This window comes from Microtus pennsylvanicus, chromosome 18 (assembly GCF_037038515.1).
Source record: "Microtus pennsylvanicus isolate mMicPen1 chromosome 18, mMicPen1.hap1, whole genome shotgun sequence".
Lineage (NCBI taxonomy): Eukaryota > Metazoa > Chordata > Mammalia > Rodentia > Cricetidae > Microtus > Microtus pennsylvanicus.
In genome coordinates, this window is record NC_134596.1 from 31,170,241 (window position 1) to 31,458,598 (window position 288,358).

Sequence of the window (288,358 nt, forward strand, 5' to 3'; positions counted from 1 at the left end):
AAGAGACTACCCTGACCCTTTAATAGGACAAAAAATTAGGTAGGCAGAGTAAACAGAACAAAATGCTAAAAAAAAAAAAAGCTGAGTCAGTGAGTCGCCATGATTCTCCCACTCCAGACAGACGCAGGTTAAGATCTTTCCCGGTAAGCCAGCTCATGGTGCTACACAGAATATTAAAAATGGGTTAGATCAATATATAAAAGCTAGCCAATAAGAGGCTGAAACAATGGGCCAAGCAATGTTTAAAAAAATATAGTTTCCATGTAATTATTTTGGGTAAAGCTAATCGAATGGAGAAAAACAGCCCGCCGCTCATATTACTACAGAGTGGCGCCCATAAATAATTTACATTGGTATGGATTTTAAGGTCAATTTTGTTATATGTATATACATATTTCTAATCTTGATTAAGGTATTGTGATTGTATAGTTCATTTAAAAATGTAATGTATAATTAGAAATATAGGTTGTTAATGGATAATCATCTATAATAGTCAAATTTGTAGTCATGTTAATTAGATTTTCTAGATATATAGAGATATATTTCAGTTATATAGGCATTCTTCATATCTTTCAAAGACTACAAAATATGACATTTAATGTTTTAATAATTTAGGCCTTTTCATAACAATGAGACACATCTGCTCCTGGCAGCACCAATCTACTTCAAGAGAAAGACGGGCATCAAAGAGGCTCCTTATGAAGTTGGTTAGCCATTTGGGCAAGAAACTGCTCTTGCCTGGACTGATACATAAACTTGACACAGAGAACCCGCAGAGAGAGGACTGCTAAACTTGCCTAAAGGTGAGATGGTCTTTCGGGGTTCCTGACCTATAAAAGAGTCTACGAAACATTCTACAGGACACAACAGAAAGTGACTAAACTGTCTTTAAAATTTCCTGCTTCATGGAAATGTCTGCTGGAAACTATGGCCCTATAGGCCAAAGATAAATGCCCCAATGGTACAGAGAAACTTTGGGTGACTGTCCAGACAGCGAGATGTCTCTGTCATTTCTAGAGCTTTGGACTTCTTGTTTACTTAGGTAATATTATATCCTTCTGGAGTCTTTGATGGAGTTGAAAATGGTTAGTTATAGTTATAGTTTTCCTTAGTTATAATAAATGATAAAGTAGATATAAATATTGTAACTATAGTTCTTGCTTGATAACTGTTTTGTTATATGTAATTTTACTATATTAAAGTTAAAGCTTTTCTTTTTTGTTTAAACAGAAAAAAGAAAAATGATGGAGGTGGGTCTTGTATCTATTTGTTGCTTTCATTGGTTAATTAATAAAAAACTGCTTGGCCCTCTAATAGGGTAGAATTTAAATAGGCAGAGTAGACAAAACAAAATGCTGGGAGAAAGAAGCTGAGTGAGGAGTCGCCATGATTCTCCTACTCCAGACAGACACAGGTTAAGATCTTTCCTGGTAAGCCAGCTCATGGTGCTACACAAAATATTAAAAATGGGTTAGATCAATATATAAGAGCTAGCCAATAAGAGGTTAAAACTAATGGGCCAAACAATATTTAAAAAAATACAGTTTCCGTATAATTATTTCTAGACATAAGCTAGCCATGCGGGCGGCCGGGTGCCGGGAACGTAGCCTGCCGCTCCTCACTACACCACACGGAGACTAAGGTAGGGAGATTAGGAGCATCACTGCCTACCCTTCTTAAAGGGACAAAGTCTTTCTCTCAAGCCTCTCTGACACCTCTGCATATTCTTGATGCAGCTGAGCCACGATCTTCTGAAATCCCAAGATGCTGGGATAACGAAGACCGTGTCTCAGATTCACTTTGATGTGAGCCATTGTAGTCGCTGCATTTAAACAAAGATGGGAAAGATTTGCTTCCATACAGAGGACTGTGAAGAAAAGTAGATGAGGGTGGATAGAGAGGGGGATGGGGGAGCATGGTGAATGTCTCATACAGAATGCTGGGAGAAGCAGAGCAGCCCTGTCTGAGAATGTGAGAACAAAGAGATACTCCAACTAAAGGGTGTGAATGAACCCCGTGGCTACCTCTTGAAAGTTCATCCACTTTAGACAGAAAGACACCATAAATGCAAAGACCTTGGAGCAGAGGTGTTCCTGGCATTGGGGTTCAACCCAAAAACCAGAAATGCAAATTAGCCAAGCCACTAGAGAAGTCTTACCTTTACCAAGGCCGGGTAACTGCAAACTAAGCAGACAGCCTCTCTCTCCTCTCATTTTCTATTCCCTCTAGTGCTGGGATTAAGGGAGTATGACTCCCTAGTGCTGGAATTAAATGTGTAGGCCACCACCACTACCTGGATTTGTTTCTGCATTGATCTTGTGTAGCCCAGGGTGGTCTTGAACTCACAGAGATCCTTCTGACCCTGTCTCCCAAATCCTGGGATTAAAGGTATGTGTCACCATTGCCTGATCTCTAGTGGCTTTAGCTTTGCCTCTGGTCTTCAGGCAAGATTTATTTATCAAAATATAGATAATATACCACTACAATTCTCCTCTTAAATACAGGTCAATACCGTTCTTCATATCAGCTCGCTCCTTCCATGAGCAATTGTATTTGTTTAAAGTGGGGGTACCATCAAAGAGTCAGTCCCCCAGTGTTTCCTGGAGTGAGCAGTAGCTAAGATCCAAGGAGAGAGTCAAGGATTTGGACATCGTTCTCAGCCTGGAACCGGTGGTGTCTCTTGCCTGGCCCCCATCTCCAGACTCTGGAATGAATTTCTGAGTTGAAAGCTGAGGATGGTAATTTGAGAACTGCTTTCTTTATCCCAAGTCGTATCAAAGGTCAAATCCCCAGCTCTAAACCCTGACAGCTGAATCCGAGTCACCATGTGCTTGGAATACAATCCTCTCTCTTCAATGTCAACCTCCCCATTATGCAGGTCAGGCATGAGGCTAAAGATCCGGGGTACGCTTAAAGAACTATAACATTTTCCTTAAAAATCCGAATACAAAGAAAATGCTTTAGATATTGGTGCTTAGAATGCGGCACTCACCTTTATACTGGTGGGATTTTTAACGCTAAATGGAAGATGAAGCCTATGAAAGCAAGTGTCTAGAACCCACAAAATCCCTAAGGCGGATGCCATTGTCCTCGCCCTGCCAGGCTGTAAAATGGGTACAGCAAGGAGTCACCCAGCCGATCAGTTGCTATGGCAACACATAGACACCGATTAATTGCCCCTCGCATTGCAGATATCCCCCCACCACCACTGCTGCTGACTGCTTTAATCTGGGCTAGCAGCAGCCAGACATAGCAAGAGTTCCATCTCCATCTCACCGGTGTGGCTGCAGAGCTGCCTCCAATAGAATCATTTTCTAAGAATGCCTGTTTGTAGTTGCCAATAGATAGGTCCCTCAAGACTGACTTGAGAACCTCAAACCAGATCCCCTAAATTGGCACATATAAGTGTGTATGTGTGCGTGCAAGCATGTGCGTGCACCTGAGTATACTTATGATCGCACATGAGCATCAACTAGCCTTGGAACCCCTGCCATCCTTATCACTGACTGGCCTCGTGTATCTACAGTCCCCGTGGACCCCCATTCCTGATTTTTCCTCTCTTCTATCTGCCCTACTTACACCCAGAGGAACCACATCATTAAGACCTATTACACTGGCTTCAGGTTGGCTCCACTCATGGGAGGCTCTGGCAGGAGAGGGAAGAAGGAGCTCAATGAGGCGAGGCCAGGAATCGACCTTGGTCTGTCTCATGCCTAAGCTTGGTGCCAGTTGTCTTCTGTCTAACGTCTCTTCCTCAGCTCTTGCTTTGTTCATGTTCTGTCAGAGAACCTTCCAGATGGCTGAACAAGGGGCAGCTTGCCGCCCCCTTATAAGTATCATTGCCCACTCACAACTTCATAATAGGCCTTTCATCAAACCCTCTCTCTCCACTCCGTCTTACAAACTGTACCGTCTCCTTCCCACTGAGGTTGGCGTGTGGGGCCTCCTTCCCCACGATGGGCAATTTTCTCGAAGGTAATCCTGCAGTGTTGATGTGGTCACCTTCAGGGTCTGCAACCGCAAATGCAGTGCCTCTACATAAGTAGTTATTACGACTTACACTCCGGGCTTTGAGAATCGAGCATTATGCTTCGCTTTTATAGACTATTGTTGCTTTGTCCCTGCAGCAAAGGCAGGAAGGCAGTGTTCTCAGCATCGTTTTAGTGAAGGAGACGAACACACACTGCCAAAGGAAGGTAACTTACCTCAGGTGAGAGGTAAAGCCAGAGCCCATCATGGTGGCTGCTCTCCGAGGCTCAACTCTCCTGGCAAGCCTCTCACCACCTCAGGCAGAAGGCAGCTGTCGTATCTGGCACCTAGAATTTGCTTTGCACAGGTTGGCAAGAGCTCTGGCTTCTGGATTGTAGACTCCTCAAGTGCAACCTCGCCTTGCTCCAGTTTATGGGAAGGACTTTATTGAAAATATTTTTTCTTCTCTGGTGATTGATGGGCCTAAAATCCTCGCGATGAATCTGCGGGTAGCAGCTCGATCCTTACCGTTGCTGAGGCCGGCTGTAGGCTGTAAAGTGCCGCTACATCAGAGCGAGTCTTTCCCCAGAACAATGTCTGCTTCTACTTAAACTTTATGGAGGTCCTCACTTAAACTCTCCTCCGGAGTCCATTTATAGCTTTTTCTGGTCTCCTCTTTCCAAGAGGCACCCACGGGACCCAAAGCCCCACCATCCAACCCAAAGAGGAAGAGGAGAAGGAAATGGCACACTTTCTGCTTTAACTGTTTGCTGGCAGATGTCTGTGTGAGAACTCATACCTGGAAGCAGTTATAGCCCATTCCTGGGATGGCTTACAGCCATTAGATGTTCAGAGACCTGAAGAAGAGAGGGCACGGGCTAGGATCTACAGCTTGGCCTGATGTCACCCTTTTGCGTATAGTTTAACTCTTTCTGAGCCTTGGTTTCTTCACTTGGAACTTAGGACTATGGTATTGGCTTACAGGGGCACTAACGTTACCCAAATGAAAGCCATCTTCTTGGAATCAGACATGCAAAGGGAACATAACAACAGACATGGAGGAAATCCAGAGAATCATCAGGTCATACTTGGAAAACCCTGGACTCCACAAAATTGGAAAACTTAAAAGGAAATGGGCGAAATAAAAATAAAAAAGGGTGTGCCGGTGACCTAACTCAGATACTGATCCTCACACCGTGAGTGTATTTACCCACACGGCTATCTCCCTGGTCCCTAGCCTCTCTATTATTTTTAAAGATTGAGTTTATTTTTAATTATGTGAACGTATATATGTCTGTATGTGGGTATATGCGCGTGAGTGGGTATGTGCACGTGAGCGGGTATATGCACGTGAGTAGTGCCAGGAGGCACTAGATCTCGCTGGAGCAGGAGCTGCAGGAAGTTGTGAACCTCCCAATGTGGGTGCTGGGTGGGGGACGAGTGTTCTTTACTGCTAAGCCTCTCTCCAGCCCACTCGGCAATTTCTTATTGAAGCCATGCAGGTTATTATATGGTTAAAATCTCAGCTGTACATTTCTTGGTGGGAGGGGGATGCACCAGTGCTCAGGGCAAGCTGCCAACCCGAAGCCGCAGCCTTCCAGTTAAGGGTGGTGAAAAGGACCCTCTCACGCTCCTCCATCGTGGTAGCTTAAATCTCCAAATCAAACCTTAAAGCCCGAGTTAGATTCTGTTGCTCAGCTACAGAAGTACTTGGAGCCTTAATAAAGGTTTTTAACTCGGGCCTTTTCTGCCCCTACACAAACTTCCCCGTTGAGATCAGGGAGACTGTTTCTAATGTGCGCACACAAGCCAGGCTGCGCCAGGCTGTGGCTGCAAGGCTTTTGGCAGATTTCCATTGTTGTTACAATTGATGGGGCACCGAGCTACAGGGCAACCGGCTGCAGGGAGTCTGCCGCTGGGGCTTCAGCCCAAAGCTTGGCACAATCTCCCGCCTCCCATCACTTGCCCACTGGCTCTTTCATCTGCACCCTGGTCCCTTCGCCAGACCATCCTTCATCCTGCCAACTTGGAACAACTATCTCCAGAGCGTTTCCTAAAGCAGCCATCCAGGCACACCTTCCTCCCCCACATTCACCCCTCTATCCAAAAAGCCACCAGCCAAACTGGTCTTTCATCCAGAGTCCTGGCCGCACTGACTGACAGCAAGGCGCTTTCTAAGGTCTCTGCTAACACACATAAATAAACTGATGAAATTCAGTGGAAGTATTAGAAATAACTTTTTTGTTAAAACATCTGGGTTCTGTTGTTATTCTTATTGGGATAAGGTCTCACTAAGAATGAGACTAAGACCTTGTCTCAACCTGCCTGGCCTTGAGCTGGAGATGCCCCTGCATTCACACCCAGTGCTCAGATTATTTACCACCAAACCCTATTCAAATATTATGTTTTCTTGTCATAGTGATAACAGTATGTTTGGGAGGGGGTTGTTTGTTTGATTGTTTTTTGGTTTTTCCAGACAGGGTTTCTCTCTAGCTTTGGAGCCTGTCCTGGAACCAGCTCTTGTAGACCAGGCTGGCCTCGAACTCACAGAGATCTGCCTGCCTCTGTCTCCCGAGTGCTGGGATTAAAGGTGTGTGCCACCACCGCCCTCTGTGAGGACACTCAACTATCTTGTTGACCCCGGTTACTGTCATGAAATTCTACTTCCCAGGAGGGTCTCTGATAGTCATGGACCCAAGTCATCTATCATGTTCAGATGGTCCTGCTATGACAATGTAGTATAACATGCTTCTAAACGGACTCTAGAAGCGAAGGTTTGAGTCAGCCTGTTACTGCCTGATCGCTCAACCTCTTCCCCCTGGCTTCTTTCCATTATACACTTTCACTTAAAGAATCCCATCCCCGGAGAGAATGAAGTTGCCCTGGCAGTCTCAATATCCACCCTTTGTCTTCCGTAGGGCCATGCTCGTTAGACGCCAGAGATTACCAGAAAGTGTTGGCAGATCCACCCACCTTGGAAACAACAGAGTTTTGTTCTTAGAGTGCAGTAAAAGCCCATGCATTCTTGAAATTTTGCCCAACTATAGAATTGAGGTCTCACAACACCTCCACAAGGAGCAATGTCCAGCTTCTCTCTAACACCCTTCTGTGCTTGCCAACTCTTTTCACGTAGGGTCTTTGCAGAAAGGATGCTGTTTCTTCCATGTGTTCCCCCAATGCTTCAACTTCTCTGCAAAATTCCTCTTGGTGACACCACTTCCCCTGAAAATCTCTCCACTGGAGGGAGTTCCTTCCACTTTTGAGACACCTTTGGAAGGGCACACTCTTTGGAGGGATCCTGGGAAAGAGTGTAGTCTGTGAGGCTAGGTCCCCTTGACTCTCTCCTTTGGCAACTGCTTGTGTGCGTTCCTCCTTCCCCACCGCCTTGGTACTGAAGTGCCGGGCACTTGTTCTCCAAGGCTGATCTGCCTCACTGTGTGCTTAATTCCAATCGGGAAATATTACCCAGTGTTCTAGGAGCTTCCTCCTCCCTGTCGAGCTGTCCTATCAACTCAGAGACACGCTGTACATTGGGGTGTGACTCGGCTCTCACCTCCGCTCTCATTGCTGTGCCTGTACCCAGTCCTTTGCGGCAATTTTAAGGATCAACTAAGGGAATGAAGTAAATATGAATATGCCAGGAAATTAAAAGGGAGTTATACTTAAGGTGGAGGTACTACACCTACTAAGATAAATACTAAGGAAATGATTAAAATTGTTCATACTAGTAAAACTGCAACAAAGCTTGCCATTCAAACTCCTAACAAATGGAGTTGAATTAATAAATGAATGCCAAAAACTTATTCAAAAAGTGAAAAGATATCATGTGATTTTAAAACCGTTGAAACTTAATAGAATTAGCTCCAATGTTATAACATACAAACTTATTTAAGGAGGAACAACAACAGAATGATTAAAAAAAAACTAAACTATACAAAGTATGTGAAAAATTCAAACCTTAAAAACTCAAATTAATGATCTTATTTCCAAAACTGATAGCAGTCATAAGGCTAAAGTTTGACAGATTATACCTATAAAACTAATATGCTATATAGGCTAAAGCAAAACTAAAGACAATTAAGTTAATTGAGCATAGAAAACACTTGCAGCGCTAAGCAGGACAAAGAGAAAACAGCTGGAGACATAAAACCAATTGTTTCTTTTATTCTTTTGGAAACCAGTGTCCCTGGCTGGCCTGGAATTCTCTATGTAGACTAGGCTAGCCTCCAACTCACAGAGAACTTCCTGCCTCTGCCTCCCGAGTGCTGGGATTGTCCAGGCGATTGTTCATCTCTTACACATATAAGGATGAAATCTTCTCTTCAGTAAGCTACTATTTGTTGGTATTTCACCTTTTCCTCATTAACGTGTATGAGCTATCATTGTTTTTACAGTCAGCCTTTCTCTGCTCTGCAGTTTGCAAATATATGTTTTACTTTTCCAGATTTACTTTATTTGTAAGTTTGTGTGTGTGCGTGTGTGTCCACATGAGTGTGGATCCTCAGAAAGCCAGGAAAGGTCCCCAGACCCTAAAGCTGGGGTTACAGGCAAATGTGAGTTTCTTTCCCATTTAATTTAGAATGATTAAAAATTACTTTATATTTTTCTTAAATGCTTAGAAAATAAATCAATCATTTTGTCTTTTGGTCCATGCTTCCAATGACTTTTCTTCCTTCTAATTATAAATATGGCCATATTTTATGCCTTTGTCTAACTTTTAAACTATATCCACTTGCTTCACTTACCACTGAGGAGAGATCTTTCTTAATTCTTGCCCTTTGCCATTAATATCTGGTCTACCTTTGCCCCACGGACAAGGAATTCCACCTATGGCATCCTTGGCATCAAGAGATACACACTTCTCTGCTCTTCCTCGTGGGTGACTTTGGTGCGGGTACCAAATGGAGATATTTGAAGACTGGTCACAAGCTAGAACCTTCTAACAAAGAGAATTGGCCCTGCTCACAGATGCTCTTAGATCCTTCCTCTACAGATGAACGTGTCTTATTTAGCACAAGTCCCTTCCACAATGCACCCTGAAATCTCAGAATGAAATGGCACTCATCCACTAACTGAGCTGGGGGTTGGATGAGAGCTGGGCGTGGCTGTGTTACCCCTGTGAACAGGTGAGCGGCTGCATCTGGAGTTCAAGCTGGCAGTGCGCATCAAGAACTAAAAATATGAACACCGTGGGACCCAGTCATTCCAGCTTCCATCATCAACTCCAAGTGAATAATTAAAGATCCGCACAAATAGATGCCTATAAATATCTCAGCTGTAGTCTGTGCTATAAAATATTGGCGATACAGAAATTCTGCTAGTGGGAAAGACATTAAACAGTATAAACAATTGTATACCTAGAAAATAGGTTTGATGTAAGACTAGGATTCTACTTAATTGGAAATCATCACATACAAACATGGTAAATCATTGGCAGGTACAAAGGTGCTCTGGTCAATGTGTCACTTACTTAGATGTGGCCTTTGTCATTTTCTCTGGTGTGAAACAGCGTGATGGCCAACCCTAAGATACCCACTCTGTAGCATTTGAGTTCAGAATTGGAAAGCAAAGTGTGTGTGCCTCTCCTGAGCTATCTGTAGAACTCTGACAGGGAAGAAGGAGTATGGTGAGAGAGAAAGAGAGGGAGGGAGGGAAGGAAGGAAAGAGGGAGAAAGAGAGAGGGAGAGGGAGGGAGGGAGGGGGGGAGGAGAGAAAGAGAGAGAGAGAGAGAGAGAGAGAGAGAGAGAGAGAGAGAGAGAGAGAGAGAGAGAGAGTTAGTTAGTGGCCCTCCTATATATTTTCCTGAGCAGTCTGTAAGTCCACAGCCCCTGTCCTGACACTTCAGGACCTCCTTTCAAGCCACTATTTCCTGTTCTGTTTGTGTACAGCCCTCTGTGCCAGGGTATATGACCGAGTGTCCAAATGTCACTGTTCCTTTCTCCTCCACACTCCCTGGGGTGTGTGCTTGCTTTGGAAACAGTGCAGGAAGCAGAGAAGGAAAAACAGAGGCCAGGAAGCAGGACAGGACTATAAGCCTCAAGCCCTACCCCCTAGTGTCTCATTTCCTTAGGTTACCTCCAATCCTCAAAGTCCCACAAGCGTCCAATACGCTGTCACCATCTGGGGACCGAGTATTCAAACATAAGGCCATGGGAGGGACTTTCACACCTAAATAACACTATCCTGGCCCCTTCCTCCACTCTGATGATTCCGTGGTCCTGACAAACAGTGTTAGACACAGTATGGGTTGTTCCAGAGACCTATGCGGAGCTTGCCGTGGGGTGCCCTGTTCACTTGGTGACATCCTTGGAGAGGTTGTCCTGGGAACCTAGAGAGCTGAACATGGTTTCTACAGCGGGAGACAGACTGTTTCCAGAACACCGTGACTGAGACAAAGGTGACTTATCCCCTCTCCAACAACATGAGCCTGCAAAGGGAGGGCTCAAATGTTCTGTGAGTGCAGACACCGCTTCCCCAGATCTCTTACCAAGTCCTTGCTGGATAAGCAAGAGCAGATAACAATCACCAATGGATCCTCCAGACGGACCTCCTGCATCTAGACCTCGCCTCTAGTCCTCAACAGCTGTGCGCCTCCGAAACCGTGGCTTAGTTTCTCAGAACCTTACTTCCTCACCTGTAAAATGGGCTGGTGACAACCACACGTACCACACCCTGCTGTTAAGGGGGATAATGAACTATGAACTATGAACCTTGTGTGAACTCTCCCTCCTGCACTTCTTAGCATTGGAGGACCGAATTTCCAATGGTATAAAACAGAGGCCGTTCTGGGCCCATGGAAGTTTTATGGTTTCTAATACTTCATACACAGAAGTAGGAAATTCACCCTGATCAGCAATGGTTAGATTGATCCCGTGAGGTACAAAGGGTAGACCCAGGAGATAGGCACTGAAACTTTTCATGCATCTTTCATTCTGAATATATTTATTGAGAGGTGCAGTCCTAAGGGCTGGTGTTAGCACCCTGGCCAGAACAAACAAAAAAGCCCAACCCTTGCAAAGATATTATATACTGAGGACTGGGAGAAAGCAATGAGCAAGACAAATCTGAGATACGTCTCTACTGTGTTAGGTGGTCCTGGGGTCGGGGAGGGAGAAGAAAAATAAATTAAGAAAAAGGGGAAGCTGCAAATTCAGACCAGGGTGGTCAGCAGTGCTCTACGCAGTGAGGTAGATCTTTGAGGTAGGTCATCCCCTAGGACATTCTGTGTACCTTGGACAGGCCATGACTCAGAAATCAAGTCCCTGTCCTTTCCTAAGCCTCCTCACCTCAGGTGGGACCAGGCAAATGAGAGTCTCAACGTTTTTGCAGACTTTCAAGTTAAACATTGAACTTGGAAGGGCACAGAAGAGCATGGCTGCCAGGCCAGGGTAAGCAAATCAACGGGCCAAACCTGGATTTGCTGAATTCGGTGTTGCAAGAAAAATCTTCATTAGAAGGGGTGATGACTGAAATTTCCCTGTCCAAGGACAGTTGGCTAACCACTTCACAGGGAAGTAAAACCAGAGCCCGAGGGGAGGTTGCGGAGGCCTCCTCCTTCTGAACTCTCCATATGAAAACCCCAGGGTGTCCAGGAAGAAGGCATAATTAGACTGGGGACAGCCAAGAGAGCACAAGCCCTCGCATTGTGTCACAGCCTCCGATACCAGCAGGTATCAGCCCTGCCGCTGGCATTGGCTAGCTCCTGGATTTATTTATCATCGCTTCTGCGAGTCTTGCTCACATCCAAGTTTTAGGCCCTCTGTCATTTGTCATGAAGACTAATTGCTCCTGGGGAAAGAGTCTGGCTTCATGCAGAGATAGGAAGGAAGGGCCTATGTGGAGCCCAGCAGAGAGCTCCCCAGACACCCTTGGCTCAGCTTTCCCCAGCGTAGGCATTGGGGTCTGGTGGGCAACTGGGAGAGGAGGAAGGGCTCCCCAGCAGAGCGCTTTCCTGGCTTCTGAAGGAAAAGAAACCATTGGGGTGCCAAGATGGATGGACCCACTAATGGATCATCGAAAGCTCTTGGCCCGCATCCTCAGGAGCCATGCACGGGCTGTAGACCCTATGCAACCGTAATCTCTGCCACTCCCCAGAAGGTGCTTAAGGAAGAGGCCACAGCATAAGAAAAGAGAGTGTCTTTTCTACATGGAGGCTGGGTACCACTTGACCGGGATGTTTTGCACTGAACTAATTTTACCCGAGCCAACTGTGAGACTCTGACTTTGCCTTGATCCAGCTGGAGAAGTGCAGAGGAGAAAATACAAGACATTGTACCTTGAAACCAATAGCCAACCACGGCTTCTAATACAGTGTATGTATGAATCACAGGTAAGAAAGGCCCAGAAGAACTAAGAGGGTGTAGAGACAAATATACCACACTGGAGGCATGGAGATGCCACACTCTGGAACAAACCAAGCTGGAGGCATGGAGAGAGGCCACGCTTGGGAACTTACCAAAGTGGGTTTGGTTCTGTTTGTTTGGGGAATTAGTCAGACCTAGTCCAAATTTTGTCTGGTATAGGGAGGAAAGAACCTTAACTCCTCATTTTCCTTTCTAGATTTTTCTTCAAGACAGTGACTTTGTGTACCACTCTCGCTTCCCCTAGCTGGCTATGTGAAATGGAGCCCTCTGTACCCACCGTTAAGTGACTTTCCAGGAACTCACAAGAAGCCAAGGACCAGCTCCAGGATTGGGCATCCTGACCCTCCCCTGAGAGATTCTTCCTATGCGCCAGCATCACTGGACCAAGTGCATGGGGGATTTCACCAAATAATATTTTGGATGTTTTTGTGTTTGTTTGTTTACTTGTGTTTTGGTGGACTTTCTATAAACTAGGGTGTACTTCAGAATGTGGGGAGATCTCATCAAGCCAAAAACACAAGCAAGGATTCTGCCAGCAGGTAGCCCTCAAATTTAGAATGGCTTTCTCCCAGATCTCAGCCCTTGGGGCCACTTTGCAGCCTTCTGCCTCCCACTTCGTACAAGATAATTCCCTGTCTGATACAATGACCCGGGGGTTTCTGGAAAAATAACACATTTTCTGTGAAGGATCAAGACAATGTATGAAAGAGTAGCTTAAAAGAAACCCCACACTAGCTCAGAATTGAGTATAATAGAGGGTTATTTATTTAGGGGTAGACTCACAAATCACAGTCCGCTGCTGGAACGGGGACCAGCAACCAAATCTTGAAGCTGGAAAAAAAAGGCCAGAAGCAGCCTTTACATCGGTATATATAGTATAAGAGGCAACGCCCAAGTGGGCAGGTAACTTAAAGGCTACTGGCGGTAGGAATTCCTACAGCAAATGTATAAAAGCTAGCATGCCACACAGAGTACGCTTTAGAACGCCAAATGCATCTGTTACCATTTTAGCGAGCATCCTCTCAGACAGCTCTTGGTGGGGACATGGTCTCATTCACAGATACATGTAGACAACTTTAATTGCCTTTCACAAGTTGCCAATTGCAGTGAAGATGACGTTTTACCACATGAGTGAAACTTCTGGCCACATGATGAATCTTACTGTCTTCTTAAATGGTTCCCGCAGATGACTATGCAAAGTCCTTTCTGAAATACACATAGACTATTTCTGATTGTGTGTGCATATGTGTGTGTGTGTGTGTGTGTGGTACACTGTACAGTGTAGCGCATATATCCATGTGTGCACATGTCTATGTGAAGGGCAGAGGCTGACACTGGTGTCTCCCACTGTCATTCCCCATATTATCTTTTGAGACAGGGACTCTTCACTGAACCAGAGCTCACCCATTGACTAGACTGGCTGGCCAGCTAACTCGGGAACTCACCTGCCTCCGCCCCCTCAGCACTAGGATTAAAGGCATGCTTGAATATGCCTAACTTGTACATGGGCCCTGGGGATCTGAACTCAGGTCCTCACGCTTCTGCAGCAGATGCGTTACCAACTCAGCCATCACGCCAGATGCAAAATAACTGCCAGCAACAATTCTGTGATGGTCAGTTTCCGTGCAGGCTCCTCCCAGGAAGCTCACTGAAGAGAGAACGTGTGGTCACAGATGTAGACACTTTGCCTGTTCTGCTTAATGCCAACCTGCCTGGGAAAATGCGGAACGTGCAGATTGTTTATATATTCGTAAGTACTGCAGGAGAATGCTCGCCAGCCCTGTTATTTCTAACCCTGGAACCCCAAGCAAAGATGAACGGAGTGGGGGCCGTGGATTGTCCCCACATTGCTGGCATGGGTTGAGTGTCTCTCTGTCCCTCATTGCCACCCTCCCATGCTTTGGCCTTGGCTGTATCATTCCTTTGTCCAAATACACCCTGCTTGTCCTGACCCAATCTGTGCAGTTCTTCTGAGATTCTTGCCTGGCATTGTCTGTCATGGCCTTCAGTTTGTCCAAACCCATCTCCCCACTGCCAGGCCACCCAGTCAAGGAGAATCATGGGATGTCACCTCAGTCACCACTGGTCTCTTCCCGCAGCCCTTGGTTTGTTCTCCTCTAGGGTTCCCAATAGTCTCTAGTGTTATTTAGCAGTATATCTGTCCCGCATTTGGCTCAGACCAGGTTCTGTACCTACAGACTGAACCAATCGCAGACTGGAAATACACGGAACACATACACCCATCCATACAGAGCACATGAAGACTTGTGTGTTATCATCCCCTCAGTGATGCACCACTGTCTGCACAGAACCTAACTTACATTGTGCGGTATAGGTCATTTAGAGATGACTGGAAGCGTGTTGGGAAATCACACAGGTTCAATGTAAATTCTGGGCCATTTAAACAAAGGGACTCGGACACGCACAGGCCTTGGTGTTTGGAGAAATTGTTAAGCCAGTCCTCCACAGATCTGTCCTCTCTCTCTGGCTTTCTCCTCTTCTTGAGAACCCCTGAGGACAGAAACCTGTCTCCTGGGTGTGCCCACACTGTAGCTGCTTGCCCTGTGTTGGGGGAACCGTATGGATTCAAAGACTGTCCTCAACCACTCCACAGCTGTCAGCAGTCCTACCAGGAGGGATACTCTACAGAGTCTCAAGATCTCGTAATTAATTTTGGTGGGAGGACATACAAAGCTGGGTTGAGGCAAGTACAGTGAATTTGGACTCCAAACTATCCCGACTCTCCACTAACCGTGAGTCCTCCTCATCTCTTCAGCCGGAGACTCTGGAATTTGGGCTGTACTTAATCTTTGGTGTGCTCAAGGAATCTAGAATCTAGATCTTGTCCATTGTCCTCTAGCAGAGATGAAGTGAGAGACCAAGGTAGGGGGCGCACCGATTTGTGCCCACTGGCAATTACAGCGGACTGTGTGAACACTGCCCCCTAGTGGGTGCTGATGACAACTCGCCCCAAAAACCTCAGGCTGCTCGGCTTACACATGGAAGGGACTTGTCCAACCTCTCTCTTGTGACACAGCTGTGGAAACTGAAGCCAGGCAGAAAGAGTGACTGTCCCAACGTGATACACTGAATAACAGATTTGGGAGTGAAGCGGAAACCTCACGTACCAACTGATCGGTCGCGTGTGGCTTCTCTGGTCTTAATTACTCAACAGTCTTCTGGGAAAGCTACGTTTCCGGAGATCAAAACACTAGAACAGGCTTAGAACCAAGTCATTAGGGTGATTTTTTGGTTTTTATTATTTTACTTTTTTTTGCATTGAAAATTTTTTTTCATAAAGTATATTCTGACTTTTAGTGTTTTATTAATGATAAACCCCTTAGGGAAAATTTTTGCTAGAGTATTTCTAACAAATCATTGATTTGTTCTTTATTTGCAAATAATTTTTAACTATTTCCCAGTTCTGCAGAAGCCATGGGAAATTTCTTTTAAAAATATATATCTGTATATTTCTTAAAATATTCTGTCTATAAAAACAGTTGTTCTCTTAGTTTGTGCATGTGTGTGTGCACGTGTGCATGCATGTGTGCCTGTGTGTATGTGTGTGTGCATGCATGTGTACCTGTGTGTATGTGTGTGTGCATGCATGTGTGCATGCATGCCTCTGTGTGTGTGCACATGTGCATGCATGTGTGCATGCATGCCTCTCTGTGTGTATGTATGTGTGCATTGTGCCTCTGTGCGTATGCGTGTGTGCATGCATGTGTGCATGTGTGCCTCTGTGTGTATGCGTGTGCGCATGCATGTGTGCATGCATGCCTCTCTGTGTGTATGTATGTGTGCACGTGTGCCTCTGTGTGTATGCGTGTGTGCATGCATGCCTCTCTGTATGTATGTGTGCATGTGTGCCTCTGTGTGTATGCGTGTGTGCATGCATGTGTGCATGCATGCCTCTCTGTGTGTATGTATGTGTGCATGTGTGCATGCATGCGTGCCTCTGTGTGTATGTATGTGTGTATGTGTGCCTGTGTGTATGTGCATATGCATGCTTCTGCGCATGCGTGTGTGCATGTGTATATGTGCATATGCATGCTTCTGCGCATGTGTGTGTGCATGTGTATATGTGCATGCACATGTGTATTATGTGTGCATGCGTGCCTGTGTATGCGCATGTGCATGCATGTGTGCGTACATGCGTGCCTGTGTGCATGTGCGTGTATGTGTGCATGTGTGTATAAGTGTGTGTGCTTGCCTGTGTGTGTATGTATGACATGAACTCATGTGTCGAGTCAGCAGAATGGAATCCACAGTCTAGTACCATTTGAATTTCCTTCCCGGTGTCTAATTGCATTTTCTACTTTGAAGCCTATTTTGTCAGATTTAATATAATTACCTCGGGCTTAGTTTTATTTAGCATTTACTTGCTAGATTGCTTTTCCATCTTTGATTTTCAATCTTTCAAAACCTATTATACCTTAGATGTATTTTTTTATAGACTGGGATCTTTTGCTGTTGTCATTTGCTTTTTGTTTTGTTTTTACTAAAATTACCAAGATTTATTTATGTCTCTGGCGGATTTAGTCCATTTATTCATTCATTAACCCATTTCTGCTTGTTTCTGTTGTTTACTTGATCCTACCTCTCTATTACTATTCCAATTTATTCTACTTCAGATATCTTTCCCGTTCTAGATGACCAAGCGCTGCAGGGGCAGAGGTCATTCCCGGCAGGGCCTCATAGTCAGCTAGTCCCTGGAGCACAAAGTGTTCCTGACTCGGGGAAAGTTCCAGAAGAAATGTCTGATTCTTTCCCTTGATTTGTAACCCTGTGTTTTAGGTACAGTGCCAGATTTGAGGAAAAAAAGCTGTGTCCCTGCTGTGTTTGGCTGGGAACCCAAGAGGAACAGAGCAATGGGGGGGGGGGGGGGGGGTCGTTATTCTCGAAGTGGCTTGGGAACGAGGGACGGGAAATCTGAAAATGGCGCTTTGCATGCTGGAGAGGCGGAGGACAAGGTAGCTTCTCGGCCCAGAAGCTCAGCAGTTCGCGTCAGGTGCTGAAGGGCCTGGCAGGTCCCTGGGGAGCTGCACAGTGGCGAATCCCCATAAAGGCCCAAGAAGCTGGCGTGGCTGCATCCACTCTCTAAGAACAGGATCTGCAGGTGAATGGCTGGCTTCTTCCGGCGTCCTCCCATGCATTGGCCGCCCCAGTATTAGAAGGTGCTTTGCACAAGGGGCTGGCGTCTCCCGCCGCAGCACAGACCCACCCATCGGTGACACCCTTCTCTGGCAATGCCACACAGACCGAGTGAGTTTTGCCACCCTAGACAAGCGACAAGTGAGGTCAGCCATCACATCTGTCTGTCCTGCTCCTCATTCACTCAACTCGCGTGCTCGCTTATTCACATATGGAGCAAATGGACGGTAGTTGAGAACTAGAAAGCTCACGGTGCGTGTGGGGGAGGGGTCTTACCGTGAGAGTCCGGCTGTAAAAACAATATTTGGTTTTCTTTGGTTGGTTGCTATCTGGTCATTATCTAACTTAAGATCATTTTCCATGCTTTATATCATTTGCTATTACAGGTAATACACCTGATTCTCAAATATCATACATGAGGCCTGTCTATTATAGGATGCCTTCTGATGAGAAGATTTGCAGAAAGGTCTTTAACGATAGTATTATTGTTTTCCTTGGATGCCATCTTACATGTTAAATTTGTGTCATGAAAGGTGATGTAAAAGGAAATCATGAGAACTCAATGTATTTGGTTCCATTTAACATGCCAGAGAAAAATTAGAATATTTGGGGGTAGGGAGAGACCTTATAAGAAAATTTCTAAAGAAAATAAAACTGGAGAAAACACGTAAGAGCAATAAGTAACTACAGAAAAAAAGTGTCTGTGCAAAATAAGAAATTAATTAGAAAATAACTATATTTAAAGAAATAATACGAGATAGAAACTACCTATTAGTGCCCCAAGTCAAATCGTGCCCACCTCCTGCATTTAAATAAAGTTTTATAACAATATGGCCCAGGCCACATGTATGTCTTGTCTCTAATGCTTTCATACCAGAGTTATACAACCATGACAGAGACTACATGGCTCAAAAAGTCTAAAACATACATAATTTAGTCAGCTGCAGAACACAGTGTACAATCTCTGGTGTTGATGATGAAACTTCATGTATATAAAAGAATCAGTAGGCCTGCCCCTCCCTGAACAGAAGTGGAGGAGTTGTTGGTTTGGGAAAGCAGGGGGGGGGGAGGGAATGAGAAAGGGGTGGGAAAACAGGGGCTGGGATGTAAAATAAATGAAAAAAAATAATTACTAAAAAAAGGAAACAGAACAAAAGCAAACTCAGTTTTACAAATAGTGACACTATGTCCCTGAGCTAGATCCTGCTGACAGTACAGAGCTGAGTTTGAAAGGGGATAAGGCGGAAAACATAGATCGATTAACAAATACTACCTTATATACTGGTGATTTCCATGAAGAAACTTTTTAAATGATAATGTATACATTGTTTTTTGGATCAGTTTTATCTCAGATCATGACTAAATTTTCGTGTATGGAGCCAATCGTGTTGATGATGTAAACTGAAGTTAGGTGCTGAAATCCTCACTGGGTCATTCGAGAGTTACAGAATGAAATTCTGGGCATCTATTGGCTATTGGCAAACAGGAAGAGATGACATAATAAGTTAGTGTAAGTACCGTTACTTCTATAATAAACGTACTGATTGCTTATAAAATGTTGAACAAATACACTATGATTAAATAACATGCTTTTCTTTTTCAGATATTGCTCCTCTCACAATGTACGGGAAAGTTTTGAAGCCAGGCATGATGGCATATGCCTGCCATATCCGGAGGCCGATGCTGGAGAGTTGTCACAAGCCCTAGGCAAGCTTGGGCTCCATAGTGAATTCCAGACTAACCTGATCTATGGAGTAAGACCCTAAGTCACAAAACAAAAGCAAAACCAGCAGACTGGGCTTTGAGTTGATGCTGGATCTAATTCCATGTCCGGGAAAACTTCTCAGGCGCAGGATGTGACATCAAATGTAGAGCCGGAGAAATTCCCCTGGAGACTCTACCGTCATCTGCACATCCCCTGGGCAGCCGGAAGGCTGGATGTTTCTCACGGAGCCACTAAAACAACCCCATTCTTTCCAACTTTATGTAACAAAAGCTATGGATACATTTTAGTGGCCATGATTTTTATGAGGATTGAATTTTGCACATTAACTTGTAGCTCACTTTTTAAGAAACATATCAACAGCTTACATGTTTATTCATTGAGTGTTCATATAGTCGTTGGCTGGGGAAAACTTTTACATAGGAAAAATACCCATACCTCCTCAGCAAGTTTACTTTGGTTCCTATATTGCTATATTTCACCACCCAGTGTGGGGCTGACTGAGTCAATCTGAGGCAGGCATAGATTACTGCTTAAGGAATTATTACTTCCAGTCTTATTCCACCAAGAGCTTTTAGCCAAAATGAACGCTGGGTTTATTGGTTCGCCTTGGGAGGAGGGGCAGCTAACTGTTGCTATTCACATCTTCCTACTTATTATTATTGCCGTGTACATGCACACATGGTGCCTGTAGCATGAATGTGGGGGTGCAGGTGCCATCGCCCATGTGTAAAAGTCAGAGAGCAACTTTCGGGAGTCAGTTCTTTCCTTCCACTGTGGGTTCCTGGGTCAAATTTAGATCATCAGGGTTGTGAGGAAACAGCCTTTGCCTGCTGAGCCGCCTCATCTGTCCCAAGTTCCTCACCTAAAGGAAATAAAATGTACATGAGTGTTTAGAACTCCAGGTTTAGGCTTGGAGTTGTAGATGGTTGTGAGCCTCCATGTGGGTGCTGAAAATTGAACCCCGATCCCAGGTCCTCTGGAAGAGCAGCCAGTGTTCTCAGCCAGCTCCCATACTCTTAAAATCAATCCTATGCTATCATTTTACTGCATTTTAGACTTAATATGAAAGCCACAGAGAGTAAGGTTGAGCCCATAACATTATAATATATTCTGATAGATGAAACGTGAACCAAAAGAGAAATGTACGAGTATCAGGATAATTTTCAGACATGAGGGCTGGTGAGATGACTCCATCTTGCTGTCGAGAGAGAGGAACTGAGTTTGATCTCCTGGACCCCCAGGGACAGAACAGACTCCTGCATTGTCCTCTGTCAAGTATGTGCCATTGCATGTGTGTGTGCACACACAAATTATTGACACTCTTTAAATGTGGACATAAAACCTATAGCATAACAGCTCTCAGCCACACGCAAATATTTAAATTGAAGTAAAATAAAATTTGGAATTTATTTCCTTCTTCTCGCTAATCACACTTAGAATGGCCAACAACCACGCAAGACCCGTAGCTGTTGCACTGGACAGTGGTCTTGAAAGAATTCCTGGCATCACTAGGCAGCCATTGTGTCTCGTGGTCTCGAGGCTAACCAGGTTGGCTGGCTGAGCTGGGTAGGTGAACAGTGGTGAAGAGGACGCTTTGCCCTTCCCGAGACTGATGTCCTGTTAACACCATTTCCGCTGGAGAAAATAGACGCGTCCTCCTTCCATGCCTTTTGGGAGCATATTTGCCACCCTCCGCTCGCACTTCTCTTCCCTCTCCCTCCCACCCACTCCTGCATGGGTTCCTTGTTTGCCGCAGATTGCCTGGTTGTCTTTGAATTTTTAAGGGCAAGTTGTCAGAGTTGGGGATCTCTGCTGCTGCAGGTGTGGCTCGGGATGTGCTCATTTCCCTGGCCAAAAGGCGGCAGGTGGGCAGGCAGTGGGGGTGGGCGTGGCAAGTCAAGGGACCCTTGGTTGGCCCACTTCTACCCTCTCTTGTGATCCCCGCACTCCCAGTTTACTCAGGAGATCTTTTTCTCCTTCCTATTTAGATACTGTTTATCTCTCTTAGGGTCCTCTTTGTTTCTAGTTTCTCCGGGGTTGTGGCCTGGAGCCTGATTTTTCTTTGCTTTATGTCTAAAAGCCACTTATGAGTGAATACATATTATATTTGTCTTTCTGGGTCTGGGTTACCTCACTCAATATGTTTTCTAGATCCATCCATTTGCCTGAAAATTTCAAGATGTTATTTTTTTAGTGCTGCGTAGTACTCCATTGTGTAAATGTACCACATTTTCTTTATCCATTCTTCAGTTGAGGGGCATCTAGGTTGTTTCCAGGTTCTGATAATACAAAGCAATGCTGCTATGAACATAGCTGAGCACATATCCTCGTGATATGATTGAGCATCTTTTGAGTATATACCCAAAAGGGTATTACTGGATCTTGAGGCAGATAATTTTCTGAGAAATTGCCAAATTGATTTCCAAAGTAGCTGTACCAGTTTACACTCCCACCAGCAATGCAGGAATGTTTCCCTTACCCCACATCCTCTCCAGCATAAGCTATCATCAGTGTTTTTGATCTTGGCTATTCTGGCAGGTGTAAAATGGGATCTCAGAGTTGTTTTGATTTGCATTTCTCTGATGGCTAAGGATATTGAGCATTTCCTTAAGTGTTTTTCAGCCCATTGAGATTCATCTGTTGAGAGTTCTGTTTACCCGGATATAAATCCACACACCTACAAACACTCGATTTTTTTACAAAGAAGCCAAAAATACAAAATGTTTCTATTTTCTTATAATTATGCCTAAATTTTATTGAGGAATTTTTTAATGGCTGATATTGTATACTTTACATCTCAAATTCCACCCATTCATCAATTATTTAGGAAATAATTTGACTGTGGCAGATAATCCTTGTTTTTTTCATTTTGGGATGATCGCTGATTCTGTTTCCAGGATGAGTTGTCAGTTCCTTTCCATTTCCTGCATAAATGATGTGGCGTCTCTTAGCAAAGATAGTTTTATTTCTTTCCTTCTAATCTTTATACCTTTAACTTGTCTTATTGGAGTTATTACTTCCAGTATGCTCTCGAAGGAAGGGACTAGAGGGAAGCTGTCTTTGCCTCCTTCGTGATCTCTATTAAGCTCTGAGCTCTTATCCTCGAGGATGTAAGCTGTAGGCATTTTGTAGACATTCTTGTTTAGCTGAGGAGGTTTCCTTCAAGTCCTAGCTTTACTGAATTATTTTTCTTTATCGTGAACGAGTGTTAGATTTCAACCGATGTCTCTACCACATCTATTGATACAATCGTGTGGTTTTCTCTTCAGCTTGTTGATGTGGTAGATTACACAAATTGATTTTCTTGCAAGTTGGATGAGTTCTGTGTCCTTGCAAAAATCATACTTGCTCTTGTTGTGTAATTATATTTATTGTTATTGGACCCAATTTCTAATACGCTGCTAGGAATTATCGAGTCTCTGATTGCAAGAGATACTGGCCTGTAGGTGTCTTTGCGTGTGCTATCTCCAGGCTTGTTATTGGGATAAGCCTGTCAACACAGAACGAGATATAAAGTGGTTCCTCTTCCATCCTCTGAAAGAGATTATGTGAAGATGATGTAAATGTTTCCTTTGATGTGTGGTAGAATTCACCAGTGACTCCACTGGGGCTTGTTGTTCTGTATTTTAGGTTATTAACTGCAAATCTTTTGGGGGAAAAAACAAAGTTACATGCTATATATTCAAATGGTTTTTAAATCTTGCATAATATCCATGCATTTTTGATAAGTATATATACTGATTCTGTATTATACATCTCTAACATACTCTTTCAGTTTTAGCTACCATTAGGCAATACTCTAAAATGCACATGTCTCAAGATGCTTAGCCTACTCAAAAGTTTCAGCACCTTATGTTAAAATACCGCAAAATTTACATTTAAAAATGGGGTCATTAAACCAAAATGTTTATAATTGTGTTTCTTTGATTCGTCATAACCTCATTTAGTTCTTGCAGCCTTTGAACAATGAAAAACGCTTATAAAGATGATGTTATCAAAGGCTTTGTGATAACTCTATTCTTTCTGATCTTTTTTTCAATTTTCAATGTTAATCACTGTATTCATTTGTGTGCGTGTGTGTGTGTATGTGTGTGTGTGTGGCACACAAGAGGAGTTACAGGATATCTTATGGCAGTCAGTTCTATCTTTCCACTGTGTGAGTTCCAGGGAACAAGCTCAGATCACCATGCAATGGTTGGCACCTTTACATACTAAGCCACCTGACCAGATGCTTAACACTTTCTTCAATAATGTTTTGAGTGGGTCCCATTTGGGCCATAGATATTCTGGAAGGGAGATTATTCTGGAGGTGGGCGTGAGGCTCACCTCTCTGCTTCTGTTAATTTGAATGAAAAAGCAAGAAACCTTATGCTTTATGAGTAAGGAGAAGAAGGCTCACACAATAGAGGCGAGCCTGGAGATTGCCAATATGCAAGCTAATCAAATTCCCTATCCTTTGGATCAATTGCACATCTGACCTGTGCTACGGAAAGTTACCTGATCCAATGGCACGATGCATGGGGAAGTATTCTCACCACCTCATTCCCACCCACTTAGGTCTGCTACAGCCAATGCTACATCATGTAATAAATAGGAGAATGCCAAGGGCAAAGGAAAGACTCATCCAACTGATTGGCTTATATACAATGAAAGCACTGCTCAGAGATGTCGTCTTAATATTACAAATATGTAAGTAGACTCTGCAGCATGTCATCCGTCCTGGGCAGGGGAGAAGCTTACAAAGGGATCCAGTGTACCTGTGGAGATGCTTCAAAGCCTTGTGTGGGGATGAGAAACCCGATCTCCCTGCAGAGGGACTCCTGGGCTGTCTTTCCTGGAAAGATGATTCGATCCTGTAAAAACTTGGGGAAACTTACCATGTTTAACTCCCTCAACATATTTAGTTTTCACAGAGTTGTAAGAAACTTAAGTTTTTCGAGTAAACTCTCCCAATCCATTTTCAGTCTGTGTTGGGTAAGGGAGTCAGAATTGCCGTGGGTACATGTTCTCCTGAGAACCTTATGTTGTTGAGCACAGCCTAACAGGAGGAACTAAGATGAACCTCAGTGATTTTTCTCCATCAAAGGCCATCTGATGACTCCAGATCAGAACCATCAAATTGCCTTGATTGTCCCAAGGGCAGTCAAGTTTCCAATCCGTTCATATGGAGTTTTAACTTTATTAATAAGGGTAACAGACCAAACAAAGGCAACGAAATCAATGGTTTTTCTTCCCTCTGACTCCTGGAGTCTGACCAAAAAATAAATAAATAAATAAACCTGCTTGACCAAAAACGGTAATGTTTCTGCCATGTGCACTTCTTGGAAACCCAGGCAAGGGCGTGTCAGATTTATAAGGGCCATTAAGAAGAGTGAGCACACGTTTGCATCTGCATCCAAAATTTATGCTAATGGCACACGTTTTCTGAGCGCATAGAAGAACAAGGAGGTTGGATTGTGTTTGTGGGACGGACACAGCAGGCGGCGGGTTACACGTGTGGAGTCTTCCTCTGCTGCAGTGTCAGGGTTGTAACCCAAAACACAGGTGTGCTCAGCAATGGCTGCCAGTGTGTGCTCTGTGGCCGAGATCAACTACTTTTACCTTTCATCTGCCACTTTGTAGCATGGTCTTCTCATCGAATGATGGCCAAGTGGCTACCTAAAGTCACTGCATGTAGTTGACAAGGGACTCCTACTTTAGTGCAACTAGAAGATGTCTGAAGGCTTTTCTACTCCAAAGCTTCTCAAATATGGTGTGAACGTGTTGGGTTGGGGGTGGGGAGACAAGGTCACCCCTCCAAGTCACCACCTGTCAATTTTTTGGAGTCTATAATAAAAGTGAACCACTACTCGCACCTGTGATCCCATCGTTTGGAATTAGAGGCAGAAGGACCATAAGCGGACAACCAGTCTAGGCTACGCAGCAAGAACTTGTCTCAAAGGAAAAAGGAACAAAACTTAGCTGTAGTTCCATAAAGTCAAAAGAAGCAAAAGTATCCATTAAAAAGGTGTGTGGGGGGGGCAGTGACAGTCAGGATCCGCAGGTGCAGGATGTCAGAAGTCACCCACGTATCTAATCAGAAAATACACACAGAAACGCTGGTCCTCCTTACAGGAAAAAAAAAAAAGCTTTCTGAGTAAGCAAGAAAATCTCACCTAACTAGACCTGGATGGAGGTGGGTGGTCCTTGGACTTCCCACAGGGCAGGGAACACTGATTGCTCTTTGGGCTGACGAGGGAGGGGGACTTGATTGGGGGAGGGGGGGGAAATGGGAGGCGGTGGCGGGGAAGAGACAGAAATCATAAATAAATACATACATACATACATACATACATGAATGAATGAAAAGAAAATGTCATCTGACCCCTGTGGTTGTGAAGAGAGTCATTCTCAGGCAAAGCACAGGAGAGCGAGAAGGAAACGAGAGACAACCGCGCAGCAACAGAGGTCTGCATAGAGAGAACTGGCAGGTGGCCGAGTCAGACGCATGGTCACTGTGAATACGCTAGTGCAGGTTATCTAATTAACACACACACAACCTCTGTGCGTGTATATGTGTGTGCAGGTGCATGTGTGTGTGCATTCATGGGGAGGCCTTGTATTTTGAGTCAGGCCTCTCACTAGTTTGTTAATTCACCCAGGCAGCTACCCAGGGACTCCCCAGGACTTTCTGTCTCCATCTTCCCAGCCCTGGGATTGCAATCACATAGCACCACAACTAGTTTTTTTAAGGTGGGTTCTGGTTGAAACACACAAACTCACAGACAGAGAGACAGACAGAGACATGGACCTCTAGTCACTGGTAAGAAGCCCTTTATCCAATAGCACCACGGAGGCTTATATACCCAACAGTCAGGTGGGCCAACAGGTGAAAACCTTATCCTCTGATCCTCAAGGCCAAGGCAACCCATGCTCATGAAGCAGAGCTGGTAAACAACTTTGACACAGCTTTCAGTAACTCAGATCAGAAGGAAAGTAAAGATCTCTAGCCTACCCTTGTACCACTCAACACAGCTCGTTCTTTCTCTTCATTGCACATCTTTAATGAACACCTTTACCCTGCTTCTTGCTTGCTTGTAAGTAACTTTAAAAAAAAATCATCAGATTGGGCATTAGCCTCCACTTTCAGCTAAGCTCTCCCTAAGCGACGCTTCATGAATGAGTACGTGAGAACACAGAGTGGTGGGGCAGCCGTGTCTTTCCATTTGAGACTTGGGACTCCTGGTCATCACTCCCTACTTCCCTCACACACGTGTCCCCATAAATGATTTTTTATAGTCTTTCCACTGTGGTCTTATGAATGTAACCACTCTTCATGAATGGGTATTAGTTCATTGCCATTTTTATTTAAGAAAAAAACCAACATGTCATATCCATCCCTACAATGCACTAGCAGGGTCAGGATTGTATTGCTTTTACGACATTAGGGACAGTGGATAAGTACATCTATCCCAGGATTCCTGGAAGGAATATGCCAAATAATGAAGTTTTAATCACTCGCCTTTATATTTGTTATGGTTTTCCTGTTTGTTTTGTTTTAGGCAATAAGTACATATGAACTTTTTAAAAATGAATTTTTATTTAAAAAAAAAACAGTTCCATGGAAGAGGCTAGAAAGATGGCTCCAGAGTGAGATCACTTGCTGCTCTTCCAGAGGAACTGTGTTCAGTTCCCAGTGCCCATGTTGGGCCAATCTCAACCACCTATAACTTCCAGTTCTGGGGGACCTGGCATCACCCGAACACACAGAACACACATAGCATGTACTCACATAGAAACACAGACATACACATATATAAAAATAAATCTTTAAAAAAGACAGGCAACATTGTAAACCCATATAACGCCAAAGGCTATAATTTTTTCAAAACTAAATATCTGATTGAATGGTCAATCCCTTACTGAATGGATATGCATTTAGTTAGCTTTTTACCCTAGGGGAAGAATATACGAGAAGTCCCTAGTCAATCAAAAGGACCCACACCAGAACACCAAGATGTGTGCTTCGTTCACTCCAAAGTGCCTTCAGTTAAAAGTCACATCACTGCTCTCTATGAGCCCCTAAGAAAGCAGGAGCTTCTGAGCCTGCTTTGAGAAACCCTGACTGGGAGACAGGGCCTGCTTTCCAGATGCCAGAAACCAGACCTGAGGAACAAGAGTGCCGTTCACTCCCTCACCGTGGACTTCCCAACTCCTCTACTCAGAAGTCACACGGTGATTCAGAAAGCTTTATCGTGAGCTAAAATATTCAAGGCACTGTTTGGAACTGAATGAATATTAAAGACATGGCATAAAAACGGCCCCTCTCCTCTTATAAACACAGGCACAAATCTCTGTAATGAGCAGCGTCTTCAGGCTAGACTGGAAGAGTGAGGAGATGCTGCTGTAGCAGAGGCTAGCTCACTTCTGTTTTCAGGGGGATGTTGGGGATTCGATGGAGGGGCTGCTTCTCTTCTCCCTTGGATCAGAGCATCCGTCTCCAGAAAGACAGGTGCGGAGGTTCTGGTACCAGACAGAGCCCTGCTGTGCCCCTGAGCCCAACACTGCACCTTTCTCCAGACCTCCTGCGGAAGTCAATAGAGGCTGCACTCCAGTCTGGGCTCCAAAAATGAAGGCAGAAAAATGCAGCTTTTTCAATATCTTCTGAGGAATTTGGCACAGAATGGACCGTGTCTGATATTGGAATCAGGTGCAAAGGCTTGCAAGAGAAAGGTACGTCATTCAAAGAAAAAAATCAACCTTAAATCACTGTGACATGGGACCCAGAAGTTCAAAAGACAGGACTTTACCCTTCATTAGCCTGTGTGTTTCGCGTGATAGTTTTCTTTTCCTCTGGCAATGAAGGGAAAGTCCTTGAAGACCTTGGAAGGACAAGTGAGACAATAAAGGGCTCTCTCTCTCTCTCTCTCTCTCTCTCTCTCTCATCTCAAATACTCAATATGAAATGAATTTAAAACAGGTGATGACTAGACACTAAACAAGAAAAGGAAAAATACACACCACAAAGACAAACAGAGGGGAGTGCGCAGAGACAGTGACAGCTGGGAGGCTGCCAGGAAGTAGTCAGGAAGGTAAACATCTCAGAGAACAAACCCAAACTAAATGTTTATATTTAAATGACAACTCACCTTGAGGAGGTAGGCATGCTTCAAAAAACACATTCAGAAGACACAATGCTGCCGGGGTTTTGATGGCTGCCCCACTGTTCCCTTCGGTTTCTGCTCCATGGCATCAACACTGTCAAGCCCTTAGCACACTGCTACTAGATTCTGTGCTCAGGCACATGAGACTGCACCGTGTGTATCAGCGTTTAAATCCATGAACACCCGTCTTCCCGCTGAGCTGCCTTCTATGTGCCTTTGTTCTCCTCTGATCAGGATTATTGCAGAGAGGAGGGTGGAGTATTCAGTTGGTGGAGCAGGATCCAGAACAGGATTTTGAATACTTAAAAATAAAAAAGTTAGAAAAAGTGATTCTGGGTTTGCCAGTGTGTGCAGTAAGTATGCCTTTATGGAAATGTGTGATTAGCATGTGCTAATGAAATACTTTTATTAATGGAATTCAGGTTCAGTTTTTTAAAGACATACAATGTAATCTTTAAAAAATGTCTAACTGTTCTAAACATTAAAAATTCATAAATAGCCAATGTGATTTTGTAATTCTAAACACAATCCCCTGGACCAAATAGAAGGCAGACTTACAGACATTCCAGAAGAGAAAACCATCAGACACCAGCCACATCTCCTCAGAGGCACGCTCATCGGAAGGCTCTCTCTGACCAATGCAGGCCCATTGCCACAGAAGAAGAGGGCCTGGGAGAGTGGAGGGTAGCGCTCCTCACCACACCCTGCTCCTGCAAGTCTCTAACGTTTTCTTAGAGTTTCAGCTCAGGTTTCATAGGATAAGGGAACAAGACCATCGGGTGGTGGAGCAGGGTCCATGGACACTCGGGGCATCAGGTGTTCATTCACCACAGATGCTGCCACAGAAAGCCAGAACCATGGCTTTGGGGAAGGATGTAAGAATTTGTTACAAACCCAATCTCCAACCCCACTGCTCCCTGGAGAGCCTCACATAGCCTGTCAATAAACTCTCATCTCGCTCCGCTCCCCAGGGCATCCCCAGCCAGCCCTTCTCAATGCTACTCTCTGGAAAGCAGATTTTGGTCATCGGATAGCCAATCCTATCCTCCCATGACACAGTAGATCCGATTTCTCTCCTGAGCCTGCAGAGTTATCTGTGAAACATTTATCTAAATTGTTCTATTATTAATAAAAAAAAAACCTCAGGAGTCAGATGATGGGGTCAAAACCTCTTAAATCACGAAGGTGGTGGAAGAATGACCAGCTCACCCTCTCGCCACAATTCCCAAATAGAAAAGGCCTGTGAATCTTTCGAAGCCCCTCCCTATTCCTTCCTGTCCGCTCTATCTCATCCTGGGTCCTCCAAAATCTCTATAGCTATTTCCAATCAGCTAGTCATTGTAGAGACAGCGACAGAGTCCCCTGACTCAAGGTTAACTTTCTTCACAGTCTCAGAGGGTCACAGTGTGATCAAGAATCCCGTAACACACGTACTCTGCCAGGCACTTTCCTGCTAAATTCAACCCCCACGTAGCTCTGTGCGTCTGGAGTACCTACCTCCGTTAGTGTTGGTTGACTTTTCCTGGGGATACAGAACATCTACCCAACCCAGTTGAACACTGAACAAGCGGAAGGAATGATTGCTCCTCGGTCTACCCTAGTGAGCCTGTGTCTGACTGGGGTGACTTCCAAGAGTATCACTATGAGCTACTTACGGGAGTGTGAGAGAGAAGTCACTTACAGGGTCACATATCACTCAAAGTTGTATTACAAACATATCTGCCCCAGCACGGGGCATATAAAGCTGCATCCATGGGACTCCCCACACAATCTTTAGGCAGCTTGGCCAGTCTGAGTCTCCCCCTCCCCTCATAATTATTCCTGCTTAGGTATCCACAGGAATGAGGCTCCTAGGAGCTTCCTGACCTTGGGAGCTCCATTTACTTCCTCAGTCTTGTAACTCTCTTCCCGCCCTCCAGGACTAAACAGCCACGTGACAACAGGCTGTGCTTATACAGGATAAGTCAGGCCAGCCTCCCCTGTTCAGGAGAAGGGACACATATCCTGCCTCCATCATAACCCGAGGGTAGGGGTCTTCCCTCGCCAGTTTAGTGGGTATATTATGCTAAAACCAAACTCTTGCCTTCGTGGTGAAAACTGGCCAAATGTGTCACAGAGTCTGTCAGTGAGCCCTCACCTCACTCCGCTCCCCAGGGCAAGTGTCCCCCACTCAGCCAGCTCTTCTCATCTAGAGGAGCAGGCACAGCTCCCGCGCATCTCTGGGAGGCGGATGGTAGTCCTGTGATCCCATCAAAGATCAGTCTAAAGAAGCTGTGTCCAGCCTCCCAGCCACCGGAGCTTGGCTCCCGATGTCCCACCTGCCAGGTCAAGGAACCTCCTCTCCCTCACTCCTGCAGCCAGATTCTGCTTCCCAAGGGAACACGAGAGAGGAGAATCTGAAAATGTGAGTGTTTAACCCACAGAAACAAGGACACAAGACAGTTTTACTAAATTCCTTGCTTGACTCCAGTTTAATGGAAGTCAATGGAAGCCCATAGGAAGGGTAGATTAAAAACTAGAAAATATCAGTTTTTTCTTAGAAAAACTGAGTACAACTGAGTAAATTCACATATCTCACCCTCTAGAAGAAAATTTGAAAAGCAACTATAAACATATTAAAGTTTTTATGTGAGAGACGAAACCTATGCACTGAGCCAAAAATATAAATCTATATTTATGTTATCTGAAAAAGAATTTTTATAACAAAACAAAAATAAATTTAGGTTAGACAAATGCCTATTTAAAACAAATAAGAAAATGTATTAAATAACACAATATAACTTCGCTTCCACTGGAAAGGGAAGAGATTCAAATGAGGAGCTACTATGGCTAGCCTTTCTAGAACACACGGCAAATGCCCCAGATAAATAAACCTTTTTCTTTTCATGTCCATGGTTGTGGGTAGCTTCGTGGTAGAGCTCGTATGTATCTGCTCTTATTTTATCATGAAATAAAGAATTCAACATGAAAGATAATAGCTTGATTTGACTGTGTGTGTGTGTGTGTGTGTGTGTGTGTGTGTGTGTGTGTGCAGTAAAGTCAGAGGGTAGCACTGGCTGTTGGTCTTCAGATAACCTCGCCATTTTTAGAGGAAGCCACGTGGACAAGGTTGACTGACAGTGAAGCGCGTGGTTATGCCCCGCCCCCAGCGCTAGGGTAGCAACCACGCACCACCATATCCAGTTTCTTATGGGGGGCCCAGGATTCGCATTCATGTCCTGGCGCTTGCAAGTCGAATACTTCACCAGCTTCAGCATCTCCCCGGCCCCTTGTCTTTTCTTTCTGCAAAATTAAACAGGCCGAAAACGTTCCCAGATGGGTTTCTTCCCCCACCACGGTGTAACCAGAAAGGCTCTTGTTATTTCCATATTTTGTCTCCAGTGAGCTCAGTGTGAACTGGACAGTATTTTCTCAGAAGGTAGGTGAGTGGGTTCCCCTTGGACAGGTGAAACAGTTGTCCCTCCTCCGGCCCCAGGTGTCACTGGATAGTCTGGGGACAGAGACAGTCCTGGAGTATTGGCTAACCTCACCCTGGTCCTTCCTGGGAAGTTTTCCCTTTTGTCTGATGGTGTTTTATGACAGTCCTTTAAGAGTCCTTCCTCCAACTGGGCAGTGGTGGCGCACGCCTTTAATCCCAGTACTCCCGGTGGCAGAGGCAGGTGGATCTCTGTGAGTTTGAGGCCAGCCTGGTCTACAAGAGCTAGTTCCAGGACAGGCTCCAAAGCTACAGAAAAACCCAATCTCAAAAACAAACAACCAATTAAAAAAAAGAGTCCTGCCTCCATCGAGGTTTAGGAATAGACCCACATCACCTTGGATCTGAGGCACCTCATCTCACCTGTGGTACCTGCATGCAACATGAAGAGCTGATTCCCTATCCCTTCAACTGAGCAGGGAGCCATACAGCTGCAGCTAGAGTCCTCGGTGCCAGTCCACAGTCCAGATGTAAGCAGACTAACTCAAGTCAGGCTTTCCAGCACTCAGTAGCCTGGAGGCAGGAGGATGGAAGCCATCCTAGGCTACATAGAGAGTATTCGCTCACCCTGAACCATATGCCTGAGGCCAAACCTTAAAAAGAAAAGGAAAAAGAAAGAATGGATGGATAAAGCAAAAAGAAATGAAAGATAGTGCTTATATGTAAAGGACAAATTTCATATAATTAGGAATATAGGACTTGGAACGATGCAAGCCTCTGCCTACAGGAGATAAGACTTGAGACAGATGTGGGAAGACTTCAGATTCGTGATTGGTAAGAGTCAATGCATTCATCCAATTCCCATTCCATTAAAAAGATAACTATCAGCTCATGGAACTCCAATCAATTCCCCAGGTATTGGGGCATAGGAGCAATGAGAGAGTCAGAGTTTGGAGAGAAAACAAAATTTTTAATTAATTTTGACACATTTAGGTTAAGAATGTGGTTCAGCTGGTAGAGTATACAGAGCCCTGAATTTAATCCCTAGCACTGAACAAACCAGTCACGGTGGTAAATGCCTACAAGCCCAGTATTCAGGTAAAGAGAGAGGATCAGAAGTTCAAGGTCATCCTCAGCTACATAGTGAGTTCAAGACCAGCCTACATGAAACCTTTTCTCAAAAGCCTAATAAGTAATTTTGACACTTTTTAAAAACGATAACTTTTTAAAGCATACAATTTTTAAAGTAGGGGAATTGGAAAACCTAGTAAAAGCAAACAAAAATAAAATAGGGCCTAGAGAGATGGGTGAGTTACTAAGAACAGCTCCTACTCTTCCAGAGAACCCTGGTTCAATTCCCAGCACCCACCTGTTGGCTCCCATAGACTTATAACTCAAGTCCCAGAAGATCCAATGCCCTCTTCGGGCCTCCGCAGGTATTGCACACACTTGGTACAGATGTGCATGCAGACAAACACTCTTGAACATAAAATAAAAATAAGTAACTCTTACAGAAAATAAAAGACTAGAATTTTAATAACAAGTCAAAACCAATTCAGGAAAACTACAGATTATGGCTTTGCTTCTGTAAAATACACATTGAAATGAAGTCAGTATTTGTGGACGCCTGAACCCACTGGTGCAGCTTGGGGCACTTCCTCCTTCCTTTGGACCTGACCAGCGGTGGCTGTTGCTAACTGCTGCAGGTGACTGTTTCCAGCTTATAAACAGGGGTTAAGGACAAATGTATTCCTCTCTGGGTACTGATAAAATCACACAGAACGAAAAGGTGTCTCAGGAAAGGGGTCATCCTGTGCGGGCTCACTCAGTCACTCGACATCTGAGCCCTGTAGCCCAGGATTTGGTAGCTTTTCTCGGAAGAAATCCAGGAACCGAGGAGGAAGAATTGTTGAATCTGAAATCCACTTCAACAGCCATGAGGTGACAACTGACAGCTGGGACACCTTGAAGATATGTCAGAAGAGGGCAAAGGGCAAAAGAACAGAAAGCTGCCTGGGATTCGTGAAGCTGGAGGCAGAGGTAGTGCCCTGCGTGTTGGGCACACGTGGTCTTCACAATTGCCGCAAACATACGTGTTCCTCCTCCGTGTGGTTGAAATACATTCACCCGTGTGTTGCTGCAGGAGTCTTAACAAAAGCGGAAGAGACCGCCAAAGGAGGAAGCTCCCCAGAAAGGAATTCAAACTGCGGTATCTAGGTTAGCCGATGACTTCATTTGCGGCCGAGAAAGCCAGAACAGTGGGAGAATCGTGTTCGTCGTTTCATCCATACTCTCTCTTGTGTTGATTCGAGCTTCTCCGGGAGCTATTTCGAGAACCACTTTCACACATTCGCTGATTTTCTTTCCTTTTTTAAGCCTCATGGAAGCGAAATCCAAGCTGTCGACTGCAGCCATGGAGATAAACAGAGATCTAAAAGCCGTCATTTTGAAGCTGTCTTTGCTTTTAACTCTTCTGAACAGGGTGAAGCTGCCCTGGCAGCACCAGAGAACCACCTGGGGAGCTTTTCAGCAACCCTACGTGCTCAGGACACAGTGAAGGCCAATTAACCTGGATCTCACAGGCAGATGCTAGCAAAGCTGTCCTGGTGGCGGCATTGTCCTGGGCCCCAGATTTACCGGCATTTTTTTTTTTAGGTCATCATTATAAACCATTATGTTAGACTAGCTTTTACTTGTTTTTTTTTTTTCCAAATATTTCACTTAATCTTCACTACGTGCTATGGAGTGGGTTTCATTCTTCCTGTTTCACAAATTAAGATTAAGCTTCAAATGGACTTTACAATGGCAATCTCGAGTGTCAGATCCATTGACCAGGGCATGCTAGAAAATTCCAAAGCAGACACTTCACCAGGCTCTACACTGACTTTAATTCTCGTGACAAATCTTTTTTTATTATTTATTTATTTATTTATTTATTAAAGATTTCTGTCTCCTCCCCGCCACCGCCTCCCATTTCCCTCCCCCTCCCCCAATCAACTCCCCCTCTCTCATCAGCCTGAAGAGCAGTCAGGGTTCCCTGCCCTGTGGGGAGTCCAAGGACCTCCCAACTTCTTCCAGGTCTAGTAAGGTAACCATCCAAACAGCCTAGGCTCCCACAAAGCCAGTACGTGCAGTAGGATCAAAACCCAGTGCCATTGTTCTTGACTTCTCAGCAGTCCTCATTGTCTCTCATGACAAATCTTATGTAGGTTGGGGCCAAAGAAATGACTCAGTGTTGCAAGAACTTGGGGCTCTTGCAGGGAACTGGGGTTTGGCTTGACAGCCAGCACTCAAATAATAGGGCACAGCCATCTGTAACTCCACTTTCTGGTGTCTAATGCTCTCTTCTGGTCGCTATAGGCACTACATGCATGTGGGGCACACCCATAAATGTAAAATAAATATTTTTTTTAAGCTGTAGAAAAGAGACACTATGCTCACAGCAACTCTTATAAAGGAAAGGATTAACTGGGACTGATCTATGGTTCAGAGATTTAACCCGTTGTCATCATGATGGGAGGCACACAGGCAGATTTGGTTCTGGAGAGGTAGAGAGACCTACATCCAGATCCTCAGGCAGCACGAGAGAAGTGACAATGGTCCTGGCTGGAGATCCTGCCCCTACCTACCTACCTACCTACCTACCTACCTACCTACCTACCTACCTGCCCCTACCTACCTAGTGATCCCTAATGACAGACTTCTTACAACAAGGCCACACCTCCAATCATGCCTCCCCCTGAGTCTATGCAGGTCATTTTCATTCAAACCGCCACACTAACCAAGGCCAAACACATATGTAGGGATATGAGCAGCTGCAGGACTCATATGTAAGCTCTTGAGCAGACCTAAACTCCCGTGTCTGACCAACTCTGGGGTCGGGGAGCTTGAAAGAAGTGAGCAGAGAGACTAAGGCAGAGTGGTGAAGGACGTGATTAGACATGAATGTGCCCCTCCACCCATACACAAACCTCTTGGTAAATACAAGGAGATTCGTGGACCCCATAAACTTAATGGCATCTGTTCAGGTACGGCATGGTCACTAAACTAACTAAGCAGATTTCAGGAGCCTTCTGCGGTGCCAACGTGAACTTTATAGAATTAATTCAGGTTAAGTCACTGAAAAGCATCAGCTGTAGCAGAAACAAGGACTGCAGAGGGGGGAATAACATATTGCAATAATATGTTTATTATTGCATAACCTAAAATGTCCAGTTCTCAATGAAAAATAAGAACTATTCAAAGAAACAAGCCATATATAGGGAAAATATTTCCCGAGAAAGCCAAGATGTTCAACTTACAAAACAAAGGTTTTAATTATTTAAAAAATGTTCAAAACTAGAGAACACCAAAAACATGATCCATGAAAGAAATAATTCATGAGTCGAACTTCATTAAAAATATATATTTCTGGTCTGGGGAGAGTGGGAAATGCACTTGCCGTGCAAGCTTAACTACTTGAGTTTGGAGTCCCGGAACCCGCGTGAAGCCAAACACAACAGTGGAACATCCATAACCCCAGCCCACCTACAGGGCTGGGGGAGGCAGGCAGGAGCCTCTCCCAGAGTCTGGACACCAGCTAGCCTGGCTGGTGCGGGAGTATAGAAACCCAGTCTCCAAAAGATAATGCCCATACTTACCAGCATAAGCAAGCATACATGCATGCATACACACACACACACACACACACACACACACACCCTGACATTTTTGCTCTGTAACAGAGAGGACAAAAGACAAGAGCTGAAATTTCAAAGTAGTTTTAATCACATTTCCCTAATCGCCAAGGATGCTGAAAACTTTAAGATGCTTCTCAGCCATTCCCATTTCTTCTTTTGAGAATTCTCTGTCCAGATCCATACCACCATTTTGGCAGGGGGCGAGGCAGGGTTTCTCCGTGTAGCCCTGGCTGTCCTGGAACTCACCTGTCACTGTCAACCCCATGGGATCTGCGACACAGAAAGTGAAGCCTCGCGTTATCTACAGGCTTCAGCTGACAATATCAGCACGGCAGCATCCTTTGCAGCAAACACACTAATGCACCATGGCTGGCCTCGAACTCCCAGAGATCCGCCTGCCTCTGACTCCCGTGTGCTGGCAGAGATTTCCTCTGTGGGCTTTCTCTTTACTCGCTGGATTGTTTCCTTTGCTGTACAGAAGTCCTTTCTTTCAAGAGATCTGATTGGTTAGTTGTTACCTTAATTTCCGAGCAAATGGAATTCCATTCAGAAATTTCTTTCCTAAGCTCATGTCATGTTCTGCCTGTGTTTTCATCAAACACTTTGAGCATCTCGAGTTTCATTTTGAGGTCGTTGGTCCATGGGTGGAAATGGCATAAATACAGTATTTATGAATGGAAATTATATTTAAAATAATTTAAATTTTAAAAGCTGAGAGTTGCTGAGCCTTATCCGCTACTAGGAGAGGATAATTAAAACTATCATGAGATGCCGCTTCATATCCATCGTAGGACCTTACGTTCAAAACACTGACAATGGCTAATCCCTGTGATGATGTGGAGACTGGGCACGTTAACCTGTGACTGGTGGGCATGCAAAGACATTTTTGGAAGACTGAAATTTCTTACAGCATGGAACCTTCTTCTACCACACAGGCCGGCAGCAATCCTCCTTGACATTTCTCTAGAAGTTGGGAAGTTATGCTTCCACAAAGAACCTGTGCATGTATATTTTAGCAGCTTTGTTGATATTCTTAAGGTTTTAGATCAACCATGAATAGATTCATGCCTAAAAACCCATGGCACATTCATGCAATAGAATGTTGTTCAGTGTTGAAAAGATGCAAGCTCTTGATCCATAAAAATACAAGAAGAAAACGCAAATAGATATAAGAGCACCCAACATGAAAGGACAGCAAGGTATGTGACTCCTCCTACATGATATTCTGGGAAAGGCAAAACCACAGAGAAGGTAAAGGACGAGTGAGATTAAAAGGATAATCAAGGAGAGATGTCTGGGAGCATGCAGGAAGGCCCAAGCAACCTCTGAGAGCAGGCAAGCAAAGCCCAAGTGACCTCGAGGGGTAGGTAGGAAGGCCCAAGCAACGGGAGCAGACAGGAAAGCACAAGAGACCTCTGGGAGACAGGAGCAGGCTGGAATGACCAAGAGACTCCAGGAGTGCCAAACGACCTCCAGGAACAGGCAAGCGAGGCCCTAGCAACCTCCAGGAGCACCAAGAAACTGGAACCATGGCCCCAACTACACCACAAGCAGAACCATCTGAGACCTGAACCCACTAGGGACCGGGAGGAGTGATCACCAGAGACACAGCTCCACCTACACCAATTGGAGGGAAAGGTGGGTGGACAGCAACTGCTATACCCAGTAAAACTTTCAATCAACATAGATGGAGAAAACAAGATATTCCACAAAAGAATGAGTTTTAAACATTACCAGCCACAAATCCAACCCCCACAAGGAAATCTCCAACCCAAGGAAGTCAGTTACACCCATGAAAACACAAACAAAAGATGATCTCACAGCAGAAAATCCCAAAGAAAGGAAAAGCACACACAATAGTATCATCAACAACAAAACTAAAATATCAGGAATGAGCAACCACTGGTCATTAATATTCCTTAATATAAATGGACACAGCTCACTTTGAAAAAGACACAGGCTAACAGATTGGATACACAAACAGAACTCATCCTTCTGCTACATACAAGAAACACACCTCAGCCTCAAAGACAGACGTCAGCTCAGAGCAAAAGGTTGGGAAAAGATTTTCCAATAAAATGGTCCTAAGAAACAAGCTGCTGTAGCTAACCTAATATCTAACAAAATAGACTTCAAACTAAGGTCAATCAAAAGAAACAAAGAAGGACATTTCATATTTGTCACAGGAAACTCAATACTGAACATCTATTCCCCAAATACAAGGGCATCCTCATCTCTAAAAGAAATATTACTAAAGCTTAAATCACACATTAAGCCCCACACACTAATAGTGGGAGATTTTAACAGCCCACTCTCACCACTAGACAGGTCTACCAGATAGAAAATTAACAAAGAAATAAAGGAATTAACAGATGTTATGACTCAAATGGTCTTAACAGACATCTATAGAACATTCCATATGGACATAAAAGAATATAGCTTCTTCTCAGCACCTCATGGAACCTTCTCAAAAATTGAACACATACACACTCAGTAGCAAAGCAAACCTCAATAGGTACAAAAAATTGGAACAATCCCATGTATCTTATTGGATCACCATAACTTAAAGTTAGAATTCAACAGCAACACTAATTTCAGAAAGCCCATAAACACATGGAAATTGAACAATGGTTACTTGAATCACCAATGGGTCAAGGAAGAAATAGAGAAATTAAAGACATCCTAAAATTTAATGAAAATGGCCACACAACATACCCAAACTTATGGGACACAATGAAAGCAATGCTAAGAGTAAAGTTCATAGCACTAAATGCCTACAGAAAGAAGCTGGGAAAATCCACACTTGCAAGTTAACGGAACACCTGAAAGCTCTATAACAAAAATAAGCAAATTCACGCATGAGAACTAGATGGCAGGAAATAATCATATTGAGAGCTGAAGGCAACAAAATAGAAACAAAGAAAAAGTAAAAAAAATCAATGAGACAAAGAGTTGGTTCTTTGAGAAATTCAACAAAATAGATAAACCTTTATCCAAAATAACCAAAAGGCAGAGAAAGAATATCCAAATTGACAAAATTAGAAATAAAAAAGGGGGACATGACAATAGACACAGAGGAAATTCAGAGAATCACCAAGTCATACTTAAAAAACTTTTGCTCCACAAAATTGGAAACCTTAAAGAAAATGGACAACTTTCTGGATAAATATCACTTAACAAAATTAAATCAAGAACAGATAAGCAAATTAATTAGACCTATAACAACTTAGGAAATAGAAACAGTCATTAAAAGCCTCTCAACCAAAAAAAAAACCCAGGGCCAGATGGTTTCAGTGCAGAATTCTACAAGATTTTCAAAGAAGAACTAATACAAGCACTCCTCAAACTGTTCCACACAAAAGAAACAGAAGGAATATTGCCAAACTCTTTTTACGAGGCTACAGTTACCCTGATACCCAAACCACACAAAGACATTAAGAAAGATAATTACAGACCAATCTCACCCATGAACATTGATGCAAAATACTCAATAAAATACTGGCAAACCAAATCCAAAAACACATCAGAAAAATCATCTACCATGACCAAGTAAGCTTCACCTCAGAGATGCAGGGACGGTTCAACATACAAAAATTTGTCAATGTAATCCCACATATAAACAAACTCAAAGGAAAAAAAACACATGATCATGTCATTAGATGCTGAAAAAGCCTTCGACAAAATTCAACATCCCCTCATGATAAAGGTCTTGGAGATAGTAGGGATACAAGGAAATGCCTAAACATAATAAGGGCAATATACAGCAAGCCAACAGCCAACATCAAACTAAATGGAGAGAAATTCCCAGTGATCCCACTGAAATCAGGAACAAGATAAGGTTGTCCACTCTCTCCATATCTATTCAATATAGTACTTGATATTCTAGCTAGAGCAGTAAGACACCAAAAGGAGATCAAGGGAATACAAATCAGAAAAGAAGTCAAACTCTCACTATTTCCTGACAGTATACATAAGTGCCCAAAAAATTATACCACAGAACTCCTACAACTCATAAACACCTTTAGTAATGTAGCAGGATGAAGGTGAATGCAAAAAATCAGTAGCCCTCCTTTATACAGATGATAAATGAGCTGAGAAAAAAAATCAGAGAAACATCACCCTTCACAATAACCACAAATAACATAAAATATCTTGGGGTGACTCTAACCAAACAAGTGGAAGATGTGTGTGACAAGAACTTTAAATCTTTGAAGAAAGAAATTGAAGAAGACACCAGAACGTGGAAAGATCTCCCATTCTCTTGGTTAGGTAGAATTAACATAGTAAAAATGACAATCTTACCAAAAGCAATCTATAGATTCAATGCAATGCCCATCAAAATTTCAGCAAAGTTCTTCACAGACCTCGAAAGAGCAATATTCAACTTCAAAAAACCCAGAATAACCAAAACAATCCAGTACAATAAAGGGACTATGGTAATAAAAACATCCTGGTATTGGCATACAAACAGACAGGTGGACCAGTAGAATTGAATCGAAGGCCTAGATATCAATCCACACACCTACAAACACACTCCTACAATTTTTGACAAAGAAGCTAAAAATAAAACATGAAAGAAAGAAAGCACAACAAATGGTGCTGGCATAACTAGATAGCAACATGGAGAAGAATGTAAATAAATCAATATCTATCGCCATGCAAAAAGCTTGAATCCAAATGGATTAAAACCTCAACATAAAAACAACTATATGTGCCTGGAGGGATGGCTCAGCCGTCAAAGGCTAGGCTCACAACCAAAAATACAAAAACAACTATACTGAACCTCATAGAAGAGAAAGTGGGAAGTACACTTAAATGCATTGACACAGGAGACCACTTCCTAAATATAACCCCAGTAGCACAGACACTGAGAGCAACAATTCATAAATAAGACCTCCTGAAACTGAGAAGCTTCTGTAAAGCAAAGGACATAGTCAACAAGACAAAACGGTAGTCTACAAAATAGAAAAAGATCTTCAACCCCCACACACACACATCAGACAGAGGACTGACCCCCAAAATGTACAAAAAATCTCAAGAAAGTTGACATCAAGAGAACAAATAATACAATAAAAAAAAAACATGTGGTACAGACCTAAAGAGAGAACTCTCTCTCAACAGATGAATCTCAAATGGTTGAAAGACACTTAAAGAAATGCTCAGCATTCATAACTATCAGAGAAATGCAAATCAAAACAACTCTGAGATTCCATCTTAACACCTGTCAGAATGACCAAAACACTGATGATCACTTATGCTGGAATTGATGTGGAGAAAGGGAAACACTCCTCCATTGCTGGCAGGAGTGCCAACTGGTACAGCCCCTTTGAATATCAGTATGGCGATTTCTCAGATAATTAAAAAATAATTTACCTCAAGACCTAGCAATACCACTTTTGTGTATATACCCAAAGGATGCTCAGTCATAACACAAGGACACGTGATCAACTATGTTCATAGCAGCATTATTTGTCATAGCCAGAACCTGGAAACAACCTAAATGCCCCTTGAATGAAGAATGGATAAGGAAAATGTGGTATATTTACACAATGGAGGTACTACACAGTGGTTAAAAAAAATCTAGAAATTTGCAGGCTAATGGATGGATCTAGAAAACACATATTGAGTGAGGTAACCTAAACCCAGAAAGACAAATATCATATATACTCACTCATAAGTGGCTTTTAGACATTAAGCAAAGAACAGTCTACAATTCACAACCCCAGAGAATCTAGACAACAAATAGGACCCTAAGAGAGACATACATTGATCTAAATAAGAAGCAGAAAAAGACAAGATCTTCTGAGTAAATTGGGAGCATGGGTGTCACGGGAAAGGGTGAAGGGGGAGAAAAAAAAAGGAGAGTGAAGAAAAGTTTATGGTGTAATCAAAGCAATTAAAAAATAAATTCATTCAAAAAAAAGTATGAGCAACCATGCCTGATTTCTGTGATGCTGTGGATCAAACCCAGAACTCTACAAGCTAAAAATACATTCTATCAACCAAATGTCATCATGTCGTTCCCCCCACACCCATACACCTCCTGCCCCAGCTCCGTTCCACCTGAGCTTAGAGACAATGATATTCCTGAAAGCAGCAAGAGAATGCATGTGTATGAGAGCCATCCTTTGTGAGATTAGCCGTCAAGGCAGGTCTTTATGACACTTAATCCTAGCACAGAGAGGGCTGAGGCAGGAGGATCACGGCCACCTCAAGGCTGGACTGTATGCAGTGAATTCCAGGCTAGTTTGAAGTTGAGTGAGACTTTGGCTCAAAACAAAACCAAACAAAAACCCAATTTTTCATTTAAAAAAAAGCAGAAAACAAAACGAACAAAAAACCAAAGTTATTGTGTAAGGCTGAAAACAGAAAGATAACATATTTATTTAAAATGTAGAAGGAAATAAAAATGAAGCCTGCAGATGTGAGTTCAATCATTAGTCATTAGGGAAATGCAAAGCAAAAACCATAATGACGTTTTTCATATCCACTGATGTTTTTCTAATCACAAAGACGGACGGTAGCTGGAGTAAAAACACTGGCGCCATACCACATTAATGCTGGGAATATAGAATATAGCGATTAATTTGAAAAATATTTTACAGGCTTTCAAGAGGCTAAATACAGAGTTACCATGTGGTCTAGCAATTCAAACAGATATTTGAAGGAATATAAACATACAGGCGCACAAAATTCACACACAAAATAGTCAGGAAACAATCTACCTAGCCGCTGCCTAGTGAGTAGAGACATTCTAAAACCTCATCTGTTCTGTGTCTTAATGGAGAGAGCTTTCTATAGTATGTCTAAATTAACATGAAAAAAAACTCTGTAAGGATAACAAGCCACACTGAGTTTTAACTGCATCAGGCCCAAAGGCAAAGCTGTTGTGTTCAGGGACACATATTCAGGTGGGAAAACCAGAACAAAAACAATTTTTTAAGCAACTATTATGAAAGTCAGATAATTACCCTTGAGGGGGAGAAGTGAAGAATCATGTTTCAGATTGAAGTAATGGTAAGAAAGGGGATAGACGGATGGGGTTCTGGCGATGGTTCCTGTTTTAGTGTGAATGATGGCAAAACCATTGTTCACTTTATAGTAACTCAAAAAGTTTCACAAGCATGCAATGTGCATCTTGGATTGTATGCTAGCTCTATGTCACAATAAATATTCATTTGCTAGTGAAACATTTGCTAGTGAAAAATCCATGAGTTAGATGAACCACGATTCATTCAGTCATTCTTGGACCACTGACATTTGGATGGCTTACAATTGTTCATCATTCTCAACAACATCATTACTAACATTTTTTTGTGAAAAAGATTTCCTTCTATAATTTTTATTAACTTCAGATGGATTTATAAATGTGTGGATGCTGAGCCAGGAATCTGAGATTTTTTTCTGATGGAGTTCAAATATAGTATTTTTTTTATTATACTTTCCAAGGGACTTATTTCAACCAAATGATTCGGCTTTCCAAGCCCTTTTGAGTTCTGAATCTGTCCTTGGGAATTTTTAAATTGACCTTGGTCCCTGAAAACTCAGTCCCACCTTCTTCACTGTGGCCTCTCAGCAAGCCCAGGCTTATATCAGAGTTGGCTTTGGTCCTTTCTCTTGGCTATCTATACAGCTGAGCAGGACCCGGATGAGAGACCTTGACGGAATTGACTTCAGCTCCCTGAGCTCAGCGTGCCCAGTGGCCTGTTATTGTCCTGCAGCCTCTACTCTAAAACTGATTCTTAAAACCAGTACACACGTCACCCGAGCTGTCAACATGCAAAAAATTAAAAACATGCCTCTCATAAACATAGAGACATCTGTCAAGTGTTTATTCATGCCATCAATTAACAAGGGACCAGTAGGACATTGAAAATGATTTTTAAAAAATCAAGGAATAAACATCGCTGGAACATGTAAGTTTAGAAATATTGGGGAGTAGTCTGAGAGTAAGCAGAGTCCCACTTGGGTCTGGTGGGATGAAGCAGTACCTGTTGGGGTTATCTTTTTAGTAGACATAAATTTAAAAATTGGAACATGTAGCTTTATAAATATGGGAGTTCAAGTCAAATGGCAGCGAAGTCAGAATCAGGTCTTTGCCAAATAGGGAATGAATCCTTAGGGGAAGGATCATAAAGTAATGTTCCCATGTAACGTCAAAAGATCACAGGGTCATCCTGTGGCGGAATTTCCAGATGTAGGGTTGTTCCAACACCACGCTCACTCTCTCAGTTGCTCTGAGAAAGCACTGGGCGTGTCTTCTGTATCCTGGAAAGCTCGGAGGACTAAAGTAGGTTGTATTGTTTAAAACCAACCAACCCAACCAATCAAGACCAAACTGCTGTGGACTGGGGGGCCTAGACAGCAGCATTTCCCACAGACCTAGAAGCTGCGAAGTCTGAGACCAAGATTCTATCATCCAGTGTGTGCTCTCTGTCACCATTGTGAGGATTCTGCCATCTCTTGTGTCCTAAGCACCTCCCAGACGGCCCCTCATCACACCAATGCTTGGAGTGTTAGGACTTCTCCACAGCTGTCACTGGGCAGAGAGTGGAAGTGGGGGACCTGAGCATCCAATCCTGCCAATAGCTTAGTTGGCCTTGCCTCTCTTGTCCTTAAGTGAACAAAACTATGAGGGAATTTCTTAAAGGTGGTCCACATGTTTAACCCCTACAGGCCTTCCTTCTGCTGGCAAAAAAACACCTCATCAGCATCGTGGCCTTTCAGGATCTGAGTGGAGGTGAGTTCTGGCCACTTTTATTGGACCCTGGGGCTCTCCTATCTACCAAATTCCCTGTCACAGCGCCAGGAAGAAGGCTGGGACTCATGGGAACTTCAGGGTGTCACTGGGGAGGGCAGGGGGATCCTGGATCTTGTCTCCCCCACCTAGCTTTTGTCTCATTAAACCAAGGTACAAGGAAAATCGTATGACAATCAGAGGTGGCTCCATTTGCCCCTGAAGAAGGCAGGCAGAGATGTGTGCACAGCTGGAATATGAATGAAACCAAACATGCGCTGTCCACTCCTCGACGGTCCCAGCGATAGCAGCATCGCCGCCACTGAACCTATTGGGTTCCACCTGTTGGGAACACCGTCTGTTTTAGGACGGAGTATATAAAGTCCTGTTGTCCAAAGATGATCATGGCTTCCGACGCCTGTGGTCGTAGTGCTGATTCTCAGGTTTAATCTAATTTGATTTGATTGAAGTCTTTAATGGGAAGCTGTTTTTGCGCAATCTGTACATCTCGGGTTCTCCGGCTTTGGAGGAAAGACGATACCGTGAAAGGCGGTTGCTGCGGGGTAATTCGGTCGGCGTTCTCAGAAATTACACGTGTTTTCTGTCTGATTTACACGGAGGGGAAAGTCTTCGGGCAGAAAGAGTGTCTTCCATATTTTAATTGGATTTCCAGGCCTAATTACATTTGCCTAAATTCGGTGCACTTGTAATTTCACACCAAGGACGATGTCTCGGGATACAACTACAGCCTTTGCAGCTCCAGAAGCCGCCTTCCTTTCCTGGCAGCAAGGCACCCAATGCCAGCCAAGGACCCAGAGACCACAGGGAGCTTACTTAATCACAGATTAAGAAAAAGATTTGATGTAAAGTGACTAGATCAAACTTCTTAGGAAGAAGTAATGCAAGGTTAAACTAGAAAATTCATCCAATAGGAACAATAAAATTCCAAATACTCACTTCTAGTCAGAATGCTCATACCGTCTCCCTGAGTCCAGTAGTAAGAAGAAGCTTCTAGACCCTCGGGTTGTTTGCTTGAGATGCTATACCCATTTCTCCAATGCTGCCCACTACCAAATGTTGGGAACCTAGCCCGGAACTCGCAGTCTTCCTGTCTGAATTACAGTGCTGGAATTACAGCCCTGCACCGCTATGCCCAGGTAAGCCCTTTTCTTCCTTTTCTTAATTTGCCTGAATTATTATGATATCTTCTCTTTACTCCCCCTCTCCCCAATCTTTCACTTTCTGGTCAATTATCACTTCTACTGTTATTCGTAATTACTTTTACAATAAAACTCGAGCCCTTTAGAATAGTAAGGAAACAAAAAACAGCAACACTAGGAATTAGAGAGATGGCTCAGGGGTTAAGAGTACATGCTGGTCCTGTAAAGGACCTTGGTTTGGTTCCCAACATCCACATCAGTGGCTCGTAACTGCCTGTGACTCCAGTTCCAGGGGATTGGTTGGGTGCGGGACACATACTCACAAGCAAGCCTTCCGACATACACATAAAATACACCTAAAAAAAAGCCAGAATTTTCATGGCAGCTAAATTTTACTGGTATTTATTTCCCCTATGAGTCTGAGGCCAGCCTGGGCTACATAATGAGTTCCAGGTTAGCCTGGGGTGGGGATAGTATTACTGTCAGCTGTTCTATGATTTTCAAATGTCTTAACTTGATGCTTCTATTTTATCCACCAAAATAGGTCACATATTTTACTGAGTGTCTATGAATTATTATGCCAGGTTAAAAGACTGGATCAGTTTTTTGTATTTTTGCTTTCTACTGGGAAGGTGGAATTACCCTTCTTAATCGACCTGCACAGATTTGAGGTTAAGAAAGCAGTTGAAGAGGTCATAGATTTCTTTGGTTTTGGTAACCATGGTATCAGCAAAGTGACAGACTCTCAGCATCTCCTGACCTCCCAAGCACTGTGGCATTCGTGTGCCTGAGTGTGAGATGCTCTATGCAAAGCTCGTGGCAGAGAGAGGTCTTGGAACAGATGCAGGAAATACAACCCTGCCTCCATTCCTTGTGACCAGGGCAAACTGTCTGAACTCCGAGCCTCACTGACATTAGGAGTTGTCATTTTAGTTTCTTGGTCTTGGCCACATTCTCGGCAACATGAAATGAAAAGCAAGGGGCTGCCCCTCTGAGATCACGCTAAGGGTGGGGAGAGTAAGGGGAGGTTAAGGGCCTCGGGGATTCCAGAGTCTCCAGTTACAGCTTAAATCCTAATGCCAAGCAGAAGAATTAGCAGAACCCTTGTCTTGCCTTTCCCAGACTCTGCCTCAGCAGAGGCTATAGCGTGGCTATTTTTGAAATTACATCCAAGGAGAGATGAATACACGGCCCACTCAAAGTAAACAGGATCTATAAGCAGCCTTCGTTAGACTGTGGTCTTTGAAAGGGTCCATTTTCTGTGAGGTACATATGGAAACCACCTGGGAGCCTAGAATGAGTATGAGCTTAAGAAACACATTGCTCTGCCAGGGCTGGTGTAAGACAGACTAGGGGCCCTGCAGACTAGGGGCCGGAGAGGCACAGCAAACCTTCTCAGTTAGGGATGCCAGTTCACAATAAGGCGTCAGCAGTCTGCAGGGTAGGAGTCTCTTTAGATCGCCATTCCTGGCTCATATGCACATCTAACACTGTTCTCACCTGGTCCTTTCTCTGTAGAGAAAAAGAGAGAGAGGGGGAAGGAGGAAGGGAGGAAGGGAAAGAGGAAGAGGAGAAGAAAAGGCAGAAGAGGAGAGGAGAGAGGGAGAACAAAGGAGTAACCTCAGTTTCCCTTGCCTGATTGCATTAGGGCATCACCCTTAGAACCTCATTTAACCTTAATTACCTCTGTTAAAGGTCCTCTAAGTTAGATGGGCACAGGGCTTCAACAGACCGATTGGGGGAGGGCATAGGTACAAGTCACTGCCTAATCCCCATGAATTTGTTTGAACATGAAGTAGTTTGGTTTGTTCTGGCTGCCATAATAAAATACCACAGATTGAGTATATTAAGCAACATAGATTTATTTTTGGCAGGCTTGCAGTCTAAAGTATAAATGTGGTGTTCCAGTGGGTTGGTTGGTTTCTTTGGAAGCTTTGTTCCCTGGTGTAATGGTTTGAATGTGAAGTGTCTGTCACAGCCTCCTGTTTTGAGGGCATGCCCTCTGACGGTGTTATTTTAGGAAATTCCTAAAGCCTTTGGAAGATGGGCCTACCTAGAGGGAATAAGTCACAGGGTGCAGGGTATTGGGAGTATGCTATCCCTGCCAACTTCCCGACATGCTCTCTGCTTCCTGGCCCACTGTGATATGAAAAGCTTCTGCCACTTACTCTGCCAACATGATCTCAGCTACCTCATTGGGTCCTGTCCTACATGATTGACTGAGACCCTCTGTCACAGAATGATAGTCACGGCAATATAAAAGTAGTTAATACACTAGACTTGTTTTGTGATTTTTTTTTCTATGGTGGCTTGAACAAATGTCTATTCACCCCAGATAGAACATCAATAACAGGCCAAAGAAAGAATTCCACCTGTTAGCTTGGTGACGGTGATTTTACTGCAGTCCTGACAGGTCACCCAATAGCAGCTACATGCTGAAGAGCCTTCCTGGCTTGACTCACAAAACCTGTATCCCTGAAGCCTACTGCACAACCTGTAATCAAGTCTGCTGAAGTCTCCACTCCCCAACCATCCCCAGCCATAGTTTGCTGTATTTATGACCTCGAGGAAAAGCCTGTGGATTCTCCAAACTTTTCAGCTTCTTAAGTTGTTGTGAGTTCCAGAGTCTTGAAGGTTTTCTCTTCATTCTGGGGCTCACGAGCCCTGATTCAGAAGGAACAGCCACACAGCACTTGTGGCAGCCACTCCCTCCCACACGACCACCCCTCTGCCTTCTGCTGAGCTCCTTGTGCTCCCATTTTTCCGAGGAAAGGGGTCATTAGGTTGGGGTCTTTAATAATAACCTCATGTTGTCTTTGGGACACTTTAAAGGCCCCCATCTTCATACTTCACCCTCGGTCACTGGTCACCAGGGCTTGCTTTAGATGTTCTCATTGCTGTGACAAAAATCCCTGCCTAAAACAATGTAGGGGACAAATGGTTTGCTCTGGCTTATAGTTGATGGACATTGTTCTGTTCCAGCAGGAAGGACCTAACTTCTGGCAGAGAAGGCAGGGAAGGAGCAGGAGGCCAGATGACTACGGTGCATCAGCTCTCAAGGAGCAAAGAGTAAGGAGGAGTGAGGCCAGGCAAGAAGACCCGCCCCCAGTGACCTACTTCCTCCGGTGAAAGTCCACAGCCTTCTCAATCAGGGTCAGCAGCTAGGACATTTCACATTCAAACCACAATAGGACTTCAGCATGTGTATTTGAGGGAACGATATTAAGACCATGATTTAAAACTGGAGATGCCAAAATTAGAGAACAGCGCCATGATAAAAATCAGACCTGGTGTGCATTAATTCATAATAAAATACGCTCCGTGGATGGCATCAAGACCTTAAGAACGTGTCTATAAGAAATGCCCAACTCATGCCCAATCTGTTCATTATTTTCTTCACAATATTGTGGGAGGGGGAAAGTCATATTGTAATGTGTCGTGTGTGTATCACCGTTTGGTGCTGGTTTTTAAACTTTGCCATCTCTGTGTACTTGATTCAGGAGTTTCTAAATGCCTTAGCACATGCCGTGTTTTTCCCTTTCCTTCTGCTGTAGCTTTCAGGCTTTAATTGCACTGCGGTGGGATGGGATGCCTGGATGAAAATAATTATTTTATTTTAAAGGAGCTAAAACTTTCTCTGTGGCTTATACTTTCCCGAAATTTACAACCATCCCTGTGGTTTGAGAAAAAATAGATTCCTTAGTTATTAGATGTTGGCTACATAAAGGGCCACTAAATATCAACTGTCTTATCAAATTTTCCAGTCTGTGATAAAGGCTGGGGAGGAGTAGATCCACTTTGCCTATAATTACTGCTAAGGCTGGTGATGTTTTCTAAAATATGATAGTTTCATTATATTTTCTTGCATCTAGCTGGTTTTCTTTTTATAAATCTTGATACAATACTAAGTAATTTTGTTTAAAACTGTCTCTCTTTCATGAAGTTCAAGACATCATTATTTAGCGATTTTCTATAGTCCGATATTTTCATATCAAGAACTCTTTTCTTGATATTAATCTGGAGATCCTAGAGTTTTTTTAGTTAGTGTCTGCCTGGTTGTCACTCACTGTGTTTTTTTTTATTCTGAATGTTGATATTTTTCTGTGTGTTTGCTCTACTAGCATATAGACAAACGGGGCTTCTCTTTCATCTTGCAGCAGGACTTGTGACTTGTATAGGAGTGGCTCAGTTTTTCACCTTCTCATGTTATTATTTCTTTGGCTTTTATTTACCTTAATTAGCTGTGTTCTTTCACTTTCTCTTTCTCTTCATTCATGTAGTTAATGGAATATACACTCTCCTCCTACCGCCCCTGTTCACTGTTGGAATAAGTATACACTCTTTGTTCTTTTAGGAGTTTATATATATTATATCTTCACATCGGCCTGACTACATTTGGAATGCCTAGCCTGGTTATGTCTATGGGATTGAACTGGCAAGGGAAGACCCACTCAGAACGTGGGCAGTACCATCCCGTAGGTTGGCATCCCAAAATAAATGGAAAGGAGAAAATGAGTTGCTTTCATCTCTGTTTCCTGACTGCAGATGAAATGTTACAGACTTCTGCCACGGGCTGGAGATGCAAACTCTGAGCCTAGATAAATTCTCCCTTTCTTAAGTTGAAGTTATCGACTATTTTGCCATAGCGGTGAGAAAAGTGACTAATGCAAATATTACTGCTTAATCCTTGCTTAATGATAGAACTGTGTCATTTTTTAAGATTCAGTGTGTGTGTGTGTGTGTGTGTGTGTGTGTGTGTGTGTGTGTGTGTCTGTGTGCACGCGTGCTTGCACTGGCTCCTGGGAAGCCAGAAGAGGATGCCAGACCCCTGTAGCTATGCTTTTGTAAAGCCTCGACCTTTTGTTTGGAAAGGGGTGCAAAACCTAGTGTGGACAAGACAAGGTCATGTAGGATGAAACAGGAAAAAGATGCACGGAAACATGGGTGACCGTTCTTGGAGTCTAAGTCCTTGATGTATCATTTGTTCGAGCAGCTATTTAGCCAATTGCTTTTCCTCCTCATCGGCCGTACTGAAAAGACGGCAGTGGATGGGAGCCGACAGCCTTGGCCTTTAAAATGCTTGCATTCTGAAGGATGAGGAAGAGGTTAGGTAACCCCGCTTGCTATTTGCCACTCGGTAGCCAGTGTGGTCTGTTGGAGTAAGAAGAACTCAAGCTGATCTGAGTCAGCTCTTGAGAACGCTTTCAGAGGGACAGACAGACAGCCTTTCTTAGCACACGCGGATGTTCACTAGCGATCACTTGTATTACACTCACCAAGATAAAGAGACTCCTTGTGAACTGGTGAGCTGTCCGTGCAGTTGCCTCCGGATAGAACAGCAGGCACACCCAGCTGCTCCCCGTTCACCCCGGTCGCCTGTTCCCCCAGAATCATGTGGGGTGTTTGCAGCAGGGCTCGCATGCTTCTGAGTTCTCATTTTCATCATCTGCTTTTAAACCCTGTCGAGATGATCATCTTTTCTCGTCTCTGTAATTTTTTTTGTTTTTTTTTTCTTCTCAGGGCCCATTTTGGTTATCTATATGGGTTTAATATTCTCCCGTAATAGCTTTGATCCTAAATTTTATATTTTGAATCAGATTTCATAACCAGAAGGAAATAGAGAGATGGGCCCACCTATCTGTCATCATTCAGTCATTTGTCCTGTGTTACCAAGCCTTTTACAATGTGCCACAGGCTCTACCCCAAGCTGGAGATGCAGGAGGAGGCTGGCAGAAGAGGCTCTGCCTGCTTCAACAATAGCTGCAGGCAGGAGAGACAGACAAAGGAGGGTAAAACCAAGAGAGGATTCATTTTGATAAGTGCTAAATGGAAAAAATGGGAGATGTGAGAATGTACGAGGAAGAATCATTTTAGAGAGGAGGGTGGGAGAGATCTCGCTCGCGGGGTGGGGGCGACAGCGGGGGGGGGGCAGCAGGGCATGGAGGCAGGGGGCGGGGCAGAGGGTGGCATCGCGATCAAAGTTGCATGGAGAAAAGATATGAGATTATCCAGGAAAACAGCATTCGGGGTTCCTACCTGCACCCTGGACTCTGCCCCCCCCCCATGTCTCTGTTCCAGAGCTAAGCCATGATTTCTGGATTAGCAGGGTTGCTCTTGTGGGTGGGGGTGTGGGGCTCTGCCCCAGGCTGTGCCGAGACTTACTAACAAAGCGCATAAGAGGCTTCTTTACATCTTGGGTTGAAAAGATGGACTAATCACCGGCTGGAAGACATAAGCCGGGGACTGGCTGTCAGTTACAGCCTTATCCACCCTGCCAGCTGGACCAGTGCTTCTCATTCATTTGAAGATATTACTTACATCTCTGATTATATTACGATGGACTTTCACCTTGTATTTGGGGACCCATCTCCCCAACTCTTTGCAGGCAGTTGGAAGACCGCTATCAGTTTTCAGCACGGTTCATTGTTTGTTTCTTTGTTTCTTTGGGCTTAGTAAGAGGACGTGCTATTGTAAATGAGAACGCTGGGGACGGTGGCCTCTTCGGTTCCCCGTTTTTCTGCAGGTATCTCTGTGTATCTGATTGCACCGCAACAAAAGCTTTAGCTATGGGTTCTACAGCAACACATCTATCTTTCAGCCACTTTGTTCCAGAGACAGCCTACAGGACCACCCTCTTGACTCTCAAGGCGCCGTGCAGAAACGCAAGGCTTGCATTTGCTTCACAAAGTTCCCCAATAGTGTGTCTCAAACAGCTGGACATTTGCAAAGTGTGTCATCAGACAGTACCCTTCCTTGAAGAATGACTGCGTGACAGGGGGCTATTTCCCTCAGCCTGCCCACCTCTTAGAAACAAGACAAAGGCTCATTGAAAATGCCATTCTGGTTTTTCTTTCTTGGCTCTCTGGTGCCATCTGGAGGTCTGACGTTACTTTGCACCTAAGCTTTAATTCTGTGTAAATGACTAGGTGTATGGTACAAGACCCTACATTTAATTCATAAGTCTTAGCCCTGTGCGAAGAAGTGAAGTGAAATGCCAAACTTTGACAATGTATTAGGCATTTGATCAAATATCCATTCTAATTCAATACCAATAGCATTGCTGGTCCCCTGTGTGAGAGGTAGAGAAGGATGAGCATGTGCTAGCCACATTGAGAAGACACTGTTGACAGCTTCATTTACATAGACTACACATTAGACCAAGTTCAAGTGTTAGAAGGACAATGAAAAATAACTAAAGCTTTTGTTTGTCTCAAGTACCAGCTGTGTCACTTAGGAACACCCAGAGGGGACTCTGGCCACCTTGAGTGTGGTGAGTATGGCTCTTCCAGGCTGTGCCCTTCTCCCCTATTCCCACCAAACAAACAAACCCCACCAAGCTCTTTCCCTTGGTATCAAGTATTGAAAAGCAAGTAATCTGCCCGCTGCTGCCCTCCTCCTCTACCATCCAGCTCTTCTCCCTGCCTTCTTCAGCATTTACACAGAGCAGAGAGAAGCCATGCAGGTTCCTGCAGATGTGCCCCGGAGCCTGAGATGACAAGCTCTCCCTCTTCAAAGGCAGGGAGCATCAGCATCTCAGTGAGTGGCTTGTAGGGCACTTCTCATACGGCCTGGGAACTGGTGGGGACTAAGACAGCATGCCCTGCCTGAAGGGATCTCTGTGGTAGAGCACCCGCCTAGCACGCCTGAGGCCTTGCGCTCCTTCCCAGCCCTGGAAAGGAGAGAGATGGAGACAGAGACAGAGAATGTCCAACCTCAACTCCAAAGCCCTGTCTTGGTTGCTATGCTTGCTGCTGGGATACAATGCTTTGACAGCAGCGACTTCAGTGAGAAAGAGTTGATTCTGGCACAGCCTATCTGTGGCAGGGAAGTCAGGGCGCCTGGAACTTGAGGTGGCTGGTCCCATCATATCCACAGTCAGGAGGAAGGAAAATGAATGCTAATTCTTTTCTCTCTCTCTCTCTCTCTCTCTCTCTCTCTCTCTCTCTCTCTCTCTCTCTCTCTCTCTCTCTCTCTTTGTATGGTCTAGAATCCCATCCCAGTGACTGGGGCCACCCACACTTGGTGCTTCTTCCTACCTCAATTAACCTAATCAAGACAACTCCAACAGGCATCCCAACAGCCCATCCCCCAGTTGAGAGCTGAGTTCAACCATCCTGAACAGGCACCCCAACAGCCCATCCCCCAGTTGACAGCTGAGCTCAACCATCCTGAGCAGGCATCCCAACAGCCCATCCCCTAGTTGACAGCTGAGCTCAACCATCCTGAGCAGGCACCCAACAACCTCTTGCTCTCAAACACACTGAGGCACGCAGGAAGCTGATGCATTTCTGTAAGGGCATCCATCTCTCGAGAGCTCCTGGACCAATCTTTTTGGAATGTTCCACCGCTGGACACTTCCTGTCTTCAGCTCAGAGGCCACATCCTAAAATTGCCAGAGGACAGAAAGAGTCTGGAGACCCTGTTGTCTCGGTGGTGTTGTCGCTGTCTTAAAATCTTTTCTGAGATTCTTCCTTTGTCTCCGGGACCTTTTCCCTTGGCAGCCAGCAAGGCCCCACAGGAAAAAGCAGAACCATACCCTTGCTGCCAATTTCTTGGTGAAATTTGCTAAAAATATGTATTCTCTCTAGGCATAATTCGATTAGACTTCAACTTTCCTTCTGCAAATTTTGTAAACATCAAATGAAGGTCGGGTGTTCTATTTCCATGACGTGCAGCTTTTTAGGAAGAAAACAGTGAGCAGATGCGCATCCAGGTACACATTGCTGTTGAGAACAACTGGCTACGTTCTTGACACCTCCGAGGTTTGGTTTACGACAGAGTTGACAGCACGCCAGCACATGCCTGCAATCTTCCCAAGAGGCTGAGACAAAGGATGGTGAATTCAGGAACAGCCTGAGCTACCGTAATCCACTATCCAAAATACGTCCATCAGTCAATAAAATAGAATTCTCGGAGAACTCTGATAAATAGAAACGGGAAACATTAAGACTTTCTCGCACATGTGTGGTGTCGCGTGCAATCAAGTTTCTGTGGTCAGCTGATGGTATAGTTACTGCACAAAACAACAGCTGAAAAACCCTGTTGTTGACAGTGTTGAAGGGGGGACATCCAAAAAGTTTAAAATGCTACCCTTATGCAAATATAAAGGAGGGCAATGTGCCCTTGAGCCATTCAACTATGGGCAAGGAAAACAGCATCATTCACAGAAAAACGTGAATGAAAATTAGAGATAAGGGAAACCTGTCATCTGTTAGGAAACAAATACTAAAATTAATTTCTTGTTTTACAAATGGGACTAGCTCGTGTTTTGCACAGACAAACAAGCTAGTGTATAATTCCTGATCCTTGGCCTTAATCTATAAAAAACAGTAAACCAAATAATCCATTGCTAGAAAATCCAATAGTCTTTAGAGGGCCTGTTAGACACTGCCCAGTCTAGAACAACGAAAGAACAAGCAATTACCATTTTCTTCATGCCTGCAGTTCAAGTAACCTTAAATGGCAGTGCTTGCCTTAACACAGTGGGTGTCAGTGTTGTCCCATGGTACCCACTAGAATAATTTCTCTGCAAATGAAATGACTACTTATTCTCCCAGACACAATATTTACCCTTGCTTGTGTGCAGGGTCCTACATAGTGGACGAGGGCTAGAACTTAAAAAGTGCCTCACTTGGTTCAGTCTCCTCCACTTCCTTCTTTGTTGTGTCTGTGGTGTGTGCATTTTTGCATGTGTTCATGTAAGGGAGACATTTTTAATTACCTGCAATTCTACTCGTCAATTCTTAATGCTACTCTCCAGGATGATTTTGTGTGTGTGTTATCTTCCTGTAGCCCCTGATTCACTCATTTCGTCAAGGAACCTCGGTCTTCTCTTGGAGAGTGATGCAATGAAAAACTGGGATTCGGGGCTAGAGAGATGGCTCAGCAATAAGAGCTTTTGGGGGCTCTTTCAGAGGACCCAAGTTTGGATTTCAGGACCCATGCAGGAGACTCACAAGTGCCTAAAATGCCAGCTCCTGGGGATCTGACATCCTCTTCTGTCCTCTCATGGACAGGTGGCATGCGCACGCACACACACACATAAAAATTACATAAATAGTATATAATTGTATATATAATACAATATGTATTGTATTATAGGGTGTGTGTGTGTGTGTGTGTGTGTGTGTGTGTGTGTGTGTGGTAATTTCTTTAAGACAGAATTTCTCTGTGTATGTAGCCTTGGCTGTCCTGAAACTTGTTCCTTATACCACGCTGGCCTGGAACTCAGAGATTCACCTGCTTCTGCCTCCCAAGTGCTCAAATTAAAGGCATGCACCACCGCCGCCCATCTAAAAATTAAATATTTTTTAAATCCAAAATCTGAGTCCTAATGGTACTTGTAGCGCCTTGTTATTATTTCCAGTTCTTTCTACTTCACAATGCCAAGAAGTCGTTGTCCACCAATTCCTGTGGAGGGTTGGTTGGTTACAGAGCCCTGAGGATACAAAAGCCTCCTGTCCTCAGATCCCTTCGGTAGAATAGCATACTGTTTGTGTGCTATGCTCTCCCACCTTTATCCTGTCTGTCATCTCTAAATACAATGGAAATGCTATGCAAGTGGTATTCTCTATTGTTGGAGCAGACTGAGAAAAGGCCTGTACATATTCAGTACAAGCATAAGATTTTCATTTTTTTATTTTCAGTTATCTGAAGTCATGGTTGTAAATCCCAAAAGTACATAGTCAAATGCCTATGTGTATGCTAACTGCTGTGTGTGTGTGTGTGTGTGTGTGTGTGTGTATGTGTGTGTGTGCAGTATCTATAAGCTAAACCTGAGTTCATACTGATGTCTCCAATCCAATTGCCCACAGATATTTCTGGCATCTTTTCTCTACTCCTTAACTCACAATAGTGAGAGTTCTGGTCCCCGCCGCGTCCATCACACATGACTACTGCTTCATGGTTTTACAATGAAATAATTCAGTTATAAACTGAAAAAAAATATGCTCATCCAGAAAACCTTATTTTTCCCACTAAAGAGAATTTGTAATATATTCTTTAAAAGTTTACAAGCGGCTTAAATATTATCACTAAAAAAAAAGCTACAACAGAACACAATGAGATTAGCAAAGTCCAGTTCCCACACATTCATTCTAGTTGTTCTCTTTCTCCCACCTGGATGAAGTCAGGACTCTTGAGCCTCCCTTCTCCCATCACGTGAAGAAGATTTTCCTTCTCTATTTTCATGAGTGTTTCCTTATATCTATTACAATTTCAGAATTAGTGTTTTTATTTTTAATCATTTTAAAATATTCTGACAAAACTTGTTTTAATTACTATATAAATCAAAATGTTATTATTTCAAGATCATCTACTAAAATAGTATCTACACATGGCAACATGTACTCATTTTAAGTGTGTAATTTGAAAATTTCTGTCAATGTTCACAAACATGAAACTACTCCCACAGTCAAAATTAGGGACAATGCCTTCATCCCGAGGATGTCCCAGGACCATGGACCTCTTTGCTATTAAGCATTGGTCTTATCACTGTCACCATAAATTGGTTTCAGCGCAATAATTATGAATGTAAATCACGGGCTGGAGAGATGGCTCTGTGGTTAAGAGCACTGACTGTTCTTCCAGGAGACACAGGCTCTATTTCCAGCACCCACATGGTGGCTAACAATTGTCTATAGCAAGGAATCTGATGCCTTCCTCTGATTTCTGTGGGTACTGCATGCATGTGGTACACGGACATACAAACAGACAAACCACTGTTACACATAAAATAAATTTTAGAAGAAAAGGAGGGGAAGGAAGGCAGTTAAGGGGGCAGCAAGTCACGGGCCCTGGGAGATGGCTCAGTCTGTAAAGTATTGCCTTCAAGCGTAAGGACCTAACTCTGGATTGCCAGCATCAACGTAAGAAGCCAGGCACAGCAGTACATCCCTGTCATGTCAACACTGGAAAGGTACCCAGGCCTTGGCCAGCCAGTCTAGCCCAATCTGCAAAACTCCAGGCTCAGTGCGGGACTCTGCCTCAAAAGTAAAGTGCGGAGCGACACAGGGAGGCACATGATGTCATCCAGCCTTCACAGGGTGAGCACACACTCTGGCACACGTACCAACGTGCACATCTGCATGTCCACAGACACTACTGCTTTCAATGCAAGCTACAAGATGTAAGAATACCAAATGAATAATGAATAGTGGTATGGGAAAATACAGAACCTTTTTAGTTGAGTGACAGCTAGTGTAAGCTGACCTCTGGGGGACCAGTTCTGCAATGCTGATGACCTAACCACGTAGACTGCAATGCTGTTTTACAGAGACAGCTTTAACACACGTGAGAGGATTATTTACATATTTCTTTCTAGTCCTGTTCAAACCAGGCATGGACAACTGACAAGCCATGAGGACTTTTTGTTGCACGAGAGTCCAGGAGACTCTCGGCTTTCAACAGTCAATGGCATTAAGTATGCAATGTTATGTGTGGCCTGAGAGTCACCAACAGTGTAGGTCCCATGTATGTTGTCTTCCCGAGAGAAGACATAACATCCACCACCTGCGTGTTGAGGCAGCGTGAGGATGGGACACAGCCGTCAGTTGAGTACGGTGGCTCTCAGGCAGCAATGTAGTTAAGCATCCTCTTCCAGGCACGTGTGCAAACGTTTTATCCCTGTCAATGTGGTTACTGGTGGTGCGGCCTAAAGAGCCAAATCCTAAGAGCACAACAAAATGATTCTAATACAAGTCATCACTACCCTCACCTCGAGAAACAGAACCCGAGGCTTTCTTATTAATTGACTTCTTAAATAAATTGTTAGAATTTCATCATTTTGTTTATGCAAGTGGGTTAGCCACGTGTGTGTGTGTGTGTGTGTGTGTGTGTGTGTGTGTGTGTGTGTGCATGCGCGCTCGCATAACATGTGTGCCTGGTGTCCACAGAGGTCAAAAGATGCATCGGGTCCCCTGGAACTGGAGTTTATAAGTGGCTGTGGACCACCATGTGGTTACTGGGAACCAGATGCAGCGACGCTACAGGAGCAACAGCTGCTCTTGATTGCTGAGCCCCCTCTCTAGCCCCAGCCCTGAGGTGCTTTTAAAGACCTCTTTAAATCGGGGATTTCAGTCCTGGCTTCCCTGAAACTGGACCGATTTTTTTGTGATGCTTTATGAAAGGAGGTCAAAGGGTGTCTAACAGGTGCTTCCTCCGTGAATGAGACACTGAAGAATCTTTGCCCCACTGTGAGCATCCCCTGCCCCAGTCACAGGACAAAAGTTGACACACAGATATTGCACCGTCCTCTCAATTCTAACATGCCAGAATGAAAGGGATAACAGAAGGAAAACGGAGAAAGAGAAGCAATTTTTCCTCAAGATACAAAGGAAGACAGAGGAACCTCCTTTGGATTACCCAGCGCCAAGTTCAAAGGGGAGGAAACGCTCCCCAGCAGATGTGAGCTAGCTGTTGTGTGTGCTCCTTCCCTGCAGGAGGGCCTGGCTTTCAGCCCAGGGAGTCGTGGCCACTCCTGAATAAGATGTTCAAAACGGGTGTGTTCATTCTCATCTGTACTGAATAGAAGCCATTTCACATCTATTATTAGTGCCAGGAAATGACCCACAACGAATATGTCACAAATAATTACAGGAACTCCCTAACAGGAGGGATCCTTCAATAAAGAAAGAGAATTGGTCCACTCAGCATCGTGAAGAGTTTGCTATTTGCCACACATGAGGCCTGACAATTAGGATGAGAGTCCTCATCTGGACAGAAAGGATGGAGGACAACCACAGCAATGATCTTTAGATAACCCAGTGGGAAAATTCTCCTTGGAGCCAATATACTTCAAGAAGAGAAAGAGAAGGAGGAGGAGGAGGAAGAAGAGAAGAAAATATAAAACATTCTGAACAATAGTCCCAGTTCTCCGAAATAGCACTACTTTTACTAGTTCTGCCTTTTAAATCATATTATATTTTTCAACTTCAATTTAAAGGAAAACTCCCATGTAATACACGCATGGGTATTGGGTATGTGCCTGTTTGTGTGAGTGAGTGTGTGTGGATATATGTGCACCCTAGAGGCCAGAGATGAATCTCAGATGCTTCATCCACTGCCTACCTTGTCTTAAGACAGGGTCTCTCCCGGCCCGGCCACTCACCAAATAGACCAGGTTGGCTAGCTGTCCTGCCAGCCCAAGGGTCTGCTCATCCACTGCTGGGCTTACAAGAGCATGCCACAACCATGTCTGGCTTTTTAAACATAGATTCTGGGGCTCCCACTCAAATCCTCATGCTTTCTTGGCCAAGACGTCACTGATGAGGCTATCTCCTCAGCTCAGCACAAAAGCAAGTTAAAAAAAAAAGAAGTCAAGTAGAGGCTTTCTAGATATGATTACATGAAGGACGCTGTGATGGGGAAATTTGGTTGGGTGGTCTGGGTGGAGTTACATGAGTATAGGGGGAGTAAGGAGGCAAATGGTGACCTAAGCAAGTTGCTACCTCACCGGCTTTGGAGACAGGAGGATGGATACAAGCCAGGGGGTGCGAGGTGGTCGATACAGGGGAGCCATTCCGCTTTTGAAACTGGAAAGACAGGGGAAGCGCATCTCCAGAGTGAAAGAATGAATAACTGGCTTCACACCGTTGTGAAAGTGGAAATCCCTGTCCAGTTGCGGTGGTTGAAACCCATCTTCCTCTACTTAAACTAGAGCTGTGATTCTGTTTCTCACAGACGTCCTTGACCCCTGCACGGACTTCCGGCTGCTAGATAACCAGCGTAAGAGTGACTGCAGATCTGAATGTGGCCACAAGATGGAGACTTTGTCCAGTGTAGCACTGGGAAGAGCCCAGCTCCGTGAATTTCTGTGTGTGCTAACCACCTCAGTTAATCCCTAGTCCAGACTCCTGACCTCACCCACAGGGAAGAGAATCTGGGGGCCACGGGATCGGTTTTTAAGGGGTCTGATCTAGCACCATGTCTGCTAATTCTCACTCGGGTTCAGATGCATCATTCTTTCCTCTGCGATCTTCTTTGTTCACAAGTGCTTACTGTTTTTATACTCTGAAAATCTCAATTCTTCATATAAAAATTCACTATTTTGTTATTTTCTACTTTCCACCTCCTCTCACCACTATACATAAAATGGGAGGGGCGGGCAAGATTCTTTCGCAGCGCCACCTACACTGGCCTATGAATTGGTATCCTCATGAGACAAAGAGACTTGATCCAGACAAACCAATGTCCTCCTATAGCTTCTACTGACTGCTGAGCCTGGCTCTCGAGTTTCTGAATGAATCAGACATGGGCAAGGGCCTCTGAGTTAAGGGAAAGATATTGACAAGCAAGCGAGGCATAAATGGGGTGCGCTGTTCTTTCTATCACCAGAGAGGCGTTTGGGAAACGATGCCAAGTGGAGGCAGAGATGATCCTTGGGCAAAACATAACATGAAATAGATCATGCATGACACATAAAATTTTATAAACCAGAAAGAAGGCAAATGGCTCCGTAAGCAGACAGATGGCTTGAGCAAATTATGCAGCCAGGAAAGGAAGCAGAAACTGAGAGAGCGGAAGATATGTTAGGTCAGTTACGCAGCGGCAGCAGCTGACTCCAAATGATGAGTGGCCTACAAAACCTTTTTCCTCACTTGTTGCCTGTGTGAATGTCAGCAGAGCTTTCCTCCACTCCGGGACCCAGACTGAGGTCAGTACCATCATCCTGCATCTCCATCACCTGGCTCCCCATCCTCTAACTACAAGCATCTGGACTGTTTGGAGCGTATCACTTTTTCTGCCACAGAATCATTCCAAAATCGACCTATTTGAGTCATAACATAGGAAGACTCTCAAGATTTAGTGGAAAGGAAATGACTTGCTTCAATTCTGAGAAAAAAATCAGAACTCCGTTTTAACTGCAAAGAATATACATGTTTAACGTGTTTGCCAATGGGCCAGGCTTTGCCAAAACTCAAACAGGAAAAGTAAGGTTTTTCTGGTCCTGTGTGTGAGGTCTGTAATTAATGCCACAGAAGGACCACTGGCAAGGATGGCTTCCAGGGATCTCACCCAGCTCCGGGTTTTGCCGTGTCAGTCAGATCCGGATTCCCAATTTCAGTGTTCACAAAGGAATCCACTTCCCCAAATTCCAGGTTATAGCCTCAGCGGTGAGGCCACAGATCTACAGGTAGCTTCACATATTCTGCCTGTGTCTACAGACTTTCCAAATACGTTGTCTGTGGTGGTTAGAATAAGAACGCTCCCCTCCCCCATAGGCTCATAAGTCTGAATACTTGATCTCTCTGTTTGGTGGTGGTTTAGGATGAATTAAGAGTCGTGGCCTTGCTGGAGGAAGTATGTCACTGGGGTTAACCCTTTCAGGTTTCAAAAGACCATTTTGAGTTAGCGTTTTCTCTACTTCATACTTGTGGATCAAGGTGTGAGCTCAGCTGTTCCTTCCACCATGCCTTCCCCGCACCATTAAGGATTCTTCATCCTCTGAAACTGTAAGCACAATTAAATGCTTTCTTTTTCAGTTATCTTGGTAGAGGTGTTTTATCACAGCAATAGAAACCCTAGCTAAGACACTGCCTTTTCTGACATGAAGCCAGGAAAGCACTCTGGACCACGGCACTGTGAGAGTCCACCTTAGATGTTTTTATCCGAATGAAAAACACCTTTAAGTCTAGATTTAGAAGACAACCAAAGAAAATTTAAAATTTAAAATTTTGAGGGTAGTTCTGAATGATCATCCAACTTCTAAATTGAAGCTCTTTTAACACCAAAAGAAAAATTTTAAATCATGATTTCCTTCCTGGTCCTCATATAGTGCACTATTATAGACTGTTACAGTTACTTGTATGACTCAGTTTACCAAAATAGCTGCAGCCTAATAGTGTTAGCAAAAGCAATGAGGTTAGGCATACATTATTAAATCAGCCTCTGTAAGCCTGAATAGACCTTAGGCAAGGAGAGACCCTTTACCAGACTGCTTAGGTCATAGTCTTACTGATTCATAAGATAGGAGTACCCCAGTATGTAATGTTTAGTGTTTGGTATTCATAGCTGTGGCCCAGATTCTTTAGCCTTTTATTTGTCTATTTATCAAGATTACATATTAATAAAGACATTAAAATAAAATATGTTATAAAATGTCCCATAGCCTTTTAAATTTAAATAATTTTAAAATCTCTTAAAATATACTCAGTGTTTAATTGGAAGCCCAACTCCAGCCTCACTCTCCCCCATTCCAAACCCCACCCAGATGTTTTGCTGGGAACCCAGCCCCACTTCTCCCATTCCAGAACCCACCCCTCAGAAAGTTCACCAAGGGCCAGCTCCTCCTGACAGAGCTGCTCCAGACCACGCCTACAGGGTATTTAAGACCCAGTCACTAGCCCTGCCACATGCTCTCTCTCCTGCCTTCCCAAGGGTCATCTGGGAGTTGCCTCGCTGAGCTTTGCTTTGTTCTGTTTATTAAACCTGGATTTATTAATTCAACTGGATTTGACTTATTACATTAGTGGAAAAACCCATGACCAGGGATTTTTTTAAATACTTATCAGACAATTTTTTTTACTTAAAATTTCAATAAAACTCCAAAATTTCCCTTAAAGAAGTTTAAGAGGTTTCTCAACTGAGTGCTCCCGCAATATCAAAATAAAGTACCTTTTCAATGTGAAAAGTAAAAATATGGAGTACAACCATAATCTGCACAAGGCAAAACCAAATGCCGACAGTGCAAACCATACTGGGATTCTCCTGGGGCTTCTTCCAGGGACTTAGGTTATCTGCTGGTCCCACACTTGGCAGCTGAAGACTATCACATTGGCATCTCTAAAACTACTAGGGTCCCCTGCCTCGCACTGGCAAGCCTCAGCTACTCCCCATGATCTCTTCATGTCTCTCAAACCATTGCCACCAGGGTGACTCTTATTAGAAAGTTTGGCTTCCAGAATTGTGCATTCTTGTATCTGAACACGTGGAGGTACAGTTTTAATATCTCCTTAAACAAGCTTTATTCTTAAATCCTATCTTTCATAAGCCTAGTTTTCCAAGACAGAACAGGAGGTATTATACAAAAAAAAAATCCATTCCTAGTTCAAAATCCATAGTTCAAAGTATCTGGAGATCTGTTGTTGTCTCCTGGGTTGTCCCACACCATATGGTTTCCCTTAATCAAGATGGCAGTGAAGCCAAAGAACATCCTCTCCAATCCTATCAAGGTGGTTGCCAGCCACATGGTTGCCTAAGGAAGGCAACAGGTCACTTGTTGCTATATCCCCAAGTGGAATCATGCTACCTAGTTCTCTTGAGATTACCTATGCATAGATTTCCAATTACCAACCACATGTTAAGAATTTTAAGTTAGCTTTTTGTTGTAGATATTACATAGTTTTAACCACATGCTCAATAAACTTAAAAGCCAATAATCCCTTTAGCTTGTCTGCTTTGCTCTTTTTTTTCCTTGTCATAGCTCCTGACCCAGACATAGAGATTTTAAAAGCAAGCCTGGGTCTGAAAAAAAAAGGGGGGGGAGCCATAACCCAATTCTAGAGCAGCTTTTCAATTAAGTAGAACAGCATAAAACAACTTTAATAAAATCCATACACAAATGATATTTGAATCCTATTACATTAGTTCTAAAGGCCAGAAAGCACAGAGATAAATTCTGAGCCCTAGTGGCAAGTGATATGAGAAACAGCACAGTAAGATCACACATTCAAGACAAGTCAGAGACTTGTGGTAGCCACTATACATTTGTACATTCAAAACAGATAAGACTTCCCCTACCTACCTCCTCCAGTGTTGTCATTCTGAAGGGGTGGGGCAGGGCAATGGAGCCTTCTGATAGTAATGGCTGGGCAATCTCATGAGCCGCCACAGCAGGCAGCTAAAGGTTGTGATGCTGGAGTTGGAGCGTCAGCCTTAGAACTCCAGTGGGACCTGCCCACTTGCCAGCTTCTGCATGGGGCCCCGAGCTTTACTTCAAAGCTGTCCGTTGATCCCTGAGCCTGCACCACCAAACCCCATGTCCCCAAAGCTCTGCCATTTCTGTCATTCATCCATTCAGTCGCCCAGACTCAGAAATGCAGGTGTAGACATAAGACAAGACAGTGAGCTGAAACCACAACAGAAAACACGGAGCTGAATGGCAGTAGGAAACACCAACAATTGGAATCATTTAGAGGTCTACCAGTCTGACCCAGGGAAATTCTTTTAACAAGTAAAAGCCCTCTCTATAGCCTTTCTGCAGAACCCAAATGCTAGGAACCCACTAGAGGCTTGACCTCTCCGACTTCTTGGCTCTTGAACCCACACTGGACATCTCCAAGCCCCCAGCTTGTCATGGAATACCCTTACGGTTCCTCAGTTGTTTCACAGCCTAGACACTGGAATCCTGCCCATGTTCTTTGGCTCCCAGCATCACCAGAGAGAGGGCCTTCAGGCTCCAGTGAAGGTAAAAAGAGAAAAATTGGTGGTTCTGGCTGAACTCCAATTAGCCAGAAATAACCAGTAGGCCTTGGGACATCTCTGTCATTCTGAATAGGAGTACGTAGACCTCTCCAGGTCTTCCCCACTCCCAGACCAGGGTAACCCATTACCAGAATCCAGACACCAGGAAGCTAAAAATGGTTTCTATGATCTACCAAAAGGAGGCCTCTGTAGGAAAAAAATGCTTCCAATCTCCTTCAAGAGTAGCCATTCGCTTCACGGGTTCACAAAGTCAGTGGGTTAGCCATCCCAAGGTGCAACCACCCCCAGGTCTATCAGCCACAGGGTGGTTGGACTTCCCAGCTTCTAGAACTAGGAGAAATAAATCTATGCTCCTTTGAGTTACCCTGTCTGAGGTAGCCCGTTAGAGGAGCCCCAAACAGGAAAATGTTCATCATCACCTGGGATGATGTCCCCAGAGCCTAGACAACCAAGTGGTTGATCGATAAATTACTGAATGAATGAGATTGCACTTAATGAACGAGGAGGTACACTCCAGACCTTCTATAAACCCTCATTTGGCGTCAACCAAGTCTTAAGGACCTGCTAAGCCATAAGCTCCCACAGTCAAGGTTTCCTGGACGCCCATACACTAAGCTGGGGATTCTGGATTCTTTGATCTGCATCTTCTCTGATCTTCAAGGGTCCAGACCCTGTGACCTCTGGTGTATCTTTGGGTACTCTGCCCTGGAAACACGGCCTGGAAATGAATAAGTATGCTGTCTAGATTCTGAAGTGTGGTCTTAACAATTGAAGAAGTATAGCAAATCTCATCTGCCCCCATAGCCATTGTAGATTTGTCTTGACCGGCCCAGCCTATGTCCTTGCCCGCCTGCCACTATACTTTCAGAACATGAACTTACCCCTCCAAACTGAAGCGAGGCAACTGTCCGCCCCTCCCTTCCTTTTCTCTTCCTCAGTCCCAAGCATCTGGCCAGCACAGCTGTTACCTCACTTTGTTTGGTCTTTGTCTTGTCTGTCTGTTGTGCAAGAAAACGAAATGCCCAGCTGCTCCCAGGGGAAGGGAGGCAGGGAGGAGTTTCGTATTTCCATCTCATTTCCTAAGGAAGTGTCCTGAATCAGATCCAGGCCACTAAATGCTTGTGCAAGTATGAACGTTTTTCAGTAGATGAACACCGATTCACCTAGATGGGGAATCAAGGGGAGGAACAAGGAAGGGATTCCTTCCAGGTATATTTTGGTGAATAGTTGAATTTATTCTGAGTTTCAGGGGTATACATGAGGGGTTGCTCACAGAAACAAAGGCAACGATACAACTGGATGAAGAAAATAACTTTTCCCCACCAATAGTTAACAGCTAATAGGTAAATCTTGGGGCTAAAGGTCTCATAAGTCTCTCCCCTGTTAGTTTCTTTAAAACTAATTAAGTGTATGAATGTTTTGCCTGCATGTATGCCTGTTCACCTCATTAGTGGTTGCTGAAAAGGGTCAGAAGAAGGTGTCAGATCTCTTGAAACTGGAGTTACAGATGATTGTGAGCCATTGTGTAAAGGCTGGGAATTGAACCTGGGTCCTCCGGAAGAGCCCCAAGAGCTCTCAACCTCTGAGCCATCTTGCCATCCTCCCCATCCCCCTGCTCAGCTTCTTATATATCTTTGGGGAGAAGTGGGACTTGCAAGCCTCTCCCAGCCTTCATAACAGGAAGCCTAATCTTCTGCAGGTCTCCTTAGGGTAATCCCAGCTGCTGAGTTCAAAAGTGCAGTAGCCGCATCATGCCTGGAGGACGTCACTCTACATCAGCCTGTGGGAGGATTGATGAGCGAATATTCTAATTCACTTTGTATTATACAGACAGATCTTCTCATTCTCCTCGCCCAGGACATGCCATCTCCCCGTAGAATAAACCACGCTAAATTATTGTACTTTAACCTTAGGACAGAGTGGGCTTGTAAGACACTGAGCAGAGAGGTCATAGACAGAAGGAGAGAGGTGAAAATTCTAGAACCACGCAGAGAAGAGCTCAGCTACACAGTTTGCGGAATCACGGGTTTGAGCAAATGAAACCTCATTGGTTTTCCTCTGCGACCGCCATCTCTGTTTCATGGCCATTTGGGGATCATTCAGAGTCCATCCCATAATTGTTTTCTTGCTAAGTTTCCTTTACACAGAAAATGATAATGCAGTTAGAATGCTTTCAAAAGCTCCAAGGGAAATTAGTTTACAGGGTTGTATATCACATAGAGAAAACAACAAAAACAGGACAGACCTCCCCATCAGTTCTGCTGCACCTCCTGCTCCCTGAGGTCGATACACAGGGGATGTGTGCAGGGTCCTAGTGAAAATCAGTGGGTCCTAACTGTTAGGAACTCTCGGGAGCTGTGAGCCCCCAGATCCTGAATTTCTTGTAAACAACTTGTTTTCCCCTGATCTGAGTGCCTACAGCTGCTCTGAGCACGAGACCCTCAGGAGTTCCTGATGGCAGGAGAGTGGTTTGTGCTGTGTTTGGCTGGGGCATGGCTATCCCTATATAAGCTGCCCCTGGACACAATAAGGGGGCATTCTTGGGGCATTCTGGCTTCAAGGATGACATGTGTCTCTGTCTGTCTGTCTGTCTGTGTGTTTGTGTGTTTCAATCTCCAGCCCCTTGCCCAGCTCACGAACTGTATGGCGGCGCATAGAGCACGGACGGGCGTGGTGCACCACAAGGAACAGTAGCCTCCAGTCCTGTTTCATGACACTAGTTCAAATCTTCACTATGACCCTGTTCCCAGTTACAGTGGCTCGGCCCTCTGCTCATTCTGAACAGGGCTAATACGTTCAGCACGTCAGCAGTTTTTCAAAGCCCATCCCTGATGCTTCCCCAAGAGGGTTCTAGAAAATCAGCCCTCGTGAACCCTCTTCATCTTCCACCACCCAACTGCTCTGATGGCGCCGTCCCTCTCTCTCAGCGCTGGAAGAGAACCCAGGCCACACTGAGGCAGATGACACCTCAGGGTGATAAATAGGCGCATGGAACTGAGATGCGATAATTAAATGAATGCAAGGCCTCCATCTAACAGCGCGGCATAATGCAAAATTTCCAAATGATAGCACTTAACTCTTCATTTTTACCCTCTGTTATGCATGCCAAGTCCAAATTATCAGTTTCCAAATTAGCAAAGTAGGGATGTAATAATATCCCTTTTTAACTCCATCAAAGACGCAGTTACCAGAGTGGCTGAGGTCAGATCCTGGGCCCTGGCCGCCCTCACAAGCTGGGCTGGCCCATCTTTCACCAACAGGTCAGTGAGAGAAACATGTAATGGCAAAGAGCAGAAAAGAGAATTAAAATCAATGTGGCTATGGTGGAAAGAGAAACAAAGAGGTCTGGTGAACCAGGGTCCAAATTCAGGGTCCTAACAGGAGGTTTAGGTTTCAATAGAAGCAGGAGGGTGCAGAGCTAAGCAGTCCTGGTTGAGGTGTGATCCCACCCATCACTGAACCACCATCTCAGCTGCAGTCTCTCCTGAAGGTAGGAACAGTGTGGAATCTCTCTCCAGAGACGAGCCCCTCCTCTGGCTGGCGGCAGGCTTCAGCCTTTTCCTTCTCCCAGCTTGAGACTCCTGGGGACAACTCAGTTCCTTAGGGACCATTGTGTCAGTATTCTGAGAACCAAAGAGACGGACACAGAATAGGTGAACTCCGGCCAGGATGGCTACACCCTACTTTCTTGCAGTTGATCTGGGACCACATGCTCCGTTCCCCAGCCCAGCCTCACTGCCCAGCCAGCGGGCCTCCACCGGCTCTGGAAAGAGGTCTCTGTGTCCCCAGTTTTGCGAGTTGCTTCCTTAGTCCATGACCAGATGCTGTAAACCCAGACAGGGACAACTCCTGCAAAGAAAAGTGTAATTTGCCATCAATGGATGGTGTGTGTGTGTGTGTGTGTGTGTGTGTGTGTGTGTGTGTGTGTTTGCTGTTGTAGCTCATGGGGTGCAGAAGAGACTGAGGGAAGCAGCACCACCAGTGGGCTGAGTTAGCTGAGTGAAGAGGCAATGTGGTCAGAAGAAGGACAGAGCCAAAGCGCCTTAAACGAAGCTACGGATGAATAATGTGCGCTTGGTAGAAGACGGAAGCATCTCTAGGGTTCTAGCATCTCTGCATGTGGCTCAAGGAGCACAGGTGGCAGGTTTACAATAAATGTATTCACAGCGCTTTCCTTCTAGGTTCTCTATAGAGCTGGCTCAGTTCTCGAACATCTCATCTCAGGCTTCCTTCTTGTTTTGTCCTTCTACGGTGACTGAAAATTTTGCTGGTTATAGTAGTCTGGGCTGACATCCTTGGTCTCTTAATGTCTGCCTAAACGCTTGACCAGGACCTTCTGGCTTTCATTGTCAGGTGTAATTCTGATAGGTCTGCCTTTATATGTTACTTGGCCCTTTTCCTTTCCAGCTCTTAATATTCTTTATTATGTAGGTTTAGTGTTTTGATTATTATGTGGTGAGGAGTTTTATCCTGTCCCGTCCCTCCCACCCCGCGGTAGTTCTCTTGCCTTGCCTCCCAGGTTCTGGGATTTCTGGCATGGACCCCCACATTCATCTTACGGCATTTCCTTTGAAAGGGTTGTGTGGTGCTGACAGCCTGTCCTCACTTGTTTTGAGGAACAACTGTGGTAAAGGCCAGCCCCTCGCCAGCCCACCACTGTCCTTGTCACTGCTCTAAATGAGCAAGAGTTTCACAGTCCCCAGGGGATATCAGCATGAATTCTGGGTGTAGATGATCTGTAGCTGAAAACAACCGGATACTGTTCTTGTGTCTCAACCACTTCAGCTATGGCTCAGATGACTGAATGTTGTTTTGACCGCCTTCCCTAAATTACAAACCCTAAACATTTCTCAACTGCAGACCAAAGCTTTCAGAGTTGCTAAAACAATGTAACTGGCATTCAGCTAAATCCCAAGAGGAGGAAAGCCCGTCTTCTTATGAAACTGCCAGGCTAGAAACTGTTACCTGAGAAGCAGGCGCTCGGCAGACGGAGGCAACAGACTAATATCTACAGGTCAAGATACTCTCCGGGATATTTGGGCCTCAGAATAGAATCCACTTAGCAGGATAAAGAAACCTAATCGGCAATGTAGGAAATGAACATTTTTTGTTTCTGGAAGCTAGGCCACCTGGTGATTTCTGTTCAGATCTCCTGGGGTTTCTAACTAAATTGTAGTCTGTTTGCTTTTTGGAAATGATGGACCCACAAGCCATAGCGAAAGGTCCTGTCTTTGCTCCTCCTATCCCTTCATTACCTTCCTTTTCCCACCGTGTGGGCCCTATAAGTATGTACAGTGTGTAAAATTATTATAATAGTCCTAAGCCATTTTGACGTTGTTTGTGCTCCTTTTAAGAAGAATGTTTGACTTGTAAGTGTTCGGGGGCTTTTCAGTAGTATCACTATGCCAATGCTGAGCTGACAGAATTATCCAGTAGCTCTCGGGCTTCTAATCAGGCTCTCAGAGGGGACAGAAGGCAGGAAGGTCATCCATTCCTGCATTCAGAAAGATGCATCTCTATTTGCACATCCTGCCCAGATTTCTAGCATCCTAAAGGGGCAGAACCTGGGAGGAAAGGTGGTATTGGGTCTGAGTTCACCCACAAGGCAGTAAGGACCAGCTGTCAGGGCCTCTGTCACATGTCCTTAGCAAAAAATTGGGGGACTTTGTACCAAAGAAACCATGAGGAGACCCCCTACAAATGTCATCATGTGGAAAACTTTTATTTAAATTGATTGTGTACTCCAAAATAGCCAGGAAAAAAATGGATTTTGAATGCTCCCAGCACAATAAAATGGTAAACACTCCAGACCATGGGTTTGCTCCACCATCCTGATTTGACTCTATTTACATTTTATTGTATATAAATATAATACACAATATGCCTTAAATATGTCCAAACATATATTAATTAAAATAATTTAAAGTTAGCAGTTATTTTTAAATTAATTTTATCAATCTTCACAAGAACTCATTAAATCCAAACAATTGCACAAAAAAGACTCATTCGTTTGATAAGAGTTCTTCTTGCCTTTTACTAGAGTTTTTGCCTATGGCCAGTATCTTAGAGCAAGGGAGTTACTTGCTAGGGAGTCAAGGGAGAAACAAAGGAACCAATGAATAAGACCATCTCCCTTTTCCCCACTTGCAGTTACCAATGCCTGCCTTCCTGCTGGGTTGTCTGCCCTCAACTCAGTAAGTCACAGACTGGTCGGCCAAGCCTCGTCATGCTTCCAGCACTGCGTTATCCTGTTCAGCAACACACAGGTTGGTTGACTCACTGCAAGCAGCAAAGTGCCCTGGGTGATGGAGTTCACAAATGCAGGAAGGCCCTAGGGTTGGGATGAGCTGTTTGGTGAGAAGTCAGTGAACAGCTACCAAGAGAAACATGCAGGAGACAAGGGAACGGGATCCATTTGGGCTAGGACAGGGAAGAGTTTCAGACCTTTGTCCAAGGCCTAGTATGGGCAAGATGCCCAATTTTCTGAGGCTATTTATTTTTGATCTCCAACATACATGGATCTCCAGAGTCCTGTTTTCTAAGGATTTCTTTTTGGAGAGAGAGAGAGAGAGAGAGAGAGAGAGAGAGAGAGAGAGAGAGAGAGAGAGAGAGAGAGAGAGAAACGTGTAGGTGTCCACAAAGGTCAGAATAGGTCATCAGGTCCTGGAGCTGGAGTTACAGGTGGTTAGTGAGCTGAGCTCAGGTCCTCTGGAAGAGCAGCAAATTCTTTTAACTGCTGGGCCATCTTTCCAGCCCTTAGAAAAGGAAACCTTAATTTTTCTCAAACTCAGTTTTATGGGGTCCTTGGACCTATTGTTGTGTCCACACTTAATCCATGTAAATCTATCACTAAAGTAATTTGGTTCTTATTACTAGAACACGGAAGTCTTTAAGGCTGAATTGTCATTATTTCTAGAGTTAGCTCGCAAATGGTCGGTGGCAAGGAAAACATGGGTAGCAGTAACCTTGGCAAAATGTAAGTGACAAATCTACATCGGAAGTAGCCAGATGTTTATGGCACGGTGGCGTCTCCTGTCTGTAAGCGCGACATCTTTCGCGGTACCTAAACAAAAAATATGTAAGGGGAGGAGGGAGAAGAATAGAGTGTTGTGGTCTATGCCTGGGCAGGAGTGTGCTTGCGGTCTCTAAGCCTCTTCTGGAGCGACAAGTAGGAGAACACCATGCCCAGCCGTCTATGTTCTCTAAGCGTTCCTTGAGTGTCGGTCATGGTAAGATGCAGGGGAGTCTTTGAGTCCAGTCTGGGCACAGGAGATTGTAGCTAGACCTTGGGATGAACCGAGTCAACCCCAGGCCACTGGGCCACGCCTCCCACTGTCGAGATCCCAGCCAATCAATGTGGGCACGCCCACCTCCTTGTTACATATGTATGACCCTGACTGGCCTTCTGGCTTCTTTTCTGTCCCCGGCACCAGATGCAGGCAGGCAATTGCTCCTGCTTCTGAGGGAGGAGAGCACATTAGCTCTACAGGCCCCTTTCCGAAAGCTCATTTGAAACAGACCCCTGCCTGCAGGCTCCCAGCCTCCCAGCTCCTTCACTATCCTCAGGGACCACTGGCAGCAGACCAGGCCTCATGAAAACTTCAAAGGCATCCCAGCGCTACAGAAGCATCCGGAGAAACGCCAGTCAGTGCTACCTCTACCAGGACTCCCTGCTGCTTGGGTAAGTGCCCTGCTGGGTTTCTCCGAAATGAATGCCTAAACTTACTTCTCTGGGGTCACATAGGAGCTGGGGTGTGGAGCACAGCAATGCTCCCCCAGAGGGAGAAGCAGCAACCTGCTGTTTCTTGACTGGAGCTATATTCGGCCCTCACTTTGTTGCCGGCCAATGGGGCGCACACCAAAAGCTCACACTTGGGCTTCTTCCGGCTTGTCCCGGTTTCCTCAGTGCTAGTGTCAGAAGAGAGCAGACAAGACACCTGTCACCTCAGATAAATCAGGTGTCTCTGGAAAAGGTCTCTGATAACTTAGAAGTGGGCGAGGGTGGGAACTGACTGTGTTCGTTTTTTATTAGGAATTTTATTGTTGTTGTTGTTGTTGTTAAATACTGAAACCTCTGCTAACTCTGGAGAAATTTTTGCTTCAAGCAGATAAAAGACATCTCAATGAGAGCTAAAGGAAATGTTTTCTCTTGCTAAAGCCATAGGTTATTCATCTCCACTTAAAAATGTATTGAGTTACATATTAAATATTACTAGGGGGAAAGGCCCTGTTATTGTTGAAAAAGTGTTCTTCTGTGCAGTAGCTATGCCCCCGAGGAGTCTGTCCCGTGCATCACTTAACTCATTCTTTCTTTGCAAAAACCACTCACTTAACTCCCTTGTCTTGGCTTTAAAATGAACACAGGTAAACATTGAGGCATCTCTAGATGATACATGTCTGTGGGAGAAGGAGGCAGTCTGCCCCCAAACCTTGCTTGGTCACCTGGGTGAGCCTACAAAATGAGACTGTGTCCCCTATCAAAACTGTTGCACCTCTAGCATGGGCTCAAATGGGGAAACCCTCCTCTCCTCTCTCCTTTGGTGTCTCTTGCCTTGGAAATCACTCTTTTTCACCAAGCACTGAAGTAATAGAGTCCCACAAATGAGTTTCTATGGGCTCCTGAGTCTCAGTCTGCACACACACACACACACACACACAAACACACACACACATCATACAGTTGACCCTAGGACAGTCAGATGCAGAAAATACTCAGGAAAGATGTTCTTTGCTGGAAACAATTCTGTAATCAGATTTCCTCCACGATGCCCCGTTTCCATTCAGTAACTCAGATGACAGCTTTAATGCTGATGAAACAGGGGACAGCAGTGATCCGGAGCAAATCTTCCAGAATATACAGTTCCAGAAAGATCTCATGGCCAACATCCGTTGCAGACCCTGGACCATGGGACAGAAGCTGCGGGCACTGAGGTAAGGGACTCCAAGGCAATCATTAATAAGTGCGAATATACTTTCTGATAAACAACCCCATCCTGCCACGGAACCTGGGGGAAGAGGGACACTGGAACCGTGACCATCTTGCATCTGACTCAGAGAAGTCCCAACGATGCTGGAAGGGACCATCTAGTCACATAGCTGTTATAGTGCCTGTGTGTGTGTGTGTGTGTGTGTGTGTGTGTGTGTGTGTGTGTGTGTGTGTTGGTAGACAGTTTGAAGTTTCTAATCTCTTTTCTAAACACTAGATTTTCACATTGTCTCCCAATTCTCAGGAGACAGGGTGAGAGCCAGAATCAAAGAGACATCCCCTTCACCTCCCGCTTTTGTCTCTCCTGGGAAGGAAGTCTCTTAAGTGGCTGACCAGGTTATTAGGATATATTTTGAGTCCATCAGAGAATCTGTCTCCCTTGTAGTTAAGTGCTTAGACTTTTAAGACAGATTCCCTCCTTGAATTCAAACACTACCCCTTTTCATCTCTAACTGTTCATCATTGGACAAGATCCCTAATTTCTCTGATGCAGGGTCCTCTCTTTAAAGCTGAAGTGGCATAGGCTATGACTCCTACCTCCTGTAACAGTGTTGCTGAAAATGGCAATGGTCAAGCCCTCAGAGTGCTGTCAAAAACATGGCCTGTGGCACCTCTCAGAAGCAGAGCCAGACACTATGGGAGATGAACTCTCCCCTACCCTCTGTCTCCTCTCATCTCTGTGACCCTAGGGATGGGATCCAAGGCTCCACAACTAATAGGCCATACTCAACCTCTGAATGACATCCCAGGCCCCAAGCAGTTTTAATATCCATTCAGCTTCATCCTTTTGTCCACTCAAGTTTGAACTCCTGAGGTTTGAGCTTATTGAACATAAGATGTGCTAAGCACTGTGGGTGTTATGTGTTCAATGTGCATGTAATGTGTATGTAGTATGTAATATGCATGCCTAAGAAGGAGGCGATTGTCACAGATCCCATAACTGATGTTACTGAGCTGTGATGGTGAACGTTATGTTTAGAGGGTAAATTTCCTGTGCATCAGTCCCTAGACCCACTGTTCAGGCACCTCCTGTGTACCCAGAACCACGGTCACATCGTGCTCTTCGGGGTGATTTGCTAGATGCCAGGGCTCATTCCTTTCCCTTCACGCCTCCCATCTATCAGGCTGGGGCATCTTCCTATCGAATCATCCTTTCCTGGGACTTGACCCCAAGTCTGATCAACGTGCCTCTCTGGTTAAAGACATCCACACTTCCTTCTCGGAAGGCTAGCCTGGGTTCTCCTCTGCCCACTTCCCCGAATGTCTGGTTCTGGATCTCATAGTCTTCATCCTTTGAGAGTGAGCAGCAGTGTGCCCACGTGTCAGATGAGAAAGACTAATTAAGAGTGATTGAGAAAGCAGCCTAAGCAAACACACACACACACACACACTTCCCTAGCCCTCCTCCCCCCACCACCGCCATACTTTCAACTCCCACCCCCACGCCCCATCCCACCCCCCCCCAAACTCCCACCCCACCTTTAGTGTTGAGATCAGCTTTAAACTAGACCCTTTGGGCAAAATAGAAGAGAGTCCCTGAGAGCACTAAGGGTGGGTGGGGACAGGAAGTTGAGCAGACCAGGTTGGGGGTGGGGCAATGGAGGAGGGGGAGAGCCCTGAAGGAGACTACTGGAAAGTGGGAACATTTCAGGGTCAGGTAAAAACTTGACAATGTCCCTTTCTTGAAGCAGGCTCCTTGAAGAAAAAGAAGTATGGCTTTCACTACTAAAAAAGTGACTAAAAGCGACTGAAAGGGAGGTGGTCTTACAGAGAATTGGGGGCAATTTCCAGGACATACAATAGCTGCTTGCAATGGTCTATAACTCCAGTCCCAGGGATTCTAGCTCCCTGACCTCCACTGGCACTGCACTCATGGGGAACACAAACATACATGCCGAAAAACACACGTATACATAAAAATAAAATCTCAAGAAATGTAATAAAAAGAAATGCCTGGAAGAGTCAAGCTGTCAAGTGGAAGAGTTGAGGTATATTGGGTACTCTCGGGATACCCAAAGTCTATGATGCCCAGTCAGCTACTGGCTGAGAAACACTTGGAGAAATTCAGTCATAACTAACTGGTGTGGATTCACTATTTCCAATTAGTTCATCCACAAAAATGTTATGACAGTTGTGAGATGTGTGTGTGTGCATGTGTGCATCCACAAGTGTGTGTTCAAGCACACCTGCGTGATTTTATGTATACCATGATGTGTGTACAGGCATCTGGAAGTCAAAAAGAGCACCCAAACCCCTGGAACTGGAATGGTAAGTGGCTGTAAACCACCATGTAAGTGCTGGCAACAGAACTCGGGTCTTCAGAAAGAGCAGTAAGCAGTCTTAACTGCTGAACCAACTCTCCAAACCTTTAAAACAGTTTAAAAGGCATTTTCTTGTTAGCAAAAGTCAGGAAATGAAATATTTTAATTCCACTCCTGTGTCAGTTGGTGCTTTTTTTTCCTGCTCTGCCTTCACATATTTTGAAAACTGGTGAACGTGGGAAAGTTGTAATAACTTTTATGTTTTTCTTCTCCCAGACGAGCAAAAGAGATTGTGCTGAAGTTTGAAGGGAGGTTGACTAGGACGCGAGGCTACCAAGCAGCTGGAGCAGAGGTAAAGAGCCCACATGAGGCACCGCTGGCCTCATTTGCTACTGTCTCTAGAACCCAGAAGTTTCTGTCCCACCTGGTCCCGCAGCTGTTCAGTCCCAAAGAAACACACACAGACTTATATTAATTATAAACCGTTTGGCCTATTAGCTCAGGCTTTCTATTAACTAGCTCCTACAACTTAAATTAACCCATAAGTCTTGTCTAAGTTTAGCCACATTGCTTGGTACTTTTTCTCAGTAAGGTATTCTCATATTGCTTCCTCTGCACCTAGCTTGTGACTGGTTCTCTGTCTTTCCTCTTCCCAGAATTCTCCTGGTCTGGTTGCCCCACCTATACTTCATGCCTGGCTACTGGCCAATCAGCATTTAATTGAGCTAATATGAGTGACAAATCTTTACAGTGTACAAAAGCATTATCCCACAACAAGAAGCACTGTTGTCCCCAGTCGCCATCCATAGGCTAGGAGCACCCAGCATTAATAACTGCAGAATAGGGGACAAGACGGCAAGTTTGAACTCTGCCAAGCCTGGATCTTAGCCTTGGGTACCACCAGTTATCAGTTGTATACTATGGGTAAGCCTGGTTCGTTTCTGTAAGAACTATCTAAGACCCTTCCTGACTCAACCCCATACATGTAAGTTGCTCTTGCTTCTTTCTCTATATGTGCTATATCGTTATTAAGTGAAATCTTCAGACGGTTATAAAGGAAAAGGATAGGGTGCCACCCACTGACCTCTACTGCTCCCAGGACAGATGAGCCAATGGCTGCCCAAGAAAAGAACTTCCTGGGGCTCATGATGAGACAGATGTACAGTGAGAACTAGAGCCAGATCTCTGACTCCTGCCCTGTGCTTCTTTGGCATTAGGACTGTAAACCAGTGCAGATACCGGATGTTTAATAAGTCCAGGCATTTGCTGAAGGATGCTTGAGCAGCCCTGCCTCTGGAGACCATAGGAGCACAAGGGGTCAGAAAGTTTGGTGTATTTCTAGGCTCTGGATATGAGGCAGGTATGCAAAATGCAGATGATGCCAGGCAGACATAAGAAAATTGCAAGAAAGACCAGTGACCCTAATAAGCAAAATCCAGAGACAGGGCTACCTCTTCCTGATTGCTCACATGCAGCCTGTGTGACCACTCGTGGGAGCAGTGTCTGTCTTTGACTTGGCTCTCAAATCGTGAGCTAAAGACAGTTCCAACTTCTGATAAAACTCAGATTTCCATGTACACACAGTCGTCTGGCCTTAGCAGATGCATGCAGAATGACATTATCCTGTGAGTCTGTGTTAGGACCGTGTGCTGTCTTACAGTTGGGAATGCGGTAATTACATTTGTGGCTCTTCCTTGTGCAATGATATCATTTGCTTCCAACACAAGCCTGGACTGTTTGTGTGTTAGAATGCACAACCTGTCAATTTTGCTGGAGAGCAGAGCCGGCATAGGCCACATTCTTCTTTGTTCTCCTTTGAGAACGTAATGATTTCATACTCTTGGCAATTGTATAAGTCCACAAGACAAAATTCCCAAGCTTAATCTTGGCAGCTTTGGCCAGGACAAAGGCCAGAAACTAGCTTGTAGGATGCAAGATGAATCTGGGGTGGAACTCATTTTCAGGGAAGATTCTAGACTTTTGGTATTTAGCCAGGGTACAGATAGAATCATCTGGGGAGCTGGTGAATCAAACAGATTTATAGGCTCCACTCCCAGAGCTCCCAGGGGTCTATGGCTGGGTCAAATGGATATCTTGAGATGACATTTTTTCACATGATTTCCCCTTTCCTCATCCTCAACCCATGAATAAGGCAGACTTTGACCCAAAAGAGTATAGATCTTAGGGCTGGGGTGTAGCCCAGTTAATAGTATGGTTGTCTAGCCTGTGAAAAGCCCTGATCTCAATTAGCATTACACTAACTGGATGTGGTGAGGTCCTCACACGTGAGGTAGAGACAGAAGGATCAAAGTTCAAGATTATACTTAGTTGTATTGTGAATTTGAAGCCAACCTGGGATTCATGAGAGTCTGTCTCCAAAAAGGAATGCAGAACTCATAGCACAGAGGGCAAACTGTTATATACTGTCTGGTCAGGACACAGGAAAAATAAAGGGCTACTTTGATCTTGGAGATGCTAATGACCTGAGAAGCCATGATTAAGGGGTCTGTGGGTGTGTATGGGATCCTCTCCTCTACCCAGAACCCCATTACTGAGGTAAAGAATGAGAAGATTCCTAATCATGGCCTCTCCTGTGTAGCTCTGGCGGAAATTCGCCCGTTTGGCCTGCAACTTTGTGGTCATCTTCATCCCCTGGGAAATGAGGATAAAGAAAATTGAGAGTAAGTATCTGCTGGAGGCATGGAGGGGGGATGTACAGCTGTGGCCAGCACACAGCCTAAGACATCTGGTGGGTCTTGGCCCTTATGGCGTAGAGTCAACCAGGGCACTTGTACAGCTAGAGGCCCAGCTCAAGTGGGACTCAGAGTTGGAAGACCTGGTACCTTTGCCATCTCCCAGGATGGAAAAGGACACAGGCTGCATTTCCACGCTCAGGCATGGCCGCATGTTCATTCATAGTTTGTTCAGTCAGACAGCAAACTCTGAAGGATCCATGAAAAACTCTGAGAAAAGATGGTAACTCCCAGATAGAAACGTGAAAATACATGTTTTTTATAGAATACTGTAAGCATCCAGGAAATCCATGCTAAAAATAAATAAATCATACCCCAATCTCCTTCTCCTCCTGGCCCACATGCCTAGAGGAATCAACAAACTTTAAAATGTCCCAAAGTGAAGATGAGCATGAAGCTAAAGCCAAACTGATGATATTCTTTTGAAGAGACAGGAGAACATTCATTTAAAGTTGTAGACATTCCCAAAAATCAGTTCCCAAGTCTAATGCAATTCCACAAATCTGCTTGGTGTGTTGCTCAGCGTCTTGATCACATGGTCATAAAATGCAATGTAGCACCACTCTTGCTGTGAGTGCTGCTGCCGGTGAAAGTGAAGGACGATGCTGGACACAGGCTCTCTGTGCTGGGAGAGTTGATCAGAGCCACTCTCGTGTTGCCTTCCCACAGGTCACTTCGGATCTGGTGTGGCCTCCTACTTCATCTTCCTGAGGTGGTTATTCGGAATTAACATAGTGCTCACAGTGATGACGGGTGCTTTCGTTGTCATTCCCGAGGTAAGAGTTGTCCCAGGAGCCGGGAGGTGCAAGGCGTGAAAGAGAGGCAGGTGCTCCAGCCTGCTGCCCTTGCTGTCATCATAGAAGCCTAGGAAGGACGTGGCAAGCTTTCTGCCAGAGAACATGGAGAATGCATTGGACTTTGTCACTGCCCTTTAGATCTGCCATGTATCACAAAAGAAGGTTTGAGCCTAGCAGAAACCAGGGAGGGTGGCTGAAATCTGAATTTCATATCATGTTGTTTTTCTTTTGATTATTTTCCCCAACCACTTAATGTTGTAAAGGCCATTCATAGCCATATCTCTGACCATACAAGAAGAGGTGACGGACTATAGTTGGCCTAGATGCTGGTTTGCCTGCCTGGTATTCCATCTAAATTCCTTCTTTATATATAGAACTGTTGGTTTCCTCGGGGCATAAGAGGTCTGGGGACCTCAACGATCTAGCCACAGAAGCCACTTCTAGTTCTTTCACATGGGTTTACATAATAACAACACAGTAAACCCTAATCATGGCATCTGCACAGACACATGGGGATGCGCCAATTCTTTCTTCTAGTCCCCTAGCCCAGAGGAGCATCTTAACTCTTCCTCTTTTACCAGTTAATCGCAGGCCAGCCCTTTGGAAGCACAGCCAGCAAGACCATCCCCCAGGAGCAGGTCATGTCTGCCCAGGATTTGGACACTGTCTGGTCCCTGGGGGTAAGGCTAACGTTGGCTACACCCAGGCTTTGCAGGAGAAATGAAAGGGCCACAGTTCTGGGATCTGGGAATCAGAGACAAGTCTTGGCTCTCTTTGCAGGGCTACCTTCAGTACTCCGTCCTGTTCTACGGGTACTATGGAAGAGAGAGGAGGATCGGGAGAGCCGGCTATCGCCTGCCCTTGGCATATTTCCTGGTGGGGATGGCAGTGTTTGCCTACAGCTTCATCATCCTCTTAAAGAAGTATGACTGTCGATTTTTCAAAACCATGTCTGGAGTCCGGTTAGAGCATGTGTGATCTCACTCCATCCTGTCAATAACCCTGTTAAAGTCGTGAGTCCCTAGCCATTTTATAGAGGAAGAGAGCAAGGCTTGAGAGTTGTTCTAATTTTAACCAGCACTTACTGAGCACTGACTACTTTGTTCAAGGCTCTGTGAAAGGTTTAGAGGGGAAAGCTTAACAATTTATGTGCTATGTGTGATTTTAGAAAATGCCGTAACTGTGCTAATAAGATGCAATCAATGACATCCAGGCGACAGAGGCGACAGAGAGCAAATAGCTCTCTTGGTATGTTTACCTGTGACCAGGTGATGAATCATGCCATTGGTGCCTCTTAGTCATCATTGAGAGGAGGTTACCATATAAAGGGACCTCTAACAAACTGGCTAGAGTCAAGACTCCTGCAGTGCCCACCGTGAGCTCCGCCAGCTTCACCCAGAGCCCTGTGGCAACTCAGTTTTCCTCTTTGCATGCATTGGCTTGGAAAAGTACCAGGCTACCAGGCCCCCTTCCAGGTTAGCATCCTGTGTAGAGCTAAGGGAGAAAGAGAGAGAGACAGAGAGAGAAAGAGAGACAGAGACAGAGACTTGCAAGGGCATTCAAATGATTGAAGGCTCTCAACTTACCTCCTGGTGGCCTGAAGTTCTCACCAGAACAATTTCAATCCTTTCCTAGGTATTACTCATTAAAAGCAACTCAGAGAAGATGTGAGAGCAAGAAAGTAGCCAGGGAAGAAAGCCAATGCTTATTACTGGAGAAATGGCCTGAAAGGCAGAGAGGGGGGTCTCCTGCCTTCAAATATGTAAGGAATGCCCTGGGCAGGAGGGACTCAGCAGTTCTTAGGGATCCCACGGGGACGAGTTGCCATAGGCAGAAGCCACAGGAACATGGCTTGATCTCAGAGGGATGGTGACAACTTTACCATCACAGCTGCAAACATGAGGAGTCCTGGGACAAGTGTACATCAATGGCTGCTGGCCACCAGTGTGCCGGTGGGACTGCCTATCAGATAATTACCCTTGCCATTTCCTACTGGGGAAAGGATGGGCTGAGGGTCCAAGTGCGGTTAAAACGCAGCCAGTGCTCTGCTCATCAAGCAGGGATTGAGGACCTGTGTCAGAAGACAGTTTTGCCCCAGGTCAGGTTGTGGCACCCTGGAGAGAGTGTGTGAGACCCACTCCTGTGACTGGCTGGGGCCTGCCTCTCTTGCAGAATGGCTAAGAACTCACGCACAAGCCTGGCCAGTGCTTCCAATGAAAACTACACCTTCTGCTGGAGGGTATTTTGTGCCTGGGATTACCTCATTGGGAACCCAGAGGCTGCAGAGAGCAAAACAGCCGCCATTGTGAACAGCATTAGGGTGAGTGGAAAGACCGCAAGACAGTCTGCGCCCCCTGCTGGCCAAACCAGCTGCTCCCTTTCCTCCCAGCCCAGGGCAGCAGATCCAGAGAGGTACCCAAGAACCTATAGGATGTAAAAAGGAAAGCTCGAAACGACTCTTAATATTTCTATATATTGTTTTGTCTTAAAATTTTGATTTGTGTATTTTTTATAATTTACATGATGGCTTCTTCTTCTTGGTTTTTCGAGACAAGGTTTTACTGTAGTTTTGGAGCCTGTCCTGGAACTAGTCCTCCTAAGGACTGGGATTACAGGGTGTGCCCAGTTGGATACATTATTCCTAGTGGTTGTAATTGGTTATGAGGCTAAGTTTCCAACGCTGTGTGTGTTTTTCCTTCCAGGAGGCCATACTGGAAGAACAAGAAAAGAAAAAACACAAAAACATGTAAGTATTAATAAACCCACTCATTAATTTTTTTGCCTCATTTGGTTCAAAAAGTTATCAAGTTATTGGTATCTTATTTTCATAATTGTTAGGCCCTGTCCTCATTAGGACAGATGTGTCCACCTGCCTTGTGTCCTTGTTGATTGCATAGTCCTTCTGTTCAGGTACATGTGTAGCTGCTGGCTACTGGGAATGATGGGAGCAGGGGAGCCAGTAGGAGCTGTATACAAGCAGCTGGGAGAGGTGACTTCTAGCCCTCCCTGGCATAAACCCCAGCGACCCAGAAGGCTGACCCACAACCTTTGGGATCTACGCTTCCTCTCCGGTAAAATGGCAGGATGAGCTCCAATCAGGCCTCTCAGAGGCCAGAGAACAAGCCCACCAGAGTCACCTACAGTCTCTGAAAGCACAGACCTCAGTTTGGATTAGCATCCCTGTCAATGGGATGTGGGGTCTATGTCTTCATCACCATCCAATCCAGTGGTTTAAATGACCCCCGGAATTTGAAAATGACATCCACCTTTAAGTTCATTCTAGGTTCAAGAGGTCTTACTCAACAATTCACTCCTGGGGAACCACGGAGGGACCAGTTTTCTCAAACCCTGGTCATCATCCGTTTGTTGAGGGGAAGGCAGAGATGCAGTAGGTACTTGGGGACCTGGTCCTCATCCATTTGTTCAGGGGAAGGCAGAAATGCAGTAAATATTCGGGGACCAGGATAGAAGCAGAGAAAGAGGGCATTACCATTTATCCACTGGGCTCCAGGCTCGGCCATGCCTTGACTGGTGGAATCGCCAGGAAGGACACCAGGGGCGTGGCCACGGGGAGCCAGTCATTGTATCCCTGTCACATTCCTCCTAGCTAGTGCCCAGTGAATAGTATGACCCTGGCAATGACCGTGTGCTCTAGAGGCAGGAGGATGGCATTGGTGGGCCTAGGTTGCTCAGTGTTTTCTGGCCCAAAGGAATAATCCTGTCATGTGGCACACTAGGTTTTCCTTTCTTTAGCCTGGAAGATACCATTAGGAATCAGTTTCTTTTATAAGGATGAAGGGCAAAAGTGTACATAAAGGGGAATAATCCCCCAGTAGTAGGATTGCATGGGAAAAGTAGTACAATTCTGTGTGCCCCTACAAATGGCCTTGGCTCTTTCTCTTTCTCTAAGCAGAGTTATGCTTGCTTGTTCACACCTAGCTACCCCAGTGCTGCACTGGGAAGTGCTCTTAGGTCACAGGAAGTGTCATGGCCCACACTCATGTACCATCCTCCACAAGCTGGGCACACTCTGGGCGTGAGTACCTATGGAGTCTCCCAGCGCCGTAGGAAACAGAATGAACGCTTCTCTCTCGCATGCTGGGTACACAGGGAGCATCCCATTGTCCTGAGCGGGCCTCCAGCTGTGTCCAGCTGTGGCAGCCTCTACCACTCAGCCTCATGGTGATGGCTCATCTCACCTCTATTTCCCCAGCCTCACTCCTGCTTGCTGGAGTTATTTCCAAGGTCAACACCCTGCAGACAAAGCCTTTGCCTGGAGCTCTGATTTCAGGGAAACCAGACTAAGACCGACCCTAAAATGGGCAGAAGAAAATGCTTTGGGAAAAGACTAACCAGAACTTACAAAGGAGGGGCTCTTCTATGTAAATTATAGAATCACTAATGATTTACCAATGTTCTCACACAATCAGAGGAAATGCCACCAAACAACGGAGGAGATGTTCCCAAATCCCATCTCATGGTGACAGAGTTGCCGGTTCGTCTGACAAATATCGCTGAAGTCCTTAGATGAGCTGGGAGTGGGGGCTATTCTGAGAGCTGTGGACACAGGGATGAATAAGATACAAGATTCTGAGCTCTCACAAAACTCGGGGGAAAGACAACTAGTCACCAAGTAAATACATGGCAGATATATATACCAGACTCATGGTGTGGGGTGATGGGCGGGTCCACCGACCATCATCTGAAAGACAGGAAGGAGGCCAGTCTCTCCCCTCACTGCCATTCCTCTTCTGCTGGAAGCTACGCGAATTCCTGTCTGTGTCGCAGAACTCTAATGTGTTATGTGAGTGGGGTGTGTGTGTATATACAGGTTAGAGCAGGTAGTATGCGTGAATGCCAGAAGCACAGAGCATGTGTCTTTCCTCAGTCCGATCTACCTTTATGGTTTGAGGCCTGAAGCTGATTTGCACAGGCTTGCTGGCCAATGAGCTTTCAGCATCTGCCTGGCTCTCAGAATCTGAACTCAGGTTCTCATGCTTGCGTGACAGGCACTTTATAGCGGAGTCACCTCCCCATCCCTGAAGGACTCCTATTATAAGCGACAAACCTCGAACCGAAACCTACATACTCAGACCCTAAAACAAACATTTGATGGTTTCTTAAAAGTTCCAGGCGGCTGGCTTGCCAAATTTATAGCTCTGTCGATCTCGCAGAAAACCGGAGGTAGAGGAAGCAGAGAAGCAGCTTGGGGAAGCAAGGGAAGACTCCCATCCTAAAGTCCTACCATCTGCCTCCTTTTCTCTTCAGGGCGGTGACTGTCTGCCTGAGAATCATTGCCAACATCCTGGTGCTCCTCTCGCTGGCTGGGAGCATATATCTCATCTACTTTGTGGTGGACAGGTCCCAGAAGCTGGAACAGTCGAAGAAGGAGCTGACACTTTGGGAAAAGAATGAGGTACCCGTTGACCAGCAATTATATTAGCAGGTTGCGCTTCAAGGGGGGATGTGACAAAATTTTTCCTCCTCTCTGCTTTTTTAGTGCATCAGACCAAAATATCTCTAGAAATGAGGGTAGCCTGCTAGTTCTAGAGTACGGATCAGGGCCTTCAGCTCCAGCAGCGTCAAGTCCTAGTTGAATAGCTAGGAAGATCTTCACTCAGGAACTCCCCCGGGTGCTCATACTAAACCCCCATGGTTCGGCTTTGCCCTGCTCACTTCTATTCCTGTGCCTCCACACTCTAGGCATGGGCTCTGCCCACAGACCTGCATCAGTGTCCACACTGATGCGCAGTGTGTGCCTCAAATCCCTCTAACTGTCTCATCCGACACTTGGGTAGTTTCCAGAACCAGCCACACAAACTGTTTTGGGGGCATTGAACAACCCACCCCCTACTGTGTGAATATCTCCATAAGAAAACAACTACCAACCAAGCAGGAGGTTAGGGAGAATTTCAGAATTTCTAGTATTTGTTGTGACTGTTGTCCTGAACATTTGGCCCAAACTTACCACCAAGATTTGAAAAGCAAAAATAACTCTGATAAAAAACTAACTAGCATCCACTCTAAAAGCAGTTAGATGGCATACATCTGTCCTGTGTGTGTTCTGTGTGTGTTCACCCATGTGCAATCATTTCTTAGAACCTGAGATTACACCAGGCAGCCTTTCCCATGCCTCCTTGTGTTTTATACCAGTTATATGGGTTAAGTAAATTTATACCTATTTGCACATTTATAAAGTGGCAAATTTTAAAACATCCGTTCAGAAATTACTTCTTAGGTTAGCTCAAACGTCTTGTGAACCAGCTTAAATTCGCCTTTCTTTTGCCATCAGCCCAGACAAACAAGAGCCAGGCACGGTTCTCCAGATAATGAATCCCCCGTGTACAGAGGGATATTCAATTACGTCTCTGCCTTCCCCTTTCTGATCGTAATGGTCGCAATTATTTCCATCCTCCATCCAAGGTCAGGGAGGTATAAATACAATGAATTAGTGATTGGTACTTGTGACAGAAATGCTACCGAAGCCCAGGCAGCATGCGGAAGCATCCTCATGACCTTAAAGGAGCGTTCCGGAAAGGAACAAACTCAGACTTGGGGAGGTTTCTAAACAGGAGCTCGGTGTCCCTGTGAATGGTAGGTGGCCCCAGAGAAAACCAGCTGTGGTTGTGGGAAGTGGGGCTTGAGAAACATATGCTCTCTCTACAGGTTAGTGTGGTGGTCTCCCTTGTCACCATGATAGCACCGTCTGCCTTCGACCTTATTGCTGCCTTGGAGATGTACCACCCCCGGACGACGCTGCGTTTCCAGTTAGCAAGGTATAGCATCCTGGCTGGAAGAGCCCCAAGGTGGCTCAGCCATCATCCACCCACAAAGGAACTGGATTCCTGCAGTTACAGCATGCTTCTTTTCTTCTGCACTTAGCATAAAGCTTTCCCTTAGGGACATAGCTCAAGAAAAGCCAGGGGACAACGGGAATGAAAGAAAAGGAGTCAGGGAAGGAGCGAACAGAATGATGTGGGTAACGCAGCTGGAGCTGTGGGTAATGAAGAAGAGGAAGCTGAGGAAGAAGAGGAGGGACAGAGGGGAAGAGGGGGGACGTGGCAGGAAAAGCAGGCACAAAAGAGCAGCAAGATGATGGAATGTGTGTCTGGGTTTCCTCATTATTGAATTCCCTCTGTGGTTGGACTCTGAGTGGCAGAATAGACCCTCACTGTTTGCCAGATGCAATCTGCTATTAACTATCCAAGCAAAAAGTTGTACAATGCGATGCATGGTACCAAGACAGCCAGTGGCCGCCACGGCAGATGTCTAAAGCAGATGTTGTCTGAGCTGCAGCAGACTGGGTGTGCAAGCAAAACATTCCAAGACCGCCTCCTCGAAAGTTAGAGCCACATCCGTGTCTAGCAAGGGCTGGATTTCTAAAAAACCTGCTTTTCTTCCCTGGATTTCTTTCTCCTGCACTTGAGTGATGCATTGATAAGCAGAGAACATGGTATAGGAGGTTCCTGTCCACGCTGGCTTCTCCATGCCATCTCCTGCAACACCTCGTGACACTCCCCCAAACCTCAGGACACCCTGAGAAGGATTGCGTCCATTCAGGAGTCAGTAAATACCTTCTGAAAAAGACATAGCAGCCAATATTTTAGATTCTTCCATCTATGTATCCATCTCCATCCCAAGTACTAAGGGAGAAGCATGAAAATGACCACGGTTGATAGGGCAAACCAAGGGCTCAGCTGTCTGACAGTACTTTATTTACTAAAATAGGTGAAAAGTATTTTTTGGCTTGAAGCCTCCAGTTCCCCGACTCCTGAAATCCTACTGCCATAAAGACAGAATGCTGTCACCAGAAAGTCAAGGAGTTGACCAAAAACCCACAGCACAGAATAGATCAAAGCTTCGGGCTCACCCGCCCTCCCGTGTTCTGTTCCTCTCTGCACCTCTCCAGCCTGGATAAGAAGTACCTTCCTCAGTTCCTTCCTTGCCCACGGGCACTGGGGACAATCAATTCCATTATTGCATTTGGTGTAACAGCAATCCTATTACACAGATTGGCCTCGTTATTCATACTCAAAACCAGAGAAACAGAGCCACAGAGAGACATAATCCCGGACAAACGAGACATCGTTTTGGTAATAAAAGCAAGATATATTATTTCAGTCCCATTAACTCACCAAAGACCATGATACCTTTCGTCCAAGATGCAATGAGAGCCCTAGCAAAAGCCCCAGCTCTGCCAAGAAGTCAGCAGGCTCTTTTTCCATCAGCACTCCTGTGCTGTGGGTGGGGCTGTATCCCACACAGGCCAAGGCAAATGCTGAGGTCATCCTGGGGTAATGCATAAGGGAGTCCCTTCATAGTTTGAGAGGAAAAGCAACAGCAAGGGTGTCTCCTCGAGAGGCTGTCTACCCACACATGGCATCACCTGAACCCCATATGGATGAAAGAGGCAGTGTGGATGTGTGGGTCATTGCTTCCATGTGGAAATAGTCTCCTTCAGATAAAGCTGTTTCCCTGTCACTGGATTTGCTTCCGCGTTTACACATCACTGACCCAGCGAAGGATCTGCAGAGGCTGCTTTCCTTGCTCATCTTAGTTTTTTAGACAAACTTCCCATAAGCCCCAAGGCTCCATTGTGGACAATGCCAGGATGTGTTTTCCAAATAGTCCACTCTGGGAGAACAGACATCATGTCAATATGATTGGCATAGACTTCAGCAACCAGATTCCACTCTCTGGCAGCTGCTTGCGTGGTGTAACTGGAATACTGTCCCTTCGTGCTGCCGTGGAGCCCCGCCTATCTGTCCAAGTGTGGGTGCTGAGATCTACACGAGCCAGGCTTGCCCTTCCAGCCTCATGGAGGCTGAAACAACTCTCTGTGATCCACCTTTCTGGAGAGTGGAACACAGACTTGCTGAGAACTGTGTGGAATGATGCCAGGCAATAAACCTACAGACCAAAAAGCATGGGCCAGATGTTCTATCACCCCCCCACACACACAGAACCCGCATTCTTTCTGCCGCACTAGGGTATCTAGCAGGCTGGTCCAGGGATGGCTACTGTAGGATCACCTGGGGAGGATGCAGGCTCCAAACCCCATCCATACCTGCTGAAGCTGGGTGATTCTCGTAATCTGTGATTTGTTTTGATTTTACATTATCATGTGAGGGGGTGTGTGCGTGCGTGTGTGTGTTTAACGTGATGCTTGTGGAACTCAGAGGAAAACTCATGAGAGTCACCCTTCTCTTTCTACTGTGTGGCTCCCGGAGACCAAAGTCAGGGGTCAGGCATGGTCTCAAGAGCCTGTACCCTTGCCGGGCAATGGTGGCACACGCCTTTAATCCCAGCACTCGGGAGGCAGAGGCAGGCGGATCTCTGTGAGTTCGAGACCAGCCTGGTCTATAGAGCTAGTTCCAGGACAGGCTCCAAAGCCACAGAGAAACCCTGTCTCAAAAAACCAAAAAAGAAAAAAAAAAGAGCCTGTACCCGCTGAGCAATCACGCCCTATAATCATGCCCTATAATCTATGGTTTTTCAATGACACCCAGATAACTGAAGGAAAGCCACGCGCCGCAACCACTGCCGTATTATCATGCGTGTGATGACTTGGAACTCTCTGGAAGCCCCAGACTGCTGGTCCTGTGTGCGATCATCTTGGTTCTAAGATGTCTTGTGATTTTTCAGGGTCCTGGTTCTGTATCTAGGCAATCTCTACAGCTTGATCATTGCCCTTCTGGACAAAGTGAACAGCATGAACATTGAGGTGAGGGTCCGGATGGGACAACGCCTACCGTCACTTCTGGGTGGGACCTGTCATAGCTGCCTAGACTGTACAGTACCTGCCATCACTGCTCAGACTGCATAGCCTCCTCCCTCTGCTGCCCAGACTGGACAGTCACCTGCTACCACGGCCTACACTGAATGTTGACCCAACATCAAGGCCTAGACTGAACGGTCCCCCACCCATCACTGTCCACACTGAACAGCCTCTTGTCATCTCTCCCCCTCCTCAGCACCCCATGTCAGCATCTTCGTCATCTTTGTCCTCTTTACGGCTTACATTTGTGTCTCGTATGGCATATCTCAAACCATGCCACTGTGGTCCTTTTAAGACGTGGAGAAAAATTTAAGACCCACTTTCCAGATTAAAAAAAATTATCAGTGCTGTTATGAGAGCCTGGGCTGTTGACACCGTGTTTCCTTGGGCCGTGCTATCTTATTTTTATGCCTCTATCGGGAAAGACTGTCAGCAGCTCTTTCAGATACCCCCAGGAAGATGCACAGGCCACAGGCACATGGAAAGTGGATGCCACAGCAAACAGTTCAGAGTATGCTCCAGGTCCAGCCCCACAGAACGGCTTTACTGTTTATTTCAACCCGCTCAGCCTTCCACAACACCCTGAGCAAGAGGGAAATGGGAGGAGACACAGGGAGAAGTTTTCTGAGGGTCATTCACACAAAATACATCATAAATTTCAGGAAATGTGGACCAAAGAGACTATGGAGAGCCGGGGATTTGAAGTCACATAGACCTTGGTCCTTACCTGCCACTTGTTAGAATTCTGTCTGGAGCATTAGTCTACCACTCCCTGAATCCTTATAGACTTGATCTAAAATCCCCTTGAGGTTAAAAAGGGAGGAATGTATCACCTAGAACCATTTCTGATACTCATTAGGGAACAGTGGACACTGTCTGTTTCAGCTGGTGTCTTGTGGGTGTGGTCACTTCCAGTCAAATAGTAAAAGGGAAGGAAAGTAAGAAGAGAGGAACAAGGGGTGAGAGAAAAGGAGACTAGAGGTGGAGAAAGAGATGGGGGAAGAAGGAGAATGAGGGATGGAGGAAAAGAGAATAGTTACTTCAAAGCAATGCAGTGGTCCCCTTCATTTATCTTGCTTACAAACATGAAAACGTCCTTTATTTCTTCCTTCCTTCTCCCCTTCCCATCTCAACAGGAAGCGGCTACCAAAAACATCACAAGCCATTGGGCAGATCCTTCCACATTCTATGCCACCAGAACGGTGCCTGAAGCGCAGTGGCCCACACCTGGGGAAGGAGTGGAGCTCAGGAGAAACGCCAGCACGTGGGTCTTGGAAGAGACAAGCATTCTGACTACCATCATGCCCCACACAAAGGCCAACAAGACGGTGCCCTACATGCAGAGCCCCCAGGGACAGTGCTGGGAGACATACGTTGGCCAGGTGTTTCCCTCTGCCCCTCCGGAAGTCCCTTCAACACCCCACCTGACAACTCTCGGGCGCATCACTGTTCCTATTTCATAGAAAACCATCCAGCAAAGTTTTATTGTCTTAGGTTCCAGGTCTCAAAATTAATCAAAGTAATCAGAGTAGAGTTGTTGGGGAGTAGTAACTAAGCAAAGTCCTTGTAAGATGATGACCTTGCCCTCATAGGCACAGATGGGGAAACTGAGGCACACATGGTTAAGAACTTGTGTTTTAGAACTTCAGACCTCAGGGTCTTCCCAAGTTTTGTGTGGATAGTACGGGCTTTGCCTTGTGATCCAAACTCAAAGTAACAGATACCCTCCAAACAGATGTGGTAGGAGCCCCTCCCTCTGCCCCTGTGCTGTATAAAGATACGAAGGGAATAAATCAGATGGCCCCTGACTCTGGCTCCAGGGAAGGGACAGAGACAGGGTGGACCAGGGGGGATTGTGGAGAAGACAGAGATGGGGAGGACTATGGGGGGCGGGGCATAGTGGCAGCAGGACCCGCTGTGTTGCAGGAGATGCTGAAGCTGTCGGTCATTGACATGCTCTTCACAGTGGCCAGCATCCTCCTCATCGACTTCTTCCGAGGACTTTTCGTGCGCTACCTAAGCGACTATTGGTGTTGGGACCTGGAAAGCAAGTTTGTAAGTGGAGTACTGTGTGCTTGGGGACGGTTCTAGAACTAAGTCCACCTTCCGCTGCTGGCCTGCTTAAGAATTAGTCAGGCTTGTGTTGTATGATATTTTCTGGGGAGTCTACTTCTGCTCATCTCAAATAGACACTAGAAGTGAGTCCATTCATGTCTAGCTTAGTGAACCTATGAGACCTTGGGGTTACTTGTGAGGGCATGGGTGAAGGGTTACTTGTACCCATGGGTGATTTGGGCAGCTACTTCACCAGAATTCCCACGCCAGCACTGTTGAGGGAGCGGGGGGGGGGGGGGGGAGGGGGCGCTACATTCCCGGCACCCGGCCACCCGCATGGCTAGCTTTATCTGAAATAATTACACGGAAACTGTATTCTTTTAAACACTGCCTGGCCCATTAGTTCCAGCCTCTTATTGGCTAACTCTCACATATTGATCTAACCCATTTCTAATAATCTGTGTAGCCCACGAGGTGGCTTACCAGGGAAGATCTTAACCTGCATCTGTCTGGAGTGGGAGAATCATGGCGACTCACTGACTCAGCTTTCTTTCTCCCAGCATTCTGTTCTGTTTACTCCACCCACCTAAGGGTTGGCCTATCAAATGGGCCTAGGCAGTTTCTTTATTAATTAACCAATGAAAGCAACAAATTAGAAAGATATCACGCCCACATCACAGCACAGGTGATGACAGCAAAGCGTGCTGCACAGCTTACAGACACCTGCGCAGAAGTCTTTGGTCTCCTTGGTAACTGCTTGTATAACCTACGGGAGGGCCTCCCGAGCCGCGGACATTTCATGAGCCTCGAAGTCATGGCTTTCCTAAGTCCCTTGACCCTCCTCCTTCCAGAAGGGAATGATTTAGTCCAAGAAAACTGCTACATAGGAGCATGGCCCCAGTGAGCAGAGTTACCTCAAAGGGGGTCACGAGGGAAGAGGAGGGGGCATGCAAGGCTAGCTCTTGCCCCTGCTTTACATTTCACCATTTGCTCTAAGTATCTGTAAGAGCAAAGAAGTCTGTCCAAGTGGCCACATAGAGCCGCTGTGTACAGAGGACTTACTGGCTTTGTTTTCAACGCCAATGTTTTTCTCTACCAGCCTGAATACGGGGAATTCAAGATTGCGGAGAATGTGCTCCACCTAGTCTACAATCAAGGCATGATTTGGTAGGTCTTAAAGCTGCTTCAGCTTCGCTTATGTCTGACATCTGGGCTAAGGTTTCCATGAGCCCAGGTGGACCTATGAACAATCACCATTGGGAAAGAGTATTGACAAGGGGACTATTTCTCAGGCGCGGTCATTTTATCGGTGACTTTCTGAGGGTTTCCAGGAAAGAATGACAGAGAGGGTGGTTCCTTCTTGAACCACTTCTGGTTGCAGCCCCCCCCCCAAATGTCTGCATAGGAAGTGGTGGAGTCCCTCAGCTGGGAGGGGAGTAGTCCAGGAAGAGGGACTTCTCGCCAGGAAGGTGTCGGGGACTGTGTGGGACACTCAGATCCAAGCCCCATGTTGGGCATTTCCCATCATTTCTTTCATGTAGACATGGGGGCCAGATGGAGAGCTATTTTTCTGAATAGCTGGCACATCCTAGCAGATGACCAAGGCCCTGGCAAACCTCTTTGCCTGGGGCACCTCCAACCAAGTAGATTCCATTCCTAGGGGCACCAGGCACTAGCAAGGGTCATTTTGTCATTTGCTCCTCAGTAGTGTGTGAGTGAGAAGGAAACACGGAACGTGCCACAAAACCACTTAGGAGTTTATTAGAGGGATGTGCACAGACCTGGGAAGTCAGTGTGGAGAGGGAGAGGGAGAGGGAGAGAGCACGCTCCAGCTCTACCTATGGGACTGCAAATGACACTGTAGGTCCAAGTACCATCAGTAAAACAAAAAGAGGAAGCTTGGATATTCCTTACATTCAGAAAATATAATCTCCTCCGTCAGTCATAGAACGCATAGGGAACCCCATAGTGTAAATCCGGTGTTTGCAGTCATTTGCACTATTTATTTAATGTGTGCTAGGTCCCCAGCACACTGAGTTAATCTTTACTGCAACCCCATCAAGTCACTGCAGTCCTGGAATGCAGTGAGAAACGAGGCGGCAGAGGCACGAGGAGGCATGCCTGCCAGAAGAAAGCAAACATTTGTTCTTAAAACATTCTTACTTATTAAGCACTTAATTTTCCGGCCACTAACTCTGAATTCCACAGGGATCAGTTCAATTGCAAATCCAATACAAATTGATTTTGAACCAAAGCAGAGGCCCTGGGTTTTGTTTTGCGTTTGACATTTGCACCTTGGCAAGATGCCCCAGTGTCCCTGGGGTGGCTGAGTAGTGACTCCCCGTTCACTTTCTTTGCCCTTAAAAGAGTCCACATCTAGACCTAGGGTCACTTTATTGGCATCATGTCTTCCATCAAATTGATGAATTTTCCTAGATTTGCCCTCCTGATCTCTCCTTTTCACAATTTCAGAAGCATAAATAAGCTAACAAGTACACGGGTGCTAAGAGCGACGGACAACAAAAGTTGTGGGGGGCGGGGTTTAGCCTGTGTCGATTCGGTCTGAAACTCAGTAACTTATTAACTTAATTCTTGCCCCAGAACTGCAAAGTCTAAAGTTTAGACTAGGATCTAGTTCTCCAGTGTCTGCTACTCTCCAGAGAAGGCCTTTCCCTTTGCTAAACTAGGAGAGGGACAAACACGTTACCATGGCTCACTTGCAGGGACCAGTGGTACCTCTGGGATGTGGAGACGGTGTCTCAGCCCTCCAGAGGTTTCTGTAAACATCATGTCTGGGGCCCTTACTCCGCCATAAGGCTCTGGAACACAGCCCTGAATGTGGACACACACAGGCTGACTTGACCTTCTGCCATTGCAGGATGGGGGCCTTCTTCTCTCCGTGTCTACCAGCCTTCAATGTCCTCAAGCTCATCGGGCTGATGTACCTGAGGAGCTGGGCAGTGCTGACCTGCAATGTCCCCCACCAGCAAGTGTTTCGAGCCTCCAGGTTGGTTAGTGGGCGTGTCTGCCTTCGGCTGAGACCATATGTATCCTCTGAGCATGTCTCTTCCGACAAGGGGGCTCCTAGCACAGTGCCCATCCAAACCCTGCTGTTTTTCTACTCAGTTACCACCATGAAGTCACTGCCTATGCCTCCCCCTTGGAATCAGTCATAATCCCGTTACAATTTTAAAAAAAATGGCGGGAAGGAGAGAGAGAGAGAGAGAGAGAGAGAGAGAGAGAGAGAGAGAGAGAGAGAGAGAGAGAGAGAGAGAGAGAGAGAGAGAGAGAGAGGTGTTACAGAGGAGGGAATTAGTGGAGGGAAACCAGTGGAGCTGGCTTTTAGAGGGGCCTTGGCGCATGCGTACAGAAGCCACGCAGCACAAGGCAAGCAGATTGAGACTGGCTAGGTATTTGCCTGATTTGCCTGAGCACTGACAAGCACAACCTGACCGGTGACGGTGCTCAGGCCAGCAGAATGCCTGAATGCTAACACATCCCTTTAAAGCTCTTGGCACGTCTGTTCTTAAGTTTTTATTAACCTCTAGGGACTATTTGGAAAAAAAAGAGCACAGGTTAGAAATTACCAGGCTTGGACGTTCACAGGCTGATCACAAAGGTGCAACCAGCATCCACATACGAGCAGAACGTGAGTGATCCCCAGAACACATCACTTCTCCTTCCTGTCGCCCTGATTTCTCCAGAACTAGCTGGGTTTGCCTGGTTTTGCCGCTTGTGCTAAACGTGACACACACAGAATGTGTTCCTTTGTGTTCAGGGCTGTTGGTTTGTTTGTTTTTCTTCACTCAACATTTTGTTTTCCTTCCTCGTGTTGCTGAGGAAACACACACAACTGGCCTTCACATTTCTTTATCTGTATTGTGGCTGCTCCCAGATGCTGACTGTAATGCCCAACACCCATGACCATCTTTTGGTCAGGCGCATACCACAGGGTGGCAGGCTGAGGGTTAGAGCCCGGATACATTGGTTTTCACAGCTGGTGAAAAGTTTGAATTGTTCTACAATCCTGACGCTGCTTACTCTTTCCTGCATTTCATCTTAGCCACATGACTGAATTCATAACACATTTTGAGTCTCCTGATTAGACCTCAGTTACAGTGTTTTGTCACATAACTATCTGACAAATTAATTATCACAATAATTAATTAATTAATTAGCTGTAGCTCTGTCAGTGGCTATCAAATGTTTTAACATGACCTAGAAAGCAATCAATCTATTTATATTTTACCTGGTGACCAGTATACATTTATGCTTATGTTTGGATATATGTAGTTTTATATATTGACATGTAGTTAATTTAATCTGCACCTCCCAAAGACCCCACAAAGGCAACCACGCATCAGCACAGACTGCAAAGGGTACAAACATTAGCACCTACTTAACGCATTCCATGCAGGACTTCTGGTTAAGCCCTTTTTGTCAGAGAATGGGGAAGATGGGGAAACCAGCAGACAGGGTAGTTGAACATCACTAGACCAATAAACTATATACAAGGCCTCATATATCAAATTGGTCTGAGTCACTGTTGGGGAAGCCAGGCTTTTGAAGGCCCTGATACCAGCCTGGGACTATTTACTCTGAGCAGTAAGGGGCAGAGAGAAAAATGTCATCCAAGGCAGATGGTTGTGGGTCTCTTCCCGAGACCCAAGAGGCAAGCTCTAGGCAGCAGCAGGAAAGGAAGGCACCAGACACCAGTGTTTGAAGTTACACTGGTCAGTCAAAGAAAGAGAGCAAGTGCAAAATGAATTCAGGCTCAGCAAAAGCAGCAAGGGAGCCAGTCTTGTGGACTGTCTGACCAGGAGCTCTGTAAGAGATCTTTTTATTGATACACGAAAGATCATTTAGCTAGTGGATTCCCGAATTCACTTATCTGAATCTCTTATCTGAACTCGGAGTTGTCCTACGGAACCATTACCTAAGCAAACATAGTCATTATAAGAAGTCCAGGTGTGCCCGGAAGGTCTCACAACTGAGATTCTGAAATCTCCAAGATAGAGCAACCCCATAAATCTCAGATAACAATCACTGATATTTACAAGAGATAATTCCAAGGCCTAAGTGGCCATCCCTCCAGAGGAAATGCCAGGTGCAATGGCCCTGTTAATATTCCACGACAATTAGGTAGGGCCCCAGGTGTGTGGGCAGCAGTTCTAAGATTGCCCCCTGTAGCACTAACTGGGTAGAGGCTGGGCACACAGGGGTGGAGCCACTGCCATCACCTTCTTGGCTTACAACTTACAAGTGCCCAGCCACGGTTTGTGAAGTGAATTTGCTGGGCTGGAAGCCTTTTGCTGAAAGCTGATTTCCAGGTTTCTATACTGCGCAGGCCCCTCACACACAGCACAGGTGTGTGTGTGTGTGTGTGTGTGTGTGTGTGTGTGTGTGTGTGGGTGTGGGTGTGTGTGGGTGTGTGGGTGTGCGCGCGCATGCGTGCGTGAGCACTCAAGCATGCACATCCTCACTCAAGCACATGCTGGTTTATGTATGTATGCAAGTGCATTGCACATGTGTGTGCGTAAGTATGGAAGGCAGAGTTTGATTTTTCTCAGTTACTCTCCACCTTATGGTTTGCCAGTTTGGCCAGCCTGATTAGACAGTGAGCCCCAGGGACTCTCCTGTCTCTGCCTCTTGAGTGCTGGGATTTCTAGAATTATTACAGATTAAATTCACTCAGGTCCTCTTGCTTGTACAGCAAACACTTTGCCAACTGAGCCATCCTGGCCCCTCATTAGGGACCAGTTCCATCTCCAGAGGTGCTGCCTGCCTCGGCATGGGTTAATAGGATGTGCTCACTCAGGCTCCAGAGTGAATGCTATATGATAACTGGTCTTTCTGCAGATCCAACAACTTCTACCTGGCCATGCTCCTGTTCATGCTCTTCCTCTGCATGCTGCCAACCATCTTTGCCATTGTCCACTACAAACCGTCTCTCAACTGTGGCCCCTTCAGGTAACACACACAGGAAAAAAAAATAAGTAAACAGATCGATGAATATAATGTAATATTTTTAAGTAAGAGGAAAAAAAGAAGCCTAGTATGGTTCATCACACCTCTAAATCCTAGTATTTGGGAGGCTGAGGCAGGAGGATTGTCAATAGTTTAAGGCCAGCCTGAGATCCCAAGTGTTATGGTAAAAATAAAACAGCGCCATTCCCCAAGGGGCCCACGGGCCATGGCAGGCAGTGAGCCCCAGGCAGGGAACCACACTGTGGGTGAGAGACATAGACATGGATAGGCACACACCATGCAGAATGAGGTTGGATATTTATTTAGTGGGTTATGGAAGAGAAGGGAAAGGGGGAGAAGGGGGAAGAGCACAGAGAGAGGCAGAGAGAAAGAAGGGGGAAGGGGAGAAATGGGGAGAAGGGAGCAAGGCAGAAGCTGCCTCAGAGAGAGAGAGAGAGAGAGAGAGAGAGAGAGAGAGAGAGAGAAGATCTGCCTGCCTTAGCAGACTGGGGGGCATGACAAGGGGCGTGGCTTGTCTCTTAAAGGGACAGGACAGACCTTTACACCAAGTAAGACTCTGTCTCAAAACTGAAAATGTTCATACGAGAAATATACAGACCACGCAGGTTGTATTTATGTATTTAGGAATATATGTATATACATATATACATATGATAGCAATCAATAAAATAAGACATGATGTGTTTTAAAGAGAGCAAGGAAGAGGTCTATAATAGGTTTGGTGGGGAAAAAATAAAAGAATAAAATGATGTAATTATACTATAATCTTAAAAGAAAAAAAGGAAGGAAGGAAGGAAGGAAAAAAGGAAAGGAACAGCTGTATACAAATCTATATGGCTGATGTCTACAGTATCTCACTGTACAGAAATCTCAACCGCGGTCTTCATTGATGCCTAAGCCAACTTAATTTTGACACCCAAACCCTTGGAGGTATCTTCATTTGCTCATTAAAAAGTCAGTGTACTTGTACTGTGATCAATTGCCCACCTCCAGTCCTACTGGGTAACTAAATGACTACTTCACAGAACTTCTGGAAACATTAGGCATCTTTGCCATTTGGAGATTTGCCTCCAGCTTTTGTAGCTGGTTTGGGAGCTCCACCTCTAGACACCCAAACAATTTTTTGATAGGTCTTGAATCATTCCATAGCCAAAAGCAGTCACATCCAGAATTATCTTTTCCTTTCTCACAGTGGGCAAGAGAAGATCTATGACATCGTGTCAGAGACGATAGAGAATGACTTCCCTGCATGGTTTCACATTGTGGTGGGACACATCAGCAGCCCCGTGGTGATACTCCCAGCGGTACTGCTTCTATTGTGAGTGCTACACCTTCCAGCCTCCAGGGGGCATCACTCCTCCCAACCTCCAGGGGGCACTACACTTCCCAGCCTCCAGAGGCCATCATACCTCCCGGCTTCCAGGGGATACCACATCTCCCAGCCTCCACAATCTGTCATAACTCTCAGCCTTGAAGGGGCATCAGCCCCTCTCAGCCTCCAGAGGATGTCACACCCCTCACCCTTCAAGAACAGCTCTGTGGTGTGTGTGTGTGTGTGTGTGTGTGTGTGTGTGTGTGTGTGTGTGTCCACATGATCACACTGCTGTCCAATAATGAAATGACATTAATCCATCCAGAAATCACTTACAGGAGTTGATGATCCGAGCCACACTTTAGAGTGGCACAAGCCACCATGCCACAGAGAGACATCTGCATAGTGACTGATTCAACCACAGCATCTGGTGGATTACTGTCGCCACTATAATGGGACGGGATACTATTAGTACCAGTATAGTATTCTGCAGCAATGCAGAGAATTTTGAAATGCCATCATTCCGCTGAGTCGCTTATGTTTAGGAGTGCTTTCAGGGAGAAGTAAAACAAGCACCTATCCCTACCGCTTGATTGGCTGCAAAGTGTCTGCTGATCTTGGTACCTCGTTTTTACTGTCAGGGTGCAGAAACTGAAGGCAATGGGAGGGAGGGAAGGCAGATACATATTTGTTCGGGGTTCAGGAGTCAGTGGGCAGCCCATATCTGACCTGGGAGCGCTTACTTCCTCTGCTGCCTGAGTAGGACTTGAACGCTAAAGAGCCAGCTGAAGCCCACTCACTGTTCCATGTCCTTCCAGCCCACTCACTGTTCCATGTCCTTCCAGCCTGCTCACTGTTCCATGTCCCTTCCAGCATGCTCATCTACTACCTGCAGAGCATCGCCAGGTCCCTGAAACTCAGCAGCCAGCAGCTCAGGATGCAGATCCAAAACGTAAGCATCATCTGATCTCCGCTCTCATCCCTGGCGATGTCAGCCCTGGTCATATGCCTGTACTCTCTCCAGCAGGAAAGTGCAAAGGAACTCAGACCCTCAGGTTCTAGCATCACTTGGCCACGTACTATGGTACAAAGTGGCTACCCATGAAGTCCCCCCAAGTGATTTCTAAGAACACCCCGTGGGTTGCTGACATTTGCTGGGAGCAAGCCTGCTCACTTGAGTAGTCTCAAGGTGCCAGGTACCTCTGCAGACTTTAATAGACTCGTGAGGAGCCACGCTAACCTAACCTGGGTCAACTTTAACCCTTGAGCCCCTAGGGCTGTTTGCACCCTAAGCTTCCCTTCTCCTCTTTCTAATCCTTTAGATACGGCCGGTGTGAACTCCTTTCCACCTGCGGTTCACATCCTCTCCTAAAGTAACCAAATTGCGGCAGATACTTCCAGCCCTTCCACAACTACTCCTCTGTATCCCCTCCCTTAGGGTCTGGAGGTGGACAGGGAAGCATCCAGGGTACCAAATTCAAGGAGGCTTTCTCTGGGTCCTGTCTACCCTGCCTTTCTTAACACTGAGAATCATACTTCCTTAAGTGTGGCATCCTGGTCACCTTCTTTGTCTTTACCGTCATTGAAGATCAACTCCCTGCACCCTTTCCATGAAGGAAAGAAAAACAAATGCTCCCATAAATCCAAACTTCTGTAAAGGGCTAAAAAGCTAGCTTTGTGAAATGTCAAGTTAGAAATCCCCTTCCAGCTGCAGAGCATTTTGCCCGTGGATATTTCCCTAGTGGCTGATCTGTATTTTCTTTGAAACTGAAGCCACATCAGGCTGAGCCTCCCAAATCTAAAGATCTGAATTCTGAATTACTTCAAGACCTGAAAGTCTCTGGTCATCAACATGAGGCCACGAGTGGAAAATTCTACACCATGAAAATGTTTTGTGCCCAAAATTATAGTATTCTATAAAATCATCTCCAGGCCGCATGTACAGGTGAAGAGAAAGCGCTAAGATAACCAGAATATGAAAACTACAGGTCCCAACTCCTTCAGATACAGGATACTCTGCCTGACTTGGCAGAATGTCACACACCCATGAATTAGTTGTCCTTACAGGAAACCCATCAGGTGCAAAGCCTTGGCTCTTCCATCTTGGTACTGATTTACTCAAGTAGCAGGTCCAGTCTTGGAGGAGGCCGCTTATTTGTCCTGGCTGCCCAGAACCAAAATAACCACACAGAAACTGTATTATTTAAATCACTGCTTGGCCCATTAGCTCTAGCTTCTTTTTGGCTAACCCTTACATATTAATTTAACCCACCTCCATTAATCTGTGCATCACCACGAGGACGTGGCCGACCAGCAAAGTTTCAGTATGTCTGTCTCCAGCGGTTCCATGGCTTCTCCCTGACTCCGCCCTTTTCTCCCAGCATTCAGCTTAGTTTTCCCCTCCAAACTAAATTCTGCCCTGCTATAGGTCCAAAGCAGTTTCTTTATTTATCAACAGTAATCACAAAATACAGAAGGAAATCCCACATCACCGTCTCCATGACCTGAGCATTCTGTTCTCATTGGTGCTATCATGCCCAAGGTCGGAATGATAGCACCTAAGTCTTCTCTCTCCCCAAAGTAAAACGTTAACTGCCTCCTCTCAAACCCCAAGCAAACTGATTCTTGTTCATATTTCAGGCAAGATCTGAAGACAAGAAAAAAGTTGCCCAGATGGTAGAGGGTAAGTGAATCTTCAAATACAAATGTCTACTCTCTAAGTTGATAGGCATTTTGAGAAAGGGCAGAAGGCCTACCACTTGTGAAAATGCCTCATAACCACTGCGGGGTTTTCACAAGTCAGTGGGCACACTAAAGAAAAACCAGGGCCATCCACAGCTCTGGGCCCTTGATTTAATCATGCCCAGGCATGTAACTAAGCCCTGGACCTCTGTCATCAGAAAGGGGCTTTGAAACAGGAGCGAAAACTCAGTGTGGTAGGATGGAAAATGCTCAAGAATCTGCATGTATGGCCACATGGTGTATGTCCTCTCAGGCACCCATCTCTTCCCATGTGAGCCCACATCCCAGGCCTCTACTCAGATCTTCTCCGTACGTACTACCTTCACCTAGTGATGCCTGGCAGGCAGGCCTGGCTGCTGAAGCAGATTCCAGAGTAAAGATCCAAAGTCATAGATTCTCCAAGGCCATACCGTCTTTCCTCCAGTTCTCTAAACTCAAACCCATCATGAAGAGAAAGCTAAGGCCCAGAAGAGACGAAAAGTGTGAAGAGCAAGATTTGGTGTGGCTAGAAGGCCAGACTTGAGGGTTGGGAGGTGGGCAGGTATAGCTTAAAACAGAGGCAGTGACCCTGCTTCTTAAGGCCACCAGTAGAGTGCACTGAGGATGCTCGGTTGGTACCACCGAGCTGGCGCACAGCCCACACTACCTGCCATGGTACTCAAATGTTGTCATGAGCCAGTCACTGTGACTGTTTTAAGGTGAGCTATCTGGAAGAGAACTCATCTCCTCTAGGAGACTCAGGCCTAAGCATCACACCCCAAGGTGACTGGCTTGTGCTATAAAACCCACTGTATCTGTTAGAGATGACTAACCAATCAAGAATCATTGTTTAATCTAGGCAGAGCCTCCCCCAAAGCAGGATCCACAGAAACTTTCTCAATCATACTCCCTTGCTTTAGGAGTAGGAGATTATACCCTGTAGTCTTGGGGTTGCCCTGGGTTCCTCGAGTTCTCACTTAAGCTCCCTGGATACCTTATGGGTTCACTGTGTTTGTGGGTGCGGCTGACACCTATAGACTGCGTTTTTATGATAGTCCTGCAGCTGAATCAGCTTTGTGTCAGCCAGCCTTCTGCCGGGATAACAAACACCCGGCATCACTTTCTTATAGAGACAGTAATGTCTATCTTGGCTCACAGTTCCAGGTGCCAATCTGCTCCACTGGCCCCATTGTTCAGGAAGGGAGTACACCACACTGCCAGTGTTTGCCCAGCAAGTCTGTTTACCCCACAGTCTGAAGCAGAACAGGTTCTCACAAGCCCCTCAGAGAATATGACCCCTATGACCAGAGTACTTAACCACCAGGCCCTAGTCTTAAAGGTGCCACTTTTCCCTGCCCCAAGAGTACCAGCTTAGGGACCAGGTCTTAGCATACGGGCCTTGTGAAGGACTTAAGGATCAAAGCATAGTAAAGCTGGGCATGTCATCTGCTCCCCTCTGCCCGCAGCTCGAATCCAGACTCATGAAGAAAGCACCAAGAGGCTTCTAAAGGAAGGTGACCTCATCAGCCAGCTGTCCTCAGCATACTTGGCAACGCCCCAAAACAATGGCACCATGGTCAACTTTGACTCTCTGAGTAGCAAGAGCCTCAGGATGGAGACGGTCACAAGGTCCCTGCCCCAGAGTCCTCGCCAAGGGTCCAGGGACCCCTGCTCTCCTCTTCCAGGTGGATCCAGATCAAAGCCAGAGCAGGACTCCAGCAGGTGAGGGTGACCTCTGACACAGAAAGGAAGTCGACTTCTTCTGTCATTACTGGTGGCAGGACCAGAAGAGCCATCAAGAGGCTGGGGTCCTTGAACTCCAGGTCTAACAGAAGGAGTCAGAAGACAGGGACCGCTGGGACCCTGAGGATGTGGGAAGTGGGAGGGGAGGTCCAAATTTTTCAAACCTTACATTACCACAGAATCTGTAAGAAAATCTTTCTTGCTGCCCAGCATACATATTTCTGTAGCCTATGAAAATAAGACGGCTTTTTAACAGTTCGTGTCCCCAGACAGGATTTGGGGGTGCAGAAGCAGAAGGCACAGCTCAGCACCATTGCCCTCAGTAGCCTCAGGAGTTCCCCCCAAGAGTTTTAAGAACCTGATGCAGGCCGAACTGTGATCTGCAGCTTCCACCTTGGGAAGAATTTCAGGACTAGCCAGTTTATGAAGTGGAGCTGAGGCTAGAAAAGTCATTTCAATACAGGCTGAAGCAGGAGGGCGAAGTGACAGAGAGGTACACGAAGGAAAACTAGGATGTACTGGAGAGCAGGGGTGTGGACTCCTTTGTTTTTGCTTTGTTGCTGTGTTTGTTGCCATAGGGGTTGAAGTTATTATACGCAGAGGGCTATTAGGAAATTTAGAGGAGATTCCTCCGGAACACCTGGCAGGATCGCAATTTATAAGATGAAAATATGCCGCTCTCAGGGACACAGGAAGTCAAAATATGGGCACTGGAAACCAAGTGAGCAGTCTTGTTTGAGGTTCCCCGGGGACAGGAATGGCTCTACTCAAAGTCATAGACATTCAGGCCTTAATCCTGGCTCCTTCCTACACATAAAGTATCTGTGTATGAGAGGGCTATGAACCCTGTGCCCCAACCCTCACAGCCAGTGTCGAGTGTGCTGGATTCCTGCTTCTCAGCTGGTGAGAGACTCCGATTACACCCTGGGGTCCTCAGCTCCTTCCTTTCTCCCCAAGTCCCATAGCTTCCCCATCTTTCTATCCAACCTCATTCCACTTTCACTCCTAGAATGGCTGTATTAATGGTAAACGGTCTCTGCTTTGGATGAGACCGATCGAGTTATTGGGAAAATCTTCAACGCATTATTATATGAACCAACTGCTTCAGACTCCTCTTTCAGAAAGTAGGAGAACCCAGCTGCCTTGAGTATGTGTACAGCACCCAGATGAGTCAGGGGACAGAGTTATGTTGGCCCAAAGTCATAGCCAGTTAAATTCATCATTTGTAGAACAGCAGATACCATAGAGATAAATACAGTTTTTCTTTTTCCTTTCTGCAAGTTATCATAGAAACCAAGATTTTTTTTCTTAAGCAAGTTTCTTCATATCTTGTAGTACCTAGGCAAGTAGCAAGGGACCTAAGTCCTTCTTTGGGGGGGGTCATGGGGGGGGTCGAGGTGTCAAACCAGTCACTAGTCCTTGGAACAGGTATATCTCCCCAACATGGACATTTAAGGGAGTGGCTGAGAACCTGGAGGGCAATTTGGCCACTAGAGCAGTATTCCTAAAATGCACTCCACAAACTTTGGTCCCATGAAATGGTCCTAACAGAACCAGTGCTCTGTGATAGGATATCACATGCCCTTGCCATGCATCTCCATGGTGACTGGCATCCCTTGTTATATAAAGGCTCTGAGATGTCCAGTGTGGTCCATGAGTGCATCACCAGCAGATGCTTTGGAAGGAGGGAGAGAGAGGCCATAGATACTTAACCACTTCTGTCTTACAGGTACCCACATGGGCCATGTGCCAGCACAGGCAACCTCCACAAGAACAGATCCTATACATCCGTGACACAGACACAGCCCCTCAAGGATGTCCGTTCAGAGCCTCTTTCCCGGAAAGACTTTCAGCCAATCAGACCTCGTTTCTGTGAGCCTGGGGTCTCTGCCTTGATGACACATGGCCACAGACCCCGTACTCCCAGATACTATGTTGTAAATGAACGTGACTGTCACAGAAAGGCCCACCCGACTTTCTGGCCAGAAAGGCATTTCAAGATAGATGCCTTAGGTGACATTGTAGAGCTGTACCCCAGGAACGTGCAGCAGTGCATGTCCTGGGCCCCCCACCAGCCTTGCTCACCACCGCTGAGTGAAGAAGAGGAGGAGATGCTGAGGGCAGATTTGGTCCAATGGTCGATCCCCCACGGCTCCCTGACAGACCTTCCTCGGGCTTCTCGTTTTTACACTGGCGACAGACCAGAAAGTGGAGCCAGAGACCCCGAGTACCAGCGAAGGATGTACTACCGATATGGGGATACTAGTTTTGAGGGGCAGCTTGAGGGGCCCACCCTTGTACACAAAAAGCCACGACCCAGGAATGTCCATTACCCACAGCATCCTCTGACGCCCAGAGTCAAAGCCAAGTTCGAACCATCCTTAACAGAATCTGATTCTGTGTCAGCGGCATCCAGCAGTGACCAGCAGAACAGCAACAATGACCAGTACCTGCAGGTCATGTCCAGCCAAAGCAGATTCCCGAGGTCTGCCAGTCAGCTGGGCAGGAGGAAGGCCAAGTTCAGGCAGGCACTGCCCACGGATCTAAACGACCTAATTTGTTCAAATGTCTAGGCTTCTTTCAATGTCCCTTCCTAAAGACTGGGTCCCTTTGGAAAGTATTGGGAGTCACAATCACACCCTTTCAGGAAGAGAGAACCTCTCTGGGGACGTTAGAGATCTGTGGAGCTTCTTTAGATGCCGCTACTGTCTGAGACCCTGGGGCTGACACTTCCTAGTCAATGGTGTGTGAGTGGCCACTCCTGGTGCTTCCTTGTGGCTAACACACATCACCACATCGGGCTGTCCCTTCAAGAAAGCATTGGGCCTTTGATTCCATTCAGAGTGGCTGGCCATGCTCACCAGCAAGCTGGACATCTCACCAGGACTGCGAAAACCAACCTTGACACTGTTTATCTTCAGTGATGTGAGTGAGTGTTTTCTTTGACCGTGTGCTCTTCCAACATACAAGCATCGACACTCTACAGTGAGCAACCTCAAGTGGCCACTCTTGACGTGTTCACGGCATTTAGTTTATGAGGACAATCAATTTAGTGGTGGCCAGCGCAGCACACTGCAAGCGTCTTTAACTCTGCATTTAGCTAATCAGGATATGGATCAGACAGGAGTCCAGATTTACACCTGGGGCTCCCTGGTTCACTTCACTGAGAAGGATGGGGATGGAGACTCAGTGTGTGCAGCTGGAAGTAGGGCTCCAACATCCTTGAGAACGCCTGACTTCTCACCTCTTGACTCTCTGTGTTTGCTGACCTTGTTTTCCCCCACTGCCAACAGACTTCCTTCTGGTAGGAGGTGAAGAATTCACAGCCATGGAGATGTTAAGCTGCTAGCCTTCACCTAACAAGCCCAAGGGAAAGAGCCCAGCTCATGTTCTCTACTTCCCGTTGGGTCTGCCCTCAAGGAGTTGTTCCCCGGATCCTCTGACTGACCTTGTGCAGGATTTGGGAGCTGTTGTGCTCCATCCCACTGTAGCCAACTGGGTGTCCGGACTCCTATTCCCATATCTCTTTTTAGACGCTCCAACTTCTAACATTCCTGTCTTCTCTACTATTCTCTGAGTAGCTTTGGAACAAAAATGGCTCCATGGTTCGACATTCCCAGTAACTGGCACACGATAGAAACCATGCGTGTTTTCTAGCACTGCTCTCTATCAGATTAACAAAGGGAACTCTCGGCAGATTGAATTTCTCTGAAAACATCGCATTGATAATCCCATAGCACTGTAAACCGTGGGCACATACACAGTCAGGAGCAAAGGTTTCACAAGCAAATCAAGCTTGCCTAAGCTGTTTCAGGCACCTCTCCATGTCACTAAGATCAACAATGAGGGTGGCACCAGCCCAAGGTCAGAGGGACGTTCTTGCGCATCTGTACAAAATCGTGGCCGCCCTGGTTTCAGGTTGTGGTTGGGCCAAATTTTGTGATCATTTTCTGTTATTGGGCGCATGTGCACCGATCTCCCCATTTACAACCCCCACGCTCTGTTTACCTTCGTGCCAGTGCTCGACACAAGCAAGCTCGTTTTGACTCTCGGGATTTTCACCCCAAGTAGCAAAGTGAGGGGCAAAGTTGAGGAGACACCATGTAGATGCCAAAGGAGAAAGATGCCAGCTGCCAGCCAGAACCTTACTTACCAGTAGGCCACAGCCTCATGGCAATACACAGATTAATAGAAATGGGTTGATTTAAGACATAAGAGTTAGCTTGAAATATGCCTAAGCTATTGACCAAAGAGTGTTGTAATTAATATAGTTTCTGTGTTATTATTAGGGTCTGGGTGACCGGGAAGCAAATGAGCAGTCTCTGTCTACATTAAGTCAATACTATTACATCAATCACTGTATTTATTTGTATTTTGAAATCTATTATAGAAATATGCACAGATGAAACTCCCTATGACAGCTGTTTAGTATTTCATTATTTGGATAAGCTAGATAATATCTCTTCCTTTTCTTCACAAAGGATATTGAAATAATTTCCATATCTTCCCGATTTAAAAGGCATACTAGCCATGCTGTGGGGTTGCACACCTTTAATCCCAGCACTCGGGAGGCTGAGGTAGGCAGATCTCTGTGCGTTCGAGGTCAGCTTGATATACAAGAGCTAATTCCAGGACAGCTAGGACTGTTACACAGATACACCCTGTCTCAAAAACCAAATCAATAAATAAAATAAAAGGTATACTAATTTTTGTATGTTTTCTTTGCAAGCTATTATTGAAGTTATTATTTCCTATAAAGAGAAACCTGCACTTGTTGGAGACAATCATATCAGGCTTCCCCAGTTTCCTCTTTATAATGCTTTGCAAGCCCAGATGTTGCATCCCCTGCCTTGGCAGATGACTGGAACGTCTGTCTTCCTTACAGTCTCACCAAAAACTTAATTTCGCCACATTATGCAATTTCTATCAATCTGATGGAAAAAATAATAAATCAAGTGGTTTTAATCACCCTGCGCTTTTCTTTTCCTGTCTTTCTTTGAGCTGATAGGTGATTGGCCTCTCAGCATTTTTACTCACTTTCCGGGCCACATTGTGAATCTGTTACTCTCCTGCTGAGTGGCCATCATCATTGTGAATAGGCTTCCATGAAAGCTTCAAACAAAAGCATAGCCTGCTGATCACTCACCTCCCTCCGCTTTGGGAAGACCAGCCCTTATCTGTGCTTTAGGACAGAAAGCTACCAAGTTGCCTTATCAAGCTTGCTTGTGGAACTGTGGTCTCACAAGATGCCTGTGTGGTTGAGTAATGGTCCCTGGCAAATTCCCTTATCAAGCTTGCTTGTCGAACTGTGGTCTCACAAGATGCCTGTGTGGTTGAGTAATGGTGCCTGGCAAGGGAGATTGTTTGCTTTTTTGCCCTGTCATCAAACTATTCCTGGTAGAGGATCCACTGTATTGTTACAAGTCTGGGGATCTGGAGGAATAGCTTAGTGGTTAAAAGGGCATGAACTCGAGAAGATACCTGAGCTGAGTTCCATTTCCAGCACCCATGTTGGGAGGCTTATCATTGCCAATTACTCTAGTTCATGGGATCCAATGTTCTCTTCTGGCCTCCTTGAACACTCTGTTCATGTGCATACACACACACACACACACACACACACGCACACACACACACTTAAAAATAAAATGAATCTTTTAAAACCTCTAACTAAAAATCGCTACACAGTATATGTGCTTTCTTTTTCCATCTGTTTGTTTGCAAGTGATTGGTTCCTTTTCTCTTTTCCAAGCCCTTGGAGCCACTGGTCTCCACCTCACCTTGCTGTGACTAGATGATTAGATGCTAAATGACTCAATCCAGGTAAAATACTTGTGTAGGACAGCAGCTATCAAGCCGTAAATGTGAACAAACAGAAACCGTTGCTAAGGGAACGACGCACGGGCATCTCCTTACTTATTTACTGGAGTCACAGTATCTGGAGCTAAGGCAATGAATATTCTGTGGTAGCCCCGCCCTGGACACCTAGCTCAAAGCCAGCTAGGGGTCCTGTGAGGCCTGCCAGGAAACCCAGTGGCCTGAGAGGCCAGGACTTTGTGGGAGGACACTGACCAACAAACCATGTTAGACTCAGCTTGTGCCTCCGCTCTTTAGCAATCCTTGATGGCGCCAGCCTCAGTTCCGTCTCCTGTGTTATAGGAGTTTAATGGTTACACAATATCCCACATAATGGGTCTCTTGTAACTTGGCTTAATGCATTGACAAATAAGTTTGTTTCCATTACAAGGGCAATCTTCCATGCCTCAGTACAGGTGAGGCTGTTGGGTTAAAGAGAAAGCACAGGCAACTGTTAATATGTATCATTGTTTTGTTGGCTAAACATTGCACACTTGCATGTTAGCATAGGCGGTTAGAAAAAATCCTCTCTCAAGTACTGTCACTAACACAGGGCCCTAACACAGGGGTTCTATTTGTCCCCTAGATGGGTCTCCTCATTTAATTTTACCAGGGGTCTACATCTTTTGTGCCATGGTCATTTATTTTGTCACAAAGTATCTTTCTATTGCATGATGCTTTCTTTTTTTATTTAAAAAGTATCATTTGGCCAGACGGTGGTGGCCCACGCCTTTAATCCCAGCACTGGGGAGGCAGAGGCAGGCAGATCTCTGTGAGTTTGAGACCAGCCTGGTCTACAGAGCTAGTTCCAGGACAGGCTCCAAAGCCACAGAGAAACCCTGCCTAAAAAAAAACAACAAAAAAAAAGTATCTTTTGGTTTCGACATTTCTCAATGATTTATAGCCATTTTTTAACAGCCAAATAACTTACTTTTAGTTAAAATATATCTCAGTTTTATCTCCCATTTTTATCTTTGATGGTTTTATATGCTTAATTTTTCAAGCACAACAAAGTGAGCAGCTTGTACTATTAGAGGCGGACATCCCTGAGCAAGCCTCCTGAACAGTTGCAGATGGGTTCCCCTCCTGCCTGCCTCCACGACCTGCTCCTCCACATCCCGGGGCCACCCCGCAGAAACCCCCCTGGGGAGTTGTTTGCTATGAAAACTGTACGGTCTCAGTCAGAGCAGAAAACCTCTGAGCACCAAGGGGAAATCACCACGCCACGCTCTAGCCCAGGAGTAGTTCCTGGCCCTGCCCAGAGTAGGCAGATGCCCAGCAGGCTTCCTGAATCCCGCCCAGAGATGACACGTACCGCAGGGCCAGCCTCCATCTTCAGACTTGCCGATTTCCAAGAGGGACGGAATTGCTTGAGAGCAAAGACCAATTCTGAGAGGGAGGCGGAGCCCGAAGGCGGGGCTCCAGGCTCCGCCCAAGGCCCGGTTTTCCGCCTAGCAAAACCGGTGCTGCTCATCTGGGACCCTGCACGCCGCTGAGATGGACGTGTCTTGGGCCACTCAAGAGAGTGAGGCGGTGGCGGAGAAGGTGCTCCGGTATCGGCGGGACGAGTCGGGCTGGAAGAAGTGCCGGGAAGGCGTGAGTGAGGGACTGAGCGGGAAAGGGGATCTGGAGACTGTTCCCAGGAGCTTGAGTCTTCCAAACTCCCAGGCTTCTCCTCTCCCTGAGATTTTCTGCACCCCAGCCCCCGGAGGTGGATTGAGGGAACTATTCCACGGAGAGTGGCTGCTCTGCTCTCTAGGACTCCCGGAGATCCCCGCCCCTTTCAATGAGAACACACTCAAGGTCACCTGACTGGTTTGAGGTTAGGCTTGGACCTGCAACTCCAGGTACCGAGTCTTTCCTCCGTACACTATAATAATACAGTCCCTTCTCCCAGAGAGTGCCAGGGAAAGAAACCGTTTTCTTCCTTGACGCTTCTGATGTTTTCTTTAAAACAAATATCCCTAACTTGCTTGAGGAAACAAAAGTTCTTGGTGGCGTTTAAGGCGATTGGAGACGGGCCGTGACTTCTGGAGTCAGCCTGCAGGGATCTTTGGTCATCACCTGCTGTGGGGCCGCTTAGTCCGTGAGGAATCCCAGCTGTGCCAGGAACGGGTTGGGTGACCTTGGAGAATCCTCTCTTGAGATCCCAACTCCAAGACTTCCTCTAGCTCTAAACCTCTTCCATTCTGTGCCTTTTTGACAGAATGGCGTTTCAGTTTCCTGGAGGCCGTCTCAGGAATTTCCAGGGAATCTGTAAGTGCACACTTCAAACAAAGCTTGTCAGATCCTCGACTCCCTTCCTGGTTTCTCTGGGGTTGCCTCATGAGAGATTCCAACCCACCCTGGCCCCCCAGTCATCTTCCAGAAAAGCCTTAGCTAGTGTTTTGGATCGTTTCTAGCAAGCTGTGTTCCGTGAGTGCCTAGTACCTGTTTGTGCAGGCTAGAGGGGAGGCGGGCTAGCATATTTTAGCCCTGTTTCTGCCAGCCAGCCCTAGAACAAGGACAGACATGTAGTAATAGATTTGATGTAAAATCCTAAGATAAACAAGTTGAATTGATGTCTTGGGTCAAATTCTTCCCCGTGTTCCAGGTACCGAGGAGAAGGGATTCTGTGTGGGACACTGGAAGAGGTGTGGGATTGCATAAAGCCAGTTGCTGGAGGCCTCCGGGAGAAGTGGGACGACAACGTGACCAGTTTTGAAGTTGTCCAAAGCATCACAGATGTAAGTTTCACTGGGTATTTCATCTGAGCGTCTCGTCCTGCCGCAGTACCCTGACCCCATCTCCTCTGAAGGCAAGGGGAGTGCCCTGCAAGCCATCACAGCTTTGGCCCTCTGGAAACAGCATGACTCCTCTAAGAGGCCAGAAACCCTCAGCAGAGCCAGGGGCTATAGATGAGGAAACCCCAGGCAAGCCTGGGCTCCTAAGTTTAGACTAACAGATTAGTTTGAAGCATTGTCAGAGCCACTGACAGAGCCGTTTTAGTCTTTTGCCCACAGTAGGACCACTGCAAGGGACCACTTCCGGAAAGTGTGTGCCCCGCAGACCAGCCCTGCCCAGCAGAAACCCTTGCTATGGGGCAGCATTGTTCTGCAACTGTCTTGTCTAGTGTGGGAGCCTCAGGTTCCCATGGGGCCATGCAGCCTGAAAAGGTGGCTGGTTTGAGGAAATGAATTATTCATCTTAACGAATCTAAATGTAAATTTAAATAGCCGTGCGGGCTAGGGGCTGTTACAGGAGACAGCTGCAGCCTTGATGAGCCTGCCCCGGCATCATCTCTAACTCTAAGGCCTTGCTTCATTTTGGTCAGAGACACTCAGAAGAATAGAAAACCGCGGTGAAAACACGTACCCAGGCAACGCCAGTGGGGCTAACCTGTGGGATGTGCATGGCGTCTTAGGGTTGCTGTCTAGGGCCTCTCTGGCATTGCCTGGTGCTTATGTAAGCAGGTAGCATTGTGAAACCTCACAGCGTTTTCCAGCTGGCCAAGCTGTGGAGCCAGGTGTCTTTGTCCTGACCTCATTTCAGTTCCGTGTGTTGTCCGTGGGAGACTTTATGTCAGAGTTGTCTGAAGGACGGGGCGGAAATCCCTGGGAAGATTGGTAATTTCATGTCCTTATCAGTCAAAGATGGAATCGAAACACACAGAGAGGATGGTGCTGTCTCAACCCTTCTTCCATCCCTCTGCTGCCAATAAGAAGAGAGCGGATCTCAGGCACTGGTGTGTGCCTTTGACACTATTTAACTCACGCTGTCCCTCACTGTGAGACCAATGGGCAGCCTGGGCTGGGAGTCAGACTTGAGCAATTTTACATGTAATTTGCAGTTGCCTTTAGCTTATGACAAGTGATTCTCTCTCTCTCTCTTTCTCTCTCTCTCTCTTTCTCTCTCTCTCTCTCTCTCTCTCTCTCTCTCTCTCTCTCTCTCTCTCTCATAGTTAAATGGCTTCCTTTATAAAGCCAGCTGGTCTAAGTGGGGACATTTGCAAAACCACAATAAATAGATATGATTTTCTTATTCTGGATGAATTGACACCAGCATAAGAAAAGGATGCGAAGAGAGAATACAAAGTATTATGCCCAAGTGGGTAAAGTTGAGCAACCCTTGGTTAATGACTTCTATATACTTGACTTACATGTTTGTATGTAAGGGGGGTATACATGTATGTGTGCATGCATGTTCATGTGTGCGTGGAGCCCCAAGAAGTGTCTCATGCAGTCATCCTCTGCTTTATACATTGAAGCATAATCTCTTGCCGAATCTGGAGCCTGCAGTTCCAGCCAGCATGCTCCAGGCACTCCCTAGGGACCCCTGCCTTCCTTTTGGAACCACAGCTGAGTTACCACTCCCGTCCAGCTTGTGTGGGGGTTCAGGGGGGTCTGAGTTCCAGTCCTCGTACTCACACAGGAAGTGGCTTCACCCGCTAAGCCTTCCCATAGCCCGGGATCAGTAGTGGCCCCGTCTCCTGAGCACATTCCCGCCTCTCCATCTCAGTACAGTGGTTGGTGGGGCTAAGAGAATGTAAGCTAAGAAAGCCGTAGGCTGATAGGTGAGCCGCCATGATGGTGGTTGACCCATCAATGCTGTCAAGGAGGTTATCGGATGTTCTGTTCCTGGCTACAAGCTCCCTGTCCTGAGCCCCGGGGAAGAAAACAGTCTGACAGGGATAAAGACAAGCTGCCAAATGCACACAGGTAAAGGAGCCAAGCAGGAGCTGGTCCCCCTCCTGTCACAGTGCCACCTCTCAAAGGAAACCAAAAATAGCCTTCTAACTCTGTCACCTTCACCTCAGCCTCAGTTCTGGGTCCCAGTGGCTTTATCTCTCAGCTCTTCCCCCAGGGGGATGTTTCTCTCTGGTGCTGCTTTTCAGGCACCACCTGTGCCCAGCTTATGCACGTGGCACTCACCTGTGCAGAATTCTCTTCCCTTCTAAGTCAGTTCTCCACCATGACTGACTGGTTGGGTCTAGTGGGGCTTTCTGGCTCCTCTGGGGATGCTGGCTTGTCCCGGATCCCAGTGCAGTCATATCCCCTCGCTGAGCCCAGCCAGTCTTCTGGTGCATGAAGCATGAATCCTCAAACTTTTGGCTTGTGTTTCCTCGAACAGATTTTTGAAAGTCTATGTCTCATTCCAACACATGTTATTATCTAACATCCAATTCACAGCTTAATTTTCATAAAGTGTGAAGCCTGGATTTTTTTTTTGACATGTACTGTTTGTTATTTTTGAGCAAAAGCAATGGATTTAGTTCTGTCTTAATAATACGGACTTTTATTTTTTTACATCCCGTTTTTAAAATGGCACATACCTGTAATCCCAGCAGCCAGGAGGTAGAGGCATGAAGATTGCAAGGTTGGGGACAGCCAGGCTACTTAGGAGCTCCAGGCTAGGCAGGGTTACATTTCAATTCGATAAACAAAACAAGCCACCACCACCAAGAAGTACCTGTAATCAGAATGTAACTATTTTGCTTGAACTTTGTTTTACACAGCCCACTAAGTTGTTTGTTTGTTTGTTTTAAGACAGGGTCCCTAGCTAGCCTAGAACTCCATATATAGATCAGGCTGATATTGAACTCAGAGAGATTCGTCTGCTTCTGCCTACCAAGTGCTGAGATTACAAGCTTATATCACTAAGCTCAACATCCCGCTCCGTTTTCTCCCTCCCATGTGTTTCCTTGGACATCACCAAATGTTATTATAGATATTCATGTATGTTGAAAAAAAGACTTTTAAAATCATCTATTTCTTTTGATCACAAGACTCTTTTTTTAAAAAAAAAGAACTAGACTGAGTTATGGGTAGAATTTATTAAGGTAACATGATTATATTCAGAAATTTGAATGAAGAATGATAAAGCACAAAGAGAAAAAGTGTTTTTCATCTCTGCATGGGATGTGTGAGAACTCTTTGTTCTCATTAATTCATGTGTTCATCGAAAGATTTGGCCTGTTGCCGAGAGACACAGCCTTCCGCAAACGCTAAGGAGAGGAAGCACAGGCTGCCTGGGAACTTAGGCATCCCAAACAGCAGAGAAGCCAAGGACGAGAGGGGGCTCTTGTTCGTTAGGAGAAACAGTAATGATAAGGGGCAAGGACCTTTCCTTTCCAATGGCATGCATCAGCGTGATTCAGACAGCTCACGAGCATCCTGATTCTTCCTAGAGGACGGGTAAGGGATGTGTGGAGGAGCCATGAACCTGGAGTGAACTAGGGTCTGGAGCGAGTAACTCTTCAGTAATTCCTCAGACAGACGCTTCCCTCGGACTCCAGATGGAAGCAGAAGCAGATGTTACAGTTGTAGAAAGCAACGGTTACTTCTGTGGTGCCTGCTACAAGATACAGGAATTCAGAAATGGACTTGTGTCTTGGACTGTGCTTAGGGGGAACTGACATTCTGAGCCCAGCGTGGGGCACCGTGGGGCAGTTGGCATTCCTGCAGATCTTTGGCACAGCAAGGAATTGTACCCCAGGGCATTGCAAGCTAGGATGATACTAGATGGGTGGAGAAGAAGATCTTTTTTTTTTTTTTTTTTAAGACGTGGAGATGAAATCATTTGGCCTCAGTGCACCTGCTGGAAAGTGCCCAAGTGTCCCCAGACTTCCTCTGGGTTCTCCTGCTTGCCGCTCCTCCAAACTGCTGTGTATGAGATGACTTGTCTTCAGTAGTCCTGAGCCCGTTTTGTTTTGGCAGGTGCTGTGTGTGAGCAGAACCTCCACACCCTCGGCTGCCATGAAGCTGATTTCTCCCAGGGACTTTGTGGACTTGGTGTTGGTGAAGAAATACGAGGATGGCACCATCAGTTCCAACGGTAAGTGATGGGAGGTGTCTGTTGGCTGTCCTAGAGGGGGGGCTCTGTCTTACACACCCCTAGCTCTTCGGGGATCGCTGGGTGATTGGGGGACCATCAGCAGGCTCATGTGTGCCATCTTCTTCCCTTGTAGAGTTGGGGAGACTGTACCTGAGAATCTGGAATGGGGAGACCTAATACCTGGGCCTTTCTGTGTCCCAGATCTGTTCTGATCCCTGCTGAGCTCAGTCCGCACCGTCAACATGCAGATTGCAGTTGCTCTCCTTGTATGTCAGTGTGTCAGGTCCACAGGAGCATCCTAATCTTGTTGCTTTCTGCCCTGTTCCTTCCCCATGAGCAACAGAGTCCCACGATTCCTCTGCATTCTCCCTCTAGGGAAGCTCAGGGACACATCCTCACTTCTATGGACTGAAATTTGAGAGAGGAATCTTTCTCCTCCTACCCTGAGCCTTAGATTCTGGAGTGTTCTTCTTAAATTCCTAAAGGGTTGGGGGGAAAGCTGTGTGGGGGTAAGGATGCATGTGTGTGTGAACTGGAGTGGGTGTAAGCATAAGGAAGCTGATAGGTAGCAGAACCCTTTGCTGGGCACTGGACTTCGAAGTCACTGGGCCTGTGCAGATAGTGGATCCTCAGTACTGGTGGTGGTATCCCTGTTGTCTGAAGGTGACTTCACTGACCTCATGAATGTCTTCCAGCAACCCACGTGGAACACCCATCGTGTCCCCCAAAGCCAGGTTTTGTGCGAGGATTTAACCATCCGTGCGGGTGCTTCTGTGAACCACTGCCAGGGTAAGGAGATTGGGGGGAGGACTTTGTCTCAGACCTAAGCATAACACCTCTGTGAACTCAGAAAACAGGTACTTTGGCTGTAACCTACAAAAGTAACATCAATGTTAGAAAATACATTGGCGCCTGCAGGCACTCAGCCACACGATGTGCCGTCGTGGCTCCTGGGGAAGTTGTAAGTTACTTATTTTAATCTGGATGTAAGAATCCTTCTCTCCAGCCCCACAGGACAGGTCAGGCAAATGCGTTGTACTCAGTGACCACCCCCTCCTTTACCAGAAATGAGACAGCGCTCAGGGCCTCGAGGGCACTTCCGAGACCATGTTGTGAATCAGAGGACCCTGAATACACTCACAGACACAGCCAGGGTCTTTCCAGGAGCTCTCGAGTAATGAACTACCTGAAGGTCACAAGTTTATTTTGAGCACCACCCAGGTTAACAAGGAGAGGAATTTCACCTGCTGGTGTAGCCCTGCATTTCCAGACAGCCAGAAGGAAATGTGTGGGCTTCCTCACACAGTCCCAGAAGGCTGGTCTATTACTAAAACCCAGACAGAGCACCCCATCCCCACCCCCCACCCCCGCGGAACACTATGTCTGCCAGGCTGGCTCTCAAACATCTTTTGGAAGGCTCTTGCATGCCTCAAGATCTTGTGTTTGCAATAGTAAAGCCGTGCGCTTTGGTCCCGGTATTGAGATCAGACCCTCTGACTTGGGCCTAGGAAACTACTCTGGACCACTTTTCCTTGCTCTCCTCCCTGCAGTCGGTGCCAAGACGTCCTTGCCTTTCCAGGTTGCCAGGCATATTGCAGCGGAGTGTCTCGAGTAAGAGCAGAGACCTTGCTCCTTGAGGCTGGATCTCAGGACTGGCTTAAGGAAACGCGCAGCATGCAAGCTTTAGCTGATGTAACTGTGATCATGGCCCGCGTTCTATAAAAGGGGTGGGTAGGATGGAGAGGTTATATATAACTAGCCCAAGATCACAGGCCAGCAAGTGATAAAGCCTCAGCTTAAACCCGGCCATCTGTCTTCCATATTGACTGTGTTGGTTTTTTTTTTCTTTCTTTCTTTGTTTAAAAAACAGATAGAAAACATCTGTTCTCTGTGGGCTTAATTCTGATGGGGCAGGAGAAGATAAACAAGGCACAAATGAACATAATTATATTGTATGTACACTAGGAATTACTCCATATTATATGCTGTGTAGAAATCTAAGGGATGGTGAACGGACCTGGGGTAGGGTGGAAGTGAGTCAGGAAGTGACCCAGAGGTCAGCAAAAGTCTTGATAGGAGTCTCGTGGATCACGGTGGCCTGTGCAGGTCCAGGGTTCCTCTGGGTAGAAACAGGTGTAGGTACAAGGGAAACTGTAGAAGGAAGTCACTGAGTCGGATCCGGGAGGGGCCTGGAAGCAGGGCCAGACCTTGCCAGCCTCATAACTGGGAGCCTTAGCGAGGGCTGAGCATCCAGGCCATGACTTCAGTGGAAGCTGCTCGGATGGCCCCAGAGTAGGTAGAGCTGTGACCCAGAGCAGGAGGCCACGCTGGGGAGTGAGGTGGAGGTGACTGGGCTCAGACTCTCTGTGACAGAGGGAGTGCTGTCTCCCAGGACACTAGAGTCTTTGGAGGAGGCGACATCAGAGCTGCATTTGTGGCGCTCCTGCTGTGAATGCCAGGGAACATTTCCGTGCTACACGTGTGTTCTGGGGAAAGTGTCATGACAAACTCCTGGTGGTTTCTGGGAGGACAGTCATGGTGCCCCGAGCCCCCTTTTAGCCACTTTGGCCTACCCCATGGGTCTCTCCCCAAGTAGCTTGACTCTCCTGTGATGTTGTACTGCCAAGCCCAGGGCTCCCCCAGAGAGAAATGTGGTCATGAACTCTAATTTCTTACTGACCTGTTTAAGTTTCCAAAGAGAACACAGCAAAGTGACCAGGAGGGATAGACTAGGGGGAGAGGGGGAGTATTGGGGGTGACAGAGAAGGGCAGGCCCCAGAATGGGTTGGAGCTGGTGAGGGAGGGAGAAGATGGAATCTGACAGAGCTGAGGATTTGAGATCCAAAGGGGGCCCTGCCCCCAGACCACTCTCCCTCTCCTCTCCTTCTTCCTTCTCCCCTCCCACCTCCCTGCCCCACAGGGGTAAAGAAATGCCAGTCTAGAGCAGTCCCTGATCTCTCTACACTGCTTCTCCACTTGCCCTGTCCTTCTGAGACCTCAGTAGTTGTCTAGACTGCTGGAGGCGGTGGGGGCGGGGGCGTTAGAGTCTCCAATACCAGAAGTTCCACGGCAGAAAAATAGAACCTTGGAGGTATGATGCTCTGTGGAGTTTTTGATGCGAACAGCATCATTCAAATAAAATGCCACATGGTAGGGGAGGGGAAAATACTACAAGGCTTCTCCAAACCTGGCCACTGCAGCATTTGTGACCACGAGGACCCCTCCAGGTTCCTGTTTGGTCATGCCCTACTTCCTCTATTGTGTGAAATCTGATTTCAGCTTCTGGATTAATCTAATGCCCTGTTGCTGCTTCATCCGTAGATGGGACCCTGCATCTGGGCTTCTGCTCCCCCTTGCCAAAGCCTCTTCGACACATGTATAAAGGAGCCCTCGGTTCTCTAAGCCAGAGCTCAAAATTTGAATCTATGGTTCCATTTCCCTCCTGAAATAGGGTTGAGGATTTCACAGGACTCCAGTCCATACGTAGTTACCATTATGTAGTATGTTTCTAATTAAGATTGCGCGATCTAAAATAATTGTCTCCACGAAATAGTAGTAAATGAATTGCATGCTAAGTGACATTTTAGAAAAAAACAATCATCAGTCAGCGCTTCTAAGCAGAAGCTGAGGAGAATGGTGCTGTTTTCCAGCTTTGCAAATTTCATCCACATCAGACTAAATAACACTTACATCTGTGACAGAGCGTGTTGTAGGGCCACAAATCACACAGGATAAAATCCCTACCGCGTGGTCATAGTATGCATTGGCATGGAGGGAGTTTCAACCTTGCCCACCTCTAGAAAGGGCCCAGAATGTCCCAGAAGTCCCTGGTCATCAAAAACACAGCCGTTAATAATAGCCACAAGGAACATCTACACGTCCCACTTAGGGCATGGCACCAGCTCCCCCGGGCAGTGTGTCCCCTAAAAGACATGTTAGAACAAGGGGGTGAAGAGTAACCCTGGGCACTGAGGCTGGAGCAGGTGTGGAGGTGATCACCATGTCTGAGCCACTTCTGCTGGTCGGTCGCTGGTCATGGCTCTGGGCTTCGATGCCTCGTTGGTACATGTCTAACACGACACACTGCTGTTGTTTTCTCAGGGAGCCCAACAAAACCAAGCTGGTCACGTTCTTCCAGACAGACCTGAGTGGCTACCTCCCACAGAGCGTGGTAGACTCCTTCTTCCCTCGCAGCATGGCCGAGTTCTACCCCAACCTTCAGAAAGCCGTGAGGAAGTTCCATCACTGACACGGTCACCTATTGGCAAGAAACACCCATCAGGACCTCCTGCTGTTGAGTGTCAAAGGACACGGAAGAGCTACTGTGGCCTTTGGAGATGCCCGAGTGAACAGAAAGTCTCGGGAGTGCCAGCCCAGGACAGCAGCACGCGCGCGCACGCACACACACACACACACACACACACACACACGCACACACACACACGCCTCCTTCCTCTCGGCCTCGGTGTGGAAGGCACTGTCCATCAGCTTGCGGTGGTACACACCTTCCTGGCAGGATGCTGCTATGGCCTCCTGACAAAGACGTGGCTGGAGCATCCTTTGATTCCTTGTGGTTCAAGGGCCCTGTGCGCTGCTGTCAGACCCCTCGTCTCTGTGCCAGTCTTGGAGAATCATCATCTATCCTGGTCCTTAAGTCCTGCTCCTCTGGCATTTGGAGCTCCTAGACTTTTGTCCCAGACTCCTGTGTCCATTTTCTGATACAGTTTTATATACCAGTTTTTAATACAAGACTTTCCCCCCTTACAAAGATGTCAACTTGGAAAACATGTTTCAAAGCACAGAATAAGCCTTAAAGGGAAAACACTTTTTTCCTAATGTTTTTTTTTTTTTATCAGACTTGTCTTTTCCTGTTTGTCCTGTCATGAGTTAATGTTTGTGTCCCCATGAAACCAAATTGTATCTTTGGGAGGGAGCGGGAGTTCTTGTGACCTGTGTGAGTCATTCTGAGTGGGGCCAGCAGCCCCTGTGTGCATGGGGGAGTCTGGGGAGAAGAGCCCCCCACCCCATCCCATCAGGCCATGCTGTCTCCCGTGCTGTGGGACTGCACAAACCTACAGTATCTAACAATTGCCACAAAAGCAGCCATTCCAATAGGGACAAATGCTGTCTCCTTAGCTTTTCAAATTTAGATCCCTGCTTTTCTTATCAAGAAGGGAGAGGTCTAGGACACCTTTGCACCTTGATAAGGCTGGTTTGGATATTCCCACATCTAGGTCTAGATGGCTTTCTTGCCCCTGCTCTGTTTTCCCTGAGTTTGGATACCAACTGTTGATCTCTTCCTGCTGTCTCTCTCTGGTTTTGTCTCCATGTTAAGCCCACTTGCTGTACCATTCTGTTGGCTGTGATCCACCCTGGTTTTTGTGACAGGTGAAAAACTCACCAAATAGGCTAGGCTGGATGCCCAGGAAGTTCCAAAGAGCTGTGTCTTTCTGCTTCCCCGGGTCTGGGATTACAAGCAAATGCCACCACACCTGGTTCTTTGGTTTCCATTAGTCTGTTTGGTTGTTTGGTTTTATTTGTTTTTGTCTTTCTGGTCTCTGGGTATTAGATTCAAGTCACCAGGCTTGCATGCCAAGCACAGCTGTCTCCCCAGCCCCACACCTTTTATTGTTAATAGATCTAAAGGACTGATCTAAACGATATCGTGAATTCTTCCTTTTCTTGTCTACTATATAGCACAAACTTTAAAGTGGGCTGGAGAAATAAGCATGCCAGCTCCAGCCATAGGCTGCCATTTCTCAGAGTAGGGGAGACCGAGCTATGCAAGAGTCGCTGAAGGGCTTTGCGGGGAAGAGAGGAGCCCAGCAGGGGTTTCTGAGTCCACTTCAAACAAACATTCTTGACTTAAGATTCTGGAGAGGCTAGCAGGTCACACTGGCAAGCCCCCATTGGCAGTGCCCTGAAATAAGTGGTCTCTGGTGTTTGGTCTGTGATCCTTGCCAGGCCTTCCCTATGCCATCTTTGTTTCATGGGAACAGAGGACTGGGGATAAGGATCTGAAGCTCTGGTCCAGACCTAATAAACCATACTTTCTGTGGATCATCAGGAGTCACATCGAGTTGTCCTGAGTGTGGCTATCAGAAATTCACCAATGATGAAAGATATTCTACAGATCACGCACATGCTACAAACAGGCTGGGAGCCTCGTGTGCTGTGTTTTAAAGCTCCTGGGCTTGCTCATGTCTATCAGGTCACCAAAGGAATGATAATCTCTGCCCCACCACGTCCCAGACAGGCAAGTCACTCATTGTCCTGAGGCTCAGTACCTTCCAATACCCTGGCACAGGACCCACCATTGGTGAAGTGGCCGTGATCATAAATGGCTATTACTCAACGTCAAGCAGAGTGCCTGCCATGACAGATGGGACATCGGGAGTAATTTTCATTTTATGCTCCTAGCCATGCTAGTTCATCCTGTGAACACATCTGTTCACACCTTAACTCACACCATGCTCCTCTATCCCCTGGTCCCACTCTTTCTAGGATCATTTCTCAGCCCAAGCAAAAAAACAGGTTGTTTTTTTTTTTTTTTTTTTAAGTGCTTGAAAGTGTTCTTCGTGACAAGGTGCATCTTACAAAAAATGCTCCTGACAACATCCCTCCATTTCCTTGAGCCCAGGCAGGTCTGCGCCTGCTCTCAGTGCAAGCAATGCCATGCGACTTCAAAGGCAGACCATTTAAAAAGATGCAACTCCTGCCTGGCTCTGGTGTGTGCAGCAGGCAGCCCGACATCATGGTACAGAAGCCCAGGCCATGAACAGATTTCTCAGTCAGCGCTCAACACCAGCAGCCAGAGGCACCAGCAGCTACCCTTCCTTCCTAGGGCCCCAGCCCAGCCCATCTTCATCTGGATAATGCTTAGTAGGGCTAAAAGGAACTCTCCTCCAAGTCCTGCCTGTTCTGCAAATTCATAAGAGAAAACTTGCCGTCGTGGGTTGGCTTTCAAAGCACCTGGGTGATGTTCAAATCAGGACATGGGTTTCATAGCAAACTACAATACATCCATTTTATTATGGCACCAGAATATTGGCACTAAGCTGGCTATATACAGTCTACAGTTTGTATCAATCACCTCTGTGTGACCCTCTCAATGGACGGTGTCCTGGAAGGTCCAAACCTGAGCAGCAGCTACCGGAATCACACCTGGGCTTTCCCCCAGCCTGGGTGAGGTGGGCAGCAGAGACCCTGAGAATCGGCAGTGATGGGAGCCTCACGCTCCTGCTTTGTCTTGGCATCGGCACCCTGTCTAGGAGTCCCCAGAAGCTGTCATCTGCTTGCACTGGAGGCCTTTCCTTCTGATGACCACAGTGACAGGCCCGTCCGGTAATGCCTTGATAACATTCCAGGCTTCAAACCGAGAAAGACCTTGCACGGTAGTGCCGGCGAGTTGCAAGATTTCGTCTCCAGGCTGGACTGTCTCACTCTGTTCTGTCCCTATAAAAAAGGAGAAGATGATGCGTGATCCTGAGCTTCACGGGAAACAGGAGGAATAAAAGGCACTTTCTGAGGAACCAGGTCCCTGCAGAAGTGGATCACACACCGACCTCTGGGAGACTGCCAGTGGTTCTAGAGTGAGGCATTTCACAGCATGGCAGCTCAGAGCTTGGATACCAGACTCAGCTGTTTCCAAGTGAGGTTTGAACTCTGACCTCCAGGCTCTGGCATCCACATCCCATGGTACGGGTAACCCCTGCCTGTGGCTGAAGGCTCATTCCCAAGTGTGCACATGGGCCCAGAATAGTGAAGTGACTCGCCCAAGGCCCTGCTACTACTGCATTTGCGGAATTAATATTAGAACCCAGGTCTCTTAGCTTTGACTCCCTCGAGAGCTAAAAACTTTTTCTCAGAGCTGTAGCTAACATTGAAACTTGGGTTAGTTACCACGCATGACTCAGTCCACCCACTGGGTTTCCACAAATGCTGCAGAATGTAAGACCAGCTAGCTGTAAAGGCTCATAAGGACAGATAGGAGGGACGCGATGCCCTTTGGACCCCAGTTCTAAAAGCTCCCAGACACACACCCTTACTTTTTACCTCTTCTTGTGGATCAGGAACCTCTAGACTGGTAAGGAATGGTCACCTGCAGTTAGAGGCAGGACTGAGACCACACCCAGAGCCTGGCTTCTGACCAATGTTTCTCCACATCCCTTGCTCCCCTGCCCAAGGCTTCCACCTAAGAAGTGGAAGGAGTTATGGATAGTATGTAGCTATGTGGTAGCTACAAGGTATTCATGCTTCTCTCGGGGAAAATCCATATCCAGCTCACCAACATGTCAGACTGTCTGGCAGCCCAGTTCATAATGAAGAAGACATCAAATGGGAAGAATCAAAGAATTCAGGACTAGAGTAAAGCTAACCAGGCTCTGAGACAAGTGCCAGCCTCTGGCTTTACTCAAAACGTTGGCCTCTTATGTATTATGGATTGTTTGTTTGCTTGGTTGTTTTGAGACAGACTCACATAACCCAGGCTGGCCTCTTAGCCACTGTGTAGCTAAGGTTGACCTTGAACTCCTGAGTGTCTTGTCTTCACCTCAATGCTACTACAGCTGTATAGTTTTTAAGATTAACATTTGTTTCTAAGTACATTGTGTGGAAATAGTATTGATCTTTCTCAGTGCATCTTTTGGTATCCCTCAACTCTGTGCCCAAGCCAGAGTCTTCCTTGCCTCTTCCTGTCCTTGGTCCTGCCAAGCTGAATCAAGCCTGTTGTGGGATATTTGTTCATGGTATGAAAATGTATTGCTATGATTGGTTTAAGAAAGAGCTGTACAGCCAATATCTAGGCAGGGGGTATAGGCAGGACTTCCAGGCATAGAGAGGAAGTAGGCGGAGATAATCGAGGTGCAGGGTAGATGTCAGGAGACATAGAGAGGAAACAGGAAGTTCAAGATGGGAGAGAGGTAACACCACATGATAGAACGTAGATTAATATAAATGGGTTAGCTTAACTTATAAGAGCTAGTTAGGAACAAGCCTAAGCTATAGGCTGAGCTTTTATAATGAATAGTAAGTTTCTGTGACTTTATTTGGGATCTGGCTGGAGGGACAGAAAAAGACTCATTACACAAGCCCAAGGCTTAGCCAGGTGAGAGGGCCCAGCAAAAAGAGAAGTAAGGGTGTGGCTGAGCAAGGGCACAAGGTAAGAAAAGCAGAACTGAACGTCTAGGGGTCAACACGTGACTCAAGGGACATGGGAATCCACAGTGGCCCAGACGGGTCTCAGGAGTTTGGGGTTTGGGGTGCTTGCTGCATGCCCACAACTGGAGAGGGTATAGAGGGAAAAGGGACCCACCTTTAAAAATCCTGTTGATGGTGAGAGGCTTGTCTCCATGAAGGGAGCCCTTTCCTCCCTCCAGGCTGAAGCCCAGCCCTGCAGAGGTCTTCTCCAGTGTCACTGTGCAGACAGTGGCTTCCGCTGCAGAGGAAAATACATAGTTTTGGTTGGTGGTCTGCTCTCCTCTCAGGCCCAGCTGCCCAGGTTTGTGCCAGCTGCTTAACCAGACACACACACACACACGGAAACAGAGACTCACATCTCGGTAGCACACCAGGCAAGCTGGGGCGGTGTGTTGGAACCACACATTACCACACGGCCACTAACGACGGATCTAAATGGCCAAAGGCAGTCACAAGGGGGCATTCCCCTCACCAGTCCCCATCCCACCACACTGGGAACACTTACTAGATTCTACAGAAATGTCACTGGCTGCTGAAGCTGATGCTGCTGAGTCAGTAGAGGAGTTCAGGTCATGAGTGGCCTCCATGGTTGCTCTCCTGGTGACAATCACAGCTTGCCTTGGGTCCCGAGCTTGGCGGAGGATAGCTAGGGCATCATTGTGGGTAGCCCCCTTGAGAGATTTGCCATTGATGGAAAGAACCTCGTAGCCTTTTTGAATCGTGCCTTCCTGGGAAGCCAGGCCATTTGGAAACACTCTGTGAACCTAAGCAAGCCAAAGGAATTAGAACCCACAGACCACCCAAATCAGATCCCCGTTTGTGCTGGCCCCCACACCAAGCCAGGTACGCAACCATCCCCAGCAGAGTTTAGGTAGAAGACAGCACATATTGACTATATCTCAGGGCAGAGCAATAGATGAGGGACAGCATTCCTTCCTTTCCTTCCCTAGTCAGGGCAGAAACCAGCAACAGACAGTGATGGCCAGAGAGTCTTCAAGCACTCTCTCCACACAATGCCCTTGACTGATCCTCCAACCCCATCCACTCCTAGGGAACATCTTCTGCCTTATCCAACCTGGATTCACACTTCTCAGAATGGTTTCCTGACAAAACTGAGTCTATGGCTTATTAACTAGGGGTATTTATAAAAACAGGTTTCCAAGATCAAAGAAATTTGGGAACACGAGGTTAAACAAAATCTCCCAAAATGTCCATTGTTCAAAGATGCCAGCAACCCGACAATGCCAGTCTACATCTTGGTCCTCTGAGTAAGCAATGCAATAGCATGGTGACTTTCAGGAGAGCGTATCCCTTCTGGGAATCAACTCAGATCCCATTTCTACTGGACGTCCTTGAGGTGCACAATCCTAGGCTGCCTGGACATCCTCATTCTCCAGCTGATCCCTTTCCTGTTTCTGCATGATATGCCGGGGGGTGGGGGAACCTATCTTACAGCCAGAAAGAAAGACACCTCAGTGGGGAAAGGTCCTTGCCACCACACCTAGAGGCCTGAGTTTGAGTCCCAGATCCCATGCCACACAGCCTGGATCAGGAAGTCAGAGGCCTGAGAATAACCAAGTCAGCAACTGGGGACCTGAAGCTGCAGGTGAGGGCAATAGCCCATGCTGGTCAGATCAACTAAGCCAGAATCGACTACAGGGCCACAAGGGAAGATGCCTAAGATACAGATCTGCTGCCCCTCCCCATGCTATCCCAGACTCTGGGTCCTGCAGAACAGAAGGCTGGGACAAGCTCCACAGACGCTGGATGAACACCATGGCGTGTGTGGCCTGCGCATAGCATAGTAACCATGTCCACAAGTGGATGAAAGCAGAGCAGCCCTTTCCTTTGCAAGCAATATGCCTTCCGTGGGCTCCTTTTTACATAGTAAGGAAAAGTCGACAGTCCTAGTCCGGAGCTTTAAAAATGCCCTGTGGTTATATAGTGTACCTTTCCAAATCCTAGTGACTACCACAAGCTGTATTTCCAAAGGAAATTATGTGCTATTTTACCAAAGTTGGCCCCAATCCATGTGTGTATATGTGCGCACACGTGTATGAACATGTGTGTGTGTGCAGCAGCGTGTGTGTGCACAAACATGAGGAGACCATAGGACAACCTCAGCTGTCACACCTCAGGCAGCATTCCCTTTGTGTTTTAAGACAGGGTCTCTCAGGAGCCTGGAATTGCCAAGTAGGCTAGGCTGGCTGACAGACAGCTGGGAGTCTGTCTTGGCTTCCTCAGCTCTGCGACTATAAACGTCCCTCCATTCCCACCTTTCCTTTAACCTGAGTTCTGGGAAGCAGGCCGAGCTTCCCATGCTTGCAAGGGAAGTGCTTTATTGATGGAAATATTTCCAGATTCTGTTCTCCATTTTTAAAGTATCCTCCACATAGTCTCAAGAATATAGGCATTAGGTATAAGACATACAAACGTTCCATTCATATGTTCTGGCGGAGAACATGCGCACGCAGACACGTGTGTGCATGTGTGCACATAAACTCACACAGACACAATACTTTTTAATGCTCCATGTGTATTTAGTGTTTGTTGTAATGTACTGGGGCCATTTAGGGTGCACAGAGACCTTTCTTCATGGAAAGGCATATAATGTCAAAGAGTTAAGTCTGGCTCAGATAGGAGCCCACACTGTGCCTCTTGAGAAAGTCCCAATGGCTTTCCTTTTAAACTCCTCCCCATCACAAGACCCCTTCCAGGCAGGTCTTCCCACCCACAGCAACCTACTCTGCCTCCGGCAGGCCGAATCCTGGGCCACTCACCGTGATCACCTTGTTTTCTAGATCCGCCCCTCCTGCCAAGCTGAACCCGAGGCCAGCGCCTTCTTCCTTGTGTAAGATGGTGACGTGAATGCTGTCTAATTGCTGTGGAGGAAAATGATATACGTTCACAAATGCCATACCGCAGGCAGCCGCGTGAACAATTTAACACGTGCTTTTGCAACATGCTGGCTTGTTTCATTAAACACCAGCTGGGCCAGAACTACCACCTCCTCAGGCTGCAGTTTCATCACACAGGAATTACAGGAAGCTTGGGAGGGGAAACAAATGTATGTAAGACAGCAAGCCCGGCTTTCTCTCTCTTACTCTCCCATTCACACCCAACTCCCACAGGCTGGGCTACACAAGGCTACGCCAGCTAGAGATCCAGCCAGGCTGGAAGATGCTGCTTTACCCTGACATTGTGGGACAAGGGCAGGTAGTGGGATTTGGGTCAAACTCTCGGGGGCCAGTGCTGTTTCACGGTTGCTGGCTTCTACTTTTTCCACAGGCATAGCAGCAGTGAGGGGCCCAGCTGGCACCTCGCTCCATTGTACATGGGTGTGCCAATGTGTACGCACACACGGGCACAAACAGAAACTAAGGGTCAGGAGCCAGGATAACCTAATTGCACTACCCAAAGGCAGGAGATTCCATTCTAGTCAAGGCTTGGAACCTGGAGCTTCGGTGCCCACAAGAGCCATAGAGGTCACACACGTAGGTAAGATGGATGGGCATGAGTAACAGGCACACAGGGAGAGCCAAACACATCCAATTTGGAGGAAGGCAGACTCAGGGCTACTGACTCATTCCCTTTAAACAAAACGGTAAGAAATCTCAGGTCTTATGACATCTGGAGTGTGAGAACTTTAAAAGACCAAGTAAAATTTATTTTCAAGGCCATGGTTCTTGGGCCACTAGTTGGTACAGGGCACTGGGAAATAAAAACATGGCAAAGCAGTCCCTTGGTCAAGGACTACCAGAGCCCCTGACTTGTAGGTCCTCTGCCATCTTTTAATGGGGAGTTCCTGGGACAGAAGGTTAACCTGAATGTAAAAGCCCCATTGACCCGACACTGGCCACATCTTAGGGATTATCTGCAGGCTTTGTTTTTTTTAATCCTATGGGTAACTGCCATGCTACAAAAAAAAAAAAGTATTCTACTAACATTTAGGCTCTGACCTTCAAGTTTTACCTCCAGCATGTTATTTGCATTGAACTGGGCTCTGAGGACTGGTGTGGCTTGTGCAGGCTACAAGTGATTAATGAGAACCACAGAGGAGAAACTACAGCCCGGAGGCATCTTAGAATCATCGAACTTAACTGCACCCTTGGCTTCAGAAAGGCAGCTGTGGAGAATCACAGCTTTCCAATAGAAAAGGAGAGTCCTCCCTCCCCATCTGCATCATCTCAGTGCAGGAACGGGTATGGACCCCAGCAGGCTTCCAGAGAGTGAGGTCCATGAGCCCCGCTTCTGACTGCTGGCTCTGGCTGGGTCGTTCCCTCTCTACGCACCTTCAGCTGAGTTCAGCAACAACCGAGCAAACGGGACTTTCCGAAAGATGCGGATGAAGCACAGAGGTCCTTTTGAGCTCACCTTGAGGTTCACCATGGAAATAATGAAAGCAGCCTCAGCGTGAGAGCCTACCTCCCCCATGCTGGTTACCACTGGTGGCTCTATGCCATGCAGCTTCTCTCTGGACACTCATGCCAGGTCCTCAGCCCATGGGATATTCACGCAGCACTAGACTTGAGTTTAGACGCATCATGAACCTCCCTTCTCATTCAGGAAATGGTAAAAGGATGTCAGGCCCAAGGATCTGCTCACACCCCTTGCCCTCGCCCACTGAACCATCTGATGCCAGCCCAATGACAAGCCTTGAGGACCATAAACTTCTTTAGCTACTTCCCCTCTTGGGCCCAGCTGAGATGGCCCCAACAGCCCACGGGGAGCCCATGTCCCTGCAGATGTGCACACAGGAAACCTACCTTCAGTGTTGCCTCGTCTAGGACTCTCACTTCCTCAATGAGTTTTTTCAGTTCTTCTGAGCTCAGCAGGGAGATAACTGACTGGCCAGGCTGAGAAGAGCAGTGGTCCCTGTCCTCAGTTTCCCCTGGCTCCGTGAGGCCTTCTGAATATTCTCTCAGCTCTGAAAGGCTTTCACAAACAGAGAGAACACCGTGGGAAAAGCGGGATTCTTGAACTACCCCATCCCACAAAGGACTCGGCGCTTCAGGAATTCTATTATTTGAGACGACGTAGTCATCTGCAGCAGCATAAGTAATAAATAAGTCACAGCTGATCTAAGAGGGCTAGACCCGTCCCAGCCCTGCTGGAGAAGGCCTCAGATCCCCCGACCAAGCCACATGTCTGTGAAGCAGATCTCATCCACCTCCTAATTCCAGCCAAAGAGAGAAGCCGGGTGCACAGGGCAGGACTCCGCTCATAGAGTAAGGGCCAGAACGGAAACAGGACTAAACGTCTTTACTCCCTGCCTAGGTCCTGGGACCATTAAAAAGCAAAACAGATTCTTGTTGGAGAGCATCTCCTGGCCTCACCCAGTGCTCCATAAGTTGAGAGCGGGCCTTTCAGATATGCATCCACCTTGTGGATATTGTGGGCCTGGTTATGTCCCCTACTTCCCATCCAAGTCAAGTCAGAGGTTGTGTAAACAACTCCTTCACATGGAGGACAGAGCTACAATGCACACGTGTACACATACACATGAGGTGAAAAGACTTTTTAACTAGCATAACTGAGAAACGTTAATATATAATATAGATAATTGCCATATAATATAGACTAGAAGAATGGGGACAGTGGAGAGCAAGCAGGACACAGACACTCACTTGAGGGAGAACCCTGTGTCCGAGGCAATGACTTCACCAGGACCTTCTGGAGCTGTGTTGTTATCAGAAGGTGACTTTGGAGATGCCCTTTCCTTGGGGATGCAGGCAATCTGGCCACAGGAGACGGAAGACGGGAGGCACAGCAGGGATTTCATGACGGCTGATGATAACTGACTACTGATGGAATAGAGCTTACTGGCCTTTTCGTCCAGGAGCTTTGTCTCACAGGACTGGGTCCTGGTCAGGGGGAAGCTCCGTGCCCGCTGACTTGGCATCTTGATGCCCGGGCCTTGAGCATCCTCAGCCAGCAGTCTCAGGAGAGGGTCTGGGGAGAGAGCTTTGGGGCTGGGTCTCTGGCCTGGGGGAGGGGACTCAGACACACCTGGGTCCCTGACCTCGGAGGTGTTAGTGAAGCCTGTGGCTATTGGCTCTGTTGCTGCCTGCCTGTGCTTAGCAGAAACTGTAGGCCCTCGCCCCGGCAGACCAGAAACCCGTCCTCCATCTTGTTTTCCTGGAAGTTTGGTGGTCTCCCCAGAGGCGGCCTGCAGGCTCAGTCTCTGGACTCCTCTCTCTGGCAGTTGTGAGGAGCCAAAGTTTTCAAAGGAGCTGATTCTCTGCCTGATGGAGGAGGAGGAGGCCTGTGAGTGTGGCCCCGATAACTCCCTGGAAACAGGTGCTGGCTGAATGGCCGAGGCTACATCCGGAAGTCTTCTGGAGTCTGGGACACGATTCCTCAGACCTTTTAGGCTCTGACGAAACCAGGCTGGCTTGGGGGCTACCGGGGGCCCCTTCTTCACAGTACAGCCATCCGCCGACTTGTGAACCCGGGGAGCACCATTGGCAGTATCCATTTTTGACAGGGCCCCCTCTGGGTGACCCTGTGTCCCATCCTCTTCTCCCAGGCTGGTGGTGGGCTGCAGTGGCATTTGGTTATGGTTCTCACTCATGATAGGGCTAAATAAGTTTTTGATGCAGTCGGAAATTCTAACCCAAGGGTCTTCGGTGCTGGTGTCAAAGCTATAGTCCATCCGAGCCTGCCTCTTCAGCAGCGGGTGTTTTCCTGGTGACGCTGGCGGGCAGAAACAAAGCCAGACCTGAGCAGAGCACCTCACTGGGGATTTTCTCTGCAAATTCAAGTTACGATGCTGAAGACCCCTGGGGCAGAACACAGTGGGCACGCTAGGGGCCAGGGCCAAGGGTTGTCACCTAAGTGGAGTGCCAACAGGCAGAACTGAAGAGCCAGAGGAGAGACCCTTCTATAGCATCTTAACATCCTAGAACTGGACGTGTTCTTGGGAAGTACCTGCTCTGTCATTTGACAAGAGAGGACTCTAGCAATCAAGACGGATGAGGGGCCAGGGTGGTCAGGGTCAGACCAGCAGTCCAGACCCCCTGCCACCTCACTGCCACCTCACTGCCCGCTCAGAGGCCCTCTCCACCGTCTAAAGTGGTCACCCAGATCACTTACGAGAAATGAGAAATGAAAGCAATTCTTTTGCTTTTTAAACCTCCACTCCACAAGCCTCCTGTGGGTCACCCTATTTGACCTGGACTGTCCGTGTCACTCAAGAGCAGGAGGGATGACTGTGCCTGCCGGTGGGGTGCACACAACTTACTGAGGCTCGCTCCTTTCAAAGGCACATGGCACAGCTATGCACCTGGTACCTGCTCCTGAAGTCGTGAAGTTGCAGGAGTGAGAGGCTCTGCCCACACTCCGGTCACGGAACAGCTTGCTTGGAAAATGAGTTTTTCTCAATCAGAAGAACTGATTAAGCTCTTCCAGGTAGAGAAAAAAACAAAGCTATGTGTCACCGATTTTGAATTTGGGCTCTACGTTGGAATCCGAAAGGTCCACTCCTCAGTTCTGAGGTGATATATCTGGCTGCAGTCTGGGCATTTGGGATGTGGTAAGTCCCACAAGGTGTCTCACTGTGTCACCTGCTTTGTGACCATGATATCCTCTGGCTGCTCTGTCCAAGGGGCAACATGGCAAGAGCTTCCTCAGAATAAGATGGCAGACATTAAATTGACATCTACCTGCGTGGGCAGGGGGAACCCTGCACTCGGCTCCCTTCCCTATAAACAGGGGTGGTTGGCCCCTGAGTGACATTCAAGAGGGATGTCACTGTCAGTCCTCTGTGTTTCTCACGCCTCAGCCTCGTCTGCTGAAGACCAGGCCGCTTGGGCCGCGTGTCTCAGGGAGAGCCTTCATGTAAGAATGAGCCCTTGTTTGAGGAACACCGCTCCCTCCCGTCTCTTGCCACAGTGCCTCAAGGGAAGCAGAGCAATGAACCCTGATGACACCAAAGAAGAGCCATACACGACTGTGAAGCCCTGGGTGGGTACTAGTGACTCCGGGACTTCAGCAAGGTGGTCGTCCTTAAGACTGTTTCTGCATTTACAGATTGCTCAGTTATAAGGAACTGGTATGGTAAGGATTAAGAGTCCAAAGCTCTACAGGCAAACCCTCTGCAGATGAGGGTGTGTCCTCAATTAGGATAACCAAGGGAAGGGAGGGTGGGGAAGTGGAGTCTCCCTCAGTGGGGCACCTCTCTGGGTGAGATGTCTAAATCATTCCACTTACATTGTCCTTTGCTCTCCAGAGGCCTCTGTGTGCTTAAGGGATGTGGTTTGTAGCTTCCCCGTTCACCCCTCTGCCACACTGGGAGCTCCTCAGGGCAGGAACCTGTCTGGAGCATCCCTTCCTCCCTCATCCCTGGCCCCAAACACAGCCTCACACACCCCTAGCCGCAGTGAGTCACATACCTGCATTCTGTGTGGTCTTTAATACTTGCTGACCAGTGAACGAGCCCACAAAAGCAAAGTAGACTGCCCAGGATCACTGTTAAAGAAGGGTAAACCCAGGATCCTCTGCTCTTTCTAGTAAGCCAGTAAGTACTCAGACTATGGCGTTGTATTGAGGTGCACCACTTGGACCTACCGCCGCTATCCACCTCCCGGATGTGGTGACCATCCGCAAGCACCGCTCACGCTTTTCCCATGCTGCACGCTCAGGTTCGAGCATAATGGATGACGTACGCTGTCCTGCCGACACCCGGGGAATGCAGTTGCTCAGGGTTGCTGGGTGAGCTATAATCTTTGGCCATCTTTCCCTGTAGACCCCTCCAGAGTGGCCGGCATCTGTACCACCATCTCCCTGAAATCACTGCTTCAGCCAGGAGCATTGCCCCTGTCCTCCTGCCCCAGCACCCCGGAAGCCTCACTGTCCCTTCAACCCCAGTCACTGGCGGTGTCCACTGTGTCCATGCAAGGCCCTGACCTCAGCCCAAACTCTAGGTTCCTGCTTGATCCCTAGCACTTTCTCCAGGAAGACCTTCCTTCTGGAAGACCCCCGCGGGGGCTCACCTGGACTGGCACTCCTCCTTGGCTCCCCCTCTGTAGAGGACGAAGGTTGTATGCTGACTGCAGGCCCTGGGCAGCAGGCAGCGGTGCACGGGCTTCTCCTGGCTGTGTCTTCCTGTCGCAGCGGAGGCAGCAGCTCTCTGGTTTCCTGTGGTGTAAACAGGAAGCCAGACCGTGTCAAAACGGTAGCCTCCAGCTGTGAGAAGGCAAGGCACTCTTTGATGAGGACTTGAAAGTGAGTATTGAGACACCTCTAGAGGGACATTCGCAGCAGCAGCAGCAGCGGTGGGGAAGGGTTGCTTTCCCCCACACTGGGCTGTTGCTGCACAGTTAACCCCACTTTGGATGCTCTGGTAATCCTAGGCTTCCAACAACTTGCTGGGCTCAATATGGGCATGCGTCGCAGACACTGGAAGTTGCTGGCCATCTGTGATGGGCACAAGAGGTGGGGAGGGGAAAGATGCTGGGACTACTTTGCTTACAAAAGCATGCTGGCCCACTACCTGACCCGGGAAGGGGCCAAAGAAACCGCCCTCTAAGGCTGCCTACGTTAAGACCTAGGACCGCTCAAAAGAAAAGCATGTCACATGCTTCCCTCATTGGCTTTAAGTTTTTCAAATGACGTTCTTGACTGTGTTCACGGCACACACAGGAAGATCAGAGGACCATGTGTGGGAATTCCTTCTCTCCTTCTACCACATGGGCCCCGAGGATCGAACTCACGTCATCGACTTGGTGATAAGCACCTCTACCCGCTGGGCCTGCTTGTCAGTCCCAGTCTTGTTTCTTTTGTTTGAGGCAAGGGCTTATGGGTCCTAGGCTAGCCTCAAGCACTCTGTGTAGTCAGAGATGGCCCACTGCTCCCGCATCCATGTCCCCAGCCCATAGATTCCAAGTGTTAGAGATCAAATCCGGGCTTCTTGTCTACGAGGAAAGCACCCTACCAACTGAGCTCCACGCGGAGATTCCCGGGGTACTTAGTATCTAGTTCTGTGTTCTGGCTCCCTCTGCAGCACCTAGAGTGACACCGCCGATCTAGTGCAGATTTTTTCCTCCGTGGAGATGGCTGCTGCCTCCAGATCCTTCTTAAAAACAGCCTGTGAGGAACTGGACCAGGTACCGAGTAGCCACCTACAGTTTAGGTAGAGTCACCATACAGCCTGAGTGAGGGTCAGGGTCCAGGGGCAGCAGAGGGCAGCTGGACCCCAGCAGCACGGAAGGCTTGCTAGAGAAATGCTTTGCATATGGTTCTGGAGTAAAACTGAGACTTTGCCAGGCAACCAAGCACGGTGCCCCATAGAAGATAAGGCCCATCTAAATGGTGCTTGCAACACGTTTGCAGGGAAGAGAAATGTTCTGTGCTGGGGCGGCTCCCAAGTCCTGTTCATTGAGGAGTCAGGTCACGATGGGCCAGGGGACAAGGCTATAGGCCTTCATCCAGAGGAAGGAGAGAAGCAGGAGCATTTGCCTCATTTAGGATTAACCTAAGACATGCCAAATGTCCAGGGTCTCAGATTTAGTGTCTATGCTGTCTGCAAACATTCTTTGGGAAAGAAAGAACTGGAACAGTTGGAAAGTGACCACAGTCATTGACCAGCCCAAGCTCTAGGGTGGAGACTTAAGGGAGTGTTCAGAAACATTGAAGGTCAGAGCCTCCAAAGGCTTTCCTGAGCTAGTTCCCTTAGCACTTAACAGTAAGCCAATAAAAACATCTGGGCTTCTCCAAGATGTTTACCACACAGGAAAACTCACTGCACCCTGTTAGGGGCTCTGTGAGGTGACTGTTGAGTGCTTTTACAGAAAGGCATAGCCAATGCTAGGACGGCATCTTGGAAAAGACCCTGATGTACGCCCGTGGTGGTTGGAATGAGAATGGCTCCCATAGGCTCATATATTTGAATGTTTGGACCCCAGTTGGTCGACTGTTTGGGCAGGGTTAGGGGGTGTGGCCTTGTTGGTGAGGTGTGTCATTGGGGGTGGCCTCTGAGGTTTCAAAAGTCCAGACCATTCCAGTTCTCTCCCTCTCTCTCTTTTGGTGTGCCCCAAATAGACTAGGCTGACTGGCAGCAAGGACCAGGGATCCGCCTCTGCCTGCATCTGCCTCCCTGTGCTGGGTTGCTGTTGTTGTTTTTGACAGGGGTTCTGGGACTTCACTCAGTCCCCTATGCTTCTCTTCAGGCCTTTTACCAATGAGCTACCTCCTCCAATACCTCTGACATCGTATTCTCTTTGGAAGAGGTCGTTAAAGTCAATTCTAAAATTAATTTGACTTCTGAACAAAATTTTTTCAGGCAAATGTTTTCTGGCTCAGTGCTTGGTGAATGAGAGGGAAGGGAGGAAAGAAAGTAAGAGGGTGAGAGATACGGACTCAGCAGAGAAGACAATATAGTTTTCTTCAATGTATGTATGGTGAGACAATGTGAGTGCAGTGCCCACAGATGCCAGAAGGGGGCATAAGACTCCCGAGAACCAGAGTTACAGGCACCATGTAGGTGCTGGGAATGGAGCTTGGATCTTTTAGAAGAGCAGCCATCTCTCCAGCGCCGTGCGAAATACCTTGAAGGTCATTTTGGTAGAGGACATTGGATTGTCTTCAGTGACATCAAATGGGAAATATGCCTAGACTGCCGTACTATCTGCTTGCAAAGGGTCTTAGAGAGAAAAGACAGCAGAAAGGTCCTAGAGAGAAAAGACAGCAGAAAGGCCAACTAGAGAAGAATGTAGGAAGAGGAGAAGAGAGAGAGGGAGAAAGTGGAGAGAGTGCAAGACAGGTTGAACATAGAACCACAGGCAACAAGAGCCACTCAGACAGGCCCAGGAGTGGCCAAGGACGTGTTAAGCACGGTGCATAAACTCAATTGCTTCCTGTTTTCTGCCAGGATAGAATCCTGTCTTTGTGCTGGCTCTCCCAGCACAACAATGCTCTGCTGGTTGTATGAATATGTTACAGAAGGGTTTGCTGGCCCTGGGAGACAATGCAGAGAGGACGGGAAAAAAAAAGAAGAAAAAAGGCAGTCACAGAATGGCCTTTGTGTTAGTGGGGACCATGTTGCTGGGGAGGACAGGGAAGGAAGCCAAAGGCAGGGTGGGGCAAATTGCTCAAGATGTGGGATGCTGAGTCTGAGAGAAAGCAGTGCGTGTGTGCTGCACCTGTGTGAACTCATGCCCAAGTGTCTTTGTGCTGTATTTAACACCTGGCTCCTTGCCTGATTGTCCCCGTAGCCCTGTAAAAAACCTGCTTCCTCTGCCGACTGCCTAACTTGGCAAGGCTCCCTGCCTTACATGGGCCCCACCCAATCAGGCGGCCCAAGGGCATCATGGTGCACCTGTTCTCCTGCAGGAAGAAGGCGAAGAGTCTACCTTCTCACCTACCTGCTTCTGATGTGCCTTCTCAGACTCAGAAGCAATGGTGTATTTGCTGAAGTGGGGGTCAAGGAAGCAGATCCACGGGCTAGCCCATCCCTGGTTGCTAGCCAGCCCTGCCCTTCAGCTGTCTGAAAGGCTGCACTTCCTGTTTGGTAATGGCTCCTCCTTTCCTCCACTGTGCCTTAGCTAGGGAACTCAAGACGTCCCTCCCCACAACCACCTCACCCAAGTTTGTCAACCTGCAATTTAGCTTCCTCTAGGGGATTCCCAGAGGCCTTACTTTACACGCTATCTCTAGCAATGTGAACTTCAAAGTTCCTTTTCTGGTAACTGGGACCCTCGCCCTCAGACTCCTGCAAAGACGAACTGAGACGGTTTGCATAAACATATCTAGCATGGTGCCCTTCGTTAAAAGTTTCACCAGCTCCTTTTTTCTGTCCACCTGCCTTCCCTGAGGAGTGGGGCTGAGGGAAGAAGGTCTTGACAGGGTGATGTGGATGGTGGACCGCTAAACACTGAGGGGGATGTAATTCTCACAACAGCCGGTAGAGGGAGGCACTCAAAGAAGCGCCAAGTAGCGCTAGTCTCCCCACCTATGGGAGAACGAGTAATGTGACCAGTTTCTCACAATCGCCTTGCATTCCCACAGGCAATTAGTCATCCCTCGCTTTTAGTTATTTGGGTGACAGTTGTGGGTAAGCAGAGCACCTGAGATTCCCTGGCTCAGCCTTCCCAACACGGAGTGACCCTGCTGCGGCTTCGCCACGCTGAAAAAACTCTGAACGCTATTGCCAACAGCTGGCAGGCCCAGGACTTCCATTTTGGTCCTGCGAAGTCACGTGTCTCTCCAGCGTGGGCCTAAGAGTGTTTCTCTACGCCAAAGTACAGGAAACCTGAAGATATTTCTAAGGCTCAAGGGCAGCTGCTCAGACGCAGGGGACACGTGTCCCACCGCGCACACCCTCCTACCTGGCTGCATGTGGGCAAGGTGTGGCCAGAAGGGTCTGTGACCTTCTCTTCCAGTTTCTTCTGAGTTTCGCTGTCATTTTTAAAGTATTTTCTGGGTGGAGGCTTGGGTTTGGAGGATGTCGGCTTTCTCACCAAAATCTCAAAAGATTTCTTCAGTCTCAGTGGCGGATGGCTGTCTCTTTCCAGGCTCTCAGGAAGGGGTGGGCTCTCCTGCTGAGGCCTGGATAGGACCCCGGGATGGGGCTCTTGCTCCTGCCCTGGGGGCAGACTGGGGCTGGGGGTGCAGCCTTCCCTCTCAGAAGGCTGTGGCTCCGCACCTGCGCTGCAGGGACTTCCCCCGGGTGACCCAGACATGTAGCTGCTGTCGCTGCTGGAGCGGACCATGATCTTCTGGGCCCTTCGATGCGGAGGTGCCGAGTGCTTCTCGCGTTCCTTCTCCAAGGTGGGCCGCCCATGCCAGCTGCTCTCCAGCCTTTTGACACCTGCACAGGGAGCACAAGGAGACACCTTAGTTGAGCCTCAGAAGAGCAGACACCCCTGAGGCTGCAGGTAGCAAGCGCTCTGTACGACCCACTGCTCAGTGGCGGGCCACCTCAGATTCGGAGCTTGGCAGCCTTGGGTTTGGGCTCCCCCATGCCTTCTCTAGTTTCTACCTGAGAAAATTATTCGGCCTTTCTGGGCCTGCAAGTGACAGACACAGAAGTGCACCGTTCAGGCCCCCAGCATGGCCCATCATGTAGGAGTTCGGTGTCCCCGCCGTGGGGAAACTGGTGGCTAGCTGTTAGCTGTGAGCTTTGGGGCTTTTCAGCTGCAGGGAGATACTGTACTTCTGTGAGAACAGCCCAGTCTCAGGGCCTGGTGGAAGTGAGGGTGGTTTAGACCGAGCTAGCCATTGCTGCCGACTGGGGGTAAGCCGAATGGATCATGCTGACTATAGGGGCCCAGGGATGGCTGATTCCAATTCCACCAAGCTCCACTTCTCTATTCTGCTCCCTTGCATAGTAGCGGACCCCCAGCTAACCTAAAGGACATCTTAAACACTGCACTCTGCCTGTGTCCCCTTCCTGGGAGGAGGCTAACACTCCACTTCTGTGTGTGTGTGTGTGTGTGTGTGTGTGTGTGTGTGTGTGTGTGTGAAAGGGGCTGCAATTCCAACGTTGCCCTGCTTGCCTCGCAGTTCACTAGCGAAGGAAAAGAACATGTGGACATGCTTTGAGACCCACACCCGATGGGGTACCATCTTCTTCCAACAAAAGAAGTGAAGCCACAGCCCCGCCCCCTCTCTCTTACTTTCTGTCTCACACACTGCGGTTTTCTGAGCAGTGGCACCTACACATCCCAAGATGCTGTTCTTTCTAGTGGCAGATAGTCGCAGGTACCCCTTTCCAGAAGGGACTGGGAGCCATGGAGGCCTGGTTGTATGTGGGTTCATTTGGTGCAGTTAGGAGAGCCAAAAAGGCTCCCACGAGAAAGCACTGAAGCCAGCAGTATTGGACCCAAGCACCCTTTAAGGAGGAGCTTTTTGCTTTATCTCGGTTGTAGGATAACATGTCTTTATTTGAGAAACCTAAAACACTAAAGGAAGGTATGAAAGCAACATTGCCCTGCATCTAATCACCGTACCTTCTACCACTGTAAGCAGTGAGCTCATGAGGTGGGGGTGCTCCCTGTCAACCCCCGTGGGCTTCTTTACATCTGGGGTGAGTGGAGCCCTAAGGAGGACCTAGTGGAAACACAGTGTGGTCTTGCCGTTTCCTCTGAATGTTTCCCACACACTTCAGCCTCCTTGCCAGCATCAGTGCTAACTCTTCAGGACAGCCTGGACATGCATGCCCTGGGACAACCCGGAGAATGCTCAAAGGCTAAACACAGGAACCACCTAGAGAGCCAGGTTCCTGACCCCCTGAGACCAGTTTCTTTATGTACTGGTCATGTGTCTTTGGCAAGGAGCCTTCCAGGGTCTCCCTTATTCTGATACCATGTACATAAAAAATCAGATGTGAGGATGGGGTCGAATAATATAGCAGGTCGAGATTAATTAGGGATTTTTCGATGTCTATTATAACAGATTAGGAATTGCAAACCCAAAGCCTACGGGGCATTATGCAGGCAAGGCAGTCTGGCGGGTGATGAAAGGGTTGGGAATGACCGCTGAGCACCTGCCGCATTTAAAACAATACAAACCTTGTACTTTGTGCACAAAGCAAAAATGAGAGCCAGACTTTACTGGCGAGCCCCTGTCTTTCTACCGTCGTTGTCAAATGCCACGCGTACGCACCATGACTGTTCTCATGCTGCTGAGGCAGAGGGTGGGTTAATAGCTAAATCCCCAACTTCCTAAGGAGGCAGAGATATTTTAAGGGAACCTCCACCACCACGCCCCTCACCTTCCAGGCTCCACTGGTGCCTCTCCTTTCCAAATTTGATGCCTTCCACAGCCTGAGCCACAGCTTCCTTGAGTTGCTGCTCAGAAACCTGGAAAAGATCCACCATCAATTCAAGCAAGAAGAGGAGGCAGGTGCAGCAGATTCCCAAGACTGTACCTACCATGCCCAGGGCTTCCACTTTCCACTCTGCAAAGAGCTGGCCAATTCAGCTTCCAGAAGTGCCCTGGGTATCAACAAGCCCCCAGGGTCCTCCGGGTGTTTTGTGTCCATCAATAAAGGAATGTCCATTGATCCCCTTGGTTCTCCAACCTTTTCCTCACTACTGTGAAACTCTAGGCAAAGTCACCATTTCGTAGTCTACTTCTGGAAGCTATTCCCTTAGCAGTGATGTAACCTCAGAGTCACGGTCATCGCCATGACCATTATAGGGCCTGTGCTATGCTCACAAGCCATTAGTCCCCTCACAGTAACAGTTAATTGTGAGGGGCTGGTTCATCACTTGAGAGCACTGGCTGCTCTTCCAGAAGACCAGGGTTGGGTCCCCAGCACTCACATGGTGGCTAACAATTGTTTGTAAGTCCTAAGGGATACAACACCCTTTTCCGACTTCCTATATACTGCATGAATGTAGCACACAGACAGAAGCAGGCAAACACCCATACACATAAAAATGAATAAAAAACAAATAAGGAAAGAAAAGAATAAATGAATGAACGAATGAATGAGATGATAGATTGATTGACTGATAAAGTGTGAGTTTAGAAATCAAGCAGACATATATCTCATGCCAGTTTCTCCATCGTCTAGACGCAATATACTTAGACACAGCTTAACCTTCTAAGCCTCAATTTCTTGTTCTATAAACTATAACAGTAAGAATCTTCACAGGGTGGAAAGAGGGTATTTTATAAAATAAATTATTGGTAACCCAAATATGAGAAACAAAAGAGGAAATAAATTTCCTAGGCAGGGGAGATGGCTCAGAAGCTAAGAGCACATATGCTCTCATAGAGGACCAGAGTTCAGTTGCTAACAGCCATGCTGGGCAGCATACATCTGTCTACAGGAAACCCAGTGTTCTGACCTCTGATGGCACCTACATACACACACACATACCCACACATTGATACATATACATACACAAAATTTTAAACAGTTAAAATAAATTATAAAAAAATTAACACCAAAATTTTAAAGTATGCATTCTAAGTCAATAGACTGAAACGACAACTCTCAAAATGGGAAAAATACTTGCAAATCACGTATCTAGTGAGCAGTTAAAACCCAAAATATAAAGACCAGTAACAAAAGCCAAAATTTATTTAAAAATTAAGCAAAAGACTTGGGGGAACATTTCTCCCAAGAAAATATACAAATGGTTGACAAACTTGTGAAAAGGTATTCAACACCACTGACCACTGGATGAAAATATCAGTCGCAGAGAAGTGTCCACTTCACACCCATTAGGAGAGCAACTCAAATATAAAAAAAACAGAAAAGAACAAGTCTTGGAGCTGGAGAAAGACCTCTGTGGTTAAGAATGCTTGCTGCGCTTCCAGAGTACCAGAGTTTGGTTCCCAAACCACACTGAACAGATCCAAGACATCCAAAATCCTCTTCGAGCCTCTCCTGGTACTGTACTAATACATACACGTATACACACACACACACACACACACACACACACAAAATAACAAGTCTTGGCAAGGCCATGGAAGAACTGGAACTCTTGAGCACTGTTGATGGGAATGTAAAGCGGTTCAGTGCCTATGGAGGGCAGTATAGAGAGTCCTTAAATAATTAAAAATAGAAATAGCAGATGACCCACATCTGGGTATACACACAAAGGAATACTAAATAAATAGACGGATAAATAATAAATAAGAGCAGGTGTGGTGGCTTGTGCCTCAATCTCAGCACTTGGGAGAGTGAAACAGGAGGATTGCTTCAAGTTTGAGGTCAGCTCGAGCTACATGGTGAGTGTCAAGGCCAGCCTCAACTACCGTGTGAGACTAGGTCTCAAAAAAAAAAAACCAAGAAATTAAAAAGCATCTCAAAGTCATGTATGCGTCCTGTGGTCTTTTTTGCATTGCTGCAAGAGTGAAAAGTAGAAATAAACAGCTATCCATTGAAAGCTGGGTGCCTGAACAAAATGCAGCCTAGGCATGCAAGGCAACATTAGTCAGCCTTCAAAAGGCAGGCAGATGGCAGAGGTTATGACAAGGATAAACCTTAAATGACTTGAGGCTGTAACGAAAGGGCCAATGTGCCATGGTTCTGCTAATAAGAGGTATGTAGGCAAAACAGAACACAGAAAAGTGATGACCAAGGGACACGGGGAGGGAACTGTTTAATGGGTAGCGTTCAGTTTCTCAGGGCGAAGTTTGGTGGTGGTTGCACAACAGTGTGGGCGGCCTTCAAGCCACGGACCTATCCGCCTGACTGCCTGTCTCTGTGACTCATAAGCTGTGCTCATAGGCCTTTCAAGTCTTGCTTTCCTCGTTTGTGAACGGGAGCTTGGCAAACGCGACTGACACACACAGGGGAAAGGTCAATAAACAGCTGGAGTGACCACTGCCAGGTTCCCCAAGGTGCTCTCACCTATCTATAACCATGGCATCAAGTCTCAAGTCTAGGACCAGCCTGGATATCACGGCAACATTGACCCTCAGGGTAGCTGCTTATGGGGTGTTTCTATCTGGATATTCTACAGACATCTACGCCCCCATCATGCTACCCCAACTCCTAGGTCATTGTCTCCTATCCCAATCCCTTAGTCATGTTCTCCTTAGCCCAAAGCTAAGGAGCTAGGAGCTACTGCTGAATCTTCCCAAGTATGGCTTCGAATTCCTTCTTCTGTAGTCTCTCTCCAGGCCTTCTGTGTAGACCAGGGCCTCGCCATCCATTCCCTTCTACTCTCTGCCCACGCTACTCTGTCCAAAGGTTGGAACGACCAACTATGAACCTGTTACATGTTGCAGGAGGTCCTCCCACTCCTCCAGCCTATAGCTGCTGAGATACCAGCCCATTGGGGCGTGGTCTCTCTCCCTTTAAAAAAGCGGCCACTTCCCTCTCCTCTCTCTCTTCACTTCCTGCTCTGCAGGTGACTAGACTCCCTTCCTGGTTGCGTAGAGGGCTGTTGTCTGGGATAGAGATCTGTAAGTTTTTTCCTCTTTAAATAAATACTACCCTATTAATCTTAATTCCAAACTGGTGTGGCATTGTTTGTGACTTACGCCTTCAGTTACATCTAAAGCTTCTGGCCTGTAGCTCCTCACCAGGTCCAGAAAAGAGCACAGAATGTCAGCCGTGTGGCAACACCTCATGGACCAATCCCAGCCAGCATCGGCTCTCAATCTCACCTGGTCCACAAAACCTGCCATCCACTCTCCAGCTGTGGCCAGTCCCTTCAGACTCTGAATTTGAACTTTGTGCTCCCCCACGCAGGAATGACTTTCTGCAGCCCCCGTCTAGAGACACCTAAACTCTAGCGGGCTCTGCTTTATTGAGCTCTCCTCTTCCGTGTCAGTCTCTTTATTAAGGCCACATGCTGATTCGGGACTCTGCACCATCAGCTTGCTTGTCTCTCAATCCTCATGGCTGAGCTGTCTCTCAATCCTCATGGCTGAGCTCCAGCTATTCCCATTATGACTGCCCACCAGATAGACACATAAATAGAGCTCTTCTGTTTGCTCTATAGGACCCTGGGATTCTGTCCTCCTACCCTAAACTTGTAAATTAGCTATAAGGTTTTCCTAAGTGGCTAACCATTGCTTCTGCCGTCTAGGAGTTTGTCGGGGGGGTCTCTGCTGCAGAGATGTGTTCCCACAGATAGTCTGAACAAGTTTAGGGAAGTAGGGTTCAAACCCTAGCCAGTGACATCCCTGTTTCCATTCGGCTCTTGTCCTGACTTTAATATTGAGAGAGAGAGAGAGCCTGGGCAGAGGAAAGCCCGGCGGCACGTTACCTGTGGGTCTGGATGTCGGCTCACGATGATGGGAACGGGGCCAGGGTCACAGTGGCTCAGGATTCTGTAGACTTCATTGAGGGTCATGCAGTGCACTGGAGACTCGTTGATTTCCACGATCTCATCACCACACCTGTGAAAAACACCCACAGGAACCTCAAAATAAAACAAATGACTGTAGCAGAAAGAGGGCCACTTCTCTATTTAATAACCTACTTCCTTCAAGGCTGCTCACGACATCTCAGCAAGTAGACTTTCTATACCGCCTGACCAAAACTCGGAACAGGGTGGGACAAGCAGCCATCTGCTCCTGTTACTGTGGGCCATAGTGTGGCCAGTGTTTCACATCCAGAGCCGTCCAGAGTAGACAGAAGCTCACCTGTCTCGATTTCCCTCGCCTTCTCTTATTGACCTGATCAGGATTGAGGATGCGGTTTATCCCCTCTAGCCGATTAGCCAGGGTGTAACTCATCACACCCTGGGCCTCGGTGTCCTCAGAAGGAGAGCGGCTAGGAGGAAGGACTGGGCAGCGTGTGCTAAAGGTAAAGGAAATGATGGAGGTGCGATGCAGCAGAGGTCCTTGTGAAGAGAAGCAAGGATAGCAGCCGAGGACTTGTTTTAGTTCCAAGATGGGGCACTAGTTACTGTCAACTCCTGTGCTTTACATGAGTACCCTGCAAAGGCCCTGAGAACCAGTGCAAACTTTAGGAGCTGGGGCCCAGGGCAAGCCCCTCTGGTTACTGGGGATGCACCTTTACAGGGGACAGTGTGACCCTGTCCTCATCTCTCTTTCAGAGTTCCAGCCTGGAGGTGAACACTTGTTCTCCCATCATGTGTTTCCACGTCACAGACCGACACGGAGTGGGGCGGGTCAGACACACGTGGACCTTCTGACGCTAGGAGTCACGATAACCTTTCTTCTTATATACCGACACCCTCAGGTGTTTGCTATGTAACAGAAGACTGGCTGATGTAACCACTGACACAGAAAAAGAACCCAACTAGAAAAGACAGGATTGCTGATATAAACCATCATGGCTGGTTGCATGTCAACTTGACACTAGCTAAAGTCACCAGAGAGCAGGGAGCCTCAACTGAGAAAATGTGTCCAGAATATCAGGCTGGAGGAAGCCTGAGGAGCATTGTCTTAATGGATGGGGAAGGACCAGTCCATTGTGGGTGGGGTCATCTCTGGGCTGGAGGTGCTGGGTTCTATAAGAAAGCAGGCTGAGAAGGACTGGAGTCTCCTTATTCTGCATCCCCTGCTGTGGCCCCCTGTTCCCTTCTGTGTTTCTGCTAAGCTGAGACCCTTATTGTGCCAAGATGATGCCTGTTCTCTAGGTATAATGGAAGACCTCTGCCCACGCAGCACAGAACAGTCCTCACCCCACTGTGGGCCTCCGGGAGAGGGCAAAAGAGCTAAAGCAAGCACCCTAACTTGGCAGGGGGTCCTCCAACCCTGCAGCTAGATGCCCTGGCTCTGGAGTCAGGTCTCCCAGCTTCACTGCTGGACCCCTATCCCTGCAGCTGTATCCCAAGCACAATAGCAGTGGTTGTCCTGCAGAGGGCAGCACAGATCAGTTTCCAGCTCAGACCTGCTATCCAGACACCACCTGAGGTGGGTTTGCCTTCCTACACTGCAATCCCGGAGAGGGGGAATTAAAGCAGGGCAAAAGTCTCCTGTTTACAAAGGCAGCGCACGTCCTCATGAAAGATACATTTGTCCCTCTGGCAGACCTCAGCATCACTGTGCAAGTGTTGTACTGGGTTAAACTGAGATAACGATTTCTACCCAATCAGGTCGCTTGCTGTAGGCAGAAGTTCTATGGAGAGAGGCGGGACTGCAGCCTCTATCTGAAATTATTCTGCGCTCTTGGCGAGGGTGTGCATGAGCCACAGCTGGTTTGCTCAAAACACTCTGTTGTGCACAAAGAGCTCACAGGAAAACCCTGCACTAGACGTCTATGTTACTACGGATTCTGTGTCAGTCTAGCCTGAGTTAGAGCAAGCTTCCTTTGTTTTCCGTTGCTGTCTGACATTCTCGGGTGCCATGTTTCTTAACATACGCAGAGATTTCCGGGCTATCAGTAACACTGAACTCAATCGACAGCTTTGGTGTGGGGCTGCTGAGATTTTGTGTTACCCCGCCCCTTTTCCCTATGCCCAGGTGATTGACATGGCTGTGGCTGTGCTACAACTGAGTCGAGCCTGAATCCTTCCGCATTTCTCCTGAGGCCAACCTCAGAGACTCCTAAAGGAAGCCAGTTTTCTCTGCTCTAAGCCAGGGGACCATTTAGGAAGAGAAATGGGGACCCACCGCAGCCGTCCATCCAGGTGCGCCACGGATCCAGGTGACAGCGTGTGAACGAAGATGCCCGAGATACATTGAAAGTAGGGGACGCTGCACAGGCCAATCCCCAGGCCAACACCAGCCTCTGGAATGCAGAATGGGGGAAAGGTGGGGAGTGTGAGCTTTCCTGGGGGGGTGGGGGTCCCAGCCTAGTAGAAGCCTCTAACACCTGGCGTCCTAGGCTAGGCAAGTGTCCAGGTCATGATGCTCATTCCACCCCTGTGTGTGGAGTGTCACTGTACACAGGGGCCATTTAGGGACCAAGTGATGGGCAAAACAGATGGTGAGGAGGGGGTGTGGTAAGGTCAAGTGGAGAAACACTAGGAAATGAGAGAGGGGAGGCGGCAGGGAGGAGGATACAGGAAGGTGAGCAAGAGGAGGCGGGAAGAAGGGAGGAGACATTGATGAGTATTATACAGGAAGTAAAAGGGAATGAGCTAGGAAGTGGCGGGATGCCCCTCCAGGCCTCTGCGACGACATTTGGTGTAAACCATGGACAACAAAAACAAGCCAGGATGAAGAGATAGGGCGGAGGTGGAGGCTGGGAGGAGGGTGCCTTGTTGCTGCGGGACCAGAAAGGCCGGTGTGGGCAGAACATGGGCAGGCATGGGGAGAGTGGGCTGAGGAGACAGAGGGCGGGTGTAAAGAAACAAACACTGTTTAACTCATAAGAAAATGCCACGGGACGGTCGGGAGTGAGGAGGTGGTGTAATTTAACTACCATCTTTATTAATATGCCTGGCTCTATATGGAGAAATACATATAGATGGGCAAGAATAGAAGCATGAAGGTCACTGGAAAGGCCCTGTGGGCACAGAGGGTGGCAGAGGGAGAAACAGAAGGGCATGGAGTATATTCCAAGGGAAGGAATAGAAGGAATGGATCAATAGATTAGCTCAAAGGTAGTCTTGAATTGAGTGGCTGGTAGGTGACAACCCCACTCTCCAACAGGGAAGTCTGGGCAGGACCAGCCCGACGAAGTTCTGCCCTGCAGGCACCCATGATGCTTATCACTGCACTTGGATCCCAGCTCTGCCCTTAACAGTGCCCCTTGTCCCTCCAGCCTTTACGAATTAGCCATGCACCTGGGATCACAGAGAGAATGGCTGCGGATCCCTGGATGTCAGCTTGATTAAAAACAAACAAACAACCCTCCATTCGTTTTGCAGGAACAAGAAAATGGGCCCAGAGAGGGTCAGTGCACTGTTCAAGGTCTCAGGATATTAGCCACAGAGTTCAGTCTGGCCCACTCCCCCCACCCCGTGTGTGTGTGTGTGTGTGTGTGTGTGTTTCCCTGCTATATGCCTGCTAACTGTCTCACTAAAGACATAAAGACATTGTCTGGGTTAGCTAGGACAGGTACCTATTCCTAAGCCTGATAAACTGAGTTCAATCATCAGAACCCACACGGCAGAAAGAGAATCTCAGCTATGTTCCCTGTGTGGCGGATACACAAACACATACTCAATAAGCAAGAAGAAAGGAAGAGGGGATGGGGAGAGAGGGAAGGAAGGAGGATGAGACCCGATGGCAAGTCCAGCTGGACAAAAATAGCATCTGCTGGTCACCCGTTCTGTGCTGTCCCCCTAGGACAGCGGTGGGCAAAGGCTGGCACAGCGCTCCTACCTTTCTGCAGAGACACCTCCACCATGATCCTGTAGTTGGGCTTGGCGGTGCTGGCAGGGGACGCGGGGCTTTCCAAGGAGAAGGGGCTGCTGTCCTGGGCACCGCACGTGCTGGAGCTGAGGGAGCGGCACAGAGGGGGCGACAAGTGGCTGCACAGGGATGGGGGTGCCGTCAGGCGGGTCCTCACTGTCAGGGTCAGAAGCCCCTTCTTGGCTTGCTGGAAAAGAGTGATGGTATTTGGAGCCATTTTCAGACAGGTGGGAAAAAGAAAACAGACAGCCAGTAACGATGATTGCTGTTCTCCAAGGAAACGCAGGGGTGTGTGTGTGTGTGTGTGTGTGTGTGTGTGTGTGTGTGTGTATGCATAGCATACAAACATGTGAGAACTTACACAAGACGCGTACACACACATGTACCCAGAGTATATATGTTATATGATATGTGACATGGGTGCTTACCCAGATAGACTCTTGAACTGAACTAACTGGATGGAGACGCAAAATACCTTTTAGTGATTCTTTACAAACTCAAAAAGGCAGTGGTGGCGCAGGCCTTTAATCCCAGCATCCGTGAGGCAGAGGCAGGCGGGTCTCTGAGTTCTAGGCCAGCCTGGTCTACAGAGCTAGTTCCAGGACAGCAAGGGCTACAGAGAGAAACTCTGTCTCTAGCCCCCTTCCAAAATAACCTCAAAAATTCAAACCATATCTATAAATCTACTATTATAAATATGCATGTTTTGAGACAGTTTTATAAACCTCTAGTAGTCTGAATGTCCTGATTCTACTAACATTTGTAGAGGAATTTTCTTAACGCTGTGCCCGAGGGCAGCGTCGACTAGGCAAAGGCTAGGTCCCTGCAAAGGGTCAATTTTTAATTTTGTGGCCTCAGAGGAAGGAGACGAGGCTAGGTTTGACTTCACTACTGAGGGTCTCAGACTGTGGACAGAGGCTAAAATGTTACCTTGAACTTCTGCAAGGCATCCTGGTGTGTTAGGCCAGCCATTGATTCACCATTGAGTTCCAGGATTTCATCGCCTGTCGAGGGAGAGAAACGCAGAAGCTAGCAAGCTTTAGTCAGGCTTTCGGGATATACTCGGGGCCTTGGGCCTTGTCCCTAGGCCAAGCCTAGCCCTTGGCCTTTGGAGTTTGCCACACTCGAGCACTGTCTGGGCCACCAATCTCAAGTGCCAACTTTGCCATTTGGCTTTAACTGTGTTTCCCAACAGCTTGTCATAACTGCTTCTTTTTAGCTCAGATACTGTTTAGTTTAGTGTGTCTATGTGTTACGAATCAAGGCTGCAGAGCTCAGAATGGTGGGCCGCTGCAGCCAAAGGGAACAATGACAGAACTCGACCCTTGTCACCAGAAGACTCCATATGACTGAGAACACATACGCGGGAAAAGTATGTCAAACGACCCTAATCATGCAATCCCAATACACAGGCTACAGGATCACCAGAAGTCGGAGGCCAGCCTGGGCTACTTATCGAGTCCAAGGCTAGACAGGGCTACAAAATAAACAGAATTAAAACGTAATTAAGTGTGTGCTTAGAAAGGGAGAGGCAAAGCCAAAACTTCAGAATGTCCGCTCCTTAATTCCACCAGAGCTGACTCTAAGTCATTAAAATATCTGTCCCCAAAGGCCAAATAACCCAGTTCTGGGCTTGTCTTCCATGTCCCTCTTTTGGTCGTGTCTGGAGAACATTGATGAGCCTAGGTTGTGCTAGATCTATTTCACACAATCGTTTTCCGGAAGGAGAAGGAAAGCCAGCCATTCGTGGTGTGGGGTGCACCCCAAGCCCATCATCACCAGCATGCTCGCCCAGAGCCGACGTGAGCACGCACGCCACTTTTGAAAACAATTAGGCTACTTAATTCTAAACCAGGAATGGGCTGGTAGGAATTCTGTTTTTATTATTGCTATTAACTAAGGGAGATAACCCCACCCTGCACCATTTCCCCCCTCAAAACATTGATGGTTTCCAAAAGTCCAAAAGTCACGAAACACCAAAGCACACCCCTTGGATTCGGGCCTACTCCTTCCCTTCTCCTGCCTCCTCTTCTCTTCCTGATCTTGCCTGGGCTGCTCCTGTAGACCTGCCCTTGGTCCTTTTCCCCCTCTCAGTCCCTCCCTCCTCCACACCTCTGTGGTTAATTCACGCCTTCCCCAAGATCCCCCTCTTGGCGACCGCTTTTCAGTGGGCTGTCGGACAGCGCCATCTAGTGCTCAGCCAGGCACATCGCCCTCCTGCAGTTCCCACTTCTTCAGCCTTTTCCTCTTCCTCCTTGGCCTCTTCCTGTTCTCCAGTGGACTGAAACTGGAAGCTGTCACACGTCCTCATTACCCACTTACTGCCTTTTCCCAGGCTTCGGCTGTTCTCATTGACTCTAGTCCTTGGAAGGGTTACTGTTCCAGACAATCTCAAGAGCAGGCGACAGCCTCTGGTGCCAGGCTCCCGTGCCAGCCTCTGAACAGTTCTCCTGCTACCTGCCTCCTGTCAGCCACTGCATCCTATACACCACTTCCTGACTCACCCAAGGCCTCTCTATCCAGTGCCTCCCACTGCCCGATGCCGCACTGTGCTTGGGTTGGCAGTGTTTTCTGTAGAGAGCCAGATAGTAAGTAATTAAATCTTTGCAAGTCTTACCATTTCTGTTTGGATGACTCAACACAGAGTTGGAACATCAAGGCAGCCATGGCCTCACATGAAAGAACATGGCTGAAATTTGAATCTTGTCATAATTTGCATGCCACAAAAACAGGAAGATAGAATTTTTTGAATTAAATTTTATTAATCTTGTGTGTTGTGTGTGTGTATGCGTTTAAGGGTTTTGTTTTCTGTTTGTCTTCAGAGACAGGATTTCTCCGTGTAGCCCTGGCTGTTCTGGAACTCACTCTGTAGACCAGGCTGGCCTCAAACTCACAGAGATTCACCCGTGTCTGCCTCCTGAGGGCTGGGATTAAAGGCATGCACCACCACAAGAATTTTAATTAATGGATTGATGACAGGTGATTAATTGATGTGTATAGGCATTTTGCCTGTATGTATATCAGTATACCACATGTGTGCTTGGTACCCTTGGAGAGCAGAAGAATGATAGTCTGCTCCTCGCTATGATGGCGTCCTTGAGGGGAGAAGTCTCCCACTAGAGATACGCACCCCTCCCAAGCACAGAAGTGTACTCTGAAAGCCCCAGATGCATTTTCAGCTCTCGGTGCCTCCTGAGACGCAGTTCTGGACTACGCTTCTCACCTCTCAGCCACACTCGGAGGGGGAGGAAAGGAGGCCTACCTTCCTGGAGCCGTCCGTCGGCCGCAGCTGCACCCCCAGCAAAGATGCTCTTCACGTAAATCCCAATGGGACCGTAAATGCTGTCCTTCCCCCCGACGATGCTGAAGCCCAGGCCCTGGGGAAAGAAGAGAGGTCAGATGGAGAGTATCCCAGCTGTTTCTTAGACTGGTCTTTTCTCTAAGGCCCTGCCTAAGCCCTGAAGAAAGGAATCGGGGAGGAGACAAAGTTCCTTTAGTTCTGTGGGGTGGTCTCAGGAGTTAACCAGGCAGTGTGGTTAGTAGCTTGGGGCCAGTTTGGACTATATGAGAGGCTTGCCCACAAAGCTGGCAGAGGGGTGCAGGATAGAGAATAATGCCCCATTCTCTCTGCTTGAGTATTTCTATCCAATCGCCTCCTCTGATATTGTTGTGAAATAAGGCTACAGAATTCACAGGCTGTACTTGAAAATAAAATACAATGCCCAGAAACATCAAGGAGACGTTAATGGCATTAATAGTAACAGCTACACCCAGGGACACATCCTTTCTGCTACCAAAGGCCCCTTGTTCCCTCCATCCTGTATCCATCCGGTCTCCTGCCATAGGACGCCAGTCACCTGGTCTTTCTACAGGTGCTATTCTCCCTGTCATTATTTCTAGGTCATTCTCAGGAGCCGACCAACACATCCTAGGATTATGTCGGGGAACAACACTGTGGTGTCCTCAGAGAGGAAATGATCACAGTGGAACTGGAAGAATCAGCGTTGCTGAAACTCCGGCGAGTGCCTGCGAGCTTGGGTTTGCCCCTCTGTTGTGCTCGGTGTCCCGCTGCCCTGTTCCCACTCTTCCCTAGATGACAGCTCCTAGAAGAGTCAATGCCCCAGCGCTTCCCATTAATGATGATCTTTGCTCACCTTTGCTTGGCCCTTCATCAGCACGATGTTGGAGATGACTGAAGCCTGCAGACCCCCAGACAGCTGCCCAAGCTGAGCGGTGCTCAGTGACCGAGTTGGTCTTGTAGTGCCCTGTCACGAAGAACCCGAGAGGGCAGGAATGAGCCACCGGTGACATCAGCCAAGAAGATCCCCACCCTCTACCTCCCAAGGGTCGCACTCAGGCAGGAAGCTTTTTCTCTGGTGGCCTGGCTGCAGATCAGCAGAAAGGGCTCACTCGTGCTCGTGAAGGGGTAAACCAGGGGTAATAATTCAGACCATACTGTCCCCAGAATAAGCCCTGGAGGCCAAGCAAGACCTTCAGTTGAGTTTGAGACATCCCTATACACTGTGTTCAGCTCAGTAAGCTCTCTGTAGTCTGTGAGCAGAAAAGCGCTAGTGTGATTACGCAGCCTCCGTTCCTCCCATGTCTCCAGGCCCCTCCCCTCCATCTTACCGAAACCGGGTAGTCCAACTGTTGAGAGAGAGACTTCCTGTTGCTACAGAGAGAGTACGGTTGCCTGTCGGTGGGAGCTGCAGATTTCTTGGCCATTGGAAAATCAATTTCTCCTGCGCAATAGGGATTAACACCTAAACAGAGATGGACGGGGTGGGGGGAACAAACAGGAAGAAATCATTTGTGTGCACTCAGATATCAGCCTCGCCCATCAATCGCCAGCCCCTTCCTTAGGTGAGGGTCTGTGCGGGCAGAAACCATCCAGCACCCAGGATGGTTGGTGCTGTCCTCAAGGCTGCAGAAGACCCATGGTAATGACCTCTACCAGATGAAAGAGAGAAAGAGAATTAAGGACAGAAAAATAGGTTGCCGTTTGGAATGAGTTTCAGTAGATTGACTACAGAGCCATAGGCAAATCCAGTGTGAGGTGCTGAGGCCATGCTGAGCTGGGCTCTGCCCTTTCTGACCCAGGCAACTAGTGTGCGTTTGGGTGCTCCGTACCTTCTGTGGATTCAGATCTGTATAAACAGAGGCCAGAGCAGGACATGGTTCATTCTCCAAAACTCTGGCTGTTCTGGGTCCTCCTCTGAGTACTCTGCCTGAAAATATTTGTGGATGTATACAAGGCGATAGAAAAATGCATCAAAATTATCATCTTCAAAGCGGGGAGTTAAAACCTGCAATGCCTACCGCACTGGCTCGATTGATACCAAATGTGGTTAGGAGCCCAGCTCAGAAGCCCAAGCAGTTTTAGAAAGAGAAGCTATAACTTGAGATGAATATGTAACAATAATAATAAATTTATACTTTAAAGCTAAGTCGAATTATGAACTGGAAAAGTTAATTGCCAAAGGAACTAAAAATGGATAACACTAAGTTCTTTTTCTCTCATAAAAGGGATGATTTAGAAATTTTATTCTGAAGTATTTATTCAGTAATTAAGTTTAATAAATTAGTTAGCCACTTTGAAATTCTTAATAGTTTTGCACAGACTCCCTTGGTTTCATTCTAGACAGAGCCCCCTGCAAAGTATGTAACCAGTACCAGGTGCAGAACAAGGCAGAAAAACAGTCACAGGCAAGATGGAGAAGCCTGTGCAATACATATTTAAAAGAATAATAGTCGCGCAGTGTGAAATGGTTGATCATGTCTGCTGCTGAAGGAATGGCAGGTTAGTGTGGCTGTGTGGTCAAAGTCCTTCAGCTGTATCTACCGACCGTTTAAACCAAAATTTAACTCCCGGGCCATTACAAACAATAAACCAAGTTATACATGTCTCCAAACAGGCCATTTAAGGACGGCTCGTAGTACCACAGAGAATGAGGCTCAGAGAGACGAGCAGCTTCCCCAAAGTCACATAGATAGTCACTTCCAAGGAAGTTAGATCCCAATCTAAGCATAATGGCCCTCAAATATGGTGTCTTTCATTTTGCTTTGTTTTTGGGGGGTGAGGGTGGGGGTGAGATTGAGACAGGTTCTGCTGTAGCCCAGCCTGGCCACACGCTCAATGTATATAGTCCAGGCAGGCTTTGGACTCCTGATCATCCTACCTGTATGGCCCACATGATGGAACTACAGACACCACCACACTCAGCCTTCAAGCCTTCTCAGTCATCAGCCACTCCCTCCCGTGTGGTTGCCACTCAGCATTCATGGGCACCAATTGCTTCCAGGACCCCCCCCCATAGATACCAGGATATGTGGGTGCTTTTCCATATTTTGTATAAGCTTACTACATTATTATCACATAGCAGAGGCAAATAAATGCACTACGTATGCTGGATTGTTTAGAAGACAAAGGGGAGAGAAAAGAATCCACGCATTTTCTGTAAAAATGTTATTGTTTTTAAAAGTAGTTCCCATTTACAGATATGGAGGCTAAATGGGGTTCCCTTCAGGAATCAACATAGGTGCAAAAAATTTCATGTGTAAACAATAAGGATTATGGTAATGAAAGACTAAAAATAATGAGAATATTTAATAAAAGGGAGTTGTTAACTAGACTATAAATGTTCATACAATTCCACTCTAAACACGGTGTTTAGAGAGGAATTTCCAATGACTTGTGCACACACATTTTCTGTAGCCACATGGGAAGAGCATGGCATTAACTGAAAATGTTAGCCCTGCTTCGTGTTAACACCTTCAGCGCAAGCTAAATTTCGCCATGCCTTTCTCCACTCTTCTGATTCTATTTACAGCACTCACGAGTCCTCAGGTCTTCTGATCTCAGCCCCTGTCATGTGCCAGGTGAGGCAAGGGAGGCTGGGGTTGCAGGGGAAGCTTGCTCAGCACAGGAATTATGCCAGCACTCAGGATAGGAGCAAAGGTTTTTTTTTTTCTCTTCCCCAGACCAGATCTCCCCAGCATGTCACTCAGCCAGAGGTGCTGTCCACATAGACATGGCCAGGTCAATGTAGAACCCCTCTAGCTGTCTGGGAAGCACACCCATGAAGCATGCCCTCTGAGAGACAGACAGTCAACTTGGTTTACCCTTGATAACCCAGGAAGGACCCAGCCCCCTAGGCTCCCGGCAGCAACAACAGTCCTGATGTTCAGGAGCAGGTAAGTCCCTGTGGTGGGCTGGATGAGAGCATCCCCACAGGCTCATGCATTTGAACATTTGGTCCCCAGTTGGTTGGGCTGTTTGGGGAGGTGTAGGCAGTGTGGTCCATTGGAGGAAGGATGAGAGGCAGTCTTGAGAGTTTAGACTCCTGTTTCCAGTTCTCTCTCTGCACCCGTACTCACATCTGCTTCAAAATGTGAGCTCTCGACAGCCTATTCCTACCACCATGACTGTTTGCTGTCTCCTTCTGCCACTGTGGACTCTAGCCCTCTGGAACTAGAAGCCAGAATAAACACATTCTTTAAGTAGCCTGGGTCACAGTATTTTCCACAGCAACAAAAAAGGAACGAATACAACCCTGTTCCCGAAGATATTTTGGCAAGATACTCACTGGTGGAGTTGCTGCGTGTCCTCTGGTGGCAGACTTTAGGGAACAGGAAGCTACTATTTTGTGCTTCTGATTTTCCAGTCTTTTCTCTGGAGGAAGTTGTAGAAGGCTCCTGTGAAAACAGTTTCCATCTTTTTTATTCAGCAAATTAAGAGTTGAAATGAATGCTTAGCATAATGGGGCATGGATGTGGGAAGTCCTTCTGTATATGTATTGCTTTTATTGATTGATGAATAAAGCTGTTGCGGCCAATGGCTTAGCAGAGTAAAGCCAGGCAGGAAATCCGAGCAGAGATAGAGGGGAAGAGTAGGCAGAGTCAAAGACACACAATGTAGCTACCAAAGGAGAAGGACACTGAACCTTTCCAGTACGCCACAGCCTCGTGGCGTTACACAGATTAATAGAAATGGGTTAATTTAATATATAAAAGCTAGCTAGGAATATGCTTGAGCTATTGTGCAAACAGTGTTGTAATTAATATAGTTTCTGTGTGATTATTCAGGTCTGGGCAGCGGGGAAACTAAAGTGGAATCTGTGTTTACAGGCATGGACCAGAGAAATACCTGTTGATTTGTCTGTCTCTCTACTGAAACAGCAGGCAGCTTGAGGGCTGGGATTTAGAACCATTCTTAATCATTTATTCCAGATAAACATTTGCCTAACTAAAAGGTACTTAACAAATAGAAATTGCATAGTTATTAAACAAATGCTACAAATGTCAAATGCATATGTCAGGGTCTTGATTACACATGGGGAGTTCAGCAGTGATCTAGACAGGCAAGGACCTGACGTTGGATAACCGACATTTTAGTCAAGAAAGGCTAACAATAAACAAAGGTGAAAGATCACCACAGAGAATGACAAGTGTTCAGTCAAAAGGATTAGAAAGTGGCCTGAACAGAGAGTCTTGGAGACCTGTACTAGAGACGATGGGGGTGCTACATCGCCCTGAGACAGGCACTCACAAAATTACTGCTGGGCAAGTACAGAGTTTTAAAGTATTGAATCATCCAAGTGTTCTCCTGGGTATTATGATTTTATTATATTGCTGATTTCTATTTGCCAGCATTTAATTTAGAAACTTAAAAGTCAATATCAAGCCGAATTGTTTACAATCCTCTTCTATTTATGCCTTACCATATTGAATTATTTCACTTTTTTTTATCACAATGATTTTATAGGAATAGCTTCTAGGACTTGGGAGATGGCTCAATCTATGAAGAGCTTGCCACCCAAGGACGGGGACTTAGGTTTGGATCCCCAGTACCATATAAAAAGCCAGGATCTCAGTGCTGGGGAAGCAGAGGCAGGTGGACCCTATAGCCCATTGGTCAGGTCTTGCTGAGTCAGTGAGCTCCAGCTCCAGCTTTGTCTCCTGTCTCCAAAAAGTAAGGTGTAGAGGGAATGAGGAAGATAGTCAGTGTTGACTTCTGATCTCTGTATGTACACGCATACACCATACCACACAACATACCACACACAAACAACACAACATACCACATACACACATGCCACACAAACCACACACACTCAAACACACAAACACACACCACATACACACTCACACACACACCACATACACACTCATACACATTACACACACTCACACACACCACACACTCAGAGTTTCCATTGTACTGAGTATGTTAAATAACCTAATTAGTCTCATCTCTCTACCAGGGTGGAAGAAACCATCTGGCTCTTCCTTGCATGAACAAAAAGCATCTGGAAGAACTCTCCAGCCCCCCTCCTTTCTCTGAAACACCAGAAGTGGAGAGTGAGGGGCACAGAGGCTAGCAGAGAAGGTGAAGGGATTACTTTACTTCTGCTTCCGGGTCTGCTCTCTTTTGTAACTTTACAAACGCTGTGACAGTCACATTGGCTTCGTCACTTACTATTGCAACTGTGTGTGTGTGTGTGTGTATGCGCGCATATGTTTCAAAGAAGCAGTAGGTAGGAAACTCCATAAACACAGGGATGTCCATAGCTGTCGAGTTTGAACGACCAGGTAAATGACTTGGATATTTGTTATTGGACCTGGAAGCTATAGCTAAAGATAGTTTAGGTGTTTGGGGGTGGGCACTTAATGTTGCAGTGTCCTGGAGACTCCTAGTCTACCTGATGTGACTACCTTTATGAGAAGGCAGGTATGGCAGGGGCTGGTTAATTCTGTGTGCTGAGTGGCTACAATATTCAACACCTGGTGTGTGGCCCGGAAACAGAGAATCCTCCTTGCTCTGCCTCTCATTGGGTATCTCTGGTATTAGCTGGCCTCAGCCGACCTCAGCCAGCCTCAACCGGCCTCAGCCGGCCTCAGCAGGCTGGCACTAAAGACACGGCTGGCGTTTTCCCCACAAGTTTCATGGCTTTCCTCTCCCCAGTTGTTGATGGCAGGCTAGTGAGCCTTTCTGAGTCCACGCCCACCTGCACTATGACATACAGAAACTTCTCACGGGATCCAGAACATGGTTAGCCCCCTTCCATGGCTACTGTTCAGACAATTGTTTCTCCAGAGGTGTATATTTCTTTTGAGTTTTGAAAGACTTTTCTGCCCGGTGGCGGAGTTAACCAGGTGAGTGTCGTAAGCTATCTGGATCCAGAAGTCCACTAACAGACTTTCAGGAATAGAGCTAAATCCAGTCTGACACAAGAATTCATGCAAGAAACCACAAATCAATTCCCTTTTATTTCCTTGGTAAGCCGCCACTGTGAAAACAGATGAAGTCTGGGCCGCCTCCTAGGCAGTCATTTTTCTTTTCAGCAGCAGATGGCGCTGTGTTAGCCTGAGCAAAATGACCCATCTTTAAGGGCACCAACCCGGGAAATTCCTGACACGTGACCAAAGCAGTGATAATATACAGGAGAGAGTTGATTTAGCCGAGCTCTTGAGACTCTGATTTCAAAATTAAGTGTGTGATCTGCTTTTCTGAGCACACTGGCATATCCAGCCTGATTTCCAAAAGACACTTCTTAGTGATGGCCACGGCAGGAGGTGGCATCCCAGCTCTAATGTGAAGGGTTCCCTCTAGTACAGTCTCCACTGCCTGCTCTCCAGTGAGAGGACAGAAGTAGCGATCTAGTGTGGCCTTGGGACCTCCGCAGGCCTGCTAAGCTTGGTCTACTTGCCCAAGGGTGACCCTTATTCTTGAAGCCCCTCTGAGACGTGAATTCAGTCAGTGTATTGCCACTTCTAGATGTTTAATAATTTGAAAGTAAATACTTAAAGTGGATGCACACAGGACATGGCCTGATGAGCTTCTTTTAAGACAGTGTTTAGAAGAGTTATTTTAGTGTACTGATACTTGTGTTTGTATCTATAAGTTCTGAAATATTTTACAACAGTCTGACTATAATAATGTAAAAAGTACACTGGAAAGGGCTAGAAACAGATGCACTGAAATAGCAACATTCATTCAACGAACGTTTGCTAAGAACTTGCCGTGTACTGGGTTCTCTTCTTCCCAGTTGTGATAACCCACGATAGGCGAGACACACAGGACAACGGTTTCCATGAATGAGGAAGGACGTATTTGAATGATGAAGCTATGTCTGCATTTTCCTTTCTTTTTATTTTATATGTGTATGGACTTGTGTGTGCATATGTGTATGGACTTGTGTGTGCATATGTGTATGGACTTGTGTGTGCATGTGTGTATGGACTTGTGTGTGCATGTGTATGTAGAGGTGACTTGGATGTCATTCCTCAGGAGCTCCTCGTCTTGGTTTGGAAGACACCACTTCTCCTTGATCTGAAACTCGTTAGCCTAGGCTGGCTGGTGAGCAAGACTCTGCTGTCTACTGTGCTCACCCCTCAGCGATGGAGTGACATTCACATCACTCGGAGACCCGCCTTTTTGCTTCTTAATGTAGACTCTGGGGGTTTGAACTAAGGTACCCCACATGCACAGTAAGCTCTCTACTGGAAGCTGTTTTCCCAGTACTTTCTCCCCCATTAGGAACAGGGTCTCACGTAGCCCAGGCTGACCTTGAACTCCATATGTAGCCAAGAATAACCTTAAACTTCTGATCCTCCTGAGTACTGAGATTACAGGCCCAAACCACCACCCCCGTTTAACACATTGCATATTTTCTAGGTTTTCTAGCGTATTTGTCCTTTTAATTGGGCCCCAAACAAATTACTAACATGACATTTATTTCAACTGTTACAATAGTAGGATTTTTTTTTTCTTTATAAAATCCCTAATCCAAAATAAAAATTGTCTGGCTAGTCAAACCAAGATGGCAGGAGAATCGAGGGAATAGAACAAACCCATTTTTTCCTGGATTGAACAATAAAAGAATGCTCTGTTCACATGAGGGGTTCACTTTCTGACATTTTCAGTGTTGGTTGAAGAAGGCCTGATCCAAAAGAAGTCTTGCCATCTTGGTCTTCCACAGGACTTCACAGTTCCCAGAGCACATTCCTGCCTCATGACTTTGCTCTCCGTGGAAGTGCGACCATGCACTTGAGTCTGTCTTCCTTACCAGTCCGTGTTCCCTAACGAGAGTCATCTCTGATGTAAGTCTCAAGACAGCTGATCCTTCCCCTCAGCCATGTGGCCAGTGTCTGGCCTGACAGAAGGCAAAAAGTTGCATCAAATCAGGGCCACATCCTCAAGCTTCTGGATAACTGTGTGAAACTGAGGTGCATATCTCTTTAGCCTTCTGGGAAGGGAACGGTTTCCCTAGATTCCACCGCGGCAGGAATGGAGACACACTGGTGGATGAAGATCAAACTTAAGTGGCAATTTTGCATCGAGTGTGAGAAGACATGCATCCTAAAAGTTCATGAGCAAGGCAATGCAGGTGTTTATAGACGCTCTGTGGCTGGCTCACCAACGCGACAGTGCCCCGTGTGCTCTGAGTTCATCTCATTGCCAAGCTGGAGGCTGAGTGGAACAGCTGATAAAGGGTTTGTTATGGAAGATGAGAGCCCGAGTTTAATCTCTAGGACCCACAAAAAAAAAACCTCCTGGCGTGATGGTGAGTTTCTAAGCTCAGCACTGGGGATGTAGACACAGGAAGAGCCCTAGGCTCGCTGACTGCCCAATCTATCCTATCAGGTGACCTCCAGGCTAATGTCGAAACCTGTGTTGGAGGAGGTAGATGGCGTTTGTGAGGATGACACCCCAAGGTTGTCCTCAAGCCTCCACATGCACACACACACGTACGTGTGTGCACTCACACGCACACACACACACATACATTTTTCAAGAAGAAGTTGGAGAGATGGCTCAGCAGTTTAAGCACTGACTGATTTCCCAGAGAATCGGGATTCAACTCCCAGCATCCACATGGCAGCTAGCAACCATCTGTCACTCCAGTTCTTCCAATACCTTCCTCTGGCTTCCATGATGCATGCATGCACACGGTGCACAGAGATGTGTGCAGGCCAAACACCCGCACACATAATATAAAAGAAATCTCAAAACAGATGTTTTTGAAGATGTCAAATTTGGTGGCCTCCCCCTGAGACATGAGTGACGAGATGGAAGATGAGGTCATGAGACCAGCAGTCTTGACTTCTTCGTGACTCTAGACACACTGCACCGCTGCTCGGACTCAGTTTCCTTTTCTGTAAGCGAAGAGGCAGACTAGCCATCTGTCACCATCACTTGGAGCGCTGCGCTTTCCAATGCAACTGAGGATTATGTTCAAAGCCTCTGAGCTGCTTTCCTTTTCTGAAATGATCACATATCAGAAAATGATTCACAAGACTCAAACGGCTTCCCTTGGCTCCCAGGGGAGCCTGGACACTCTTGGACAAGCATGTCCTGGGTGGGGCAGCTCCTCATCAAAGGAGTCTCTGTAGGAGCCCTGAGAGCAAGTCCACAGAGGCCTCCCTCTGCAGTACACAGAACAGAACACTTCTGTTCCTGTTCCCAAGGTGGGGTTTCTCTCCACGCTGGGGCTTTGTCACTGCGGTCAAAGGGCTAACACAGTCATTAGAACACTCTTCCCCTTGTTCTCATCAGAGACTGTGGTCACGGCAGCCATTCTGTGGGCAATGCACGCCACCATTACCTAGACATCCATCTCTGCACCAACCCAGTCACAGGGGGACCAAATGGCCTTGTGGTCCACTGTCCAGCAAGCTCTTCACAGTACTTTTACCAACATTAAGATCAGTCCTATTGCTTCTAGGGACAAACAGCCGACTCTAAAAATGGAAAGCTACACAGTCCTCTTGGAATGAGAGGATAACCCAGAATTATTGTAGGAGAAATTAGGGGGCATTGTGTCCTACAAGCAAACTGATTCCAGAGCCTAAAGTTCTCCCAAGGCTTACGAGTCCCATTGACCCACTGGGAGAGATCATTTTGCATGTGGACTGCTCACTGGCATCAGTGACAGACTTGACACTCCGGAGCTTGCTGGCGGCCTCAACGGAAACTTTCCTGTTTTCTTTTGAACGGAGGTGCTGTGACCGCTGCCTCTGAGAAACCCACACAGAATAACCCAACCATCCCCAGCAAGGTCCATTTCCTGTGGTTGGGTTGACATTGCGGCAACAGGCTTCGCTTTTTAAATCACAAGGACACACAAGCAGACTCCAGCAGATCGGTTCTGGGCCACCACCTGGTCATACGGATGATGTCCCTTGTCTGGTATTTTCAAGGGGAAGGGACAAGCACAGCCAGGACTTCCCTCTAATGTCCACTCCCCTTCTCCACAGCATGACCACTGTCACCAGGTCCTTCTAATTCCACCTTCTCAAGCCTCTCCAGCACGCCATTCCCACTCCTGTCCCGGTCAAGGTCCTGGCCCAGATCGCCTACTACAGTGGCCTCTGATACCGTGAAAAGAATATTTCTAATAAACGCTGCCAGGGTAGACCCATTTCCACACACGAGGACATGAGTTAGACTCCATTCTCAGGCCATGCGCACAGACTAACTGTTTACAAAGGGGGTCCAGAAAGGGTGCAGGGAAAAGGCAGAATACGTGCAAAAGGACACAAGTTGTGGAATAGGATCTGAAGCCAATGTTTTTTATAGTTTCAACTCTATCATTTCTGGGGGTCAGGGGGGTCAGGTGAGGAGTAAATGCATAAAGATGCACTTGATGGTGAAATTGTGGAACTCTAATCTAATGCATTGATGGTGAAAGTGTGGAACTCTAATCTAATGCATTGATGGTGAAAGTGTGGAGCTCTAATCTAAGCACCACAGCTTCAGAAGGGCCACTACAACTCTTTCCTGAGGTGGATGGAGGTGGGTCCCGATGTTCCCCATATACTTTTTTACAATTTACTTGTCTTTTTCTACTTTCCATGTAGATTAGATCCATGTATGTCTCTCTTAGGGTCCTCACTGTTGTCTAGGTTCTCTGGGATTATGAATTGTAGACTGGTTTTCTTTACTTTATGTCTAAAAGTCGCTTAAGTGTGAGTACATATGATAATTGTACACCTGATTTTTGATCAAAAAAAGCAAAAATATCAGATGGAAAAAAGAAAGCATATTTAACAAATGGTGTTGGTATAACTGGATATCAACATGAAGAATTAAAATAGATCCATATCTATCATCATGCAAAAAACTCAAGTCCAGATGGATCAAAGACCTCAACATAAAGCCAACCATACTGAACGTCATAGAAGAGAAAGAGGGAAGTACACTTGGATGCATTGGTACAGAAGACCACTTCCTAAATATAATCCCAGTAGCACAGACACTGAGAGCAAAAATTAATAAATGGGACCTCCTGAAACTGAAAATCTTCTGTAAAACAAAGGAGACAGTCAACAAGACAAAACAGTGGCCTACAGAATGGGGAAAGATATTCATCAACCCCACATCAGACAGAGGACTGATCTCCAAAATATACAAAGAACTCAAGAAATTGGTCATCAAAAGAACAAATAATTCGATTTTAAAAATGGAGTATAGACCTAAACAGAGAACTCTCAACAGAGGAATCTAAAATGACTGAAAGATACCTAAGGAAATGCTCAAAATCCTTAGTCATCAAAGAAATGCAAATCAAAACAAGTATGAGCCAGTGGGTTTTTGATCCTACTGCACGTACTGGCTTTGGGGGAGCCTAGGCAGTTTGGATGCTCACCTTAGGAGACCTGGATAGAGGTGGGCGGTCCTTGGGCTTCCCATAGGTCAGGGAACCCTGATTGCTCTTCGAGCAGATGAGGGAGGGTGACTTGATCGGGGGAGGGGGAGGGAATGGGAGGCGGTTGCGGGGAGGAGGCAGAAATCCTTAATAAATAAATAAATTTGAAAAAATAAAATAAAAGAACTGCTTTGGCCCTATAGCAGAGCTATAGGAGAACAGAACTAGGTGGAGAAAACTAAACTGAAAAAAAAAAGTATGAGATTTTGTCTTATACGTGTAAGAATGGCCAAGATAAAAAATACTGATGACAACTTATGCTGGAGAGGTTGTGGGGTAAAGGGAACACTCCTGCATTGCTGTGCGAATGCAAACTGGTACAGCCCCTTTGGATGTCAGCATGGCAATTTCTCAGAAAAGTAGGAAACAACCTTCCTCAGGGCCAAGCAATACCACTTTTGGGTATATACCCAAAGGAAGCTCAATCATACCACAAGGACATGTGTTCAACTATGTTTATAGCATCTTTGTTTGTCATAGCCAGAACCTGGAAACAACCTAAATGCCCCTCGACCCAAGAATGGATAAGGAAAATGTGGTACATTTACACAATGGAGTACTACACAGCAGAAAAAAAGACATCTTGAAATTTGCAGGCAAATGGATGGAGCTAGAAAACATCATGTTGAGTGGCACAGCCCAGACTCAGAAAGACAATTATCATATGTACTCACTCATAAGCGACTTTTAGACATAAAGTAAAGAAAACCAGTCTACAATTCATAATCCCAGAGAACCTAGACAACAGTGAGGACCCTAAGAGAGACATACATGGATCTAATCTACATGGAAAGTAGAAAAAGACAAGGAAATTGTAAAAAAGTATATGGGGAACATCGGGACCAAGGGAGAATGTAGGAGGGAGAGAGAAGAGGGGAGGGGAGAGGGAGGAAGGGGAGCAGAAAAAAATGTATAGCTTAATAAAATTAATTTTAAAAAGAACCCTAAAATTCAGTCTCCAAAGAACACCAACCCACATCCCAAATGATTCTCAACTCTGTCTCTTCATGGTCTCATATTTTATTATAGGGAATAATTATATAAAACACATACAGATGTTGTGCCATGATGCTCATCACACCTGTAAACTGAAAACACTGGTAGGTGAGGCTTTCAAGGATAGGGGAGAGTCATGCTTTCTAGGTGACCACTGACTGTGATTCTTCAGCAAAAACCAAGGAACTGTCTGAAGTGAGACAGAAACCTATCAATGAGAAAACATCCTTATCAGGCATAGCCAGAGGCCGGTGACAGGATTAAAGGCTGTGAGGTGGCTTTTTGAGAAATAAGCAGAGCCCAGAATCTGCTGTGGTTCTGAGATCATGTGCTGAGTGACTGAATTTGGATTTTGCAGTGTGCATCCTTATGAAATACACAGAGCAGGAGAAAGCCCCGTTCTTTCCCAAGGATGGAGCTTAACGGGACAATCTCTGCATCCAGAGGACGCTCCAAAGGATTATCTCCTTATTTTAAGTATGAGCTAGAGCGAACCCATGCCACCCCTGGGGAAACGAAAGGAAATTATGGTCCAGATATGACCCTGAAGGGAAGGGGGAATCCCCTGAGAACTGACAACCACCGCTGAGCACGTGCGGGAGCCGCAGTCCTAATTGACGCCACGTGAATGCCTTACCACTCTGCAGACAAAAACCCGGTTGATCCTGCTCCCGCCTAATGATGCTCCAACTGCCCCATGGGAGCATATTCAAATCTTCTGTGAGGGAACTACCACTGCCTGGGGCCCCCGAAACACCAAAGGAGAAAGTAGTGAGACAGAGGAGTCTGAGAAAACAGCTAAGTCGAAACAAAACTCACTGAGAGAAAGCCGCGAGAACCACACACACGGAAGGAAGCCTGCACTGACTGCAAGATCAACAAGTGCCGCGTTTTAAAGACATGAAGGAAGTAGCCGGAAATTCAGACCAGAAACTGAAAATGTCTCAGAGAGTTGAATATTAATAAATTAATATTCAGAAGTAAACAGACTGAAAGGGATATTTAGATAACAGCACTGAAGGGAAGACGGGAGAACTGGGGCATAGGTTTGAAGGATACCCAGGTGGCAACACAAAGATATGGGAAATATGAATGAGAGCTTAAAACTAGACAGTGACAACTTACCACTTAGCAAATTTGCAGGACGAAGGGACCTACATCATCTGTCTGTCTGTCTTCTATATATCATCTATCTACATATCATCTATCTATCCATCCAGTACTTCACATGACAACATCTGAAAGACATTAAACCATAAACTCACCAAACTCAACAAACCCTAAGTCAAATAAATAAAGATTAAAGCATATCAAAAACCATTTCTGGGGAGAACTGAAAAAAGAAAACACTCAAATATGTAGTCCTTAAAAGCCGTGAGCAGGAGCTGGAGAGCTGGCTCTGCGGGTAAGAACACTTGCTGGGAGAGCGTGAGGACCTGAGTTTGCTCCTAGAGCTAAGGTAAAATGCAGGCTTGGTGGTGTGCACACCTGCAATCTCAGCATCTGGAGAAGGGGGGAAGAGAAGGGTTGCTGGAGACTTCATAGCCACCAGTCCAGCTCCACGCTCTGTGAGAGGCCCTGTCTACAAAGAATAAGGTGTGTGGGGGGGCACTAGAGAGGTGGCTCGGCAATTAAGAGAACTGGCTGCTTTTGCAGGGAACCATGATTCAATTTCCAGTGCCCACATGGCAGCTCATAACTGTCTGTAAATCCAGTTCCAAGAAATTCAATATTCTCCTCTTCAGGCTTCTGCCAGCACCAAGCACACAAGGGATGTACAGATAGTACATGCTAGTAAAACACCCTAGCCAGAGAGAGAGAGAGAGAGAGAGAGAGACGAGAGCAGAGGCTAAGCAATAATTCTGGCACAAGAGTCCAGGTTAAAATTTTTAGTAAAAATGCCAGGTGAAAAGGCTGGACAAAATGTTTTCTACACAATAAAATTCATCAATTTCAAGAATGTTCCAGTATTCACAGGTGATGCATTCATTCCAAGAACCCCAATTGGCCACTGAAACTCTGGATGGCATATGTATGTATATATCTACATATACATGTGTGTATATGTGCAAATGATAAAGCAGAAACCTGACATCTTCCGCCAGCCTCCATACACACATCTGCAAACACCGCACAAACATACACCACAGACACACAAATAAACTAATTGTTCGGAGCAGCAGGCAGGGAGAAATGAAAAACTGTCTTCCAACAGGAAGCAATTAACTCCCTTCTCAGCAGGAACTGTGTAAGACAAACAACAGGAAACAAGCCATTAAGAACCATATGTGTGTGTTCTTATGTCTGTGGGGTGGGGTGGGCTTAAAAACAAAGGAACAAAAATTAGATTAAAATGTGGGCGCCTAAAATCATGTACGTACAAGCAACACTAAACAGGCTCAAGAGGCTGTTTATGTGTTAATTCATTTACATACATAAATATAATGAATAATTAGATACAAATAATTAAAGAAAAAGAGTCCAAATTTGAGAGGGGGTAGGAGATATGGAAGGATTTATGGGGGAAGGTGGTGTTAATACAGTATGCATATATAAAATTTAAAATAAAATAAAAAACTAAAATTTTAACAAAAAAGAAACACATGCAAAGCAAAATAAAACTGGTACACTTTATAGAAAAAAAGCAGATTTATTTTTATTTATGTATATGAGCGTTTTTCCCGTATGTGCACCTAGCGTGTGCCAGCTGCCCATAGAGGTCAGAAGAGATGGAGGAGATACTGGATCCCCTGGAACCGGAGTTACAGATAGCTATGAGTTTCCACAGGAGTGCCAGGAATTGAACTTGGGTCCAGTGGTAGTTTGAATGTAATTGGCCCTCATAATCTCATGGGGAGTGGCACTATTAGGACCTGTGGCTTAGTTGGTCTAAGTTTGACCTTGCTATAGGAAGCGTGTCTCTGTGGGGATGGGCTTTGAGGTTTCCTGTGCTTGGAATACTTCCTAGTGAGTCAGTTGACTTCCTGTTGCCTGCAAGGTGTAGGGCTCTCGGCTATACCTCCAGTGCCATGTCTGCCTGGATGCCGCCGTGCTTCCTGCCACAATAATAATGGACTGAACCTCTGAAACTGTAAGTGAGCCACCCCAATTAATTGTTTCCTTTATAAGAGTTGCCATGGTCATGGTGTCTCTTCACAGCAATAGAAACGTAACTTAAGACAGATTCTCTGCAAGAGCAGCAGAAAGTGCTCTTAATCTCTGAACCATCTCTCCAGCCCCAATTAAGATAATGTTTTTATTTGAAAAAAAATAATAGCAATTGTTCTGCTAAATAATAACATGTTTAAATCTCAAAATAAATATAATTCTGAATGTGCTAGTCCACATTGTACAACCTCACAAATCGCTGACGTAACTAAAAAGAATATAGACCTTTAGCCCTCTACATTAGTTCCTTTCTTGTCGCTGGAACAAAACAACACGACCAAGGCAGCTTACAGAAGGAAAGGCTCCCTTGTCTCATGGGTCCAGAGAGACAAGGGTCCTTCGTGGTGGGGAAACATGGCAGCAGGCAGTAGGTTGGAGCAGGATGTTGGGGGCTGGCATCCTGAGCCACAAACAGGAAGCAGAGAGAGTGAACTGGGAATGGTTCCAGACTTTGACACCTCCAAGTCCAACCCCAGTGCCCTGCCCAAACAGCCCCGCCAACTGGGGACCAGATATTCAGATGCCAGGGTCAATGAGGACATTCTCACTTAAACCAGCATAGCCCTGAGGAAAATAAAAGATCAAAACAGGCAAAAAGTCTTCGGGGTAACTGCAGAACACGGCGTCTTTTAAAACCTACACAAAATGCTTCCACGAATAAGCATTTGCAGGACCGTCAAATCATTTCCAGATAATAAACAGAGAACTGGGACGGCACACTGGAAGCACCACAAATAAGTGGAGAGAAAGGAAACTATGGTTTCTTGGATAGGTACGGTTGGAAAGGAGGCCTAGAATATGTCTGGGGGGATGCAGCACTGCAGGAGACTTTTCTTGGTAATGCATCACTTTGGTACGTGGCTGATATATTCAAAACTACACAGAACTACACCTGCATTGTAGCCATGTCAAATTTGCCATTTAAAAAGTTGATTATTATTATGAAATTTGTGTATATATGCCTGAATATGCGCACATAAATGTAGGTGCTCTTGGCAGCCAGGGGCATTAGATTCCCCGGGAGCCGGAGTTGCAGGAGACTGTAAGTCCCCTGAAAGAGCAGCGCACAACCTCAAACGCTGAGCCATCTCTTCAGCCCCCGATTCCCATCCCCATGTTGTACTACGGGCACGTGAGATCGCTGCTGTAAAATGGTGTGGGGTGGGACTTCTCTGTGTCATCTTCACAGTTCCCTGTGACTGTGTGGTCCTTTCCAAAGCAGGACAACGCCTTTTTGGAGGTACCTGGAAAATCTCTGTGGATCTGGAAATAAAGAAACATCCTTGAAGGGAGGTGTGACCCTCAGAGGACAGACAGCACTGGACATGTGAAGCGTTGAGCACAAGACCAACGTAAACTTGTACTTAGCCAAGTGTCTGGAACGCTGCTAAAGATGCAGCAATGTATGTAGCAATAGTTACCATCCTGAGTGTTTGTATTAAGAAGAGAAGATGAAAATGGTAAGATAATCATTAAGGGAAGCTGAATGGAACAGATAATGAAGAATTTCTAGAATAACGATGTGCATACAGTACAGACCCTGAACAAATGAAAACTGGGTTCAGGGAAAAGCTTTTAAAATGTTGGGGCTGCTCCAGCAAAGGACCCTGGGGGAAAGACAAAGAACACAAATGACATAGAAGAGCATCACTATAGACGCTGCCTCGAGAGTCAAAGGATGGCAAAGAGACATGAGATATATTTGAGCAATCCGGTGAAGTCGGGAAATTATGAGAAAGCCTGCTTTATCAAAAACCAACTCCAGAAAAATTAGGAAACCTTCATGGTCTCGTAAAAACCGAAATAAGCTGAATAGTAAGCCTTCCCACGAGGAAAACACTAATTCCAGATGACATCAACTGGAAGTGTTACAGATCGCTACAGAAATAAGCAATTTGAGACTTTGGTTAACTAAGGACCACATCTCTTATTTTATGAGGTTTGTTGTAGTTGGATATGAACTATCCCTAAAATAAAATTAAATTAAATTAAAATAAAACGATAACAACACACACGTTGCAATTTTAACCCTCAATTGATGGATCCAGCCACTGAGAAATGATTGGCTGCTGAGGCCTCTACATCATCAGGGGACAATCCAATGGCAGGTTCATAACCGGTTAATGTGAGTAGTGGGTAGCAGGTGGGTCTAAGCTGAAAGAAATGGGTCAGTCAGGTGTGTGACCCAGAAAGATGTGCCTTGTCCCTAGTTCCTCCCCTTCTCTCTCTCTCTCTGCTTCCTGGATGCCATGAGGGGAACAGCTCTGACCCGTCACATGCTCCCCCTAAGATGTTCAAGTTTACTATAGCCACAGTAACAAATGGCATTCGCTGACCCTGCACGGAAGCCCTGGGAACCATAGGCTAGAGTAAGAACCTACTCCTTAGATGGTTCCTCCTGGGTTCCCGTCACGGGGAAAGAAACATCCAAAGCTAGACAACGTTGATACAGGGAAAGGATGAGAGAAAATAATGAAGAAAGTCTGGCAACATCATGAGGTACACGTGACCCTGGATCTAGAACAAGAAAGACCGTGTGGAAAGCAGTCTCGGACACGAGCATAAGATCACAAACCAAAATAGAAGTTAACTCAATCCAGTGATCCAAAGGATTATTTAATATTGGGAAATATATAAAAAACCTACAGATTAGCAGACTAAAGAAGAATATCAAATAAAAACAACCAAAATAAAAATTTTAAATAAGACTCAGGAGCAATAACATTTACAACAATATCCAAATTTCAAAATCATCCATCATATTCACAACGGAAAAGATTTCAAAATGGGTAGGAAAAAAGATTCACGGATCTCAACATTGAGATAACAGAAATATATGAGTTAACTGTCAAAGGTCTTTAAGTAGAAATCAAGAAGTACTGATAAAAAAATTTATGATGGGTCTAAAAAATGATAAAAAATAAGAAGTTTCAGAAAAGCATTATGAGAAATGAATAATCAAATCAAAATCTTAGAAATGCAATGTATACTTGCCAACTGAACAAACCACAGAGGACTGGCTCAAAGGACAGAGGAAAGACTAAATTAGAAGCTGGAACAAGAAAATTACTAATAAAATCCACAACAACATTTTTAGGGGCATAAAAAGAGATCTACTTAAAAGCACCAGATAAATTAAAACACAATTCAAATAAATTTTCATAGAACTTGCAGAATCCTAGCAAAAGATCTCATGTTGGTCTCTCCAGAGTTGTGGAATCCTGAAGGCAGAGGAAGGGTTGAGAAAGTACCAATGGAGATACTGGCTGAGAACTCCCCAGATGAAAGAAAAGGTGGACAATGGCAGATCTGAGAAGCGGAGAGGGTTACAAACAGGATGAACCCCAACAAATCAACATAAAAACATGTTACACACATATTAAGGGAGATGATCCATGCTAAAAATTACAACAAATTGCATATCCTCTCTCATCCTCAAGGCCTAGCAAGTCACATACACGCACGCATGTCTAAATGGGTATACATGCGGAACTCCTAAAGCGTTAGAAAGGAGAGGGTACAGGAGATGCTGGGGGAGGGGGAAGAGGACACATGTGACATGGAAACAGAAAGGAGCCTTGGGGGATGTCACAGAAAGGGTAGAGGGGCAAGGAGGCAGGAAAGGGAGGGGACAGACGGATCTACTAAAATACTTTGTTTTAAAATGCCGTAATGGTATATAAATCTTTGCTAATTTGAAATGTTTTTAATTGAAGAAATTTTAGTTAAATTCATTAATAAATTTGGGAGAGCATAGATACCTAATACCTTTTCCATTTTCATAAGCACGGTATGTAAACATCTCCACCACTCAGGCAGGCCTCGTTTTAGTGTCATTCAACGAGGCTTTGTAACTTTTTTCCGGTAAGAACTTGTACATCTCTCACTAAATTATTTGCTAAACATTTTCTAGTCTAATCATAACTAATACCTTTTTAGTAAGGCTGTTTCCAAATGGCTGCTTTCTGGCATACAGGATGCACTTTTCAACTCGTCTCTTAACTCCCATTCTGTTTGTTACTGTAGATTTATATAAAGTTATATAAAAAAAAAAACCAATGCAGACAGATGTGTGCCCTTTCACACCGTTGCCTCCAGAGGTAACATCATCTGCCAGACAACAGTCGAGCTCTAACCCCACCATCAGCCCAAGAGCAACTGAAACAACCGTGAGCTGAGACCTCTTTTTTTTTATTTATTTATTATGTATACAATATTCTGTCTGTGTGTATGTCTGCAGGCCAGAAGAGGGTACCAGACTTCATTCCAGATGGTTGTGAGCCACCATGTGGTTGCCGGGAATTGAACTCAGGACCTTTGGAAGAGCAGGCAATGCTCTTAACCACTGAGCCATCTCTCCAGCCCAGAGCTGAGACTTCTTGATCCATGGACCTAGATAAGCCTTTTTCCCTTTGAGCTGATTCTCTCGGAGACTCTTGATACAGTCCTAGAAAGCTGGCTAACACTCTGGGCCTTCCACGATGACTCAGGTTTGGGCTCATGAGTATTCCTGACAAAGGTGGCTGTACAGTCAAACTCTTGAAGGAGGTAAGGCACAGACTGCATGCAGGGGTGGGGAGAAGCCTAGATGGGCTGTAACCTGCATGCAAAGAACGATGACGAACAGCCGAGCTGGAAAGGTAGCTGCTTCACTGATTCGTCCCAGGTTCCTTAATCTCCTACCCAGGCAAACTCTTCACTAGCCAAATGGTGACGTGCCAAAACCAACGGGATTCAAAATGCCAACTAATGAAGCCGACTTCTAAGGAAACATTTCCAAATGTCTTCTAGCATTGGAAACTAGAAATCACATGGAATTTGGGTGAGCATCAGCAAGTGGGCATGAATCATACCTGTGGGCTGTCTCTCCCCACTTCCTGCACACGGACCACCCTTGCCTCTCTCTGTGTCCTCTCATAGACTCTGGGGACCCAGCAGCTCCGTGGGAGTCCTGGAAGCCTAAACCTCCCTCACAGTGACTGCTCTCAGTGCCCGCAAGTGGCTCTTCTGTGGCAGGAAGAAGACAAGCAGCCAGGGTATAAGGTTTCCTGCTCGCCAAGAAAGCCTAGGCCTCAAGCCACAGACTAGGCTGCTAGGAACTGGTCTGCACAGGGAGGCCTTGGCACCCCCCCCCCGGCACCCACAGCACATGCCAGAGATGCAGATGGTTGAGCTGACTGTACCACCACGGAGTCACGGTAGACGAGTGGTGACTTCGCCTAACCAATCTTTTAAATGTGTAAAGAAGATCAGATGTACCAGCCTGGATCAAAGCATTTAACATCCCTTCCAGGGGGCAGCTCTAGAAGCAGGACCCTCCCCCCCCCCAACACGTGTCTGTCCTCTTGGCTGTTTTCCTCCCGCGGGCTGAGCACCGCTGACTCTAGGTCCCAGCCAGAGGATGCTGACAGAATGTCTGATGTAACCCCACATGTTGGCTCAAGAGAGGGGCTATGCCAGCAGATGCTCTGTCTTAAGGGTGGCCTCATTGTGCCGATCCGTAAATAGTTCTATCCATAAATATTTTTAGGGCAATCACTCTGTACCAGTTCTCCATCTCAACAAGGCCTGTCTCCCACCGTACCTTAAGAGAGGGCCAACTTCAAAGAGTACCAAGGGAGCAAGCAGGTTTTGAGGACAATGTGAGATCCAGCCAGAGAGAAAGTGAGGAGCACATGTAGATGAAGGCATTGATTTCAGCAGGGGCACTTGTGTGCCCATCCCCTCTCTCCTGGAGATGTGTGCCATCCAGAGTGGTCCATGGCATGAGTATACACATCTCTGGGATGGAGGGTTGCCAAGGCTTGCTTGGAGGACGGCAGTGAATAGGAAACTATGGGTGACCACTTGCTTACACCGAAGATCCTTATGATGATGGACAGTGGGGGTGGCCAGGCAGAGGGTGATGGCCAAGGGTCAAGATGGACCTCCCAGCAGCCAGGCAGAACTCTGAGGAGACCAAGCCGTTAACTGAGACTGGCCTGCAGGTTCCTTCAGGGGCCTATTTGTCCAAGGGGAATGACAGAAGAATTGATTTGAAAAATCTTTTCACCTTGATGTATCATTTTAGACATTTAGTTTATGGATATCATTTGTGCCCTGAGCTCAGGTCCTGTCCCTGTTAAAGATAAGCCTGTAACAAATGTAAAAAATCAGCTAAACTAAAAGATAAGAAAGAAAACAGAATATAGAAGCCTGGCAGTGGTGGTACATGCCTTTAATCCCAGCACTCGGGAGGTAGAGGCAGGCAGATCTCCAGTTCCTGGATTTGTTTCTTTACTCCAGATAATAGCTTAGAACATGCAAAAATACAGTATTTTTAGAAACTGGAAGCAAAGATTGAAGGGGGAAGGAAAAGAAAGAAATGGGGAGGAAGGGAGTGCCCTTCTCTGGTCTAGCTTCCTTTCCTTGGCCTTAATATTCTGCTCAAATAATGTTTTGTTTTGTTTTTTTAAAAATACTCTTTGGGCTAGAAATATAGCTCCAGTTGGTAGAATGCTTGCCTAATATGAACGAGGCTCTGGGTTCAATCCTCACCACTGCTTAAACTGGGTGTGGTGGGGTATGCCCCAGAGGTAAGGGCGGGAAGCTCAAAAATTCATGGTCTTCTTTGTTCACATAACTCAAAGGAAGGAAGGAAGGAAAGTAGGAAGGAAGGAAAGTCGGAAGGAAGGAAGGAGTGAGTGATAGAGGGAAAGAGAGAAGAGAAAGAGAAAAAGAAATTGAATGAAAAAACAGTTTTATATGGGGAAAAGACAGTCTGATGTGTCAGGGAAACCCAGTTACTTCCTCCTGTAAGTGTTCTAGGTCTGATGGACCGAGGGTCTTTGGAAAGCTGGCCCTGGAGCAAGTGGCTCCTGGGACCTCAGTGTTCTCCGCAGGCTCACACTCTCACGGGCTCCAGCCATCCCCCCTGGCTTTGCACACCCGTAGGCAGGAATCAGCCCGGTCCTGGGTGTGCCACACACAACCTTCCCGTGATGCTTTCTTTTTTAAAAAAGAAATTTTTTCTTCAAGTTAGCTGTTTATGTAACTTCCTCTCTTCAAGTTTCACATTAGGCGTGTCTAGAGCGGGGGCTGACGTCACGGGGTCTCTTCCAGATGTTGTTTGGAAATCTGTGTAACCATGGCACTGCTGGAAGCCGAGAAGCCCATCTGAGCCAGCTGAGTCATGCCTGAGCACAGGAAGCTTCTGTTGAGGAGAAGCAAGGAGCCCAGCAGGGACCAGAACATCCCTGCTGGAAGGAAGTGGGTGGCCGGAGATGTTCTGAGGGTTCTCTACGGTACTGGGACCAGCTATGGCCTTTGACCTCCTTGAGCTGGCATCTTTGATAAAAGGAGGGGCTCAACCAACCAAAACCTTCCCTTGCTGGCAACACATTCATGGTTCTTTAAGACTCACCTGTGCTCACTTAAAAGGAATCACATCCCCAATCGCCAGCCACACAGCACCTCTCTCTCCTCTCTTGACTCAGGCCTGACTGAGCCTTCACGTCAGCCTAGCCTGTACCCTCTCACTCTCTTCCCAGCCTCTGCTTAGCCCAGGATTCCTGTCAATCCACACTCCTCATGGTCCAAACTTCCACCCTACTCACCTGGCCTCCCATTGTTATCTCCACTAGAATATCCCCTCTCCAAATTTACGTCTGCCCTGACCACAGTGGGAACTGCAATGGTCTGGTTGGCCCCACTAGCCTATAGCACCGTTAAAGCCACAACTCTTGTAAATGTTACTGAATTTATTAATTACTCATTTACCCAGAAACCAAGTTTTCACCCCTGAAAAGAGGAATGATGGTATCTATCGAGCAGTTGCTACAGCCACAGAATCAGCACGGAAGAACATTCTCTCTAGTCTTGACTTCTCAAATCCCATCTAAGGCATTTTCTATCCACTAGTATTCTCAGTTTCTAAGAGGAGGAAATTGAGGGGCAAGGAAGAAACATGAATTGCCCAGGATCAGACACATAGTATGTGGGCAAGATCGATTCCAACCCAGACAATCAGAGCAGTGAGCCCACACCCCGACCTCATGCTGTTAGGGATAAGGCTATGGCTGCCTCCCTCCTAGGGTCTTGGGAGATGAAGGACGAGGAGATAAGAGTGGTGAACACAGCTCAAAGATGAGCAAGGATAAGTGAAAAGGTTTTTTGTTGCTAGGATTTTTGGTTTCTTCCCATTTTCCTCCCTTTTGCAGATACCTCGGCCTGGACAGGTACATCAGTGGAGCTTTGGACATGCCCATGTGTGCCTAGTGGACAAGACCCAAGCTCTCAAGCACCCTCTCCTCTATCTCTTTGCTTAAGCAGTTTTCTCTACATGGAATCCTTTCTAGCATCTTCTGCTTAAAAAGAACAAAAAATGGTCCCTCATTCAGGGAACCAATCTGCTTTTCCTGATCTTACTCCAGCCCCTCCTCTTCCTCTCTCTCCTGCTGTCTCGCTCCCATACACACCCTTCTCTGAGCTGCTGCTCTGGCCAGATGTGCAGCTGGAAGGGACCCCTCTCATGGTGTCACACTTTGCGTCCCCCATCAACAAGCCCTTCAGCTTTACCTGGCCCACGGGAGTCCGTCCCTGCCCTGACTCTTCTCAGTGTACCCCACATCATTGCTGGCCTCCTGAGAAGGCCCCTCATCACCGTTTGCCAGGCCCCTCAGTGCTCCTGTTAAAACAACCTCATCTTGTCCCTTCCGTGCCTCCCATCCTTATAATAAAGCTCCAAAGCTTTGCCACAGCCCTACTTAGGACCTTGGCCGCTACCTTGGCTTCCTGTCCCGTTGTTCTCCCCTTTACTCTCTGCCTGTCCTGTTCTAGACTTCTGGATGCTCACAACATACTTTCCTTCTTACTTACTTTTCTCTTCCCCCTTAGGCAAATTGTTGCATATTCCAGGCTGAATCGAACGTTACTATGTAGCCCAGGCTTGTCCTGACCCTGCGGCCATCCTCTTGAATCAGCCCCCTGAATACTCCTAGGATATTATTTTCTTTCCCTTTGCTGCATGTGCTGCCCCTGGGAGGCTCTAGATGGAATGGTCACGTGACTCGCTCCTCGATGCTGTTGAGATTCTTGATCGAGAGTCTGGTTGGTAGAGAAAGTTTTGTGATCGCAGCTCACAAACAGCACCTCATCACCACACCGCACACCCGGCTCAAGGGTTTCTTCGTGGCCCCTCTACCAAATGTTGCATTATGCATTAAGGTTTGACATCTTCATCCCTTGGCCAGATGCAAGCCACACAACGACAATTCATCACACAGTGCCTGCTCCGGGTAGATACTCAGTCAATACTGCGTGGAGGAAGGAGAGCCAGCACCCCTTGACACATGCTCCTTATTTCTCAGCTCCGTCTGCTGTCCCACAGGCCTCTTGGGGTATTGCTTACCCTCTAAGCAGGCTCTCTCTATGGACAGGATTTGGATCCCCACAGTGCCCAGCACATAGTAGGTACTAAGAAAATGCCTTGTGATTAAACAGGAAAGTCCACCCTGGGAGCTACAGAGATCTCCAGATGATTTTGGAATCTCGCCTACCGTAGCTCTCACGCTGTGATTAATAAACTCGACTCTCAGACTGGAGATGTAACTCGGCCAGTAAAGGCTTTCGTGAGAACCTCTGGATTTGACCCCCAGCACTGCTGTGTGGTAGCACCTATCACAGGAGAGGCAGTGACAGGGGAAAGAGAACTTCATGTTCTTCCTCAGTGATACAGAAAATCCAAGGCCAGCCTGGGATGTATGAAACCCTGTCTCTAAACAAACCCTCAAGGTGAGTAAATCTCTCCCCATTCCTGGCATGCTGACAGCCTGGTCAGCTTTTACCCAAAGCCCATCAAGATGCTGGCTTTATCTTCTACTCCATAAGATGAGCTCAAGGCTCATCAGTGGGAGTTACCCCAAACATGATGGTTCAGCCTGCTCTAGGCAAGACCTTAAGGATGCTGCTTGTGTCTAGACGTTGCTAAGACAACCGCCTCCATCTGCTCCATAGTGTGGCCTGATGCTACATATTGGAAAAGTACTCAGGAGTGAGCTTCCTCCTGGTGGTCAGTATGTACAAAAGTACCAGACTTCGCCAAGGCAGCAGAATGCCTACTTTATCTGCTGCTGGATCACATGACTGCCTCAGGGTCCTGGCAATAGACTATGAGAGAAACCCCTTGGGTTCTGCCCATCTTGCATGGGCAGTGCTGACTCCAGGTCCAGAATTCTTTGGACCCTTGAGAAGTCCCTCCTCCCATAGATGGCACAAAAGCAAATTCATGGCACTTCTTAGCGAACAATCGCAGCACATCTTTAGCCTGGGTGCCCCATACCCCACAATTTCTATCACACGAGGACAGCCATCTAACTGGGATAACATTCTCAAGCCCCAAACTCTTAACATTGGAATTGACTGAAGGGACTTGGAAAGTACTCACAGCTGTGTTGGGGAAGCTCCCTTTCCATCCCATGCTTCTTAGCTGCTTTCCCGAGGCCTCTCCTGTGTCCTGGTAACCTGGTACCCTTCATCCTCAGAGATGATGAAGGGTAGCTATATTTTGACCTGCTTACACTTTGTCCAGGCCTCAGTCCATCTCCAACTGACACCACCTCTCACCAACTATCTCAGAGAAGAGTATTGGCTGTACCTGATTCACCAGCAAGTCTACTGCTCTGAGCTCTAAAAGGTCCTGCTTCAACATTTCCCTTGTTGCTGTCCAAAACGAGAACTCCTTGATTTTCTAACTTTTGCGTAAATGGATTCAAAGATTATGATCACTTATGGTATCAGACAACAACTATGGGCCCTGCCGGAGATACAGATTGTGGCCATACCTTCATGAAGAACATCTTCCTGCAGTGTTTGCCGCGATCACTCCCAGCTGTTTGGAGTTGTGAAGCCTCTGATGCCAGCGCCAGATCTGGAATGTTGCCGAGCCCGGCCTCCGATGTGTCTGCCAGCTGCACGGAGGAGTGAAGGAACTCCTTGCCCTGGCACAGTGAAGTCTCAAAAGGGTCAGGGTACTTCTCCTCAGGGCTGGAGCTGTCATCACTGGTCTTGGCATTGCAGAGGATCAGAGAACGGGAAATGGAGCGAAATTTTGTGGATTTCCGGCTCTTTCCGGAGTGGCCGTGGGGCTCCATCCTTAGAGTGGAAGCGAGGCCACGCTTCTTCCTCTCCTGTTCTCCGGGCCTTGGCCGGTGAGTGGCAGCAGAACTGGACTTAGCCGCCCCTGCATGAGTCCCTGGAGGAAAGAAGAAATGGGAAGAAGTCCTGTGACGTGCTGCTGGCTCAAGTCCTGGAACTAAGCCGTGCGGGTGCCGGTGAAGCAGAGCCGAGGAGTCCCTGGACCCAGCCAGTCTGCAGCGTTATCTAATGGAGCCATGTCCCAGGCTCACAGAGACCAAACCTAAACTCTTTATCCAAACCTTCATCCTACAGACAGGGAAACTGAGGAACAGAGGAAGAGAAATTTAAATCCAAGATGCTAGCAAAAGATCTAAGAATCAGGTTTGGGAAAAGGCTTGGGAATTAAATTGTTCCCCGGGACCATGGCTTTGCAAGGCTTTCAAACGTGGAAGCTAATCTTCAAATGAAACTCTAGTCTGTAGAGCAAAGCAAGGAGAAGGTCAAGGAGGATGGACTCCTTGGTATCTCTCGCAGTGTCTTCAAAGGAACCCGAGAGCCCAGGACTCAGCCTGTGACCACTGGTGTTATTCCAATACCAGGTGTAGTTAGTTGAACGTTTTTCTTGTCCCTCTGAATCCTCCCCTCGCCAGTTTCTTTACCATTCACAATCCCCAAAGCCACTTATGAAATAACACTCCGAGGCTTAATATTAATTACAATAGTTTGGTCAATAGCTCAGGCATAATACTGACTAGCTCTCACAATTAAATCAACCCATTTCTATTAATCTATGTATTGTCACCAGGCTGTGGCTTCTGGGTGATGCTCCGGCATGTTACTCTTTTGGCGGCTACATGGTGTCTCCTCTACTTCATCTTCCTTCTCTCGGCATCTTTGTTTGGATTTCCCACCTAGCTACATTTTTTTTCCTGACCATTGGCTGAAACAGCTTTATTTGTCAACCAATAAAAGCAACACATATACAGAAGGACATCCCACATCATCCCTTCCTTTTCTATCTAATTCAAAAGGAAGGTTTTTAACTTTAACATAGTAAAATTACATATAACAAAACAGTTTTCAAGCAAGATTTATAGTTAGAATATTTAGTCATTTGTATTAGGCAAAAATAAAGAAAATACACGATCACCTACCCTATCTTTGAGTGTCTAAGGTTTTATATCAAAATTATCTTTTATTACAGCTAAGGAAAACTGTAATATAACTGCCTTCAACTCCATCAAAGACTCCAGAAGGATATAATATTACCTAAGCAAACAGTAAATGCATTGCAAGCAACTTCCAAAACTCTAGAATTGACAGAGACATCTCACTGCCCGTACAGTCACCCAACTTCTTTTGCAACATTGGGGCATCCATCTTCAGCCTACAGGCTTAGAGTATCTGGCAGACTTTTCAGTGAAGCAGGAAATTTGAAGGTCTGTTCTGCCTTGTACTGGCAAAGTTCATCCGTTGCTTTCTTCTGTGTCCTGAAGAATGTCTGGCAGTTTCTTCTGTGGAGCAGGAACCCTGAAGGACCATCCCATCTTTTGGCAAGTTTAGTAGTTACTTCTCTGTGGGTTCTGCATGTCCAGTCCATAGAGCATACCTAATCAAACAGTCCAGGCAAGAGCATTTTCTTGCCCAAATGGCTAGCCGTGTCACACTGAAGGCAAATTCCATAATGAGTTTATTTGATGCCCATAACCTCTCTGAAGTAATTGGTGCTGCCAGAAGCAGACATGTCTCACTGTCAAGAAAAGTCTAAGTTTTTAAAACATTTTAAATGTCATATTCTGTAGGTCTTTGGAGTGTTGAAGATATCTATTTAACTGAAGTATATCTCTGTATATCTAGAAAACCTAACATGACTAACTAAAAGTTTGATTATTATAGATGACTATCTATTAATCTGTATTTCCTAATTATACATTACATTTTTAAATAAGCTGCATAAACATAATACCTTAAATTTTTATCAACAAACTGAAATCCATACCAATATAAAGTATTCATTTCTATAACAACCAGGGGAAGATCTGAAGACTGGGGTCTTCTAAAGGCCAGTTCCCTGCGGCTGGGGTGAGTGCAGAAGGTTCACTGCACAGCTGGTTCCTGAAAGCACATGTGCCCTCCCTCAGGCCCAAGGTTACACCCTGACCAATGTGACACATAGGGCTCTGGGTTCCTACTCGGTCAGCCGTCCCCGCTGGTTCATTCTCCCAGCCTCCTAACCCGAGACTGGTTCCCCTACCAGGCCCACAGACTGGCACAGAATTGCCAAGAGGCAGCTCCCTTGAATTCGGTGTCCATGAGATAGGTGGCAGAGTGGCCTAATGCTGTAGCCAGACAAGTTCTGACTCGGGTCCAAGCCACAAAATAAAGCCTGTTGCCAGAACAACAAACTGTGGGATGCTCTTGGCAACCCATCCCGGTGTTTGTGCACATGCAGGATGGAATCAGGAGATGCGCAGAGCTTCCAAAGCTTCACCACAGAGAAGTCTTTACGTGTGCCCCAAGAGAGAATGCCTTCTTAGGATGCTGTCTGAAATCCTTGGCTTACACACACATGTGTGTGCACACATGCACGCACACACACACACCAGAGATCAATATCTTCTCATGTCTTCTTCTATCGTTCTCCACCTGTTTTTCATGATGGGCTCTCCCACTGAACCCAGAGCTCACCTACTTGGCTAGGCTCCCTAGCCAGTGAACCCCAGTGTCCTGTTACACCTGTCTTCACGACACTCGATTACAGGTGAACACTACTGCACCCATATTTTAACCTGGGTGACAGAGATCTAAATTCAGGGCCTTTCCTGACTGAATCAGCCTCAGCCCACATTGTTTTCTGTATTAATAATTAGATGGATAACTATTTGCAGTGATATTATATTTGTATTTGAATGGATAGAGCTTGTCTGAAGATCAGAGTGCAAAGCTAAGCCACTAGAGGCCAGGGAGTGGTGGTACACACCTTTAATCCCAAGACTCGGAGTTGGAGGCAGACAGATCTACACAAAATTGACCCAGAAACAGATCCAGGTGGTGGTGCTCATGCCTTTAATCCCAGCACTAGGGAGGGGGAGACAGGAACAATATGGCCGGGCAGAGAGAGGAATACAAAGGGGAAGAGACAGGAACTCACTGGAGTGTGGAGTCACGTTTGGTGGGGACACAGCCACAGCGTAGTTTAGGCAGTCTGAGGATCGTCCCTTCAGTCTGGGCATTGGTAGAGGTAAAAGGTCTCTCTGGTGACTTACCGTCCTGCTTCTCTGATTCAGCTTTAAGCCCTATGTCTGACTCTGGGTTTTGATTCATTAAGACCAACTAGAATTTGTGCTGCAACTACTTGGCAGCTGTCTGTGCATCAGGCACTGCGCTGGATGTTTTAGTGGAAATTAGCTCAGAAGAGGCAGATCCCAGTGGATCTCTGTGAGTTCAAAGCCAGCCTGATCTACAAGAGCTAGTTCCAGGGCAGGCTCCAAAGTTAGAGAAACCCTGTCTCGAAAAAGCAAAAAAAGAAAAAAAGAAAGAAAAGAAATTAACTCAGAAGATGACAAGAGTGAGTAAGGGCACTTGCCACCAAGCATGAAAACCTGAGTTTGATACCCAGGGCCCACATGATAGAAGGAGAGAAACAACCTCTACAGTTGTTCTCTGACCTCCACACATGTGCCATGGCAATAGAGTACACACACACACACACACACACACACACACACTAAATGTTAAAAAACAAACAAACAAAGCAAGCAAAAAAGCACCATTGGCTCTTGGGCCAACAAGAAGAGGTGTCTCAGCAAATGAAGATGCTTGCCACCAGGCCTGAGGACCTCGCTCTCACCGCTGGAACCCACACAGAAGAAGACTGACTCTTCCAAGCTGTCCCCTGACCTTTAAACGCCACACATGTAGTATGGTGTATCTGTTTGTAATCATGCATATGCACATACTAAATAAAAAGATAAATATTACAGAAAAGAATGTAACTCGGCATTAGCCATTTCATAAGGCAACCCTTGCAATATCCCAAAGCTCCGTGTTCTCCGTCCTTCTAGCTCACGCGGATTCCAGCCAGAGTGGAGCAAGCATGCAGTGACAAGGGAGCTGGGTTGCAGGCCTTTGAGCCCTGCTGGCCACACTCATGGGCAGACTGGTTCAAGGAAACCTTTATGGCCACTAGCTGGCTTCCGGCACTGGCCAGTGAACATGCTGTTTCCATATGACATACATCACTTACTCAGGGACGACTACTTCAGAATGTCACCTCAGTGTACCAGGCAGTGTTTAACCGCTTTACCATGTGGTCCTCAGAAAAGGGCTTGTGGGCTCTAGTACTGCCCTCGTGTTACAGAAAGATGGTCAAAGCATGGGGCAGTGAACTATGCAGCATGGCTATGCAGTATGGCTGGAGCCTGCACCTCCGAGCTGTCTCCTCATGGCCCCCATTGCTACCTTCTTGCCTTCACCTAGTGTCTCAGCTGCATGGGGTCTCAACGACCAGCGTGTGAACACGCGCAACCCTCTTCTTTCCTTAAATCATGTGGTAGACTAGGCACAGTGGTGCCTGTAATCCCAGCATCCCGGAGGTAGAAGCAGGAGGATCAGGAGTTCAAGGCCATCCTGGCATAGACAAGACCCTATCTTGAAGGACAAAATAAATCTGGCTCCTGTCACCCCATCCTGGCACCCTTGAATAAACACTCTGTGCTCTGTTCTCTCTCTCTCTCCTTAACTCACCACTGCTTCCAGATCCGGCGCTGGGGTTTGCTTCCTTCCCCTAAAGCCATGGAAACTTCTGTATCAGTTCTGCATGTTGAATGTGTCCAGAGCCTCAGTCACAAAGTCCAGAGGCTACAAACCGCTCCGCTGAAACTTGCTTTGTCTCGAGAGGATTGCTCAGTGTCTGTTGGCGGTCTTTGAGTTCTCCTGCTGGTTGTTTCTTTTCCAGATATCTCCTTTCAAATCCAAACCATCGCAGTGCCCTTGGGCTGACGTCTCCAGCATGTCTCAACTCCCTGTTCTTTCAAGTTCCCAGAACTGGTAGTTCCATGCCAGAATCACTGTGGATAGCAACTTAGGTCGAACCTCCTTCCTTTCAGACCAACCTCAGTAGGGGGCATGCATGGTATATGTGTGTGTGGCATATGTGGTGTGTGGGGTGTTTTATGAATATGGTGTGTGTGTGTGTGTGTGTGTGTGTGTGTGTGTGTGTGTCACTAGCACACTCGCCATTTGAAAGTTTGAAAGCTAATCAGTTTCGTGTTTAAAACCCTCCTAGGACTTTCTGACACCAGGCAGAGAAGATCTAAGAATAAGTTGCTGAGCATCACTGTTTGGAGAGTGACGTTGACGTGGAAGGTTCAGAGGTCATGCAGATGGAGAGGAAGTGGAGAAAAGAACAAGGAACAGAAGGACAGAGGGAAAGTGAGCTGAACCAAGCCTAGATGCTATCACACAGCAGCTGGACGCAGCCATGCCCGGAGCTATGGTATTTATTCTGCTTTACGAATCAACATGTTCGGGTTTGGACTTAAAAGTGTATCTTCATGGACTAACAGTCTTTCAGACTGCTGCTAGAGATCTAAGCTCTGGAAAATAACGCCAGTCAAAGCTTTTCTTCATCCCTGTCCGTTCCCACTCATAGCAGCTGGCTCTGGCAGTCTTGATCCAACAACCTCCATAGACCCTGGAATTATGTACCCCGTTCCCTTTCTCCCCCAAGTCCTTTCCTAATCTACAAGATCCCCAGCCATGACCATTCACTTGCCAGGCATCTTCCAGATCAAAGATGCTAAGTGGTCCTTTGAGGATGAGGTATAAAGCTGTGGGCTTCTTTGGCTGGGGGCACTGACTGCATGAAGGACTTAGGTCAGATGAGGGTCAGAGTCCTTGAAAACTGCTCGCACCATGAGGATATTTTCAGAGCGTGTCCATTGAGTACTGGCAGCAGTAAAAAGCAAGCTTTTCTACAGGGCGTGGCCATTTCTAAGGCTGCTGCTCTCTCCTGAGAGCGGACAGGGACCATGGGATGGGAGGGAGCAAGCGGAAGGGCAAGGCATTCATCCTCCATCTACGAGCAAAGGCTTCTCCACATGAGCCCTGTCAGCCCAGAAGACACGAAAGGGAAAGGATTGCAGGGGTTGAAATGGAGAGCCACTCTTCTGTGGAAGGGGACTTCCCTCTAGGCCTGGCACCAAAAGAGACAGAGGAGGAGAGGGAATAATTGAAAACACAGCACGGCAGTCATGTGACTCTGCTTAGCCTTGGTAATTGTGCCCAGGACATTGGAACCAGCTATTGCTCTCTCATGAAACCAAATGCCAGCTGTGCCGGGGGCCAGCTGTGCCACCTTCTCCTCAACTCTCTCTGTACGTTCAAGCCTTTCTCTTATTCGCTCCCGAACCCCAGGATTCCTTGCCAGGGCCTTACCAGGTTTCCTCTGTCCCTAGTAGGTTCTGCACGAGGCTGCCCTGAGGTTTCCTACACAGAGAAGGACTTCAACATGGTGCCCCTCAGGAGATCTCCTGCCTTTCCAGACCAGAGAAGGTCAAAGGACTAGAAACCTGCCCTCCCAAGACCTGGCCAGTGTCCCCCCAAACACTCAAAGAGGATTGGCTCTCTACTTCAGGCCTCCCAGAGAACAAAGGTGCGACAGGGGATGACCTCATCTTGTCAGGCAGGAGATTGCCTGGAAAGGAGGGGTGAGCACTGTTGTCCTCACAGTTGCTCAGGACATCTGAGTTGTCCTCTACGTGGAGTGCTGTGCCAAGGGGAAGCACAGGACAACAAGCCAGTGGGCATTTGTTTCCCTTAGAGGCCCGGAAGAAAATTCTAGACTACAGGCTCTGGAGCAAGGTTGTAAATCTTCCTTCCCTCTCTTCTAAAGACCCTCACCTCCTCTCTCTCTTCTTTCCTTCCTTTCTTCCCCATCCCCCATTTGCCTGTTCTCTGCCTCCCTCCTTCCTTCCTTCCTTCCTTCCTTCCTTTCTTCCTTCCTTCCTTTCTTCCTTCCCCTCCTCATCTGCATGCAGCCAGTGTGCTGGGCGAAGCCATCACTAGAAAGAAACAGCCTTACATTTTGATCTGGAACATCATTTGCTGACTGGAGAATTGGAGAGGATTTTAAATCACCATGTGGCGAAAGAGGAACTTTTTGATAAATGTGTTTGGAGTTTCTGCATTTTCCCACAGTGTCCTATTTCAAAGGCAGTTTTGAAGTCTGGCTATTCCAGCCGGGGGGGGGGGGGTATTTTTTGGTCTTGAACTGAAAAGTGATTCAGAGATAAGAAATGAAGGAAAGATGTGAATGTCCCTTCTCCTACCCAAAGGAGATCTTTAATAGAATCCATGGGGCCCACCGCTGAGTCTGACCCTCTGTGTCTATATATTACACACAGGATTAGGAAGACAGCATCTCTGGGCCTTAGCATTCCCCCCCACCCAGTCAAGTAGGCTGTATTATGGTCTATTGTTGTTATTCTTCCTCTACCCTACTACATCCCTGAGGATGTACATCCCTGACTGCACTCTCTGGGGCTTTGGCACAGTATAGGGACTTTGCATATTGTGGACCAATAGCTGAAGAGCATCTCAGAGGCCCCTCCCACTGACACCTGAGCCAACACAGGAAAAGCATCCCACTTCGGACCACAGACTGGAGGACTCCAGTGTCTAGTCATTCAGCAGACTGACTAGAAGCCACATGAGCTGACCTTTGAGCTTAAGAGACATCCGAAAAGACACTTCTAGACTCTGGAAATAACCTAAGAGGCTACTGTGAATATCTCACACAGGTGTTAAACTTTTGGCATCCTAGGAGGTGGTCCTAAATCACCAAGGCACACTCAGGGCTGGGGCACACAGTGCCACCCCAAGTTCAAGGGCACAGGGAAAGGCAGGGCAAGGGATTCTCCTTGAGCAAGCAGTACGAAAGAGACACAAGTAAAACATGTAATTCATCTTAAGAAGAATCTAGAAAAAACTCCAGCAAGCATATTTGTCCGTTGTTACTCTGGAAGGACTCAACATAAGTAGGGAGGAAGGTAAGGATGGAGCTGGAAGGAACTGGGGGATGGAAAGTGAACATGGTCGAAATATGAAAGACTCAAAGAACTAATAAATACTCTTTAAAGACTATTTTCAAATGTTTAGAAAATTTACTAAAGTAAAAAAAAATAGTTGGATTTAAGCCGAATAGGATACGTTCAATTGAAGACGTAGTAAGTATTCCAGTTTCTGAAATACAGCAGTGTGTTAGTTGACATTGTCACCATGTCAGCCATCTTTGTCACTATTACTTTAAGCTAAAAAGTCTCCTTCTGAACCCCTCAGCCACAGTCTAGGAATCTTGGACATCCATTGTCTTACTGTTCTTTTGGTTGTTACTTTGTTTTTATCTGTTCTGACTTTGTAGAGGGACTCAACCTGGGCAGGTGCCGACCCACAGCACAGACCTCTTACTGTCTTTTCTTAGAAAGTCAGTAATTGAAGTTTCGACTCCATTCTCTACAGGTGTGTCATGGTTATAATCACCTAATTGTCAAAATTTTGTGTCTTTTGGTTTCTTGAATTTTTTTATTAGAAAATTCCAGCTTAACTGTTTTGTAGCCACGGGGAGGTGCCTTGGCATGTGGTTTTTATTTCTTGGCATCTGTTAAGGTTGACTTTGTAAGATGGCATATGAGATGAGTAAGTGTTCTAAGTAGTCTTTGAGCTATCGTTTGCACAGAGAGAGGCTGACAGCTCATATGCGCGCTCTCTCTCTCTCCATCTCTGTCTCTCTGTCTCTCTGTGTGTCTCTCTCTGTCTCTCTTTCTGTCCCTGTCTCTCTGTCTCTGTCTCTCTCTCTCTCTCACACACACACACACGCACACACACACATGCAGACATACTTCATTCTCTGCTTTTGACAATTATTTCAGTGCTGGGGAAGCCCGCTGCCCAGATATCACCTGGGCAGGAAATGTGGCAGCCCCCCCATCTCCTTCAGCAACCACTGTGACCATCCCTGAGTTTGTGGGGTTTGACTGGAAGTGGCAACAGCTACCCATGAGGGATGAGAAAAGAGGAAGGCAGGTATGTGAGCCTGGGCCAACCACCTACCTCTGACCCTTGCAGTAGCTCAGCAAACTCCTCACCCAGTTAGGTGAGCATAAGGACAGAAAAAGGAAGGAGAACTCACGACTAACTGGGCCAGAAATCCTTATCGTGGACAGCAGGGAGATGGCCACTGTGTCCAGAGGAAAGTCATGTCATACTCCAGGATATAGGGTCACACCCCCATCCTTCTCTGTCCCATTGAGGTCCTAAATACGGCTTGCCTTTTAAACTTTTATGATCTGATTCAAAGTTTGAGTTTACATTGTTTTTATATCATGAACACACCATTATCACACATAAGGTACACAGGTAAGTAAATGTTTATGAATTAATAGCTTATGTAACTCAAACAAAACTTTATCACATGGTACACTTACTGTGCTATGAAGAAAAACACTAGAAAGTTCATGAAGTGTATGACTGTGGAGGAGAGATGCCGCAATGGTAAAGCATTTGCCCTTCAAGGATAAGACCAGAGCTTCGAACCCGAGCACCCAGGAAGCTTCAGGCTTGTGGTTTCCAACACTAACTCTCAAGTAGATTGGAAATCAATGCAGGTGAGAAATTCCCTTTTACACATAAAATGAGTAGGGTAAATAAGTGTGTACGCTCCTTCACAAAATCAGTCTTTCTGCGTTGTATGTGTGTGTGTGTGTGTGTGTGTGTGTGTGTGTGTGTGTGTGTGTATGTGTGTGTGTGTTCCTGTGTGTGGGCTCACATGTGGGTGAATGCCTATGTCTGTGTGTGCTTGTGCATGGGAAGCTCAGACGTTGGTGTGGGCACCTTCCTCAATCCCTCACTAAAGCATTTCTCTGATCACCTATTTGACTGGTGCAGTAGACTGGCTTGCTCCGGGGAATCCCTCGGCTCAGCTTCCCAAGGGTAGGTAAGCTACCACACCCAGCGTGCTTCCTTTGATGCTTCCAGCCAGTTTCCTATGAGATGTGCACTTAGAGTTAAATCCCTGAGTCTCTCTATGTGCCCTTGGGTCTCCCAGCGCTGGCTGACATGGAAGGATCCTGATTCTAACAGAACCTTTTCTGTCACCTTTTAAGGGCTAAGTTCCCTACTGAGCTTTTTTCCAGTGCTGAAACAAGATTGAGAAAGGGGCTTAGAATTACTCACGGTTAGCCTGGCCAGGTAAGAGATTCCATGAGCAGAAGAGAGGGGGTGTCAGTCCCTGGCCTCCCAGCAGCGGGGAGCGCATGTGAATATGCCAAAGCGCATATTGGTGGTGGCCACCTCCGGCTGGCAGAGCAGGGCAGCCACATCCTAGCAGCTGCACCTGTCCGTTACAGGTGCACTTCTGACCCCACGGTGCAAGACCCATGAAGATCCCTGTTCTGCGTGGGCCCCGACATCTGGGTCACCATGCAGGGAACTAGCAGCCTAGGAGCTGCTTCCGTGGTCTCCGCCAGCGACGTGTGTAGCCGGCACCACAGCTCCTGACTCTCTGCCTTCCTCTCCCCAGGCTCTGCGCTCACGCACAAGCTGCGCTCAGCAACCCCATCTGCTCCGTGCTCTTTTGGGCAGGGACCTCTTCGTGTTCCTGGCAGACACACTAGGCAACCTTGTCTAATTACAAGACTGACACGGATGGGTCCTAATTTCAGCAGAGAGCCCAAAGAAGACCTTGGAGTTTGTGGATGATTCAAAGCCACCTCCCAAACAGAAACCTGCGACTTTCAGAGGCATTTGCTTGTTTTCACTGTTTGTATTTTTGCTCCCCAAGTATGGGCATGTGCGGCTATCAACAGTGAGCTGTGTTTTAAGATGAAGACCATTTCGCCTACAGAAATGTATTGCCAGTACAATAGGCGATGCAGACATAAAGAATTCCCTCTTCTGGTAAAGTGTGTGTGTGTGTGTGTGTGCGCGCGCGCGCGTGTGTATCTTGCTATCTGCACATGCTCAAGAGTAGTATACATGGATGTACTCACCTGTGCATACACCCTTGGAGGCAATAGGGCAACATTGGCTGTCTTGCTTCTATTGCTAGCTACCTGACTTTTTGAGACAGGATCCCTCACTAAACCTGAATTTTGCTGTATTGGATAGATTGGCTGGCCAGCAAGCCCCAGGATCTGCCTAGCTCTGCCTGCCCGGTGCTAAACTTATAGACACAAGATGCTGAGCCCACTTTTATGAGTACTGGGGATCTGAACTCGGGTCCTTGTGCTTGGGTAACAAGCCCTTTACCCACTGTGGCATCTCTCCAGTCTCCAATTACTGTTAGTGTTCATTCATACAACAGTCAGTTCCTAGGGTTCGCTGTGATTCAGGCACTTGGGTCGCATGGGATAAAGACATGGGCCCTTGCAGTCTGCTGGGTACCGCAGGCATAGATGGACATTATTCCTAGCGTGGGTGCTCTGCCTCATGTGACTCTTTGACTCATCCAAGGACCCACGAGCAGAGACTTGGAAGCTGAGGGAGGGGTCAGAGACAGCACTGCCCTTTGGCACTTGGGTCAGACAGATCTCTTGGCGGCAGTGGAGTTTGGGGGTGTGGGGGAGAGGACTGGGGTGCAAGGACGCAATGAGGTTTAAGGTGTTCCTCAGGAATATGAGCTCTGTGCTGTGAACAAATTCAATTCAAAGTGTGTCCCACCTCCCCTAGTTCTTGGGTTTCTCCTGAGGGACAGAAGACAGGGATGGAGAGAGCTGACAAGAAGGCAGGTCCTCGGTTTTTGGCCTGCTTTCTCCTAAGATAATTCTGCCTCAGCTCTTTGTGTATGGGTTTTCAGAAGCTAATTCTAGAATGGTTTGCAAGTAGTATTAAAAACTTCCAAGGAATTATGATCCAATAGAGTTTGTGTGTATGTGTGTATTGTGTGTGTGTGTAAGTAAAGCATGTACATGGGGAGACTAGAAGACAATGTCGTGGAGGTGGGTTCTCTCCTACCTTCACTGGGGTTTCAGGTATTGAACTCAGGTCACCAGGCTTGTGTAAGAAGTGCCGTTACCCCTGAGCCATCTTGCCAGGGGATGTTGTCCAGTTATGTTTTTACTCTTTGGCTATATAACAGTTTGCGATTGTTGAGGTGGGTTTGGGGGCTGTATCATGCATGAAGCCTGGAGTCAGAGGCTACAGCTAAGGTCCTGAGTGAACCCCACCATTCAGGTGGAGCCGCACCATGTGAGCTCATAGACAATGCGCGAAAAGATCAGCACAGTGTCTGGGACGGGAAGAATGCCCAAGAAGGGCATTAAGAAGGCAGTAAGCACCTTTAAGGAATAAATGGCTAACTGGGGCTTCTAGCATGGTACAAGGACAATCTGGCAGCTCCTGGGCAAGGGAGGGGCCTCTGCAAGGCTCCAAAGAATTGAAAACACAGAAAACAGAGGTCTAATGACCTTCTTCCAGGGATCTGAGCAAATAAGGAGGGAAACTAAAAGGCAGTGACCCCAGGATGCTTCTGGAAGCCCCCATATGGCTTCAGCTGGCTCCTGGGATGTAGCTGTCATCTTCGGGTAGCTCAGCCAGAAAGGGACAATTTTCCCTCAGTAACTAAGAGCAGAAGGAGAGATGCTGCCCTGTGACTTCGGGGCACCTGCTTCTCTTCACTGTCATGTTCGTCACCTGGGTCCCCAGCAACAGGAAGTAATCACACTACGAGCTAGAGGCTGGGATTAGCACCTCTGGGAAGGAAAAGGAGCAGGAACTGGTCAAAAGCGAAGTGCAGGAACCGACAAGCACAGCGGATTCTCTTCTCATCGTCAATATAGCCATCAGCTATACACACTCATGGTGCCCCCCCCCACCAGGTCCACAGGGAAGCATCCTTCAGGTACGCAAGTCCTTTCTGCCTCCCTTCCATTTTCCAACCGCTTTCAAACCCCAGCAATGAGAACAAGACCAAACTGGGGGCCAGAAACCCCAAACCCACAACCAGGGCATCCAACCACCCACCATGACTGGAAAAGCCCCATCATGCAACATGGTAACACCAGGACTTCTGTACAAACAGCTCTCTCCACTGAGCCTTCCCTGACAACCTCCATCCTAGCAACCAATTCGCTACCCATTCAGAAGAGTTGGTTTCCTCCTACAGGAATTGGTCACTGGCTCCACACACTGACTGGGAAGCCAGTCACTCACCTGACCCTCTTGGTGCAGCCCTTCAGGAGGTCACCGCCTTTGCTTCTCTCTCCAATTTCACTGACCAAAGTACCAGTGACCTGCACTGCCAGGGTACCAGGCTCGGGTTGGGGTGAGTGGGGAACGCTCGCTCCTCTCTCACACTGAGACCAGCCCCAAGTCACCATCCCAGCTCAGAGGGAAGACACGCCCTGTCAGAGGCTGCCTTCACCACCTGCTCTGGACAGGTGACGCTGGGTAAGGGAGTCCAACCTGGCGCAGAATTGTGTGAACATTCCCAGCCAGGGCCATCTGACTTCTCCACGTGAAAGGCTTGGCCCAAACAGAAGGAAGTCAGGGCTGAGAGCTGAACCTCAGAACAAAGTCCACCATCTGGGTTGGCAGGAGCACCCAGGCAGCAGGCCCTCTCCAGAGCATAGGGAGACTCCTGCTCTGTCCCTGAGTGTCCCTGACATTCACGGGCAGCAGCGGTAGGGCTGGAAAGACAAGAGGGTTACAGACAAGGGTTTGGCACCAGTCAGGAATGTCCCGTGTATGCCACTGCACAGCAATGCCCAGCCTGATCACCATGCACCTGAGATGCCAACTGCTCAGGAGGCTGAGGCAGGAGGATCACAAGTTCAAGGCCAGCCTAGGCAACTAAGCAAGACCATCTCAACACAAACTTTCGAAAAGGAATGGTAACTCAGTGACCGTGCACTTGCCTAGCGAGCACAAGCCTTTGAGTTAGACTCCCCAGCACTGGAAAAACATCACTCCAGAATCCCGCTGGCAACCCAAATGCTATCATAGCCATGTCCCAAAGTCACCGGTCAAACATTCAGTGCACACCTACTCACCCTGTGCTGTGCTTGGTGACCCTGAGTCAGAGCTAAGCATTGGATCAACAAGGTCAAGAAACTTTCTGCAAGGTCAGAGCTAGCAGATTACCACATGGGGGCTCTAAACAAGGTATTCCTGACTCCACAGCCCAGCCCCCTCTCCCACCTTTGTGTCACACTTTTCCTAACAGATGAACTGACTGTAGGTATTCTCAGGCCCAGCTACACCCTCCAGAGGGAGTGGCCAGCTCTGTGTGAGCCTTGGACGTGCCACACGATGCTGAGCATATTCCATTTAAGACCAATGGCTTAACTTCCCTAAAGCATATTGAAAACTAGTCTTAAGTAGCATGGCCCTCCTGAGTGTTTCCTATCATGTGACCAGCACACCTTTTCCCCTCATGTCCTTTCAGACAGCCTAATCTCAGGTTGACATCTGCCCCAAAGAACTTTCTATATCCCTTCCCTCTCTTAAGCACACCCTCTGTGATCAACGGGCTGAGCCTTATGTGGCCTCTCTGGCATGTTTTCTGACACTCTACCAAATGGACCAGGTCCCCAAGCATTAACAAGGGTGTGGGGACAAACTGTAGGATGCCCTTGACATTCCATGCAAGACTGCGGAGGTGCAGCCACTGCTAGGCAACCAGGGTGGTCACAAGAGGCGCCCTGGGAGGCCATTCTGAACATAAAGCCGCCTTTGTCAGCAGGCAAGGGGACAGTCCCCTATTGTGGGACTAAGTCTGGAGGAAGGTGCAGGAATTTCTGAAGTGCTGGGGATGGGGGTGTTGGTCAGCACTGCCTGCTTTCTGCACTCATGGCCTCTCTTGAAGTATCCAAACAGAGTATGGGATCCCAATAGGTTATTTATTATGGCTGCTTCCCTCTGGCAGAAAGGTTGAAGAATCGGTACCCCAGACCTGAGAAGGATCCTGGGTGCCCCTTGCATCAGAGCCAAATCCTCGCCATCATCTGTCCTGAGTCCAGATATTTTCCCCTTCTATTTTCAGATAATACATTCTCTCTTGCTCTCATAAGGTAAACGCATTCCCAAGTGTAGTCAGGACCCTGTCTGACCCTGACTCATATGCGATATACACCCCAAGTTGGAAACTCCATCACACCTAGGATGGTAAGACTTCTGAAGAAGAGGACCCTCCCCCTCTGCCCCGCAGTGCACAGGTCTCGTGCGTGGCTGCCCCAAAGGAAGCAAAGAAGAGGCAGCTGGGAGAGCTCTGCCTTGCTTTGAGCTCAGAGGCTGGGTCCTGAGAGTTCAGCCTCCCATGTGTGAAATCAGAAACTCCAAGTGCAAGTTACTATTGAGAGAATATGGGGTGGGGATGCATATGCTAACAGGCCCAGGAATGTGTAACTATGGGAAGGAAACCTGCGTTCCCTGTGCTTCTTGCCTTCACTCCTTACCCTGGGAACCTCCTGCTCCCTGGATTCCACAGTCACCTTGGCCTTTGAACTGGTTCTCAAACAGGCCAAGCTCGTGTTGCCACAGCTGCTCCCTCTCCCAAGAGTTCCCCTTCTAACTCCTTCTGAGGCTGGCTCCATCGGAAACACAGCCTGTCGTGTGCACTCAATCTCAGTGACTTCCCCTCATGCGCTCTACTATGTTACCCTTGTTTACTCCCCTCGGGGGACCTGCCACCATTGGGGGGTTGTCCTATCAGCCCATTTGAGTCCCTGTGAGTCATCAACCTATCCCATCTAGGGCACAATCCCCCGGACAGGGACCTCATCGGCTTTGTTCACCGCAGGGTCCCCCAAGCACGCCAGGCCCACATAAGGGCTCCATAAACATTTACAGAATGAGTCAACACATAACCGGGCGAATAAATAAACGACCGATGCCTCCTAACGGGCTTTCCACATTTGTTTGTACTTTACAGTTTACAAAGAACCCTTAGAGACATTTCCTTCATCTAACTCATGATTAGACTCAGGTTAAACAGCACTTCAAAACACACACTTCACTCCTAGTTCCTCAAGGCCTCGGACCAGAAGAACAAGGGAGCCTGTTCCCCTCGAGGGACCAGAATTTAGTTATGAACCCTTGTTCCAGAGCTACAGGACAAAGGAAGTCACCTGGCGGCGCAGAACCCAAGTGACGGTGTCAGTTTCCACGGCACAGAACATACTGAGAAGGGCCAATCCTGGTGTCTGCAGCTTCTCGGTTAGTTGTCTTTGGAAGGTGCCGTGGTTCCCACCCTTTCACTCAGGAGGTCCCAGCAGGATGCAGAAGCCAGATGTGAACCTGGCATCATCTGGAGGGGCCTGCCCTTTTAACACGAGCTGAAGAAGCACGCTTTGCCAAGCTGAACTGCTGGAGACTTTTGCCTGGCCCACTGTCCCCATCTGTTAGACAGGTTTGAAAAGGGTTAACACACAAAGCTGGAGGGAGTGGTCCCAGACTGGGTGGTGCTATTTTAAGGACAAGACTGGGGTGGTTTACTAAGCACCAGCACCCTGCCAGCCTCTCCACCTGGAAAATAAAATGGAAAGTCAGTTCTCACTGGCTGACGTTCAGGGTGAGAAGGCAAACAGCCCCACCCAGCAGAACCCTGGTAGCTGAACCCCTCATCTTTTCTGGCTTTTTAAGGGTGTCAGAGGTGTTCCAAGGGGTGGGGTTTGGGTCCTGGGGTGTCATTTCAGACTGGAAAAGATAGAATTTGAAAAGGACTGTGCTTAGTTGTGCCAGGCAGTAACTGCCCTCACTCTCTCTCTGCCCACACAACTATCTGAGGAACGCTGCCTCCTGCTTCATATCAACATTTTAAAGATGAAGAAATCCTTTCTTTTCCTCATTTGTTATTGCCCTGGTATGACTGACTCCACACGTAAAAATGTTAAATCCCTGCCAAGGTCGTAGACTTGTCTCCTACAGATGTGCCATGCTTCCTCCACCTCCCAGGGTCAGCACAACACACCCCCTTTGACAGAGAGACTCAGCCAGTTACTGCTTCCCAGGGGGGTTGTATGGTTTTTGAGTTTTGCCTCTGTCACCTCCACCAGAAAGCCCTCCCTGACATGGCCTGCCAATTACATCGCTGAATTTAGGGCTTCTCTCCCATCCTCTCAATGTACTCTGTGCCTGACTCATCTGTGTGTCTACCTTATGCAATAACTGTGACTTCCCACGCCAGGGGCTGACTGTGGCTCCTATCTTCCCCCTCTGCAGTCTTGGGACCCAGCACAGGGATGGCACAAAGTGCATGCTAAGTAGCTGTCACATGAAGGAACAAGAAGAGGAAGAAAAGAGAGGAGGAGGGAGGACAGGGAAGCGGGAGGGAAGGATGCTGAGGTCAGATCCATAGACACGGGCACAAGATAGACCAATAGGAAGCTAAACTTGGATTAGACTGGGTTCATGTGCTCACACCCTGGCAACAGGAGGCAGAATGGGCAGGGAGCAGAGCGATGGCCCTGGAGTCTGGCGGCCAGTGTCCTCAGCTCTGCTGTTCACTGGCTGTATAAGCTACCACAACCATTCTTCCGAGTACCAGATTCCCTTTTGCACATGGGTTATTATAAGGCCCAAAGAATGTCTTGCTGCCTGACATACTGGCAGCTCAAATACCAGCTTTGCTTCCCTAGAACCTCAGGGTACTACAATGCCCCATTTGCTCTCCAGAGAGGGGAGGAGGGATGGGCAGGGTACAGCAGCCACAACGCTGCTCTGTAATTGGACCCTCTCCCTTGCAACATCACCCAGACAGTTGAAAGTTTGTCCCCCCAACACTGTCTGCAACCCGCTCTCCGCTGCTCTGAGCACCCTTTCCAGTAAAAGCAGATCTTTGCTGCCAGGGCTGGGGCCAGGGCCAGGCTGGGCTGCATCGAGAATCACGAGGCAGCCTCCGGGAGGCAGATGGACACACGCCACCTGCCCAGAAGGCCCAGGAAAGACCTGGATCTGCACAGAGCCTCTACCTAGTCTTTCTTCATCTCTGCTCTGTTCCCATGATACACCTGTTCCATCTTCCCTGTCCCAGCTGGCTCCTCCCCTCCTACGATCTCTCTGACCAAAAGCTGTAACCCTCACCTGCTGCTGGTAACAGCTTGGGTCAGTCTCTGTATAACTTCCCTTTAGCTTTTGAGCAGAGGGTTACCTTCCTCTTGGAGCTGCCCCATACTACAGAATCTGATTCTGTACCATGAGGCATGCCTGCCAATCACAGATAAGGATTCTGTCTCTGGAGCTAAGAGATGCTGAAGCAGACGCTACCCTTTACTTGCATAAGCCTTTAAATTTAGTGACATGTTATATGGACACCAAGCAAATTGAAACTACATAAAAGAACTTTCTGGCGTGGTGACTTTTTTGGGGGGTTAGGGGGTGGCTAGGGTCTCATGTAGCCCAATCTATCTTCAAATTCACAATGTATCCAAGGATGGCAGTAGATTTATCTTTCTGCATCCACCTCCCAAGTGCCAGAATTACAGGACTGCTCCGCTATGCCTGCTTTAGGGGGTATGGGGAATCGAACCTAGAGCCTTGTGCATGCTGGAGAGGCACTCTCCCAACTGAGCTGCATCTCCAGTCCAGTATTCCCTAATAGTGTGCCTCACACCAGTACCTGCACTTCTCAAAGTCCCCTACATATTAGCTAAAGATTTATGTGTTTCAGGGATGGAGAGATGGCTCAGCAGTTAAGAAAAGGTACCTACCTTCCAGAGGACTGGGGTTCAATTCCCAGCACCCACATGACAGCCCACAACTGTCTGTGGCTCCAGTTCCAGGGGTTCTGGCACCTCACTGGGACATACATGCAGGCAAAGCACCAATGCACATCAAAATAAATAAATAAATCTTGTTTAAAGATTTGTGTATTTCACCGTCTGTAAATTGGCAAATATTAAGGTAGTTCTATCCATTCTGGGGTTTAGTGATACCTGATACATATGCAATTACACCAAAAAGGTGGAGCATGGAAGGAGAGGAAGACTAAGAGATTGGCAGATACAAAGAGGGAAAGACGACCAAATCAAATGTAGCTGATGGATGCCGGTGTGGCCAGTGTGGTGGCATGAATGAAAACAGCCCCTTAGGCTCATAGATCTGCTCACCGGGGAGTAACGCTATTTCAAAGGATTAGGAAGTGTGGACTTGTTGGCAGAAGTGTGACCCATGGGATTTGAGGGTCCAAAAGCCCATGCCACGCCCAGTATATCTCTCTGAGCTACAGCTATGGCACCTGCCTGTACACCGCCAGGCTCCCCTCCCTGGTGCTAATGGACTAAACCTCCAAAACCATAAGCCAGCCCCCAGTCAAAGGCTTTCTCTTGTATGAGTTGCCATGGCCATGGTGTCCCCTCACAGCAACAGAACACTGACTAAGCAGTGCCGTGTCTTCTGCCTCTCTGGGCTTGAAGCCCTTTCTCCAGCTGTTTTGGAAAACACAAAATTGAAAAACAAGCTGAAGCATCAATACAGAAAAGAGTAAAATAGCCCCGGGCACAGACTGTGGCAGTCCGTCAAGGTTGAGGTCCTAGTACCTTTAGGAATAAGGAGCTATCCAGACCTAATGTCAAGTGGAAGCACCGTGGAAAATCTGTGTGTGTGTGTGTGCACATGTGTGTGCGTGCATGTGTGTGTGTTCACGTGTGTGCATGCATGCCCGTGTGTTCACGTGTGTGCACATGCGTATGTGTACATGCTCACGCCTGTGTGTGAATGTTATTTTCCAGCAATAGTGTGGCACACCAATACATGACTTTCAATACATGGGACACACTAACCAGGATTCAGTCCTGGTCCTACCCCATGCCATTTGCTGAAAACCCCAGCGCTGCATTCAGCTCCCTTGTCAAACGAAAACAAGCACCCTGCCCTGGCATGCGGGGGAGTATGGTAAGCCCTGCTCAGGGAGGCCCTGGCTAGTTGTTTCTGTTGAACGCACTCTGGAGGAGGAAGAGAGACTGACCTTACAGAGGGCACAGGGAGGCCTCCTGATAATACACACCCTTGGAACCAGGGACAAAACCAGTTGGCTGATAACATGGACAATCTTGTCCCACCAGCAAGACTGTCCTCCTGTACAGTGGTTCCACTGTCTTCCCTCGGTCCCTTTTGCTTATAGCCTGCATTTCCACCCCTGTCCTGACCCGTGTGGTGATGATGATGCTGTTTACTCAGATGGGTTCTCCCTATCTAGCCCTTGCCGACCTTGAACTCACTTTGTAGCCCAGGCTATCCTCAAACAGCAATCCTCCTGCCTCAGTCTCCCAAGTACTGGAATTAGGGTGTACACAACACTAATAAGTATAGCACAAGCTGGTCTCAAACTCTTGGCCCTCCCACCTCATCATCTTAAGCAAACTGTCTCCTGACAATGCACAACCCCCTCACAACGGACCTGCCCCTGACTGGTACCCACACACCCTGGGGGAAAACAACTCAAATAAGACTTCCTCACAGAAGCCCATTCTGACCCAGCAGAGTAGGTTGGCTTCCCCAACGAGTGCCTCTTGAAGGCCTTTAGCTTCATGCTTTGAGTCTGTTGTTTATTTAATATGTACCGTTAGCTCACTAGCACCCAGCACAGTGCCTGAAGCACAGGATGCTCTGGGCGAACAATGTGTGGCAAATGAATCCCAAGTGTTTAAGAAAGTGATTTCACTCTTTGTGTATTGAAAAGTAAATTGAACGAGGGGCATGAATTAGAACAAGACCTAATGACATACATATGAAAGCGCACAATAAAACCCATTGCGCTTTATACTAGTTTTCAAAGTTAATAACAATTAAAATTTGCATGTGTAAGAAAGCCTGAAGTCCAATGCTTTTCTCTTATGATAATTTATATTCAGTTTATTCCTGCTTATTGTCAATAACATTTGTCCAAATTTATACTTTATTATTTAATATGCCAATTAATTCAATTCAACATACCTACTCTTTTCTGGTTTCTCCAGTACAACTTTCCAATGCATAAGTATTTTTAAATAATGTAGGTTAAAATGCAATGAAATGAGCACTACAAGTCGTGTCCACAAAAAAGAAAAGAAAAATAAACAGGAAATAAAGAGGTCAGGGAAGGAGAAACAAGACAAACCCCACTACATCCTCACTTGTCCCCAGGAACATTATAAAGCTCTAAACCATTGAAGACATGCATAGTGTCTCATGTGGCCTCACTCCTTCCCTGGGGCAGGGAAAGTGAATAGCAGAATTCTCCAGACCCAGCCCCTTCTGCTGCTAGGCTTAGGCAGAGCTGGTGTTTGCCTTGCAGGCTGACGCCCTGCTGGCAGCTGCTCCATTCTCAGGGTTTCCACAAGGGTCTGGGTGCCTATCTTCTAATGGGAGAAAGTAAGACAGCCGCAGTCATGTGACTGAGCAGATCCGAGCAACTAGCTTGGTCACATCAGCCGTAATCTGCCCTCGGAGAATGGTACTGCCGGAATGGTTCCTGGAGTCATCTCTAGCCCTTCTCCTATCTACCCATTCTGTTCTCGGGGATTCTGTGGACAGGAACCTATTCAAGATCACGATGCTTTGCAAGAATTCAACTGGCCAGGTGGCCATATTGCTCACACCTTCTGCGCGAGTAAACTCAGAAGAGAGCAGGCACTCAGTCAGGTTTACCGAGTAGCTGTCACTTAGAGATGCTCCTTACCCCTCGACTAAGACATCCCTTCCCACAGCCATGCAAAGGATGCTCGGGACAGACCCCAGCTCAACTCTTCTAGCATTTCCTGAGCCCCCAAGTTGCCTTGCCTCAGGGGTCCAGCCTCAGGGGCAGCCGGCATGCAGTGACTGATAACAGCAAGGGTTCCAGGCTCTCTGGGAGCAGCTGCACCAGCCAGAGCCCATGCTGAGACTCTATCCCCCTTCTCCTGCCTGCTCTGCCGAGTCCTTTACCCTCATGAGTGCCGTGCCCGCAGCACTCTGCAGGGAACTCCCCACTCTCACAGCTCGGCCTCAGTCTGTTGCCAGGGAAACCCTCACCAAGGGAGATACAGCCAGAGACAGAGAGTGGATAAAAGCTGAGAAGATGGTTCTACCCAGCACCAAGTACTGGCTGAGTACTAGGTCAGCACTTGCTGGGACGGATTCCCCAGGGGAAAAAGACACATCCACCGTCTTTTCCTAAGAAGAGTTATTTGAATGGAAGCCTGCTCTCTGCTCCAGAGGAGAACGCTACTGCTGTTCACCCAAGAGCCCAGGTGTCTGTGATGGTTGCTGGACCACCTAGAAGAGCTACTCCTGAGACTTGACATGGTCACCACATTATACCGGTGGTGTCCAGGCATTCACAGACTTGAGCTCTGCCATTGTTTCTCTCTTACCCTATGAGGCAGGAATTGCAAAAGAGGAGACTGACCCATAGCAACGTGAACACCTTTTCCAAGATTAGGAAGCCAACTAGCTCCTCTTGGAGCCACAGACACCACCGCTCAGGTCGGGTGGTGGCCTGCCAGCCCTTCTGCCTTCCCTCTGAACTCAGAGGTTTTCGTGGGCGCTAATCCAAAGCTCTCAAGAGTTGTGTCCGTATCTTCTTGGAGCTGGAAAAGTCAGGCTGTGCTCTTGACTTGCCTCGCTCTCCTTGTTTAAAGAAAACCATGTGTACGTTTCCTTTGCCAAAGTTAAAGTGGAACCCAAGTTTCACCGGCTTTCGCAGCTGGGCAGAGGGATCAACCTTGGCTGTCTGGTGCCTGTGTGTGTCTGTTTCCGGAGCACACCCAGGGGGCTGTCATAAGAAATGCCATCAGCTCATAGACAGTACCTACAGGAAGGCAGGGCCTCCAGTGAGGGTACCCTAGACCCTCAGAGTCCAGACTTGGGAGGCCCGCATCTGTTCCACTGTCCTACCCCACTTAAATTCTGCCTCTGCTCTGCTGACCCTGACAGCTCCAGCGTTGAAGACAGATGGCCCTGCTCCTTCTTACCAGCAACATCCACAGAGGAAGCCAGGTGTGTTCAACTAGGTAGGGAAATCCCTCCCCAACCTCCCAACCTCCCCATATGCACTTCAACCCTCTGGCAAGTGTGTGGAGGGTGAGAGCCCAGCCAGCCCCTACAAGGACAAACAGACTCACAGCACACATGTGCACACAGTCACACACAGGCTGCACCAAGTAAGGAAAACTGCTCTCCCACCCCTCCGGGAAGATGTCCAAAAAAAGATCAGGCCCCTTCAAGTCCCCAGAGACAGATGAAGAGGCTGTACTTACCGGCCTCCCTCCTGGGGAAGATGGTCCTCGGCAAACTCATGAGCAGGGCGGTGAGGACCAGTGACAGCCTCCCACAGACCACGCGCAAGAGGCACGGGGATCGGCGGCTTCTCGGGCTGGGAGTCTTTGAATGGGAGTTACAACTACAAAGTGACTCTCTCTTTAGAACTGTTTTTCCTCGGCAGGGAGGGAGGAAGGGAAAAAAATCCCTTTCCCACTGCCAGAAAACCTTTAACGTTTCTCAACGGTCGGTCGCTTCCAACTCCGGCCTCCGTGTGAAGCGAGCGAGCGTGTATTTCACTGGACTGGAGGGAGTCCTCAGATCATGCCTCTTCCCGGACCACAGACAGAAATGCAAAAAACCTCAGCCTTTCCCGTGGGCTTGGAGAACGCCGTGAGAGGGCAGAAACCCAGAGAGGTCCTGCATATGGAAAATGTGCCCCACTGTTGGGGCCACCGAATCACTCCAGTCTCTGTGCCCGCCCCTAATGTTTCCAGAGAGTTCTGCTGTGTTTATGTACTTGCATGGGACAAACACAACACCCCAGATCCTAGCCCCCACGTTACAGTGATTCATTTTCTCCCTCACACACAAACACAGTGCCTGTTCAATCCAAGTGGGAAACGCCTTTCATAAAGTTGCACAGGGTCTGGGCAGAGTGGCTGAGGGTGAATGCAGCCTGTGTCCCCAGAAGGGCAGAGGGGCTCTGGGGAAGGAGGAGGCTGACTTTAATTAAGACAAACAGAAAGCTCTGGGCTCCTGCCCCATGTCTGGAAAAGGAGGGATCAAAGACCAGGGGTTCCAGGGCACTGTTAAATGCTGTCAGGCTCCTCTGACCAATTTCCCCTCCTTGCCGCCTTCTACCGGCTAGTATTTTTGGACTTGGACAAGCTGTACTGTTAGTTTAAGTGACCAATTTGACTTCTGGCTTAGACAAATCCTTGGATTTCTTCACTGAAAAGACAAAAAGGATACACGGGAAGTGGGCAAACAGAACTGAAAGCAGGGAGGCTCTAAACAGACTCGGGATCAAAACGGACAACCTGAGACAGACCCTGGTGCAGCTCTTGAGGTGCCTGTCAGGTGCCCTGAGTCTTCCTAGAAGGCAACCCTATAGTGGTACCCTGAACCCTTTGACCCCTGTCATGCTACTCAAGTAACACAGCTACACACACAAATATACCTCAGATTATGGCTTCTTAAATTTTTTTCCCTCATGACCACTTTTCACTCAAGAGATTTTTACATGTCCTTGGGTATGTGGGTATTTTAAATAGACACTCAAAAGTTTATCAACAAATCATAAAGACCTTTATTTTAAGACCATTCTTTGGCATCTCTACAATTTTGCCATTTATTAAATGAGAATAATTCTTTATTTTCACATAAAAAGCTAAGTCTTAGGTGAGCATTAGGCACTGCAGAATGTAGAGTTGGCCATTATTTTGATTTTCTCATCATCAGTACTGAGAACACTGCTTAGCATCTATATGTAGCAAAGTGGTTTAGGGTTATTCAGAAAGGGCTGGAAATCATGTCCTAACCCAAGATGAAATACATGTAATACATTTTTAATAAAACTCAAGTCAGCAGCTTACAGCAATTTTTGAGTAACTCATTGAGAAGTTCATAGAATATATTTTGATCATATTCACCCCTCACCCCCACCTCCTCCCAGATTCACCATCCCCTCCTGCCCGTCCTCCGATTTTGTGACCTCTCTTCTCTCTCTTTTTTTTAAATCCATTGAGTCCAATTGGCTCCGCCCGCATTCTCTTGGGTGTCTGGGTTCCACTGGATCCACACCTTTAAAGCAAACTGACCCTCTCTCTCTCCCAGCATCCATCAGTTGCCAGTAGCTCCTTAGCTAGTGGTGGTCGTGGTGCCCACCTCCCCTGTCCATGTTGTCACTTGGTCTGCCTTGAGCTTGAAGTCCTGTGCATGTTGTCACGAGTTTTGTGAGTTCGTATGCACAGCTGCCCTGCTGAGTCTGAAAAACCCTCTTTCCTTGTGGCCATCCACCGCCTCCACCTCTGACATTCTCCCCACCCTCTTTTCACCCTGTCCCCTGGGCCTCTGGAGGGAATTATGATACAGATGTCCCGTCTAAGGTTGAATATTCCACAGTCTCAATCACTTTATCTTGACCAATCTTTGTCTCACAGACATTTTTTTAAATTCAGGCATTCTATCATAACGCAGTCCATAAGTTTACAAATTTAATACCTACGTGCTGGGGCATGATGGCAGAAAACTGTTAAATCTTTGCTGTCTGTAGCTAGCCCATACATTTCAGAAACAGAGGAGAAAACTTTGGCGACACTGTGCAAACCACTGCCGTTAGTGGCCTAGTCTCGCTTCTGAGCAGAGGCTTGCAGACTGTGTTTACTGGCCTGTGTGACTGACTTTGTGAGACACATTGGTAGTGGCTATAACGCTGCGACCATGAGCACAAGCCGGGACTTCCAGAAAAACCTTCAATTTGATACGTGTTGGATTTAAAGGAGATTTTTATCACGGTACGTTCAGAAACCTTTCACTCTTGGCCAATTTTCCCAACCCTCGCACTGAGTTCTGTGATCCCCTCTGGGGTAGATACCCACAAGGTGGGTCTAGATCATCATTGTTTCTCAGAGCGACCATGTGGGATCCAAGAAAGGCCCCTGCTGTCAGCACCCGAGGTCAGAACAGCTCCCCGGGAGTCACCCTGAGTGAGGGTGGGGACCTAGAACAGCAGCTCTTCCTACTGTTATCTGTACTCTATGCTGATTACATAGTGACTGTCCCACATACTGGGTCTGTAGGATGCACTAGGAGAGCCTCACCCTGCCTGCCATCTCCAGGGTCCCCAACTGCAATGGCCCTGGAAACAGGCTAAATAAACAAGGGAGATATGGTGACATTTACAGTCACAGGAAGAGGTCTATGAGATTGAACTAAGTGAGCAAGACCGATTACAAAACAATGTGTATTGCTCATCTACCTACATGACGACACAAAATTAAATATGCAGAAGTCAAATGGAATTGCTTTTTAGTTTCACAAATATTCCTTTGTATATCCCATGACCTGTTACATTAACCCTGCAATCCAGGAACAAGCCATTGTTTCAATCCATGCCAAATTAATTAAGACACATTCAGGGTTGGGAGGAGGATGTTGCTCAATGATGGAGATCCCACATCGCTCTCAGTCCCATCATCCATTTCCTGGACTTCTGTGCTCCTCTGTGGCATTTTCAAACCGTTTATGACAGGCCTCCAAGGCCCTGTGGAGGGAGCAAGTGACCTGCTGTCCCCCAGACTGTCCTCAGAAGACATCGGCATTGGCTTTCCATCCCTTGGCCACGCCCCACATTTTCTTACAGACAGAGCTGCCGCCACATGCAGTGATGGGGAAAGCCTGCACAACAGAGACCCAAGAGGACTACGGATGACTCAGAAAACCCAGGAAAGCAATTTAGGCCTAATGATGGCATTAAACCATGTGTTTTTTCAACCCAAGGATGTTAAGTCCACCTAAAGATCAACGCTCTTGTCCACATTAATTATTTTTTTCATTGCCATGACAAAACATTTGTCAAGAAGGAACTCAAGGAAGGGAGGGTTTCTTTTGGCTCACAATCTGAAGGCATAGCACGGGGGAAGGAATGTGAGGTGGCTGGTGACATCGTGTCAGCAGTCAGGAAGCAGAGAGACAGATGTCCACACTCAGGCTATTTTCTCCCTGTTATTCAGTGCAGGACCCTATCCCCAAACTGTGATGCTGTTCACATTCAAGGTAGGACTTCTCACCTCAGTGAAACTGTCTTGCAATCTCCCTCACAGATGTGTGTAGATCTCATGGGTGATCCTAGACCTTGTCAAATGAACAACGGTATAGCCACCACCACTAAACATTGTTCAACCAACCTGCTATTTTTTTTTTTACTTAGGAAATGAGAATCTATTATATCAATTGACGTTATCTTAAGTACTTTTTCATTTTTAGACATTGGTGGTAAGGATAAACTGGGCCTCAAACAGTACCCAGAGAAGAACAAATGCAAACTACTGCTCTAAGCTGGGTGATCTGCTAAGTACAAGCCACAGAGAAACAACCCACAAATTCTGGTAGGTCCTCAGTGATTAGAGACCTCAAGACCTGCTCAGCTGTCTGCTAGTGCTTGAGCTTCATACAACACAAAGAATGAAACAAGACAGATGTTGTGATCAAACCTCATATTTTTCCCCCATTGGAAACTATAAAAACAGATGCTCAGAGAGCCTAGGAAATTATTTTCGGGCCAGAGAACTAAGAAATGACAGAGGTGGGGCTTACACCCAGTAGTCATACAAAACCAAACACAAGTGCCAACCAGTTTCGCAACCCAGAACTCAACAGCTGCATCAGTGACAAGTCCCATCACATCAGTCCAGGTGAGAGAGCAATGATATTTGGTACCCAGACCATTATTTCTGGAGGATCTAAGCCAAGTGTCTTGAGCAAATCAACCTCTTTTCTCAAAGCATAGGCCAGCAAGCCCTGAAATGGACCAATGTGAAGTTGTCCTGACTGGATGAGTAACAGAAATATGGCTGCTGTCTTTGCCCCTACCTTAGCAGGCCCTGGAGAGCTACTGAACACCTGCAGAATCTTTTATTCTAGGGTGACCTTTCAGTACAAGCATGGGGATGCTGAGACATAAAGGGGAAATGTCTTTCTTTTCTTTTTTTTTTTTCTTTTCAAGACAGACTTTCTCTGTAGCTTTTGGAGACCATCCTGGAACTTGCTCTGTAGACCAGACTGGCCTTAAACTCACAAAGGTCTACTTGCCTCTGCCTCCTGAGTTCTGGAATTAAAGGAGGGCACCACTACCACCCAGCAGAAATGTCTTTCTGAAAGACAAGAAATCACAGAAGCAATGGAAATCCTAAAGAACAGAGCCCCCAAATCCATCTCAGTCCCCAGTGCTGGTGACTAAGGAGTCATTGGTTATACTGTTCTGCCCATAAACACCAGCAAGATGAACCAAACACACTTGGGCCAGGGATGCCTTATCCACAGGGATCCCTGGCAGCGGACTCTTTAGCAAACTGCAGAAATGGATCCAACCTTAATCACCTTCCATGTGTTTTATACTTGCTGTGTCTTATATGTTTAACTTACAGACTGTTTTCTGAAGACTCAGAGACATAGTGTCTCATTTAATTCTGGAAGCTTTCCTTGTTTTCTTGCAAGTGTTTTCTATTATGTATGTTTTGCATTGTGTATACATACATACGTGCACAGACATAAATTCATATTCATCAGTATTCATCTGTGGCCAGTACATAAATTCCAAAATAATTCTGCATATGAACTATGTACGAATTCCCAAGAGCAAGCGTGGGTCACAGTGAGAAATTTGCCAAATCGCCAGGAAGCCAATTCAACGTAGCAAGGACTTCTTGGCACATGCCCTGGGCCAGACGTGATGCTGCAGTGTCCCAGCTGGGCACCCATATGCCCACTCAGCTTCAGCACCCTCTTCCATCCTCGTGGGTCTGACTCAAGCCAGCTCTTGAGCAGTGGAAGGCCTCTTGAAAGCCAGTCCTTCGCCTTCCCTGCCTCTGTCCCCTCCCTAGGAGTGCTCTCTACTCTGATTCCATCCTTGCTCTTTCTTCTCCAGCTTCTTCACCATGGAGACTGACCACTCTCTGGACCATTCCTGGAGACTCCCACGCTGCAGGCTCTCTGGCTTTCCCTCCCGTGCAACAGCTTGTCTCCTTTCTTCAGGGATGAAGTGTTCTGACTCTTACTCTGACCCTTTCAATTCAAGGCAGCAGCTGCTGGGCACCCTAATCTCATATGAGGACAAATGATGAACAGAATATTCTAGATTGGACGTGGCAGTGATAGAGTGAACACACACACACACACGTGTATTCCATGCCCACATGCACCCGTATACACAAGCCTGCATTTAAACAAACAAAAAAATGAATAGGGGAGGTGACCCACATATGAACTTAGAGAGGGACCCATAAAGCAAATGGGGACCCTGAGAGTACCCAGGAAAACCCAGACAGAGACAACTTCGGAAACAGAACTAAAGCAAAGGGCTTCCTCCGACCATCATGACTTTATTCTCTCCTTGGAGGACCAAAGGATAATACACCCACTGTGTGGAGGTTAGTCTTGCTCTCCCTACCTGCTATCAGCCTGGTCTCAGAGCATTGACTCGGTGGCCACAGCTGGGGAAAGCTGGGGGAGGCAGAAAGCATGGCTGGAATGTTGGGATGGGGGCTGCCATAGAACGCAGAACCCAGGGACAAAAGTCTATTGTCTGAATCCCACTTCTCCAGGAGAACTGCATGTACATGGATGACTGCCAACCAGAGAGAGACCCACAGTCCACTCTGAAGCCATCAAAAATACACATACGGGCCACAGAGGGCTAGCGACCAGTTCACATGGGAGGCCCCAGAGTCAAATCACCAAAAATAAAGACAGATGAAAAGAGAGAGAGAGAGAGAGAGAGAGAGAGAGAGAGAGAGAGAGAGAGAGAGAGAGAGAGCAAGCAAGCATCCTGTAGCCAGAGAAGTAGGAACATAGGGAGTAGGTGGCTTGCATGACTTTCGGGTCAGGCTTGAGACAGGAGCTCAACAGTGAAAACCCAGGCTGGACCCTCATGGAAAAGATGGCATTGAGGTATTCCCACTCCCACCAGTGCAGCGGCCCAACTGCATTTGCCATATTTCTTTTAATACAAGCAACAGAGCCAGAAGAAGTCACCAGTGATGCTGTGAGGGCCCAAAGTATCCCTACCACCAGCCCTCCCATAGGTTTGGCCCTCCCCTGGGTTTCTGGCCCTGTGTCTCGATGATCAGCAATGGGCATAACTCCTATGTCAGCTTGAAGCTCACCGGGGTTCCTGTCCCTTGATCTCTGTGAGGATCAGTAGGTACGGTGGCTGTGCTGGCTCAGCACTTACGTGGGTTCCTGTCTCTATGTCTGCACTGTCTACAAAGAGCACACCCCTGATTCTCTAACAGCATCGTCCAACGTCTCCTTCCATTGCTTTGCACCTACCTTCCTCTACCTCTGCCCTGGAATCCCAGCATGCTCTTGTCCTTGCACTTTGTAATGGTTCCATCATAGCTGGCCCTCATCCTGCCCCATGAACCAAAGGGAAGGCATCTCCATGCCCCAGGACACAGCTTTTCTCTCTATGGTTTCCTGTTGCCGCCTTGCTTTTCCACCATTTTTTCTCATGCTGGCCTGTTGGTTGGAGACTTGAGCCCACATTCCATTGTCCTTATGCTGTGCCTCCGAAGTGCTAGCCATTCTCCCACAGAGATGACTGACCCTTCCCAGCCACCTATGGTCACAGAACATTCCACACACTTCCCTGGAATTTCAACAACTTATAAACACCTTCAGTAATGTAGCTGGATACAAGAATAACTCAAAAAACATCAGTAGCCTTCCTTTATACAGATGATAAATGGGCTGAGAAAAATCAGAGAAACATCACTCTTCACAATAGCCATAAATAACATAAAACATCTTGGAGTAATTCTAACCAAACAAGTGAAAGACCAGTATGACAAGAACTTTACATCTTTTTTTTTAATTAAAAATTTCCACCTCCTCCCCGAACTTTAAATCTTTGAAGAAAGAAACTGAAGAAGATACCAGAAAATGGAACCATCTCCCATGCTCTTGGATAAGCAGAATTAGTATAGTAAAAATGGCAATCTTACCAAAAGCAATATACATATTTAAAACAATGCCTAGCAAAATCCCAGCAAAATTCTTCACAGACCTCGATAAAACAATACTCAACTTCATATGGAAAAGCAACCAAACAGACAAAGCCAGAATAATTTGTACAGAGTGACCCAGAAGGACAATGCTGCATGCTCTTGCTCGCATCAAGATCCTAGCTTTGACTCTTCTGTGGTTTAACATGGAGCACCTGTGGATGGGCCCTGGGAAACTAGGGAGGGGCCTTTAGGGGTGAGGATTGCCCTGCAGGAGGAGGGAGAGCAGAACAGGGAAGATGGGAAAACGAGGAGTGGAAAGATTGCAAGGGGGAAGGCGGAGGGGTTGGAGAGATGAGGATGTTTGGGGACAATTAATGAAAATGAAAGATATAAAAATGCCATACAGAAATCTGCTCTTTTATAACCCAAGTTAAAAATAAGAGAGAAGGGAATCGCCTCATGTGGCTAGATATGGCTGCTCCTAGAAGAAGTGGGTTGCTAAGCAAAGACACCTCCACAGAGTTGGTCAGGAAGGCTCCAAAGGCCCCAAGGACAACGTGTTTCATCACTTTTCTTGGTTACCCACTAGAACTAGAGGATAAGGACCTGTTGCTGAGACACCACACACCTTGGTTGTAAGATACAGAGAAAGCGATCTAGAACTGAGCTGGGAAGTTCCTGCTAGCTCTCTTTCAAAGTGCTAGAAGATATTCTGCAGGCTCCTAATGGAGAAAGGGTATCAGTGGTCTTACCCAGCTGTGAACCTTACGAACCAAAACAAACCAAACTGCCAAGTAAAGTTGGCTCACCTGTACAATAGGGGCACAGATGTTATCGAGGTAGTTAACTCTCTATGCCTAAATCTGAGCCCTGCTCCTCAGGAGTGAACCCATGTCTGGTACTGCAATCCTTATTAAAAACCAATGTCCAGGGAGGCCATAGGCCCAAGTGGGGACCTTGCTATTGCCATTTAAATAAACCGACACAGCATCAAACTGCCTTCTATATCTCAATATTTATACTCGTATTCAAACGCTATCCTCATCTTAGAAAAGTCTCTCTTGGCAGTGAACAGCAGTGAATCCAGAGACTCATGGCTGCCCAAGAGAGTGAGAAAAAGTGATGGCTGAGGACTCAGCTCCAAATGAGGTACTGTATAATCCCCTAAGACTCGGGGACCAATGCACAAGAGGCGGCAGAAAACATGTCTCCAGACGGTAGATGAAAGACAACAAAATGGCAACCAGCTCACGCAACCAATACAATCATTAACTCGCTCTGGTTTCAGTTGCTTTCACTGGGGCTCACACTGTCAGCAATCAGTCATAGAAAGGGAGAGGCTTATAGGCCCCTTACTGACGAGTCGTTAGCTATTGATAGATTCTATCTATTGCTTTGCCCACTCTGCTCCAAACCCATGCTCACACAGACAATCCTGGTTGAACTCGGTGGGTCAAAATCTAAATTAATAAACATGATCGTGTGAAAAAGATTTGTAGGGAAGGTGGGCTCAAGGTGATCATGTGAAAAGGATTTGTAGGGAAGGTGGGCTAGACAGGGCTAGCAGAGCGATGGGAGAAGGTGGGGATGAGAGCGGTCAGCATGCGGTAAGTTCACGTGTCCAGTGGTCAAGGAACAAATGTAACTTTCAGAACATCCAAACTTGCACGACAGATCCAAGGCCTTTAGCGAGTCCCCGTAGCAGCCACTATCCACTCCGTACCCAGGCTCTAGCCATGCTGCCTCTGGACTCATTGCCCCCAGCTTGCTGTCCTCCCTCCTTCACGCTTCTGTGAGCTGCCTTTGCCTCCCTCCACTCTTCCTCACTCACGTTCTGGGTTTCAGCTCAGGGATTGCTACCCTGAAACCTCCTTTCATTGCCCCCCACACCAGGGTGACCATGCCCCTTTCCCATGGTGTGTAAGGCTCTGCATATTCCTGGTGCCGTGCTTGGCCTATCCATCTGCGTGGCCTGCTTCTCCTCTGGACTGTGAAGACACTGAGAGCAACCCTGCTGCCCTAGGCTTCACGTCTCCTTAAATAACACAGTGTCTGATATTACGGCAGGAAGCCAAGTCTTTCTGTGCTAACATAGTGTCATGATTGAGTGACTGAGTTCTAGTTACTAAGATGCTAATGACAGGGAGAATATCCAAGAGAAGAAGGACCACGGTGACTTCCATTTGGACAGAGTTCAGAACATCTGTGAGCCACAGAGAACAGAGATACCCTGTGTATGCGCAGATGCAGGAACTGGACATGAAGAGAGAGACCTGAACTAGGACTAGGAAGTTAGCGTATCGATCATAGAAGCCAGGCATGGTGATATATGCCTTTAATTTGGAGGCAGAGGCAGGTGGATCTCTGTCAGTTCAAGGAGTTTGAGGCCAGCTTGGTCTACATAGTGAGTTCCAGGACAGTCAGAGCTACATAACAGAGAGAACCTGTCTCAAAAAGCAATATATGTTACAAATATTACATATATATATATATAATTATATATATATATAATTATATAGGAGTAGTAATGGACCTTAGAAACGCCAGCACTCAATGGGTCACAATCTGGCCAGGGGAAAAAGTGTGGTGAGGTCGTGGGCATCTATAATCCCAGTACTTGGGAGGTAGAACAGGAGGACCAGGAGTTCTGGAGGACTGGTCTCAGTTACACAGCAAGCTTGAGGTAAACCTAGGCTACCTCATGAGACTGTACCTCAAAACAAAGAAAAAGGAAGAAAATTAAAATCTCCAATACATAAACTAATAAAAGGGAGAGTCCACTATACATATTAAGTTTTCATGGGCTTTATTTGAAATAGAAGAAGAAAGGGAGGGATGGAGGGAGGGAGGGAGAAAGGGAGGAAGGGAGGAAGGGAGGGAGGGAGAGAGGGAGAGAGAAGAAAGAGGAAAAAGAGAAAAAGAAAATAAACTTCAAGAACCAAGAACCTTTGGCAAAAATAAATGCCTTTGGCCTCCTGACTACTTTGGCAGAAGAACTAGCTTTCAACAGCCTGTTGAATTAAATGGATTCCGTTCCTAAGGATCTAAGGAGAAATGTTTTGGGGTGCACAGAGGACATAGCAAATTGGTAAATCTGTTCAGTGACTTCACCCATGTCCCCAACCTAGTGCTAATGTGTACAGCCCAGAGTCCATTTCCCATCATTCAAAATTGCTGTGTATTTGAACGGAAATATAATCCATGTGTTCATGATTCATTCGCTCTTTATGTAACCAAATGTTGGGCTGTAGCTGTTTGATGTCCAGGAGGCCATCTGAACACTCTTTGCAGCCAGGGTCATAGACTGCCAAGGAAATTAGGAGGGGAGAAATCTTGGCCGGCCTCCTCCAAAATCAGAGGCAGTCAGTCAGCAGGGAGACAAGAAATCCATTCTCCCAGCCACGTTCTCACCCTCAGATTCCAGATACTGGAGATACTAGACGAGCCACGCCAACAAACCGGCGATGCCAGGAAACCCGCTGTCATTTATCTAACCCGTCACCATGTACATGATGTCCAATTTGGATACTATAAAGAGAGCTTTCTTGATAACTTTTTGCTTATCACATCCTAAGGATAAACCTGCTAACACAGAACTGGATCAAAGGGGAGAAACAAGATGTTACGATACATTTCAGAGAAGCAATATGCTGCTTTCCTCCCCAGAGGGAAGAGTGGGCTCGTCTTTCCCACAAAGCATTCCAAAGCGTGGCGCACAAGCAGTAAGTTAATCCAATGGAATAGTATGAGGTTATTAAAATGATCTTCTCATGCCGGGTGGTTGTGGCACATGCCTTTAATTCCAGCACTTGGAAGGCGGAGCCAGGTGGATCTCTGTGAGTTCAAAGCCAGCCTGGTCTACAGAGTGAGTTTCAGGATAGCCAAGGATACACAGAAAAGCCCTGTGTAGAAAAAAAATTAAATACCATGTATAGATAGATAGATAGATAGATAGATAGATAGATAGATAGATAGATATTGAATTATCTTCTCAGATTATCTTATACAATGTAGCAAAATAGTCACAATTTAAGTATGAAATTTTATTACTTAATATAAAAATAATATATAAATAGAAGCTGATTCTTTCAATTATGACATGTGATGTTTATTGTATTAGTCAATCCTTCCAAAGAGGTGACTCAGGAAACCAGGCTGTCCCCACCTTGTTTCTGACATCTCAATGTAATTCCAAAGCAGAAAGAGAACGTGGAGAATTCCACTAGAGTATAGCCATTGGTGAACAGCCCATGCTCCAGAAAATATTCTACCACTCAGGGCTCATGCAAGCAACACTAATTAAACCCAGTAGTTCAATGAGTGTGGGAAGGGGACGTGGGAGTAATGGTCTATATAAACAAATTATAGATGTGTAAGATTGTCAAAGAATAAGGAAGACATAGAAGAAAGGTTTCTATAAAATGTATTTATCAGTTCTGTGAGAGTGGCATTATGGACCCAAACACTACTTAAAGATCCTGCCACCTCTCAGCACGGCTCAGCACCGGGAATAAAATCCCGCTATGAGGGGCTGGAGAGTTGACTCCAGCGTGAAGAGCCTTGTTGCTGTTGCCGAGGCCTCAAGGGCAGTTCCCAGCACCCATGCTGGGTCGCTCACATCTGTAACTCCAGCTCCAGGAGACCAGACTCCCTCCTTTTGCCTCCAAGAACACTGCACTTAAATGCACAAACTTGCACTCAGACATACACACAATTAGTTTTTAGTTCATTAAAAATTTCAAGGTAAGTTTTGTGAGCATAAACCATACTCACCCACCAATCACAAATTGATCCCAGCATTCACTGACTTCACACTAGACACTGAATATCCACATAAAGACTGATGTGAGCGTGGCAGTGGCTAGCTGGGGCCCATCGACACAATGAGGCACTGAAAATTAGCAAAGTTTACCTCATTTTCCTGTTTTCCACAGTGGCCATTGATTTCCGTTTAATCAGAACACTACAAGTCAACAGGTAACAGTTGCTTTGGGAGTATGATCCTTAAATCTGACCCTCTGCAATCTACTTTCTCTGAGTAGACGGACCTCCAGGATCATATGGGGTGTGTGTGTGTGTGTCCTTCCCCTGCTTGAGTGGTCTCCACTCTATGAAACTCACCAGTTCTGCTCAAGGGTCCTCCCCATCCCCGGTCTTCACACGCCTTTTGGTTCTTTGCAACATTTGGACTTGGTAACTTATTTGAAGATAAGTGTCTTTCTCCTTTGCATTTCTGTTTCCATTATTTTCCTAGATGGCCCAAGTCTCTCACTGCTGGCAGAAGAGAAGAGAGACGACAGAGAGCCCAGTGAAGCAGGGAAGTGACAGAAACCACTAACCTTAGGACATACATAGGAGTTGGGCATCTTCGGTCCTGTCGTCGATTTCCCTGCTGATTTTCTGACACCACGTTTCCCTGACTTGTCAAACTCAGATCCAGAGAGTCCATTACATGATGTAATCAATAAACTAAAGAAAAACACTTTGGGTCTCAGGGGCAGAGAGACTGGAGCCTAGCGCTGGTCCCTCTGGTAATGAGCAGGATAAGGAATTCGTGAAAGAAGAAAAAAAAACCTTGTAATCTATTGATCTTGATGTCTAAGCTGGATTCACCTCTCAGACACAGTCTCAATGGGATCCTGCCTATGTAGCCTGGCAACAGCCCAGGTAAAGTAAACCCAAGCTCCAGCAAGATTAGAAACAGCCTGAGACTTCCCCAAAGTGGGCTGAGCTTATCTTCATTTCCAAGAGACCCGAAAGTTACTGCTTATTGGAGAAGGTTTGGCTGAGCGCTTCCTAGAGAAGGTCCCTGGCTACAGCGACAAAGGGGGTCTATCCTTGAAGGCAGCCCCAATACCACTGAAGACCAAAGTGAAGCCAAGCCAAATAGGGAACTGTGGGAAAGGTTTTACCAGCCGGGCAGTGGCAGCACACGCCTTTAATCCCAGCACTCGGGAGGCAGAGGCAGGCGGATCTCCATGAGTTTGAGGCCAGCCTGGTCTACAAGAGCTAGTTCCAGGACAGACTCCAAAAGCTTCAGAGAAACCCTGTCTCAAAAAACCAGAAAGAAAGAAAGAAAGAAAGAAAGAAAGAAAGAAAGAAAGAAAGAAAGAAAGAAAGAAAGAAAGGAAGAAAGAAAGGAAGGAAGGAAGGAAGGAAGGAAGGAAGGAAGGAAGGAAGAAAGAAAGAAAGAAAGAAAGAAAGAAAGAAAGAGAAAGAAAACAAAGAAAAAAGAAAATAAATTTTTTACCAATACCTGTGAGGCTGCTCCCTGGAAGATGAGGACCTTGGACTAAGCCACGGTGGATGGATTCTCTCCTTCAACAAGAGCTGGGAGGGGAGGGGAGCCACAGCAACCCTGTGTGCCTCTACCATGCCAAGTAATATAACAACAAGGAAGGAATTCTGGGATCATGTAAATTGGTAACTGGACCCGATGGCCTCCTTGGGAACACTTGGAAGGAGGTGGCGAAAGAGAATCCTTGCTGTTATTGCGTTTACGTAAGGCCGTAATTAGAGGCAAGCCAGGGTGCCAAGAGAACACTGGTGGTGGCTATGTACCTGTGCCACCTCCAGAAAGAGTGAGGTGTGCCCCTCTACCTCAAGCTACTTGAAAGGGGCACCAAAGAAGCACTTAGTGTAACTGGCTTACCTTCTCAGCTCTTGTTTCTCACGTGAGGAGACCCAGGGCTGGTGCTCACTCCCAGTGGAAAGACTAAAGAGAGAAAAAAATAAGGGATGATTGAGTTGCCACTTTGATGACGAAAGAAGAAAAAAAGAAAAAGAAAGGAGGAAACAAGCAAGAAAGTGAAGTGACTTGCATTGGTCTTCTGCGAAATACGATGATCAGAGAACTTACTGGGTATCCTGATCTCTTCTTCTCCCAAACATCAGAAACCGCATTGGGTGAGATGTGGGAATAGATGCAACAGGGGCTGAGGCCACAGCTCAAATTCAACCCTGAGTTTAGAAAAAAAACTGAGACAGCCTCTTATGTCTCCCAGACAGAATTCAATGTCGTGATCCTCCTGCACCAGCTGCCTGAGGAGCTATAATTCTGGGCTAAACATTACATTTTAATTGCTAGAGTAAGTCTATGTTGAAGTGTTTAGGAGCATAAAGTAGTCAAAGGTCACTTTACTGAGGGAACAACCATCTTGAAAATTCATCCCTTGCTTGCTCCACCTTGAGCTAAACAAGGAGACAGGCAGGAGAGTAAAAAGATGTACTAGCCAATGAAAAAGAGACAGAAAGAGGCTGATTGTCCATGTCATGCAGATCCCAGTGGGTCTTCCTCCTGAACTCCTGAGACCCCACCCTCCCTGAAGACTTTCTCTTCATCCAGCTGTGTTACAAGGAATACAAAGCAGGAAGCTGACATCCTCCAGCAACCCCCAAGTGAGATTTGGAGAAACAGATCCACCGCAGGCTGGCACATCCTGCCTCTCAGGTTTCACAGTAAGGTAGTGCCAGCTACCCCCAGTGTCTTCTTCTTAGTAAGGTACTTTTTATTAACGCCTTTCTCCCTTGCTTCTGATCGCCTCCCATATAAAGGGTCAAGGTCACTTTCTCCTTTTTTCAAGCCCCAGTCGGCCTCCAACATCTCCCATCTGTATCCGTTGCCGGCAGCCAGTCTCTCCTGCTGATACCCTACAATACTGCCCTTCCAGAGGAAGCCAGGGAATTATGGCAGGATGCAGAATCCAGAGACCTCTTCTGCTACTCTCTCACCCTGCCCTGAAAGAGATCATATCTGAACTCCTTCTCCCCATCCCTCCAGCCCCCAAGCTCTGGACCCTGGCAACTCAGCAAGGGTGGTGCTGCTTCCTGCCCGTCTGTTTGGAAGCACATTCAGGAGACAAGACAGGTGTTTGGCAGATGTTCAACCTCGTTCCCTTCAGCCAACAATAATACACCACAGAGACTACTCAAGGAGGGAAAGGGGAGGGGGTTGCCCAACAGTGAGAACAGCCACTTGAGGCACCATCTCTGTCCCGCTGGAGTAGGGAGAAGGGAGGACGTCCATGCGCTGAGCAACTCCGTACGCTGAGCGTGCGCGGCATCGCATGCGCAGTGCAGGATTCTGGAAGGACCCTGGGTGGGTCAGACTGGTACCCCAGTGAATGCACACCCGGGTGCCTAGGAAGCCTGCAGGAACTGCAGGCATCTCAGTGGCTTAAAACACAGCTCAAGGTCTGCCGCCAAACACACAGGGCAACTCGAATGACTTCACCAGAGCTGTTTCCCCAGTGTTGATGGGATAAGTCTCCAGACAACTTCCTCTGGCTGTCCAGTTTTAGTGGACAGGCTGCCTCTGAAAACTATCCATCTAAGCCTGAGTAATACGTCAGGGAAACTGAGTTTCCAGATACACCCAAACAGCACGTATATTCTCTCCTTTTTTTAAAGATTGGTTAAAGTATTAAAAGATATTTAAATCACAAGGAGGCTATGAATGTAGTTCAGCTCACAGCAGACAAGAGGCGTGGGATTCAACCCCCAAAGCCACAAAACAGGAAGAAAAAAAAAAGCTTAATTGTCAAATACTACAAATATTTTATATAAGACGCACAATGTGACAGCTTGAGAGACGACACTCAGGCTGAACATTAGATGCTTCTAGAATGCTCTTTCAGAAGGCTCATCTTTTAAAAGCCGTATTTATCCTTTCACAGTTTCAGACACACATCCTGCATCAGTCTCTCATTTTTCTTAGGAGATACAATAAATACTTAAAGTGATGCTCGGTATCTTTGGCGATCAGGAAAATGAAAATCAGAACATTAAACCCCATCTCACCCTGCCTGGGAATGGCTGTTTGAAAAATAAGAAGCTCGTGGAGATCTGGGGTGGAGGAACTTTTCTACTTTATACTCTCCTAGTGAGCATGTCAGTGTGGTCACTGTGCAAACAACATGGAACTTCCTCCTAAAACAATGTAACTACCAGAGCCAGAGGGGTCCGGGACACCAGGAGAATGCCGCCTAGACAATCAACTAAGCAGAACTCAAAGGGGCCTGCAGAGGTTGAAGCAACAAACACAGCCGCTGTATGGGACTGAGCTAGGACCTCTGCATATATGCGTATACCTCATGGTTGTGTAGCTCGGTGTTTGTACCGGCTGGTTTTGTGCGTCAGCTTGACACAAGCTAGAGGAAGAAGCCTCAGCTGAGGCAATACCTTCCAGCTGGATCTCAAGGAGGAAGCGGCTCACCATCTAGTGATCAATGCCGGAGGGCCCAGCCCATGGTGGGTGGTGCCATCCCTGGGCTGGAGGTCCTGGGTTCTCTAACATGGGCTGAGCAAGTCAGGGGAAGCAAGCCAGTAAGCACCACCACCCTCCATGACCTCTGCATCAGCTCCTGCCTCCAGGATCCTGCCTTGTTTCAGTTCCTGTCCTGACTTCCTTCGGTGATGAACAGCAAGGATGAGGTGTAAGTCAACACACCCTTTCCTCCCCAACTTGAGTTTTGGCCATGATGTTTCTTCGCAGCCATAGAAATCCTACCTACGACAATGTTCTTGTGGGGCTCCTAGCAGTGGGGATAGAGGGCTGTCTGACTCTTTCATCTGCACTTAGGGCCCTTTTCCTCCTACTGGATTGCCACATCCACATCCAGCTTGGATAGGACAGTCTGTGCCCAGTCTTATTGCATCCTGTTAGGCCATGGTCAGTGAATATCCATGGGAAGCCTGCTTTCTTTTTCTTTTTTGGAAGGAAAACAAAAGAGGAGTTGATGCGGGGTAGAGGAGAGAGGCGAAGGAGAAAAAGCAGGAGAGGAAACTGTAGTCGGGAGGTAATACAACAGAAGAATAAAAGTTAAAATAAGATTATTTAAGATGTAGGAAAAAAACAATATAGCTACCACATGAACGGGGCTCTACGCCCTCTAAGTATGCACTGGAAGGAACCAAAGTCAGCATAGAACAGGGACACTTGAACACTGATAGCTATTGCTGCGGCCATCACATAGCCACGCCATGGTGTCAACCTACGTGCACTGAAATAGGTGAATGGCAAAGGCGGGGGGAGAACACTTGAAGTCCAGAGGTAGTATTGACTATGCAATGAATTCCAGGCCAGCCCAGCTATACAGCGAGCTGACTCAAAGACAGGACGTAAAATAGAATCACTAAAAGGAAGGAAGGGAGGAGGAGAGAAGGAGGGAGGGGGAGGAAGGAAGGGAGTGGAGAGATGATCCCTTAGTTAAGAACTCTAGCTGCTCTTCCAGAGGACTTGGATTTGATTCCCAGCAGCTCAAAACCGTCTGACACCCTCATCTGATCTCTGTGGGCAACAAACACACACGTGTTGCGAAGACATGCATGGCAAAATGTGAAAAACGAAGGAATCCTGTTCTACATGTGTGCTACAATCTATACGATACTACGCCTGTATCTCTCCTGCCAATAAATGGGTACTCAAGCCAGGAACCAGACTTGAGACTTAAAAACACATAGAGACAGACAGAGATGTGGACACGGGTCATCCTTGATACAAGAATGCCAATGCTCACTTTATTGTGCTCAGGGACAGTTTATACAGGGATCCTTAGCCATGCCCAGCTCTCGGGATCTTTCAGCTGCAGGCCTCCTCAGCCTTCCATCAGGATCTCGTGCTCAGAGCAGCTACAGGCACAGGTGTTTTGCTCAGTTCACTCCAGCAGGCAAAGGGTCTCAGACAGGCAAAGAAAGTCAGGGGCCCAGGGAGCTACAGCTCCCAACAAAAACGCCCGTACACAGAAGATTAAAATAAAGGAAAACCAAACAAGGTACAGTCTATATACACAACAGTGTGTTGCTAGTAAGGAAGAATGAGCCAAATATGATGTCTGTTGCCTGTCTACCAGCACTCAGGAAACTGAAGCATGAGTTCAAAACCAGCCTAAGATACAGCAAGAAGATCCTGCCTCAGAAGACAAAGAGAATGAAATTATTCCATTTACTGGAAGATACATGGAACTGGAGACCATTATGTTAATAGAAATCTCAGAAACACAAAAGACAGTTTTTTTTTCCATATGTGTGGAGGATGGGTGGTGACCTCAATGTTGAGAGACTGGAACTGAAAAGGGCTTGGAGGCTGGGAGGAGAAGAGAGAACACACTGGAAGACAGAAATGGGAGCATGGACACACTTTAACGAGGTAAACGCATGCATGGAAATCTCATGGTGAAGCTTACTAATTGAGGCAGTTAACTAGTTAGCATATACTAATGATTAAAAGAAAAAAGAAAGTCCATCCTTTCATTATAATTCAAGAAATTGCATGATTAATTAAAATTAAATATTGTCAGCATTATTTTCCAAATTTTTCCACTAATGGTTTTAAAAGCAGCCACCACCCAAGTGTTTTGAGTTATGTAAGCGGCCATTAGCAGTCTAAGACTCACCAAGCTACACGAGGCTTCACGGCGTCTGAAATGAGCGGCCAACAAAAAGACACAGGATTATTTGGCATGCACGGGGAGCGGGTCTGCTGAGCTGCAGAAGGCACAGGAGGAATTTCAATGTTTGAGTTTGTTCTTTAATAAATCAAAATTCTGCTTGGTACTATGATTCTTTTTTCATTTAGAAAATAACTACGGGGGCTTTATTGTGAGGTGTCTCAAAAAATAAATACATACATACACACATACATACTATCACGGTGCCATTCAAGAAAATTACAAGTTACAGTTGAATGCCAGAGAGCCAAGGGCTTTCATTGCAGCCTTCCCAAGCCAAGGATATTTCCAACTATATAAAACTATGTGCATATGTGTAACAAAAATAGAGAAAAACAAATTGATGTCTTTCATGGTCTGTAGCTCTGCCAGTCTTTTCCAAAGAGAAGCCATGCCTTGAAACACCAAGCATCAATTAATTAATTGGAAATTAAAAATGAACCTCGGAGCGTGTATAGGGCTTGCTCCCCGGCTCGTTGGGAGCTTGTGTCCGCGCTCAGAGCACGTCGGCACTCATGCCGAGCCCCTGGGAACCGTCCTGCCCTCCTCTGCTTCTTCCACACTTCACGTGCGAGATCTCCCTGAGCACAGCGTTCTAGGTTCATCTCCGCTGTCACAAATGGCACTTCTGGTACCACCAGGTGTTCCTGACAGGATCAGTGCTCAGGTCTCCGCCCTTCTCCATGGTCGCTTCACCGTTAGTCTCTGCGGCCCAGAGCAGACTTTAAGCGGAACTTGTCTTTCAGCCTCTCTCCGCCTGCCTCCTTTTCGCTGGTTCATTGCCCTGCAGGCATGGATCTTCCCACCAACTCTGGTGATGTCGAGCTCCAGCTCCCCTCAAACAGCTCCGTGTGAACACTGGCCACCTCCCACATGAGTGAACATGGAGGATCGCAGCATCCCTTTGAGCTTCCGTTCAGAATTAGCGCCCATACCCATAGTTCCACTGTGCCCACTGGGCACAGTTATGCACAGTAAGCATTCAGCATCCTGCTTCGCCCTCTGTCAGGAGCAGGGCACATTTGCAGCAGGTCTCAGGGCAGAACTTGAACGCGCATCCAGAGACACATCCTAGAATATGCCTCGGCATTTCCGAGTTCCGGTATTAGTCGTCGGGTCAATCTCAGAGTTAGAGGATTAAGTGCTCTGGGCTGAAGTCCAGGCTGCCAAACTCCCTCCTTACTGGTCATGTGACACAGACTCTGCTAACCTCTCCTATGGATTCCCTGTCCTGTAAATTTCAGATAATGCTGGTACCTATCTCGTAGGCTGTGAGGATTACACGGCTTGCCATGTTCAGACTACAAAAGGCCCAGTACACAGCAAGTAGTCAATAAATGTTTGGTGATGGCTTTAGCAATGATGCTCCACACAGAGGACAGACAGGGTCCTCCATTCCCTGCCTTCAGAGAGCCTACAGTTCAGCACAGCAGACGGGCAAAGAAACCACATTTTCATCCACAGTGGAAGTTGGTGGTGAAAAACAACCGGTTCACATGTGGTGCCGGGCAAATCTAGTCTCCCACATCCTAAGCGTCCATTTACTACATAATGAGGCAACAGCAGTGAGTGGCAACAATATGAGCCGAGCCACGTGCTGAACGGGGACAACAGATGGCAAAAGCATGCACGCATGCATGCATGCCGCTTCTCTAAGAAGCCTCTACATAGGGATGTAGAAGAGAAAGGAACACTAAAACTTCGATTTTGCGGGACTAGAGAGATGGTTCGGCCATCCACAGCACTTACGCACTTGCAGAAGATGTGGGTTCAGTCTCGGTACCACCCAGCTAACGACTGTCTGGAACTCCGCTCCAAGGGATTTGATTGATGTCCTGTTCTGACCTCTGAGGGCATTGCACACACGTGGAGCACATACACACATACAGGCAAAACTAAAAAATATTTTTAAAAAACACTAAAGTAAAAATAAATAAAATTAGCATCAGAAGGCAGCACACAAGCAAGATCATCCCAAGACCACACAGCACTGGGAGCTGGTGGGTGGTAGATGGCAGGCAATCTTGTATAACCTTTCCCAGTCTACAGTGATATGATAAGAGGGATGGGGGACATTATAGACTATGGCAAAGAGGTGCCCTGACCTCCCATAGCCTCTTAACAGGGCGCTTTTCATAATTCTCTCCCTCTTAAAACATTCATTTTTGAAGCTGGGAAGTCCCACATTATTTGACAGTAAGCCTAACTAGCCCTTTCTTGGAATTGACTTAACGTTATTAATATTGACCTCTTGTGGCCACCGTAGGCAACTGCATGCCAAATCGGACCCGATGCCTGTCTGCCAGACTGCAAGCCACTCCTGACCCGACTCCTTGTTCTGCTCTTCAAAGTACTTAGCAGTTACAAGCAGATCAGGTGCCTACCTCCAAGTAACTGCATCTCGGAGGACCCGCCTCTGGCTCCCCTGAAGCGTTGTGAATCCCTTTCCCGGCTGAGGCTCTTTCCTCTTCCCTACATTGCCAGGTGAGGCCATTGGCCCCTGCAGGCTCTGACGCCCCCGCGCGGCTGTGCCAGGCCAGGGATGCTGCTCAGGCTGTTTTCCTTAGAATGCGGTTTAGAAAAGCTTCTTTGATCCTCGAGTGTTTGTTGGTTTGGATTTTTGTTTCTTATAATCCAGTTCAAACACTCCACTCTAGTCTTCAAGAAGGATGAGTATTGTTTCCTTTTGATTTGTAAGAGTTTATCTAGCGACCAACTGTTTGCTGTGCACAGGACTCGGGCCTAGTAACTCAGTCAGGCTCCCATGGGGGCAATAACTGAATTTATACTGCATGATCATCAAATATGTAAGTGGAACTACATGGTTATTTCTTCAAAAAAAACTCTAGATGATGAATTTAATAGTGAAAAAAGGTGTTTCTAATTTTGCCTTTTGTGAAGGAAAAAAAAAAAACACTCCCCAGAAACCCACCAATCAGATCTGCAATCTGCACTTCAGGCCTTGGGCAACTTTCTCACACTTGTGATTCCAAAGTCACAGATGACCTCCCCCCTCTCCCCTCCCTTGCTCTCCCTCCTCTTCCCCTCCATCTGTGGGTAGAAACAGATGAACTTACAGAGGGGTGTTTACCTGCATCATTTCTTCCTGCAGCCCTGGGGGGGTGTGGGGAGGGAGGACTTGGAGCTAGAAAGTGACCAAACCTTATCTCTGGGATTATCTTATGTTCCTACTGCCGTAAGCTAAGGTCCCACTCAGTCCTGAACTTGGATTTGCTACCAGTGACCAAGGAAGGACGGGCGATACTGAGGAATGGGTGACCCAGGTAATAGGCTCGGTTCTGAAGTTCACCTGTTCTTTTAGTGACAGACATGAGAGGCACAGGATTCATTTGTATCCACCATTCCCCGGTTCTGGGCGTTCAAACCTAAGGATCTCTGTATGCTGGTCAAGTATTCTCGATTACTGAGCTGTACCTCCCAGCCCAGGAGTTTCTCTTACACACACACACAAACGAATGTTGGTAGGGATAAACATGCCCTTGGTTTGGGAGTGAAAATGGGGCAGAATTGACTACTATGTTTGCAGATGGCTCTGGCTATTACAGAATGTCTTCCCCAGATAGGCAGGTACAGCAACTCTACCTGTCTGGCTTTTGCCCTTGAAGACCTATAAGCATATGTTACCCTCCTCTCCAAAGACAGTGACTCTATCTTAAAATAAACCTGCAAGCTTTTTTAAAATACTGCTTCTGTAGGCTGCAGAGATGACTCAGAATTAAAGAGCACTTTCTGCTCTTCGAGAGGTTCCATTCCCAGTACGCACCTGGTTGCCAACTACGGTCTTGAACTCCCATACCAGGGGATCTGACGCCCTCTTCTGTCCTTCGTGGGTAATGCATGCATGTGACATACAGACATACCTATAAACACCCATACACATAAAATAAAAATATTTTAAAAACCACCTTTAAAGTTTAATACTTTAATATGGAAATTGGAACTCTACCCAAAGTAAACCAAATGAGGCTCTCCTAAGATGTGCCCAAGCTTGCACACTCTAAAGCCTTACCCCAGAAACTGTGGTTTGGTAGAAGGAAGTACGGCCTGGACACGGCTCTTGCCAAAAGTCTCTGGGTGCTCGAGTACATAGCCAGGTTGGCACCTGCTGACAAAGGCCTTTCCTGGCCACCTCAAGGAACTATTACTTTCTTGTCTAGGTCCTTGTCTATGGGGCTTCTCTCGAAGCCCATGGACTGTCTGAGAGTCCCTGATGAAACTCATTGTCCAGGTTGAACCCAGTGTTGACTCAAGATGTCTATTTAGGGTTCTGACATTCGTGACTGTAATTGTTCCCCAGGGTGGCTCCAGCACAGAGACAGGCTAGTCAGCCTTTGGGGCCAATGCCTGCTTCTGCTTCTTGAAGCGTGCTCGAGCCCAAGTTCACCTACATAAAACCTACTGTAACCTACTTTCTACAACTCAATATGTATTTGGGTTTTTTTTTCTGGTTTTTCGAGACAGGGTTTCTCTGTGGTTTTGGAGCCTGTCCTGGAACTAGCTCATGTAGACCAGGCTGGTCTCGAACTCACAGAGATCTGCCTGCCTCTGCCTCCCAAGTGCTGGGATTAAAGGCGTGCGCATTTGGGGAGAGCTATTTATCCTAATATCTTACATCAAAGGCAGAATGAGTAGCTGAACAAATAAACAGAAGCATATACATTCATTCTGTCCAGACTTTTCCTTTTTCATTTTTTTATCATGTGTATTCATATGTTGGGGGGGGTGCGTATGAGGGCAATGCCTGAGCAGGCCAGAAGAGGGCACCAGTCCTCCCTGGAGCTGGAGTTTACAGGAAGTTGTCAGCCACCTGACATGGACGCTGAGAACCGAGCAGAATTCACATTTAACCACTCAGCCATCTCTCCAGCCCCATTGCTGGGACCTTCGTTGTTACCCCATGGCTGACATAATGATTCGGTCAGTTTCAAAAATTCACTAGCGGTAAAGGGATTGATTCTGCAGTGTGATTATAAGATCATAGATCCCCCGTTGAGCAGGGGACCTGACATCCCAGGTTAGAGGCTGAAACAAAAGTAGGGGTGTTTGTCAGAACACAGTGATGCAATGGCTGTAATCCCAGAACTCGGGGTGCAGAGGTCGGGGATTTTAATCTCAAGGCAGAGCTACAGCTCAGAACCACACCTTGTTCCACATGGAAGAAAACTGGGGAAGAAACAGCAATGCCAAAACATCCATAAACTTCTGACATCCTTTATTACATAAACACAGCTTTGGAAAGGAGCATAGGCTTTGCAGGGTCTGCTAAGCAAGGGGCTCCGAGTGGGGGTACTGAGCTCGCCACAATTAGGATATCAACAAAAGCTGATCTAACTTCAAATAACTGTTGTTTTCAGACACCATTTACTCCCTACAGCAAGGCCATCACTAATTCAATACATTTAATATGATATTTCTTTTAATACCATGTTCCTGGAGTTCTGCACCCTATTGAAAAACTGCTTGGGACACAACTAAGATTGTTCATTTCTTTTTAAGACCTACAGTTGCTGAGAGCAGGACCCAAGAGGTCACATGTGTGCCTGGTGTGTCACTATGTGCTGATGCCCATGGCCTGCTCCACAGCACGGGTGTCGTCTGTGGGAGGTGCGGGGAGGTCCAGCATGGTGGTCGCCCTGTTCCTGGGATTCCCAGTAACCAGCATCCAGTGGTTCTTGGGTTTTTCAACTCTGTGTGAATCCAGATGTGTGTGAGCTGCAACCTCGACTTCCTTTCCAAAATAGGTCCTGGAGCACAAAAGGATGGATTCCAGTTAGAAACTGAACGACGGCGTTCATCCCTCCTAGGAAATCACTCTTGGACCAGACCACTCTGCAAGGCCCAGGAGAGCCCCTAAAATGTACGTTTGCAGGAATATTTCACCCCTGTTCTCAGAGGCTTAGGCACATGGGGTCCCTTTATAGCCAGCATCCTCCCATCAGAGAAGACTTTACTGAATAGCAGCATCAAAGTTCTACACAAAGCATCATAATTCATAATTATGACATTTAAAAGTATCAGTTACAATTCCAGTCAATAGATGTGTGGGCCGTGTAGGTATCTCTGACAAAGTTTTTCTCAAATATAATACATTTCTCAAATATAATACATTAAGTTTCTTTAGTGTTAAAAATAAGTATTTGTGCCAGGCGATGATGATGCACGCCTGTAATCCCAGCACTCAGGAGGCAGATGAATCTCTGAGTTCGAGGCCAGCCTGGTCTACAGAGCAAGTTCCAGGACAGGATCCAAAGCTACAGAGAAACCCTGTCTCAACTAACTAACTAAATAAATAAAGGGTATTTGCAAAATCAAGTCTCTTGGATTTTAAATTCAGGCCAATCAAAACTTCAGGTGATAAACATATGGACCACCCTGAATTTAAACTAAACTTTGTCTTTTGACTGTCTTCATAAATTTAGTAACCCCTTTCTGAATTATAAAATAAAATATGTCACTTGACAAAATAAAGTATTTGATGTGCCAACTGAGTGCTTATCTTTGTTTTACAGAGCAGAAAAATTCAAATAATGTTGAGCATGAACAAGGATTTTCACATATTTGACTTGTCTAGTATGCTTAACACTAATCGAAAATCATATAATTTTCATGAACAATGTCATTCAGCACCTAAAAACCTTCACTTCGCATGACTAGACACAGACGTCTAGTCAAACGTCTCTGCTTTTACGTGCACGACCTGAGCCCACTATGACATTCTCTTACACCCAGCAGCAGTATGGTACCTTATGGGGAGATGCCGATGGGCGGCCAAGGCTCGGTTTGTGTGGCGATGATAGAGGACAAGTTTTTCATTTGCCTTACAGGATAGGAAAAGAGTACCATTAGTATTCTGTACAATTTCCTGGAAGCAAGGATCTAGAAAATATGACCATTCGTTTCAATGTAGTGCATATATAACCTACAAGGCTGGGGAACCATGATGGGCTTCGTGAGATGCACCATGGTAGATATCTACATGGAAGAATAATTATTCAAAGTCATATGTAAGAAGATTTTTTGACAACGAGAAACATGGCTGATGCTATTAAGTACGTACACATACACACACACACACACACACACACACACACACACACACACACACACGTATATATTCAGCAGTTTCTAATGCCATCCTAGGAATGCCAAGCAAGGAGAGGATGGCTACCCAGAAAATTCTGTCAAGCTTCCTTCGCTATGGATAAGGTGACCATCCTCTACCCTGTACAACTCGGAGGGAGCCTCCAGAAACTGGGGTCCCCAGCCAGAACTTAAGAAATGGACCCACTGTGTGGGGCAGATTCAGAGGAACCTGGGACTGTAGCCCCTCCCATGGGCAATCCTATAAAACTGCTGATGCCGGATGCTCGGATGCATGCAGTGAGTCCTAAGATCCCTCCCTCTCCTATAACAGATGCCCCCTTGGATATGTAGCAAAGCCTTGGGTTGGAGAGGCAGAGGCAGCAAGCTTGTTCTGTGCCCATAGCAACCTCCCCAAAGGATCATGTCTCATGATCCGTCACACTTGGTCCAGAGTCCAAATCAAGAGTGATCAGGGACTGTGCTTGCCTAGGTAGCCGCTTGCTGCCTCCTCCCTTCCCTCAGCTCCCCAGGATCTTTCGAGAGGAGAACTTAAGTCAGGCAAAGTGGTGCTGTTTGGATACTTGAAAAGAAGGAGAGTCTTGGGCCAGCCTGGGCTACAGAGTGAGGAAAAAAAGGAGTGGGGAGGGAGAAGGGAGGAGGGGAGGAGAGAAAGGAAGGGAGGGGGAAAGAAGGAAATAAAGGAGAGCAGAAGAGAAGCGAATGGAAGGGGACAGGAGGAAAGAGGGGGCAGGAATAGAGGAAGAAAGGAGAGAGGGAAAGAGAGGGAAAGGAGGGAAAGGAGAAAAGAGGGGAGGAGAAAGAAAAAAGAGGGAGGGGATGGGATTAATGGAGGAAGGGAGGGAGGGAGGGAGAGGAAGAGAGAGGGAGGCCTGTCCAGATTAGGTTGCCAAGCGCATTGCATGCAGGGATCTCTACAGAGCTGTGTTGGGAGTGCCCAGGGACCCTGGGTCTTTTGTACTCTTTGTGCCGCGATTCTAATCTGCAGCCACCAGGGTTCAGAGACAGGAATTCAAAGGTCCGCCTGAGGGCCAGGTGTGAGCCCCAGCCCTTACTCTTCACAGACCCGGTGCCCGTGCCCCGCGTGCCAAGCTCACCCTGACTGGGAAGCCTTCGTATTCCAGGCGCAGCTGGGGGTCGAGGAAGGTAGCCTGCCAGCAGTTCAGGTGAGAGCTCTCATCGGTCAGAGTCACGTCCTGGAGCCAGGACTTCTGAGAGGACTTCAGGAGGGACCTGTGGTCACTCGATAAATAGAGCTGGAAACGGCACATGAGCAGAATCACGGCTACTGAGAGAGCCGGGAAATGGGCGACCAGAGGACTGTGCAGCAAGCAGGCACGAAAGCAGCTTCTAGAACCCTGTCCCTCCCTCTTCCGGTATCCCTCCCCTCTTCTCTTTCCTGTGATGGTTTGGAAGAGCCTGGTCCCCATGCTCTTATGCTTGAAGACTTGGGTCCCCAGTTGGTGGACTGTTTGGGAAGGGTTAGGAGGTGTGTGTGACCTTATTGGAAGAGGTGCCTCACCAGGGGTGGGCTTCGAGGTTTCAGAAGTCCATGCCAATTCCCAGTTAGCTCTCTCTCTTCCTGCTTCCTTCTTAAAGAGCAAATACGAGCCCTCAACTCCTCTTACAGCGCTATCTCTGCCTAACTGATGCCATTCCGCCTGCCAGGATGGTCATGGACTCTTAACACTCTGGAAACCATGAACCTCCAAATTAAATGCTTTATTTTCTGTCGCCTTGGTCATGGTGTTTTCTCTCAGCAACAGGAAATAAAACGTTTTTCCATACTCCATTTCCTGCTCCCCTAACTCTTTCAAAACATGGGACCTGGATCTGTATTCTCTGCGCTATAAATAACATTACTGAAACCAGGCAGTAATGTTCAGCCTGGGCTCATTGCAGCCTGCCCTGGCTCCTGACTTTCTAGTGACCCTGACCATCTGGAGTCCTTGTTCCCATTGGGAATAGAGCTTAGATGCATGGCTACACCCTTGTCAAGAGCCATCCCATCCAGCCGGAAGTTCAAAATGTTCTCTCTTTGTTAGCTCTTTGCTTGTTTGCCTTCACCTTGAACATGAAGATGGTTTGTCTTTTAAACAAGGGTTTAGTGTGTTCAAAAAAATTAGATTTATTTTATTTTATATACGAGTGTTTTGTCAACATATATGCTGTGTGTATATACGTCTATGCAGAAGGCTTCAGGTCCTCTGGGACTGGTTGTGACGCACCATGTGCATGCTGAGAAATGAAGCTGGGTTTTCTACGAAAGCAACAAGTGCTCTTAGTCATCGAGCCATTTCCTTGGCCCTTTGTGCATGCTTTATTATCTACTAAGCTGTGTTTGAGGTTCAATGAGGAAGGCATGGGCAAGTTATAATCCTCTGTACATTTTCTACCCAGTGAGAGTGGGGTGATGGGCTGTGGATAAGAGCAGTATCCTGCTACCCTCTGGATGTTGACTGCCCCCATAGGACTGCTGATTCCCAAGGTGGCATCAGTGGGATATGAGGCCTCGTGAGAGGATCTCCTATGCTTGGAGGTGTTCCTCAGAAGACAGATCAGACTGAGGAGGCCCAGACCATGGATGGCGTTGAGAATGAAAAGATGGCCGATGTGTACTACGGAGAGAGAGAATGAACTGGACCTGGACAGAAAAAAGCTTTGCTGAAAAGCTGACAGGAGGGAACAACACTATCAAGACCCAGTGCTCCAACCATGTAAGGCGAGTCATAAAAACCCGACCAAGAAAGAGCTGACATGCCTTCCTGAGAGAATTTGAGAGACACCTTACAGGAGTCAAACCTCCAAAGTTGCGAATAAAGAAAGCACTTAGTTTTACAGTGCCAGCCAAACACAAAGTGGCTTTTCCCTGCACAAGCCGAGGGACTGGAAAAGATAATTATTGCGTTTAGCTCAAAGATTAATTCCTAATGTAACCCAGACAAAGGGAGAGAAAGGAGGGGAACGGAGATCTGTCAACGTGCATTACGGTGCTGTATAATTACAACACTGTCGCCCTAGCATAAAAATAGACGACTTCAGTGGATCAAAATAGAACATTCAGGAAGAGCATGTGGTGCGGAGGTTAATTTAATATGTGCCTAAGGAAGCACCGTGTGTCAGGAGGAAGAATTATTCGAGAGCTAACACGTGAGATGGATGATCATTTGGGGAACTTGAGGGCAAAACCTTTTGCCAAAATAAATCTCAAGTGTATTAAAAAAAAAATAAATGTAAACAAATGTCAAACTATAAACATCTGGAAAGTAATACTTATCTTCCTTCTTATCAGATCCCTAACAGACTAAACCTTAAAAGCTATGTAGGGGCTAAGGAGATGACTCCGTGAATAAGACCCTGTCTCAAACAAGGCAAAAAGTGAAAACTGACTCCTAAATGGTGTCCTAGACACACGGTCACACACACGCACGTGCACACGCCCCCCAACGCACACACACAAAAAAATAGTTTCAAAGGAAAACTGGTAGATGTATCTCAAAAATACAATTCAAACAACTACGATTTAAAACGAGGAATGAAATAGCAGTAACAAATATGCAAAATTTAATCATCCATCCAAAGGGCAGAGAGGTAAACCCCCGTCAATACAGAGACAAAGACCACATGGTTCCCAGGGGAAAATAATAAGGATGGCAAAGACAGGGAGGAAAAGTGAGGACATAGGAGGGGGAAGGGCAGAAGTTCAGGGGCTGAACCAGGTACTGTGACATTTACATATCCTTTCCTGTTTGTCCAGAAGGTTAGCAAAGATCTAAATTATGCTGTTTGCCACACTTAATGCCTTTTGCATTTATTGTTGCTGAGGGTACAGATTGGCCCAATCAATTAAAGAACTGGTTTCATGTTACCTTTAAAAAGAAATAAAAAAAAAAAAAAGAAAAGAAAAAGCAGGATCTCACTCTGAAACACAGGCTGACCTGGAATTTGTAGCAATCCCCCTGCTTCAGCACTCCAAATGCTGAAATTATAGGTGTGTGTTACTATATCCAGCTTTCATACTTCTATATTTGTATTCGCATTCTTGATATCAGTAATTCTAGGCCAAAAGAAAAAAATCTATTCTGGAGAAAGACTCACTAACCAGGGTTTGAGGGGCGTGAGCTTTAAGCATTTACCCACCTACACACATGAAACCCTATACGGGATAGAAACTAGAGTAACAAACTTAGTTAGGCATGGTGGCACACACCTGTAATCACAGAAGGCTAAGGCAAGAAGATCGCTAGTTCAAGGCCAGCCCTGGGCTGAATATTAAGACCACCAGAAAAAGAAAGCAAAGGAGACTGCCTGAAGACAGACTAAGGACTGTGTCACTCTGACACTGCCGCACAATAATAAATCATAATAAGGAATAATATATATTCCTTAAATGTAACTGTTAAGGAGAGCTTTGAAAACAGCGAAGTAGAAAGAAGCTGGGTGCTCATTATGGTCACAGCCAAGTTGTGTGCTTTGAAGAAGACACATAGGAAAGCACCAGGTCGAAGAAGACAGATGCTGGTGTGCACATCTCTGGGAGCTACGCCCCTGCCTCAACGACCTTTGCTTCATTTCTGTATCTCAACTCAGGCTGCAGATGGACACCTATGCATGGCGGAGTTTGATTGGCACCGTCGGCTTGGCTTAGTGCTACCAAAAGGACTGACGTCATGTCGGACAACACTGGGATTTCCTGCTCATGTCCTTCGTCTCATTTGCCGTCTGATAAAACCGGTTTGCAGGGGGGAGAGCTTACTGGGGCTCACAGTTTCAGGAATGAGTCTCTCGTGGTGGGGAAGGCTTGGCAGCAGGGACAGCTGTGGCTGTGCCTATGGGGCCGCCGATTACATCTCAACGGACCAAGGAGCGGAGAGATTGGGCCAGAACCAGAAAGAGTTATAAGGCCTTTCCCCCACTGCCAATCACTTCCTCCAGCTGGTCCCCAACTCCCAAAAGAGCCCCGCCCACTGGGAACTCAGTGTCCAAACACTGGAGCCTATGGGGAAACTCAAACCATAACAATGCCCACGGTCCTAGCTCTGCCAGTTAGAAGCTGAATGCCTAGTTCCCAGTGTTCTTATGTCAGGGACGCACGGGAAAACAATGGAGTCACCGTGTGCGTGAAGCAATTGCGGTATTGCCTGGCACGGTGCTCCAACTTTATGATTCACCAACTCAAATGGTTAATTTACACAAATCCCTGTTACAAAGCTTGCATGGGAAAGTCAAGCGTGAGTTTATCTGGTTCTTTCTATTGTCTGTTTGGTTCTGTCCAGATAGGTGAGTCTCAGACTCACGGCAATCCTCCTCCAGCCTCCACCTCTCAAGGGCTGGTTTTATAGGTGTGAGCCATGGCACCTGGCCTATTATACTTCATTATCTCCAAAGGGAAGGAGATTCTCAGAGACTTAAGCTTCCTGACTTCGGCAAACTCATCTTGTCCTTATTACTTCTTAGGGGGAAAAAAATAGCTAATCAAAAGCTTCAAATGCCAGAGCTGGACACGAGGGTCCATGCCTACAGTCCCAGATATTGGACAGGACACTGAGACATGAGGATCACTTTGAGTCCAGAAGTTCAAGATTAGTCTAAGCAACGTCTATCTTGCTGGCATTGGTGGCATATGACAAATGTCAGTTAACCAGTTCATTCCATTTACTGTTTAACGTGGCATAAACTTTGGCTTTTTGATAGCTGCCTTACCAAAAAAAGACTTTTCTCTCTTTACTCCTTAGCTTTTAAGGACAGGGATGCTGTTTGCTTGTTTTGTTGTTTACAAAGCTAAGAGGAAAGAATCGAGTACACAATGCCCACTGGACCCCACAGACTGAAGCCACGGTGACAGCAGAAATGGGGCCCTCATCTGCACAGTCCCTCTGGAGGTAGCTCTTGGCCATCTTGGTAAACAAGGACAGACGACAGGAGCACACACAGGAAGACTCACCATCTTGCATTCCAGGCCGGCAGGTATTCCGAGGCAGAAGCTCTGCCCGTATCTAAGGACTTGGCCCACAGCACTCCTGTCTGAGCTGTCACTGGAGGGATAGAGAAAAGGGAGAGAGTGAGGACTGTGCCTTCCCATCATTCCCTCACGTTTCTTAGGGCATCTATTCAAATGCTGTAATCAATTAAATAACAAGAGTTCCTCTCTGGTCCGTTTGGCTTGCCAGGCAAAGACCTCAGAGACCGGAGATGATGTCAAGAGACCCTGACAAGAATCACCATTCTGGATCCCAATATATCCATTTTTGCAACATTACTTAAAATACTCTTAATCACCAACTATAAGATTTTTTTTATTTTTTCTTGTATTTTTCTACTCATGTCTTTATTTGAGAAGTGCACGGTTTTGTTCTGTGGTGTTTTGAGACAGTCTGACACTGAAGCCCAGGCTGACATGGAACTTGGAGGAATCCTCCTGCCTCGGCCTCCTGGGAGTGCTGGAGTTACAGCTGTAAACCACCATAGCCAACTATAAAAGGTCCTTCGTTTTAGCCTCAACATCCAGCTAGCCTGAGCTCGTTATTACCTGCTCTGCCCCACAGATCAAACCCAGAGCCTCCCTGTTCTGTAGCCTTTGATTGGAGTAGACTAAGCTTGTCATGTCAACGTATGACAAGAACTTCATATCATGTGTGCTGTTTTTAGACAGACCAAAGTGATACCTCTGCAGGCATTTAATACAATCTTCCCTCATCATCTTCCCGGGACCGAAATGGTCCTCAACTTTAAGTTGTCTTACCGCAAACCATCTGTACTTAAGAAAAATTAAATAAAGGGTGCAGGAGGATGCAAGGCTCTTTTCTTGTCACTGAAGGATTGCCACAGTCTTCAATCAAAGTCAAAACGGTAGTTTGAGTTGTGATTACATGTCTCTAAGGGGCTCATTGATCATTTCCAAAACCTCAGGTCAATTTGGGTAGACGACTGATTTGAAGAGAGGAAAACCCACCTCGTGTAGCCTTTTATTACATGACATATTTTTGTTGTGAAGCTAGCAAGAGCCATGGAAACTCTTGTGGGCACAAAGCATCCTGTAACATTGTTTGGAAAATCCTCCTTTACTCCAGAGAGAACGTAAGTTCAAGTCTCTGGATCTGACCACCATGAAGCAAACATTTTGAACTGAACACATTAGCTAATTAACCTGTTCTCTTCGGCAACGGGCATGTAAAGGGCTCTCAGCCATGTTTCTCAAGTAAGCAAGCAAGATGAGATGTCAGAAAGTGTTTCCATAACCTTTGCCTGCAGCCGTTATTACCTGATGCCAGTGTGTGTGTGTCTGTGTCCATGTGTGTTCGTCCATCTTTCTGTGTGTTTGTGTGTATTTGTGTGCGTGCACAGTGGTATTCCTCAGGTGCTGTTCACCTTTTTTTTTTAAAAAAAAAAAGTGTCTCATTTGGCCTGAAATTCAGTAAGTAAGCTAGGCTGGCTAACCAGTAAGGCTCAGAGATCTGCATGGCTCTTCCTGCCCAGTGCTGGAATTACAGAAGTGTCAACACACTAGGCTTTTTTAAATGGGGTTTCTAGGAATCCAGCTCAGGTCCTCACATGTATGAGGGAAACTAATGTCTCATCTCGGATCTTTAAGCTACAAATCCAAGCGGATACTGCGATGCCCTGAATGAGAGTCTCTACCTCAAAATGGTGAAGGTGTTCCTGCCCGTCGGGACGGTGGTCTGGACAGCACTCACGCCACAGGGCATTTCCAACTCATCGCATATCTGGGCTTTAACTTCATCCGGGCTCACACAGAGGCACATGTCCCCTTCCAGAAACATGCCAGCCTCCTCCCCCCGGGGGTGGTCAGGGTTCAGAAGGATCACTTTATCGCCGTAGTGGACAAAGCCATCTTGGGATATTGAAAGCTCCATCTACAGTTTTAAAAGGAATTTTCCAATAAGCCAACCAATTCCTTAGCTGCGGAGACCAAGGTCCCTCCCAAGGGTACCTCCTTTTTTCTCAGACTGGCACCATTTCAATAAGGCCCTTCCCTTCTTTCCCTCCTTAGTGTCCTTCCCTTCCACACAGTCAAGCAAGTTCCCGATGACCCTAAACAAGGTCAAATGAAGCTGCTGGAATTCACATAGGTTGGTTCCATTATAAATTCTTTCAACTCAACATTCTTGAGCTGCAACTAGAAGACACTTTTTCTGGGCAAGCATTAATCCATCCTTAGATGCAAACACAATTAAGTAAACATAATTAAGGGGAGACTTTCCCTTATGTTTCTAAAACCTTGGAGAACTTTTCAAAAACTGTACTTTTCAGATTAATTTTCTTTTTTTAAGTTTTCAAAATGGCTAGTTGTTTTCTAGACGTTTTCCTTGCTTAACTCACACTTAATTTGACCACAGTTTGAAACTGGCGTTGGAATTTGAGATTACCGGTCTCAAGAGGTTCTTTTTCAGCCTTCTGTTTCTCTGGATAAGAAGTTCTCCCTTCTCCCTCTTTTCTAGGAAGTCTCTCATGCGCTCCTGGGGATGCAAAGACAGGGTAAAGGGAAGCCCAGGGCAGGGCTTGCAGAGCACAAATCCTGGTAGCTTTTCCTTCAGAAGCATCTCAAGTTCAAAGACAGTTTGAGAACAACAAAGGGAAATGTGATCGTGACAAAGATGGCAAAAATGTCCTCAGCATGTCACGGCGGAGTGCTTAGAAAACCCGGAGAAGAAAAATGCATGGTGAAGAAAAAAAGAGGGTCGCTATGCTTATCCCGTCCACAGACAATCAGGAGTGGTATTTGGAGGTCAGCAGTCTCTACCGGGGTCCTCCTGACTGTGTGGTGAACATGTAGAAAGCCTAGGCAGGTGGACTTCTGTGAGTTTGAGGCCAGCCTGGTCTACAAGAGCTAGTCCAGGACAGGCACCAAAGCTATAGAGAAACCCTGTAGGGGGGTGGGGGGGAAGCCTACTTTTCACCATACAATCATAACCCCAGAACCTTCCCAACACCTAGGGGTGCCACAAAGCTGGCGAAGACAGAGAACCCGGAAGGAGACAATCTGTGCCTGCCGTGGGTTCAGGAACCGCGAAGCGGGTGCTCAGAGAGCAGATGCGCTCTCTGAGGGGAGTGGAGGTCACGGCGAGGTTGAGTGAGAAGAGGCTACGTGCTCAGAGCAGCACAGAGGGAGCGTGCAGGACAGGATCTGGGATCCTGGGAACGCAGCGGCACCCTGCGCACCTCCTCCAGGAAGATGTCTTCGTTCCAGTTGCCCATCCGGACTCCAGGACCATACAAGTTCCGCACAGCCATCGTCCCTGCTCAGTCAGAAAGCCAGCTTCCCAGGACACTAGTGTTAGCGTGTCTCGTTGCCATGACGACCAGGCAGCTCCCGGTTGGTCAGGGTCCTATTGGCTAGCCAATAAGTGACCGCACACCAGGTGCACCGGTTCCATGTTCCGCCTTAGACCACCTCACCCTGCCCCTCCCATCACTGCCGCGGTCTTCTATGAGGAACACCGCAAAGCTGATTGGGAAGCCCCGCAGCACAATGTTTCAAATGCTCCGTTGGGGGAAGAAAGGTCTTGAAACTTTTTATGTCATTTTTCTTGGGTTGGATTTTTAAGTGAGTGTCTGGGTATATACTCCAGGCTGGTCATGAACTCTATGTATCAGTCCGGTCCTGAACTGGAAATCTTCCTGACTGCCTCCTAGTGTTAGGATAAAAGATGTGTACACTACAATTGGCATAAAAACGCTTTTTGCTTTTTAAATTGGGTTCTAAGTTGAAGCACTCTGAAAAGGGAGTGCCCTTGCTTTCCTGTGGAAATGTGGTTCAAACTCCAGTCTATTTTCCTAATCACTGTCAGCATCAATTTCACAAAACAGCACCTCATTCACTGTAGACACTGGACACACACACAGAGGGGGCATTACTCAAAATTCACAGCTTCCAAGGGAAGAAACCACTGTGTTAACATATTTTTTATTTTTCTAGGGTAGTCGATAATTTTCATGGATTTCATAGCAACCCTCCCCTCCCATGTCCAAATGCAAGGGCAAGCCTGTGATTTGCAGGCATTCTTGGTAAAGCCAAAGTTTGCTGTCGCCAGCATTTCTTCAAGAGGATATTGTCTTATGAGCAGGAGGAATAAGCAGTTAGGTAGACCCACCTGGTGCCAGCTGCTGACTGCACGCATCTATTAATTCCCCAGTGTCCAATCACCTCCCAACACAGACAAGAAACAGAAGGTGTGGGCCAAACCCAACTTAACAAGAAAGCCAGATCCTGAAAACAAATTGCTTCAGGAGATTGTAACACACCCAAGCCACCGAAGAAATGATGGAGAAGGGACTGGAGGGCTACGTGGATGAGTCATTGCTGCCCTGTGGGCTCTGAGGGTGACAGCCGGGCAAACTTGAGGGAAGTGGATTCCTTGGAGACCTGGGAGGACTTGAGAGCTTGGGAGCTGCAGCCAAGGACACAAATAGGACCCATTCTGCTCCTCTGAGATTCCACTGGCTCTGTCCCTCCACCACCACACTGCATTCTAACATACACATTCTAAGATTCCAAAGGCGCTACGTTGGACGTTACATCGGATCAGACACGTGTCACTCGGGGTATGTGATGAACTGGAAACACTCAGTGAAGCTAGCAGTGTACCTTAGCATATTCAAACTGCTAAAGCCAGCCTTGCTGTGTATGATGAGGAATAGACATCAGTGTGACTACTCACACAGGATCTTGATCATCTGAAAGCAGTTGCCTGGTGACGTCGCCGCAGTACCATCAAAGCACACAGCACCGCTTGCTCACATGTGTCTGTGATGCTGGTATAAGAGAAAAACCTGTGTGCTGGCTGCTGATCAAAAGCATAGCACACATGATTATGGATAGGATATAAGGCTCAGAGTGACGCTAAATGACTATGTTGCTGGCTTTCTATTTACTATAGAGTGCTTTTACCTCTATTTTAGAAAGTATGCCTCCTGTGTATTACAGGGTACTAGGAAGCAGTGGGGGGTGGGGGAGGGAGTCCCCTGTGTCAGCAATCTACTGCAGCTCACACTAGGACATCTCCAGACTGTTTAATTGGCTCTTATGATCTCTGATCACTGTCACCCAAAGCATTCAAAGCCAGTGTCGATGTTGGAGATGAACGGATGTAAAATGATTGACTTGGAAACAAAGGTACGAGTGATGTTTTTTTTCCTAAAACCACAAATCAATAGTAGTTATCCCTCCACCAGTCAATCACATCCAGATTCACCACAGCTGGTATTGAAAAGCATGACAATCATTGGGGCTCGGGATCCACTAAAGGCAATAACACCAACAGAAATTTGAGGAAGGCCAATAGCAGATATGGAGGAACTTTAAGATCCTGGCTTGGAAAACCAGCACTGATGTTTGCACCGTGAGGCAATCACTTAATGTTAATACAGCCCTCAGAAGTATCCCTGCTCCAGCCAGGTTCTGTGGGCACACGCGTGTAATTCCACCACTCACCACGTGGAGGCAGAAGGACCAGGAGGTTCAAGGTCATCCTCAAGGACAAAGTAAGTTTGAGACTAGCCGGAGCTCCTTAACTCAAAAAGGCGTGTGGGGGGGGGGGGTGCCAGAAAGAGGGCTCAGCAGTTAGGACCCAGTACCGCTCTGCCAGAGGACCTGAGCTTCGTTCTCAGCACGCACGTAGAATAACTCCCATCTGTCTGTACCTCTAGCACTAGGGAATCTCATGCCTCTGGCCTCTATTAGGCATGGTACTCAGGTGCACACACCTACACACATCCACATACACACCTAGTTAAAAATAAAAAGATTTAAAAAGATTTTAAATCTGTTGGGAAATATAGGCAGTCAGATCTGAGTCAGAAACCAGCCCAATGGACTTAGCAAATTAGGGCTATATAGAGAGACCCTGTCTCAAAACTCACACACGCATGCACACATGCTTGTGGAACAATTGTACTGTATCCCAAAGCAAAGGCTCCAGATGCAGATTTCTGACTAACTTTGGTGTTGTTCCTCTTGAGTGTCTCCACGCTCCCCACAAAGTTGAGCCTTAAACAAGGAGACATTTAAAGCATTGGGGCTGGACACCTCTCTCATAGGCAACAGCCTATACATGAAGGACCGAAACAGCAGGACTTGAATTACCTGTCAGAAGAATGGGACCACAGTCCTAGCTCTGGACCTGGAAGGAGATGAGGCATCCTAAGCTGCCTGAAAGGTCATTAAAGGATCACATTTTAAAACCGACTCCAGGAGCCTTGAATCTTACATGATTACTTTCCATCAGAAGCTGTCTCATAGAACAAAGACATGGCATTGTTTCTGTGGGAGTCACCCAAAGGGGTCTGCCAATCAACTTGGACAAAGTCTCTCGAGCCTTTTTTAAGATCATAAATTATTTTGTTTATATATAATTATACAAAAAAAAATCCTTTAAAACCCTCAAAACCAAGACTTAAACCTGTATGTATTCACTAATCAGTGACCCTGTGTGTCTGACTAAATCTGACTTTCATAACAAATCTGGTCCCCCTCACCATACCCTCAAACTTTACAACTGTGCTTTTGGCATAAAACAGTTATATACTTTTAAAAAAAGTATTGGCTATTTGTGTGTGTGTGATTTGATGAGGCATAGGAAACTTTGATTAGAGTCCTTTGTTACTTACTCCTAAGACATCTAGCAGATAAAAAGAGAAGCCAAAGAAACACTTGAAAAGAATGATGTTCAGGAAAGAGACGTGGGACAAAGTACAGACACTGGGAAAGAGAACCAGGCCACACACACTACAAACAGATTAGACAAGTCCCCGCTGGGTGTGGATGGCATGCAGGTCATCCCGGGGTCACCCTGAGCTCACCAGGTAGAACAGCAGAACAACTTTTCCACTAGCTGTATAAGCACAGCTGTCTCTGGACCACAGCGTTCTCCTCATTGGTCAAAATGGGAGGTTGCTCTACCATCCACACACAGATACGAAGGAGAAAGAATTTGGCTGCCCCTGAACTTAAGGTGGAAATATTAAGAATTTTTGATCATAGAGTCTTGGGTGCAAGGCATATCCTGGGAATGTATGACAGGGCTTCAAGCAAGCAACACAGCCCAAGGTCACTTCAACATGAAATCTGTTTCTTCGGGGTCATCTTGTCAAATCAATATTTTTAAAAAGAACTGACTACTTGAAAAACAATGTTTTTGATACAAAGTCTAGAGTAGCCCAGACTGGCCTCATGGGGCAGACAAGGATGCCCTTGAACTTCCAATCCTTCTGCCTTTACCTCAGGGTTCTGGGATTCCCGGCACACACCACCACACAGGGTTTGTGCGGTGTTGGGCATTGGATGCAGGGCTAATATAAATGCTAGGAAGCATTCAACCAACTGAGCCAAATCCCCAGCCCCCAGACTTCCTTTGGAGACTCACAACTCCTCATGGGGCGCCAAACTGGAACTTAAGAGAATGCTCCTGCATGAACTTCCTAAGTCCTGGGGTGGCAGGTGTGCCCCCCACCACACCCAGCCCGGCACTGTGACACAGATTAAAGGAGAAACAGATGCCATCATGAGCACTACTCCACTGCAGTCCATTGGGCTAACTGGCATCACTGACGTGCTGAGCAGGACCAGCTCACAGGGACAGTGCACACTCATGTGCATGGGATGTATGGCAGTACGAGCTACTCCATCACATCCAAGGTAAAAGGTCCAGTCCACAAGGATAATGTGCTTGCCCTCCTGGAGTCAGAACAGAGGCTTGGGAGCTGTGCTGATCTCAGTGATGGGTCCTAGATATCCATCTTCGGGGCCCATGGGATAAACCCACAACTGTTCAATAAATAGAGAGTTTGCATTGTACTGGTAGAGAGAAGAGGGAGAAGCTTTATTTCAGTTCACATTATCAGAGGGTTGCCCTATGCCTTAGCCCCGTGACTGTTGGCCTGTGTTAAGGCAGAGCGTCGTGGCAAAAGAGGAAGACATAATGAGACAGGGTTCTTCATCTCATGAAGGACAGGAAACAGATGGGAAGGGGCCTCAGACAAGGTATGCCTTCCCTGGGGACAGCTTGTGACCTCCCATCCTCTGACTAGGTCCCCTAACTTCTACAACTAAGTTTCAAAATACCAATGACTACTGCCTGGAGACCAAGCTTTCAACACCTGAGCCCAATAGGAGACAGTTTATATTCAAATTCTAACTCCAACTTAAGTGACTTGAGGCTCAAAGTGCATGAGATAATAATAAAAAGATATAAGATTTGAACACAAAGAAACAGAAATAACAAAAAATGCTTTCAGGCAAAGAAATAGAGACCAGAAATTCATGCAGGGCAGATTAAATAAGATAATAAAGGAGAAGAGAGGAAAGGGTAAAAAGACAAGGCCCGTGGATACTCTTCTATCTATACATAGGGTGAAATTTCTCAAAAGAAACTGATACAGGGCAATAGAGTAGTCCGCTGTAGAGATTTAAGGCGGGCACGCCAGGAAGTCTGTTAGGAGACAGCCAGTAAGAAGGGCGGCTGTGTCTGTGGGGATGGAGAAGTGCAAGTGCATGAGAAAAGAATCAAGTTACCGTGACCACACGTGGGAGCCCAGCTATGTCATGGGGGATCCATACCAGTGAGCAGTTAGCGGAGACTAACTGTCCTGTGCCTTCCCTGGGGAAATGGAGCTAAATAAGAAGGGATTCTTGGCCCCTGTCTGTGTGGAGAGTCAGGAGGAGGGAGCCCTTCTGTGCAGTGAGGGCAGCCTGGGGATGGGGGGGTGGGTACAGGGAAGGCAGCTCTAAACGGAAGTTGACTCCCCCACCGAAGAGTCCTTTGATACAGAAAGTGAGGCACCAGAAATGGACCTACTCTAACGGAGTGACATCATTTCCCTTAAAGTCTCCTCCAACCAGGGCAGCTCTTCCCACCCTCAACAAAGAACACGCCATGCTGACACAGGAGAAAAGAGGCTTCCAGGTTTTTATGTCTCCGTCTGGTTTTCCCTTCTCTTTTCCTTAGATTCCTACAGGCAAGAACCCCACGTGAATACCATATCTCTCTCCCGAGCCAGGCATGACCCCTGAGCCTAGCATTCATCCCCAGTAACAGCTACGCTCCCTTGGACTCTTTCAACCAGAACTTGGCTGTCTTGCACTCAGTCTTTGGCCCCTCATCAGTGCCACCATCAGTTGGCCCACTCTGAACACCCTCAAGACTTGACCCCAGAAGAAGTGTGCTGCTTTCCAGTCCCTCACCTTCCCCACTTCAGAGAAGAGTGGGCCCTGGGAAAGGGAACCTTTTATTCTTCTCCATACCCCGACAGCTTTAGAAACCCAAGGGCAGTTTCAGGGATGGGTTTGGAAGCAAGGACCAGAAGGACTAGAAGAAGCCAAATGTCTTTGCCAGGAGCAGGGAAAACAACACACACCATGTTTTCCACTTAGGAGGAGGACACTGCAGAAGTAGTTGACCCCCAAAAGAAGAAGAACTGAGAGGGCAGAAGCCTGCCGGAGACTCCCAGATGGCCTTGGGAGGACTCCGGCTTACAGCCAGCGTGAAGGTGGAGCTTAGATCCCTGTCTTCTGGGATTCCAGACCAGAGAGGCCCTGTAGCTACAGGGGGAAGGTGTCTTCTAAATCACTGAAAGTTTATTTCAAACTTCATGCCTCCCACCCCTTTGCAAGCAGAAGCAAGGCAAATGTAAATTGCATGTGACAAGCAGACTAAAGAGAGCAGGGTTATAGTTTGACTCAAATGATGAGCTGGGACAGAAACGTCCCCCTCCTCACAGGGGAGTCATCAGGGCCTGTGGCACAGTATCACCACATGGGCCACTCTGAACCTCCGGAGCCCACAGAGTAGGACTAAGCTGCAGAAAGCCACACGCCTCTCCCAGTGGGTGATGAAGCTAGGGTGACTTGCATCTGCCGTGGGATAATGCTCTTGTACACTGTAGAAATCTGTCACTCATATTGGTTTAATAACACTCTAATGAAACAGTTGTGGAGGCCCACAAATGGGAGCCTATTTCCACCTTGTCTGAAGATCAGAGTTTTAGCTTGTTCAAAGTTGTTGACAACAGGCATGGCTACACACCCTGACCTAGGTGTGGGTACTTGGTGTTTTGGACATTAAGACGGCCTGGACAAGTAGATCCACTCCACCCGGACCAATAGTCAGGAAATTCAAGCTTACTTCTGGCTCCTTCTTTTGAAGTGGGAGGCTTGACCTTGGGAGTGGTTGCCTTCAGGATACTTGGTCTAGGGTGTGTTCACTGCCTCCACAACAGAAAGCTAATGACTTGACGTCTCAAAGTACTGAAGGCAAGTAACGGAGTTGGCCTTTGTATCGTGTTAAAAGTCTTTTGTCTTCTTTCCCCTGTGGTATTGAAGTATAAAAGTGTATGGAAAATTAACCATGGGAGGATTTCAGTATTCACTGGAACTCCCACTATTGTGCTATGTTTTCTATTATTTTCACTCACGTCTTCATCCTCTTTTCTTCCTTTCTGATCCCCATACTCCATTACCACCAATACCTGGTAAGTGGTATTTTTGTTGAAGCTGGTCTCCGACAGCCAGTAGCCAGGCAGGAAGTAGAGGCGGGGTGACCAGAATAAGAATTCTGGGAAGAGGAAAGACAGAGATGCAGTCACCAGCCGGATACAGAGGAAGTAAGATGAGAACGCCTTCCTGAGAAAAGGTACCAAGCCACATGGCTAAACATAGACAAGAATTATGGATTGTAAGAGCTAGTTAATAATAAGCCTAAGCTCATAGGGCAAACAGTTAATATAAAGCTCTGTGTGTTTCTCTGGGACTGAACGACTGTGAGATCAGATAATACAGAAACTTCCATCTATGTGCATCCAACACAGTTTTCTCTCTCAGCAAACTCCAGCTTCACAGACACTGCCACCCACCCATTCGTCCCATCTCCCCGATCAAAAAAAAAATCTAGTCTTTATGGCTTCACCAAAACATAAGTATTTTATACATGGATAGTCAAATTCAGAATGTAGTAGAGATGCTTGACTCCATTTCTCTCCCACCCTCTATTATTAATAGATACTATCATTATCATCGTCATCATCATTATTTAGAAACAGTATTTCTAAGTGTTCTGCATGTCATGCCTCCACTGGTATGCTTTCACAGCAGTGAGCTCTATGGTACTGGGTTCACATGGGTATAACACAGACTCAGTTCCCCAAACAGCCTGTTTTTCCTCTTCCCTAAGTCGAATAAGAAAGCTGCGGCTTACTTTTATTTCACAGACAAAAAGAGACGAGCACAGAGAAGTTCTGGGAAATACCCAAGGCAGCATGGGAGCTAGAGCTGAAACCCTTCTCAAGAGTGAAAGGGAAAGACGAGAGAACAGGAAAATATGGCTTTCTATTTGCACAGCAGCCACTGACCTAGGGCACATCTGTATGAGGTTTTCCGTCTGGTATTGCCAGGACAAGCGATGTGAAACATTTTTACATTATATGGCTAGCTTTGTGACTTAAATCATAGACTCCGAGTCAGGCATCCTCGACTCAAGAGGCAGAACTTACAACTGACCTGCTTTTGTGACCTTGGGTGAAGTCATGCCCCACCCCGTAACTCAGTTTCTTTGAATGTAAAATAAGATACTTTAAAACCTTCGTCTTATGGTTATTGCGATCTGTGTCAGGAGGTGTGTGCAGCATGTTGGCTTAGCAGCTGTTTCTGCCTGCCGTTATGAAGGCATTGCTCAGAGCAAGCCCAGGTGCCAGGGCTCTCACAGCTGGCCAGGCACCTCAGCTGGCAGATGTTTGCAGCTTTTGAATGTCGGCGTTGGAGGTTCCTTGGTGTGGTCTCATCCCAAAGCCAGCTGAGCCAGACCAGGTCCTTTCTGATTTTTCTTTGGAAGTAAACGGATTTCATACTTGGGCAATTGTGCCCTCTTGTGGCAAGTCCAAGGCATAGTGTGCTAGCCCTAAAGAAAATACCAGTGTAGTCAGGACTAAGGAAAGCCTCAGGACTCTGTTCTGGAGATCCCAGTTGGAGGGGCTCACAAGGCCCCTCCACCCCCTGAGGCTCTATAAGCAGCTAGCAGTTGGTAAGGAGGTGGGGCTCAATAGGCCTTTCCAGAGCTTCCGTAAAGATCTAAAGCAATAAATGGTTGCTGGGAGGCAGGAAAGATATGGTATCCAGTAATGTAGCCACTGTTGAGGTGGCCCCACTCCTGTAAATAAACCCACATGTGCGTTCCTATTAGAAACCCCAGTGAAACTCACTGGTCACTGTATCCCCTGAAAAGGACAAGAAAGGTGATCGGGGACAAAGTTGGGAAGAAGAAAGGGATCAGCAAGATAGGAGAGGGACAAGATAATGGAAGATGAATATGATTTCAGTATACGCATGTTTGAAAATGTCATCAGGAGACCCATTATAATGTTTAATGCCTAATTAATACATGCCAAAAATTTTTAAAGGAGGCTACCGTTTACAAGTCTCTCTTTCTGAAGGGGCTCCAGAATTGATGGTGCATCTTTCCTTTCCGTGAGGACCACTCGGATGAAAAGTCAACCGGATAGCAGAGACTTCTAAAGGGCTAGAAATGTAGAGCGGTTGATAGATTGCTGTCCCCGTGTGTGTGGAACCCTCTGTCTGATCCCCAGCACCACGGAAAACTGGCTGTAGTGACTCACACTGCAATCCCAATGGAAGAAAGTGGAGACAAGGGAACCAGAAGCCCAAGGTCACCCTTGGCTCTTCAGCCAGTTCTTTAGTGAGGTCAAGAGACCTAGTCTCAAAAGAGCAAACCAAAACCAAAACCACATTTACTAAGTGACTATTTAATTGCGGTTGCCTCAGCTTCCTTTCCCGTAAATACCGTTTCATGCCGCGTGCTAAGAGCCTGACTGTTTCTCCTGGGAGAATTTACTTATTCAGCACCCTGCTTCCTTGTAGCTTATTCTCATCCATCAAAGCTATCTTCAAAAGCCAGCTCCCTCCCCATCTCTAGACTGGATTCATCCAGTTGCCCCACCCTTCACTGCCTGGCATTTTGTATTTTCTCTGCAAATCCATGCATGCCCTGGGCAATGTTGTCCTAGCAATGTAGAGGGGACTTGTGTGAGCCCCCCCCTTTGCACAGTTGGTCCATGGACACTATTTGTGGAGCCATAGCATGGCCCACAGCATGTGTTTCAAAGCGCATATTACACCCCAAATTACTCAGCATCCCCTCCTATGCAGGTCCCTCGGGACCATCTGCAGTACAATCAATACTCCCTTCCCACAGAGGTCCAGTCATAACTTTTGTTCACTGAATGTGTGCAGATACCCACCTGCCAAACCCTGGGGCCGGTTTCTGCATAGACTTGATCTTTTGCCTGTTCTGGCCTCCGAGTCCCTGTCTACCCGAGTCCAGGTAAATCTTCAAATGCCTGTCCTGGGTCATGAGTGGTAGTGGTAGATGGATCTTCATCTCCATACTGTGGCTTGAAGGACAGGATTCTTTCTCCCCCCAAAATCCAAGGCTCAGGATGAACACCTTGGGGTCAGGCAGGTCCCAGATGAATTACTGTCCTTTGGATTTCCAGTGTGATGGTTAACTCCACTGTCAACTTGATTGGATTTAGGAACATGTAAGGGAGCTGGGGAGTGGGGTCTCCAAGGATACTTTGAAAGAGGCAAAATGAGGGATGAACTGCCCAGCGTGTGGGCAGTGCCATCCCATGGACTAGGGGGTCCTGAGGTGAATAAAAGGGGAAAGTAAGCACCCCACTTTCAGCTCTCTACTTCCTGATCTGTCTTGAAGGTGAGCAGTCTAGTTCTAATAGCACCCTGTGGAGAGCCACTCCTGCTGGATGGACTAATCCTTCTGACCATGAACCCCAATTGGTCCTTCCTCCCTTTTGTTTCTTGTTTGGTTAATACTCAGTGACCATTGGGTCCTCAGCTCTCTTCTTGGCTTCTGAACACCTATGACAATGTCCCAGGCTGCAGAGCCGGCTCTCCGCCCTGGCCCACGGACAGGCACACTCTGTCCAGCTGACTGAGGGTGGAGTGTTGACTCGGTTTATTTGACAAATTGATCCCTTCCCTTCCTGTGGGCTGGGCATGGTTGGGAAGGATGGACAGATTTAACATTTTGTTATCAGTCCTGTCTAAAAAGGATACTGAGCCCCAGAGGAGTCAGGCCACCGTGACCCATGAAGCACCTACCCTCTGTGCCTGGGTCAGGACACATCAATCACCAGTGCTGTCACCTTTGCAAACATTCCCACCGATGATGGCCCTAGAGCTCTCTATGGCCACAGTGCTGGAACACATAGCTCCAGAGCCACCGCTCCCCCACCCTCCTAACATATTTGATTCCCAGGCAAGCGCATCCCTTCTGCAGCCCACAGATAATGTCTTCTATCAATGTGGTATCATCTAAGGCAAGCCTGTTTCTTTTCTCTTGATGTTCTCTTTGTATAAATACCAAGTTCACTGAATAGACATCCATGGACTGTGTGAGGAAATCTCTAAGGTCTTGGAGAACTGATAGGAAGACTCAACAAATCCTTTGGAGACTATAGCCCTGGATGGGAGAAAAGGCCCCTTCAGCCTGTTCCCTCTCTCAACCACAGTACCCAGGAGAATGCCATAGGAAGAGAGGTGAAGTAAGAAACGCCCACTTTGGATTCCCAGTTGTGTTTGAGGCACTTCTCAATGGAAAAATCACTACATAGATAAAAATTTAAGTAAAATTACAGCTTGATGTAATGTCAGACTGCTGTAACGCAAGAACTTTGGAGGCTGAGGCAGGAGGACAGTGAGTTTGAGGCCAGCCTAAGCTACATAGTAAGACCCTTGACAGTAGAGAAGTACAGAAAGGAATAGCAATGGAACCCATATTCATTTACATAAAGAGAAGTCCATGTGTGCAGATTGAAGGATGCTCAAACCCACATCCCCCAGGTACTGCAAATGGGACCACATTACAGTTTATGCAAGTTCCCACTAGAAGGGCCCCATACCCAGTGACTGGTGTCCTTATCATAAGGGAGAAAATTTGGGCCCAGACACCTGAAGAAAGTGTCAGGAGAAGATGGAGGCAGAGATTGGAGCCATGCATCTGGGAGCCAGGGTGCCCTGGGGAGTGCCAGCAGCCACCAAATCCAAAGAGGCTTGCAGCAGATTCCTCCTCCTGCCTCTAGGGTAAGCTAGCTCTTCCCAAGGCTGCCTTTCAGACTTGGGCTCCCAGACCTTTATCAGCTGTCTTAAGTCACCTGTTTGTGGTAACTTTTCACAGCACCCCTAGAACATCCTCATGCCATGTGAACAGCAAACTGGAAAGAGTGTTCTGGTGTAAGATTTTCTACAGATACCCTGCAGAGGGACATCCCAAAGAACTCTAAACTGGTGTTGATGATAACCTTTAAAAAACTGCTAATTGGGGCCATTCCTACATCTTTTTCCTTTTTTAAAATATTTAATATTTGTTCAAGGTAATAAGCTTATTTTCATAAGACAGTAAATAATAATGTCCTTGTCAGCTGCTGTAACAAAATGCCACAGACTAGGAAGTGTTGACCACCGCAATTTATTTCTCAAGGCTCTGGAGTCTGAAAGTGTGATGTCAAAGGGCTTTCGGGGGCCATTTCTTAGGGGTGCTTCTCTGGCTTGCAGATGGCTGACTTGCAAGGATGTTCTCACTGGAAAGAGGGGACATTCTACTGTCTCTTCAGACTCTTTGAAGACCACTAATGAGGGTTCCATCTTCATAATCTTATCTAAACTTGATTACTTCCCAAAAGCCTCACCTCCAAATTCTACTGTACCCAGAAAAACAATTCTGTGTCAATTCTGTGTTTGAAGCGGGGAGGGGGGAAGACAGGTCCAGTCCCGAGCAACCTGTTCCTCTGATACGATGCAAAGGACAGAGATGGTCTGCTACTCTCAGATGCAAGAAAGAACCTTTAGTTCCTTATATGTGTGTTCTCCAAGCAGAGAGAACCGACAAAGGTCAGTGTGCCTTTGAAAAGGCAGTAGCTTTGGGGTCGATTAGGACTGGGGTTCTTGGTTCAGCTCTCAGCACCTACAGGATGGTTCACAACCATCCATAAGCTCAGTTCCAGGGGAGCTTCTGGCCTCCGTTTGCACCAAGCATGCATACAAGCAAAACACACAAGTAATAAAATGAATAAAGAAAATAGAAAATGTTTAAAGCACTGAGATTCCAGAATGCATCTGGAGGTGCACACCCTTAATCCTGGCACTCAGAGGTAGAAGCCGGCAGGTCTCAATCAAGGAACTAGAGGCCAACCTCCGTCTATAAAGCAAGTTCCAGGTCACCAGTAAGGGCTACATACTGAGACCCTGGCGGGAAGGGGAGGGGTACTAAAGATCTACCATTACACAAAGCTGGGCCCATGTCCAAATCATTATGACTTTAGGTTGCTTGACTCTCAAAGTCTCAACGGTCTTCGTAAAATCTGAATAACACACATTTACCTCTTCAGACTGTCAATGCAGCCAAGTGAGGTGCTGGGCAAGTCTAGCAAAGGCATACACTATGGGGTGCTCAGTAAGTGGCCGCTTTAGCTATATCACCTTTTTATGGCTGGGAAGGTGGGTCAGTTTCGTAAGCACGAGGGAATTAATCCCTGGAAGTTGGCAGGCTCATTAGCTTGACTTCTTTGGCAAAATCTGGGCCAATAAGAGACCTTATTGAAAAAAAAAATGGTGGAGAGCATCTGAGGGCCACCAATTGAGATTATCCTCTGACCTTCACACAAGGACCTGCGTACGCACACCCACTCATACGTGCACATTCGTTCACATGAACACACACACAGGTATACACACATTGAGGATATACTACATATTTGAAGTTCTTACAAAGATCGGACAATAATTCTATGCAGCTGAGGAAGTCCCATGGGTGTCCCGAGTTCTGCCCTAAACTAGGAAAAGAAGTTCCATTGCATCTATCTTGTGAGCTTCGCAGCAGCACCGGCAACATTTTGGGCGCCAGGAGAAACCGAGTGGCCAAGATGCCTGTGTCCCCATCCTTCTACTTTTCAATATTGTCCTCCCAGCTCCTCTGGTGGGGCCATGAATCCTGCCCACCTTTTCACCCACTTGAGCTGCCTGCTCTTCATGGCCAGTCTTTGGAATTCAACCCCGAGAGCCTGTCTCAAAGATACCAACTCATCAGCTGGTACTCTTGGGTGTAGCGACATGATTTTTCCCCATGTAATTTGACCAGACTTCAAGAGTAGGAAACATAAGGCTGAGGTCCAAGACATTTAGAACCAGTTCTTTTCTTTATTGTTCCTCAGGGTCATGAGTGCCAGTGACCATCCTTCTGGAACCTACCATCGAAGACCAGAGGGAGGTTTTTTTTTTGTTGTTGTTTTATTTATTTATTTTTTTTGGCCTGGATATTTTGCATCCTTGGCATAGCCAAGGTTCCACTTGAAGGAAAGAATGTCTTCCTCGTAGCTCCTGGCTTCCGCTCACTTATCATTCCCTCCACTATTGAAGTCAGGGCGATCTGACCTCATCTCCTGTCCCCATTGTTATTCACGCCATGTGACTCACACACCAACTGCCTCATACGTGTGTACATCAGATGGGAGCAGAGCTAAAAGCTTAATCCCTGGCCAGTAGATGAAGAGGTGTTCAAAATGTCCACAAGAATCTGGATTCTGATGCCCTATCAGGCCCGTAGAACAGAACCCTCCCATTTCCCTGACTTTCAGAACTTGTGCAGAAGTTCCAGGTCTCAGTGTGTGCCCTCCTCATCACCAGGAAAAGCCCATCAACACCCTGTCACAAAAGATGATGGAAGTAAGCAAGCTGTGGTACCACATGCCTTTAAACCCCAGCCCTTAGGAGGCAGAGGCAGGAGGATCTCTGAGTTGGAGATCAGCCTAGTTCAGAGAGAATTCTAGGGTAGCCGGGGCTAGCTACATAGAGAGACTTTGTCTCAAAAAAACAGACAAACACATGGAAATGCTGGTAGCCCAACTCAGCCTGTGTCTTCAGGTTTCCTATTTTTAGATCTCTGCCCACTGCCTAGCTGACCGCAGCAGGAAGAGCTGAAGGTCTCAGGGTGGTTGCTTTGGGAAGGAAATCTGGAGCAGCTGAGCAGGGGTAGGGAAGATAGAGTATGAAGCCCACCAGAGGCCACAATCAGAAACCCCTTTCTGAAAAGCCAAGTTGATCTCCATCCTATGAGCGTCCCTTCCCACTCCTAACAAACGAAGGGGCCACTTTGGTGTGCAATGGTCTTGAACTCCATCTCAGCTCAACTGAATCTTCTACTAAAAAGGTTCTGAATCCTTGCTGTCTTCAAAGCGGCTGCCAGCATTTCCAGGGGTATCCGTTCATCGCTTCTGTCTAAGCTTGCAAGACCGGTATTAGCTTTATGAGACAATGCTCACTGCCTTGTTCCACCTACCATGGATGTCTGCTTTCCACCCAGCTTCCTTCCACTACCTGGGGAAAGAGAATTGTGGAAGGAAACGGCTGCCCCTTTTAGCATTTGATTCAATAATCAAACCTTCATTTTCCACAAGAGCATTTACTGCTACTTTCTTGTCTAGAACAATATCTAATGTTTGTTACTTCATTAAGAACCTGCCTATACTTTACCTGAGGAAGGGAATTTGAAAGCCAGCTCCACTGCTTGCCAGCTAGGTGGCTTTCCACACATTTTTCTCTTCTCCATCCCTGTTTTCTTGTCTGGAAATAGAGGTGGTAAAGGTGTCTGTCTACTTTGCTCACTCCAACTGTTAAGTGCTGAAAGGCCTGTGAGCGGAGCTGAGCAGTACTGACTCATCCTTACTCAGAGTGGCCTTGGCCTTCATCATCATGATGGACTGCCCTGGGGTTTAATCCTCCAGCTACCATCCTTCTGTATGGTTGACAAGGTTAAGCTCTCAAAGTCCTAAGTGCCTGGGCCTGGCAAGCCTTAGTTAGCCTTCCTTTATCTGCTCCCCTCTCCCTGGATCACACTTCAGAGTGTTCTGTGCTTATAGGATTTCCACTCTGTATTCCACACTAAAGACAGTTCTTCCTTACCAAATTTTTGTCCAGTTTAATGATCTTACGCCAACTTTATTTCTGGTCCCACCCCCGTCTTACCAATTAAACCTTGGGTCTTGAGATATCTGTGAACTACACCAGTGTCCCTTGTGTCTTCCTACCAAGGACACAAGCCTGCCCTCTTCAGCAGCAATCAGAAAAAAAAAATCTATCAAATTTCTGTGACCTAATTTTTCAGATTGAGTTTTTATAGTACAGTGTGGATCACGTTCCTCTCTGTTCCGGGCAAGAGATCTTGTGCGGGAACTGGCCTAGAAAACCTGAACTTGGCCTCGGCTCAACGCCTTCTCTGACCCAGTTCGAACCCAGCAACTCAGGGAGAACACAGTCAGTCTTCCTGATCCTTTCCCTGTGTGAAAATATCCTAGGCCTCTTACTGCTTGTGCTGAATAAACCTGGGCTTCTTGGCACATTTCTCCGGCCATGTGGCAGAGTCATTTGTTGGCTCAGTTCCGGAGCAGGATGAGACTCAGTAGCTATGGGATGCCAGTCTCGCCCCAGTATTCCAGATGGTTCTTGCCACCCCCAAGTGCGCCTGCAGAGCTACAGAACCTTTTGCCAAGGAAGGGAGCCTTGGCGAGGCCCTACAACAACACGGTGAGGTCAGTTGGTCAGGTGCATACTTCAGATTCCTGGAACACGTCCAGGCATTGTCTCCTCGCTGAGCTTCGGAGGGTGCCATTGCTCATTAATCACCATCACACAGCCTCCCTGCCAGAGAACTAAGGACAAGCAGAGGCTGCAGACAGAGATCCGGGGACAGCTCCAGCGGGATCTATTAAAAGACCGGTAGGTCCTGGCTCTTCCATCTTGAGTGTGTATATAGACAAGACCTCCAGATAGCAAGTCATTGCTGCCTAGAGTCTCCAACCTCACCTGAGACCCCCCCCAGATGTCACACCCTCACCACCAGCACTATCTAAAGATTCATGATGGAATATTTGATAGAACAGGAAATGTCTCTGCCTCTAATCCAGTCCCGTTTCTGCTTCTTCCTCGCTCTTACGTATTTGGACAACCATCACAACCTGGGCTCACGGCAGAAGGAAGTCTGGATGGATCAAAAATTCCGTGGGGAAAATGAGCGTGATCTGACATAAAATAAAGCTCCGGGATCTAAGCATTTCCCAGGCTACTTCCTCAAGCACATCAAAACGATTGTCAAGTCACTGACCGGCTAGTTTGAACTGGGTCAAAGCAGCCCTCAGTTTGGAGAAGTGAAAAAGGGAACTAGCATTGGATGAGAGAAAAAACTGGGAACCTAAGGAATACACAAAGGCAAATTTAAACCTTCGAAATAAATACTTGGCCACCTTCAACAGTTTTATTTAGAGCCCAGACTGGGAAAACGGTTGGGTCAATAAAGGGCTTGCTGCTCAAATATGAAGACAACTTCTAAGAGCGGAGAAACTCAACTCAGAATTCTGTACTCACACCAAGGAATGGACCAAAATGTCCCTTGGCTCTCAGTTCCACAAGGGACCTGTGCACCTCCCATTCCTGCATCCAGTGTTCTAGGAGAGGCAGAGGCCAGTGTGGGAAGTCTGGCAGGAAGAAGGCTCCTTTGACAGCACAGCCGTTGGGGCTGGTTCTCCTTAGTGATCCCCTCCACTCCCCTCTGGCAAGCTTCTCTCTTTGGAATAAAGGATGGGGCAGGGCTTCTCTCGGGTATCTGCTGCTGTAGATAAGTTCTTGATGACTCCCTTTCGGAGAGATACATTTCCTTTTTATGAGGAAGCCACACACCCCCTGCCCCAGCGGGAGGTGCTGATCTCCCACCCTTGGCAGCAGTGGGAAGTGACTACGCCCACCCTTCCCCAGCCCTGGGGGATTCCAGCCATTGAAAGTTCTGAGCTGGAAAGATAAACATCATTGCCGATCCCTCGTTCCCTCTTTGTTCCCCTTCGAAAACAGAAAAGGAACCGGGAAGGGAATCCGACTGCACGGAAATCCATCTGTGGGGTTGTTAAGGGAAACAGCCTGAAATGGTACTGGGGGCGGGGGCTCCTCCCTTCCTCCTCTCTGACACCCTCATCCACCCATTCAGCAAAGGAGAAAAAAAAAAGAAGTGTTGCTTCCTATTTCCCAAAGGAAGCTTCTGTATACTTGGCATCACAGTACCCCTTTTCTCTCTATCTCCAGTCCCAAACCTCCAAGTCACAAGTCCAAGATCGCCAGGGGAGACCTGGTTTCCTGTTAACAGTTCTGTAGCCTGGTTATCTGGTTTCAAAAAGGGGAATCACGCCACTAGCCCTGCCTGTCCCCCAGCTTTCTTCAATGCAAGCACGGGAATCCTTAGTTGCCACCAAACACTTCTCGTCCTGTGGAACTCGGCTCCTGCTGCTCTTTCCCAAATGCAGAGGGTGAATTCTTGGTTCCCCTACCCCCCCCCCTCTTCTGAACTGCTCTCCCTGTCAGAGAACCTTTGCTATTGAAATCCTTCTCATCCTTCCTAGCCTCTCTCCAAGAAGCTGTCTTTGCAGAGTTCCCCTCTTTTCTACTGGACTCCTCCACCCCTTTCTCTGTTGTATAATTAATCAATTTGTTTTTATTTTGTATGTAGGGTTAAGTGTTTGGCTTGCTTGTCTGTCTGTGCACCATGGGAGTGCCTGCTGTCTGTGGAGACCAGAAGGTATACTGGGACTGGAGTTACAGATGTCTGTGACCCACCACGTGGGAGCCGGGAACTGAATTCTGGTCCTCTGGAAGAGCCGCCAGTGCGCTTAACTGCTCAGCCAGCTGTTCTCAACCCTTTGGGGTCTCTACCCCTTTTTCACAGGGGTCACACCTAAGACCATCAGAAAACAGGTATTTACACCATGATTCCTAACAGTAACAAAAATACTGTTATGAAAGTTATGAAATAAGAAAAATAATTTTATGGCTAGGGGTCACCACCACATAAGAAACTGAATTGAAGGGTCACAGCGTTAGGAAGGTTGAGCACCACTGAGCTAAGCCGTCTTACCCACCCCCGTTATCTGGTCTTTAGCACTGAAGTTCTTTACACACCAGCCTGAACCCTCGACAGACCAACCATGAGTAATTCCCAGGCAGAACCATTCCCTCACTACACACCCAAGTGCCTGGCACTTATCCGGGCCTGAGGTTGTGGTAGGGATGGCAGTAAAGAGGAATAGCAATAGCTGGGTGTGGTGGTGTGCACCTTTAGCCCAGCATGCTAGAAGCAGAGGCAGGAGGATTCCTGTAAGTTCAAAGCCAGACTGGTCTACATAGTAAGTTCCAGAGTTCCAGGACAGCCAGAGGTACACAGTGAGATCCTGTCTCCAAAAAAATAGAGGAGAGAGGAAAAAAAGAGGAAGAAGAGGAGACAGCAATTATTCATCCATTCCAAGCATATGTGTTTGTATGCGTGGATTTGTTTGAAAAAAAAAAATTTATACCTCACTATTTCCCAAAAGAGTTTAAGAAAACACCAAAAATCCAACGTAACTAGGAGAATAATCCAGAGTGAAAACAGAACCGTGTGTCTCGAGGCACCTGAGGGGACTTGTTTACTACAGTTAAGTGCGGGATTTATCTCTGGCTTTCCCGGATGAAAGGAAAACGCGCTGGCGCATACACTTCTCATTGTACAACAGCTTTGGAATCGCACGGAAAAGAGAAATTTTTCCTGGCACTGTCTTCAAGGAGAAATTCATCAAGTCGGTCTTTATATAACAAACATGAGGTAATGCGAGAGAGGCATCTCCAGGCAGGCTTTACCACAGGGAAGCGACAGTCATCAGAGGGACAGCCCTTTGTGTGTGCGGCGTAGGGGTGTGTACCTGTTCGTGTGAAAGTGTGACGTGTGGGTGTGTACCTGTTCGTGCGCGAGTGGTGTGTATGATGTCCGTGCATGTCCGTGTGTGAATGGAATGTGCACACCCAGTACATACACAGAGCAGAGGACCACACTGGATGCTGTCGTCACCTTATCTGAGATGGTGTCTCTGTTGGTCACCACGGCTTCCCAGGATCCCCCATGTCTGCGCTTCCCATCTCCCTGCAGGGTCACGGGGATTACAGGCTGGCACTACCTACTGTGGGATCTGAAGATTGGAGTTCAAATCTTTATGCTCACATGGCAAGTGTTGTACCCACATTAGGTCATCCCTCCCCTGCCCTCACTGTGCTCCTCCTTACTTTTTGAGACAGGTTCTCTCACCAAGCCTCGAACTCAGCCTTTCAAGCTGGAGTGGGTGGCCACCTTGGGAATCCTCCTGTCTGTTTTCTCAGCACTAGGATTACAAACGCTTGTCACACACCCAACTTTATATAGGTCCAGGGAACCAGACAGTCCCTCACACAGTGCACTGCCCACTGAGCCATTTCTCCGCCCCCCCAATTTTTGTTTTAATTTATCCCAATAAGCAAGACTCCTCCCCTCAACAGCTGTTGCGTATCCAACACTGTTGTCACTTTGTCCCTGATGCTACCAAGGGCATCTGCAGCAGCGAGCAGGTGTGTCCCCGTCACAGCAGAACCAGCAGAGAGCCAAGGCGGCACAGGCCCAGGATGAAATGGCTGCTCAGAAGACACTTGCAAACCCATGGACAAGTAGAAAGGAAAGACCCAAACCACATACTCACTGAGTGTGCCACCCTCTGCTCCAAGCCTATAGATGGCTGATCACTTAGGTGGAACCCCAGGAAGGAGCACCCCCTCCAGGAAATGAGACCCGCTCCTCAAGCCTGGTCTAAGGCCAAACTAGAAAGTCTTTTGCAAGGGGCCAGAGAAATGACTTCAGACAGTTCAACCACCTGTTATAACTCTAGCTCCAGGGGATCCAACTTTGACCTCTATGGACAAGGATGGACACACACACACACACACAGAGAGAGAGAGAGAGAGAAAAATAGAGGGGAGGGAGGAAAAGAGAGAGACCTGTATACATTTTTTTTTAAAGAAAATCTTTTGCAAGTATGTTCAGCTCACCCTAGAATCCTCCCACCTTCCTGCCTGCCTCTAAAGGGCTCTCCTCGATTCCACCTCATTTCCTCTGCTCTCACTCTTGGGGTGGTGTCGACAAAGACCTGAGGTGTGCCCAGGCCCAGGGAAGGAAATCACTCAAGGCCGCGGTCAATCTGCAGCCAGGCTAAGTTTTTCAAGGCCAGTCCAGCTCTGCTCCCAGCTTCCCCACAAAAGCCTCCTACACTCTGTGCTAAACTAAAAAGCGAGGTCCTAATCTAGCCCCTATTTGAAGGAGGTTTGCTCTTTGTTTCAAAGGCTGGACCTGCTTGTCTTTGTGGAACTCACTGAATACTAAATTCTTTTACTGCTTTTTCCCTTTCTTCCTCCCCTAACCACCCCCCAGCCCCCTTCCTTTCACTTTCTGTCTCTTTGTCTGAAGAGTCAGGGTCTCCAGGAAACTCTGTTTCTGCTTTCTTTCTCCAGGCCCCCAGCTCATCTGGTCCTCATGTAGCTATAATTACCGGCACATTTGTACCGTGCAGGGTGGAGGGAGATGCGTTAGTTCACTGAGGGGCTGGGAGAGGAATGGCCTTGATCTGGGCTGCAGTCTGGTTCTAATTTTAGCAGCCACAGAGCAGTGGACTTCCTGGAGGAATCAGATTGCTGGGTTCTCCCCCGCAGGGCTGACACCAGACATGTGGAAGAGATTCACATCACAGAATTGCCAAAGCAGGTTACACCACCAGGTCACCAGGCCCAGGCTGTGTCTCAGAAAGTAGGAACGGGCTGTCTGAGCTTAGCAAGAGCCTTGTAAAACTTGCTTAGTTTATGCACAAAAGAGAGGGAAATGAAACCACCCACCGGGAAAGGCCAGCAGAGCTGGCTCAAGAATCCATCCTCTTCCTCCTGCCTCACGTGGTCCTGATGGTGTCATTCCCTAAGCACCGTGGGTGGGCAACCCTGAGAAGGGTCTGTAATAGGCGCTGGGTGAGTCCTGAGCGTCCCCGAGTATTTTAAGTAACTTTACCTAACTCTGTATTTTTTTAATGAGGTCAAAATTGCTGTACAGTGAAAGGTACAGATCTCAGCTATGAAACAATGGATTTGACAAATCGCACACCCTCAACCAAAGAGAACACTTGGGTCACCTCGGGGTGATCCAGTTAGTGGTCAGCCTTCGCCACAGGCAATTCTCAGTTCTAGGTTTTCCGCAGTGTACTAGTGCTGACAGCTCTTCAAGGAAATGGACTCACGGTGTCTGGGTGACAGACGGAAGGCTAAGTGAACCCCTGGCGGGTCCTTTCCTAGGTTCTCTCAGTTCACTTGTGCCAGGCTACATGTGTAAGAATAGCTCAGTGTCCGTTCCCTAAGTCCACAATGTGGGAAACTTCAAACAAGCCTTCAGGATAGAGGCTTCATGAAATTGGGATTTTTACTCCCACCTGGGAAACACTGTTTAAAGTTTGGCTTCGCTAATCAAACTTTCCCCCAACCTGTGAGCAGTTTAATAATGTGCTTTGAGATCATTTATAACCGTGCCCTCGCTCAGCTTACAAACTCTGTACTAAGCCTGTTTGGAATAGACTGACCTCTAAGAAACACATTGTAAGCCATCTTACCATGCTCTGGATGACCTCCGGTGTCATTAACCCCTACAAGCTCAGGCTCAGATTAATACCCAACTTTGATTGTACCATATTCCCTTATTTTTCCTTTGTGGCCCATTCATGCTCCTGACTCAGAACAACGTGCGTGTACATGGGAGATGCAGTGACCAGGACAAACCCCTGCCACTGAATGCAGCACAGTGTTAAGAGTCCCCACCACCACACACCCACAAAAACGCGCAGGGAACAACACATGGCTATAGAGAGATATTGCACTGTTTTATGGCTGTTCTGAGTCAGTAAGTCCAGAAAAATAGTTTTCTCCCTCATGAGGCTCCTACAGAAGATTGAATAAGACTAGAGTTCCCCCCATTCCCTGTTACAGCATCTGAATACTGTGGCCATTGCTCAGGGCGATGTCTTAAATACAACTCTTAGAAAAGACTCCGTTTAGATTAGAACTGGGGAGACCAAAACCCTTCTGGATGAATCAAGTCGACTCTCGGGCAAATGACACTAAGAGCCGTACGGCATCACCACATATGGGCAAGTTAGGAACGGTTGGTCCAGGGGTCTCGTTTCCTGCCGCAGAAGAGGCACGTTCTCCTAAGGGGGTCTTTATTCCGATTCTTCTCATCCCCGGAAACAGCCCCTGCAAAGCTGTTATATAGATAACAATTCTTCCTCCTACGATCAACCTGAATGCTTTTTTCATTAAAATGTAAGAATGTATTTTTATGGCCCCTCAGCCCGGCGAAGCTTTTGAACAGCTGGTCAACAGCATAGTATCCAGTGAGAGTGTTATTCAGGTAGGTACACTTCAAACTGTCATCTTGGACAGCCATTTTCTATAGCCGTCTTGTAAACATTGGTGTCCGACATTGGTTTGGAATGATTGCTGTGTATAGCTTCCATGTGAGTTATAACTCCATCCTGTTTCGAGTCTTTGTCTTTCTTCCCTGGAACGGGCTTCCTGCCACAACCTCACAGAATTATTCAAGGTTTTCTAAATCACTCCCATTTGTCTCAGTAAAGAACACTACAGGAAATAGTCAGGCAGACACATTGACTTCACCTGGGAATGAACAGACAGTCACCGGGAGCGCTGCCCCCACCCCTTCCCATAACCAGGGTGCTTTCCTGGTCCTGACCCCCTCCTATATATTCCCTTCAAGCCTCCATGACAGAGACCTGCCCTGTCCTTAACTTTATCCCAAGGTGGGGGAAGGAGAGAAGAGGAAAAGGTCTAGTTTCTGTGACAGGAAGTCTGACAGAAACGGCATAAAGAGGAGTTTATAGTTTGAGGGGACACAGTCCGGCCTGTCAGAGAAGGCACGCAGGAAGAGTGTGAGTGGCTAGTCACATTGTGTCCACATTCAATAAACAGAGATGGGTGTGGCTGCTCAGCTGATTTTCTTCTTTTTATTCAACCTGGCACCTCAGTCCGTGTGTGGTGCTGCCTACATTCTGGGCGGGTCTTCACTCCTCCGTTAAACCTTCCTAGAAAAGCCTCACTGAGAAACCTAGATGGCCGCGCCTCATAGGTGGCCCTAAACCCTGTCCAGCTGACAATCAAGATTAATCATATAGTCATCTACTTCATTTTTCCAATCTCAGTTCACCTTATGCCGTCTCCAGCCTCCCCTCAACTTCTCATCTCTCTGGGTGTCCATCTTCAAAGTAGTCACGAGGTTTTCTCCTCAAGTCCCCCTCAAACATAGCGACTTTAATCCACACCTGAGGTTTACTCTGGGTGTCTAGTTCATTGGTCACATTATGAATCAAGAAATACTTCATTCCCTAAGGAAGGCATTCCATATTCTTTAGTGTCATATTAAGTAACCATAATCCTATCAGCAAAACGCAGTCTTTCATCAAATACGTGATCCTCCAGCTGCCATCCTTCTCTGCTGATATTGATACTTTCCCTTAGACTCTTTGAATGCGTGGGTTCATGGTTGCCTCAAGTCAGGGAAAGAGATGGCTCCTCTCCTTCCTAGTCTTGAGGCCTCTATCAGAGCTCTAGCCCCGCCTCACAAAAGCATGGGACATTTATTCACAAGTAGATTTGTTGATTCGTTTGCTCTGCACTCAAAGGCCAAGTGCATAAACAGTCCTGAGGTAGAAAACACTGACCTGAGGCAAGAGTTCGCACTCCCTACTGTACCCCAAAGCTGTAGCCGCAAGGACATCTGAACGCTTGCCTAGCTGGCATCAGCATCTGAGCCTCGCTCTGGTCCAGCCCTGCAGTAGAACACAGAACACAGCCACTATACAGTCACTACGGGTTCTAAGAAGTGGAGTCAGGGCCAGCGGAGTCATAACGAACCTTCTGACCTAGCTAAGGCTTTTGAGAAGAGCCAGCTCAGGAAAGTGATGTCCTGGGTCAAAGGCAATCACACTACAATGTATGCTCTCAGCTAGTGCAGCTCCAACCGAGAAGTCATCACTTCAGCTTTTGCTGGGATGATTCCAGAACTGTTCAGATAACCTGGAAGACATGTCTGGGAACATCCAGGAACGGACAGAAACAGTAGTGACTAGGTGTTACAAGGGTGAGGGGTAATGAGGCAGCGGAGTGTAAAGGCTCCCCATTCTCCACTTCCTGGTCCGCTCAGATGGGAGGCTGGCCACTGTGGGACATGGCCGTGGGGTCCAGGCCCCTAGCCCATGCCATAGTAATACATGACACAGATAAGTCAGACAACGAGAGGAGAGTCCCGAAAGCCAGGCACATCTGGTAGTGACTGTGATTCATGTAAATGCCTCAATTGACCCAGACTGCACGGCTCTCTAGGTCAATTCCAACTTCCAGATGTATTTTGGCCATACCAATTCCAACTTTCCTGGGGAAAATAACAGCAGGGAGGTCCAAGTTCAAAGAGGTAATAAAATGTGATTATAAATTATCTGTGTGGGCAGGGGGAGGCTAGGAAGATAGCTCAGTTGCTAAAGTGTTTGCTATGAAACCACGAGGACCTGAGTTTGGATTCCCCCATCCCCAGCACCCACAGAAAAGCTGGGCAGCACACATCTGTAACCCTACCACCAATAACACAGGCTGAAGGAGGCAAAGACAAGGGGATTCTTACAGCTTGCTGGCCAGCCAGTCTAGCCCAGCTGAGGATCTTGTTTCAGTGGGAGACCCGGCCTCAAAGTATAGGGCTCAGAATACAGCATAGCTGGTAGAGTTCCTGCCTCACATGCACAAAGCCTGGTGTTCAATCCCTAGTACCCTATAAACCAGGTAATAAGAGCACAAACCTACATTCCCAGAACCTGAGAGGAAAGAAGAATCAGAAGTTCAAGACCATCATCCTCCACTACATAGTGAATTTGAGGCGAGCATGTGTTACAATAAGGCTCTGTCTCAAAAAAGAAAAAAAAAAAGTCAAGTGACTGAGGAAGAGCTGCCCACCATTGGACAGCAACCTCTAGGTTCCACAGACCCACACACATTTGCGTGTGCGCATGAGTACACGCACTCATCAAAATAAGCACATGAAAATAAACACATTATTGTATTTTTATGCATGAAAACATAGGACCATGTGAACATATTGCTGAAGCCTCTCCCAGTGCCTCAGAGGGGATGCAGAGGGTGGGGGCACCTGTAGCCCATGCTTCATGGGCTGCCTATATACGTTTCCAGACTCAGCTCACACAGCAGAGATACAGCATGAGTCTTTAATTACCATAATTAGTACGGGGTGTTGCGTGGGTCTTTTATTATTATTATTACACTGCAGAGAAGCAGATTTGTGCATTCCAAATAATTGACTTCCTCCTTCTAGAGAAGAAGAAGAAGAAGCTGAGCCCCAACCATTGCCTCACCCCTCCCTTCCAAAACGTATTAATCCATGGGCAAAGGGGAGGGTAAGGATATGTAGAGTTAATGGAATCTTTGCTCTCAGTCGTATTTAAGTCATTCCGAGGGTTTGCCAATGCCAGTCATAAATAATATGTATTCTAAAGAAGTCATTAAAGGTGACTGGGCAAGTTAAAAATTAAGGAAAAATAATACATTACTGTTTGTCAAACGTTTGCTTTTGCTGAGTAAAGTGGTAATGCAGCGCCGAGCCTGTGAGTCCAGAGAGGTCTGGGGAGAAGTGACAGATGGTCAGTGGGGTGACAGAGGGCAGTGGGGTCCCCACAGTCAAAGCGTCAAGCACACTTGCATTTGGTAGAGAAGGATGAACAGAATAAAAAGTAATCAAGATAGAGCCTTACTTTACTGCTGAGATGAGCAGCAGGTGAGGACCTCAGCCATGAGGCTCTGCAATGGACCATCCAGGTGGAAGTGATGAGAAAAAGAGGAGAGAGTGATGCGAGACATCCCTCTCCGAGGCTGGAGTGGGTTGTTGCTTGAACTTGCCCCAGAGAAATGAGCATCTATTCACCATCCAGTTAGGGTACCAATAAGAGACCAAATAAATGATTCTACTCAAATGTAGCTTGAAGGAACAGTGAACTTAATTTGGGTTAAAGGATCTTGGGGATGGTTTACAGGAATGCAACTGTTGGAAGCTACACCACTGAAGATGTCTCTCTTGCTACTCCCCCATGTTAACGTCCCATAAACCCTTCAAGAAGGGTAGGAACTCATGATCGGTCATCCCAATAATTGTAAACTGCCTATACAACTTCATGAGCCCCTCTCCTCTCCATGACGGAACATGAATGGGGCCAGTCTTGCACAAGCATGTCATGCGGAGCAATTATAGCTGCTAAGAGCACAAGAGGGTAATGGCCAAGTCATACCATGAGGACAGGGTTCCACAAGGGGTCTTCTATCCCAGAACTTTGACATTAGAAGCCACTTCCAAAAGGCCTTCTATATGGTACCCAAATGGTCCCATAGAGAAGCTAGCATCATAGAGCCAGTTACCCAGACTACCACGGTGGGAAAGCAGTCACCATCACCAGCAGAAGGCAAAGCAGGAAACATCCTCAACACAGAAAAGGAGAGAGGCCGGAGGGGTGGGAGGGGTGGGTGGAAAAGGAAATTTCATCTTTTGTCTCACAGGTCCCCCACCCACCCACCCAGAAGACAGGATGAACCCAGTGGAGATCAGCATCACGTACACTGTAATGATGAAGTTTTAGGATTCAGGATTGAGACCAAGGGAAAAGAATGGGAGGCTTGCATAGAACAAAGACAAGAAGAGAGATTACAAAATCTGTCTGCACAGTAAGTTCAGACTCTTCAATAAATTATTCATAAGCACCAAGGACAGGGACAGATAGGCTCAGAGCCCCTGTGTGACAGACCATCCTTCACACGGGCACTCTCCTCTCCCACATCCCTCAAGTGCACATGTTTGGAGCCATCACTGGGATCTTAGGTCGGATGAGTTTTCCAGTTTTTCTGGTCACTGAACCCTTCCTGACCTCCACTGCAGAACAGGACAAGGGAAGGGGTGTGCACCCTTTGTCTACACCGGAAAGCAACCCTCAGCCAGGGTATGACAGACAGCGGGGCAAGAGGATGACTTTCCCTCTTGTCCCTGGCAGAAGGCGCGGCTCTGTGCTGTGGAGAGATTTGCGTGTGGGATGCATTACAGTCAATCCGAGAGACAGTTAGCTCAATAAAGTGCTTTGCATAGTCTCTCATCCCCTCCATCTCACCCCAGCATCACTGGCTCCTCCATGTGTATCCGTTAATGCATGGGCACCAGTGTTCATACCTCAGAGGGTCTGTTTCTGGTGAAACCCAAGCTAAGAGGGATGCAGTTCATGAAACTGCAAGCCTCACAGCAACAGGAGTGGGGACTGACAGCTGACCTCGGGAACTCTTCTCAGGCTCCTTCCCATTGTCACTGACCTGCCAGTGGTTACTTCCACTTTTTTCTGTACCCAAAGGCATGTGACTTTCTTCTTACAAATGACCTTCAGCGTCCCTTTCCTGTTGACTGACTGACCTTAAGCATCCTTTCTTCTTGACTGATCTGTCCTTCTCTACCCCCACATATCCACCAAAAGGAGCCAAGAGGAATCCATGGCGTTTTCATTTGTGAAAAACGTGATGCCTGGCCATGTGAATGGAAAACAAGAATCACCCAGCTTGGCCCTTTGTTCTTGTGCACATGGGAGGGGCCACCATGTTCTTCCTTGTCAATATAAAACTCAGTCCCATGAGGAAAGCCAGACATGTTGCTGGTGCAAACAAGGGAAGTTAAGCAAAATTATATTTGAAATTCTTTCAGTAAAAGGCCTTTGCCACCTTGTGCCCTAGCATCTTGGTTCTTCCAATCACTGGTCCCCTGCACCTCTCTAGGGAGCCTAGGGTGATGTGGGAAAGGCCACTGAAATCCCTAGCGTTGGCTAGAAGATCAGTGCCTGCCTGCATCCCACAGGTCCAGCTCTGATCGGCAACCTGGTTTTTCAAGGATGTTCACCACAAGGTGCTATCTGGTAGCCATTTAACCTGCTCCCCGCTCCTGCAGCCAAAACTTCCTCCCTCTGCCTTTCTCTTTACCAAAGAAACAAAAATACCCTCCATGAATTCCAGTCTCAGAGATCCTGCCCTGGGCAGTCTCCTCCCCAGCCCTCAGGGCCAACCCTTCAGAGTCCTCTACTTTCCTCCCTGGGCCTTCATTTCTTTTCTCGAAGACTAAATTCAAACCACAGGGCCCTGGTCTCTTAGGCTTTCTCGCTCCCCTCACCGGACTCTGACATCAAACCCTGCAGCTGTTCTTTCCTAGACTGCCTTTCTAAGTCCTGGAGTACAGCAACCAGCCCACTGTCTCCCTGGGAGGCAGTGCTAGGAGAGCCACTGGCCATTGCTGCTCCTGCACTCTCAATGATCCCTGCCAGAATCAAAGCAGAAGGCTCCAGCATTTTGTTCCTGACAAATCTTGGGTCCTAGTTCCAAGAGAAAATCTACTTCCTAACCCCCAGTAGCTTTCATGTCCTACCTACTGCTTTTGAATGTATTTTTGGGGGTCTACTGGCTTCCTGAAGCCTGAGGTCTTTGCTGGGCACGAAGGTTCTTTGTACTGGTTCACTCTCAGTTACTGAGGATGCAGGGGCTCTACGGATCAAGGGGCACAGAAGGCTGTGGTGGCTCTCCTCCATACCACAATCTTCCCCGACATAAACCCCTGGCAAATCCATGGCTGTTTGACTTCACTGATGGCCTTATGCCTTCTGAACACAGGCAATCTTCTAAATGAGAGTAGGAAAGCCCCATTTGGCTGTGTTTTGTTTGGGTCGTTTTAATTAGAAGAGGTAATATATACAGGCTGTAACAAAAATTAAAAAAGCACAGTCCAAGTGTGTGACGGTGTTCATCTGTCCCCCAATCAACTGCAATCCCCCTCCCTCCTCACTGCTCACGATAGACAAGGAAAGGTCCAGTAGAAGACTTGGTGGATAAAGGTTCCTGCTGGAAGCTCGGATGGCCAGAGTTTATTCCCTGAGAAACCACATGGTGGAAGGAAAGATCTTCCACAAGTTGTCCTCTGACCCCCACACACGTGCGTGCACACTAGTCCATGTGCACACCTCCTGCCACACACACGTGCTAGGAGACACATACACTTTTTTCACCACAGGCTCCATTTGGAAGATCTTACACTGACCCAGCCTCTGGATTAGGCCGCCACATCCTCCTTTCCTCCACTTCCATGTGTGTGTAAGAAGGGCCATGCCCCTGTCTCAGGGCTTATAAATAAGGACATGAGATAGAGTGATGATGTGTCTAGTGAGGACCAGACAAACTGGTTATAAGGAGTCTATATAACACCCCTGAGCAACCCATAGACAGCAGGCAGCAAACAGGCCTTTCCAGGGAGAGCTGAGAACTCACAGATGTCAGCCTAATCCCCATGCAGTCCTGAGTATAGATGACAAGAGACTTCAGACCATCCCGGGCCATCTCTTAATGACTGAAGAAGATAAAAGGGTGCCTTGACCCAAGTAGGAACGAAAAGACTAAGAAAGGAGTGCAATTGAGAATTCCTACCCAGGAGTTCAAGGGCTCAAATTGCCTCCCTTCCCAGCTTGTGACTCTGAGGTCAAAAGTGCACCATGTGTTAAGAAGTAATTGTTAAGAGCAAAGTCAATTCTCTCTAGATGAATGGACTAAAACCAGGCTCAATTTTTCCCCCACAGGCAAGGAGACAGCAGAAATAAGAACTAACACTCAGTCTCACAGCTACAGACATTGAGATTATCAGATAAATACCAAATAAGGATGTCCAAGAAAGAAAAGCTGGTACCAAAAATATGATACATAAGAGATTATAGACAATGGCTAGGTAGGCATAAACAAAAATGAAGTTGAAGTTAAAATAAGATACATTAACAATTTAAATTCGCTGGGCACACACCTTTAATCCCAGCACTTGGAAGTTTGAGGCCAGCCCAGTCTACAGAGTGAGTTCCAGGACAGCCTCAGCCTCAAAAAGAAACCCTGCACATCCAAAAACAAACAAAATTAAATTTATGGATAGATTGAATGATAGAATAAAGATAGCTAAATAAAGTGAATTCAAAGAAAAAAAGCTCATGGAATAAACATAGGAACAGAGAGAAACAGACAATATGAACCAGGAAAGACACGTGAGATGCCATGAAAAAACCAAGTGAGAAGAGACCTAACGTGTGCCATGTGCCGTGAGAGCTCCAGAAAAAGCAAAGAGTGAAAACAGGAAATGCTCCCTGACATAATACCTAAGAACTTTCCAGAATCTATGAGAAACAACCCTCAGATCGGAACAGGCTTCCGCCATTCCCATCTGAAGAGTTCATAGCTACAGATCCAAAATGGCTACCCCAATATCATTTAGTGCCAACACGGTAGAAGGGAAAAAAGCCAGACTTTAAATTTGCCCACAGACTCCAGAGTCCTGAGCCTTCTCATATGTAGGTCAATAACATGAGCAACAAGGCTAACAGCAAACCACACACGTGGCACCTTCATGTCGTGTGTTCTTCCCCTGTCCGCAAACAGAAGTAGGATGCAGTCTGTGAAGCCTTCTAGGAGCTCAATCCGTGTCTAAAAACAAAACCAAACCCAAACCAACAACAATGAAACAGTAGAAAAGACCAACTCTTAGATTGTGATTTATTTAGTGATTCGCTTGAAACACTGCCTGTACTGCCTGTTTGCCAAGCGTGACCTCACTTGCTACCTGGGACGGAATGACCTGGAGAAGTAGCTGAAACAATGGATCGTTGCCCTTAACAACCTGACCAATCTGGCTTACTCCGTCGCCCCACCTTGTGGCTTTAGAACATACAATGAAAATACAAGCTGGACAGGATACCAAGGCCTTTCAGTTGTCGTCATGGCTTTGGTTCAACAGCGACATCTCTTTTCTCTTCCACTCTTTGGTGTCTAAATGTTTATTCCAGAAGGATTCCCGCAATACAACATAAAAATCCTGCAGGCACTCCGGAACCCTGCTCAGTCTTGCACGGAGAGCCACACAGAAGCACAGTGCCAGGCTCTGGTCCGGTCGCTTCCCCAGGGAAGCCCGTGACCAGGACACAAATCCAGCCTTCCTCCATCTCACGTGAGCATCGTCTGCCTCCTTTTTTCCCCACCCAGCTCTATTCAACCTTTCCGGGAATTTCTAGTTCCTGGAAACCAGGACTCAGAAGCTAATACACTGTTTAGATTGCTTTTATAAAAAGAACAGGGCTGCCAGGCAGTGGTGGTGCTTGCCTTTAACCCCACCGTTTAAGTAAACACTAATAGAGGCAGAGGTAGGCGGATCTCCGAGTTCAAGTCCAGCCTGGTCTACAAACCAAGTTCCAGGACAGCTGAATCTGCACAAAGAAAAAAGAAATTCTATTTCAAAAAAGGAGGAGAAAGAGCGGGGAGGGAGAGGAAGAGGAGAAGAAAAAGAGCAGGGCCATGGGATGGATTTGGATTTTATCATTTTCCCCATGAGGCTGATTAACTTCTCTGAGCTTCAGGACAGTCACTGAATCAGAATTCTTTAGGATGAGAGAGAATCAAATGCACCTTTAACAAAACTAAACCAGAGGGAGCTTATTGATTATATATCTGGATAGAGGCAAAGGGTTAACCAGGAACAGTTTCTTGGGGGCATCACAATCAGAATCCCTAGGTGCTCTTTCTTAGTCTCCATCCCTTCACCTTTACCGCACCCCCCCCCTTCCTCCCAGCTCCCACACCTCCTTGGCAGTCCTAGGCTGTTTCCCAAGCCTGGAAGCTCGCACCAGAAACCCAACAGCAAACAGAACAGGCACTCCAGTTTCCCTAAAATTGTGTTGACTGGCCCAGCCCTAGGTCACGTGCGTAGCTCTAGCCCAGCCCCGAGTGAAGAGGCTGCGTGAGCGCCCACACCCTTCTGCATCTGAGGGCTGGAATTCTGTTCTTCAACAGAATTCTCCCAGAGAAAGTTGTCTGTTAAATCCATTTTATCTAACAACGGACCCCAGAGCTTGGCAACTTAAACCAACAGCCATAATTATCTCATACATCCTCGCGCTGACAATATGGGTGTGGCTTCACTAGAGGTCTGACTCCAGGCTGTCTTTGGAGATAAGGCTGAAGTCATCTCCAGACTGCTAAAACAGAGGGGTGGCCTTTGGAGTTCCTCTGCGTGGTGCTGGGTCAGCCTTGGTCCCTGGGAATCCAGTTCCTGCTTAACTGGAGCCTTCAGTGGTCTCTGCCCGTATGGGTCCCACAGGGAATAGTTAAGTAGCAAAGTAAGAAAATAGACCGCAAGACGTGAGACCTGAGAAGCCACAGCCAAAATTCAGAAGTGACATACTGCTACTTCTGTGAGCAGCCAACCCCAGCACACATGAAGGAGAGGAATAAGAGTAGCATTTGCTGATGTGAGGATTCCTGAGGACCACGTTGGACAGCACACATTTAAATGACCTGGAGAGGACCAGGCATATCAGGGGTAACCACCTTCGTCTCTCTTCGCCCAGACCTGGCACAGGTTAAAATATGCAAGGCTGAATCTAGGGGACTCCTATAAGTTTGAAGAAAACTGGCATGGTGAAACAGTGATGGTACCCAAGAGGCAGAAAAGTCATCCGAGTCCGTTCCTCAACAAGTGACTGAGGTCCACAGCAAGGATGAACAGAGTTCAAGGGAGACCCCAGGTCTTCTGCTCAACTCCATTGCCCAGCCTTACCCTTCCTACACGAGCGTTCACTGACACTGTGTGACAGCTCTGGCTGTCTTGGAACTCACTTTGTAGACCAGGCTGACATCAAATTCACAGAGATCCACCTGCCTCTGCTTCCCAAGTGCTGGGATTAAAGGTGTGCACCACCAATGGACCAGTCACCAACAGCTTCTTAAAGAACATGGAATTCCAATGGTCTGTTACTCAGGAACTTGCCCCACTGCTGTTTCCTTTCTTTTTCCAACCATGTAGACGATGGTACAAATCAGTGGTTCAGGGCCTAGAAGGGGACGGGCCAAAGATGACCACTGTACAACAGATCTAAGACAAAGCTCAGAGAAGAGACATCTGGACATCTGGGTCAAACCCTAATACCCCTGCTCAAGCTTCTAAAAAAAAAAAAAAGTAGGCAGAGCATTTGACTCCTCTAAGCTCAGCATCCACATCTGTGAAATGGGCACACACAATATTTCTTATTCCAACCTCCCTCAGTTTCTCACCCCTGTGATAATCTGGTGGAATGATTTAGGCTCCCAGACCTTAAGCTCAAAACAAAATACAACCAGACTTCTCCCAGGCAGTTCCTCATCTCAGTCCCCTCTCTGTTGACAGAGCCAACGTTGTATTAGATATCTGTTGTCTGTCCCCCCAAACAGTCAGCAAAATCAAGGAACCTGACAGCCATTCACAGACCTCTGGCCTCACTCTCTTCCCTCCCGAAAACCGATTCCCCAACCTTTGCTAAGACTGGAACTTCATCTTGTTCCCACCTGCCAAAGCCCTCCAAAACCCCATTCCCCACCCCGGCTGCCATGTCTGTGTTCCAAGGGCTTGGTCCCTCTCCACTTCATCTCTCCGAGGTATTTCCTCAGCTAACACTCCTTCTTAAGATGCACACTGCCCTGCTCAGAGGAGAAGGCAGATACAAACTATCTTTGTCTTCCCTAGACATGGGTGTTAACGAGTCTGGGCAGCTCAAGTGAACACAGGGAGGGTTTAAAGGCAGGATGAGCTTCACGGGTGCAGAAAGATATGCATGTGTCTGAGGAGTCTCGCGGTCACTTCCTGCAAAGATGGATGCTCTCTTCTGGCCCTGCCCTAACGCTGTTGGCATGCTGCACAATGGGGACCAACTATAGGAAACCGAGCCTTGGCCTCATTTCTGAGGATGAAGGCTCTAAGAGTGTGTGGTCCGGGGAAGTGGGGCTTCTTGGTCCTTGGACTGATGACTAGTGTGTTTGTTTCCAAACAAAAGACTCTTCCCAGTGCTCCAGGGGTTAAAGGGAACACTCCAACACCTAACACCCACATGTGACAGTGGCTGATGTCCCCAAGAGCCAATCAGGTCAGTCCAGGGTTTCCCTGGCTCAGAGGAACCCTATATGTTCTGTTTCTTTACCCAGAATAAGAGATCCAGCCATCAGTGGGAAAGGCAGAGGGCTTCGGGAAATCTAGGGACTGCCTTGGCTCTGAGCCTTACCCAATAGCTCCAATCCCCTTCCTCTGTGCTTAAGTGCCTGAGAGTGTTGCCAATAAATACAATCTAGCGAGTCATTAGCCAAAAACCGGATTGTTTAATTCAAGGGAGAAATTATATTTAGGGAAAAGAAAATTTTGCATTTCGCATCAAATGAGAGCTCGGTGGACGCAAAGGTTGGCCAGCGGTTAGTGAACGCACGTGGCTTTGTAGCCCACACCAAGAGCAAGTGCAGGCAGCAGGGAGCAGTGTGAGCATCTTCAGTGGACATGTGGAAGGCAGGTGGGTAGGTGACAGAGCCATCTCCAGGAGTTCTTCTAGAGTGTTTGGACGAGGGGTGGGGGGGGGGTGGAGAGAGTGCTGCGTGCCTTCTTTCTCCAAAATCAGTATTTGAATTCACCTTGCTCATGTCTGACCTGTGTCTGACCTCACTGATCGAGATCTAGATTTAATTCCGTTTCCTCCCAAATTCTAACCGAAATAACTAGAGAGCTATTGTGAGCTGGGAGCCTCCTATCAGCAGTCATCAGTACTGGAAGGGGGAGAGCTGGGCTCTTGGGTCAGATCTGAGCCTGCTAGCCACATCCTTCTCAGCACCCCTGACCATCCCGGCGAGTGCATGGTTGCTCCCAGTTTCCCTTCTCCCTGTATCCTGAGCCCTGTGCTGACCTCTGCAGGACCTTCGTCTCAGGACTTCCTCTCCACCTGTCCTCATCATTTGTGATGCTCTGGTGGGAGGGGTCATAAAAAGACACTCCCTGTATGAGGTAAACCCTACTCTGTGTGGTCTTCCTGCCTATGGCCCCCCAACAACTTCTCTTTCTCTGAAGCTTTTTCACAACCCTGCATCCCATAAGATGCTCTCCAGGGAAGGTAGCTTTTGTCCCCAGAGCATTGCCCTTTTGAGTGTTGAGTAGGGCATGAATCCCACAACATCTCGATATTGAACTTTGAACCTTCAAAACCAGGAATTATCTGCCTTAGGAATTTCACTGTAGTAACACAAAACTGACCAGTACAGAAAATACATTTTAAAAAATCCCAGTAGTAAGAAATATAAATTAAAATATCATTTTTGATTCATTGCCAAATATTTTCTTAAGCTATAGTAATATGTACCGATGACCAGAACGGTATGGTTAGATCAGTTAAAAAAAAAAGTCAATCATTCCCTAACAGCAAATGTATGACCTGGTTGAATCTTTCTAGAAAATGATTTGTGAAGCTGTAGTATGGGTCTCTAGTCATGGTGGCACATTCCTGTGATCTCAACAGTTGAGAGTCTAGGGCTAAAACCTGAGGGTTACAAGTTTGAAGCCCACTTTAGTTGCATAGTTCAAATCCAGCAGGAGTACATGGGGAAATCCTGTTTCAAATATGTGCGTGTGCTAGCTCATGTGTGTGGGAGGATGGGGCTTCCTTTATCTACTCTGTTTGCTAATAGATGAGCCAAGGTTTATTCAAGAATGCATGCCATTGTGTTGAATACTATTTTGAAAGATTAGAAAGAGCTAAAATCCCCCAATACAGAGATACTTGGATGGATTGTTTTATGCCCACACAAAGGAATACCAGGAACCACAAAAGACATATTCCTAAAATAGGAAGCAGACAGAATTAAGAACAGTAGGTGGGGAGGAACAGAGGAAGAGAGTTGGTATGAATCCCCCCAGGTGAGAATAAGACCCCTACCCACAATTTGTGAGCCACATTTGAAGCAAGCTTTATTAAATTCTGGCCAGGACGATGGACACTGCCCAGGGTCCATACCTGGGCTCTGAGAGGATGGCCATGAATTACATTAGTCCAGTGATTACAGAGGCAAAACCCACAAGGAATTGTACTTCCTGCCTTCATCCAATTAGGGGTAAGCACACATCCTAATGTACTTCCTGCCTACCTACTGTGAGATCACACATCCTGTGCAGTTGAGGCAGCCAACCTTGTCCAAAGAAGTGAAAACACTCTGTCTCGTTATCTTACGGGAGCAACAGCCCCCAGCATTCCAGGAAGTTATCTGTAAAGCAAGTGGGGCTCACAGGCGAGAGGTCCCTTTGCTTTGTTTATCTCTTAAACACAGGAATTCAAACTTAAAGTATAACTTCAACCATCATCATGGAGAAGGGGGGCCCCATGAGCAAAGTGCAAAACTACAGATGAAAATGTCACAATGCAATCCATTATATTTTATATATACTAAAAATTCATCCTTAAAAGCCTAACACAATAAGGGGATGTGAAATTGGCTCTGCTCTGTATCGTGGAAAGCAGGCTACGCAGTCAGCTATGTCCTGTGCTTCCACGCTCCTGTGAGTATCTGGATACATATTCTGTGCTGAGAAAGAAACAAGATCACAGCAGGACCGGTCCACTTTGAAAGCAAGAACGGCTGGCCAAAGTGATGAGAACACGGAGCGGTTGAGTGTTCTGCCCTAAACGGGACACACTTACTGATGGTGGCTCAGGGAACATGGCTGAGGAGGAAGTAGAACACTGTGAAACATTATCTTCTAGACACGATATAGCTTGTTGCATCCATGAAATCTCAGCAGGGTTAACACAACCCTGGGCCACCAATAAGTCCTCTCAAGGGTAGGAAAGACTCATGAGGCCTCACCGGTCGCTGAGAACCTACCGGCAGTAAATTGGGCTTGGGGACAGATAGCCATATGCCTCAAACTGGTAAGTTGTTGGGAGAAGAGACTTTGTGGGAGGGGAGGGGAATAAGATAGAAAAATGATGAGGAAATACAACCAAAGTACATGGTTTATGTATAAAATTGTAAGAGAATAAATTTTCAAAACGCATGTGTGGATGTGCTTTATATAAGCAAATGAATGAATAAGAAGTATTCCTTAAATGGTTAGCGTTCTTTGGATTGGCAGGTTAAAGGTCTTGTTTTCCCTATCTAACCTCTGTATTTGAAAGCCCATTGCTGCATGAGGAAGAAGGAGCATAGCCTGAATGATTTCCTGGACCTGAGGCTCCAGCGTGGGCCACAGAAGGAAACTGAGGCTGTCAATGACACAACAGCCTTTCAGTCAGAGTAGGCAGCTTCAACCTATAGACTCAGGAAAGGCCGTGTGTGGCCCCTGAGGCCACTTGCTGGATCTATGCACGCCTGGGACAGGGGCCTGCTGTGACCTGCAGTAACTCCAGAGAAAAAGCCAGATCCACACCTCTGAAAGCTCGCAGCCCCTGAGGCCTATCGGCACTCCACCAGTGAAAGCATAAGGAGCCCTCTTCACTCTCAACCTAACCCCAGGTCTCCCTAACCTTCAGCGCTACCGGAAGCCTCTAACACTTCCCACCTCCCTGCTTGCCTTCTGTTGACCATTTATCTCTCCAAGGCTTGATCCTGGCTCTGGAATAATAGCCCACGGTTCGAATTTTGTTCTATGAATATTTGGAGCATAAAAAGTGTGAGCTCATATCTGCTGCTGCGCACACTGGTGCGGAGGTCAAGAGCAGCCCACTCTTCAGCACTGTGAGCAAAGAGAAGCCAGAGACAGGTGAGAATCAACATGGCCCACTTTGCCCGGTTCTTCAGGTTTGAGCATGGCAAAGAGCCCCCACATTCACAAAAACCCACTGTCCCTGGAAAACCAGGACAGTCGGTCACCCTGGGGACAAACAAACCCTTTGGCAGGGATATAGAGCATCCTCTATGGATTAGTTGGACAAAGGCCCAGATTTTAGGGGAATTCTGCAAATATAGTGCTATTTATCCGGCAGCTAAAGAATTAGTTTCGGTATTTAAATACTATCCAAGGCAGATATGGCATTTCCCATGACCCTATCCCGACTTCTCGGTCTCCGGGAATCAAAGCCCTTTGTGGGGTTATTTTCTTTATTATAGCACCACCTTATGTAGCTGTCCACATGACCAAACTGACCTCGGAACTCCTATCTGTGTTAGGGCTACCCACGCTTCACTTGCAGGACAGGAATAAGCTTCTGTTCTATACAAGTAATCTTTTTCTTTGCATACTAATTGCTAAAAACCAATGGGCAAATTCACATTCAAATCCTCAGGAAAAACAGACAACAGAACAGAGCCCAGGCACCAGCCCTGCCCAGTGTTCAATGTCCTTCTTAGCTTTATTTTCTTTGTTATTCTGAGGTTTTTTTTTCCTTTTTCATTAGAAATAAGTTACACTGGCCAGATGTGGTGACACACATCTGTGGTCCTAGCACCAGGGATTGAGACAGAAGGAAGGCATCTGAGGCAAGCCTAGGCTGTATCTAAGCTGTGACTGAAGACATGGATAGAAAGGGGGCTGAAGAGAGGGCTCATCTGTTAAAGCACTTATTGCCCTTTAACAGCGACTCAAGTCTAATTCCCAACAATGTCAAGCAGCTAACAACTTCCTGCAACTGCGGCTCCAGAGAATTTAACACCTTCTTCTGGCCTCTTCAGGCACCTACATTCATGTGCACATGCTCTCACACAGAGGCACACAGACACATAATAAAAGATAAAATCTTAAAAGAAAAAGTTCACACAAGGATTATGGTCGTGGTAAGACAGCCAATTACTGTGCCCAAGGCCCTCAATCTCTAGTAATGAGAAAAAGACAGAAGAGAGGATAACGGGCAGAGGAGAGGAAAGAGAATGAGACCTAAGAGATAGGACAGAGCTGGGAGGTGGTGGTACACACCTTTAATCCCAGCCCTCAGAAGGCAGGCAGATCTCCGAGTTCGAGACCAGCCTGTTCTACAGAATGAGTTTCATGACAGTCAAGGCTACACAGAGAAACCCTGTCTTAAAAAAAAAAAAAGAGAGGGGACACAGAGAGAAAGGAGTAACTATGAATTCATCAGTGGATCCATTAAATTAGAACCCTCATGATTCAATCGCCTCTCAGCAACCCATCAACTGCCAATCAAGTCCTTGACCGCTGAGCCTAAAGCCTTAACACTGATGATGTTCACAGAACTATCAGAGCACTGGCAAGGCATGAGCCTAGTCAAGTGCCAAGTTCCACCCTGCCACCTTCCACTTTGAGAAGACTGCAGATAAGGTATTTAGGTCTTTGGCGGAAGTTCTGTCAAGTCTGCGCTACTACGTGTACTACAGTACTATGTCTGTAGTATACCGCCTGCTCTACAAAGGCCTGGAGATTTAAACAGAGACACAGATCATCCTTGAATTCCCCAAGAATGCCCCCTTTATTGTGTTCAGGAGCAGCTTATATAGAGATCCTTAACTGATAGCCACGCCTCAACCAAACCCACCAGAAACCACTCTCCTGCCATCAGGAACTCCTGAGGGTCTCGTGCTCACTCTCGAGGGTCTCGAGCTCAGAGCAGCTGCAAACACAGAAAAACAAGTTGTTTTGCTCAGAGCAGCTGCAAGCATAACAAGTTGTTTACAAGAAATTCAGGGTCTGGGGGTTTACAGCCCCGAACAAGTTCCTCCAGCTGTAACACAGGAAGAAAAATATATACAATCTCCAGGGCTCTAGTGAGAAGTCCTGTATACAAGCATATAAAAAAGGCGCATAGTAGGTATACAGAAATAGCTGTAGTTAGTAGTTAGCATTTTGGTAAGAGTGAAATGAAGTAGAAATAATACAGAGATGGTATACGGGCCTTGCACCTTCCTGTTTGTACTTTGCTGTGATCAGTGACCACACAGGACCTATGCCAGGAAGCCTGAGAAAGAAAAATCAAACCATGGTAGAAATTATCACCCCTTCATATCACCTCCCTCCCCCAGGCTAAAGGATACTTACAGGGCATGGTGTCACAACCACGTCCTCCTCCCCATTCTGTTGGTGACCATCTCAGTAAATGGGCTATTTCTATCTGCAAGGGCCTAAGATATAAGGAAATACTAAAAAGCATACAGGAGGGATAGGCAAGAGGATCTAAACTGAGAGAACTGGAAAGATCTTTCAATCCACAAGATCTGGAGACCAGGGTGGGCTCCGTCCCCGAGAATGGTTTGCGATGGTTCTGAGAGAAACCTCTTCTTATTAGATACTGCAGCCACACCCGGTACTTTCGGAAGCAGCCTTCTGCCTAAGGAACTGTGACTGAACTCTCCTTTCTACTTTAATTATCAAGTTCACAGAGCTCACACAGAACACTGAAACAAGAGGCATGTTCAACTAAAGCAGTAGGAGTCACCTTGTGATTCCAACTCAAAATCTTCTTGGAACATCTTCCATGACAAAACAATGGTTTAAATTCTCGATGAATCAGGGAAGTGAGGCCAAGGTACCCACTGAGACAACATAGTTATCCATCTTCTTCCGTGTGTTCCCCATGCCCCTCACCCCTAACCCTGACACAGTTTGTTTTCATTAGTCAGAATGTTCTGTGTTCTACAGACTCCCAAACAATTCAATGAGCCCAGCGAAAAGCAGAATCTATCAGTCATTGTGAAGGCGTGGCTGAAGCTAACTACAGAGCTTACTGGATCCTTCAAACTCTCCATCTTATGGCTCCTTGTTGGTGGCTTCATTTCCTTTAGGTTTATTTTCTCAGGACCATTGATTTCGCAGTTCTCTGGCCCTGGGAGAAACTGGCTTTCTTGCCCAGCCCCCGCCAGAGGCTTTGGTATCCCTGGGCTTCATTAGGTTCTCAGCCTTTTGGCCAGGGATCAGGTTGGGCTGCCATTCCATCAGAAAGGGTCAGAGCAGGCAAAGACAGCGGAGGATCAATCACTTCAGCTTCCTCTGTCACAGCTCTTGACTGACACAGGTCACTTCTCTCGGAAAGTCTAGTCTCCAAACTCTGCTTTCCTGTGGTCCCCAAAGTCTGGGTTAAAAGACACCCAAGATTGCTTCATCTCTGTTCTACCCTTACAGATTTGTGAGTCTTTTCTCCACTGGGCTTAAACAACTGATGGTGTTTTATGAAATCCTGTGTCTGGAAGGCTGAATTTTAATCTAAGTAAATTGTTTTGGGTTATTATAGGAAAACTCAAAGGCACAGCTGTCAATCACTCTCTTAGTCAGCTCTCCTTCTGATTCTAGATATATTCTGGGAACATCACCCAGAGCATTTATGATAATGCATTGCACGGAGTTACACAACCAAATTTTCTTAACTTCAGAAATCGCGAACTTCCAAAAATAGTGTCAGAGGGGAAAGATGGAAGATTCAGAGCAACATAATGCCAAATCCCAACCCTGTTTCTTTGTCCTCCAAGCCATATGTAGGAGAGGAAGTCAGATGGCAAGGGGGTACTGGAGAAAGAGAAGCCTTGCCAAGGGCCCTCTGTTTGGAGGGTGGTTAAAGCCCATGTTAGAACTTGGCTCCCAGTGCAGCAGAGTTCAGAGTGGGGGCTTTTGGGAAGCGATTGCACCATCACTGCCTTCCCTCGATGGGGTCAAAGCATGTCTGTATTATTGGAAGACAGCACAAAGTGGGAGATGGGGGCCTAGTTGGAAGAAGTGATTCCTTACAGTTCTGGAGGGCTGGGAAGGCCAAAATCAAGATGCCAATCTGAGGTCAAGGCAGCTGAATTGATGTTGTTTTATAGGTTCTTTCGAGAATAACTTGCTTCCACAGTCTGACCTATTTGCCTTGCTCTCCTCCCCCCACTGTTTACCTCATGCAGCCAAATCCATTTTTAGAGAATCAGCTCCTTAAAGAAGACATCCTTGCCCACAAAACCCTGGTTGGTGGAGATGCCGAAGATCAGAAGTGACACATGACCTTATTCACAGGCACCCACTGACGTGTCTGCTGTGCCCGTTTCCAGTCACCCACATATGTGCCTGCATTGTTCCTCAAAGTCAGCAGGGACTGTGTTTTATTTAACTCTCTAGCCCCCTGTGGAGCAAAGTGTCTGAGCCATCGCAAAGGTCTCAGAGATGTTGTGGACTGAGCTGTTGTACAAATGGACCATGCCTAGCGATACTTGCGCAGGATATACTGTCATAGTTCCAAGTAAGGGACCAAAAGGGATCAGTCACAGTAGACTTTGGGCTTAGATGTTCTAGTCTAAGTATCTCAGCAACCTTTCCGAGAATAGACCCTTAGACCATCTTTAAAAGATAGCTCTACCTTCCACACTTGGCCTATGCATTGAGTAGGCACCTAAAGCAAACCGCAGTTAGGGAGCAGCAGATGTGGTAGGACTCCCTCACATCTAAACATTTCTTAAATATGAGCGTGGGGGCACATGCCTATAATTCCAGCACTTGGGGGAAAGAAGAGAGATCACTAATCTAAGGGCAGCTTCAGCTACACAGCAGATTGAAAGCCAACCTAGGCTACATGAGACCTGTCTCCAAAATAAAGAAGAAATGATTGTTGAATTGTAACGCAATGTCTGCTCTGTATGTGTTATGTGCTACACGCTCCGGAACGGTTCAGTTCTCAAGCCGGGCAAGGGGCTGGAGATTGGAACACACACACCGATTACAGAGACATGGGTCATCCTTGAAACAAGAAGGCCAACTTTAGTGTGTTCCAGGGCAGCTTGTACAGTGCTTGTACAGTGCCTTCCCTGATCAATGGCCACACCCTAGCGCTCAGCTGCAAGCCCACCAGAAACCACTCTCCTGCCATCAGGAAACTCCTGAGGGTCTCGTGCTCAGAGCAGCTGCAAGAAAACAAGTTGTTTACTCTGGCCACAAGAAATACAGGGTCTGGGGTTCCAGTCCAACATTTAATTGCATATCAAAACTAAAGAAAACAAGGTTTTGTTTGTTTTTTTGTTTTTTTTTTTAAGAAAACCAAAGTAGTGAGGATCAAGCCCCAGGGACTGGAGACTAGAATGGCAAGCCTCTCGTTTTATGCTCTTGTATGCTTTAATATAGGCATTAAAGTTTCAATGCTGGATTAAAAAAAGCAAGTTTGGATTCCTCAGTTTACCAATGTTCTAAAACCTCTTCCTTAGCTCTTTACAACGGATGGTCTTTTTCTTGTTTTTGCCAGTGGCTAACTTGACTACGTTTTAAGTAGGATGTCTCCTACCTGGAGACCCCAACCTAGGAAGCTAGTGTGCCGTTAGGTCAGCTGTCCCACTCTCTAGGAAGGTGTGGGATATGCCCCGTTCCCTGGCATTGTCTCTCTACAGGTCTTCTCAGTGAGATGTGGAAGGCTAGGGTGAGGGAGGATGCTGTGGGAAAGGAAGGGTCTAGGGCTGCTTGACCTTGAATCAGGCTTAGTTTGGACAGAGTCTCAGGAATGCTTGGTGGCTCATGGAACCCCTGGGTAGTATCAGTTGGTCCAGAGATGTATCTCAGTTGAAGTTTTCTATGAACACGTGCCACATGCACCTGCCCTTGCCCCCTTTATACAGATCTCCTTCAAAGGTTATAGGTGCAGTAGATGGTGTCACGTCACTAATAGCCACTGTTGACTTGAATGCCCGGTGCCGGGTGTGCCTTCTGCCCCCTTGCAGATGCCCCCCCCTTGTCCCCTTCTCTGTGCCCAGGAGACTGTGACCTGGTTGTTCTATCAGTCTCTCCCTGACCCTAGGGCTCCCTCCGAGTGTGAGCAATGCAAAGCCTGCTGAGAAGGGAAGAGAGGGGAGGAAGCTGACCATTTTGTCTTGCTGACTTACTTCATTGTAAGCCTGCGGGCAGTGACTGTCTCCCTTGATCAATTCGCTGCTCTTCCCTGGCTACGTCCTACTGTCTCCCTCCAGAGTTCTCAAATTACCTAGCTATAAAAGCAGGTCATTTGTTCCCTGTGGGTACCCAGCGGATAAGGTGTTTCTCGACGAGAACACCCAGAAACCTGTTTATATCTGGACCTTACGTAAAGACCACAAGGCAGGTATGATGATAGCTATGCCCACTCTGTGACTAGAAGATGCTGGATACGGTAGCATAAAATCTGCAATTTTTACAATCCAGAGAAGGAAGCAAGAGGATGGGGAGCTCAGAGTATGTGAGACCCTATCTCAAAAGCACATAACACCCAGAGAAAGAAGGCAAAGGAGAAGGAAAGGGAAGAAACGAGAACAAAAACGAGAAAGAAAAAATTCTAGATGTATGTGCAGGCTGCTGTGCTCTAAGTCCTCCATGTTCTGTAGGTTCAAGAATTGATTCCTAACCCATGGCACCAAGCACCAAGCCTTAATACATGAGAGGTATTGACAACTTGAAAAGGTAGGACTTTTACTATACTATTTATGCCAATGTAAAGCGCGCATCCGGCCTCTTGGTCGCTGTTCTCCATTCCAGCAGAGGATTGTGACTTGTGAGTCTACCCCCCTAAATAAATAACCCTCTATTATTCTCAATTCTGAGCTAGAGTGGGATTTCTTTTAAGCATCCTTCTTCAGACTTTCACAAGATATCTCTTCAGGTCTACAGAGCCCTGCCTGCGCAGATACAGTGAGATCCAAACCATGAAACCAGCTTCTCTCGGCTACTGGGAGACTTGACCCCATCACCCATCCAAACCAATGGGGCCAAAGGGCCATGCAACTGAGCCTCCAGAACTGACCCATGATGGTCCCCTCCTTTCTCGAGAAGCAGATTATCTGAGGCCCTAGGGATCTGAGGTGGTGGAAGGTTGTCTGACATCCAGACATCACTGGAGCATCTCTCCTTCCAGGGCACTGGAGAGAACCTGTGCCAGTGTAGCAAAAGGAATGGCAATAGACCTCTCTGCACGGCTGCCCACCTCTTCAGCATGTCCTTCCTGCCACAGGAAATCTACGGAGCCTAGAGGTCAACTGTTTTCTATGCCTTCCATATTCTTATTATCAAAGCAAAGGTTGGACTAGCTGAACATAGCGGACAATGAGGAAGAATGGGAACTCAAGAACAATCGCAGTGGGTTTTTGATCCTACTGCACGTACTGGCTTTGAGGGAGCCTAGGCAGTTTGGATGCTCACCTTACGAGACCTGGATAGAGGTGGGCGGTCCTTGGGCTTCCCACAGGTCAGGGAACCCTGATTGCTCTTCGAGCAGATGAGGGAGGGTGACTTGATTGGGGGAGGGGGAGGGAAATGGGAGGCGGTGGCGGGGAGGAGGCAGAAATCCTTAATAAATAAATTAAAAAAATAAAATAAAATAACAACAACAAAAAAAGCAAAGGCTGGTGATACCAGTCACGGGCTGCCTGTCACTGGGCAGAGACTCTCCTGCCTAAGCCTGACAAGAGTGTAGCTGCAGCTGTAAGGAAAGGGGACTCTTCCATTGCATTCCCGACATGCTCACCTTCTGCCTAGTCAGAGTATCTCCCTGCTCCCTCGTCCTACACTTACGCAGCTCTGCCTAAGTCTCAAGTCAGGAAGCCCAGGGCCAAGCCCTGACTTTGCACTTCCGGCCACTGATTGGAGAAGGGGTTCTCTTTGGAACCTGGAAGTTCCCATCAGCGTTTCCTTTTGAAAACATGAGTTCTGCTACCTTGCTGATGAGCCCATATAAAAAGTTGCAAAGACAGCATTTAGAAAGAGAGGAATTCAAATGTTGGTTCTGACAGAATCAGGATCTCAGTGAAGCAGCCTGGATTCTGGCATGATTCTGCTACAGTATCCCATGGCAGCAGCATGTGTGTGTGTGTATGTGTGTTTAGTATATATGCTCATGTGTGGGGGTGCATGTGCATGTGTACACAGACCTCTATTGCTATGTTTTCTGACACGGGGTCTGAACCTAGATAGCTTTCTAATGGACAAGACTGGCTGGCTGCAAAGCCCCAGATATCCTGTCTCCACCCTCCACAGGGCTAGGTTACAGACATGCCCAGCAAAGCTTTGCTGGCTCTGCTCGCTGAGTCACCTGCAGCCCCTTACAACTTGGGAGACGTTCCTTGCTTTTTGAGGCTTTGAAAGTTCTCTTCTGTAACAACAGCCCTTGACAATTCCAGTCTTGGCTGTAAAGGCCTAATAAAATGACTAGAAAAGACTAGATTCTCCTCACTGAACAGTCTTAGAGAACTTGAGATGTGGTCAATGGACTGAATAAATCGGTCAGGCCAAACAATTCTGTTGTCTTTTCCATACATAGACAAAGTCAGAAACAGGGAACAGTTAGAAATTTGTTCCACAGTCTTTCGAGGCTTCTGAAAATTATCATTAGCATTATTATTATTTATTAAAGCTGCCTGTGAGCTATATTCCAGCAAGGGTAGAACCTGGTCACAGGATCTGTACTCTGCCAGAACACTGAAAAGCCCTCCTGGGTGTGTTCACAGGATACTGGGTCGGATGTAGCAAGGGAGAAAACAGGCCCTTCCTTGATGCAGACAGAGGCATGGCATCAATGAAGGCTGGATAGGTGGGGCTCTTCAGGCCAAGGATGGGTGGGTTTGCCTCCTTTCACAGGAAATGGGTGAAGCCCTGTTTGGAATTATTCCTCAGACGTTTTTGTGCCGTAAAGGAAATGTCTTCCGATAGCACAGAGCTATTGGTTTCCTGTTGTGAACTGGGAATTTCTGACTTGCCCAAGAATGGCCAGGAAGGGAAAGGGTAGTTGTCTGTTGAGAGTCCTTGTTTAATGAAAATGCTAATTCAAGGGTTTCCAGAACACTCTAAATAGCCAGAAGGGAGATTGGGGGTTAGGGAGAGGTCATGGTAGCAAGGGAGGTCTTGTGGGCAGATGGGTTTGTGACCACGTTAGTTCTAAGAATATTTACTGAGCAGTTCTGTTGTGAGCATTGTACTGTGATAGCCAGGTAGACCAGATGGCTTGGCAGCCTTTTCCCTCTAGATAACATGCAAGTGAGGAAACTGATGTAAAAATGGGTTTTGAGTAACATAGGACTAAAATAGAGCTATGCTTTAAAAATATACATTTAAAAACATTGTATATACTGTATGTTGGATTAATCTTTCCTGTGCACATAACACCAGGAGGGGACAGGAGAGGGTATCAATTATCCTGCTTTATAATAATTCTCCCACCTTAGTTCCTTGAGTCAGAGTCTCTCACTGAACCTAGAATTTGCCTTTTCTGCTAGGTTGTCTGGCCAACTGGTCCCAGAGACCTCTATGTCTGACGCACCCCTCATACTATGCCCTGGGGCTACAGATGTGCACAGCCACCCCTGACTTTTCCATGGACACTGAGGATCTAAATTCAGGTTCATCTATCCAGTGTTCTTACCCCCTGAGCATCTCCCTAGAACCTTTGGAGTAGTATTACATGTTCTGGGTTCTTTTTTTTCCCCCTTCTCAGTTTTTTGTGTTTTGTTTTTCGAGACAGGGTTCTCTGTAGCTTTTGGTGCCTGTCCTGGAACTAGCTCTTGTAGACCAGGTTGACCTCGAACTCAAAGAGATCCAACTGTCTCTGCCTCCCGAGTGCTGGGATTAAAGGCGTGCACCACCACCTGGCTTTTTTTTCCTTTCTCAGTTTATCATGAGGTTGGGAATAACAAACAGATGGAGGCTTCCTAGAGTGTAACAGGATAGTCAGTACCGAGCCCTGGCTATGCTCTGAATGCTTCCTCACCTAGTGTCACACTGGCCCTAAGAAACAGGTCTCCAGAATTGAGAAGGTAACAGTTTATGAAGGCCATGCGATGTAAGACATGGAACCAGATGTTAGCATCCCTCTTTTCCTTTCCTCTCCTCCATATCTGAGTCCCTTTCTCTGCTGTATTTTGCAGTGAGCAGGTTTAATACCTAACATTAGTCAGGTGGGGGCTGACTCGTTTTCAAGGTGTGCTAAGAGATCTTTCTTACTGAAGATTTTGTCTTTATTAACACAGGGTAATAGCAAAACCAAAAAAAAAAAAAACATCCTAAACCTCAAAGAAGTTGAAAAACTATCACCAACAGTTTGCCGGCATACCCTCGTTCCTGGGTTACTGCCTCACTCTGAATTTGCCTTTCTCTTCTTCCATGTGTCTAGCCCTGATTTGCTATGCAGAATAATTGGCTCCTCCTGTGAACAACAGCCTCTCTTCTGCCCCCGGAGAGAAACACAGGAACCGAGAGAGATGGGTCCTAAGTGCTGCGGTTACACTGCCCTAGAGCACAAGTCTTTGTTTCCTTGTGCTTTTGTCTGTGCACACATCAGGCTGCTGATTGGGAGCAACCATATCATTTTATAAAATATTGACCTCAAACTTTTTTTTCTTA

At 46.8% G+C, this 288,358-nt stretch overlaps 4 protein-coding genes across 8 annotated transcripts; 2 read left to right on the forward strand and 2 right to left on the reverse strand.

The window, feature by feature from the left end:
* Positions 1–73,181: 73,181 nt before the first annotated feature.
* Tmc3 (transmembrane channel like 3) lies at positions 73,182–108,866 on the forward strand. The gene is made up of 22 exons (XM_075952439.1): positions 73,182–73,449; positions 74,553–74,699; positions 77,292–77,367; positions 79,615–79,696; positions 80,438–80,544; positions 81,147–81,245; positions 81,346–81,488; positions 82,738–82,885; positions 83,268–83,311; positions 85,834–85,981; positions 87,232–87,341; positions 90,211–90,289; positions 91,480–91,725; positions 92,270–92,398; positions 93,498–93,565; positions 95,277–95,405; positions 98,258–98,368; positions 99,579–99,704; positions 100,572–100,650; positions 102,339–102,381; positions 103,886–104,141; positions 105,892–108,866. Exons 1-22 carry the CDS (start codon positions 73,361–73,363, stop codon positions 106,733–106,735), a joined length of 3,303 nt encoding a protein of 1,100 aa, XP_075808554.1. The 5' UTR covers positions 73,182–73,360; the 3' UTR covers positions 106,736–108,866.
* A 2,561-nt stretch (positions 108,867–111,427) lies between these two features.
* On the forward strand, positions 111,428–122,503 carry Stard5 (StAR related lipid transfer domain containing 5). The gene is made up of 6 exons (XM_075953042.1): positions 111,428–111,614; positions 112,225–112,274; positions 112,612–112,744; positions 116,714–116,831; positions 117,527–117,620; positions 120,933–122,503. Exons 1-6 carry the CDS (start codon positions 111,516–111,518, stop codon positions 121,078–121,080), a joined length of 642 nt encoding a protein of 213 aa, XP_075809157.1. The 5' UTR covers positions 111,428–111,515; the 3' UTR covers positions 121,081–122,503.
* A 1,328-nt stretch (positions 122,504–123,831) lies between these two features.
* Positions 123,832–204,045, reverse strand: Il16 (interleukin 16). 5 transcript variants are annotated; one of them, XM_075953038.1, is made up of 19 exons: positions 203,914–204,045; positions 180,409–180,818; positions 157,301–157,409; positions 154,344–154,477; positions 153,869–153,979; positions 152,977–153,091; positions 150,645–150,718; positions 149,685–149,901; positions 148,026–148,143; positions 145,709–145,841; positions 141,742–141,829; positions 139,355–139,836; positions 135,023–135,167; positions 131,657–132,725; positions 130,796–130,964; positions 128,810–128,911; positions 126,535–126,793; positions 126,145–126,267; positions 123,832–124,286 (listed from the first exon to the last, which is right to left on the reverse strand). In XM_075953038.1, the coding sequence occupies exons 1-19, from the start codon at positions 203,951–203,953 to the stop codon at positions 124,099–124,101; spliced, it is 4,086 nt and encodes a 1,361-aa protein (XP_075809153.1). In that variant the 5' UTR covers positions 203,954–204,045; the 3' UTR covers positions 123,832–124,098. The 5 variants fall into 5 exon arrangements, with proteins under 5 accessions (XP_075809153.1, XP_075809154.1, XP_075809152.1 ...); XM_075953039.1 differs by lacking the exon at positions 203,914–204,045 and adding an exon at positions 193,913–194,074; XM_075953037.1 differs by lacking the exon at positions 203,914–204,045 and adding an exon at positions 190,937–191,498.
* Positions 204,046–228,309: 24,264 nt separating this feature from the next.
* Cfap161 (cilia and flagella associated protein 161) lies at positions 228,310–239,507 on the reverse strand. Its single transcript, XM_075952598.1, has 7 exons — positions 239,394–239,507; positions 238,601–238,690; positions 237,852–238,087; positions 236,158–236,248; positions 231,311–231,469; positions 229,856–229,929; positions 228,310–228,856 (listed from the first exon to the last, which is right to left on the reverse strand). Exons 1-7 carry the CDS (start codon positions 239,463–239,465, stop codon positions 228,664–228,666), a joined length of 915 nt encoding a protein of 304 aa, XP_075808713.1. The 5' UTR covers positions 239,466–239,507; the 3' UTR covers positions 228,310–228,663.
* Between the last annotated feature and the right edge of the window lie 48,851 nt (positions 239,508–288,358).

What these genes read in the sequence shown, in the direction of transcription:
- Tmc3 (XM_075952439.1), top strand. Translation starts at nt 73,361, where the DNA reads ATGAAAACTTCAAAGGCATCCCAGCGCTACAGAAGCATCCGGAGAAAC. An exon ending in CAGAAGCTGCGGGCACTGAG is followed by an intron (nt 74,700 to 77,291) that starts GTAAGGGACTCC and finishes TTCTTCTCCCAG; the next exon opens with ACGAGCAAAAGAGATTGTGC. An exon ending in CACTTTGGGAAAAGAATGAG is followed by an intron (nt 85,982 to 87,231) that starts GTACCCGTTGAC and finishes CTCTCTCTACAG; the next exon opens with GTTAGTGTGGTGGTCTCCCT.
- Stard5 (XM_075953042.1), top strand. Translation starts at nt 111,516, where the DNA reads ATGGACGTGTCTTGGGCCACTCAAGAGAGTGAGGCGGTGGCGGAGAAG. An exon ending in GGAAGAAGTGCCGGGAAGGC is followed by an intron (nt 111,615 to 112,224) that starts GTGAGTGAGGGA and finishes CCTTTTTGACAG; the next exon opens with AATGGCGTTTCAGTTTCCTG. An exon ending in TGGCACCATCAGTTCCAACG is followed by an intron (nt 116,832 to 117,526) that starts GTAAGTGATGGG and finishes AATGTCTTCCAG; the next exon opens with CAACCCACGTGGAACACCCA.
- Il16 (XM_075953037.1), bottom strand. Translation starts at nt 191,141, where the DNA reads ATGGGTCTTGCACCGTGGGGTCAGAAGTGCACCTGTAACGGACAGGTG. An exon ending in AGTTGGACTACCCGGTTTCG is followed by an intron (nt 153,980 to 154,343) that starts GTAAGATGGAGG and finishes TCTTCGTGACAG; the next exon opens with GGCACTACAAGACCAACTCG. An exon ending in GCCGACATCCAGACCCACAG is followed by an intron (nt 141,830 to 145,708) that starts GTAACGTGCCGC and finishes GATCTTTTCCAG; the next exon opens with GTTTCTGAGCAGCAACTCAA.
- Cfap161 (XM_075952598.1), bottom strand. Translation starts at nt 239,465, where the DNA reads ATGGCTGTGCGGAACTTGTATGGTCCTGGAGTCCGGATGGGCAACTGG. An exon ending in AAAAGAACCTCTTGAGACCG is followed by an intron (nt 238,088 to 238,600) that starts GTAATCTCAAAT and finishes TTAAAACTGTAG; the next exon opens with ATGGAGCTTTCAATATCCCA. An exon ending in ACGAAGGCTTCCCAGTCAGG is followed by an intron (nt 229,930 to 231,310) that starts GTGAGCTTGGCA and finishes CTATCCTGTAAG; the next exon opens with GCAAATGAAAAACTTGTCCT.